The sequence below is a fragment of the Leptodactylus fuscus genome, chromosome 4 (genome assembly GCF_031893055.1).
Source record: "Leptodactylus fuscus isolate aLepFus1 chromosome 4, aLepFus1.hap2, whole genome shotgun sequence".
NCBI classification, from domain to species: Eukaryota; Metazoa; Chordata; class Amphibia; order Anura; family Leptodactylidae; genus Leptodactylus; species Leptodactylus fuscus.
The window spans coordinates 222,781,238-223,040,532 of NC_134268.1; the positions used below are offsets into that span (position 1 = coordinate 222,781,238).

At 49.2% G+C, this 259,295-nt stretch overlaps 5 protein-coding genes across 7 annotated transcripts; 2 read left to right on the top strand and 3 right to left on the bottom strand.

Annotated features, from left to right (window-relative positions):
- Positions 1–1,554: 1,554 nt before the first annotated feature.
- Positions 1,555–8,177, bottom strand: LOC142199982 (up-regulator of cell proliferation-like). Its single transcript, XM_075269926.1, has 2 exons — positions 7,883–8,177; positions 1,555–6,257 (listed from the first exon to the last, which is right to left on the bottom strand). The coding sequence occupies exons 1-2, from the start codon at positions 8,175–8,177 to the stop codon at positions 1,555–1,557; spliced, it is 4,998 nt and encodes a 1,665-aa protein (XP_075126027.1).
- Positions 8,178–35,197: 27,020 nt separating this feature from the next.
- Positions 35,198–48,552, top strand: LOC142201202 (interferon-induced very large GTPase 1-like). The gene is made up of 4 exons (XM_075272026.1): positions 35,198–37,089; positions 39,756–40,018; positions 43,170–43,241; positions 43,871–48,552. Exons 1-4 carry the CDS (start codon positions 35,198–35,200, stop codon positions 48,505–48,507), a joined length of 6,864 nt encoding a protein of 2,287 aa, XP_075128127.1. The 3' UTR covers positions 48,508–48,552.
- Positions 48,553–62,191: 13,639 nt separating this feature from the next.
- Positions 62,192–96,073, bottom strand: LOC142201038 (KAT8 regulatory NSL complex subunit 1-like). 2 transcript variants are annotated; one of them, XM_075271851.1, is made up of 14 exons: positions 95,080–96,072; positions 85,679–85,823; positions 82,530–82,736; positions 74,007–74,122; positions 73,165–73,369; positions 71,386–71,545; positions 70,435–70,593; positions 70,012–70,158; positions 68,659–68,801; positions 67,121–67,239; positions 66,903–66,954; positions 64,929–65,041; positions 63,935–64,193; positions 62,192–63,212 (listed from the first exon to the last, which is right to left on the bottom strand). In XM_075271851.1, the coding sequence occupies exons 1-14, from the start codon at positions 95,793–95,795 to the stop codon at positions 62,907–62,909; spliced, it is 2,847 nt and encodes a 948-aa protein (XP_075127952.1). In that variant the 5' UTR covers positions 95,796–96,072; the 3' UTR covers positions 62,192–62,906. The 2 variants fall into 2 exon arrangements, with proteins under 2 accessions (XP_075127952.1, XP_075127954.1); XM_075271853.1 differs by lacking the exon at positions 70,435–70,593 and having other exon boundaries at positions 95,080–96,073.
- Positions 96,074–112,969: 16,896 nt separating this feature from the next.
- DHX30 (DExH-box helicase 30) lies at positions 112,970–141,944 on the top strand. The gene is made up of 19 exons (XM_075271848.1): positions 112,970–113,126; positions 130,527–130,658; positions 133,483–133,589; positions 133,689–133,783; positions 133,900–134,020; positions 134,139–134,288; positions 134,561–134,713; positions 134,920–135,741; positions 136,424–136,499; positions 137,482–137,586; positions 137,678–137,853; positions 138,139–138,345; positions 138,419–138,500; positions 138,668–138,861; positions 139,001–139,160; positions 139,290–139,447; positions 139,534–139,634; positions 139,723–139,862; positions 141,481–141,944. Exons 1-19 carry the CDS (start codon positions 112,970–112,972, stop codon positions 141,732–141,734), a joined length of 3,390 nt encoding a protein of 1,129 aa, XP_075127949.1. The 3' UTR covers positions 141,735–141,944.
- Positions 141,945–145,963: 4,019 nt separating this feature from the next.
- Positions 145,964–230,461, bottom strand: LOC142201037 (uncharacterized). 2 transcript variants are annotated; one of them, XM_075271850.1, is made up of 22 exons: positions 230,303–230,461; positions 210,199–210,239; positions 203,666–203,879; positions 203,524–203,583; positions 192,734–192,829; positions 186,587–186,688; positions 186,074–186,205; positions 181,862–181,975; positions 178,804–180,039; positions 174,416–178,456; positions 157,898–157,998; positions 157,437–157,643; positions 156,652–156,823; positions 156,113–156,175; positions 155,509–155,858; positions 152,587–152,721; positions 151,549–151,641; positions 150,017–150,094; positions 148,362–148,443; positions 148,153–148,229; positions 147,455–147,623; positions 145,964–146,765 (listed from the first exon to the last, which is right to left on the bottom strand). In XM_075271850.1, the coding sequence occupies exons 3-22, from the start codon at positions 203,862–203,864 to the stop codon at positions 146,761–146,763; spliced, it is 7,512 nt and encodes a 2,503-aa protein (XP_075127951.1). In that variant the 5' UTR covers positions 203,865–203,879; positions 210,199–210,239; positions 230,303–230,461; the 3' UTR covers positions 145,964–146,760. The 2 variants fall into 2 exon arrangements, with proteins under 2 accessions (XP_075127951.1, XP_075127950.1); XM_075271849.1 differs by having other exon boundaries at positions 145,964–146,899.
- Between the last annotated feature and the right edge of the window lie 28,834 nt (positions 230,462–259,295).

Here is a 259,295-nt window from a genome sequence, read left to right on the forward strand (position 1 = left end):
AATATGACAAAGTTGTCTCTTTCCAAAAAACTATTATTGGACTATTATTTTTCTCCACGGGGTGTGAAATATTTGTCATTGCTTAGTGTTTTACACACTACCTTGAAGGGGTTGTGCCAAGTTTACAATGTGCCCCCTTATTCACAGGATCGGGATGAAGTTGTAGGTGAGAAGAGGTTCCTCAAAGCAGTGGTTGAAGAGGTGACCTCTCGCGCTATTACAATCTATAGGACTGCCAAAGATGGCCGAGCACACCAGGTGTATGGAAGGACAATGGGATGAAGCACAGAGACGGCAGCAGAGGTATGGAAATGATTTATTATATTCCGTATAGTTATGTGGATACAATGTAATGAATGGAAAGTAATACATGGCTAATAATGTAACTCTACGGCTCGTCTCTTAAGACTGGAAGCTCCGGAGGCCTCGGCCAATAATCTCTCAGATAAAGCAGGTTTTGTATATAATGAAGTGACATTGACCACGGTGTCCAGACACATCCCATACCGGCCATATAATAGGTCTGATAAGGTCCAGACACATCCCATACCGGCCATATAATAGGTCTGATAAGGTCCAGACACATCCCATACCGGCCATATAATAGGTCTGATAAGGTCCAGACACATCCCATACTGGCCATATAATAGGTCTGATAAGGTCCAGACACATCCCATACTGGCCATATAATAGGTCTGATAAGGTCCAGACACATCCCAAACCGGCCATATAATAGGTCTGATAAGGTCCAGACACATCCCAAACCGGCCATATAATAGGTCTGATAAGGTCCAGACACATCCCATACCGGCCATATAATAGGTCTGATAAGGTCCAGACACATCCCATACTGGCCATATAACAGGTCTGATAAGGTTCAGACACATCCCATACTGGCCATATAACAGGTCTGATACGTCTTACAGAATCTACTTAACCCTTAAAACTACTACCAGACATATAAAAGACCAGACAATGGTTACACGAGATCAGCCCATACACTGTGTCCAGATAACAGGTGGGAGATCTATGAGGCTCCTTTCTATTGTATCTCAATCTGAGCTTAGCAAAAAGACATTTGTACCAAAAACTAGAATTTTCCAACATTCACGAGGAGGTAAAATAACTTTATATTTCATTATTATTAAAAATTCTTTCCATACTCATCTACCTGACTGATTCCACATGTGAACTTGGTAGCCATAGCTCAGGCCACACTTGCCCACATCCTCCCTATAGTGGCCACGTGACCATTTCATCCTATAGATCGGGTGATGGAATATACAGTACACGAGGGGCCATGTGGGTGCCGTACCGGGCCAGGTACAGACTATTTGCATACAGAGGGGTCCATGTAACATAAAGCACTTGTGAGGTTTTCTTATTCCCTGTAACACAGACACTTCTAGCCAATAAAGAATCGGGAATGACTCCAAGACGTCTTCTATAATAAGATGATAAATGAGCAGATACAACTTCATCATAATCCTATAACTCATCAGAACCCAATGTCGTACAATGTGACAGGTTGTGGCGATCTCGTCAGGTCTCAGGTTAGGAGACATTGAATAGCTTCTTTAGGCTGAGCAGAGCCTGTTCCTTGGTTATCTTCTTCCAGATGGCTGGCAGATCAGCCGGTTTGGCACGAAACTCATCAGCAAACATTTTATTAAACTGGGCAAAAATGTATTTCCAGTAATCGGAAGACTCGATGCTGGGGTCAGGTTGGATGGACCAGTCTGGATAGATGGTGCGATACTCTTTGTATGGGTGCCATTCCAATTCTGTGTCTGAATTCCGAAATGTAGCTCCAGAGACAACAGCAGTGCTACATATCTCTGGGACCAGCTTTTCATTTCTGTAGTACCTATAGCGTCCAAGTCCTCGGGGTCTATGGACAGATGCAAAATGCTCCTTGTGGTCACCACCTCCAGCCTCACAGGGGACTTTACAGAATGGACACTGATGTCCACACCCAATCACTTTCTGAAGCAACACATCCTGAGGCTTCAATGTGACTCTGGAAAGTACAGACTCCAAACTCATAGACCTCAACTCTGATAAGATTTCCTTCTCGGTGTCTTCAAGGAAGGTCTGAACATCTAAAGAGAACTGCTCCACATCCAATGTGTTACCAAATACAATAACTTTTACTTCATTCTGTGGAATCACCAAGTCTTGTTGTAAGTCATCGCAGAGATTTTTGAGAAGTTGTGAGATAGTTGTGCTGGTTAGACATGTTTCATCCTGGAGAACATTCTGGACCTTCTCACAGATGGATCTCAGAATGTTTTCATTCATTTCCTCCAAACTCTCTGGATTGTGATATCTTTTGAAGATGTAATTTATGATCCAACCCTTTGAAAACGTCTTGTATGATTTAAGATATTCTACGTATTTCTGGCCAGACATGTCCATCAGCAAATTCTCCAGCATAGTATACTGGAAAAAGGTTCTAGAGCTGAATATCTTATTGTCAGGACTATGTAAGACGTCGTCCACTATTCTTTCTCCGAGTTGACTAAACAGGTACTCGGTGATGGCTGGTTTCAGACACTTCTCGCAGAATTGTTTGGCTCTGCTCTGACTTTCGTCCTTCTCTTTATATATATTGAGAAATATCATGAAATATTGAGGTCGTAGTTCATGAAGACAATTGATGGGGTCATTCTTCTGGACAAACCTATCGTGCATCTCCTGGAATTGTCCAGCTGCTTTCCCAAAGATGATGAGCTTGATATCTAGCTCAAACTCTGATGAGAAGTGAAGTTTTTTAGCACTCTTATCTGTAAGCTTTTTATTGATCATCTGCAGTAGTTCCTGACAGTAAGTGTCATCATAGTCCTCATCGCTATTCTTCTTCTCGGTGACATAGGTATCACACATCTCTATCAGCGACTTGGCAAGTTCTTCTACTTGGATATAAGTTTCATTATCAGCCCAAAATTTATTTTTCACTTTTTTCCACCAGGAGTGATCGATGTACTTTGGGTCCATCCTCCATTGCTCATACGTTGATAGCGCTATTACATGTACTAGACTCTCGTTTATCGCAGATGCTTTGTTTTTCAGGTCACTTCTCAGATGTTGTAACATATTATTACTTACATCTCTCCGCTTAATTCCCTTGATCCCCATACTTGACGTCATCTTCTTCCACATGTTCTCAAATTCCCTTTCGATATCTTCATCGGTCAGTTTCTCGTTTCTTCGCGTTTCCACAATTTCCGTGATTTTCTCTTCTATTATCTGCTGATACTCGCTCTGGATACTCTGAACCTCAAACCTTCCTTTCTGGAGAGAGACGGCTCTCTCGTATTTGCTGATGGCTTTTCTTTCAAGCTCCTTTTTTAACGATTTGACGCTTATTCTAAAATCTTCTCGATATCGCTCTACAAGGTGGACATTTTCCGTCTTATTGTCAAAGTAGTTTTCAACTTGTTCCATCATCTTATTTTCCCCCTCAAGCAGCAGCTGGTGAAGATCGCACACATACTGTTCATAGGCTTCCTTATCCAAACAGTCTGCCATCTGATTCCTTATGTGATTTTCTGTGGTACTGATCCATTTGTAAACATGTTTTTGGAATTCCCATTCCCATAGAGAGAACCGTGTAGCCAGTTTGCCGTAAGCTTCTGCCACCAGACTGTTTCGAAAACTAAAGATGAATTTCTCATGTTTTACGGCATTCCACAAACTTTCCACCCATATGATAAAGTCCTGGATGTTGCAGGGAGCATTTTGGGTTTTCATGAAGGCAAACAAGTCCTGCTTCAACTTATGAACATTTTCACTGTAGCCAAAGTTTACCGGAGCCATCGGAGGAACCCCGTGCCATAAACCGGGAATATACCAATTGTGCCTCTCAAGATCATAGTCCATGACATCACCGAAACATGTAATTCCAATTTTCTTCTCCATTGTTGCAGCAACTTTTGTCATTTCATTTAGTTGTTCTAGAAACTTCCTCCTGTCTCTCATATTCTTGTCATGGGCGGACACATCACTCACATTCTGATGGACAAACTGGCAATTGGGTTTCTTCCCAATCTCTTTCATTCTAAGAAATGCATGGACCACCATCTGTAAAATATCTTTCATCTCTGTCGTATTCTCCATAGCCATGTTGACTATGGTGATGTCACTCAACCCAACCACCAAGGTAGCCAACTCATTGTCGTGTTCATAACTGTCATCAAGAGAAGCCAATTCAGGAGCTTTCAACCCTTCAGTGTCAATCACCAGAATAAATTCACAACCAAGCTCTTCCTGGAAGTTCTCCATTACTTTAATAAGAGTCATGAAGGCTCCTCGAGTGCATCGACCACTGGCCACAGGGAACTGTAGACCAAACATGGTGTTCAGAAGGGTGGACTTCCCCGTACTCTGCACTCCCAGCACAGTTATCACCCTCATCTTACATTGTCCTCCGGTCTTCTTATCCAGCTCAGTCAGGACATCTTTTATCCACTGTAAGGGGATGTTGGAGGCATCTCCATCGATCAGCTCCAAAGGAAACCCGTCCATCAGAAGGTCAGAAGCAATCTCCGGCAATCCAGAAAACTGTATTCTGTTTTCCGGAAGTAATCCTTCTTTTCTCATGGAGCATTCAGCCTCATAAAACTGCCCCAACTCACGGAGGAAATGTTCAATTCCCAAAGAACTATCTGAGATTTTTTGGTCTATTTGTTTAAGTTCCTCTAAATTATTGGCATTATTACTACATTGTTCCTTGTATTCGGCTTGAAGTGTAGACACGTTACTTCTAGATATGGACTCCAGCTCCAGTTTCATCCATTTCAGGAAATATTGGCGCTCCGTGTGAGATAGGTGTGTGATTGCATTAATGAATAACATTATACCCTCAGACAGATTGCGTTCATTTTGTTCCTTGTGTAGAGAGATGCGTTTCTCCACGAGTTCCGCCTGATATTGCTGCACGTCCTTCCCTTCTAGGTTTGTCATCCTACAAAGTTCTTTCTCTATCTTAGACACTTTCCTCCATAGATCTCCCTGTAGGCTTAGCGCCTTCTTCTTATAGTCTTCCACATCTTCGATGGCCACAGTAATGTTTACAGCGCATGCTCTTGCTTTTTGACATTCCGGCAAGTCTTCATCCACATCAATATGAAGTCCAAATCTTTGTGTTTTTAGGTTTTCTAGGGAAGATTTGCCTTGATGTTCCACTAAGAACTGCTCAATGTTCTTCTGGATGTTCTTCACATAGTCTGCATCATTTGATTTGCTTCTCTTTACTAAAATTTGCTTTTTGCAAACTTTTAAATTTGCCATAAAATTTTTTAAAAGATTCTGCGTCTCGGAGTTGACATCTTTTCCAGGGCCTGGAGTGACAATGAAGTAAAACTTGGTGTCAGATGGACTGCAGGACGATAACAACCTGAATTGTCTCTTGCACAAACTCTCCATAAATATAAAAGTGGCCGATGAGATTCTGGTGAGAAATGTGAACTGTTCCCAGTTGGACTCCAGGTCTCCACGTAGGTTGGCCACGGCAATAGGCTCTGAGAAAACATCCGATTTCCCACAAGGGAAGTACCAGGACATCTCCACTACCCCATCAGATATCTTCCGCTCAATGTTTCCTCCTTCGATGTTGTCATGTATGAAGAAGTCATGGTGTTGCTGAGCCGGGTTCAGGACCTGGTTTAGTACTTTAGATTTAGATAATTTATTTGGCCCCAGTCTGACAAAAGAGAAGATCGGCATTTCAATATTCACCACGTTGTCTTCTCTGAACCCTTTGCTGTCTGCTAGAGACCGAGGTCTCCATTTCTTCATAATATCTCTCATTGCCCAAAGCATGAAGGTGCAGCGTGAACCATCACCAGCGGGAAGCAGAAGAGGAACCGCAAACTGGCACATGGACATTTTAGTCAAGATTTCTTGCCGTAAAAATGGGTCAGAACAATGAAGGAGAACGCAGAGAACATCGAGTGGGTGGACGGAGGGTGAAGGATCTTCTTCTACTTCATTCACAGAAAAAATTGGTTCACTGTCATCATCTGACTCTTCTTTAGATGGCGTCTTTAGCGTCTGGAGTTGAATGTTTCGTGCCGTTCTGTTCAGTCCTATAATTTTGGTCAAGAAATGCCAAGGGATGTCTTCCATAGTCTGGGGTTGATCAATGACACGATTATCTGTTCCGATGCTAAGAACGTCTCCCAAGGTCAGTTTTGAGCTCAGATGTTTTTGAAGGTTCAGCTTCTGCAATAATTCCTGAAAATTCTTAGATTTGTCTGTGGAAAGAGAAATGTAACATCAGAAGATTTGGGATATGAACTGCTAATACTCCAGTCAGAGGCGTGCAAGGACCTGCATAAATTAAACGAAGGGGGAGGTCCTTTAGTGTGTGGGGGGCCAACAATATCTCTTGAAAAATTATGTATGAACACAGGTGGGGGCCGAGACTGCTCTATCTGGCTCTCTCTCTCTCGATCTCTCTCTTTGTTTCAGAGATGAGCAGTCTGTTACACAAGGGGCCAGTTAGATCAAAGCGGTTTGTGTTTAGGGCCTCGGAATAGGTCACTTAGGGTGTGTAGAAACAGGTTCTATAGCCTATTGATCGTTAGCCCCAAGGCTGGAGTGGTCTGACCAGCATGTGATCATTATCTCTCTGACCCTGATATACTGTATACATCTAGAATTAGTGTAAGATGTTGTTTTACACATAAATATTTTAAATTCTTCTTTATTTTATGAGAAAGGTCATCCCAGTTTGGAAAGTAATAATGAGATGCAGATTACATTAGGCCTTATCCAATAGTCATGTGTCACAGCTTATGTTATAACTCTACCACCAATCATGTCATTAGAATAGTCCAAACTGCTCTTGTCTGTATTGCATTTAAACTACCTTTTCCTACCATTAAAATCAGAACTCACTTAATACACTATCAGCTATGTGTGTGTGTGTGTGTGTGTGTGTGTGTGTGTGTGTGTGTGTGAGTGACTTCTCCAGGCCTGATATCTAAGTACAGACAACATAACTCAGGGGTCTTGTGCCCCTAACAAGTGCTACTGCTCTGTGATTGGCTTGTCACGTGACTGTGATGTCATCAAAGGTCAGAGGCCATTATGTGCAGGATTCATTGTGTCTTATAGAAGATGTCTGTGGTATGGAGGGGAGGAAGCTACAGGAACGTGACAGTAACACACAGGGACCTGCAGGGGTCACTATTCCTAGTAATGTCAGGCATTTGGGGTTATTAGTAACTCCATGCGCCTCCCATTAATAGCAGTTACCCCATCATGTCCCTCCTATTAACCCCTGTGTGCCCCATATAAGGGTTACTAATAGGTGAGACACATGGGGGGACTAATAAAAGACCTTAATGATGAATATACCTAATTATGACCTCCATATGTCCCACATATCAGTAACTCTTATGTGAGGCACACAGGGGGTTAATGTGAGGGACATGATGGGGTTACCTGCTATTACTATGATCCCCATGGAGTTACTAAGCTGTAATGCACATGACCAGACGTATTATCTGCAATGGTGGATTCCCCTCCCCCCAGGCTTATACTCGAGTCAATAAATTTTCCCAGATTTTTGTGGTAAAATTGGGGGCCTCGGCTTATATTCGGGTCGGCATATACTCGAGTATATACGGTAACCTGTAGCAGAATTTGTACACCGGCAACTATTGAAGGAAGCCTTGTGCATGTAGTGTGAATGGCGGTATATATGGCTACATGGAGGTCATAGTGTGCGGAGACCTTCTCCCCTTGAAGCCATGCTTCCTTTTATCATTAAACAAACACCATCCATTATAAAATGGCAGCAAGTTTTATCTGTGAGATTTGTACAGAATTCAAAAGAAACCTCAGAGATTTACTAAAGTAGTCGTCTGCTCACCTTCCAGAAGTGACCGAGCCAAAGCAGACAAAGCGGGGAACCTGAGAATCATGTTCTCGAGGTGGCTGAGGAATCTCTCGCAGGCCGGCTCTCCTTTCTGGAGGATCAGATTTATCAACTCAGTGGCTTTCTCCGTCTGAGAATCTTTGAAACAGAAATCAAAATATTCCTCCAGAGATACAAGGTCCAGCGAGTCCAGCTCATCCAGAAAATCGTCCACATCACCCTCAAATATTTCTACCAGCTTCCATTTCAGATGATTGATGATCCATGAAGCTTCTCTGGTGGTATCCATGGTGCGAATATGTCACCTGCAAATACATTCACTCTTAGTAACATATCTACAATGTAATAAGTGGTCAGACTTTCTAAAGATTTCACACACCATAACTGTAAGTCTTAAAGGGAGTGTGTCACCAGAACCAGCATATCAGATAGATAGGTTATACTGTCACCAGAACCAGCATATCACCCCAGCCCTGCAGATAGATAGGTTACTGTCACCAGAACCAGCATATCAGATAGATAGGTTACTGTCACCAGACCCAGCATATCACCCCAGCCCTGCAGATAGATAGGTTACTGTCACCAGACCCAGCATATCACCCCAGCCCTGCAGATAGATAGGCTACTGTCACCAGAACCAGCATATCGCCCCAGCCCTGCAGATAGATAGGTTACTGTCACCAGACCCCAGGATATCACCCCAGCCCTGCAGATAGATAGGTTACTGTCACCAGAACCAGCATATCACCCCAACCCTGCAGATAGATAGGTTACTGTCACCAGAACCAGCATATCACCCCAGTCCTGCAGATAGATAGGTTACTGTCACCAGAACAAGCATATCACCCCAGCCCTGCAGATAGATAGGTTACTGTCACCAGAACCAGCATATCACCCCAGCCCTGCAGATAGATAGGTTACTGTCACCAGAACCAGCATATCACCCCAGCCCTGCAGATAGATAGGCTACTGTCACCAGACCCAGTATATCACCCCAGTCCTGCAGATAGATAGGTTACTGTCACCAGACCCAGCATATCACCCCAGTCCTGCAGATAGATAGGCTACTGTCACCAGACCCAGTATATCACCCCAGTCCTGCAGATAGATAGGTTACTGTCACCAGACCCAGCATATCACCCCAGTCCTGCAGATAGATAGGTTACTGTCACCAGAACCAGCATATCACCCCAGCCCTGCAGATAGATAGGTTACTGTCACCAGAACCAGCATATCACCCCAGTCCTGCAGATAGATAGGTTACTGTCACCAGAACCAGCATATCACCCCAGCCCTGCAGATAGATAGGTCACTGTCACCAGAACCAGCATATCACCCCAGCCCTGCAGATAGATAGGTTACTGTCACCAGACCCCAGCATATCACCCCAGCCCTGCAGATAGATAGGTTACTGTCACCAGACCCAGCATATCACCCCAGCCCTGCAGATAGATAGGTTAGTCACCAGAACCAACATATCACCCCAGCCCCGCAGATAGATAGGTTACTGTCACCAGAACCAGCATATCACCCCAGTCCTGCAGATAGATAGGTTACTGTCACCAGAACAAGCATATCACCCAGCCCTACAGATAGATAGGTTACTGTCACCAGAACCAGCATATCACCCCAGCCCTGCAGATAGATAGGTTACTGTCACCAGAACCAGCATATCACCCCAGCCCTGCAGATAGATAGGCTACTGTCACCAGACCCAGTATATCACCCCAGTCCTGCAGATAGATAGGTTACTGTCACCAGACCCAGCATATCACCCCAGTCCTGCAGATAGATAGGCTACTGTCACCAGACCCAGTATATCACCCCAGTCCTGCAGATAGATAGGTTACTGTCACCAGACCCAGCATATCACCCCAGTCCTGCAGATAGATAGGCTACTGTCACCAGACCCAGTATATCACCCCAGTCCTGCAGATAGATAGGTTACTGTCACCAGACCCAGCATATCACCCCAGTCCTGCAGATAGATAGGCTACTGTCACCAGACCCAGTATATCACCCCAGTCCTGCAGATAGATAGGTTACTGTCACCAGACCCAGCATATCACCCCAGTCCTGCAGATAGATAGGTTACTGTCACCAGAACCAGCATATCACCCCAGCCCTGCAGATAGATAGGTTACTGTCACCAGAACCAGCATATCACCCCAGTCCTGCAGATAGATAGGTTACTGTCACCAGAACCAGCATATCACCCCAGCCCTGCAGATAGATAGGTCACTGTCACCAGAACCAGCATATCACCCCAGCCCTGCAGATAGATAGGTTACTGTCACCAGACCCAGCATATCACCCCAGCCCTGCAGATAGATAGGTTAGTCACCAGAACCAACATATCACCCCAGCCCCGCAGATAGATAGGTTACTGTCACCAGAACCAGCATATCACCCCAGCCCTGCAGATAGATAGGTTACTGTCACCAGACCCAGCATATCACCCCAGCCCTGCAGATAGATAGGCTACTGTCACCAGACCCAGCATATCACCCCAGTCCTGCAGATAGATAGGTTACTGTCACCAGACCCAGCATATCACCCCAGCCCTGCAGATAGATAGGTTACTGTCACCAGACCCAGCATATCACCCCAGCCCTGCAGATAGATAGGCTACTGTCACCAGAACCAGCATATCGCCCCAGCCCTGCAGATAGATAGGTTACTGTCACCAGACCCCAGGATATCACCCCAGCCCTGCAGATAGATAGGTTACTGTCACCAGAACCAGCATATCACCCCAACCCTGCAGATAGATAGGTTACTGTCACCAGAACCAGCATATCACCCCAGTCCTGCAGATAGATAGGTTACTGTCACCAGAACCAGCATATCACCCCAGCCCTGCAGATAGATAGGTTACTGTCACCAGAACCAGCATATCACTCCAGCCCTGCAGATAGATAGGCTACTGTCACCAGACCCAGTATATCACCCCAGTCCTGCAGATAGATAGGTTACTGTCACCAGACCCAGCATATCACCCCAGTCCTGCAGATAGATAGGCTACTGTCACCAGACCCAGTATATCACCCCAGTCCTGCAGATAGATAGGTTACTGTCACCAGACCCAGCATATCACCCCAGTCCTGCAGATAGATAGGTTACTGTCACCAGAACCAGCATATCACCCCAGCCCTGCAGATAGATAGGTTACTGTCACCAGACCCAGCATATCACCCCAGCCCTGCAGATAGATAGGTTACTGTCACTAGACCCCAGCATATCACCCCAGCCCTGCAGATAGATAGGTTACTGTCACCAGAACCAGCATATCACCCCAGCCCTGCAGATAGATAGGTTACCGTCACCAGAACCAGCATATCACCCCAGTCCTGCAGATAGATAGGTTACTGTCACCAGAACCAGCATATCACCCCAGCCCTGCAGATAGATAGGTCACTGTCACCAGAACCAGCATATCACCCCAGCCCTGCAGATAGATAGGTTACTGTCACCAGACCCCAGCATATCACCCCAGCCCTGCAGATAGATAGGTTACTGTCACCAGACCCAGCATATCACCCCAGCCCTGCAGATAGATAGGTTACTGTCACCAGAACCAACATATCACCCCAGCCCCGCAGATAGATAGGTTACTGTCACCAGAACCAGCATATCACCCCAGTCCTGCAGATAGATAGGTTACTGTCACCAGACCCAGCATATCACCCCAGTCCTGCAGATAGATAGGCTACTGTCACCAGACCCAGTATATCACCCCAGTCCTGCAGATAGATAGGTTACTGTCACCAGACCCAGCATATCACCCCAGTCCTGCAGATAGATAGGTTACTGTCACCAGAACCAGCATATCACCCCAGCCCTGCAGATAGATAGGTTACTGTCACCAGAACCAGCATATCACCCCAGTCCTGCAGATAGATAGGTTACTGTCACCAGAACCAGCATATCACCCCAGCCCTGCAGATAGATAGGTCACTGTCACCAGAACCAGCATATCACCCCAGCCCTGCAGATAGATAGGTTACTGTCACCAGACCCCAGCATATCACCCCAGCCCTGCAGATAGATAGGTTACTGTCACCAGACCCAGCATATCACCCCAGCCCTGCAGATAGATAGGTTAGTCACCAGAACCAACATATCACCCCAGCCCCGCAGATAGATAGGTTACTGTCACCAGAACCAGCATATCACCCCAGTCCTGCAGATAGATAGGTTACTGTCACCAGAACAAGCATATCACCCAGCCCTACAGATAGATAGGTTACTGTCACCAGAACCAGCATATCACCCCAGCCCTGCAGATAGATAGGTTACTGTCACCAGAACCAGCATATCACCCCAGCCCTGCAGATAGATAGGCTACTGTCACCAGACCCAGTATATCACCCCAGTCCTGCAGATAGATAGGTTACTGTCACCAGACCCAGCATATCACCCCAGTCCTGCAGATAGATAGGCTACTGTCACCAGACCCAGTATATCACCCCAGTCCTGCAGATAGATAGGTTACTGTCACCAGACCCAGCATATCACCCCAGTCCTGCAGATAGATAGGTTACTGTCACCAGAACCAGCATATCACCCCAGCCCTGCAGATAGATAGGTTACTGTCACCAGAACCAGCATATCACCCCAGTCCTGCAGATAGATAGGTTACTGTCACCAGAACCAGCATATCACCCCAGCCCTGCAGATAGATAGGTCACTGTCACCAGAACCAGCATATCACCCCAGCCCTGCAGATAGATAGGTTACTGTCACCAGACCCAGCATATCACCCCAGCCCTGCAGATAGATAGGTTAGTCACCAGAACCAACATATCACCCCAGCCCCGCAGATAGATAGGTTACTGTCACCAGAACCAGCATATCACCCCAGCCCTGCAGATAGATAGGTTACTGTCACCAGACCCAGCATATCACCCCAGCCCTGCAGATAGATAGGCTACTGTCACCAGACCCAGCATATCACCCCAGTCCTGCAGATAGATAGGTTACTGTCACCAGACCCAGCATATCACCCCAGCCCTGCAGATAGATAGGTTACTGTCACCAGACCCAGCATATCACCCCAGCCCTGCAGATAGATAGGCTACTGTCACCAGAACCAGCATATCGCCCCAGCCCTGCAGATACATAGGTTACTGTCACCAGACCCCAGGATATCACCCCAGCCCTGCAGATAGATAGGTTACTGTCACCAGAACCAGCATATCACCCCAACCCTGCAGATAGATAGGTTACTGTCACCAGAACCAGCATATCACCCCAGTCCTGCAGATAGATAGGTTACTGTCACCAGAACCAGCATATCACCCCAGCCCTGCAGATAGATAGGTTACTGTCACCAGAACCAGCATATCACCCCAGCCCTGCAGATAGATAGGCTACTGTCACCAGACCCAGTATATCACCCCAGTCCTGCAGATAGATAGGTTACTGTCACCAGACCCAGCATATCACCCCAGTCCTGCAGATAGATAGGCTACTGTCACCAGACCCAGTATATCACCCCAGTCCTGCAGATAGATAGGTTACTGTCACCAGACCCAGCATATCACCCCAGTCCTGCAGATAGATAGGTTACTGTCACCAGAACCAGCATATCACCCCAGCCCTGCAGATAGATAGGTTACTGTCACCAGACCCAGCATATCACCCCAGCCCTGCAGATAGATAGGTTACTGTCACCAGACCCCAGCATATCACCCCAGCCCTGCAGATAGATAGGTTACTGTCACCAGACCCAGCATATCACCCCAGCCCTGCAGATAGATAGGTTAGTCACCAGAACCAACATATCACCCCAGCCCCGCAGATAGATAGGTTACTGTCACCAGAACCAGCATATCACCCCAGTCCTGCAGATAGATAGGTTACTGTCACCAGAACAAGCATATCACCCAGCCCTACAGATAGATAGGTTACTGTCACCAGAACCAGCATATCACCCCAGCCCTGCAGATAGATAGGTTACTGTCACCAGAACCAGCATATCACCCCAGCCCTGCAGATAGATAGGCTACTGTCACCAGACCCAGTATATCACCCCAGTCCTGCAGATAGATAGGTTACTGTCACCAGACCCAGCATATCACCCCAGTCCTGCAGATAGATAGGCTACTGTCACCAGACCCAGTATATCACCCCAGTCCTGCAGATAGATAGGTTACTGTCACCAGACCCAGCATATCACCCCAGTCCTGCAGATAGATAGGCTACTGTCACCAGACCCAGTATATCACCCCAGTCCTGCAGATAGATAGGTTACTGTCACCAGACCCAGCATATCACCCCAGTCCTGCAGATAGATAGGCTACTGTCACCAGACCCAGTATATCACCCCAGTCCTGCAGATAGATAGGTTACTGTCACCAGACCCAGCATATCACCCCAGTCCTGCAGATAGATAGGTTACTGTCACCAGAACCAGCATATCACCCCAGCCCTGCAGATAGATAGGTTACTGTCACCAGAACCAGCATATCACCCCAGTCCTGCAGATAGATAGGTTACTGTCACCAGAACCAGCATATCACCCCAGCCCTGCAGATAGATAGGTCACTGTCACCAGAACCAGCATATCACCCCAGCCCTGCAGATAGATAGGTTACTGTCACCAGACCCAGCATATCACCCCAGCCCTGCAGATAGATAGGTTAGTCACCAGAACCAACATATCACCCCAGCCCCGCAGATAGATAGGTTACTGTCACCAGAACCAGCATATCACCCCAGCCCTGCAGATAGATAGGTTACTGTCACCAGACCCAGCATATCACCCCAGCCCTGCAGATAGATAGGCTACTGTCACCAGACCCAGCATATCACCCCAGTCCTGCAGATAGATAGGTTACTGTCACCAGACCCAGCATATCACCCCAGCCCTGCAGATAGATAGGTTACTGTCACCAGACCCAGCATATCACCCCAGCCCTGCAGATAGATAGGCTACTGTCACCAGAACCAGCATATCGCCCCAGCCCTGCAGATAGATAGGTTACTGTCACCAGACCCCAGGATATCACCCCAGCCCTGCAGATAGATAGGTTACTGTCACCAGAACCAGCATATCACCCCAACCCTGCAGATAGATAGGTTACTGTCACCAGAACCAGCATATCACCCCAGTCCTGCAGATAGATAGGTTACTGTCACCAGAACCAGCATATCACCCCAGCCCTGCAGATAGATAGGTTACTGTCACCAGAACCAGCATATCACTCCAGCCCTGCAGATAGATAGGCTACTGTCACCAGACCCAGTATATCACCCCAGTCCTGCAGATAGATAGGTTACTGTCACCAGACCCAGAATATCACCCCAGTCCTGCAGATAGATAGGCTACTGTCACCAGACCCAGTATATCACCCCAGTCCTGCAGATAGATAGGTTACTGTCACCAGACCCAGCATATCACCCCAGTCCTGCAGATAGATAGGTTACTGTCACCAGAACCAGCATATCACCCCAGCCCTGCAGATAGATAGGTTACTGTCACCAGACCCAGCATATCACCCCAGCCCTGCAGATAGATAGGTTACTGTCACTAGACCCCAGCATATCACCCCAGCCCTGCAGATAGATAGGTTACTGTCACCAGAACCAGCATATCACCCCAGCCCTGCAGATAGATAGGTTACCGTCACCAGAACCAGCATATCACCCCAGTCCTGCAGATAGATAGGTTACTGTCACCAGAACCAGCATATCACCCCAGCCCTGCAGATAGATAGGTCACTGTCACCAGAACCAGCATATCACCCCAGCCCTGCAGATAGATAGGTTACTGTCACCAGACCCCAGCATATCACCCCAGCCCTGCAGATAGATAGGTTACTGTCACCAGACCCAGCATATCACCCCAGCCCTGCAGATAGATAGGTTACTGTCACCAGAACCAACATATCACCCCAGCCCCGCAGATAGATAGGTTACTGTCACCAGAACCAGCATATCACCCCAGTCCTGCAGATAGATAGGTTACTGTCACCAGACCCAGCATATCACCCCAGTCCTGCAGATAGATAGGCTACTGTCACCAGACCCAGTATATCACCCCAGTCCTGCAGATAGATAGGTTACTGTCACCAGACCCAGCATATCACCCCAGTCCTGCAGATAGATAGGTTACTGTCACCAGAACCAGCATATCACCCCAGCCCTGCAGATAGATAGGTTACTGTCACCAGAACCAGCATATCACCCCAGTCCTGCAGATAGATAGGTTACTGTCACCAGAACCAGCATATCACCCCAGCCCTGCAGATAGATAGGTCACTGTCACCAGAACCAGCATATCACCCCAGCCCTGCAGATAGATAGGTTACTGTCACCAGACCCCAGCATATCACCCCAGCCCTGCAGATAGATAGGTTACTGTCACCAGACCCAGCATATCACCCCAGCCCTGCAGATAGATAGGTTAGTCACCAGAACCAACATATCACCCCAGCCCCGCAGATAGATAGGTTACTGTCACCAGAACCAGCATATCACCCCAGTCCTGCAGATAGATAGGTTACTGTCACCAGAACAAGCATATCACCCAGCCCTACAGATAGATAGGTTACTGTCACCAGAACCAGCATATCACCCCAGCCCTGCAGATAGATAGGTTACTGTCACCAGAACCAGCATATCACCCCAGCCCTGCAGATAGATAGGCTACTGTCACCAGACCCAGTATATCACCCCAGTCCTGCAGATAGATAGGTTACTGTCACCAGACCCAGCATATCACCCCAGTCCTGCAGATAGATAGGCTACTGTCACCAGACCCAGTATATCACCCCAGTCCTGCAGATAGATAGGTTACTGTCACCAGACCCAGCATATCACCCCAGTCCTGCAGATAGATAGGTTACTGTCACCAGAACCAGCATATCACCCCAGCCCTGCAGATAGATAGGTTACTGTCACCAGAACCAGCATATCACCCCAGTCCTGCAGATAGATAGGTTACTGTCACCAGAACCAGCATATCACCCCAGCCCTGCAGATAGATAGGTCACTGTCACCAGAACCAGCATATCACCCCAGCCCTGCAGATAGATAGGTTACTGTCACCAGACCCAGCATATCACCCCAGCCCTGCAGATAGATAGGTTAGTCACCAGAACCAACATATCACCCCAGCCCCGCAGATAGATAGGTTACTGTCACCAGAACCAGCATATCACCCCAGCCCTGCAGATAGATAGGTTACTGTCACCAGACCCAGCATATCACCCCAGCCCTGCAGATAGATAGGCTACTGTCACCAGACCCAGCATATCACCCCAGTCCTGCAGATAGATAGGTTACTGTCACCAGACCCAGCATATCACCCCAGCCCTGCAGATAGATAGGTTACTGTCACCAGACCCAGCATATCACCCCAGCCCTGCAGATAGATAGGCTACTGTCACCAGAACCAGCATATCGCCCCAGCCCTGCAGATAGATAGGTTACTGTCACCAGACCCCAGGATATCACCCCAGCCCTGCAGATAGATAGGTTACTGTCACCAGAACCAGCATATCACCCCAACCCTGCAGATAGATAGGTTACTGTCACCAGAACCAGCATATCACCCCAGTCCTGCAGATAGATAGGTTACTGTCACCAGAACCAGCATATCACCCCAGCCCTGCAGATAGATAGGTTACTGTCACCAGAACCAGCATATCACCCCAGCCCTGCAGATAGATAGGCTACTGTCACCAGACCCAGTATATCACCCCAGTCCTGCAGATAGATAGGTTACTGTCACCAGACCCAGCATATCACCCCAGTCCTGCAGATAGATAGGCTACTGTCACCAGACCCAGTATATCACCCCAGTCCTGCAGATAGATAGGTTACTGTCACCAGACCCAGCATATCACCCCAGTCCTGCAGATAGATAGGTTACTGTCACCAGAACCAGCATATCACCCCAGCCCTGCAGATAGATAGGTTACTGTCACCAGACCCAGCATATCACCCCAGCCCTGCAGATAGATAGGTTACTGTCACTAGACCCCAGCATATCACCCCAGCCCTGCAGATAGATAGGTTACTGTCACCAGAACCAGCATATCACCCCAGCCCTGCAGATAGATAGGTTACCGTCACCAGAACCAGCATATCACCCCAGTCCTGCAGATAGATAGGTTACTGTCACCAGAACCAGCATATCACCCCAGCCCTGCAGATAGATAGGTCACTGTCACCAGAACCAGCATATCACCCCAGCCCTGCAGATAGATAGGTTACTGTCACCAGACCCCAGCATATCACCCCAGCCCTGCAGATAGATAGGTTACTGTCACCAGACCCAGCATATCACCCCAGCCCTGCAGATAGATAGGTTACTGTCACCAGAACCAACATATCACCCCAGCCCCGCAGATAGATAGGTTACTGTCACCAGAACCAGCATATCACCCCAGCCTTGCAGATAGATAGGTTACTGTCACCAGACCCCAGCATATCACCCCAGTCCTGCAGATAGATAGGTTACTGTCACCAAACCCAGCATATCACCCCAGCCCTGTAGATAGATAGGTTACTGTTACCAGACCCCAGCATATCACCCCAGCCCTGCAGATAGATAGGTTACTGTCACCAGAACCAGCATATCACCCCAACCCTGCAGATAGATAAGTTACTGCCACCAGGACCAGCATATCACCCCAGCCCTGCAGATAGATAGGTTACTGTCACCAGACCCAGCATATCACCCCAGCCCCGCAGATAGATAGGTTACTGTCACCAGACCCAGCATATCACCCCAGCCCTGCAGATAGATAGGTTACTGTCACCAGAACCAGCATATCACCCCAGCCCTGCAGATAGATAGGTTACTGTCACCAGACCCAGCATATCACCCCAGCCCTGCAGATAGATAGGTTACTGTCACCAGAACCAGCATGTCACCCCAGCCCTGCAGATAGATAGGTTACTGTCACCAGACCCCAGGATATCACCCCAACCCTGCAGATAGATAGGTTACTGTCACCAGACCCAGCATATCGCCCCAGCCCTGCAGATAGATAGGCTACTGTCACCAGAACCAGCATATCACCCCAGTCCTGCAGATAGATAGGTTACTGTCACCAGACCCAGCATATCACCCCAGTCCTGCAGATAGATAGGCTACTGTCACCAGACCCAGTATATCACCCCAGTCCTGCAGATAGATAGGTTACTGTCACCAGACCCAGCATATCACCCCAGTCCTGCAGATAGATAGGTTACTGTCACCAGAACCAGCATATCACCCCAGCCCTGCAGATAGATAGGTTACTGTCACCAGAACCAGCATATCACCCCAGTCCTGCAGATAGATAGGTTACTGTCACCAGAACCAGCATATCACCCCAGCCCTGCAGATAGATAGGTCACTGTCACCAGAACCAGCATATCACCCCAGCCCTGCAGATAGATAGGTTACTGTCACCAGACCCCAGCATATCACCCCAGCCCTGCAGATAGATAGGTTACTGTCACCAGACCCAGCATATCACCCCAGCCCTGCAGATAGATAGGTTAGTCACCAGAACCAACATATCACCCCAGCCCCGCAGATAGATAGGTTACTGTCACCAGAACCAGCATATCACCCCAGTCCTGCAGATAGATAGGTTACTGTCACCAGAACAAGCATATCACCCAGCCGTACAGATAGATAGGTTACTGTCACCAGAACCAGCATATCACCCCAGCCCTGCAGATAGATAGGTTACTGTCACCAGAACCAGCATATCACCCCAGCCCTGCAGATAGATAGGCTACTGTCACCAGACCCAGTATATCACCCCAGTCCTGCAGATAGATAGGTTACTGTCACCAGACCCAGCATATCACCCCAGTCCTGCAGATAGATAGGCTACTGTCACCAGACCCAGTATATCACCCCAGTCCTGCAGATAGATAGGTTACTGTCACCAGACCCAGCATATCACCCCAGTCCTGCAGATAGATAGGTTACTGTCACCAGAACCAGCATATCACCCCAGCCCTGCAGATAGATAGGTTACTGTCACCAGAACCAGCATATCACCCCAGTCCTGCAGATAGATAGGTTACTGTCACCAGAACCAGCATATCACCCCAGCCCTGCAGATAGATAGGTCACTGTCACCAGAACCAGCATATCACCCCAGCCCTGCAGATAGATAGGTTACTGTCACCAGACCCAGCATATCACCCCAGCCCTGCAGATAGATAGGTTAGTCACCAGAACCAACATATCACCCCAGCCCCGCAGATAGATAGGTTACTGTCACCAGAACCAGCATATCACCCCAGCCCTGCAGATAGATAGGTTACTGTCACCAGACCCAGCATATCACCCCAGCCCTGCAGATAGATAGGCTACTGTCACCAGACCCAGCATATCACCCCAGTCCTGCAGATAGATAGGTTACTGTCACCAGACCCAGCATATCACCCCAGCCCTGCAGATAGATAGGTTACTGTCACCAGACCCAGCATATCACCCCAGCCCTGCAGATAGATAGGCTACTGTCACCAGAACCAGCATATCGCCCCAGCCCTGCAGATAGATAGGTTACTGTCACCAGACCCCAGGATATCACCCCAGCCCTGCAGATAGATAGGTTACTGTCACCAGAACCAGCATATCACCCCAACCCTGCAGATAGATAGGTTACTGTCACCAGAACCAGCATATCACCCCAGTCCTGCAGATAGATAGGTTACTGTCACCAGAACCAGCATATCACCCCAGCCCTGCAGATAGATAGGTTACTGTCACCAGAACCAGCATATCACCCCAGCCCTGCAGATAGATAGGCTACTGTCACCAGACCCAGTATATCACCCCAGTCCTGCAGATAGATAGGTTACTGTCACCAGACCCAGCATATCACCCCAGTCCTGCAGATAGATAGGCTACTGTCACCAGACCCAGTATATCACCCCAGTCCTGCAGATAGATAGGTTACTGTCACCAGACCCAGCATATCACCCCAGTCCTGCAGATAGATAGGTTACTGTCACCAGAACCAGCATATCACCCCAGCCCTGCAGATAGATAGGTTACTGTCACCAGACCCAGCATATCACCCCAGCCCTGCAGATAGATAGGTTACTGTCACTAGACCCCAGCATATCACCCCAGCCCTGCAGATAGATAGGTTACTGTCACCAGAACCAGCATATCACCCCAGCCCTGCAGATAGATAGGTTACCGTCACCAGAACCAGCATATCACCCCAGTCCTGCAGATAGATAGGTTACTGTCACCAGAACCAGCATATCACCCCAGCCCTGCAGATAGATAGGTCACTGTCACCAGAACCAGCATATCACCCCAGCCCTGCAGATAGATAGGTTACTGTCACCAGACCCCAGCATATCACCCCAGCCCTGCAGATAGATAGGTTACTGTCACCAGACCCAGCATATCACCCCAGCCCTGCAGATAGATAGGTTACTGTCACCAGAACCAACATATCACCCCAGCCCCGCAGATAGATAGGTTACTGTCACCAGAACCAGCATATCACCCCAGCCTTGCAGATAGATAGGTTACTGTCACCAGACCCCAGCATATCACCCCAGTCCTGCAGATAGATAGGTTACTGTCACCAAACCCAGCATATCACCCCAGCCCTGTAGATAGATAGGTTACTGTTACCAGACCCCAGCATATCACCCCAGCCCTGCAGATAGATAGGTTACTGTCACCAGAACCAGCATATCACCCCAACCCTGCAGATAGATAGGTTACTGCCACCAGGACCAGCATATCACCCCAGCCCTGCAGATAGATAGGTTACTGTCACCAGACCCAGCATATCACCCCAGCCCTGCAGATAGATAGGTTACTGTCACCAGAACCAGCATATCACCCCAGCCCTGCAGATAGATAGGTTACTGTCACCAGACCCAGCATATCACCCCAGCCCTGCAGATAGATAGGTTACTGTCACCAGAACCAGCATGTCACCCCAGCCCTGCAGATAGATAGGTTACTGTCACCAGACCCCAGGATATCACCCCAACCCTGCAGATAGATAGGTTACTGTCACCAGACCCAGCATATCGCCCCAGCCCTGCAGATAGATAGGCTACTGTCACCAGAACCAGCATATCACCCCAGCCCTGCAGATAGATAGGTTACTGTCACCAGACCCAGCATATCACCCCAGCCCTGCAGATAGATAGGTTACTGTCACCAGAACCAGCATATCACCCCAGCCCTGCAGACAGATAGGTTACTGTCCCCAGAACCAGCATATCACCCCAGCCCTGCAGATAGATAGGTTACTGTCACAACTACAGGACAGATAGGATCACATTAAACGTTCACTCCTCTCCTCCTCCAGATAACACCCATAGTTATCCACCATTACATCAATCCTAAAAACAGATGATGTCACAGCTTATCCCCTCCCCCTCCCTCCTCAGATAACTTATACACATAAGTATTTCATGATGACCATATAGAAGAACAGGATTGTAAACAACAAGAAACTGTAGGGTTTGGTCATGTAAATGATGAACCTATTGCTAACCTTGATTTTCAGTTCTTTGTAGATGGCTCTCGATTTGGGAAGGATGGCAAATACTGCCCCGGATATGCCGCGGTCACTGACCACGAGGTAAAACAAGTAGAAGCATTATCCTGCATTTCTCAGCCAAAGAAGCTGAATGAGAGCTGTCACTGAGACAGTGTACGATGGCTGACGGTGAGCCTGCACACGACTATGGCCCAGTCTGAAGAGCAAGAGCTTTCCTTACGTCTAATGGGAAGTCCATAAAGGATGTCCAGGCTGTTCAGGGGGTGATGGAGACCCTGCTGCTACCCAGACAGGTAGGTGAGGACAGACACCATGGCTGATACAAGAGACAGCAGAGGTAACATGAGGGCAGCCAAACTAGCTGCAGAAAAACCTAGGGAACATGCCTGAACACAGGGGTCGCCAACCTGGACCAAAACTACGGTGCGTTACCGCTACTATACTACGACTGTGACAACGAATGTACACTTTACTGTCTGTGTCCAAATTGTTTGGATTGTCTCCATCTTACACTCCTCTCGGCACTGCCCTGAGCTCATCCTCCTTCTTTACTAAAAACTCTTATCTTGTCTGTATCTTATCCAATAGTTCTGTGCTAAAAGGTACACTCACAATGTATAGCATCACCTACAATGTATAACCATATCCACAATGTATAAAAATCCTCACTACCCGCCATTAAAGACCAGAATCCATATTGGTCACATAATTCCAGATATGTGACTGTGCAGTTGTCACTTACCTTTTACTCAGGGACCTACTGCTGGAGATTGATGAAGGAGAGTGATGACCAGTACAGGAGAGCAGTGACCAGCGCAGGAGAGTGGTGACCAGTTCAGGACAGCAGTGACCAGTGCAGGAGAATGGTGACTAGTTCAGGAGAGCGGTGACCAGTGCAGGAGAGCGGTGACCAGTGCTGGAGAGCGGTGACCAGTGCAGGAGAGTGGTGACCAGTTCAGGAGAGCGGTGACCAGTTCAGGAGAGCGGTGACCAGTTCAGGAGAGCGGTGACCAGTGCAGGAGAGCGGTGACCAGTGAAGGAGAGCGGTGACCAGTTCAGGAGAGCGGTGACCAGTGCAGGAGAGCGGTGACCAGTGCAGGAGAGCGGTGACCAGTGCTGGAGAGCGGTGACCAGTGCAGGAGAGTGGTGACCAGTTCAGGAGAGCGGTGACCAGTTCAGGAGAGCGGTGACCAGTTCAGGAGAGCGGTGACCAGTGCAGGAGAGCGGTGACCAGTGAAGGAGAGCGGTGACCAGTTCAGGAGAGCGGTGACCAGTGCAGGAGAGCGGTGACCAGTGCAGGAGAGCGGTGACCAGTGAAGGAGAGCGGTGACCAGTGCAGGAGAGCGGTGACCAGTGCAGGAGAGCGGTGACCAGTGCAGGAGAGCGGTGACCAGTGAAGGAGAGCGGTGACCAGTGCAGGAGAGCGGTGACCAGTGCAGGAGAGCGGTGACCAGTTCAGGAGAGCGGTGACCAGTTCAGGAGAGCGGTGACCAGTTCAGGAGAGCGGTGACCAGTGCAGGAGAGCGGTGACCAGTTCAGGAGAGCAGTGACCAGTGCAGGAGAGCGGTGACCAGTGCAGGAGAGCGGTGACCAGTTCAGGAGAGCGGTGACCAGTTCAGGAGAGCGGTGACCAGTGCAGGAGAGCGGTGACCAGTTCAGGAGAGCGGTGACCAGTTCAGGAGAGCGGTGACCAGTTCAGGAGAGCGGTGACCAGTGCAGGAGAGCGGTGACCAGTTCAGGAGAGCGGTGACCAGTGCAGGAGAGCGGTGACCAGTTCAGGAGAGCGGTGACCAGTTCAGGAGAGCGGTGACCAGTTCAGGAGAGCGGTGACCAGTGCAGGAGAGCGGTGACCAGTTCAGGAGAGCGGTGACCAGTGCAGGAGAGCGGTGACCAGTGCAGGAGAGCGGTGACCAGTGCAGGAGAGCGGTGACCAGTTCAGGAGAGCGGTGACCAGTTCAGGAGAGCGGTGACCAGTTCAGGAGAGCGGTGACCAGTGCAGGAGAGCGGTGACCAGTTCAGGAGAGCGGTGACCAGTTCAGGAGAGCGGTGACCAGTTCAGGAGAGCGGTGACCAGTGCAGGAGAGCGGTGACCAGTTCAGGAGAGCGGTGACCAGTTCAGGAGAGCGGTGACCAGTGCAGGAGAGCGGTGACCAGTGCAGGAGAGCGGTGACCAGTGCAGGAGAGCGGTGACCAGTTCAGGAGAGCGGTGACCAGTGCAGGAGAGCGGTGACCAGTTCAGGAGAGCGGTGACCAGTGCAGGAGAGCGGTGACCAGTTCAGGAGAGCGGTGACCAGTTCAGGAGAGCGGTGACCAGTGCAGGAGAGCGGTGACCAGTGCAGGAGAGCGGTGACCAGTTCAGGAGAGCGGTGACCAGTTCAGGAGAGCGGTGACCAGTGCAGGAGAGCGGTGACCAGTTCAGGAGAGCGGTCACCAGTGCAGGAGAGCGGTGACCAGTTCAGGAGAGTGGTGACCAGTGCAGGAGAGCGGTGACCAGTGCAGGAGAGCGGTGACCAGTGCTGGAGAGCGATGACCAGTGCAGGAGAGTGGTGACCAGTGCAGGAGAGCGGTGACCAGTGCAGGAGAGCGGTGACTAGTGGCTGCTCTCATGTACCAGTCACAGGGACTTTCAGGATACGTAAGGTAATTTCTGCTGCCAGTGACTTTATATAAAGGAGACTTGTTATCAATCGGAAGAAACAAAACTTAAACTCTGCACTGACTTTCACATTCCTTTCCTCACAGCTTTCTCTTCACATTCATTTCCTGACCTACTCGGCAATTGTCAGATTTCTGCTCATTACACACAGTTCACACTGAGCGGATCACACACCAAACATCCATCAGGATTCTGTCATAGCTGTGCACAATATGGCGCACATACATCACGTACCCAGCAGTCTGTCATACATGTAGCGTGTTCTCTGCCCTAGAAGACGTAGTTCGGGGGATATTGTCACTCCTTAGGGAGAGACCACCATATAGGTGTGTGGAGACTTGTTAAGCCTTTAGCACTCCACTTTGCAAGGAACTATGGGAAGAATATGCAAATCCGCCTTCCATGATGTAATTAGGAAGACAGTTGCTGCCTCATTGTTGCAAACCAATAGAGGGCGCTCACTGGAATGTGCAAGCCTGTCTTAAGACAGGATTCCAGTGAAATAACCCAATAATGGCTGCTCCCTTTAGCCTCATGCCCGACCTTCCAAGAGGCCTTTGTTTAGCAATGACGCTGGGATTATTACCAGGTTATAGTCTCTCAATCGAGGCTTAACAAGTCTCCACACACCTATATGGTGGTCTCTCCCTAAGGAGTGACAATATCCCCCGAACCCTGTCTAAGCCTCTCACCTCTACCAGGTTATAGTCCTCTCTACATCGGGCTGATGAGATCCAACCAGATCGAAACAGCTGTCCTCGATTGAGAGACTATAACCTGGTAATAATCCCAGCGTCATTGCTAAACAAAGGCCTCTTGGAAGGTCGGGCATGAGGCTAAAGGGAGCAGCCATTATTGGGTTATTTCACTGGAATCCTGTCTTAAGACAGGCTTGCACATTCCAGTGAGCGCCCTCTATTGGTTTGCAACAATGAGGCAGCAACTGTCTTCCTAATTACATCATGGAAGGCGGATTTGCATATTCTTCCCATAGTTCCTAGAAGACGTAGTCAGGTATAACTCCTCATTGTTTAGCAATCTGCCCCCCCATTCCAGGGAGTAACAGGGGAGGGATGAAAACAAAGGGAAGGGGGGGGGGGGGGTAAATTTAGGAGAACACAGGGGGGCAGATTTCCTACTATAATATTATAGAAGTATGTGTGTTTGGATGTTTGTTCCTCAATCACGCAAAAACCGCTCAACCGATTTGGCTCAAATTTTCTACAAACATAGTTCCTAGGCAGGATTGAACGATAGGCTACCTGGTGTCTGCTGGTGTCAGCAGACATCCAGCGCTAATGCCTCTGGTCGGTGCCCACACCGACTGTGGGCATTAACCCTTCTGGCGCCGGTGATCGCCAGCACCTGGAGCATGCTCCAGGGCCGACGTCACGTTGGCATGACAGCCGGGAGCCTTGTAAAGTCTCCCCGGCCTGTCTGCAGTGCTTTTCTTTTGCAGGCTGCAATGCAATGCAATTGCAAAGGTCTGATCACTAATGCAATGCATTGCATTAGGGTCAGTTCACACGTGAACTGCCCGCGCGGGTTTTGACACTGAGAGAGACGCAGCGAGCCGCGTCTCTCTCTTGTCAAAACCCGCCTGCTGCGACCATCGCGGTCGCGGCTTTCCCCTCCGCTGTTGGCTCAAATGAATGAGCCGACATAGGAGGGAGCTGCCGGGGGCGGAAGCCGCGGGGCTGAGCCCGCGCAGCTTCCGCCTGAAGATAGGGCAGGTTGCTTCTTTTCTCCGCTAGCGGCAGCCCGCCGCTAGCGGAAAAAAAAGCCCGGCGGTCTACATACACCACCATTGTAAAGGGGCGGATTTTGAAGCGAAATCCGCTGTCAAAATCCGCCCCTTTGCCCACGTGTGAACTAGCCCTTAGTGATCAGACCTTTGCAATTGCATTGCAAAAAATCGTCATTCCTTTTGAAGGCAGGTTGCCTGTCTGTAATGTATTACAGGGGGTTAATAAATGCAAATATATATATATATATATATATATATATACACTGTATATATAATTCAAAACAACCCATTTCCCTAGAACACATATAAAAGTATGTGAATACTGTGAAACACATACCGTACATGTTAGGTATCCCTGTGTCCAAAATCGCCTGCTCTACAAATCTATAAAAATATTTTTATACTGTACAGTATTTAATAAATGTTAATTTTTATATTTAGCAATATATGTGAACTCTTCTTTGAAAAAAATAAGACACCCCCTGAAAATAAGACATGGCGCATCTTTGGGAGCAAAAATTAATATAAGACACCGTCTTATTTTCGGGGAAACAGGGTATGTCTTATATTTATACAGCTTAGGCTAAGTTCACACCTGCGCTCGGTCTTCATTCAGGGATTCTGTTCCCCATTCAGCTTGAAAAATGTGGAAAGAAAAGGACTTTTCTCTGCGCATTTTTCGGGCAGAAGCCTGGCAGATGTCACTATGGTCTATAATGTCCGCGGTATACCGCGGATTGGGTTTCCATTTTTTGGGTAACCAAGCAGACCCAAAGAGCGTAAACCCAAACGCTTGTGTGAACCTAGCGTTAAAGAGTTTTTCAGCTCCTAATACATGTTTCATACTGATAACCTATCTATCAGCTTTTCTGGCAGCCTCTAGGATTTGCAGTTCTCTCCACTGTATAGCGGTGGCACCAGGGAATTGCAGCTTTGTCCACTCTAAAGTGGTGGCACCAGGGGATTGCAGCTCTGTCCACTGTATAGCGGTGACACCAGAGAATTGCAGCTTTGTCCACTGTATAGCGGTGGCATCAGGGGATTGCATCTCTGCCCATTGTATAGTGGTGGCACCAGGGAATTTCCAGCTTTGTCCACTGTATAGCGGTGACACCAGAGAATTGCAGCTTTGTCCACTGTATAGCGGTGGCATCAGGGGATTGCATCTCTGTCCATTGTATAGCGGTGGCACCAGGGGATTTGCAGCTCTATCCAGTGTATAGTGGTGTCACCAGGGGATTTGCAGCTCTTTCCACTGTATAGATGTGGCACCAGGGGATTGCAGCTCTGTCCACTGTATAGCGATGACACCAAGGATTTTCAGTTCCATTCTTACTTGTCTAGGATCGGTGCTTCAAGTGCTTCCAATCCATTGCAGCAGCTTCTGGAGCCTACCAAGATAGCTGATCTGTGCAGGGTCTGGGTGTCGGACTCCACAGATCACATATTGATGATTAACCCTATGGATAGGTTATCATTATGACCTATGCCACGCCACTTGTATATTTTTTTTGGCACAAATAGAGCCAGACTTCTGGAGCAGTTATCCTAGTAAGGGTGGGACTACAGCGACTTTGACCCCAACTAAAGGCCGTTGAGACGCCCTGTGACTCCTTTACTAATGTAAGTCACATTGCGGGCCATAGGGTACCAGGACTGTGACTTATAGTCTCATGATAATCCAGCATTACTCAGTCTATGAACGTCAGGTGGTATTTCCTTAATAATGATGGCGAACCTCTCCCGTATCTTTTTACCACCACCCAGTCTCCTGGCTTTAGGGAATGTGTTCCCAGTACTTGGTTTGGATCTAGAAGAAACCTGTACAGTGAAGTGAGCTCCACTATCACTCTCGATGATCTCGGGGAACCCCATACCTACACACTACTTCAACAGTTTATCTGCAGTTGCTTTTGCGGTGGCTTTCTGTACTGTATATGCCTCAAGCCATCCTAAAAAGAGATCACCACACACAAGCACGTACTCATACCTTCCCACCTTTGGTAACTGTATATAGTCAACCTGTAATCTCTGAAACGGGTACAAGGGCTCTGGGGTGTGTTCTTGAGGAACCTTTCTTTTTGGCCTATATTATGCCTAGCACATGTCATGAAGGCTTGCACATATCTGGCTGCAGTTGTGCTAAAACCTGGAGCTGCCCATCGTTTGTTCACCAGGTCACACATGGCTGTCTTTAAATGGTGCACTTGAGAATGAGCTGCCTGCGCCATCATTGGGAACAATGCTCTTGGTAAACATACTCTCTTAGCGCTAGCTATCAGGCTTTGTTCACCTTGCTGCTCCAAAGTCTTCTTTTCTTCTGGACCAGTTTGGTCCTGCAATGTTTTTAGAACCTGAAAAGAGAGCTGAGATACTTCCTCAGGTATGGTGACCACCAGTGCTGAGGCCCGTCCCTAGACTTTACTGCTGCTAGTTTTGGCGGCAGCATCTGCCTTTGCATCACCTCTACTTTCTTTTGTATCAGCCTTGGTGTTTGCCCTGACCTTTGACTATATCCCCCTGTTCGGGTAGAAGTAAGGCCTTCATCAGTTCCTGAACAGCCGGGGAATCCTTTATGGACTTACCAATAAACGTAAGGAAAGCTCTTGCTCTCCAGATCAGACCATAGTTGTATTCTATATCAGAGGCATAGCGGGCCGACCCTCAGCTGTTTTACACTGTTTCAGTGGCTGCTTCCAGTTCCGCTTCTTGAGCCAAGGCCTGTGGGGGGGGGTAATGGTTCTGCTTGTTTTCAGTGACCATGGCGTATCTGGTGTAGAACTTACCATCCTTCCCAAATCGAGAGCCATCTACAAAAAAATCTCAAAATCAAAATTAGCAATAGATTTCTCATTCACATGTCCAAACCCTACAGTTTCTTGTTGCATCAGGTAAATACAGTTCATCAGAAGATACGTGTGCGTCAGGTTGTTTTACTGTTGTCCTTACTTCCCCCCTTGAATCTATTGGTAACAGGGTAGAGGGATGGAGTGTGGCATAAATACGGCACACTGTAGTCTGAGTCGTCCAGCCATTGTAATGTGCTCAGTCTGGACCTGGGACACTATATACCATGGTTAGTCATAACAAGGTCATACATGGAACATTGCAACAAACCAGGGGATTAACCACAAAGGTGCCATCAAACAGCTAACTCAGAAACACCCCAAGGAATATCAATGACAATAGTATGATACAATACATCAATCTGTTATTGTGCAAAAATGTACATATAAGGATAAAACACTGGCAGATGAAAAGATGCCACAGGACACAAGACAAAGGCTGCTCAGGCCCATAAGTAGCCGATTATCATAATCCATACATTAGCGAGAAAGCAACAAAAATGACAGAATAAATGTATAAATAGACAATAGTGAATACAATGCTGCAAAGATATAAAATCAAAATTGGCACCATCTTGCACACCACACTGCAATCCCTGGAGAAAAGTGCTGACAACGTCCTGGACTTCCCTGTCGCAGTACTTACTCCTCCTGACTCCTATACCTCCTGAGGAAGCCGCTTCTCCGGTGAAACGCGTTGAGGTGTCTAGCCGTGGTGTGTTGGCGCTCCAGCCCTTCCGTTTTGCAGCCATGACTACTGGTATATTACCACTGTTACAGCAATTTACACTCTGGGTCTCTACCCTTTATATTGGGGGTCTCAGTAACATCCCAGTGCTGGGGGTAGTAGCATTTGTTGTCACTTTTATATCAACTCTGATGCATTTGTGGTGCACTATTAACCCAGACACTTTAGGGATGTGTATTCTCATTGAGCGCTGTATACACAGCGATTGAGAAGGCAAGGAAGGTAATAAACCTTCTCCGTCTTCTCTCTGGGAGTTCTGGCTGAAGTTATAGCCGGCTCCCAGTATCAGCAGCTGCACGATCTCGTATCGGCACGTCCTGTCAGAACAAGGCAACCACTAACCGGACGTATAAAGTCTATGGGCGGTCTGGAAGTGGTTAAAATGCGCATTATAAACAAAAAGACATTACAAAATAGACATGTGAGTTGCTTCTAATTCACTGAAATAATGGATTTTCTGCTATACACATGCACACTAAACTCTAGCTTAGGCCTTCTATTATTTTACAGTGCACTTTGTTGAAGAGGGGAAGGGGGGCTGTCCAAACACTTCCTCTCAAACCTTCAATCAATAACTAACTTGCTTTTCTCCATCCCACTTTCACATGCGCGTATCCATCTTTTCACATCCTATTATCACCTATCTTGCTGTTTTGGTGCTTTCACTTGCCCAATAGTGCCCCCCTTCAATACATCAGCACCCTCATTTGCTCTCAATCTCTATAGCTTGACAACCTTCCTATTCCTAGGATCAGCCTTACACCGCCCAGGCAAACCCTCCATGATTTGCCTAATCTTCTGTGTCGAACCTCAAAGGGTACAACCGGTACCTCTCGGGCCTCCTACGCTTAACGACACACTACTTGTAGTAGAACCTCCAAAAAAATAACTCTCAGGCATCCTAAGCGCTTAATTACAGTAACATCTCACCATAAATCCTCTAGGATATCTTTTGGCACCCCAAAAGTGTTAACTACTTACAAGGACACCATACAGTAGCCCTGGGCTGCTAGACTCTCCTCTAGAACTTAGCAGAAAGCGGTGGCCTGATCTTTCCTGGCTAATCTTTTCTTAACAACTTTCCACAGAGTCCAACACACAAACAAACAGAATGGGCTGCAGATTCCTGAAATGCGGATACTTCATAAACAGGGTTCTTAAAAAGACCAGAGGATTTACATTTCTTACAACTCACCCGGCAGCCAGAGAGGCCACATAAGACAAAGAGAAGCGGAAAGTGGAAATTGTAAGAATATATCTTCTTACCTTGGCAGCTGCTTTTTTTGAACCATTTTCCAACTTTTCCGTGTCCTTTCCGTGTGTTTTTTTCTGGATGCGAAGTAATTGACCTCTGGCCCCATGTTGGGCGCCATTTTCTGTGAGCGCAATCCGCTCTAAGTATTACTGTACTGAAGTCCAAATTAATAAAGTTGTCTTTTCCTTTTCACAAATTTCAGGTTCGGCTTCTCAACCTGTCCCTGAAGTGAGACCTACCTGCCTAGGTGCTGTCGGGCACTTGGGATGGATAACTTATGGGGTAGTGTAGAGGATGGCCCTGGTTTGGGTCCTCTCCAGATTCCCCTGTTCTCTTCTATGGCTGCTAGGGGCTGTTTTCTGCAGGGAAAGGGGGCAATCTCTTTCCCCACCATCCCCTGTGGGGCCCTCACAGTCAAAAGGTAATGGCGCCACAAGTTTCTCCTGCCGATGTACAAGGTCCAGGCTCCAGCGGAGGGATGGGAAGCATACTTTGGGATCTGGAGATCACTTATGGAGTATCCATAAAAACAAAAAATATATAAGGCTATAAGGAACAAAGAAAAAACTATAAAAATACTATGAACTAAATATAGAAATAAATTTGAGGTGCTTCGTTGTACATATTTGATCAAACAGTAGGAAGCCCCTGTACCTGCCCCGACAAGGCGACCTCATTAAGGTAGGACCCTACACTAATACCTCTCCTGGACCCAAATATGGGTCTGCAAATGGGTTTTTGTTCTGCAGAATTAGTAACAGATAAAAAATAATATAAATGAGGAATCGCCGTAATCGTTGTTTTTTTTTTTTTTGTTTTTTTTTTTTAAATCGACCAAAAATGGTGTCATTACAAAATACCTCACAAACAAGAAGCCTCATAAGGCGACATCACCAGGAAAACAAAATATATATAGCTTGTACAATGTGAAGACAAAATTCCCCCAAATCTCCAAATCATTCGACACAACTGACTGGGCAGAAAGAGAATGTATACGCTGTGCGAGCAAATGAGGGAAAATAAACCAGAAGAGACCCCGGAGTGACACCCCCCTCCCCCTTCAATTATAGGAGCTACTGGGACATAGTAGGGAATTTGGTGTTCCCAATGTCCTCCACACAGCTCATATATTTTCTCTTCACCATCCGCTGTGTTACTCGATCACACAAAAATGGCTGAATGGATTTGGATGAGATTTGTCCCATAGATACTCTGTAACCTGGAGTAACACATCGGCTACTTTGTATCCCGGTAAATGACATGGCTTCACTACTGTTGTGAATTTATCATCACATACTATATTACACTGCTCCTGCAGCCGCTTATCTCAGCCAGGTCTGTTATCTCTCTATGTAACACTCAGCTAACCCTCAGTCCATTGTGTACAAGCATCTGCATATTATCTGATCTGCTCCAGGCCGTGCTGACACACTGGATGGGAAAACACCTTTAATTGGCAGTTTGCTCATTTTAAACATGTCAGGAAAAAGAAAACCTAATTTGTTGCAAAATTCTAGAACAACGAGAGCTATGAAGGAGCCAGAAGTCACAGAGTTCTCCTCAAGTGGAGCTGAGGGGGATCATCGACACCAACAACACACTCATTATATGGCGTCCCAGCGAGCTGCTGAGGTGCCGGAATAATCACAGGCACGGTGCGAGGAACAAGTTCAGTGACAGGACAGCTTAAGAGCTGCCGAAACGCCGGAGCAGGCTAACCATCGACAGCAGCAATTTGCTCAATATAGGCGGATCATCGACGCCAACAATACGCAGACGAAGTCGCAGGCAGAAACACTCACACAAACAACATGCAAAATACACGAGTGCAAAACTGGGCAATTCTTATAGGGCCACTACACAAGCAAAAAATGAAATCTACCCGTGCGAAGCCGAGTCCTCCTGCTAGTACCATATAAACATACACCGGGTCCTCCTGCTAGTATAGATATATGACACAATCCTGTTGTCGGTATATTGTGTTATTCTCTTTTGTGCGAACTGTGTCTTTAATCTGGCAGCAGCAGCAATGTCTCTCAAGACCTCAGGAAATAAAAGTGAAAGTTCTGGTAAGTTTTATGTTAAGTTTCGTTTATTAGAAGCTGCTATGAAGTCTCCTCCCTTATTGTGCTATCTCTCGTATAAATTCCCACACTGCGCAAGTTACATCTCAAGGTCCTCGGGTGTGCGGTACATGAGACCTGCCTCTGTCTCCAGCAATGGTCACCGCTTTCCTGCCCCAGGTCCCAGAGTATAAGGTAAGTGTAAACTGCTGCGGCCTCTGCACTGGTGACCCCTCTCCTGAAGTAGGTGTCTGAGTATACGGTATATGGGAGCGGCCCCTGCACTGCTCACCCCTCTCCTGCAGTGTCTGAGTATACGGTATATGAGAGTGGACTCTGCACTGGTGACCGCTCTCCTGCAGTAGGTGTCTGAGTATATGGTATATGGGAGAGACCTCTGCCTCCTGCACTGCTCACCCCTCTCCTGCAGTAGGTGTCTGAGTATACGGTATATGGGAGCGGCCCCTGCACTGCTCACCCCTCTCCTGCAGTGTCTGAGTATACGGTATATGGGAGCGGCCCCTGCACTGCTCACCCCTCTCCTGCAGTAGGTGTCTGAGTATACGGTATATGGGAGAGACCTCTGCCTCCTGCACTGCTCACCCCTCTCCTGCAGTGTCTGAGTATACGGTATATGGGAGCGGCCCCTGCACTGCTCACCCCTCTCCTGCAGTAGGTGTCTGAGTATACGGTATATGGGAGAGACCTCTGCCTCCTGCACTGCTCACCCCTCTCCTGCAGTGTCTGAGTATACGGTATATGGGAGCGGCCCCTGCACTGCTCACCCCTCTCCTGCAGTGTCTGAGTATACGGTATATGAGAGTGGACTCTGCACTGGTGACCGCTCTCCTGCAGTAGGTGTCTGAGTATACGGTATATGGGAGCAGCCTCTGCCTCCTGCACTGCTCACCCCTCTCCTGCAGTGTCTGAGTATACGGTATATGCTCTGGGCTGGGGCCGAAAAAGTGCTTTCACTTAGTGAATCACTGAATAAAGGGCTATCCACTTTTAAGGCCAGTCACTTAGATCGCCAGGGGTCCGACTGTTCGGGCTCCTACAGGTCAGCTATTTTTACAGTATCCCAGAATACAAACAATGCTATGGCGCCCGCCCAGTTCCTGTAGTGTTTAATATGGTGACATCCGCCATACTAGTGCAGACACTGTCGGTAACAGATTCACTAATAGTGCAGGACCTTGTATCTCATATCTCCAGAGCCGCTTCCCTATTGGTCCACTTCTATGCTCCTCCCACAAACCATTACTGGAATCAAATTTTAGACTCGTATCCTAAAACGCCATATCAGCAGACACCCCCACCCAATGTGGTTTATGGTCGGCCCCTGCATTTCCTGAAGCGCAGCACGTTGGTTCCTTTGTTACATGACATTTATCGGCTTTTTTTTCTTTTACAGATTTCAGAATAAATGATGTAAGAGAAATCAATATCACTTGTTATTTCTGTCAAATTATGGGAAGTTCCAACCATACATAATGGAGGATAGCAAAGTGAAAGTGGCCGTGAGGGTGCGGCCCATGAATCAGAGAGAAATCGATCTAAAAGCAGAATGTGTAATACACATGGAAGGAAAGCAAACGGTCCTGAAATCCACAAGCCCCGGAAATGAAGGGAACGGTGCGGCACAAAAAGTGTTTGCCTTCGATCACTGCTTCTGGTCTGCAGATGATGAAGGTCCGGCCGCGTATACAAGCCAGCAGGATATTTTTAAGACACTTGGAGAAGACGTCCTTGACAGTATCTTCGCTGGATTCAACTCTTGCATTGTGGCTTATGGTCAAACGGGATCAGGAAAAACATTTTCTATGATGGGGACAGATGATCAACCCGGACTGGTGCCAAGGCTATGTTCTGCTTTATTCAGCAGAGACCAAAATCATCGTCTCCGAGTTGAAGCTTCATACTTAGAAATCTACAACGAGAAAGTGCGAGATCTTTTGTATCCCACAAGTGACTTTACGGCACTTAATGTTCGCGAACACAAAACCTTTGGCCCTTATGTAGAAGGCTTGTCTCATCATGTTGTCAGCGACACCGAAGACACAAAATCACTGATACGAGAAGGAAATAAATGCCGGATAATTGGAAATACAAAAATGAATGAACACAGCAGCCGATCGCACGCAATATTCACTCTGACCGTCACGCAAACTCTTCAGGGTCAAGATGGTCTATTGAAAGAGCTTCTCAGCAAGGTCAACCTGGTGGACTTGGCAGGAAGCGAATGCACTTCCATGTCTGGAGCTCCTGGAGAACTACTGAAAGAAAGCAATAACATCAATAAGTCGCTGACATGTCTTGGTCTGGTCATAAATTCATTGGCTGAATTATCCGAGGGTAACAGGCAGAGTACTTATGTGAATTACAAGGACTCGAAGCTCACCTGGCTGCTAAAAAACAATCTTGGAGGAAATAGCAAGACTGTCATGTTGGCCACGATAAGCCCGGCCTCTGTTAACTATCGGGAGACTCTTTCCACCTTGAAATCTGTTGACACTGCCAAACACATAGTCAACAAAGCCCTGGTGAATGAAGACAACAAATCTAAGGCTATAACGGAGCTGAACGAAGAAGTAAATGGGCTGAGAGAGCAACTTCAACAAGCTGAAGCCAAAGGCAAACAAGAACTGGAGGAAAAATTAGAAGAATCTGAAAAACTTCTGAGAGATCTAAAAGTCTCCTGGGAAGAAAAGCTGAAGACGACAGAAACCTCTGCCCTGGAACGGCAAAAACAGATCCCGAAACTTGGAATGACTGTAGAGCAGAATGGAATCAGCCCTGATGATAGGAAATGTTATCTCGTACACGTATCTGCCGGGAATAGTGACCAGAATGAACTGCTTCTATATCATTTAGGAGAAAAAAATAAGATTGGTGCTGGTGATTCTCAAGACATTCACGTCACCGGTCCTGGAATTGAGCTGGAGCATTGTGTGATTAACATCTTAAAAAATGAGGTTTCCCTTACCCCAAAGGAAAACGCAGAGACCTATGTGAACAGCTCAAGGGTCCAGACAGTTCTTACATTGAGTCATGAAGATAAAATAATGTTCGGAAACAAATCTTATTTCATGCTACATAAGCCAAACTACAAGCCCACCGATACCAACACCGGTCACAATGTCCTTACAAATCAACCAGAAGAAAGAACTAGACCAGGGAATGAATCCATCCATGACGAAGATGACAGAATGGAAGTCTCCATCAGCCTACCATCTCAGGATGAAATGGTACAAAATATAAGTAGCAAAAACAAGACATCTAAAGAAGATGAGAGAACACCAGAAGAACCTTCTAGTGAAGACAATCTTATCACCCCGCCTCAGGACAAGGAAGATAAACAAGGCGCCCATGAGAGACAAGCAGGGTAATCTTACAATCTCTCCACTTATACCTTTCATTCCTTCATTCCAACCTTGAACAGCGTTCTTAATCTATATAATATGCCTAAGATTCCCACAAACCTTGCCTATATCAGTTGCACAGCATGTGGACATGGCCATGCCAGCGTCTCCATAGGTATAACATGCTGTCACACGTGATGGTTTTTGAAATCTCAGCATTTCCACTCCGGATCTTTTTCTGCCATGTTTGGATGGGATTAGCCAGAATTGGGGCCCTGGCCTAATTCTCCCTGAGCTGGTAGATGAAGACTAGGTGCACACAGACAGAAGGTTCTTCTCCATAACTCCTTCACTTTCTGACAAACATAGGCAGGATCATATAGGACATTATAGAAAAGCAGTGACCTAGATCGATGTGAATAAAGCACTCAGGGTGAGATAGAAACTTTCTTTTTCGTTCCAGTGGTTTCACTGCTCCTGTTGGTGCTGCGTGCATTGTCTCTCTCATCTCCTCTATAGACAGATCACTAAGGGGAGATTATTGCGTAACTGAATATCACTAAACAGCCAACGTCATAGCTACATATTATACAGTGAGCGCATCCTAGTGGTGGTTGCTGGTAGGAAGATTATTACGTATTACTTAGGTTAGAATGTACTAAACTGATGATTGATATACAGTCCTATGAAAAAGTTTGGGCACCCCTATTAATCTTAATCATTTTTAGTTCTAAATATTTTGGTGTTTGCAGCAGCCGTTTCAGTTTGATATATCTAATAACTGATGGACACAGTAATATTTCAGGATTGAAATGAGGTTTATTGTACTAACAGAAAATGCGCAATATGCATTAAACCAAAATTTGACCGGTGCAAAAGTATGGGCACCTCAACAGAAAAGTGACATTAATATTTAGTAGATCCTCCTTTTGCAGAGATAACAGCCTCTAGTCGCTTCCTGTAGCTTTTAATCAGTTCCTGGATCCTGGATGAAGGTATTTTGGACAAACAATTCAAGTTCAGTTAAGTTAGATGGTCGCCGAGCATGGACAGCCCGCTTCAAATCATCCCACAGATGTTCAATGATATTCAGGTCTGGGGACTGGGATGGCCATTCCAGAACATTGTAATTGTTCCTCTGCATGAATGCCTGAGGATTTGGAGCGGTGTTTTGGATCATTGTCTTGCTGAAATATCCATCCCCGGCGTAACTTCAACTTCGTCACTGATTCTTGAACATTATTCTCAAGAATCTGCTGATACTGAGTGGAATCCATGCGACCCTCAACTTTAACAAGATTCCCGATGCCGGCATTGGCCACACAGCCCCAAAGCATGATGGAACCTCCACCAAATTTTACAGTGGGTAGCATGTGTTTTTCTTGGAATGCTGTTTCTTTTTGGACGCCATGCATAACGCCTTTTTTTTATAACCAAACAACTCAATTTTTGTTTCCAAAATGAAGCTGCCTTGTCCAAATGTGCTTTTTCATACCTCAGGCAACTCTATTTGTGGCGTACGTGCAGAAACGGCTTCTTTCTCATCACTCTCCCATACAGCTTCTATTTGTGCAAAGTGCGCTGTATAGTTGACCGATGCACAGTGACACCATCTGCAGCAAGATGATGCTGCAGCTCTTTGGAGGTGGTCTGTGGATTGTCCTTGACTGTTCTCACCATTCTTCTTCTCTGCCTTTCTGATATTTTTCTTGGCCTGCCACTTCTGGGCTTAACAAGAACTGTCCCTGTGCTCTTCCATTTCCTTACTATGTTCCTCACAGTGGAAACTGACAGGTTAAATCTCTGAGACAACGTTTTGTATCCTTCCCCTGAACAACTATGTTGAACAATCTTTGTTTTCAGATCATTTGAGAGCGGGCTGTCCATGTTCGGCGACCATCAAACTGAACTGAACTTGAATTGTTTTGTAGAAAGAAATGGTCCAAAATCCCTTCATCCAGGATCCAGGAACTGATTAAAAGCTACAGGAAGCGACTAGAGGCTGTTATCTTTGCAAAAGGAGGATGTACTAAATATTAATGTCACTTTTCTGTTGAGGTGCCCATACTTTTGCACCGGTCAAATTTTGGTTTAATGCATATTGCGCATTTTCTGTTAGTACAATAAACCTCATTTCAATCCTGAAATATTACTGTGTCCATCAGTTATTAGATAGATCAAACTGAAATGGCTGCTGCAAACACCAAAATATTTAGAACTAAAAATGATTAAGATTAATAGGGGTGCCCAAACTTTTTCATAGGACTGTATTGGTATTAATACAAAGTATGAACCCCATTTACTATGAGGCGCCATAGCCATTAATACATTGGGCACATCTCTGGCTGTACGCATGCCACTTGAGCTTGGATAGATTTGGGGCAGAATTTCTAGCAAATTTGTCAGGTCCCACTTCTTCTTCTTCTACACTCCTCCACAAATTTTGCAGAAATGTGTGACAAAATTTGCTACTGGAATATCGAGTCTATAACTGCTTTACCTGCACACAAGGCACAACAGCGCCTCCTGTGACTTTAGCTTTGCTCTTCACATCTTCTTTTGTGTTTCTTCTCAATCTGGATACATGTAGTTGTCTACAAGACGATTCCATCCACCATTAGGTTAGTGAATGAGACGATAATATTTCTAAATTAAGATCTACAAATATTTCCTTCCATTTCATTTGCAGATCTTCAAGGGTGCAAGGCTCTTCAGACCAGGCTGTGGATTATATTCGAAGATCCAGAAAGGAGATTACGGCCGCTCTCCAGAAGAACTTCATTGGCTTTCTGGATGAATGTGAGTCCAAAGACATTATCACGCGGGAAGAACATGTCATGGTGGAAAATACAGCCAAGATGGAGGAGAAGGCGCATTTCTTAGTGAATGTCATTCTTCAGAAAGATGAGAAGACCTGCAGAGATTTCCTCCAGTGTTTACAACTAAGTCAGGGTAAGACCAGAAATCCACCTAATGCCTTCTCAGGTCATCTTCAGGTCTTCCCTTCAACTTTCTCTTCTTTGTATTTCATCTTTCGGAGAAGTTTGTACTCGGATTCATTGTGCCCTTTACTAATTTGGTATTGTTGTGTTTGGTCTCTTTGTTGCAACAGAACTGTATATGTATAAGAATATAGGTAATGTTAAAAGAAAATAAAAAAAAAAAACAGGCAGCACGGTGGCTTCACACTATAGCCTTGCAGTGCTGGAGTCCTGGGTTCGAATCCTGCCAAGGACAACATCTGCAAGGAGTTTGTTCTCCTCGTGTTTGCGTGGGATTCCTCCCACACTCCGAAGACATACTGATAGGAAGGGGGGAAAAAAAGAATCTAGGTAATGCGCCCTTTTACTACACATTAAACGCCAAATAAAACCTGTGAGAAAAGGGCACAATTGTATTTTTCCCCCAATCCCACTCCGTTCGGAATTTTTTCCCAGATTCACAGAACATTAAAGGGATCCTATCATTCAATCACTTTTTCTTCTAACTAACACGTCAGAGTAGCCTTAAGAAAGGCTATTCGTCTCCTATCTTTCGTTGTCTTCTGCGTGCCGCCGTTTGCCTAAAATCCCAGTTTTTCTCGGTATGTAAATGAGTTCTTTCGCAGCACTGGGGGTGGGCCTCAGCGCTCAAACAGCACTGGGGGTGGCCCCAATCCTGCCAGAAAACTCTCCAGCACCGCCTCCATCTTCTTCTGCAGAGAGGTCTTCACAGCGTCTTCTTCCAGTGGCGGCTTGTAACTTCTAGGCCTCGGGTCTAGGGAAAGCCGACTGCGCATGCCCACCGGCCACAAGAAAATGGCTGCTTATAATTCTATGTAAGCAGCCATTTTTCTTGTGGCCGCGAGCATGTGTAGTCAGCTTGCCTTAGGCCCGAGGCCGTGAAGTTACAAGCCGCCACCAGAAGAAGACGCTGTGAAGACCTCTCTGCAGAAGAAGATGGAGGCGGTGCTGAAGAGTTTTCTGGCAGGATTGGGGCCGCCCCCAGTGAGGTTTGAGCGCTGAGGCCCACCCTCAGTGCTGTGAAAGAACTCATTTACATACCGAGATTTTAGGCAAACGGCAGCGCGCAGAAGACAATGAAAGGTAGGAGACGAATAGCCTTTCTTAAGGCTACTCCAACATGTTAGTTAGAAAAAAAAGTGATTGAATGATAGGATCCCTTTAAATGGTGCTATCATAATATACAACCAGTCACAGAAAAAAAACAAAACCCTCCTGGGACGCACAGAGAAGACAATATTATAATTTTCTCAGTTTTAATTTTAACATAGCGAGGCAGGAGATTAGGGCTGAGGCCTCACGTTGCAGAAACACTGTAGAAAAAAACACTGCGGAAAAGCTGCTCTTCAAAAGAGCATGATGTAGAAATACGCAGCACGTCAATGTTACCTGCAGAAATGCTAACGTTTTCCTGACCTCTGCCGTACTAGTACGTCGGATGCTGGGTGTTTAACTATGGCGGGCAGCTGCCATAGCCGCCTGGTGTCTGCTGTATCATACAGCAAAAAAGTCAATGGTACCGCACACTCTAAAATTATATGTGGTGCTAGCGAAAAAAGGTCCTTCGACCCAAATATACTAGTGAAAATAGATTTTGCTGCACACACTGTTTTGTGATCAAAGGAATATAGAGATTTATTTTACAATATAGTTAACGCGTTTGACACAATGCATTGCATGAGTGTCTCATGCCTTGACACTTATACTGATCCTGCTACCACACTAGATCGCGTCTGATGAAGGTCTAAGGACCGAAACGTCATATCCAATTGATCTAGCCTGTCTTTCTATGCCAATATTTTGCATTGTGTCAAAAGGCGTTAACTATATTGTAAAATAAATCTATATATTCATTTGATCACAAAACAGTGTGTGCAGCAAAATCTATTTTCACTCTGCTGTATCATACAGCAGACACCATGCGCTAATGCCCACAGTCAGTGTCCGCACTGATCATGGGCATTTACCCTTCTGGTGCCTTGGTCAGAAGGTGCGTGGACGCCGCCATTTTGCCAGTGATCGCCAGCACCTGGAACAAGCTCCAGGGCAGACATCATGTTGGCATGACAGCCGGGAGCCTTGTAAAGTCTCCCCGGCCTGTCTGCAATGACTTTCTTTTGCAGGTTACTCTATGTAGCCTGCAAAAGAAATGATTATTTTTTTGCAATGCATTAGTGGTCCCTAGGGGGTCTAATAAATGCAAAAAAAAATTTATTTTTTTTTTTAAAAAAAAAGTAAAAAAAATATTTAAAAAATTAAAAAGTATTAAAAATTCAAATCACCACCCCTTTCCCTAGAACACATATAAACGTAGTTAAATACTGTGACACCCCTACAGATTAGGTCTCCCTGTGTCCGAAAACCCCCGGCTCTACAAATCTATAAAAATATTTTTCTTGTATGGTAAACGCCGTAGCGGGAAAAAAAGTCAAAAGTGCCAAACCGCCATTTTTTTCTCTGTTTTGCCTCTGATAAAAATTTGAATAAAAAATGATCAAAGCAAAAGCGATTCCCCAAAATGGTAGAACTGAAAAGTACACCCCGCCCCGCAAAAAAAGACGCCCTATACATCCCCGTACACGGAAGTATAAAAAAGTTACGGCTGTCAGAAGATGGCGACTTTTAGAAAAAAAAAATTTGGCCCAATTTTGGATTTATGTTAAGGGGTTAAAATGTAAATAAAACCATAGAAATTTGGAACCGTACCAAAACATAAAATACAGGGGACAGGTCAAAACGAATCCTGTAAGAAAATCGCACAAATGCACTATTTCTTCAAATCCCCCCCATTCTGGATTATTTTTCAGCTTCCCAGCACATTGTACAGAATAATTAATGGTGGCATCATGAAGAAAAATTTGTCCCGCAAAGATTAAGACCTCGTATGGCCCTGAGAGCGGAGAAATAAAAAAGTTATGGGGTTTGGAAGGGGAAGGGGAGTCAAAAATGAAAATCGAAAAATGCCGTCGGTGGGAAGGGGTTAATAAGGGAAGAAAACGCTGAGAAAAATCCAGCAAAAACGCAATGAAAAACATTGCGCAACTGCTTTTTTTGGAGGAGTTCTGTATAATTTATAGATTGATACGGTTTTTTATTATCAGAGGAGGAAAATATTCCTGAGGAAGAGATGAAGAGAAGATCAGAAGAACCAAAGGAAGTCAATAATGACAAAGGTAAGATATTTATGTACAAGGCGCCGACCACCTCCAAAATCTCTGCCAGGTCTGAAGTCAAGGAGATAAAGAGGCAGTCGTAAAAAGTCAAACCCTCCGCAGCCAAATCCGGTCCATTTTCATTGACGCACTGAGGTCAGCCAAGGTCATAACAAGCTAGGAGGAAATCTCCTGCACCGTAGTTGTTAACATTGCCCTGTCCTGGACTTACAAGGACATTCACTGACCTCATGGACCTTCTTCAGAGAGTTTGACTTCTTGTGTCATCCTCACCACCTGCTCGACTCCAACTCTCTCATTTGCATAAGGTATGAGGCAGGATTGAAGGTAAGGTCTCCTATATATGAGGTGTTAGAAGAACATATCTGGAGACCACATCAGGCCACTGTCAGGTGCCAGTGCCGGGTCAGAGGGCACAATCCGTATTTCCAAGTAAATACATATGAAAAAGTCATTTCAAATATTATTAAATCCATTTGTCCCTTTGCTGATTCTGATTTTCTTGCACGTGTGAAGGTTGGTTTTGCAAGATGTCAGTCCTAATAATACCGTACAGGGATGTTTGGTCTTTGATATTAATTCTTTGCAGAATTGAAGGAAATGACGCATTATTTCTGATTATTTTGCAGACAAAAAGCCTTGCTTCCAGGATTTTCTGAACAATATTGAATTTCAGAGCTACCAGACGTCCAAGCTTACATTACAAGATGTCCTCGACATTGGTGCGGAATCCTTCTTACCAGGCAGTTCTTTGCAAAATGCAGCTTGGTATTTTCTAAGAAAACTGATGGCCTTGCATGAGCAGGCCAGGAATATCAGTTCAATAGGGAATAGAGTGGAGACAAGCAAGAATAGCAGCTTTCCTCTGGATGTGGACAGTGACTTGTCAGGCGGTATCCACCCATTAGACTTACAGTGCGCCATCTTCCATTGCTCTGACCATTTCCTCCAACAAGAGATGGTATCGAAAATGTCCATGTGCCAGTTTTCTGTCCCCCTGCTGCTGCCGGCCATTGATGGTCCCGACTGCACCTTGATGCTGTGGACAATGAGAGGAATCGTGAAGAAATGGAGACCTCAATCCCTGGCAGAGAGTCGGGGATTTCAAGAGGAACATTTGGTGAAAATTTCCATGCCAGTATTTTCTTTTGTAAGATTGGGAAAATGCAGACTCTCCAAGTCTAAGATTCTAAACCAAATTCTGAGTTCAACACAACATTGTCAAGAGATGTTTGTCCATAGAGATATGGAAGGTGGAAATCTGGATAAAACCATATCCATGGGACTGGTAGAGATGTCTTGGTATTTTCCTGCTGGTAAAGGCGTCTTCGCTGAACCTGTTGCTTTTACAAACCTTCGCGGGGAATTGGAGAGTAATGTTAAGCCATTTGGCTTTCTGGCACAGATATCTTCCGTGGTAGTGGTATTTGCTGCATCTATCAGTGCGGCTCAATGTGAATCATTGCTGAAATATAAAAACTCCAACACCACCTATCTCTTCATTATTGCCCCCGAAGAGCAAAAGAGCCAAGAAGAATTGAGAGAGATGCTCGGATCAGTGATGTCCATGACCGGAACAACAAAGGACACCGTCTTGGTGATCACAAGAAACACAAATGAGGCGACAACTGTTAAGAAGATTCGTTCAGCTCTGCTGAAGTTGGAGAAGGAAAATAGTCATTTCCTTAGTGTTGAAGACATGGCCCAGGCAGCAACAGATCAAGGGATTGGTGTGGACGAGAGCGCCAAAGAATGTCAGGCTGCGAGAAACAAAGCCAAAATGATCACTGAAGAGATTTGTGATGTCGTCAACTACAAAGGAAAAACGATGAAACTGCAGGCGCAGCTTCTGAAAGACTTGGCAAGACTGGAGAAAGAACTCTGCCAGATGAAACAGCAACGCAATAGAAACGGGGAGAAATACAAATCTGAGCTGAGAAGACAATGCGATGACATAAGAAGGAAACAGTGGCAGTGTCACGTGCCGAAAGGAATTCTTCAATTTGTGGAAGGGATTGGAACCAAAAATCAATCCAAAAAGTTTTATTTTTTAAGTTGGTTAAAATATTATTTGGACTTATCAGCGAGGAAAACTCTAAAGTCTTTACAGGAAATATATAAAGAGAAATATTCTCAGGCCAGAGACTTGAAAGAGCTGACGGAGATCGATCAGAAGATATCAGACAGTTCATTAGGAATCGAGCATTTCCTGAGAGAGGTGTCTCAGTTCTATGAGGTTTGGCATTTTATAGGGACAACTCAACATGCCACACATATTGCATTCAACCATCTCCCCGAAACCGTAGCCAATCTTCTGCTTGATGGCTATCCATTGGAGTTGATAGATGGAGATGCGTCCAGGATCCCGATGCAGTGGGTAACAGATGTTCTCAATAAAGTGAACGCCAAGACATATAACAAATGCAGAATAAGAGTAATAACGGTCCTGGGGGTGCAGAGCACAGGGAAGTCCACCCTTCTCAACACCATGTTTGGTCTACAATACCCTGTGGCCAGTGGACGATGCACGCGAGGCGCCTTCATGACACTTATTAAAGTGAAGGAGAACATTCGAGAGCAGCTTGGCTGTGAATTTCTTCTGGTTATTGACACTGAAGGGTTGAAAGCTCCCGAGCTGGATTCTCTGGAGGGCAGTTATGAACATGACAACGAGCTGGCGACTCTAGTCATTGGCTTGAGTGACATCACTGTCATTAATATGGCCATGGAAAATATAACAGAAATGAAAGACATTTTGCAGATAGTGATACATTCATTTCTCAGAATGAAAGAAATTGGGAAGAAGCCTATTTGCCAGTTCGTTCATCAAAACGTCAGCGATGTGTCTGCTCCGGAAATGAACATGAGAGACCGGAATAAGCTGCTGGAACAACTAAACGAAATGACCAGAACTGTGGCAACCATGGAGAAGAAGCCTCAGTATAAAGTATTCTCTGATGTTATGGAATATGATTCAGAACAGCACCACTGGTATATCCCGGGTCTGTGGCAGGGCGTTCCACCAATGGCTCCAGTCAGTGCTGGATACAGTGAACACATTGCTGAATTGAAGCTAAATTTACTAAAAATGATTACACAAAACCCAAATAAGGCACAGACTATTCCTCAATTTATTAAGTGGATAAAAGATTTATGGAACGCAGTCAAACACGAAAACTTTATCTTCAGTTTCCGAAATAGCTTAGTGGCCAGTGCCTACAACAAACTGTCCATTAAATTCTCTGAATTAGAGTGGAAATTCAGCAAACTGATCCACGAATGGTTCATCAACACTGAAACGATGATCAAAAACCAGTCTGAAGACACTTTGGAAGACAAAGGCAAAGAATGTTGTATTGAGCTAGAAAACATCATTTCAGTCGAGCAGAAAAAGCTCATCGCCTGGGTGGAAGATTATTTCCAGCAAGACAAAGATCGTGTTCATTTAATAAGATATAAAGAAGACTTTATAAACAGCACAAAGATGCTTGGAAAAAACCTTCGAATGTCATCACAGGAAAAATATCTCAACGTCATGCAAATCCAAAAACAGCAACACAAAATAGAGAGAGTACGGATGCGGTATATCGAGGTGATCGAACACAGGGTGTCCAGCTTTATGGAAGAATGTAGGAAGAAAAAACATCAGCTCAACAATGAAAAGCTGAAGGAAGTGTTTGAGACGACGTGGCAAAATATAGTCAAAGAGTTAGGCATAAAACCTCTCAAAAGACGGAACATTGAGAAACAGATTCTACAGGAGCTCTCCAAGACCATGAGAGACAAGGGATCGGCCGTCAACGAAAAACTAAATCAAATCGAGGTTTTGCCAAAACCTGAGGAAAAGATGACTACTGAAGGAATAAAACAGCAAGTTTTCCATTTATTTAGAAGCGCCTACAGAAGGTTTAAAGGAAGTCCAAAGTATGAGCACAATCTTCAATCTATTCTAGAGAAATGCTGTAAATATTCTGAAAAACAAGCCAAGAAAGATGGCGACTATGATGACACCTACTGTAAACACCTGCTGAACATGATTGACGACAGTCTTACCAAGGAAGGCAACGTCCCGGCTGAACTGGAGCTAGAAATCAAATTAAAAATACTAGGACATGTGGTCACCGATTTCCAGGAGATGCACAATAACTTCGTAAAGAAGAATGACTCTTATTTACAGCTGGAGACCTTGAAATGTGAATACTTCAATACCTTCATGAATGTAGTCCAAGAGAAGAATGAAAGCCAGAATCTCGCTAAACGCGTTTGCCATACGTGTCTAAAACCAGCGATCATTGATCACATCCTTCGAAATCTAGGCATTGAACTCGTCGATGACATCATAAGGTCTGAAGGATCCGCAACATACACCTCTCGGACTTTCTTCCAGTACTCTGTTCTTCTAGATCTTCTGGAGGGAAGTGATTGTGGGAAATATGTGGAATATTCAACAGACTATAAAGGTTTTGTAAAAAACTGGATATTGAAATACATTAAAGGGGAATACAAAAACTTCAGCACCATAGAAAGCAAAATCCTGTCGGGTATCACAGAGAAGATCCGAGATCTGCTCAACAATCCTGAGATGTGGGATCAGTCAACGGATGTGGAACATTTTCTTGCTAATTTCCAGAAGAATTTGAGCAGCGATCTGGTTTTTCCCCATGAAAAACTAAAAGCAATTATTTTCAGAAATTCGGCAAACACAAAGGAATTTATAAAAAATCTGAACGACTTTCTGACAGACACAAAAGAAGAAATCCGATCGGAATTAGAAGCTCTAGGTAGAGATGGAATCCTTCCCAGAGTAGCGGTGAAACCTCAGGATGAATTGTTTAAGAAGGTTTTTGGATGCGGGAAGCAGTGTCCATTCTGCAGGGTCCCTTGTGAAGCCGGAGGGGAAGACCACAAACAACATTTTGCCTCCGTCCATCGACCCCAAGGATTAGGAACATACATGTTTGAGAAGTCATCGATTCTTTGTCATGATATATGTACCACCTGTGTCAGCGGAAACTATACATTTAAGAATAAAGATACAAATGGAAAACCTTATTCCTTCAAGAAATACAAAGATATTTATCCTGACTGGAGAATTCAGCCTGATCCCACCATCGAAGCCTCGGATTACTGGAAATTTGTTCTTAAAGAATTCAATGAGCAATTTGCCAACGTGTATAATGCAAAACCAGCCGACTACCCGAAGGAATGGAAGGAGCTGACCAAGGAGATGGCCAAAGAGAGTCTCAAGAAAACCTTTAATATGTAATAAGATGGAAGATGTGATGGTGAGCGCTGAAACCACTTCCGGGAATATGACTTTTTGCCGCTGACATATGGATTAAGATGAGGACCTTTCATGTCCTCGGGCACGTGTGGTCTTATATACCGCTGAATTCAGCACATTGTTGGCCTTCCTGTTCTGTGCCCCAGGACTAGAGATATTGGTGCCGTTACTGATATCTCTTCACTGTCAGAAGGGGCGTTCGCGACAGTCTAGCTGGGTTGTGAGGAACGTCCCCCTCCTCCTGACAGTACTCCTCCATAGACTAGTACTGGGGGGACATTCCTCACAGTTTAGCGTCATGGCTGGCCGGTAAGGAGCGCCCCCCTCTGACAGTGCAGAGCTATGGACAGTAATGTCAGGAGGGGTGTTCCTCACAGCCGAGCTGTGTAACGGCACCGATATCTCCAGCCCCGGGGCACATAATGGAATAGCTGACAGTGTGCCGAATTCAGCGCAGTCGGCTTTTTAGCGGTATATAAAACCACGTGTCCGAGGACATGAAAGCCCCTCTTTAAACGGTTAAATGGGCCATCACGCCACTACACACTTACATAACCCACAGCCCAGTCTACAGACTACTGCTGATAGGCATCGCTTAACCCTTTAGTGACTGGCCTGTTTTAGGCCTTATACACCAAACCTTTTTTTGATTTTTTTCCCATTGTCACATGCTGAGCTGTACGGCTTCTTTGTATTTTTACAATGTATGAGGGCACGGTTTTTTTGCGGGACCAGCGGTTGTGTATAATGGCACTCATTGATTTCACTTTTATTAACTCTTTCTGATAAGCAATAGAAAAAACCCCAGCAATTTTACCATTGTCTTTGTTATGTCATATTGTAATACCCAATATGCGGGTTATGGTTTGTTTGTTTTTATTTGTGAAACACTTTGAGACGGGGATTAATGTGTTAATGTGTTTTTGTTTTGTTTTTTTTTACTATGTTTTCTTTTAAGCTTTATTATATTATTTTGATCCCACTAAGTGACTGTAATTTGCGATCTTCTATTTGCTAGGCATTGTACTATCTATGTGAAATGCGTTATAATAGCTGTCATTTTGGGCCAGGCATTCTGAAAGGCCTAATAAGAATTTCCATAGACAGCCCTGGGGGGGCCCTCATTAGGCGTAAAGGCATGGGTCAAGATTGCAGGGGTTCTGACGCCTCTAAGACGGAGCCTCCTTCCTCCAAGACCCATTGGATGCGGGTGCTATTGACTATGGCATCTAAGGGGTTAAACTCCCAGAATCAGTTTGAATTTTGTCTCTAGCCCCACCAATCCTGATCAATCAATGCTGTTAGTTTCAGCTAGACTATGCTCTCTACTGTCAGACGGGCGGTCCTAGGCTGGAGCAGGAAGACAGGGACCACCCACGTGACAGCAGAGAGCGTAATTGTGCTGATACTAATAGAAATGTTGTCTCAGGAATGGTGGGGTCTAGAGAAAAAACTCCATTGGGTGGCTGTTAAAAGAAGGAAAGAGTAAGAGTTGGTGGAAGTGGTGAGCGGTCCTCTGTATAGGCTACAAAAAGGGGTCTTTCTTTCCCAATCACAGCGCAGCTTTCGCTGCCCAGGAGCAGAAAACAGAATGAAAGCTGTGCAGGATAGTTTTCTGTATGTTATGACGATGCAAAAATTGTTTTATCCTGAAGGGGTTATGCTACGAAAAAAATGTATCCTCTATCCATAGGACAAATTGCTGATCGGTGGGGAAACATCGTCAGCTGTGAGCTTTTCTATGGTTATAAAACACCCCACATGCTCAGGATCGGAGTGGTCTCAGGGGTCAGGCCCCCACCAATCACCAATTTATAGGAGAGAGGTTACATCTTTTTCATGGTATAACCATTTTAGGATACGGCAAAAACTAAGTGGCCGATAGAAAAGGATAAAAGAGTAATAATGTGACGTCACGTGTATGAAAGTGTAAGGGCCGCTGCTAACAAGACAATATCTGCAGAGCTCAGAGAGCCCTATAGGAGGAGCCACCAATGGCGGTGGGTAAGGCCTACTCAAGGACTGCTGCATTTATACAAGGGCAAAACTAAATATACTCAGACCCCATATAACAATCTGGTTATATAAAATATTTTTATGTTCTTTTTATTATAACCAACCATTTTTCTTTGCATCATGTGACTCTCTTTGTTACTCGCTATGTGACTCGCTTTGTGACTCGCTGTGGTTTATAACAGTTTTTTAATAAAGTGTGTCATTATAATGGGTTTATTGCAATTTATTTTCTTACTATTCAGTCACAGCACTTGTTAAGTATATAGATGTATGTTTTTAATCTCAATAAAAAAATTGAAAAAAATTTACTATAATTTATTTAGAGCTTTGTTGTATTTAGTTTTTAGGCAAAGCACCGGATCCCATCTAATGATGTAAGACAGGCGGCCACTCCATTACTTTCACTGTAAGGTTTCTCTCTTAGTAATAGTAAGTATGCAATGTGGATGTCTAGTAATAGAAAACCCTCCCATTGAGGATAATGGAGCAGCAGTGCCCACCTCGCTTACATCATCATTAGGTGCCATTCAGTGGCATAACTAGGAATGGCGGGGCCCCATGGTGAACCTTTGACATGCCCCCTCCCCCACCGAAGACCCCGACCAACCTCCTTCCCCCCCGCATTCCTGCGCGCACTATTATGCCCCATAGTGGCCCCATCACCCAGTATTATGCCCCATAGTGGCCCCATCACCCAGTATTATGCCCCATCACCCAGTATTATGCCCCATCACTCAGTATTATGCCCCATAGTGGCCCCATCACCCAGTATTATGCCCCATCACCCAGTATTATGCCCCATAGTGGCCCCATCACCCAGGATTATGCCCCATAGTGGCCCCATCATCCAGTATAATGCCCCATAGTGGCCCCATCACTCAGTATTATGCTCCATTGTGGACACCCATTAACAATTATTATACTCTGGGGTCTTTTCAGACCCCAGAGTATAATAATCGGAGACCGAGAGGGGAATACAAACAAAAACACTGTTACTTACCTACCCTGCGCTCCCTGCTATCGGCTATCTTCAATGACATCAGGGACGTCATGTGACCAGAAGCCTGCGCCGTGACGCATAAGGGCACTACACCCCGATCTGTTAGCTTGAGGAGGGAGGAGACCTCGTCCCTCCCTGCTTGTTCAAATAGAGGACCATCGTAACGTTGTCCGTCCTGACTCTGACCGCCTTGCCACGTAGATCCTGGGCGAAGTATAGCAGGACTCGGTAAACTGCACCTAACTCGCGCCAATTTGATGACTGAGCAGTCCCCAGGCGGCTCCATGTCCCTTGTGCCAGGGTCTCCCCCAGATGCGCTCCCCAGCCATGAAGGGAGGCATCTGTCGTCAACAGGGTCCAGTCGGGCTGGAAGTGGAGATCCCACTCTTCAATAGGGACCACCATCGCAGTGATCTACGGGTACTGATGGACAACTGGATAGGCTTCTTCAGCCCTGAGGGGCTGCGGCTCCATACCTTGAGGATCTCGCTCTGTAGTGGTCGCATATGCCATAGTGCCCATGGAACTGCATCCGCAGCTGCTGACATCAAACCTAGGACCTTCATTGCGGTTCTTACCTGAACCTCCCACGTAACCGCCAGATGTTGCACCGCCTGACAAATCTTCTCGTTCCGATTGTGAGGAAGAGATATCTCCATCCTCTGAGAGTCCACAATGAACCCTAAGAACTGGATTCTGGTGTTGGGGACAACCGCTGACTTTTGCCAATTGATCAGCCAGCCTAACTCTTCTAGAAAGGTGATAGTGATCCTTAGGTGGGCCGCAAGAACCTCGGTTGAGTGGGCCTTTAACAGCCAATCGTCTAGGTACGGTACGATGAATATACCTTGGACCTGAAGAGCTACAACGACCGGGGCCACGACCTTTGTAAAGGTGTGGGGTGCCGAGGATATTCCGAATGAAAGAGCTGTGAACTGTGGATGACACAGAGTACCGTTCAGCACAACCCCAATCCTCAAGAACCTTCTGTGTGGCGGAAAAATCGGGATGTGTAAATACGCGTCCCTTAAATCTAGGGTGACAAACCTGTCTCCTCGGTGCAGAAAAGGTATCACTGACCTGATAGTTTCCATCCGGAAATGGGTCTTGAGGACATACTGGTTGAGAGATCTTAAGTCGACCACCATTCTCCAGCCTCCCGATGTTTTGGGTACCAAAAACACTGAAGAGTATACTCCGGTCGATTGCTCTGCCAGAGGCACTGGCTCTAGAGCGCCTTTGTCCAGGTATTCCTGAACGGCGTTCTCCAGAAGGACCTGCTTTGACCAAATAAGACGCGGGTTTTCACAAACTTGTCGGGTGGGTGAGACGTGAACTTTATTTTGAAGCCCGAATACACGAGCTGGAAGACCCATGGGTCCTGAATGTGACGGCTCCACGCCGCCGAGATGTGGGAAAGCCGACCACCCACTGGCAAAAGCGGAGCAGATACAGGGGGAGGGGGTAGGGGGAGTAGGCGTCAGAAGGTAGTTTTCTTCTTCTGAGGCTCCCGGGTGATGCGTCGACTTGTTTCTCTGCCCTGAGCTCCAGGGCGCCTTTGACAGGAACCTCTTGATCCGTATGCTCTGGAAAATCCTCTCCCTCTGTATGACGGACCAGACCTCCCTCTAGAGCTCTGGGAAGACTCTTCCCCTTACGATCCGCTAACCCCTCCATAATGGTATCCAACTCTTTCCCAAAGAGCCTGCCCGGCTCAAATGGAAGTGCGCACAATTTGTACTTGGACGTATTATCTGCCCTCCAGGGCTTAAACCACAGAGGGCGTCTTGCAGCCGTAGCTAATGCCATGGCCTTCGCCGCAATTTTCACTTGATACAACGCTGCTTCTGCCAAAAAATCCACTGCCACGGATGTGGAGGATTAAGAACGCCAGAAGATCATCACGGGGAACGCTTGCATCGATATCTCTACGCAGAATAGATATATTACCTCGCAGGAACTGAACGACTTCCCCTGTTGAAATCCCCACAGAGGCTTGTGCAGATGCCGCAGTATAAATTCGCGCGCCTATCCATCGCATCCTGGAGATTTGAGCAATCTTCTGATGGCACCACCGTGCGCCTTCATAATTTGGAGACGGCCATATCGACTCTTGGGAGAGGGCCCCAACGATCAAATTCAGAGTCTTCCACTGGGAAGAGTGCATGGAATTTCTTAGAGATCTGAAAAGATCTTTCTGGCTTCTTCCATTCTGTTTCCATACATTCATACATCCAGACAGCGGGTTCTACGTTGAAAGACCTTGGACCTCTTTGGTCCCCCTCCTCACCCCTATCCGGTCGGACCAACTTCATCAATTTTGGCATCTTTTCCAGTGTGAAAGAAGGCCCTGCGATATCCGAATCTTCATCTGAGGAAATCTCATCTAGAACGTGGAACTCTTCTTCCAATGGGAAGGGGTTAGAGGGAGGCTCCAGGCGAGGTCGTTTGGTCAGGTGGGAGATAGACTCCTTCATCTCCCGCATAGAGTCCCTTACAAAATCTTTGACCCATGACATTGCCTCGCCAATCTGGGAGTCCACCGGCTGGGATCCTCGGCACTGACGACACCGGGAAAACTCATAGTCGTCCGGCAAGGGGGTCCTGCAATCCTTGCAAGGTAAGCGTCTGCGCCTAGACGCAGATTTTCTTCTTCGTCCTTCCGAGGCCGAAGTTGAAGAAGACATCTAAAAGAAGATAACATCAGTTATTACGTCTTACCGCACCCCCTTACTAGGGACTCTCAGCTGACTCCACTACCTTCAGCAATATCACAAGTTCCTTCACACACACTTGTAACAATCTGCCGCTAAAGCCAGAAGCCTGAACAGCATCAGGCTCTGGACAGAGTGGGTCTAAATACCTCCCCCCACGGGGAGGAGATCCGGAGGCTCCACCCCCTAACCTAACTGGGGGAGCATTCCAACACCCACTTAAACAAAACCGCGTGATATTGATTATGAACTGCTAAAACGGGAGGGGAACCTTCCCCCTCCCAACTGCACTTACATTAACAGTTTATTGTGCAATTTCTCCCGTGCACAGAAATACCCCACATGTGGGTGTAAACTGATTTTTGGGCATACGGCAGCGCACGGAAGGGAAGGAGCAACGCACGGTGTTTGAACAGCAGATTTTACTGGAATAGTTTTAATGCGCCATGTCTCATTTGCAGAGCCCCTAGAGTACCAAAACAATGGAAACCCCCCAAAAGTGACCCCATTTTAGAAACTACACCCCTCACAGAATTCATCAAGGGGTATAGTCAGCATTTTGACCTTACAGCTGTTTCACAGATTTTGTTAACATTGGAATGTGTAAATGAAAAATGACTAAAATGTCACTTTCTTCGCAAAGTGTTCATTTTCACAAGGGGTTAAAGGAGAAAAAGACTTCCCCCCCAGTTTGTTACACAATTTCTCCTGAACACGGCAATACCCCATATGTGGCCATAATCTGCTGTATGGGGACATGGGGGGGCTCAGAATGGAAAGAGCGCCATTTGGCTTTTGGAGGGCAGATTTTGCTGGAATATTTTTCAGGTGTCATTTTGAATTTGCTGAGCCCCTAGAGTACCAATACCATGGAAACCCCCTAAAAGTGACCCCATTTTGGAAACTACACCCCTCATAGAATTTATCTAGGGGTAGAGTGAGCATTTTGGCCTCACAGCTGTTTCACAGATCTTATTAACATTGGGACGTAAAAATGAAAAATTACTTTTTTTTTCCAATTAATCGTCCATTTAGCGCCATATTTAAAATTTTTACAAGTAGTTAAAGAATTAAAATCCCCCCCCAGTTTGTTACACAATTTCTCCTGAACACGGCAATACCCCATATGTGGCCATAATCTGCTGTATGGGGACATGGGGGGGCTCAGAATGGAAAGAGCGCTATTTGGTTTTTGGTGGGCAGATGTTGCTGGAATAGTTTTCAGGTGCCATGTCGCATTTGCTGAGCCCCTAAAGTATCAATACAATGGAAACCCCTCAAATGTGACCCCATTTTAGAAACTACACCTATCAAGGAATGTATCAAGGGGTATTATGATTTTGAGACTAAAAATGCTTCCCAAAAATTGAAAATTGAAATTTTTAAAGAAATATGCCATTTTGGTGCCCTATACTTTGCACCTACTTTGTGTTGTCAGAGACCTGCACTCCTAAAACTATTAAATGGGCCATCCTGAGGGGCAAAAAATTATATATGTGGGTATAAACTGCTGCTTGGGCACACAGCAGGGCTCAGAAGGGAAGGAGCACTGCGCTTTTTAGCTTTTGGGGTACAGATTTAGAGGGATTTTCTGGGCGCCATGTTGTTTTTGCAGAGCCCTGGAGGTGCCAGTAAACTGGAATTCCCCAAGAAGTGACCCCATTCTGTAGGGGCAATTTTAGGGTCTCTGCAAAAGGGTCATGGCATCCAAAAACCAAACCGTCTAAGTCTGCTCCAAAAACCAAATAACCCTTCTTTCCTTCTGTATCTGGCTGTGCCCCAATATCAGTTTATACCCACATATCACATTACATATGTTATCCCGGGTACACCAGTGTCATACATGTGCCCTAATATCAGTTTATACCACATATGACATTACGTACATTATCCCGGGTACACCAGTGTCATACATGTGGCATAAACTGCAGTTTGGGCACACAGCAGGGCGCAGAAGGGAAGGAGCGCGATGCGGCTTTTGGAGTACAGATTCAGATGTTTGGTATCTGGACGCCATGTCATGTTTGTAGAGCCTGTAAGGTACCGGAAAAGTGGATTCCCCAAAGGAGTGACCCCAGTTTGAAAACTGCACCCCTCAAAAAATTTATCAGGGGGTGTAGTGAGTATTAGTATCCCGGACATGACTGCACTGTGGATGGCGAAGAGGGAATATATAAGCGGTGCGGAGAACATTGGGAACACCAAATTCCTTACTATGTCCCAGTAGCTCCTATGTTTGGGGGAGTCACTCTGGGGGTCACTTTGGGGGTCACTTCTGGTGTCTTTTCGCTCATAAGCTGTAAATCTGGGGTGTCCGCTGATATCCGCTCGCACAGCTCTACTATTCTCTACCTGACGCAGCCAGTTGTGTTCTAATAATTCGGCGATTTTTGCGGGCTTTTGTCCTCACATTGCTAGATGTTATATTTTCTTTATTTTTCAGGTGACGTGGCCATATAAGGGCTTGTTGTTTGCGGGATGCGATGTATTTTGTAATGACACCATCTTGGGGTGCCTACAACTTACTGAATACATTTTATTAACTCTTTTTTTCTGGATTTAAAAAAAAAAAATCAATTCCGGTATTGCGTTTTACCTTTTAAATTTTTCGCCATGCAGCGTACAGTATAAGTAACATATTATCTTTATTCTGTGGGTCGGTACGGTTACGGCATGCAGTGTACAGTATAAGTAACATGTGACCTTTATTCTGCGGGTCAGTACGGTTACGGCGTGCAGTGTACAGTATAAGTAACATGTGACCGTTATTCTACGGGTCGGTACGGTTACGGCGTGCAGTGTACAGTATAAGTAACGTTACCTTTACTCTGTGGGTCGGTACGGTTACAGCGTGCAGTGTACAGTATAAGTAACATGTGACCGTTATTCTGCAGGTAGGTACGGTTACGGCGTGCAGTGTACAGTATAAGTAACATGTTCCCTTTATTCTGCGGGTCGGTACGGTTACGGCGTGCAGTGTACAGTATAAGTAACATGTTCCCTTTATTCTGCAGGTCGGTACGGTTACGGCGTGCAGTGTACAGTATAAGTAACATGTGACCTTTATTCTGCGGGTCGGTACGGTTACAGCGTGCAGCATACAGTATAAGTAACATGTGACCTTTATTCTGCGGGTCGGTACGGTTGCGGCGTGCAGTATACAGTATAAGTAACATGTGACCTTTATTCTGCGGGTTGGTACGGTTACGGCGTGCAGTTTACAGTATAAGTAACATGTGACCGTTATTCTGCAGGTCGGTACGGTTACGGCGTGCAGTGTACAGTATAAGTAACATGTTACCTTTATTCTGCGGGTCGGTACGGTTACGGCGTGCAGTTTACAGTATAAGTAACATGTGACCGTTATTCTGCAGGTCGGTATGGTTACGGCGTGCAGTGTACAGTATAAGTAACGTTACCTTTATTCTGCGGGTCAGTACGGTTACAGCGTGCAGTGTACAGTGTAAGTAACATGTGACCGTTATTCTGCAGGTCGGTACGGTTATGGCGTGCAGCATACAGTATAAGTAACATGTTACCTTTATTCTGCGGGTCGGTACGGTTACGGCGTGCAGTATACAGTATAAGTAACATGTTACCTTTATTCTGCGGGTCGGTACGGTTACGGTGTGCAGTGTACAGTATAAGTAACGTTCCCTTTATTCTGCGGGTCGGTACGGTTACGGCGTGCAGTGTACAGTATAAGTAACATGTGACCTTTATTCTGCGGGTCGGTACGGTTACAGCGTGCAGTGTACAGTATAGGTAACATGTGACCTTTATTCTGCGGGTCGGTACGGTTACAGCGTGCAGTGTACAGTATAGGTAACATGTTACCTTTATTCTGCGGGTCGGTACGGTTACGGCGTGCAGTTTACAGTATAAGTAACATGTGACCGTTATTCTGCAGGTCGGTACGGTTACGGCGTGCAGTGTACAGTATAAGTAACGTTACCTTTATTCTGCGGGTCGGTATGGTTACGGCGTGCAGTTTACAGTATAAGTAACATGTGACCGTTATTCTGCAGGTCGGTACGGTTACGGCGTGCAGTTTACAGTATAAGTAACATGTTACCTTTTATTCTGCGGGTCGGTACGGTTACGGCGTGCAGTATACAGTATAAGTAACATGTTACCTTTATTCTGCGGGTCGGTACGGTTACGGTGTGCAGTGTACAGTATAAGTAACGTTCCCTTTATTCTGCGGGTCGGTACGGTTACGGCGTGCAGTGTACAGTATAAGTAACATGTGACCTTTATTCTGCGGGTCGGTACGGTTACGGCGTGCAGTGTACAGTATAGGTAACATGTGACCTTTATTCTGCGGGTCGGTACGGTTACGGCGTGCAGTGTACAGTATATGTAACATGTGACCTTTATTCTGCGGGTCGGTACGGTTACAGTGTGCAGTGTACAGTATATGTAACATGTGTCCTTCATTCTGCGGGTCGCTACAGTTACGGCGATATCTCATTTATATTATTTTTTTATGCAATACTAATTCTGCAGAACAAAAACACATTTGGGGACATAAATCAGTGATTTTTGCATCGCCATCTTCTGAGAGGCGTAACATTTTTATTTTTTGGTTGACAGTGTTGGTTGGGGGCTTATTTTTTGTGGGACAATGTGTGCTTTTTATTGGTACTATTGTGGGGTGCATTTGACTTTTTGATCACTTTTTATAGCACATTTTGTAAGGTGAGATGGCGAAAAATCACTACTTCCGGTGGGTTTTTTCCGTTTTTTTTTTTTTTTTTTCCGTCATTCACCGTGTACATTAAATATTGTTACAGTTTTATTGTACAGATTATGGACGCTGCGATACCAAATATGTGTTGTTTTTATTATTTTTTTTTTTTTTATATATATATATATATATATATATATATATATATAATTCATTTTCTATAGAAAAAAGGGATTTTTGGGGCTTTATAACTTTATTAATTGTTTTAAAACACTTTTTTTTTCCACTTTTTTTTTTTTACTTTTTCATGTGTCCCTATGGGACACTTGGATTAGTGATGATTTCATCACTAATCCTCTTTCATACAGAGTGAGACACAGGCTGCACGTCTCACTCTGCAAACAGGAAGTGAGCTGTGCGGACGGCACAGACTCACTTCCAGAAGACGCCGGCAAGATGAACAGGTAAGTGGGGGCTCCGGATAGGCTGGGGTCCCTAACCAGACCCCAGGCTGCATATTACAGATACCGGAACCCCCCGATCTCGCCGCGGGGGGTTGGAAAACACCGCGAAACCCTTTGTTTGCGGTGGTCATGTTTGACCACCGCAATCAAAGGGTTAAAATCTCCGATCGATAAAAGCATCGATCGGAGGTTAAGGAAAAGGGTGATAGCTGTCAGTAACAACTATCACCCGCTTCTGCCTGCTCAGCTAGTGAGCGGGCGGAATTACCATGACGTACTATTACCTCATGGTGCGCTAAGTACCTAGCGCCCATGAGGTAATAGTATGTCAAAGGTCGCTAAGGGGTTAAGCAAAAGTTCCACCTGTCCTGATTGCAGGCAGGGGTAGGAATACCCCGTCCGTTGCGCTTCTGTTTTGATGTATGGGGAAGTCTTTTCAGGGCAAAATTGTTTTTTTTCTTTTAAATGTCTGTTAATAGCACTAACGGGTTAATAAATGCACCCATATACCTTTGGCTGTGTTTTGAGTGATTTCTGGGGGTCTCTGGGGGCTCCTGGTATCTACAAGGGTATCTTCCTGCTATGTGGCCTTTCCATGGGGTGTGGCTTATATAAAGGGAACCCTCACAGGCAGCCCACGGGGCCACAGACAGGCGTGGCAGCGTCCCGGAGCAGCAGGGCTCCCTCCATCATCTGGGGCCACTTCAGGGATTGGACATTTACTAACAGTAGTGAAGTCTCCAAAGCAACCAATCATTTGGCAGCTTTCACTTTCCAAAAGACCTCAGAAAGATGAGTGGAGTCTGATGGTGCTATGGAGACTGCTGCCTCTTCCTCGCCCTGTAGCTGTAGTCTGTGTATACAGTAGCTGTAGTCTGTGTATACAGTAGGTGGAGCCTGTGTATACAGTAGGTGGAGTCTGCGTTCACCTCACCTGATCCCTCCGGGGACATCACTGGGCTGTATACACACACAGCAGCTCTGGTAGTAACCACAGAAACCGCATGATACAGTCAGTATTTTCCTGTCAGTAAAGGACGACGCTGATTGGTTAGATGACCTGTCAGTCACAGAAGGTTTCTCCTCCTCTATCACTGATTGGTTAGACGACCTGTCAGTCACAGGAGGTTTCTCCTCCTCTATCACTGATTGGTTAGTACACGTCAGTCATTACCACTCTACCAATCAATGCTTGTCTCTTACCTATATGGGAATCTCAGGCTCTGATTGGTTAGTAGACTAGTCAGTCAGTGGTGCTGTGCCCAATCAGCGCTTCCCTGTACTATAAGACAAAGGCAGGTGCTGATTGGTTAGTAGACCTGTCAGTCTCAGGACTCCTGCTCCACCATTGTCACGCCCCTTAGTAACTACAAGCACTGATTGGTTAGAAAGACTGTCAGTCACTGGATTTACACCAATCAACGCTAGGAAAGGGAAATGTAAGTGGTGATTGGTGCGACTGCTGTGACTGACAAGCCATCTGACCAATCAGTGACTGCTATTCCTCCTGTCATAGAGTAAGGCATCACATAGGGGTAACGGCACCCCCTCAGGCCAGCTGGTGGAGACAGAGAGCATGTGGAGATTATAAAGGGGGTTCCAAGTGCTCAAAGCAGAATCAAAACCCCTCCCCCCATCTATAGAATAATCCCCCTCCCCCCATGTACTACAACCCTCAGTATTATATGTGGAGGATTGGGGAGTCTTCCTGTAATCTCTCTGGGGTTCTCCAAGGCTCAGTAAAGACCACTAATGTAATAACATCACAGACATGGCGCAGTCCAGTGAGCACGTACCAAGGGGAGTCTGACCCCACTAAAAGAAGAACATGATGGAAGACAGGACGAGGAAATGAGAGGGGTCCGAAAGACGGCGAACACATACCGAGGGGTGTCTGACCTCACTATAAGAACATGTACTCTTGCTACACTGCCAATTGATGTAAGGGATTAGGTGGATGGGTTATGGGAATATCCTAAATATCACCGCTCTGCCTTCGCATCCATGTGAATATAAAGTTTATATCCTGGTTTGTAAAGAAACCCCTGACAGTCGGTTTGCAGCCTGTAATGGGGGTTGGGCGCACACAGACCTGTCCGTGAAGGTTCCTTGGTCTGTAACTGCTATAACCTATTTATGGGGAATGAGGTGAAGTCTCCAGGAGAGTCCTCAGGATGTGAGCAGCAGCTCCTAATGTCCCCCGAGTATGGGTTATATGGAGGACGTCAGCTTGTGTAACCTCCATTTTGTATTTGACATGTGCCCACAACCACCATTTTGGATTTGGAGTCCATGCGGTGGTCTTTTATAACTCACCTTTGTTTAGTAAACTCACAACCCCCCACCTCAGCCCTCGGGGGGGGGGGGGGGGGGTGACCTCTCTCCAGTTTCTTATCCAATAGACATGCCTCAGGGCTACTGTTACAACTTCTCCACCAATCACGTTATGCTAATTATGCAGATCCAACCTTCCTTGTCTCTGCCATGTGTTATATACTGCCGTATTGTTACCATTAAACAGAACACACAAGCTGTCTGCGGGGTGAGCTTCTCTGAGCCCGGCTTATGGGAAGGAAAAGACAACTTTATTAATCTGGACTTCAGTGTGGCGATACTCAGAGCAGATTGCGCTCCCAATAGTCTCTCCTTTGTACTTAGTCGTCCCCCTTACAGTAGATATATATAGAATTTCTCCTCACATAGCCACACATCAGAGAGAATTCCTTCTTATAACAAAATCAAAACTTTAGTAAGACCACAGGACAACGTGGAGTAATAGGATTTAGAATTTATTATTACTTTAATCTACCTCCATATATCCATATACACCCGGCTATCCTCGGACAGGAGTCAATTCTTCCCACTCATTCAATAATTACACCATTTTGTTCCCAGGGATAGGTCGGAGGGAGAGGAACCTCGGTCCGGTCGCGTCGCAGCTTTCTCTTCTTGTCATCGCTCTCGGTGCTGTGTTTTGTGAATGTGGCGCCGGACACGGGGAGAAGCTGCGTCTCCTGCTGTAACGTTACACAGTGATGAAGAATAGAACTAACATCTAGTGATGGACCCCAACACCGGAGGGGCATCTGACCGCCGGAGGGGCCTCCAATAGCTGAAGCGCCTCCTTATGGCAGCCAAGGGTATAAACCTGATCCTCGCCCCCCCCGTGACCTCCCCCTTTCCTCTGCCTATGTCAGCCTGCTCCTTGTACCTACACTGCCTCGCGCACCTCAGGAAGCCGCAGGAAATTGGCGTCATCCACATCTGGAGACTTTCCCGCGGTCCAGTACTTGAGGTTGGGCCGGTCGCCGTTGCGCTGTAACCTCATCATAGGCCTTTTACTTCAGCGTGCTGCTGAGCCCAGGACCCCCTGACCATTACTGGTGGCTCCTACGTCTCTGCTCGGGCCTGCAAGTCAGCCAAGCACTTGGTACTGAAATAAAGTATATGGGGTTTGCATTCTCTGGTCGTACTCATCTTGTCAAGAGGCGGCGCTTTCATCTCTTGTTCACCGGCCTGGCAGGAAAATATTCCAGGCTTGCAATTTTTTCACCGCTGTGGGCACGAAACCGAACTACTGAAATGCTATTGGGTAAAGGGGGATCTTTGGAGGCGGGAGCGAGGTTTTCTGTTGCCATGCCAGAGTCTATGCTCTCAGTCTGGGGGACAGACTTGCTCCCTGCGTTACATAGGACGTCTGGCTTGATCCTGCCTCTGCTCGGTGCGGATACCGGCAGGGTCTGGAGAGTGTGAGAGTCTCGGTCTGTGAGCGGAAATGAGCGAGGCTCCCACGGTGCAACAGTCTGCAGAAAGAAGAAAAGAGCGTTACTACCTATATATGGTGAACTAGCATCTAACCGCAACTTCGTCTGCGGATTGGCGGTGACGCTGAGCCGCTTATATGTAATCGCTGTCGCTTCTGATTCGCAGTGCGCACACGTGCCTACCCCTGCGCGCCCCCGGCCCCCATTACCCCACCCTCCCCTTCGATTCCTGGGCTGATGCCCCTTCCCGCCCTGGCACCCCTGTCCTCCCTCTGTCTTGCATGGGCTGTGCCCCCTACCACCGCAGCACCCCTGTGGCGACCCCAACCTCGCAGGGCCCCCCCGTCTCTCCCTCCCCAGCATCTCCCCGACTCTCCCGTAGCCTCCACCCAAACTACCCCCAAGGCATGTGATCTGTTTGGGTCCATCACCCAGACCCTGCACAGATCAGCTCTTGTAACAGCCTCTGGGTCCTGAAAGCCACTAGTGGATGTGGAGGGGCGCTGACGTTCCCTGGAACAACCGGTATTGCAGACCCTCCCCATCCACTAGCAGCTGCTGCAACATCTGATCTGTGCGGGGCCTGTGTCTGGGACCCGCACAGATCACACACTGCTGAGCTAACCTGTCGATAAGTGATCGCTAATCCGGTTTGGTCTTTAAAGCCATAAGTTTATTTTTTTGATTGTGACTATTTGAGGATTTGTTGTTTTTTTTGCAGGACAAGTTGTAGTCAGTAATGGGTTAAAACAAAAACGAACCTGTTCTTCTTCATCTGGGACCTCAGGGGTGGAAGATCTGGTGTCTTCACTCCAGGAGAGGCCCCGGGTGCGGCTGTGGATAGAGAGGCATTGGACATTGCTGTAAGGCTCTGGCGTGTCTGGTGCAGCAGATGACAGGGATAGCGGGACATCATTAAGGCTGTGGAATCCAATGTCCGGAGAGGCCGGCTGATTGAAAGACCCTTGGCTATTGGATGAGGGTTGGGGTGTCCAGCGACCATCAGATTTGTTGGAGGATCTAATAAAGATATATAAAATTTCAGTAAAATGCCATCCATAAGAAAGATTGAGGAACCATTGTTATAAAGCGTCTCCAAGATGGACAACTGAGGGCCCTGGAAACCTACAGAACTAACCTCCCTGTACGGCCATATAGTGCACAAAGCCTATACATTGATCCAGCGCTTGGTATCGCAGATCTGCACATTCAACTTGAATGGGACCCCCTATCGGACGCAACACAGATCTGGAGTTGACCTATCCTAAGGCCAATGAAAAAAAATCCCAGAAAATCCCTTTAAGTAGGACTGCCTCCACCCTGTAGTAAATGTCCACAGTGAGCAGGAACGTTCGGCCTCTCCCCATGGACTATAAGAGACGTGCGGCCTCCTGTAGTCTGCAACAGGGGAGTGCAGGACTGACTAAAGCTGAGCCCTCATAACTAGCTGACCAATAAGCCAGTGTGTGGGGACGACGGCCATCAAAGACTTCCTAAGTCTCCTCTGTACTAGCAGACAGGCCGCACCCCGATTTATGAGGGATAATGGGGCTGCTCCGAGCTCCCGGGTCACAGGGACCTCAGCGACGTTCTGCTCCTGTAATGCACAATGCAATGGACACACCAGGGTTTGTGCAGTGTCACCCATGACAGGCCTGGAAGTGACAGGCCGCTGGCTACAGTGAAGGTGACCTGCAGAGCGAGCGGTCGTATCCGCTTATGGGCTGTGCTTGATGCAATGAAATATTTAAGTACCTGCTCCCTCGCCTCTGTGGTGCAGCTGAAGTCCAGGAATCCCAGCGGGACCGTTCCAGATCCTCGTTCGCACTGTGTCGGATCTGATAGGCATCATCAGACAAGTCCTCAAGCTGCAGAGACACAGAACAGGCAACGTGAGTAAGGGGAGGCCAGAGGAGGAGGGGGCTCTGCCCCACAGATACAGGCCATGGTGGGGAGAACGACTGATGGGAAGTCTAATACCGGACAAAACATTAGAGGCATCAACGTCAGACTGAACAGCGCCCAATGTAACCAACAGGAAACCAACAATGTAACCAACAAGTGCGGAGAGCAGGTCAGCCATTGTAGGGTTAAAAATCAACCTCCTCAAACCACAAATACCAGAGGGACATCAGAGGGGTCTTGTGCTGGTCATTTCTCGCCTGTGCCCAATAAAGTGCCCCTCAAACAGAAGGACCCGAGGATTTCCCTGACCTCCTCCGCTGTTAACAGCTTTAACCCTTTCCCGCCGATGGCATTTTTTGATTTTCGTTTTTGACTCCCCTCCTTCTAAACCCCATAACTTTTTTATTTCTCCGCTCCCAGAGTCATATGAGGTCTTAATTTTTGTGGGACAAATTTTTCTTCATGATGCCACCATTAATTATTCTATATAATGTACTGGGAAACAGGGAAAATATTCTGAATGGGGTGGATTTGAAGAAAAAATGCATTTCTGCGACTTTCTTACGGGCTTTGGTTTTACGGCGTTCACTGTGCAGCCACAATGACATGTCCCCTGTATTCTGTGTTTCGTTACGATTCCAGGGATACCAAATTTATTTGGTTTTATTTACATTTTGACCCCTTAAAAAAAATCCAAAACTGTTACATTTTTTTTTCTAAAAGTCGCCATATTCTGACAGTCGTAACTTTTTTATACGTGCGTGTACGGGGATGTATAGGGCGTCTTTTTTTGCGGGGCCGGGTGTACTTTGTAGTTCTACCATTTTCAGGAAATGTTATTGCTTTGATCACTTTTTATTCAAATTTTTATCAGAATCAAAACAGTGAAAAAATGGCGGTTTGGCACTTTCGACTATTTTTCCCGCTACGGCGTTTACCGAACAGGAAAAATATTTTTATAGATTTGTAGAGCGGGAGATTTCGGACACGGGGATACCTAACATGTATGTGTTTCACAGTTTTTAACTACTTTTATATGTGTTCTAGGGAAAGGGGGGGGATTTGAACTTTTAATACTTTTTTATATTTTTTTTTTTTACTTTTCTTTTTGCATTTATTAGACCCTCTAGGGGTGTTGAACCCCAGGGGGTCTGATCACTAATGCAATGCATTACAATGCAAAAAATCATCCTCTCTTTTGCAGGCTGCATACACCAGCCTGCAAAAGAGAGAATTTGCAGACAAGCCTGGGAGCCTTGTAAAGGCTCCCGGCTGTCATGGCAATGTGACGTTGGCTCTGGAGCATGCTCCAGGAGCCGGCGATCCCAGGCAAAATGGCGGCGCATGGGAAAATGGCGCCTCCGGTGCCTTTGACCGTGGCGCCGGAGGGGTTAATGCCTCCGATCGGTCCGGGGACCGATCGGAGGCATTAGAGCCGGTTGTCTACTGCTTAAAGCAGTAGACACCCGGCGGCTATGGCGGCCGCCCGGCTCCCGGGCGGTCGCCATAGTTACAGACCCGACATGCGCCGTACTATTAGGGCGCATGTCGGGAAGGGGTTAAGTGACGTACTTTACGGCAGTGATCTACTTTACAGCAGTCTCACGGCCACAGGCAGCAATAGCCTGGAAACAACACACTGAGGTCTATGGAAGAGTATTCTGGGCATGCTCTGTGCAGGGAAGGGGAGGAGCCAAGATGTGACATCATCTATTGTCAGCAGTGGATACAATGATGACACATTGATGATATCTATAGAGGCGTTCTCTTCTATTGTAATCTGGACACAAGGTTATATGATGTAAGGTGTATACAGACACTTACCTGTGGATCTTCTTCCAGGGTGGTCTGTTCTGAGGGGTCCAGCACTCGCCAGCTGAGGAGAGGACACAGGGTTTAAATTGGTCGCCATAAAAAAAGAAATAAAATTAATTAATAAGTTAATATTCACTCAAAAAACAAATCTAGAAGTTCTTGCAGAGCCGACACTACAATAGCACACCCCTATAAACGTCACATCCCCCGCCGCCAGGGCCACGTACCTAGGGGTCAGGATCTCCTTATACTGGATCTTCTCCACACGGGCCGCAGCCGCCATAGACATTGGAATGACAATGTTATCGATGTCGTACGAATTCTCAAACCTTTTCCGCTTGAGAGCCTGAAACAAAACGCACAAAATGCAGAATAGAAAATGCCGATCTTATAAAGCAGAGAAAGGGGAAAAACAAAATCAGGACAGGAGATCTTATCCTTAAAAGGATATTTTCCCATCATCGCTGCTTAGGTGTCGGACAGTAGGAATCTGTCCAGCAATCATAAAAATGGGGTTCCCTGGGATCCCCACATGATGGGAGCAGTAGTGTGTAGTGTGTCTGTGTACTGAGCCCGAGATCCCCACATGATGGGGGCAGTAGTGTGTATGTGTACTGAGCCCGAGATCCCCACATGATGGGAGCAGTAGTGTGTCTGTGTACTGAGCCCGAGATCCCCACATGATGGGGGCAGTAGTGTGTATGTGTACGGAGCCCGAGATCCCCACATGATGGGGGCAGTAGTGTGTATGTGTACCGAGCCAGAGATCTCCACATGATGGGGGCAGTAGTGTGTATGTGTACGGAGCCCGAGATCCCCACATGATGGGGGCAGTAGTGTGTATGTGTACCGAGCCAGAGATCTCCACATGATGGGGCAGTAGTGTGTATGTGTACCGAGCCAGAGATCTCCACATGATGGGGGCAGTAGTGTGTATGTGTACGGAGCCCGAGATCCCCACATGATGGGGGCAGTAGTGTGTATGTGTACCGAGCCAGAGATCTCCACATGATGGGGGCAGTAGTGTGTATGTGTACCGAGCCAGAGATCTCCACATGATGGGGGCAGTAGTGTGTATGTGTACTGAGCCCGAGATCCCCACATGATGGGGGCAGTAGTGTGTATGTGTACTGAGCCCGAGATCCCCACATGATGGGGGCAGTAGTGTGTATGTGTACCGAGCCAGAGATCTCCACATGATGGGGGCAGTAGTGTGTATGTGTAGTGAGCCCGAGATCCCCACATGATGGGGGCAGTAGTGTGTATGTGTACCGAGCCCGAGATCCCCACATGATGGGGGCAGTAGTGTGTATGTGTACTGAGCCAGAGATCTCCACATGATGGGGGCAGTAGTGTGTATGTGTACCGAGCCAGAGATCTCCACATGATGGGGGCAGTAGTGTGTATGTGTACTGAGCCAGAGATCTCCACATGATGGGGGCAGTAGTGTGTATGTGTACTGAGCCCGAGATCCCCACATGATGGGGGCAGTAGTGTGTATGTGTACCGAGCCCGAGATCCCCACATGATGGGGGCAGTAGTGTGTATGTGTACCGAGCCAGAGATCTCCACATGATGGGGGCAGTAGTGAGTCCGTGTAATGCGAGCTCCATACATTGCTCTGTGGCTGGTTAAGATTGCGGCCATGTCAGTACCACAGACACTCTCCAGGGACCCCCATTTTGTGACTACCAGGAGTCCCAGCAGACAGACCTGCAGCATCAGACTTAGCGGGTTATTTCGTGGCCCCTCCGCGCGCACTTACTGCTGAGTTGGCTGATGAGGGGGTATCTGTGAGGGATGAAAGCTGCTGGGCCGCATTGCTTGGTCTTGGAGTAACAGGGCTGGATATGTGTATGCTGGAGTTCGCCATTCCTTTGTACTGCCTGTCCTCTCGAAACAGAGACCCTGCCGGCCAAAAAGGAGACATGACACATTTAGATGAAGGGCTTGAGACGACAGATTATGTATCAGACAGACGTACAGACAGGTCTGCAGCAGACACCGCTGTACCAAGACCTCATGTCAGGACAGTGAGTGGCGGCTGCATTTACTGATAAGACATTGCTGCTCGTGTAGACGTCTACAAGGAGCGCCGGGTCTCAGTCACTAATGAGAACTAAAATTCATTATAATAACCTGTATGGAGAAGAGCCGAGATTTAAGGATCAGCCCCCTGCGATACAGACCGGCTCCCTAAGAAGTGCACACATAAGCCGCCCCTCATGTGACCGTCTCCCACCAGGGACTCAAGGCTTGGCACGGATCCCAGCAGGAACATTTCCCGGGGATGTTCGTCCTCATATGACAGTCCTGTGAGCATCTGCTCCTTGTGCGGCTCCGTCTTACTCCTTGACCCTACAGAGCTGCTGTACAGGGAAGGAATGGCCGACACCCAGACAGAGCTCAGCGGCCCGGAATAAAGGGATTGATCTTTATATGTAGAGTAATCGTACACGGCACTACCCAGCGGCTCTCAGCGGGCACCATTGTACATGTCAGGAGACGTACCTGCACATTTCGACCTACCTGCCTCCTATCACACAGGCCATGCGGGATCATACCAAGCACAAAACTGCTGCAAAGGTCTCTAAAGAAGACCACCCCCACTGAAAGCTTCCCCCAGGACTACAATATGGAGGACCAATCCTTCAGACAAGCCAATATAAGATCAGCAAAGTCTGACACCTGGAACCTCAGCTCGCTACTTAAGATGCCAGCCATGTTTGGGTGAGCGCCACCTTCCAGTGATGTCCTGTTCATTGCTCACATGAGCTGTAATACCAAGCACAGCCACTAGACAACATGTGGCGCTGTGACCCGCTACAGCACATGTCCCTTCTATCATAGAGAGGGGACCTCTGTTTCTTAAGGATGTGGCCTAGTTTAGGTCTTTTATGGGTTATTGATCACCTGACCTTAGCACAGGCCGTCCGTATACACCCAGTGCGTCCCCTCTGCTGTACACTGCAGCAGCCATCACAATATCCAGCACAGCTTCTATGTAGTGTACACAGAGGATGTAACGCTCACATCGGCCCCTCTGATAGGGCCAGGTCATACATAGTCTGACCATGTATCGGCAAGTTGAGTGATGACAAGATGGCGGCCGTCTCACCTGAATGTGATGGATTTGGAGGCGTTCTACGGAGCTGCGCTCTCATTCTCTCTGCTGCGGAGTCCGGGGTTAACCTAACGTTCCTCTGCCAGGTTTCGGTGCGGTGTAGATTTAGCCTCTCTTGGTCACTTCTACCATAATAGCTACCTATTACACAAAAGGGGAGAACGTTACTGGTGCCCCCTAGTGGTGAACGGGGGAGCGACAAGCAAGTCACATAAGACTGGCGAAGATTAGAAAACAGCCACACACCATTCTATGTAGTATCCTGGTAATGTACAAATAGCAGAGGGCATTATGGGTAATAACCAGAGCCTAAAGAGAAGTCTCAGAGGAGGAACAAATGACACTTAAAGGGTCGGAAGTATCCATAGAGAGTTGCCAGCAGGTAGAGAGGAATTTTCCAGCTCCTGCGGCACTTACTGCCTGAGAAATCCGGCGTGGGGCTAGGACAGTCTCTCCGCAACTTTTCTGAGGATTTCTTGCTGAGCTGAGAAAACTTAAGAGCTTTGAGTTTTTGAGAGAACCGGAACTGCCTGTCTTCTTTCAGCAACGCTTCAAAGTGCAAGTTAAGGGGGGTATCTAAAAACAGCCAAAGGACGGCGGGTTAGGAAACGGGTCTGAGGCAGGCGACATGCAGACAGTACTGACAGAAAGCAGATGTAATGGCTGCACACACAGGGGCGGCCGCCGGCCCCTCACCCTGGTCATAATGCATTATAGGTTATCAGCTATGTAAAGTCTATGACAAGCGTACCCCAAAGAGTCTGACCATTAAGTGCCCCCAATATCATACACCAAGCCCACTTTACTGTCACCCCGGACTTATCTAATGGGGGCTGGTGGGCTCCACCACAGAGTAAGGGTCACATCCATGTCGGACGCTCTATAAAAGGTGTCAGGTAGTCAGTTGTAGAGTTTGCATAAAGTTACTGACAAAACCTGCACACGAGACTGTGACCTCTGACACGATATAGCAAACAGACCCCCAAATAATCAGAGGGGACCCCGAGGAAATCCAGCACAGATGTGACTTATAAAGGACCTTTCATGGTTTGGTGCACAGGCAGTTCTATATACTGCTTCCAGCAGTATATAGAGCTCCCTGTGCCCCGGACCATGAAAGGTCCTCTATAACTTTATTGTTGGGAATACCAATACAGCAGACAGAACCTGCAATGGCGGCTCCGGAGGCAGATGTGAGCAGAGCCTTGGTGACAATTCACACCAGCAAAAGCGTAACATTCAGCAGAACAAGTATCACTTAGACATCTCTTGTTTGTTACATGAGCCGAGTGAGTGACAGGCCAGGATCTGTAGGGTTGTAGTGTTACATACAGTGCAGAGGATACAGTCCGTCCACTGTCCGCTTACCATAGGGGAAGGAGAGGATGGGGTGGTAGCAGGGCTCTACTAGTGCTAGGCGCTCGCTCATGGTGCTGGGATGCGGCGTCTTCACGTAGGTCTTGCACCCACATAGAATACAAGTAGTCGGAGGTTCGCAGCCACACTTTGTAGACGGCGGCTTCTGCGGCTAAATACAAGAAAACAGCGAGCGTCAGATATACAAATCAATCCAAGAGACCGGTGATATGGCAAGTCACGTCAGGTGTGTATATAGGTCATCACCAATCGGATACCTGTGGGGGTCCGAGACCCCGCAGAGATGCAGTTTAAAACCTGCGTCATCTGCTGTCACATGGGCTGGGGCCCGGGGGTCAGAGCGCTGCCGATCTTTAGTGGATGGACTTTAACCCCTTCCCGACATGCGCCGTAATAGTACGGCGCGTGTCGGGTCTGTAACTATGGCGACCGCCCGGGAGCCGGGCGGCCGTCATAGTCGCCGGGTGTCTACTGCTTTAAGCAGTAGACAACCGGCTCTCATGCCTCCGATCGGTCCCTGGACCGATCGGAGGCATTAACCCCTCCGGCGCTGCTGTCAAAGGCGCCGGAGGCGCCATCTTCCCGGCGGCGCATGGGCGCCGCCATTTTGGCAGGGATCGCCGGCTCCTGGAGCATGCTCCAGGGCCGACCCCCCGTTGCCATGACAGCCGGGAGCCTTGTTAAGGGCTCCCAGCCAGTCTGCAAATTCTCTCTTTTGCAGGCTGGTGTATACAACCTGCAAAAGAGATAATGATTTTTTGCAATGCATTAGCATTGTAATGCATTGCATTAGTGATCAGACCCCCTGGGGTTCAACACCCCTAGGGGGTCTAATAAATGCAAAAAAAAGTTAAAAAAAATATAAAAAGTATTAAAAGTTCAAATCACCCCCCTTTCCCTAGAACAAATATAAAAGTAGTTAAAAACTGTGAAACACATACATGTTAGGTATCCCCGCGTCCGAAATCGCCCGCTCTACAAAGCTATACAAATATTTTTCCTGTTCGGTAAACGCCGTAGCAGGAAAAATAGTCAAAAGTGCCAAACCGCCGTTTTTTCACTGTTTTAATTCTGATAAAAATTTGAATAAAAAGTGATCAAAGCAATAACATTTCCCGAAAATGGTAGAACTAAAAAGTACACCTGGCCCCGCAAAAAAAGACGCCCTATACATCCCCATACACCTATGTATAAAAAAGTTACGGCCGTCGGAATATGGCGACTTTTAGAAAAAAATTTTTTTAACACCGTTTTGGAATTTTTTTTAGGGGTCAAAATGTAAATAAAACCATATAAATTTGGTATCCCTGGAACCGTACCGAAACACAGAATACAGGGGACATGTCATTTTGGCTGCACAGTGAACGCCGTAAAACCAAAGCCCGTAAGAAAGTCGCAGAAATGCATTTTTTCTTCAAATCCACCCCATTCTGAATTTTTTTCCTGCTTCCCAGTACATTATATAGAATAATTAATGGTGGCATCATGAAGAAAAAATTGTCCCGCAAAAATTAAGACCTCATATGACTCTGGGAGCGGAGAAATAAAAAAAGTTATGGGGTTTAGAAGGAGGGGAGTCAAAAACGAAAATCAAAAAATGCCATCAGCGGGAAGGGGTTAATGCTGCAGCAAAGTGACTTACACAAGCCGCGCCTTACGCTCCCGTCCTCATCGCTATCAGCCATGTTACTGTAGAGCAGCAGACATGTTCCCCAGTGTGTACAAGCTCCTAGAGGGCAGGGACGCAGCATTACCCTCATGGTCAATTACCTTCCTGCTGAGAGACGACACGTCACAGGACCGGACCAATCGCCGTTTTTTGTGCCCGCGCAGGGGTCGCGTTCTGGCCGCCACGCAGGTGGGATCGGGGAGCGCTGGTGCTGCAGGCAGGCCTTCGACACGGCGTTTTTTCCCCAGCACTTCTTCAGGATCCAGATCCTCTGTGGAACCATTACAAGACAGACTGGAACGCACACTGCGAAGGAGAAACACAGCCGGGGGTCAGTAACTGCACCTTACATCAGAACATGTCAGTAAATCTGTAACCTCCTGTTCAGAGGTCAGAACATGGAGGCGCTTGAGAGGTATTCCCTGCCCCAGGCGGAGTATCCGGATTTCATTGCGGTTTTCTGTTATGACTAGGCGGAGTCTCGGGCCGCCATGTTTATTCCAACATCCTGCTGGGATCTCAGCCTGCTATTGAGACGTGCGGTGGAATCTGCCACAAAATTCACAGTATACCCCTCAGTCTAAGCGAAGATCCACAACCGGTCGTCTCTGGATTTGGTTATTTTTCCCCAGAGTTGTGCCACGCTGTATCATGTGACCACGGCAGCCAATCACTGGGCTCAGCAGTGACAACTCCAGGAAGAGAGAGACCAAGTGGAGGCAGGAGAGCAATGGTGAGGTCTAGGCGAACAAGTCTTACGCCCACAGACAGGGGGCAGTATAGACGCAGTATACTGAGAACACCTTAAGGGTACCATGCCGGGCAGGGGCGCTCCTTCCTTACACAGGATTCTGGGAGAGTCTTCTCCACATGGCGACAAAGTGACAACCCGGCTCTACTATCCCCAGTTACATCACATTCTGAAGGACCTTCTACCACTCACCAGTTTATGAGTCCGTTGACTGGACGAGATGGTTTTTGGGGTCCGGGGGGTTCACACACTGGTGTGGTGGGAGGATTTTGACACGCAACATTTTCAGACTGTGTAAGGCGGGAACACTGCGAGAGAAGGAAAGAACTGTCAGCGACTAATAGGAGAGACAACACGTCTGACATGGCAGGAGGTTACTAGGAGGATCTCACCAGTTTATGGCGCGTTTACACAGCCCCCATTGGACAAACCATCGCCAGATTTGGCTTCAGGTACCATCTTTATGCTGATGACACCCAATTATACACATCTTCCCGGGACATCACCCCTGCACTCATTCAGAACACCAGTGACTGTCTCTCTGCTGTCTCTAATATCATGTCCTCGCTCTATTTGAAACTAAATCTCTCTAAGACTGAACTACTACTGTTTCCACCATCTAACAGATCTGTCCCTGATATATCCATTGCAGTCTCAGGCCTTACTATAACTCCTAGGCAGTAGGCCCGCTGCCTCGGGGTCATGTGTGACGCAGACCTTTCCTTCACCCCTCATATTGAATCACTCGCACGTTCATGTCACCTCCACCTCAAAAACATCTCCAGAATACACCCTTTCCTTACCAGAGATACACTAAAGACACTTATTGTCTCTCTGATTCATTCTCGCCTTGACTACTGTAACTCCTTACTAATCGGTCTTCCCCTCACTAAACTCTCCCCTCTACAATCTATTCTCGCTAGAGCGAGGCCTCCGGGCTGCGCCGGTCGCTACAGCGAGGCCTCCGGGCTGCGCCGGTCGCTACAGCGAGGCCTCCGGGCTGCGCCGGTCGCTACAGCGAGGCCTCCGGGCTGCGCCGGTCGCTACAGCGAGGCCTCCGGGCTGCGCCGGTCGCTACAGCGGCTGCCTATACATTACAGAATACAATATAACCTTCTCCCCTCCCCCACAAGGCTCTCCATAATGCCGCACCTCCCTACATTTCTTCCCTCATCTCTGTCTACCGCCCAACCCGTGCTCTCCGCTCACTCAATGACCTAACACTTCCATCCTCTATTATCAGAACCTCCCCCGCTCGTATACAAGACTTCTCCCGAGCTGCACCACTTCTCTGGAATGCTCTACCCCGGACAATCAGAGTAACTCCCAATTTCTACAGCTTCAAGCGCAAACTAAAGACACATCTTATCAGACAGGCCGATCACATGTCCTAATGTAAACCCTTCTGTACTATAATTAGAATCCCCAAAATCTAACCCTCCTCTGTCCCCGCCCCCACATTACTCCACATGATATGAGGCCATCTCAGGATAACTCCATAGGTCCGAGCTCCATCCACATGTTACAGGACACGACTGGTGACGGCTCATACAGTATTATGTTTGTGTAATGACAGTCACCTCTATTACAGAAGTGTCTGACCCCTGTATAAGCAATACCGCCCCTGCTACCGCTTGTGTCACCCCCTCTACCTCATAGATTGTAAGCTCTTGTGAGCAGGGCCCTCAGTCCCAGTGTGTGAAATCACTTTCTTTGTAATGCATCTTTCTGTCTGTATCTGAACCCTACAGATTGCACAGCGCTGCGGAATATGTTGGCGCTATAGAAATAAAAATTATAGGGGACCAGCACACACCTTTCTCCATTTCTGTGACTTACTTGGCACTATAGGATATCCGGGTGGAGCGCAACCTTACTGACAGATTTCATTAATGACGTACAAGACCTTGTCAGAGGCAACAGACCATTAAGAAGTCAGAGCCTCAAATACAGGAACATCTTATGTCAGGAAGAAAACTAAAGACCCGAGGAGGAAACTCCAGAGATGATAAATCCCCCCGAGCGGGTCCAGCGGTGAAAGATAAAAATACTACAATAAAATAGATGAAGAACCCGGGACGACCGAACATGAACAACCTCAAACAGAATTATAACTTTTAACCCATGTGTTATTTATAGCGACCGTGACTCCTGCACAGACCAGACCAATTACCTGCAGGAGCCACTAGAGGGAGCCGTCTGCATCCTGATCATATAAAGAAAACAAGACGACATAATACACAGAGCGAAATACTGAGGCTGGTCTATACAGAGAATGTACACAACTAGAACAAGTAGTATGTCCAACCTTGTGTACCAGATTATTCAGGAGAAAGACGGAGAATGCCCATGGATACCCGAGCAACCTCCTGGATTATACTCCAGAGCCGTGCTCACTATTCTGCTGGTGCAGTCACTGTGCACATACATTACATTACTTATCCTGTATTATACTCCAGAGCTGCGCTCACTATTCTGCTGGTACAGTCACTGTGTACATACATTACATTACTTAGCCTGTATTATACTCCAGAGCTGCGCTCACTATTCTGCTGGTACAGTCACTGTGCACATACATTACATTACTTATCCTGTATTATACTCCAGAGCTGCGCTCACTATTCTGCTGGTACAGTCACTGTGTACATACATTACATTATTTATCCTGTATTATACTCCAGAGCTGCGCTCACTATTCTGCTGGTGCAGTCACTGTGTACATACATTACATTATTTATCCTGTATTATACTCCAGAGCTGCGCTCACTATTCTGCTGGTGCAGTCACTGTGTACATACATTACATTACTTATCCTGTATTATACTCCAGAGCTGCGCTCACTATTCTGCTGGTGCAGTCACTGTGTACATACATTACATTACTTATCCTGTATTATACTCCAGAGCTGCGCTCACTATTCTGCTGGTACAGTCACTGTGTACCTACATTACATTACTTATCCTGTATTATACCCCAGAGCTGCGCTCACTATTCTGCTGGTACAGTCACTGTGTACATACATTACATTACTTATCCTGTATTATACTCCAGAGCTGCGCTCACTATTCTGCTGGTGCAGTCACTGTGTACATACATTACATTACTTATCCTGTATTACACTCCAGAGCTGCGCTCACTATTCTGCTGGTGCAGTCACTGTGTACCTACATTACATTACTTATCCTGTATTATACCCCAGAGCTGCGCTCACTATTCTGCTGGTGCAGTCACTGTGTACATACATTACATTACATATCCTGTATTATACTCCAGAGCTGCGCTCACTATTCTGCTGGTACAGTCACTGTGTACATACATTACATTACTTATCCTGTATTATACTCCAGAGCTGCGCTCACTATTCTGCTGGTGCAGTCACTGTGTACATACATTACATTACTTATCCTGTATTATACTCCAGAGCTGCGCTCACTATTCTGCTGGTACAGTCACTGTGTACATACATTACATTACATATCCTGTATTATACTCCAGAGCTGCGCTCACTATTCTGCTGGTACAGTCACTGTGTACATACATTACATTACTTATCCTGTATTATACTCCAGAGCTGCGCTCACTATTCTGCTGGTGCAGTCACTGTGTACATACATTACATTATTTATCCTGTATTATACTCCAGAGCTGCGCTCACTATTCTGCTGGTACAGTCACTGTGTACATACTCACCGGCCACTTTATTAGGTACACCATGCTAGTAACGGGTTGGACCCCCTTTTGCCTTCAGAACTGCCTCAATTCTTCGTGGCATAGATACAACAAGGTGCTGGAAGCATTCCTCAGAGATTTTGGTCCATATTGACATGATGGCATCACACAGTTGCAGTCGCAGATTTGTCGGCTGCACATCCATGATGCGAATCTCCCGTTCCACCACATCCCAAAGATGCTCCTCTATTGGATTGAGATCTGGTGACTGTGGAGGCCATTGGAGTACAGTGAACTCATTGTCATGTTCAAGAAACCAGTCTGAGATGATTCCAGCTTTATGACATGGCATTGCATTATCCTGCTGAAAGTAGCCATCAGATGTTGGGTACATTGTGGTCATAAAGGGATGGACATGGTCAGCAACAATACTCAGGTAGGCTTTGGCGTTGCAACGATGCTCAATTGGTACCAAGGGGCCCAAAGAGTGCCAAGAAAATATTCCCCACACCATGACACCACCACCACCAGCCTGAACCGTTACCGATACAAGGCAGGATGGATCCATGCTTTCATGTTGTTGACGCCAAATTCTGACCCTACCATCCGAATGTCGCAGCAGAAATCGAGACTCATCAGACCAGGCAACGTTTTTCCAATCTTCAATTGTCCAATTTCGATGAGCTTGTGCAAATTGTAGCCTCAGTTTCCTGTTCTTAGCTGAAAGGAGTGGCCCCCGGTGTGGTCTTCTGCTGCTGTAGCCCATCTGTAGCCTCAAAGTTGGACGTACTGTGCGGCGTTCAGAGATGCTCTTCTGGCTACCTTGGGTGTAACGGGTGGCTATTTGAGTCACTGTTGCCTTTCTATCAGCTCGAACCAGTCTGGCCATTCTCCTCTGACCTCTGGCATCAACAACGCATTTCCGCCCCCCACAGAACTGCCGCTCACTGGATGTTTTTTCTTTTTCGGACCATTCTCTGTAAACCCTAGAGATGGTTGTGCGTGAAAATCCCAGTAGATCAGCAGTTTCTGAAATACTCAGACCAGCCCTTCTGGCACCAACAACCATGCCACGTTCAAAGGCACTCAAATCACCTTTCTTCCCCATACTGATGCTCGGTTTGAACTGCAGGAGATTGTCTTGACCATATCTACATGCCGAAATGCACTGAGTTGCCGCCATGTGATTGGCTGATTAGAAATTAAGTGTTAACGAGCAGTTGGACAGGTGTACCTAATAAAGTGGCCGGTGAGTGTATATTACATTACTTATCCTGTATTATACCCCAGAGCTGCGCTCACTATTCTGCTGGTGCAGTCACTGTGTACATACATTACATTACTTATCCTGTATTATACTCCAGAGCTGCGCTCACTATTCTGCTGGTGCAGTCACTGTGTACATACATTACATTACTTATCCTGTATTATACCCCAGAGCTGCGCTCACTATTCTGCTGGTGCAGTCACTGTGTACATACATTACATTACTTATCCTGTATTATACTCCAGAGCTGCGCTCACTATTCTGCTGGTGCAGTCACTGTGTACATACATTACATTACTTATCCTGTATTATACTCCAGAGCTGCGCTCACTATTCTGCTGGTGCAGTCACTGTGTACATACATTACATTACTTATCCTGTATTATACTCCAGAGCTGCGCTCACTATTCTGCTGGTACAGTCACTGTGTACATACATTACATTACTTATCTGGTATTATACTCCAGAGCTGGGCTCACTATTCTGCAGGTACAGTCACTGTGTACATACATTACATTACTTATCTGGTATTATACTCCAGAGCTGCGCTCACTATTCTGCTGGTGCAGTCACTGTGTACATACATTACATTACTTATCCTGTATTATACTCCAGAGCTGCGCTCACTATTCTGCTGGTGCAGTCACTGTGTACATACATTACATTACTTATCCTGTATTATACTCCAGAGCTGCGCTCACTATTCTGCTGGTGCAGTCACTGTGTACATACATTACATTACTTATCCTGTATTATACTCCAGAGCTGCGCTCACTATTCTACTGGTGCAGTCACTGTGTACATACATTACATTACTTATCCTGTATTATACTCCAGAGCTGCGCTCACTATTCTGCTGGTGCAGTCACTGTGTACATACATTACATTACTTTTCCTGTATTATACTCCAGAGCTGCGCTCACTATTCTGCTGGTGCAGTCACTGAGTACATACATTACATTACTTCTCCTGTATTATACACCCCAGAGCTGCACTCACTATTCTGCTGGTACAGTCACTGTGTACATACATTACATTACTTCTCCTGTATTATACCCCAGAGCTGCGCTCACTACACCCAGCTCACCACCATTGCTCTGGTTGCAGTATACACAATACCTGGAGGACTTGCCTCGCTGTATCTCTATAATCCCTACAGTCACTGACTACTGTAAATTGACAGAAAACCAAAGCAAAAATCAGCCTGATGGCGCCACCTGGGGGAATAGCTGCAGTACAGCAGGCCTGACCTGCACCCCTGGCCCTATCCAATATACATGCATCCCCAGTACATGCTAATAGTGGGCTGACCACCCAGAAGCCATTTTCATCCCTCACACTGCTGTAACTGTATACACCAGACATGGCCGGCCTGTACATCAGACCTCCGCGCTGTGGCTTAGGACATGTTCACACCTATGTCAGGCTCTGTTCAGATCTGCGCATGAAAAATGCAGAGAGAAAAGTCCTGGAAGCAGCACCGAGCGGAGACCACACAGACCTCCCTCATTACAGTCTATGGGGTCCGGGGGTTTCCTTAGGTAACCACTTTGTGTTGTGCGGATTAGGAAACCCCTGCACAGATGTGAATAGGCCGGTGGAGCCAATGTTTCCTGCTGCACTCGGGGTCTAAGTGTCTGATCTGTAGGGTACGGGCACAGCGGCACCCACTCTGGGTCCAGGTGTCTGATCTGTAGGGTACGGGCACAGTGGCACCAGCTCAGGGTCTAAGTGTCTGATCTGTAGGGTACGGGCACAGTGGCACCAGCTCTGGGTCCAGGTGTCTGATCTGTAGGGTACGGGCACAGCGGCACCCACTCTGGGTCTAAGTGTCTGATCTGTAGGGTACGGGCACAGCGGCACCAGCTCTGGGTCCAGGTGTCTGATCTGTAGGGTACGGGCACAGCGGCACCCACTCTGGGTCTAAGTGTCTGATCTGTAAGGTTCGGGCACAGCGGCACCAGCTCTGGGTCCAGGTGTCTGATCTGTAGGGTACGGGCACAGCGGCACCAGCTCTGGGTCTAAGTGTCTGATCTGTAGGGTACGGGCACAGCGGCACCAGCTCTGGGTCTAAGTGTCTGATCTGTAGGGTACGGGCACAGCGGCACCAGCTCTGGGTCTAAGTGTCTGATCTGTAGGGTACGGGCACAGCGGCACCAGCTCTGGGTCTAAGTGTCTGATCTGTAGGGTTCGGGCACAGCGGCACCCGCTCTGGGTCCAGGTGTCTGATCTGTAGGGTACGGGCACAGCGGCACCAGCTCTGGTACAGTCACTTCTATGGAGCTGCTGAAGATGTAAATCAGCCACCTCATAGAAGTCAATGAAGCGCTGGCCACGTCTACAGAGCAGATATTCGGGACATCCGGGCGCAGCCTTCAGACCCCATTGTAGTCATGTACCCAGTATTTTGTGCGCAGGGAGTAAATGTTAAAAACCCCAATGAGGGCTGGGAATGGGACACGGCGTCAGACACAAGCAGGGACACCAGGGGAAGCTGGAGGGAGGGCACTGATTATAGGAGAAGCCATGACCAATTTGTAATCTTAGAAAACCCCTTTAACTACTGCAGTGACCTTTGAGATAAAGCCATAACCCCAAGACTGCGGCCGTGTGACGGTCAGGGGATCACTAGCACAAGTGTGACCGAACTGCTCGGGAGCCACAGACAGCAGACGAGTCTACAGACACCCAAGGAGAAGAGCAACAAACAGCAGAGCGAGACATTCAGCACAATCTACTGCAGGGCGTATCTGTACGGGCGGCCATGACGGATACTGACACTTGCCACAGTCAAATAAGTGCCGAACAATGGAGAGAGGAAGATTAACAGTGAGGTGTGAACACAGCCCGGGGCCGTCACTGATCTGTCCTTCCCTCTCCTCGGGGGAACACGTGAGAGAAGCCATGACTCCTGCGGCTGGACACGTTACTGGGGCCCCGGTTTATGTCCTCGCAGTGACAGCAGGGTTATAGAGGAGACGGAGCCGTCACCAGGGTCTAGAGTTGCATTTTCTTTGGCACCATATAATACGGCTCATACAATGTATTCTGTAGCCAGGGTATGAAGGGAAACAAGATGGCGCCCTGGTATCTTCCATCACATGGTGTAGGGTCAGGTTTTGCTTTGTAGATACCTCAGTGGGTAAACCCTGCGCCTCTGGATGGAATTCAGCCGACATTCTCTTCATTACTGAACGTCCTCCCGTCCTGCTCAAGAACCAACAAGTTCCTGTGAGTGGTGAGATAGTCTGCGGCCAGACGCTGCCGTCATCCGACACGTGACCCCCTCCCTGCTGAGCGTCTCATGTATATAGTATATACAGCGATGTATCTCACACCCAGCGTAATGATAGTATTATACGGAACAGACAGAGCGGACACTCAGAGCACACCACAGATATGACGCAGGGGTCTTACATGCACTCATGTGGTTTTAGGGCCCGACAACATGGTAGATATTAAATAGGTATTTGAGGCGGACTTCTGCCCCCAGGACGCTCCACTTCTCAATCTGGAAAGGTAAGTCCTATATGACACTGTTACAGGGAGCCTATCAGCATGTATGGATCATCCAGCTTTCATGGCCGCCCCCACATGACCCGCTGACCATCCTATTATCAGACCCTCGTGTGTATTGAGGAGAGGTCAGCCGACCGCTGTATAAGGCGCGCAGCCAGCTTTACATTAGGACTATGGAGCTGAGCAAACTAAACCAGAGCCTAGAAGTGCAAACACGAGAGTGGCCACGAGGCCGACATCATCCATCTCATGAAACTGACCTGTTTGTCTGCACTCGGCAGAGCGGGGTTGGAGGCGCTAGATGAGGCTTCACATAGACTGTTCCCAGATGGGGCTTTAATGATGGATGGGGAACACGAAGATGAAGGCAACCGGCTGCCTCGAGTATTCAGCACCGCTGAGGGTCCTGCCGACTGGTGCGGCGTTGTGTCTTCACTCTGTGGAGAGTCCCCGAGCACAACACTTCCCTGAAACACAAGAGCGGCAGCGTCACAAACTGGGGCATGTACAAGAGCCATAAACATGGCCGCACAATAGACACTTAGCGGGCCGCACATTAGGGGTCATTTACATCATACAGAGTCCCTGGTCACAGGAGGGGTGGTCTGAAGGAAGGGGGGACAGGGGCAGGTCTATGAGCCGGTATCTCCACCCTGGAGAGAGGGGTGGGCAGGACATACATCAGGGTCATCGCCAGGGCTCCAAAATCCTTCAGCAATGGTCATTAAACAAGTATGAAGAAATTTTGGAAAAGAGTTGTAGAAAGCGGAGGGTGAGGAACACAAAAATCCCTGCACTGTATAACACTAACCAATAGCTAAGCCCCCCCCTCCCCCCCCAGCCGTGACTGACACCCACAGACCTCACCAAGAAACGTCAACTGAACACAGCGACCCCACAAAGCTCACCCTGCACAGCCACCCCATCCACCCAGCAGGCACCATTCACTCCCGTGCACAGTAGGGTGGCCCTGGTATCCCCCTGCAATGAGGGGATACGTTTCAGACTGGAACCTGCTGATGAATATACTAAGTGTAAAGCTTGTGGTTTCTTCAGGAGCGGTGCAGATTCCTGAGACCTCCTCATTTAGATCTCTGCCATATCCACGGATAGTCCAGGGAGTAAATAAAGGCCATTTATCTGTATTGTATTGTGCCATATACAAGGAGACCATCCATAGATGTGTATGGCGAGGACAAGGCGGCTCCCACCTGTTCTGTAGTAACCCTATAACCCCAAGCATCCAATATGGCCACCAGCCCAGTCTGCAAATGTGTTACCCGAGAGGACACGGTGAGCAGAGCTCTACCACCAATGTAACATATCCCCTATATAACACATAGGATAAAGGTACAGAACGGGGAAACTGCCAGTAATAGTATAAAGTATATTCTTGTGTCCGCTAGTCCTACAGAAATGGAGCTGAAGTGTCCGACCACATCTCCAGACAGGGGTGCAAACTATCACCTACCCCGAGAGAGTGGACAAGCGGCATCGGTGAGCCGACCCCATAAGTGTGACCTGACATCCAGGACTCCACCACTGACCATAGAGCTGAGATAGGAGGGCTGCAGACATGGCCCTGTATAAGCCGGGCACACGAGCAGCCCTATATATAGCTGCTGCAGCTCCGTGTAATAAGAGAGACGGCGGCTGCATCCCCTTACTAGCACCTCGGCCCCATTACATACATCGCCATTGGTCTCTGAGTCTTACTATTGTATGTAAAGCAGCGCTGGCAGGGAAATAAAAAGGCTCATCAGGTGTCATCACCGTGCGACAAGACGCCGCTCAGACATCGGAGGCCACCATTCATTAGACTTCTCAAGGGAACCCTAAGCCTAGAAGTGATGGATGAATTATTGGCTACACAAAGCTGTGCGGGGGCCGATCTGAGGGGGGGGTCCGGCAGGATTATAGGAATACTCAAGTTATAAAAGGAATATAGGAGTATATAAAGGAGCTATAAGTAATGAGAGGAGACCGGAGACCTGAGCACTACCGCAGGAAGAACAAAGGGTTAATCCCCTCCTGATCTCAGCCTGTTCCCGCCCAAAATGGGAGAGAAGTGCCTCCTCTATTCCACCTAATAGGAGATCAGGGTCTGGGGTTGCTGGGGGTCTGACATACTCCATACACATGTGCTGGGGGTCCTACATTGCCAAAACCACCACCATAACCCCTACATGTCTGCTCTATTAATCTCTATGGGAGGGTTGGAACCGGCTTCTGGATCAGCCCCACAGGGGTCAGGCACAACATGGGGGTGTCTGGGGGCCCCGGGATTAGACACTGAGCCGCTGTCCTGGGGATGCGTGGTCTTTGTGAGGAAACCCAATTAATGGTCTGTCCTACTCCAGACTAGGATACGATGTGCCGGCTCTTACACCTAGGAATGTGACAGCGAGGAAGGGAAGGGGTGTGCGTGTGGGGGGGTGTGATCTAATGGGACTCGTTTGTTATATAGTAACGGAGAACAAGCTAGAAGGGTTTTCCTAATTGCATTCAGTGGCTGTAGGTCACCAATGGCATTGTCGGGGGTGGGGTGGGTCATGGGGCCATGAGAGACGTTTAGGGATATTTATATTTTAGCCATTCACCAACTTGGAATTTTTTTTCCTGATGTTAGAAATCTCTTTTAAAGAAGTGAGCCGGTATACACATCCCCTGCAGAAGACTATATATCCTATAAGGACACGGCCAGGTAAGTGGCTGCACATGAGTCCCACATAGGACATGAGCCGTCTGTGACCGGGCCCGGACATTACAGCGGTCGTGCTCTGCTAGTTACCGAGGAGGACGTCCATCAGCGCCTTTAATGGAGGACTTAACTAAGGCAAACCTGCCGTGTCCTTGGATGACTTCATTTCACGCAGTAGCTGCGAATGGGCAAAATGCCCAAATATGACGTGTGCAGGGCTCAGGTAGATCCCAGAAGTGTCCGCAGTAAGAGCCAGGCACGGCATGTCCGCCTACATGCACATCTCCTGCTGGATCGGCCACGTGCGGCCCCCCTTTACTATAGTGGGGTCCGTCGGGTACCTGATATTACCAGGCAGAGGGCTGCATATACAGGACAACATGTTACAGCTGAACCTGCGCAGAGCCGCCATTGTGTTGTCGTTTTAGATGCAGTTTCTTAATCTTACAGGTGTAACAATAAATGAATGAAATTTACCTGCAAAATTAAGAAACTGCATCAAAATGACAGAGTCTGACCCATGGTTCCATCATATAGTAAGTGGCAGCTTCAGCACCATTAGGTTGCAGCCTTAGTAAGGCCAGGGCCGCACAGTTTTTGTAGAATGACACAGACAAGGCGCTGCACACAACCTCACCGCAGCAATGGTTACAAATGAGTCCATAGCGCTTTATAGAGTCACCTTAAGGCCGTCGCTTTCGTGGTTACCTTAGTACATCGGATTTGCTTGTAGATCTCCGTCTGTTGCCGTATCCGAAACTCTAGGTCAGAAACTTGAGCTTGTAACCAAGTCCAGCGACAGATAATAGCCGCCCGCTCCATCGCCCACCTCCACTCCGAACGCTGATCAGACCTACAAAGAAAACATTCCCGGTTACTCCTGCAGATGAGAGAAGCATCACTTACATTAGGTGTAGGACAAGGCTCAGACCTGAGAGGAGGAGAAGGGTTGTGGGCGACCACTGAGTGTATACAAGGAGCTTTACTAACACCATATTGTGCTGCGAATATAAACTAGGAGCCAATATTAATGGCCGATACAGGCGGCACAGGATCGGGAACCAAAGTTAAACTTGTAAACCCCCAACCCTACTAGTGTTTATAGTATCAGAGGAGCCATGGTGGGAGACCCCTGGTATTAGTGACCATGACGCTTGGGGTTCAGTGTAGAATCTGTTTAATAAGCTGACAATCCCTCCATATTGCATAGATTGAATGCACCTTTGTGAACACGGACTAAGTCAACCTAAATAGTCAATTCAGTCATATAAGAGCTCCAGTGGGCGACATCCACCCATTACAAGGTATTTAGTAAAGATCCCCCCCATTGCACCTTCTTGAGGACATGCTTACGCGCCAGTTATTACAGGAGGCGCTCACATACAGGCTGTATATGGAGCCAGATTTAGGCACTTGGTTGCTGTTACTTCCAATGGCGGCCTGAGAGCGAGACCTTATCCCAGAAGACACAGGCCCTAACAAGGCGAGAGGAACAGTGTGTGAATACGGCCAATGTCCGCTCTGACCAATGCATTGTCCTACAGGAAGATAATACGGCGGCTGAGTGAAGGCTGAAATTACAGCGTGAAGCCCGAGCCCTCCGTTTCCTGGAAAGAGCGTCGAGAACAGAGGATACGATATAAATAAACTACACACAACAAAGGACGCAGGAATGGTGCGACACTTACAGTGCGGGTGTCCGGGCAAACTGGTCAACACCAGAGCCAAGTGACTGGGATGGGCGTACTCACCAACACACAGAGAAACGTGCAAAACCTGCAGCATCGCCCCGAGACACACAAAGCAATGGGACACCAGAGCGGCGGCAGCGACTAACCTCAGACTGACGGGTAACAGAGAATCTGCCATCGGTGTCCGCTGAGCTGCAACTCCAGGCAAGAAGATGTAGAATTGCATCTGAGGTCAGAGGATTTACTGGCTACGTGGCCATTTATATGACAATTGTGTTGGTCTAGTTCACATGGAGCAGATTGCTGCAGATCTTGGGGCAGATTTCACCCCCCCCCACCCCCGATACTCTGCAGGTTTCACCTCTCAGTGTTTTCAAGTGGGGACAGAAGACAGAAGTCACACCAAGGAGCTGAGGAATAAGTGCCCTGCCTGATCCCGCCGCACAGAAGGACGATTCGCTGCACCGATAACACGTTGTGGGTCACCCGGGGAGGAATTCCTCTTCATTTTCCACTGTATGGACAATATACTGTACGTGTGCTGGATGTGCTACGGAAGTGCCCGGCTGTTATTGTACCCAGGACCCCACACAATATGGCTGCTGATGGCGACCCCTGACGTAACCTTCACTGGCTGGACAAGAATTGCCTGACCGACTGTCACTCCTGGGTTCACACTATTACTGATGTCCATTGCTCTCATCCATCAGACAGCGCCCCCCTCTGTCTGCAGTCACTTTGGATCGTCTGTGGTGTTTACTTTTGTAACAAAGAGTCCTGCGTATAGCAGACAGAAGAAGCTGTCCGCCATATTGTTTACACCATAGAATGGCCCCCCAGGACATGTTTATTAAAGGGGGTTAGAAGAACATGGCGGGTGCTGACGTCCATACAAAGCTCCACAGCCGTCCTGGGGTCGGTCTTACTTTGCTGCTTAGCCCATTAAAGTGAACAGGGCTGAACTTAAAGACAACCTGGACAGGATACGGGAAGAGGCCGCCATGTTGTTCTGACACCAGACTACCCCATCAAGGAGAACAAGGCAGCTGTAAGAGGCGTATATACCGTAATATGGTGCTGGAGCGCTCACACAACATGGGCTTGGTCTAGGGGGCCAAGCAGATGTGACCAGGGCCCGAGGAGATGACGCCACATATAGAGGAGCGAGACCTCGAGGAGATTTCACATTTCTTTCCAAGCCACACTGGGCTACGAATGAAACACTCAGCAAAACCTGAAACAAAAATGGAGCTTTTGTGCCATGGATGGCCTCAGCCTTAGAGTGAATGTGACCAGGTGCTTGTACAGCTGAGGGTCTGTTACAATGGCATCAGCAACATAAACCTGTAAGACAAAGATAACTCCAGACTGATGCAAGACGACTAGAGCATGGCTTAGACGAGATGCAACTGTAACAAACCAACAGCTGAGAGCAGCCGCCCTGTACCATCAGGGAAAAACACAGACCCCCACCAAAATATAACAAAGGGGCGAAGGGTTGAGTTGAGCGCTGGGGCAGTATAGGCGTCATGGGCCTCAGGACTCCTCTCCGGCCGCAGACACGAGGGGTGCAGGGGTCCGGGGGCCATTATATCCAGACACATCCTAAGTTTTTTTGTAACGTTACTCTTTAATCCTCATTTCAATAAAATGGGAAAAACCCATTTGTAAGAAAAATCCACTGAAATATTTCAGCCATGGCAGAGCCCGGGATGGTGGAAACTCCCTGCACGGAGGATAAGACATGTCTAGTCAGGACTGGGGAGTCCATGTCCTCAGAAGCTACAGAAAGGGAGTCCTAGGGAACAAGCGGGAGGACCTGCACCCTCAGATTCATAGGAGCGGACGATCATGTGGTGGTGCATGTTAGAGAAGGATCGGGCTGCTCAATATCAATGTGTCAGAGGGGTCGGAAGGGAACGTTTATACCTGCGCTGTATCCCCCGTCTTCCCATTGAATACACATGCATACCTGGCCATACCAAGCGTGAACATGTATACACAACCTGTATACCTCCATGTCCTGCCATATCTCATTGTGTTTCCAGGCTGGAGGTGCCCACAGGGTCCTAGTGCCTCTGCTCCATAGTCCAGGCCTCCCCCATAACCTTGTCCTGTAATATTGTCACATCACAGGTTCCCCAGCACATCATGGGGTCGGAGGGCCTTGGCCAGTGACTGTATATACTGAATATTCCCCATATACGTCACCGCTCCTCTGACTTACATCGGTCTCCTCATTGTTTTGCTGAAAACAATAATGGCGGCCTCCTGTTTAGCGTAAAACATGACTGCCGGAGCCTTAGAGGGGGAGATCACATGGACGGGCCCTTAGCTGACATGTTATGTGCTCTCTGCCATAGGTCACATGTACTGACGTGTAGTGCGCGGAGTCTGCACCCTGTAGATAGTGACGTCCAGACATCTTTATGAAGAGGCGGCAGTATTTGATAACCTCGGTATCTGTCGGCCCCGGCCGGCTCCTGACCTACTTACTGAGGCTCCTCCAGCGCCCCATACTCCGTGCACCAGGTAATAGCAGGTAATAGCGCGGCGCTGTAGCCTCCATATAAAGTGTACAATTAGAAGACACATGAAGATGTGCACTCCATGACCTGCCTACACCTTCCCTAAACATCTGTCTCCGCCATTACTAAAGTCGTTTTCAGCCTCGGTAAGGGAAGACACAGGTGAGAGGGAGAGGGGGACGAGGAGGGGGATGGAGCTGCAGTCACATTACAGGGAGCAGGTCATAGACAGAGCACAGATCTATCGGCCGCCAGCTCAGCAAATGATAGACCTGGAGACCAAACCTGCCAGTTATCTACCACCGGGGGAGATTCAACCAAGAGCGGCGCTCCAAACTAGGGAGATACCAAGATGAAGCGATTAGGGGTCAGTCACACTATTGCCGCTGTCCACTATCCAGTTTCCTCAGGCTTTGGGGTGGACAGCGGCGATATTGTGAATGCCCCCTAGATGAAGCCGCTCTACCGCCTGGTAGGCGTCCAGTAGGTGGCGCTGCCTGTACCCCCCTTGTGACTTATTATTGGGCTCTACCCCAAGTCCATGTCAGTGGGGTCAGGGTTGACTTTAGGCGAGGCAGATTTAATTACTTGGTCTACAAAACAGCAGCAAATCCTGTCAGAGGGCGTCAGATGTGACCGGGGGGGGGGGGGGGGGGGAGAAAGCCACCACACAGCCAGGCCAAGTGGGCATGCTCAGAGCCATAGCCAAAATCCTTGCCACAGGTAGCCACCAATGAATGCACAGATATCCCAATCCAGAATCTCCAACCAGTGATATCTGAGCCATACAGCTAGATCTGCATCTCCGTGTCATATGTAAGGAGAGATTCTCCGCTTTACTACGGCACCAAGAGCAGGTTTCTAGGTTTTATAACACCAGTGAGAATCAGGGCCAGATCTCAGAGAAGGAGGGAGAGAATAAAGTGATGCAGGACGTCACAGAAAGGAGACAAAGAACGTTACACAACGTATTAGTGACATAATACTGCCAGAACATCAGGAGGTGTCGGGGTTATTATAACATCCCAAGTGCTGGTTATGGACAGACATCACCGGCAAGATTTGGGACCAAACCAAGTCTCGCAGGTTACACAATTACACCCCGTGCCCCAAAATATAGTGCACAGAAGAAGCCTCTGATATACTCCTACAGCGCTCTGTGTATACGGATGGTACTGCAGATGTATGTGCAGTAGTATCTATATACCAAGAACTTCAGCCATATTGTAGGAACTCCCCCAAGATATCTATACGTGCAGATTATTAACCCGTTTAGCTATTGGGGTCTCCAGAATTTGCCGTTTACAGCCCTCATATATCCTATAGGCGGTGACAAAAGAAAGTGAAGAAACCCCTGAAGACCCGGAGCGTCTAAGACATTGTGCACATTACTCCTATAACCCCGGGAGCCGCGACTGGCCACCCCTGGAAAAACAAGCCCGGAGACGACATTACATAACGCGGCCGTTCACACGGCGTGTTTACGTGTCCTGACATTACTGTCACGTTGCCAAGCAATTAATGAAGTCAATGAATGGAGCAGAAGAACATACGAGCTGCCCGTCCCTTGTGTATTCAGCCGCACACCTGCACTAGTCACACCGCAGGCTGCGAGAGACTAGATATTAGTATATACACATCTATAAGCGGCCCATCACCCGCAGGATCATATAGGAGAAGTACGACATTTAATGCACACGTTACTAGCCGACCAATGTGACTTCTGACCAGAGTGAGGCGTCGTTCACACTACGGATAGCCTCCTTCTATTAAGGGCACATTCACACCGTGGCGAGCACTTGGCCGTTGGTACACCAGAGGGGCTTCTAGTACTACTATTGGGGTATAATTGTGGCCCGAGGTTTGTGATATTTTATAGGACCTGATAGGAGGTGCAACATGAGGCTATCGGGCCCCAATTCAAGATCTACACCAGGCCCACCAATCAGAATGGACCATTTATGGCACCAGTGTCCTCCTGTTGATCCCTCTAAGGCTCAGGGGTCTAGGTGTGACCAAAAGTTATACCCAAGACCTGGTCATGTGGATGAGGCCGGACCTGCCAGCCGCCCACGAGGCTGGCCATGTGCTAGGCTTGGCTTCACAACTGATCGGTCATGGCTATACAGGCCCCATCACTAAGGCCGATGTTTGAGGACACACTGCCAACATAACAGTACTGTATAGGAGAGACAAGGTCACCCCCCTCCCATATATTGTGCACTGGCCTGTGAGAGCGACCCATGTGCTGTATTGTCTGCCTGCACCTGGTAAACATGGATGCCCAGCCCATATAATAGGACCTTAAGCCTCCTCTGGAGCCTGACAGCGGATTATCTGTTCACAAGGAGTGGGCATGTCGATATTAAACTACCCAATCCCCCGCCAGTCTCCTGCCCCTACACAATCAGCCGCTAATAAGTGATTAGTTACTAATAATAAAGTCTGAAGAAGTTCAGGGAAAAGGCAGAGAATTCCTGACAGTCCAGCAAACTGAACACCAGCATGTGATGTGACCGGAGCAAAGAGCAAGCGCAACGCCAAAATACAAAGATCAGCGACGTCCAGGCCGAGCTCTGCGCCCCTCTATGGATGTCAGAGAAGAGAAAGGACATGAGCAGGGGCAGACAAGACATTAGTCACCGGTGTCCACCACAATGACACGCCTGCTGCAGCCAATCACTGCCCTCCGTGGTGACCCCTGGCGCGTACAGCGGGACATGGAGGGCAGGGATTGGTTACCGCAGTCATGTGGATCACCTGGACATCATCTAACACTTAAAGCAACTTTGCCCATTTCTTAAGACGTAGGACCACCATGAGAACAGAGGTCCTCCGCCCATACCCAAGATTACAGAAGAAGCAGCGGTGACTGCGCGGTGTCTGCACCTCCTATTCACTTCTAGGGGGGCTCCGTCGGGTCAGACAACCTCAGCTTGCCAAAACAGATGACCCTACGGATATTCCATAAAGGTCTAATGTGGAAAGGAAACGTTGCAGAAACTCAGCTTTTCTTGTTGCAAATTTTGCTGCGCCAAAGCCAGGAGTGGATTGAGTAGAAGGAAGAAGAACTTACAGACATTTCCCTTCATTTTGTAGCCATTCTGCACCAAAATCTGCAACAAAAACAAACCTAAATCTGCATGTCTGCAGTGTGGGGCCTCAACCTAAAAGGCATTGTTATAAAAACCTTTCCACAGAGGGTCCAACCCCTGGACCCCGCACTGACCAGCCGTCTCCAGGCACTGGAAGCCACTGCTATGTACAGGCCGCAGCAGCTCAACTTCAATGTAAACCCCATTGGTGACGCCAGGGAGCTGCGGCGCTGCACAACTTACTACTTCTCGCCCCAACCAGGGAAGTCTCTGGATCAGGTGACCAGTGCAGGGCCGATGTTGGATCCCCTCACCCGATAAGACCCGTCCAGTCTGGAAAAGTCATCAAGATGAGTCTGCAGTCACACAACAGAGCCCTGTGCTCGGCCAGGAGAAAGATTTCACAGCTGAACGCACAACCTGGGGGTAAATCCAATGTCACGGATCCAGCACACAGGAGTGTATGGAGGAACCTGAACTCAGCCAAAAAATATCAGGTTCTATTCTCTCTCACACAGTTCACATGATGGTCGGCTCTGATGGGATGGAGCAGGGTTAGATCAGATCGGCCGCCCCTATAGAGGTAAGTGTATAATGGATCGTACGGGGACGTCACCTGACTACCCGGGGTCTAAAGACAAGTCTCGTGACCAGATCCCTTAACGCTCATGGTGCCGAGTGTGGACGGCTAGTACATGGCTGAGTAACCCCGTTATGTGAGAGAGACCTAAGGCACGATGTGAAGTCTGGTCTGGAGACTAAAGTGGCTTTGACAAGAGGAATGTTGGCCAGTAGATCCAGCAGATCCCTCACTGGCCCCGACGGGTGACAGACAAGTCAGACGAGACTTTACAGCGACTGCCTCAAGAAAAAGAAGAAGACATGCGACAGAACTACCACGATATGTCCGCCAGTGATGTTACCCTGTAGTGTGCGCCCGGGAGCTGCACGTCTTACCCTCGCTCCTTCCATCTTGTAGGTTTCTCTCTCTTAATGCCATTCTTATGTGGGATATTTGGTCACATGACAGGTCACATGACACATCTCAGCTACTTTCACCACGTAGAAAAGTAACTTGCATTCGGCCTCACTACCTGATCTACACTACTACCCCCGCCAGAGCGGCCCCGGGAACTGCACTGGGTGATCCGGACTAGAAGTTGTCTCTATAGGACTCAGATCACATTGTGCAGCACTAGGGGAGACGCAGTAAAGGAAGTGTCTGTAATATTCAGGGCCGATAACTGCGTGATATCTACAAGTCCGTGTCAGCCAGAGAATCGAGTCATGGAAAGTGGATTGTGGGAACTTCATGACACAGCCGGCCGTGCGAGGTATGCCTGCAGGACAAGGAAGTCATGGAGACACAGATGGGTGTGTATAGATGGCGACACTATATACTGACTGTATACAAGGGCAGAGCTCAGCAATAGGTGCAAACAAGGGGGCCTGGAGACACTATGGGGTCACTATATAGGGGCAGGAGTAAGTGCGAAGCTTCATAGCATCCATAATGTCAATAGTATATATAGTAAGTGGCAGCACGGTGGTTAGCAGTGTAGCCTTGCAGCGATGGAGTCCTGGGTTTCAATCCCGCCAGGAACATCATCTGCAAGGAGTCTGTATGTTCTCCCCGTGTTTGCGTGGCTTTCCTCCCATTATACAAAGACATACCGATAGGGGGAAAAAAAATAAATGTACATTGTGATCCCTATATAGGATATATAACCCGAGTGGTCTCAGCACTGTAAATAGGGACTGTGTAAATGTACATCCAGCAATCAGGGTGCTGTCAGTACTGTGTATAGGGGCTCAGCAGGATGTACACAACCCCTAACTAGTGTGGGGTCAGTATATAGGGCCAGCACAACACTAGAGTCACATGGTAATAGGATATAGCAGTCTGTAGTGTATATGCAGCTTCTGTTACAGGTCACATAGTAGCCTGATGTACCAGGAGTCTCATATATATATATATATATATATATATATATATATATATATATATATATATATAATGGAGCTGGATGGTCCTGTCTTGTATACCTGCATAAGCAGCTCCTCCTGTATATCCACATGGTACAGGTATATACACACTCCATCTCCTCTATAAACTATAGGTGCAGTCCCTCCTGTATATCCACATGGTACAGGTATATACACACACACACTCCATCTCCTCTATATACTATAGGTGCAGTCCCTCCTGTATATCCACATGGTGTCAGTATACATGCTACTGCTGCAGCCTCTCCTGTAACGCCCACATGGTAAGTTTATACACATTGCAGGTCAGTATACACACAAAGCAGCTCCTCCTGTATACACACATGGTACCAGTATATACACTGTGTGTCCTGTATATACTATAGGCGCATTCTCTCCTGTATATCCATATGGTGCCAGTATATGCACACTGCGTGTCCAGCATACACTATAGGTTTAGTCCCTGGTGTATATACTATAGGCTGGTATACACACTAAGTGCCCTGTATATAGTATAGGCACAGTCTCTCCTGTACACCCACATGGTACCAGTATATACACATTGCGTGTCCTGTATATACACTATAGGTTCAGTCCCTGCAGTATATGCTATAGTTAGTCTCTCCTGTACACCCACATGGTACCAGTATATACACATTGTGTATCCTGTATATAGGTTCAGTCCCTGCTATAGTAGCAGTCTCTCCTGTATACGCACATGGTACCAGTATATACACTCAGTGCAGCTGCTGTATACACTATAGGTCTGTACACACTCCTCCACCACCGCCGGTCACACGTGCACTCACCCCGGCTCCGGCCGCCTCCTCTGCTCCTCCTCCTCGGTGCTCTCCCCCCGCTCCGGGCTGGCCGCCGCCGCCTCCTCCTCCTCGTCCTCCTCCGGGTCGCTGTCGCTCTCTCCCCCGGAGCTGCTCTCTGTGGCGTCCGAGTCAAATCCTCCCTGGGCCGCCCGCAGCCTGGCCGTGGAGCTGCTCGCCAACCTGTCCAGCTCGGAGTGCGGAGAGCCCGGCAGTCCCGCAGTGCCCCGTTCCGCCAGCAGCTCCACCAGGCCGGCCAGCTGCTGCCTGACATGCCGCTCCACCTGCTTGGCCTGGATCACCTGCAGCCTCCGGCACAGCCTGCGGGCCCGGGCCCCGAGCTCCTGCTGCCGGCTGGACATGCGGGCAGCCCTCAGAGCACACAGGGCCCCGGGCTCCGCTCCCTGCTCCGGCCTGCTGAGGGCCCCGGGCTCCGCTCCCTGCTCCGGCCTCTCCTCAGACACATTCTCCGACTCGTCCTCCCTGCCGGTGGCCGGCTTATCCTCGGCCTCCCCCCTGCTCTTGCTCCGCTCCTCGCTGCCCCCGTTCAGCAGAAGAAGGCTGCTCCTCTGAGCCCGGCCCGCCCCGTTCAGCTCCGGCTTCCAGGCGGGCAGGCCGCGCTCGGTGGCGGGGGCCGAGGCGCTCAGCTTCAGCCGGTGAGGAGCTTCCTGTGCGGCTCCAGTCAGCGCCGGGGCCATGTCCGCCATACAGGGAGCTCCGGCGGCGGCGGTGGAGGAGGGGGGCGGCACACGCGTCACGGTTCCGGGGGTCCCGGGCTCTTCATGGCCCGGCCGCCGGGGGGTCTCACTCCTCAAACCCCCGGCACTCGAAGCGATAACTCGCAGTCGCGTCTCTTCCGAACGCCCGAAGCGCGGCGGCGGCGAAGGCCTCCTCCCCACCCGGGCAGCCAGGGGAACAAAGCTCCTTTACTCCTCCCCCCGCCTCCTCCTCCATTGCGCGCTTACCCCGCCCGCCGCCATCTTGTGCCGTGCCTGTCACTCCGCGCCCCGGGACCTACCATTATCTGCAGGCACGAATGATGAAGCGAACAGCTCTCGAACGTTATCCGGTCGGTTAATGGTCTATGGCTATGTTTTATATTTATTACACTAAAAACCGAATAGAGAAGAAAAGTGTAGGAGAAAAAAATATAAACGATGATCCACCCCTCGGTCAAGTGCTACTTGGTACGGCCCACCCTGACTGAGGCGACGTCCTGTTACCCCTATTGCGCACCAGGCTAATCTCCTTTTCCCGCCTCCCGCTCCTGACACGACGCCCCGCCCCTCGCTCTGATTGGCTGAGCCGATAACTCCTTTGTCTCACGGCTTGTTTTTTCTATCCCTTACATGTTTCTTTCAGGTTGGCCGCCCGGACGTCGTGGGCGGGGCCACGTTCCCGCCATCCATCAACGTGATTGACGCGCAAATCAACCAATCAGGTCAACGAACACAATTCCCGCCTTCATTCCTTACGCTGGGTAGTCACAGGTCGGTGATGTGAAGAGAAGATCCTACAGAACCCAAATGGCCATAAAATTAAATCCAAAATCACATAATGGCTGCAGTTTTGTCCACAAGTTCCTTTATTACATGGTGGTGACTTACTTTATCTCTGTTATGGTCAGGTGGAGCACGCCCTTGAAGAAAAAGTGGGCGTGGTTTAACCCCTTAAGGACCCGGCCATTTTTGGTTTCGCATTTTCGTTTTTCCCTCCTCACATTTCAAGAGCCATAACTTTTTCATTTTTCAGTTCACAGAGTCACATGATGGCTTATTGTTTGCGGGACAAATTGTACTTTGTAATGGCATCATTCAATATGCTGTGCAATGTACTGGGAAGCTGGAAAAAAATTCAGAATGAGGTGCAATTGGAGAAAAAATGCATTTGCGCCATTTTCTTATGGGTTTAATTTTTACAGCGTTCACTGTTTGGTACAAATGACACGTTACCTGTGTTCTACGTGTCAGTACGAACGCGGTGATACCAAATTTATATAGTATTTGAAATGTTTTGATACTTTTAAAAAAATGATAAACTTTGCAAAATAGAAAAAAAAATTTGTGTCATCATGTTCTAACACCTGTAACTTTTTCATATTTCCATGTATGGAGCTGGTTGTGGTGTCTTTTTATGCGGGACAAGATGACGTTTCTATCGATACCATTTGGGGAAAGATCTGATGGTTTGATCACTTTTTATTCAATTTTTTATAGGAGGCAAAGTGTTGAAAAAAACGCTTTTTGGCGGTTTTTATTTTTTTTGCCGCTACGCCGTTCGCAGTACGGGATAAATGTTTTAATATTCTAATAGTTCGGGCATTTTGGAGCGCAGGGATACCTAATATGTTTATGTTTAATGTTCTTTAATTACTTTTATAGCTAATCTAGGGAAAGGGGGGTGATTTGAACTTTTATATTTTTTTTATTTTTTTAATACTTTTAAAAACTTTTTTTTTTCTTCTGTTACATTTATGATCAGACCCCTTAGGTACCTTGAAACCTAGGGAGTCTGATCGCTCATACTATTCACTGCAATACTACAGTACTGCAGTGAATAGCAGAATCGCAGCACTTCTATTAGAGGCTGCCTCTGGCATCGTGTAATAGATCTAGTGCAGGGACAAGCCTGGAAGCCTTCAATAGTCACAGGCTGTCATAGCAACCGATCACCGCCCTCTTGTGACGTTCAGGAGGGCGGCGATCGGCAAAACATGGCGGCGCCCATGCCGCCGGCGCCGTTTACACACTGCGGTCACGTTTGACCGCAGTGTGTAAAGGGTTAACAGCAGCGATCGGCTCGGGCACCGACCGCTGCTGTTATTGGCAGGTCCTGGCTGTATGATACAGCCGGCATCTGCCGTGTATGGAGCGAGCTCAGCGTGTGAACTCGCTCCATACATCCCCATGCGACCCATGACGTACAGTTACGTCAAGGGTCGCTAAGGGGTTAAAGGTGGCTGTGCCGATTAATAACAATGTCTGCGTAACTGAATAGGTATTAACCATGAAAGTCCCACATTTTAGGAGTTTTCGTTCTATACAGTACCGCTCTGAGTATTTTGTGACCAAATCTTGCTCGTAATTTTTACTGGAATGTGATTTGTGACGAAAAAGAAGATGAAAGTCTCAGTTTGCGCCATTTTTGCTCGGCACAGCTCGGTGTGTAATGTCTATGGGCGTTATTTCCTAACCCTTTGCCTTGTTGCATGCAGTGCCCTGATATTTAGAGGGATTCTCCACCTCTCTATGAAGATTTATGACCTACCCGTGGACCAGGGGGATCATTCCTCATAACGCCCACGTGTTACTCAGCCTATCATTTCCTATTGAACATCCTCTTTAAGTCAATACAGAGGCATAACCTGAGGCTCCTGGGTCTGCAGCGCCCCCTATAGCTGCGCCCCTAAGCCAATGGAAGACGTTGTGGCATGTGCAGAAGTTTGGCCATTAGTGAGGTGATTGGGATCTGGATTTTTGTGGTTTTCCCCTATAAGTATTATCCTACTAATATTGTAAAGTAGCTTCTGCCCGCGACTTTCTTCTGCGGATTGTTGTTGGTGATGAGCCGCTTATATTTAGCGAAATGTGGTTAGCAATGATCCGCCTTCGTCCGCTTCTTGACTCTGCTACATCTGTGCATATGCGCAGCAGACGCAGCTGTATGTACATCCCTATGGAGAGCAGAGCAAGATGTGCTACTGCGCTGTCTCAGCTCTGCTACATCTGGCAATTTGGATCAGAGGGGTTGTCTTGTGTGAGTGTCCTAGCAGCGTCTGTGTTAGACACGGCTGCTGCTGAACTTTGACACAGTTCGCCCTTCCCCCCAGCAGAGCCCGAACAGCACATGCCCTCGAGTTACGCACACAAACTGCTACCGCGCCGTCTCAGCTCTGCTACATCTGGCAATTTGGATTACAGGGGTTGTCTTGTGTGAGAATGTCTGAGCAGCTTCTGTGTTACAAACGGCTGAACGGATGTTGCTGAAATGTGGCACAGTTCTCCCCCCTCCCCTATCAGAGGCAGAATAACACATTCCCTGTAGTACTCACTGAAACTCTACACCCGATATACTTCTCTTGTCCAGACACAGCCTGCATGTTCTGTTGTCTCCTGATCTTCCATGAGACTCCATTTTCTTCAGCTTTCACACTGTCCTGCTTCATCCAATATAGCTCCGCCCACAAATTAGCGTGTAGCTTTGCCCACCACATAGCCTGATCCTATCAGAGAACAGCTCAAGGACCTGTGATGACATTATCACAGGTCCTTTAGTGTTGTGTGAACCTAAATTCCTTCACTGCGGTCGTGTAGTGACATCATTTACCGGGATAAAAAGTAGCCTATGTTTTAATCGGGGTTCCTATCTATGTGTGTGGCAGATTTCAGGCAAATCTGTTCAGTTGTTTTTGAGTGATTAAGGAACAAACATCCAAATCCACAAAGGGTATGGTATAGGGTAAGATAGGATAGGATGTGAAGGTTTGGATGTTTGTTCCTCAATCATGCAAAAACGGCTGAATGGATTTGGATGAAATTTGACACATAGATAGATAGGAACCCCAATTAAAACATAGGCTACTTTTAATCCCGGTAAATGACATCACTACACGACCACTATGAATGAATTTAGCTTCATACTAGACTAAAGGACCCATGATGACGTCATCATAGGTCCTTGAGCCGGCTACAATAGGATAATGCTATTGTGTGGGCGGAGTTATTTTTGATTGAACAGGACAGTGTGGAAGTGGCTGAGAATGGCGTCTAATGGAAGGTGAAGAGAGAAGACAATATGCAGACTGTGTGAGGGCAAGAGGGGTATATGGGGGGGTTACTTTATAGCCCGGTACATGACCTGCCTTCACGAACGCTACGCATGAATTTATGGTTCATATGAGACTAAAGGACCGATGATGATGTCATCACAGGTCCTTGAGCTGGCTATGATAGGATCACGCTATTGTGTGGCCGGGGCTATATCAGATTGAACGGGACAGTGTGGAAGCTGCTGAGAATGGCGTCTAATGGAAGGTGAGGGGAGAAGAGAACATGCAGGCTGTGTGTGGGCAACAGGGGTCTACAGTCTGGGTGAGTAAGAGGGGGGAATGTGGGGTTCAGGCTCTGAAGGGGGCGAGAACTGTGCCAGATTTGAGCCAAACCCATTCAGCCATTTACAGTATATAACACAGAAGCTGCTCAGACACGGACATAAGAAAACCCCTTTCATCCACATAGCCAGATGTAGCAGAGCTTATGCAGATATGTACACACAGTGATGTCACAGTACAGAGATAATACACACAGTGATGTCACAGTACAGGATAATACACACAGTGATGTCACAGTACAGGGATAATACACACAGTGATGTCACAGTACAGGATAATACACACAGTGATGTCACAGTACAGGGATAATACACACAGTGATGTCACAGTACAGGATAATACACACAGTGATGTCACAGTACAGGGATAATACACACAGTGATGTCACAGTACAGGATAATACACACAGTGATGTCACAGTACAGGGATAATACACACAGTGATGTCACAGTACAGGATAATACACACAGTGATGTCACAGTACAGGATAATACACACAGTGATGTCACACTACAGGATAATACACACAGTGATGTCACAGTACAGAGATAATACAGACAGTGATGTCACAGTACAGGGATAATACACACAGTGATGTCACAGTACAGGATAATACACACAGTGATGTCACAGTACAGAGATAATACAGACAGTGATGTCACAGTACAGGGATAATACACACAGTGATGTCACAGTACAGAGATAATACACACAGTGATGTCACAGTACAGAGATAATACAGACAGTGATGTCACAGTACAGAGATAATACACACAGTGATGTCACAGTACAGAGATAATACACATAGTGATGTCACAGTACAGAGATAATACACACAGTGATGTCACAGTACAGGGATAATACACACAGTGATGTCACAGTACAGAGGTAATACACACAGTGATGTCACAGTACAGGGATAATACACACAGTGATGTCACAGTACAGGGATAATACACACAGTGATGTCACAGTACAGAGATAATACACACAGTGATGTCACAGTACAGAGATAATACACACAGTGATGTCACAGTACAGGGATAATACACACAGTGATGTCACAGTACAGGGATAATACACACAGTGATGTCACAGTACAGGGATAATACACACAGTGATGTCACAGTACAGGGATAATACACACAGTGATGTCACAGTACAGGGATAATACAGACAGTGATGTCACAGTACAGGGATAATACAGACAGTGATGTCACAGTACAGAGATAATACACACAGTGATGTCACAGTACAGGATAATACACACAGTGATGTCACAATACAGGGATAATACACACAGTGATGTCACAGTACAGGATAATACACACAGTGATGTCACAGTACAGGATAATACACACAGTGATGTCACAGTACAGGATAATACACACAATGATGTCACAGTACAGGATAATACACACAGTGATGTCACAGTACAGAGATAATACACACAGTGATGTCACAGTACAGAGATAATACACACAGTGATGTCACAGTATAGAGATAATACACACAGTGATGTCACAGTACAGAGATAATACACACAGTGATGTCACAGTACAGAGATAATACACACAGTGATGTCACAGTACAGAGATAATACACACAGTGATGTCACAGTACAGAGATAATACACACAGTGATGTCACAGTACAGAGATAATACACACAGTGATGTCACAGTACAGGATAATACACACAGTGATGTCACAGTACAGGGATAATACACACAGTGATTTCACAGTACAGGGATAATACACACAGTGATGTCACAGTACAGGGATGATACACACAGTGATGTCACAGTACAGAGATGATACACACAGTGATGTCACAGTACAGGATAATACACACAGTGATGTCACAGTACAGGGATAATACACACAGTGATGTCACAGTACAGGATAATACACACAGTGATGTCACAGTACAGAGATAATACAGACAGTGATGTCACAGTACAGGATAATACACACAGTGATGTCACAGTACAGGATAATACACACAGTGATGTCACAGTACAGAGATAATACACACAGTGATGTCACAGTACAGGGATAATACACAGTGATGTCACAGTACAGAGATAATACACACAGTGATGTCACAGTACAGGGATAATACAGACAGTGATGTCACAGTACAGGATAATACACACAGTGATGTCACAGTACAGAGATAATACACACAGTGATGTCACAGTACAGGGATAATACACAGTGATGTCACAGTACAGAGATAATACACACAGTGATGTCACAGTACAGGGATAATACAGACAGTGATGTCACAGTACAGGGATAATACAGACAGTGATGTCACAGTACAGAGATAATAAACACAGTGATGTCACAGTACAGGGATAATACACACAGTGATGTCAGAGTACAGGATAATACACAGTGATGTCACAGTACAGGGATAATACACACAGTGATGTCACAGTACAGGGATAATACAGACAGTGATGTCACAGTACAGAGATAATACACACAGTGATGTCACAGTACAGGGATAATACACACAGTGATGTCACAGTACAGGATAATACACACAGTGATGTCACAGTACAGGAGAATACACACAGTGATGTCACAGTACAGAGATAATACACACAGTGATGTCACAGTACAGGATAATACACACAGTGATGTCACAGTACAGGATAATACACACAGTGATGTCACAGTACAGAGATAATACACACAGTGATGTCACAGTACAGAGATAATACACACAGTGATGTCACAGTACAGGATAATACACACAGTGATGTCACAGTACAGGATAATACACACAGTGATGTCACAGTACAGGATAATACACACAGTGATGTCACAGTACAGGATAATACACACAGTGATGTCACAGTACAGGGATAATACACACAGTGATGTCACAGTACAGGATAATACACACAGTGATGTCACAGTACAGAGATAATACACACAGTGATGTCACAGTACAGAGATAATACACACAGTGATGTCACAGTACAGGATAATACACACAGCAGGGGGTATCCATTGGACTTTGTAGTTACCCTCTCCATTTCCTTGTCCCCCTCTTGGTCACCACTAACTACCCCGTGATTTTTGGCCCTACAGTTCTTGGCCTTGCGCCCGCCATATGTATGATTGAGCCGTAGATGATATCCGCAGATCTGCTCTGAGTCATGTGACTGGCTATATACTATATTATATACTATATCCTATATACTGTAGGTGCAGCTCGGGGAAGGGTTGTCAGGACTCCTCATTCTCTATACAGAGGACAAGCCCCAGATTTTGGCGCGGCTGCCGCACTCTGCGCTGACCTCTCTCTGCCGCCATGAAATCCGATACGACCCCCGCAGGAGATTTGAGCTGTAAATTCCCAGATCCCCTTTGATTGTCCTCCAGTCCCCACAATAACCCCGAGGTCTGAACGTATTATTCTGGGCAGAAGATTTATCGGAGGTTGTGGAAATGTTTGGAGAAATAATCTGCAGGAATTACACATCATAAAGATCCCGCCAGATAAAAGGGGATGTCATCGCAGAAGGCCCAGACCGGGGGAGACGGGGCCGCCAATTATACCAAATCCCCCGGTCCCGCTGCTCTTTGATGTAAGAACATGGTGCAGATAGCGGGGCTTCGCACTGCCTCTGATCATACAGCCATGTTCCCATTACCACTAAAGTCATTGGCCATGAGTGCTCGTGGACAGCGGTCCTTAGCGACATGACCATATTCAGCTTTAGGACATTAAGAAATGTCATCCTATCAAATATTGCACCACCTCCAGCTCTGCATCCTTTACTAGCCGCCCCTTCCATCATTCCGGCACAGCTAGATTTGTTTCTCTCGCCCCCGCCGTTCCTGAGCTATCAGTGCTGTTAGTTTTGGTGCCTGATATGTAACTAGACTCCCTAAGATCAAGTGGGTGGGGTCAGGCAGGAGCAGGCAAAGGGGCGTGACTCAGAGCTCCAATCAGAGGCAGACAGTATCAGAGATCTGAGTCACGCCCCTTTGTCTGCTCCTAACTGAAACCACACACTTGACATTAGGGAGTCTAGTTCACATATCAGGCACCAAAACTAACAGCAGTGACTGCTCAGGACTGGCGGGGGCGAGAGGAAAAATGTCAACTGCACCGGAATCAGTGATGGAAAGAGCTGCAGGCGATGAAAACTTCTCTTTAAATGGAGGACAAATCTGACAACACAGCGCCCCCCGCATCTGGATGGTGGACAAAGATACTGCAGAAGCTGCTCGTGCTTGTCAGGATCAAACAGTTCTTCCTACTGGTGATCTGTCTGGGCCGCGCTGTTCGCCATGTGTGCGCCCTCACGTAACCTCTGCCCGCAACACCTCCTAACAATATGGTCAGAATGAACCGACCCGCCTACTCCTCTTATTGTTTGTCAGGTGGGCAAAATATCTTCTAGCGTCATAGAGACATGTATAGTAGTCAGTGATCTGTTATCTACAGGTACACTACCCAAAAGTAGCCTCTGAGAGCCTGTTTATAGGGCAGCGCCCTCCTGTGGTAAGGCCCAGTGTCTGATCAGACCACATCTATACTCATTACATATCAGCCCGAGACAGACCTGCAGGGGGAGGTATACAGCGGTCATACACTGGGGGCGGGGTTACCTATGTCACTAAGTGTACCTATAACTCCATATAGCTCCGCCTATCTGACATGATAAATGCCACCACTAGGGGGAGCTCACTACATATGCATTGTTGTATACAAGGGAAGTGCTGTAAGTCTATGTGCAGCCAGCGCCCCCTAGCGGTGTTTAGAGAATCTCATAATAGTCTGGGGAAGTAACTCAGTGTCACCCCCTCACCACTAGCAGGTGCTGGTCAGAGCATGTGACAGGAAACAGTTAGTGCTGCCACCACCTGGTCACATGCCATGGCCGCTCCACCACCAAGAACTGGCAGTTAAAAGGTCCTAAAGACCAGTGATAATACAAGGAGACCGCCAAACCGTACCCGAGGGCCGCCGACCATGAGCTGGATGACAGGTGTATATACAGTATATATATATATCTCATTTCATAAGCCCCTTCTCTGAGCCATACATGCTGTCTTTATGGGTACATTCACATGATCAGGGGTTACATGTATGTTGTGGATTTTCAGACATGCACAGATTTTTTTCTAAAAGTTGCCATATTCTGACAGCCGTAACTGTTTGCGGGGCCGGGGGTACTGCTTAGTTCTACCATTTTGGGGAATTGCTTTTGGTCTGATCACTTTTTATTCAAATTTTTATCAGAAGCAAAACAGAGAAAAAACGGCGGTTTGGCTGCAAAAGAAAATCACTAGACTTTACAAGGCTCCTGGTGCTGGCGATCACCGGCAAAATGGCGGCGCCCACGCGCTGCCGGGAAAATGGCACCTCGGTCAGCTTTGATGGATGTCAGGAAGGAGTTAAATAGTTGCAGATTCAAGTTTTGCAATTTTTATACAGACAAAATCTGGTATAATAATAAATCTCCCCATTGTCTACAATAGACAGTAAGTCCTTGTAGGCCGGGCCCTCTATCCCCCTGTGCCAGTCATCAGTAGTATTGTATTTGTTTATATGTTATGTATACTGTATGTAAACCCTAGAATGTACAGCCCCATGCGATTAATATAATAATGTACAGAGCACCATAGGATTAATATAATAATGTACAGAGCACCATGGGATTAATATAATAATGTACAACACCATGGGATTAATATAATAATGTACAGAGCACCATGGGATTAATATAATAATGTACAGAGCACCATGGGATTAATATAATAATGTACAGCACCATAGGATTAATATAATAATGTACAGAGCACCATGGGATTAATATAATAATGTACAGAGCCCCATGGGATTAATATAATAATGTACAGAGCACCATGGGATTAATATAATAATGTACAGAGCACCATGAGATTAATATAATAATGTACAGAGCACCATGGGATTAATATAATAATGTACAGAGCCCCATGGGATTAATATAATAATGTACAGAGCACCATGGGATTAATATAATAATGTACAGAGCACCATGGGATTAATATAATAATGTACAGAGCATCATGAGATTAATATAATAATGTACAGAGCCCCATGGGATTAATATAATAATGTACAGCACCATGGGATTAATATAATAATGTACACAGCACCATGGGATTAATATAATAATGTACAGAGCACCATGGGATTAATATAATAATGTACACAGCACCATGGGATTAATATAATAATGTACAGCACCATGGGATTAATATAATAATGTACAGAGCACCATGGGATTAATATAATAATGTACAGAGCACCATGGGATTAATATAATAATGTACAGAGCCCCATGGGATTAATATAATAATGTACAGAGCACCATGGGATTAATATAATAATGTACAGAGCACCATGGGATTAATATAATAATGTGCAGAGCATCATGAGATTAATATAATAATGTACAGAGCCCCATGGGATTAATATAATAATGTACAGCACCATGGGATTAATATAATAATGTACACAGCACCATGGGATTAATATAATAATGTACAGAGCACCATGGGATTAATATAATAATGTACAGAACACCATGGGATTAATATAATAATGTACAGAGCACCATGAGATTAATATAATAATGTACAGAGCACCATGGGATTAATATAATAATGTACAGAGCCCCATGGGATTAATATAATAATGTACAGAGCCCCATGGGATTAATATAATAATGTACAGCACCATGGGATTAATATAATAATGTACAACAGCATGGGATTAATATAATAATGTACAGCACCATGGGATTAATATAATAATGTACAGAGCACCATGAGATTAATATAATAATGTACAGAGCCCCATGGGATTAATATAATAATGTACAGCACCATGGGATTAATATAATAATGTACAACAGCATGGGATTAATATAATAATGTACAGCACCATGGGATTAATATAATAATGTACAGAGCAACATGGGATTAATATAATAATGTACAGAGCACCATGAGATTAATATAATAATGTACAGCACCATGGGATTAATATAATAATGTACAACACATGGGATTAATATAATAATGTACAGAGCACCATGGGATTAATATTATAATGTACAGAGCACCATGGGATTAATATAATAATGTACAACACCATGGGATTAATATAATAATGTACAGAGCACCATGGGATTAATATAATAATGTACTGAGCACCATGGGATTAATATAATAATGTACAGAGCACCATGGGATTAATATAATAATGTACAGAGCACTATGGGATTAATATAATAATGTACAGAGCACCATGGGATTAATATAATAATGTACAGAGGACCATGGGATTAATATAATAATGTACAGCACCATGGGATTAATATAATAATGTACAGAGCACCATGGAATTAATATAATAGTGTACAGAGGACCATGGGATTAATATAATAAGGTACAGCACCATGGGATTAATATTATAATGTACAGCACCATGGGATTAATATAATAATGTACAGAGCACCATGGGATTAATATTATAATGTACAGAGCACCATGGGATTAATATAATAATGTACAACACCATGGGATTAATATAATAATGTACAGAGCACCATGGGATTAATATAATAATGTACTGAGCACCATGGGATTAATATAATAATGTACAACACCATGGGATTAATATTATAATGTACAGAGCACCATGGGATTAATATAATAATGTACAACACCATGGGATTAATATAATAATGTACAGAGCACCATGGGATTAATATAATAATGTACTGAGCACCATGGGATTAATATAATAATGTACAGAGCACCATGGGATTAATATAATAATGTACAGAGCACTATGGGATTAATATAATAATGTACAGCACCATGGGATTAATATAATAATGTATAGAGCACCATGGGATTAATATAATAATGTACAGCACCATGGGATTAATATAATAATGTACAGCACCATGGGATTAATATAATAATGTACAGAGCACCATGTGATTAATATAATAATTTACAGAGCACCATGGGATTAATATAATAATGTCCAGCACCATGGGATTAATATAATAATGTACAGCACCATGGGATTAATATAATAATGTACAGAGCACCATGGAATTAATATAATAATGTCCAGCACCATGGGATTAATATAATAATGTACAGCACCATGGGATTAATTTAATAATGTACAGCATCATGGGACTAATATAATAATGTACAGCACCATGGGATTAATATAATAATATACAGCACCATGGGATTAATATAATAATGCACAGCACCATGGGATTAATATAATAATGTACAGCACCATGGGATTATTATAATAATGTACAGCACCATGGGATTAATATAATAATGTACAGAGCACCATGGGATTAATATAATAATGTACAGAGCACCATGGGATTAATATACTAATGTACAGAGCACAATGGGATTAATATAATAATGTACAGCACCATGGGATTAATATAATAATGTACAGAGCACCATGGGATAATATAATAATGTACAGAGCACCATGGGATTAATATACTAATGTACAGAGCACCATGGGATTAATATAATAATGTACAGCACCATGGGATTAATATAATAATATACAGCACCATGGGATTAATATACTAATGTACAGCACCATGGGATTAATATAATAATGTACAGAGCACTATGGAATTAATATAATAATATACAGCACCATGGGATTAATATACTAATGTACAGCACCATGGGATTAATATAATAATGTACAGAGCACCATGGGATTAATATAATAATATAAAGCACCATGGGATTAATATACTAATGTACAGCACCATGGGATTAATATAATAATGTACAGAGCACCATGGAATTAATATAATAATTATATTAATCCCATGGTGCTCTGTACATTATTATATTAATCCCTCTACATGTACTCCTATAATACACCCACCTCTACAGTCATGGCCAAAAGTTTTGAGAATGATACAAATAGTAATTGTTACAAACTCTACTGCTTCAGTTTTCCTAATGGCAATTTGCATATACTCCAGAATGTTATAGAGGGATCAGCTTAACAGCAATTACTTGCAAAGTCAATATTTGTCTAGAAAATGAACTTTATCCCCCAAAACACATTTCAACATCATTGCAGCCCTGCCTTAAAAGGACCAGCTAACATCGTTTCAGTGATTGCTCCAGTAACACAGGTGTGGGTGTTGATGAGGACAGGGCTGGAGATCAATCTGTCATGATTAAGTAAGAATGACACCACTGGACACTGTAAAAGGAGGCTGGTGCTTGGCATCATTGTTTCTCTTCTGTTAGCCATGGTTATCTCTAAAGAAACACGTGCAGTCATCATTGCACTGCATAAAAATGGCCTAACAGGGAAGAGTATCGCAGCTAGAAAGATTGCACCTCAGTCAACAATCTATCGCATCATCAAGAACTTCAAGGAGAGAGGTTCCATTGTTGGCAAAAAGGCTCCAGGGCGCCCAAGAAAGACCAGCAAGTGCCAGGACCGTCTCTTAAAAGTGTTTCAGCTGCGGGATCGGGCTACCAGCAGTGCAGAGCTTGCTCAGGAATGGCAGCAGGCAGGTGTGAGTGCATCTGCACGCACTGTGAGGCGGAGACTCTTGGAGCAAGGCCTGGTCTCAAGGAGGGCAGCAAAGAAGCCACTTCTCTCCAGAAAAAACATCAGGGACAGACTGATATTCTGCAGAAGGTCCAGGGAGTGACTGCTGAGGACTGGGGTAAAGTCATTTTCTCTGATGAATCCCCTTTTCGATTGTTTGGGACATCTGGAAAACAGCTTATTGGGAGAAGACGAGGTGAGCGCTACCACCAGTCTTGTCTCATGCCAACTGTAAAGCATCCTGAAACCATTCATGTGTGGGGTGGCTTCTCAGCCAAGGGAATCGGCTCTCTCACAGTCTTACCTAAAAACACAGCCATGAATAAAGAATGGGACCAGAATGTCCTCCAAGATCAACTTCTCCCAACCGTCCAAGAGCAGTTTGGCCATCAACAATGCCTTTTCCAGCATGATGGAGCACCTTGCCATAAAGCAAAGGGGAGAACTAAATGGCTCAGGGAACAAAACAGAGAGATTTTGGGTCCATGGCCTGGAAACTCTCCAGATCTTAATCCCATTGAGAACTTGTGGTCAATCATCAAGAGACGGGTGGACAAACAGAAACCTACAAATTCTGACAAAATGCAAGCATTGATTGTGCAAGAATGGACGGCTATCAGTCAGGATTTGGTCCAGAAGGTGATTGAGAGCTGCCAGGGAGAATTGCAGAGTCCTGAAGAAGAAGGGTCAACACTGCAAATATTACACCGCTGCAGTAACTCCTTCTAACTGTCACTATAAGCTTTTATTACTCAGAATATGATTGCAATTCTATTTCTGTATGTGATAAAAACATCTGACAAACACACAGAAACCAGAGGGAGCAGATCATGTGACAAGAGAAGATTTGTGGCATTCTCAAAACTTTTGGCCATGACTGTACATGTCCTCCTATAATACACTCACCTCTACATGTACACCTATAATACACTCACCCCTACATGTACTCCTGTAATACACTCACCTCTACACGTACTCCTATAATACACTCACCCCTACATGTTCTCCTATAATACACCCACCTCTACATGTACTCCTATAATACACTCACCCCTACATGTTCTCCTATAATACACCTACCTCTACATGTACTCCTATAATACACCCACCTCTACATGTACTCCTATAATACACTCACCTCTACATGTACACCTATAATACACTCACCCCTACAAGTACTCCTGTAATACACTCACCTCTACATGTTCTCCTATAATACACTCACCTCTACATGTACACCTATAATACACTCAGCTCTACCTGTACTCCTGTAATACACTCACCTCTACATGTTCTCCTATAATACACTCACCTCTACGTGTACTCCTATAATACACTCACCCCTACATGTTCTCCTATAATACACCCACCTCTACATGTACTCCTATAATACACTCACCCCTACATGTTCTCCTATAATACACCTACCTCTACATGTACTCCTATAATACACCCACCTCTACATGTACTCCTATAATACACCCACCTCTACACGTACTCCTATAATACACTCACCCCTACATGTACTCCTATAATACACCCACCTCTACATGTACTCCTATAATACACTCTCCTCTACATGTACTCCTATAATACACCCACCTCTACACGTACTCCTATAATACACTCACCCCTACATGTACTCCTATAATACACCCACCTCTACACGTACTCCTATAATACACTCACCTCTACATGTACTCCTATAATACACCCACCTCTACACGTACTCCTATAATACACTCACCCCTACATGTACTCCTATAATACACCCACCTCTACATGTCCTCCTGTAATACACTCACCTCTACATGTACTCCTATAATACACCCACCTCTACATGTACTCCTATAATACACTCACCCCTACATGTTCTCCTATAATACACCTACCTCTACATGTACTCCTATAATACACCCACCTCTACATGTCCTCCTATAATACACTCACCTCTACATGTTCTCCTATAATACACTCACCTCTACATGTACTCCTATAATACACTCACCCCTACATGTACTGCTATAATACACTCACCTCTACATGTACTCCTATAATACACTCACCCCTACATGTACTGCTATAATACACTCACCTCTACATGTACTCCTATAATACACTCACCCCTACATGTCCTCCTATAATACACTCACCTCTACATGTACTCCTATAATACACCTACCTCTACATGTCCTCCTATAATACACTCACCTCTACATGTACTCCTATAATACACTCACCTCTACATGTACTCCTATAATACACTCACCTCTACATGTACTCCTATAATACACCCACCTCTACATGTACTCCTATAATACACCCACCTCTACATGTACTCCTATAATACACCCACCTCTACATGTACACCTATAATACACCTACCTCTACATGTACTCCTATAATACACCCACCTCTACATGTCCTCCTATAATACACTCACCTCTACATGTTCTCCTATAATACACTCACCTCTACATGTACTCCTATAATACACTCACCCCTACATGTACTGCTATAATACACTCACCTCTACATGTACTCCTATAATACACTCACCCCTACATGTCCTCCTATAATACACTCACCTCTACATGTACTCCTATAATACACCTACCTCTACATGTCCTCCTATAATACACTCACCTCTACATGTACTCCTATAATACACTCACCTCTACATGTACTCCTATAATACACCCACCTCTACATGTACTCCTATAATACACCTACCTCTACATGTCCTCCTATAATACACCCACCTCTACATGTCCTCCTATAATACACTCACCTCTACATGTACTCCTGTAATACACTCACCTCTACATGTACACCTATAATACACTCACCTCTACATGTACTCCTATAATACACTCACCTCTACATGTACTCCTATAATACACTCACCTCTACATGTACTCCTATAATACACTCACCTCTACATGTTCTCCTATAATACACCCACCTCTACATGTACACCTATAATACATCTACATGTTTAGCATTGTCAGGGGCTGTAGCTGCAGTTCCTCTGGTGGCCGCTGGTCCTCCGCTGTCGCTGCCGCTCACTCTCCTGTCCTCCCTTGTCATTCAGTCTCGGTGCTCATTAGTGATGGCGGCGCCCTCGGTTGTCATGCCGCTGCTCAGCCGGTTGCTGTGCCGGGTCCGGTGGGGCCCTGTCCGGCCTCTGTGTTCAGGGAGACACCGCACTAGGCCGCGGGGGGCAGAAGAAGAGAATCAGCCGCAGCCTGAGGGGGACATGGGGGCAGGTGAGAGAAACCGCCGGGTGTGACCTACAAGTGCGTCCTCCCTGCGGTACCGGCACTGACATGGTGTCCTGTGTGAGCTGTGCCCTGCATGTCACTGGTCACCCTCTGTTCGCCCTGGCACCGCTGCCCTCACACTGGGCATTGACGTCTACTGTCTGGCGCTTTTACTGGTGACCTCCTACTACTCCTCCTGTCATCCTCCTACTACTCCTCCTGTCATCCTCCTACTACTCCTCCTGTCATCCTCCTACTACTCCTCCTACTCCTCCTCCTGTCATCCTCCTACTACTCCTCCTGTCATCCTCCTCCTCCTACTCCTCCTGTCATCCTCCTCCTGTCATCCTCCTACTACTCCTCCTGTCATCCTCCTCCTACTACTCCTCCTGTCATCCTCCTACTACTCCTCCTGTCATCCTCCTACTACTCCTCCTGTCATCCTCCTACTACTACTCCTCCTGTCATCCTCCTACTACTCCTCCTGTCATCCTCCTACTACTCCTCCTGTCATCCTCCTACTACTCCTCCTGTCATCCTCCTCCTACTACTCCTCCTGTCATCCTCCTCCTACTACTCCTCCTGTCATCCTCCTCCTACTACTCCTCCTGTCATCCTCCTACTACTCCTCCTGTCATCCTCCTCCTACTACTCCTCCTGTCATCCTCCTACTACTCCTCCTGTCATCCTCCTACTACTCCTCCTGTCATCCTCCTACTACTCCTCCTGTCATCCTCCTACTACTCCTCCTGTCATCCTCCTACTACTCCTCCTGTCATCCTCCTACTACTCCTCCTGTCATCCTCCTACTACTCCTCCTGTCATCCTCCTACTACTACTCCTCCTGTCATCCTCCTACTACTCCTCCTGTCATCCTCCTACTACTCCTCCTGTCATCCTCCTACTACTCCTCCTGTCATCCTCCTCCTACTACTCCTCCTGTCATCCTCCTCCTACTACTCCTCCTGTCATCCTCCTCCTACTACTCCTCCTGTCATCCTCCTACTACTCCTCCTGTCATCCTCCTCCTACTACTCCTCCTGTCATCCTCCTACTACTCCTCCTGTCATCCTCCTACTACTCCTCCTGTCATCCTCCTACTACTCCTCCTGTCATCCTCCTACTACTCCTCCTGTCATCCTCCTACTACTCCTCCTGTCATCCTCCTACTACTCCTCCTGTCATCCTCCTACTACTCCTCCTGTCATCCTCCTACTACTACTCCTCCTGTCATCCTCCTCCTACTACTCCTCCTGTCATCCTACTCCTACTACTCCTCCTGTCATCCTCCTCCTACTACTCCTCCTGTCATCCTCCTACTACTCCTCCTGTCATCCTCCTCCTACTACTCCTCCTGTCATCCTCCTCCTACTACTCCTCCTGTCATCCTCCTCCTACTACTCCTCCTGTCATGCTCCTCCTACTACTCCTCCTGTCATCCTCCTCCTACTACTCCTCCTGTCATCCTCCTACTACTCCTCCTGTCATCCTCCTCCTACTACTCCTCCTGTCATCCTCCTCCTACTACTCCTCCTGTCATCCTCCTCCTACTACTCCTCCTGTCATCCTCCTCCTACTACTCCTCCTGTCATCCTCCTCCTACTACTCCTCCTGTCATCCTCCTCCTACTACTCCTCCTGTCATCCTCCTCCTACTACTCCTCCTGTCATCCTCCTACTACTCCTCCTGTCATCCTCCTCCTACTACTCCTCCTGTCATCCTCCTACTACTCCTCCTGTCATCCTCCTACTACTCCTCCTGTCATCCTCCTACTACTCCTCCTGTCATCCTCCTACTACTCCTCCTGTCATCCTCCTACTACTCCTCCTGTCATCCTCCTACTACTCCTCCTGTCATCCTCCTACTACTCCTCCTGTCATCCTCCTCCTACTACTCCTCCTGTCATCCTCCTACTACTCCTCCTGTCATCCTCCTCCTACTACTCCTCCTGTCATCCTCCTACTACTCCTCCTGTCATCCTCCTACTACTCCTCCTGTCATCCTCCTACTACTCCTCCTGTCATCCTCCTACTACTCCTCCTGTCATCCTCCTACTACTCCTCCTGTCATCCTCCTACTCCTCCTCCTGTCATCCTCCTACTACTCCTCCTGTCATCCTCCTACTCCTCCTCCTGTCATCCTCCTACTCCTCCTCCTGTCATCCTCCTACTCCTCCTCCTGTCATCCTCCTCCTACTACTCCTCCTGTCATCCTCCTACTACTCCTCCTGTCATCCTCCTACTACTCCTCCTGTCATCCTCCTCCTACTCCTCCTGTCATCCTCCTCCTACTACTCCTCCTGTCATTCTACTACTACTACTACTCCTCCTGTCATCCTCCTACTACTACTCCTGTCATCCTCCTACTACTCCTCCTGTCATCTTACTACTACTACTCCTCCTGTCATCCTCCTACTACTCCTCCTGTCATCTTACTACTACTACTCCTCCTTTCATCCTCCTACTACTCCTCCTGTCATCCTCCTCCTACTACTCCTCCTGTCATCCTCCTACTACTACTCCTCCTGTCATTCTACTACTACTCCTCCTATCATCCTCCTACTACTCCTCCTGTCATCTTACTACTACTACTCCTCCTGTCATCCTCCTACTACTCCTCCTGTCATCTTACTACTACTACTCCTCCTGTCATCTTACTACTACTACTCCTCCTGTCATCCTCCTACTACTCCTCCTGTCATCCTCCTCCTACTACTCCTCCTGTCATTCTACTACTACTACTCCTTCTGTTATCCTACTCCTACTACTCCTCCTGTCATCCTCCTACTACTACTACTCCTGTCATCCTCCTACTCCTACTACTCCTCCTGTAATCTTACTACTACTACTCCTCCTGTCATCCTCCTACTACTCCTCCTGTCATCTTACTACTACTACTCCTTCTGTTATCCTACTCCTACTACTCCTCCTGTCATCTTATTACTACTACTCCTCCTGTCATCCTCCTACTACTCCTCCTGTCATCATCCTACTACTACTCCTCTTGTCATCCTCCTACTCCTACTTCTCCTCCTGTAATCTTACCACTACTACTCCTCCTGTCATCCTCCTACTACTCCTCCTGTCATCCTCCTACTACTCCTCCTGTCATCCTCCTACTACTCCTCCTGTCATCCTCCTACTACTCCTCCTGTCATCCTCCTACTACTCCTCCTCCTGTCATCCTCCTCCTACTACTCCTTCTGTTATCCTCCTACTACTACTCCTCCTGTCATCCTCCTCCTACTACTCCTCCTGTCATCCTCCTACTACTCCTCCTGTCATCCTCCTACTACTCCTCCTGTCATCCTCCTACTACTCCTCCTGTCATCCTCCTACTACTCCTCCTGTCATCCTCCTACTACTCCTCCTGTCATCCTCCTACTACTACGCCTCCTGTCATCCTCCTCCTACTACTCCTCTTGTCATCCTCCTACTACTCCTCCTCCTGTCATCCTCCTCCTACTACTCCTTCTGTTATCCTCCTCCTACTACTCCTCCTGTCATCCTCCTCCTACTACTCCTCCTGTCATCCTCCTACTACTCCTCCTGTCATCCTCCTCCTACTCCTCCTGTCATCCTCCTCCTACTACTCCTCCTGTCATTCTACTACTACTACTCCTTCTGTTATCCTACTCCTACTACTCCTCCTGTCATCTTATTACTACTACTCCTCCTGTCATCCTCCTACTACTCCTCCTGTCATCCTCCTACTACTACTCCTCTTGTCATCCTCCTACTCCTACTACTCCTCCTGTAATCTTACTACTACTACTCCTCCTGTCATCCTCCTACTACTCCTCCTGTCATCTTACTACTACTACTCCTCCTGTCATCTTACTACTACTACTCCTCCTGTCATCCTCCTACTACTCCTCCTGTCATCTTACTACTACTACTCCTCCTGTCATCCTCCTACTACTCCTCCTGTCATCCTACTACTACTCCTCCTGTCATCCTCCTACTACTCCTCCTGTCATCTTACTACTACTACTCCTCCTGTCATCCTCCTACTACTCCTCCTGTCATCTTACTACTACTACTCCTCCTGTCATCCTCCTACTACTCCTCCTGTCATCCTCCTACTACTCCTCCTGTCATCCTCCTACTCCTCCTCCTGTCATCCTCCTACTACTACTCCTTCTGTTATCCTCCTCCTACTACTCCTCCTGTCATCCTCCTACTACTACACCTCCTGTCATCCTCCTACTACTCCTCCTGTCATCCTCCTCCTACTACTCCTCCTGTCATCCTCCTACTACTCCTCCTGTCATCCTCCTCCTACTACTCCTCCTGTCATCCTCCTCCTACTACTCCTCCTGTCATCCTCCTCCTCCTACTCCTCCTGTCATCCTCCTACTACTACTCCTCCTGTCATTCTACTACTACTACTCCTCCTATCATCCTCCTACTACTACTCCTGTCATCTTACTACTACTACTCCTCCTGTCATCCTCCTACTACTCCTCCTGTCATCCTCCTACTACTACTCTTCCTGTCATCCTCCTACTACTCCTCCTGTCATCCTCCTACTACTCCTCCTGTCATCCTCCTACTACTCCTCCTGTCATCCTCCTCCTACTACTCCTCCTGTCATCCTCCTACTACTCCTCCTGTCATCCTCCTACTACTCCTCCTGTCATCCTCCTCCTACTACTCCTCCTGTCATCCTCCTCCTCCTACTCCTCCTGTCATCCTCCTACTACTACTCCTCCTGTCATTCTACTACTACTACTCCTCCTATCATCCTCCTACTACTACTCCTGTCATCTTACTACTACTACTCCTCCTGTCATCCTCCTACTACTCCTCCTGTCATCCTCCTACTACTACTCTTCCTGTCATCCTCCTACTACTCCTCCTGTCATCCTCCTACTACTCCTCCTGTCATCCTCCTACTACTCCTCCTGTCATCCTCCTCCTACTACTCCTCCTGTCATCCTCCTACTACTCCTCCTGTCATCCTCCTACTACTCCTCCTGTCATCCTCCTACTACTCCTCCTGTCATCTTACTACTACTACTCTTCCTGTCATCCTCCTACTACTCCTCCTGTCATCCTCCTCCTACTACTCCTCCTGTCATTCTACTACTACTACTCCTTCTGTTATCCTACTACTACTACTCCTCCTGTCATCCTCCTACTCCTACTACTCCTCCTGTAATCTTACTACTACTACTCCTCCTGTCATCCTCCTACTACTCCTCCTGTCATCTTACTACTACTACTCCTTCTGTTATCCTACTCCTACTACTCCTCCTGTCATCTTATTACTACTACTCCTCCTGTCATCCTCCTACTACTCCTCCTGTCATCATCCTACTACTACTCCTCTTGTCATCCTCCTACTCCTACTTCTCCTCCTGTAATCTTACCACTACTACTACTCCTGTCATCCTCCTACTACTCCTCCTGTCATCCTCCTACTACTCCTCCTGTCATCCTCCTACTACTCCTCCTGTCATCCTCCTACTACTCCTCCTCCTGTCATCCTCCTCCTACTCCTCCTCCTGTCATCCTCCTCCTACTACTCCTTCTGTTATCCTCCTACTACTACTCCTCCTGTCATCCTCCTCCTACTACTCCTCCTGTCATCCTCCTACTACTCCTCCTGTCATCCTCCTACTACTACTCCTGTCATCCTCCTACTACTCATCCTGTCATCCTCCTACTACTACGCCTCCTGTCATCCTCCTCCTACTACTCCTCTTGTCATCCTCCTACTACTCCTCCTCCTGTCATCCTCCTACTACTACTCCTTCTGTTATCCTCCTCCTACTACTCCTCCTGTCATCCTCCTCCTACTACTCCTCCTGTCATCCTCCTACTACTCCTCCTGTCATCCTCCTCCTACTCCTCCTGTCATCCTCCTCCTACTACTCCTCCTGTCATTCTACTACTACTACTCCTTCTGTTATCCTACTCCTACTACTCCTCCTGTCATCTTATTACTACTACTCCTCCTGTCATCCTCCTACTACTCCTCCTGTCATCCTCCTACTACTACTCCTCTTGTCATCCTCCTACTCCTACTACTCCTCCTGTAATCTTACTACTACTACTCCTCCTGTCATCCTCCTACTACTCCTCCTGTCATCTTACTACTACTACTCCTCCTGTCATCCTCCTACTACTCCTCCTGTCATCTTACTACTACTACTCCTCCTGTCATCCTCCTACTACTCCTCCTGTCATCCTACTACTACTCCTCCTGTCATCCTCCTACTACTCCTCCTGTCATCTTACTACTACTACTCCTCCTGTCATCCTCCTACTACTCCTCCTGTCATCTTACTACTACTACTCCTCCTGTCATCCTCCTACTACTCCTCCTGTCATCCTCCTACTACTCCTCCTGTCATCCTCCTACTCCTCCTCCTGTCATCCTCCTACTACTACTCCTTCTGTTATCCTCCTCCTACTACTCCTCCTGTCATCCTCCTACTACTACACCTCCTGTCATCCTCCTACTACTCCTCCTGTCATCCTCCTCCTACTACTCCTCCTGTCATCCTCCTACTACTCCTCCTGTCATCCTCCTCCTCCTACTCCTCCTGTCATCCTCCTACTACTACTCCTCCTGTCATTCTACTACTACTACTACTCCTCCTATCATCCTCCTACTACTACTCCTGTCATCTTACTACTACTACTCCTCCTGTCATCCTCCTACTACTACTCCTGTCATCCTCCTACTACTACTCTTCCTGTCATCCTCCTACTACTCCTCCTGTCATCCTCCTACTACTCCTCCTGTCATCCTCCTCCTACTACTCCTCCTGTCATCCTCCTACTACTCCTCCTGTCATCCTCCTACTACTCCTCCTGTCATCCTCCTCCTACTACTCCTCCTGTCATCCTCCTCCTCCTACTCCTCCTGTCATCCTCCTACTACTACTCCTCCTGTCATTCTACTACTACTACTCCTCCTATCATCCTCCTACTACTACTCCTGTCATCTTACTACTACTACTCCTCCTGTCATCCTCCTACTACTCCTCCTGTCATCCTCCTACTACTACTCTTCCTGTCATCCTCCTACTACTCCTCCTGTCATCCTCCTACTACTCCTCCTGTCATCCTCCTACTACTCCTCCTGTCATCCTCCTCCTACTACTCCTCCTGTCATCCTCCTACTACTCCTCCTGTCATCCTCCTACTACTCCTCCTGTCATCCTCCTCCTACTACTCCTCCTGTCATCCTCCTCCTCCTACTCCTCCTGTCATCCTCCTACTACTACTCCTCCTGTCATCCTCCTACTACTACTCCTCCTGTCATTCTACTACTACTACTCCTCCTATCATCCTCCTACTACTACTCCTGTCATCTTACTACTACTACTACTCCTGTCATCCTCCTACTACTCCTCCTGTCATCTTACTACTACTACTCCTCCTGTCATCCTCCTACTACTCCTCCTGTCATCTTACTACTACTACTCTTCCTGTCATCCTCCTACTACTCCTCCTGTCATCCTCCTCCTACTACTCCTCCTGTCATTCTACTACTACTACTCCTTCTGTTATCCTACTACTACTACTCCTCCTGTCATCCTCCTACTACTACTCCTCCTGTCATCCTCCTACTCCTACTACTCCTCCTGTCATCCTCCTACTCCTACTACTCCTCCTGTAATCTTACTACTACTACTCCTCCTGTAATCTTACTACTACTACTCCTCCTGTCATCCTCCTACTACTACTCCTCTTGTCATCCTCCTACTCCTACTACTCCTCCTGTAATCTTACTACTACTACTCCTCCTGTCATCCTCCTACTACTCCTCCTGTCATCCTCCTACTACTCCTCCTGTCATCCTCTTACTACTCCTCCTCCTGTCATCCTCCTACTACTCCTCCTGTCATCCTCTTACTACTCCTCCTCCTGTCATCCTCCTACTACTCCTCCTGTCATCCTCTTACTACTCCTCCTCCTGTCATCCTCCTACTACTCCTCCTGTCATCCTCTTACTACTCCTCCTCCTGTCATCCTCCTACTACTCCTCCTGTCATCCTCTTACTACTCCTCCTCCTGTCATCCTCCTCCTACTACTCCTTCTGTTATCCTCCTACTACTACTCCTCCTGTCATCCTCCTCCTACTACTCCTCCTGTCATCCTCCTACTACTCCTCCTGTCATCCTCCTACTACTCCTCCTGTCATCCTCCTACTACTACGCCTCCTGTCATCCTCCTACTACTACGCCTCCTGTCATCCTCCTCCTACTACTCCTCTTGTCATCCTCCTACTACTCCTCCTCCTGTCATCCTCCTCCTACTACTCCTCCTGTCATCCTCCTACTACTCCTCCTGTCATCCTCCTCCTACTCCTCCTGTCATCCTCCTCCTACTACTCCTCCTGTCATTCTACTACTACTACTCCTTCTGTTATCCTACTCCTACTACTCCTCCTGTCATCTTATTACTACTACTCCTCCTGTCATCCTCCTACTACTCCTCCTGTCATCCTCCTACTACTACTCCTCTTGTCATCCTCCTACTCCTACGACTCCTCCTGTAATCTTACTACTACTACTCCTCCTGTCATCCTCCTACTACTCCTCCTGTCATCCTCCTACTACTCCTCCTGTCATCCTCCTACTACTCCTCCTGTCATCCTCCTACTACTCCTCCTGTCATCCTCCTACTACTCCTCCTGTCATCCTCCTACTACTCCTCCTGTCATCCTCCTCCTACTACTCCTCCTGTCATCCTCCTACTACTCCTCCTGTCATCCTCCTCCTACTACTCCTCCTGTCATCCTCCTACTACTCCTCCTGTCATCCTCCTACTACTCCTCCTGTCATCCTCCTACTACTCCTCCTGTCATCCTCCTACTACTCCTCCTGTCATCCTCCTACTACTCCTCCTGTCATCCTCCTACTCCTCCTCCTGTCATCCTCCTACTACTCCTCCTGTCATCCTCCTACTCCTCCTCCTGTCATCCTCCTACTCCTCCTCCTGTCATCCTCCTACTCCTCCTCCTGTCATCCTCCTCCTACTACTCCTCCTGTCATCCTCCTACTACTCCTCCTGTCATCCTCCTACTACTCCTCCTGTCATCCTCCTCCTACTCCTCCTGTCATCCTCCTCCTACTACTCCTCCTGTCATTCTACTACTACTACTACTCCTCCTGTCATCCTCCTACTACTACTCCTGTCATCCTCCTACTACTCCTCCTGTCATCTTACTACTACTACTCCTCCTGTCATCCTCCTACTACTCCTCCTGTCATCTTACTACTACTACTCCTCCTTTCATCCTCCTACTACTCCTCCTGTCATCCTCCTCCTACTACTCCTCCTGTCATCCTCCTACTACTACTCCTCCTGTCATTCTACTACTACTCCTCCTATCATCCTCCTACTACTCCTCCTGTCATCTTACTACTACTACTCCTCCTGTCATCCTCCTACTACTCCTCCTGTCATCTTACTACTACTACTCCTCCTGTCATCTTACTACTACTACTCCTCCTGTCATCCTCCTACTACTCCTCCTGTCATCCTCCTCCTACTACTCCTCCTGTCATTCTACTACTACTACTCCTTCTGTTATCCTACTCCTACTACTCCTCCTGTCATCCTCCTACTACTACTACTCCTGTCATCCTCCTACTCCTACTACTCCTCCTGTAATCTTACTACTACTACTCCTCCTGTCATCCTCCTACTACTCCTCCTGTCATCTTACTACTACTACTCCTTCTGTTATCCTACTCCTACTACTCCTCCTGTCATCTTATTACTACTACTCCTCCTGTCATCCTCCTACTACTCCTCCTGTCATCATCCTACTACTACTCCTCTTGTCATCCTCCTACTCCTACTTCTCCTCCTGTAATCTTACCACTACTACTCCTCCTGTCATCCTCCTACTACTCCTCCTGTCATCCTCCTACTACTCCTCCTGTCATCCTCCTACTACTCCTCCTGTCATCCTCCTACTACTCCTCCTGTCATCCTCCTACTACTCCTCCTCCTGTCATCCTCCTCCTACTACTCCTTCTGTTATCCTCCTACTACTACTCCTCCTGTCATCCTCCTCCTACTACTCCTCCTGTCATCCTCCTACTACTCCTCCTGTCATCCTCCTACTACTCCTCCTGTCATCCTCCTACTACTCCTCCTGTCATCCTCCTACTACTCCTCCTGTCATCCTCCTACTACTCCTCCTGTCATCCTCCTACTACTACGCCTCCTGTCATCCTCCTCCTACTACTCCTCTTGTCATCCTCCTACTACTCCTCCTCCTGTCATCCTCCTCCTACTACTCCTTCTGTTATCCTCCTCCTACTACTCCTCCTGTCATCCTCCTCCTACTACTCCTCCTGTCATCCTCCTACTACTCCTCCTGTCATCCTCCTCCTACTCCTCCTGTCATCCTCCTCCTACTACTCCTCCTGTCATTCTACTACTACTACTCCTTCTGTTATCCTACTCCTACTACTCCTCCTGTCATCTTATTACTACTACTCCTCCTGTCATCCTCCTACTACTCCTCCTGTCATCCTCCTACTACTACTCCTCTTGTCATCCTCCTACTCCTACTACTCCTCCTGTAATCTTACTACTACTACTCCTCCTGTCATCCTCCTACTACTCCTCCTGTCATCTTACTACTACTACTCCTCCTGTCATCTTACTACTACTACTCCTCCTGTCATCCTCCTACTACTCCTCCTGTCATCTTACTACTACTACTCCTCCTGTCATCCTCCTACTACTCCTCCTGTCATCCTACTACTACTCCTCCTGTCATCCTCCTACTACTCCTCCTGTCATCTTACTACTACTACTCCTCCTGTCATCCTCCTACTACTCCTCCTGTCATCTTACTACTACTACTCCTCCTGTCATCCTCCTACTACTCCTCCTGTCATCCTCCTACTACTCCTCCTGTCATCCTCCTACTCCTCCTCCTGTCATCCTCCTACTACTACTCCTTCTGTTATCCTCCTCCTACTACTCCTCCTGTCATCCTCCTACTACTACACCTCCTGTCATCCTCCTACTACTCCTCCTGTCATCCTCCTCCTACTACTCCTCCTGTCATCCTCCTACTACTCCTCCTGTCATCCTCCTCCTACTACTCCTCCTGTCATCCTCCTCCTACTACTCCTCCTGTCATCCTCCTCCTCCTACTCCTCCTGTCATCCTCCTACTACTACTCCTCCTGTCATTCTACTACTACTACTCCTCCTATCATCCTCCTACTACTACTCCTGTCATCTTACTACTACTACTCCTCCTGTCATCCTCCTACTACTCCTCCTGTCATCCTCCTACTACTACTCTTCCTGTCATCCTCCTACTACTACTCCTGTCATCCTCCTACTACTCCTCCTGTCATCCTCCTACTACTCCTCCTGTCATCCTCCTACTACTCCTCCTGTCATCCTCCTACTACTCCTCCTCCTGTCATCCTCCTCCTACTCCTCCTCCTGTCATCCTCCTCCTACTACTCCTTCTGTTATCCTCCTACTACTACTCCTCCTGTCATCCTCCTCCTACTACTCCTCCTGTCATCCTCCTACTACTCCTCCTGTCATCCTCCTACTACTCCTCCTGTCATCCTCCTACTACTACTCCTGTCATCCTCCTACTACTCATCCTGTCATCCTCCTACTACTACGCCTCCTGTCATCCTCCTCCTACTACTCCTCTTGTCATCCTCCTACTACTCCTCCTCCTGTCATCCTCCTACTACTACTCCTTCTGTTATCCTCCTCCTACTACTCCTCCTGTCATCCTCCTCCTACTACTCCTCCTGTCATCCTCCTACTACTCCTCCTGTCATCCTCCTCCTACTCCTCCTGTCATCCTCCTCCTACTACTCCTCCTGTCATTCTACTACTACTACTCCTTCTGTTATCCTACTCCTACTACTCCTCCTGTCATCTTATTACTACTACTCCTCCTGTCATCCTCCTACTACTCCTCCTGTCATCCTCCTACTACTACTCCTCTTGTCATCCTCCTACTCCTACTACTCCTCCTGTAATCTTACTACTACTACTCCTCCTGTCATCCTCCTACTACTCCTCCTGTCATCTTACTACTACTACTCCTCCTGTCATCCTCCTACTACTCCTCCTGTCATCTTACTACTACTACTCCTCCTGTCATCCTCCTACTACTCCTCCTGTCATCCTACTACTACTCCTCCTGTCATCCTCCTACTACTCCTCCTGTCATCTTACTACTACTACTCCTCCTGTCATCCTCCTACTACTCCTCCTGTCATCTTACTACTACTACTCCTCCTGTCATCCTCCTACTACTCCTCCTGTCATCCTCCTACTACTCCTCCTGTCATCCTCCTACTCCTCCTCCTGTCATCCTCCTACTACTACTCCTTCTGTTATCCTCCTCCTACTACTCCTCCTGTCATCCTCCTACTACTACACCTCCTGTCATCCTCCTACTACTCCTCCTGTCATCCTCCTCCTACTACTCCTCCTGTCATCCTCCTACTACTCCTCCTGTCATCCTCCTCCTCCTACTCCTCCTGTCATCCTCCTACTACTACTCCTCCTGTCATTCTACTACTACTACTACTCCTCCTATCATCCTCCTACTACTACTCCTGTCATCTTACTACTACTACTCCTCCTGTCATCCTCCTACTACTACTCCTGTCATCCTCCTACTACTACTCTTCCTGTCATCCTCCTACTACTCCTCCTGTCATCCTCCTACTACTCCTCCTGTCATCCTCCTCCTACTACTCCTCCTGTCATCCTCCTACTACTCCTCCTGTCATCCTCCTACTACTCCTCCTGTCATCCTCCTCCTACTACTCCTCCTGTCATCCTCCTCCTCCTACTCCTCCTGTCATCCTCCTACTACTACTCCTCCTGTCATTCTACTACTACTACTCCTCCTATCATCCTCCTACTACTACTCCTGTCATCTTACTACTACTACTCCTCCTGTCATCCTCCTACTACTCCTCCTGTCATCCTCCTACTACTACTCTTCCTGTCATCCTCCTACTACTCCTCCTGTCATCCTCCTACTACTCCTCCTGTCATCCTCCTACTACTCCTCCTGTCATCCTCCTCCTACTACTCCTCCTGTCATCCTCCTACTACTCCTCCTGTCATCCTCCTACTACTCCTCCTGTCATCCTCCTCCTACTACTCCTCCTGTCATCCTCCTCCTCCTACTCCTCCTGTCATCCTCCTACTACTACTCCTCCTGTCATCCTCCTACTACTACTCCTCCTGTCATTCTACTACTACTACTCCTCCTATCATCCTCCTACTACTACTCCTGTCATCTTACTACTACTACTACTCCTGTCATCCTCCTACTACTCCTCCTGTCATCTTACTACTACTACTCCTCCTGTCATCCTCCTACTACTCCTCCTGTCATCTTACTACTACTACTCTTCCTGTCATCCTCCTACTACTCCTCCTGTCATCCTCCTCCTACTACTCCTCCTGTCATTCTACTACTACTACTCCTTCTGTTATCCTACTACTACTACTCCTCCTGTCATCCTCCTACTACTACTCCTCCTGTCATCCTCCTACTCCTACTACTCCTCCTGTCATCCTCCTACTCCTACTACTCCTCCTGTAATCTTACTACTACTACTCCTCCTGTAATCTTACTACTACTACTCCTCCTGTCATCCTCCTACTACTACTCCTCTTGTCATCCTCCTACTCCTACTACTCCTCCTGTAATCTTACTACTACTACTCCTCCTGTCATCCTCCTACTACTCCTCCTGTCATCCTCCTACTACTCCTCCTGTCATCCTCTTACTACTCCTCCTCCTGTCATCCTCCTACTACTCCTCCTGTCATCCTCTTACTACTCCTCCTCCTGTCATCCTCCTACTACTCCTCCTGTCATCCTCTTACTACTCCTCCTCCTGTCATCCTCCTACTACTCCTCCTGTCATCCTCTTACTACTCCTCCTCCTGTCATCCTCCTACTACTCCTCCTGTCATCCTCTTACTACTCCTCCTCCTGTCATCCTCCTCCTACTACTCCTTCTGTTATCCTCCTACTACTACTCCTCCTGTCATCCTCCTCCTACTACTCCTCCTGTCATCCTCCTACTACTCCTCCTGTCATCCTCCTACTACTCCTCCTGTCATCCTCCTACTACTACGCCTCCTGTCATCCTCCTACTACTACGCCTCCTGTCATCCTCCTCCTACTACTCCTCTTGTCATCCTCCTACTACTCCTCCTCCTGTCATCCTCCTCCTACTACTCCTCCTGTCATCCTCCTACTACTCCTCCTGTCATCCTCCTCCTACTCCTCCTGTCATCCTCCTCCTACTCCTCCTGTCATCCTCCTCCTACTACTCCTCCTGTCATTCTACTACTACTACTCCTTCTGTTATCCTACTCCTACTACTCCTCCTGTCATCTTATTACTACTACTCCTCCTGTCATCCTCCTACTACTCCTCCTGTCATCCTCCTACTACTACTCCTCTTGTCATCCTCCTACTCCTACGACTCCTCCTGTAATCTTACTACTACTACTCCTCCTGTCATCCTCCTACTACTTCTCCTGTCATCTTACTACTACTACTCCTCCTGTCATCCTCCTACTACTCCTCCTGTCATCTTACTACTACTACTACTCCTCCTGTCATCCTCCTACTACTCCTCCTGTCATCCTACTACTACTCCTCCTGTCATCCTCCTACTACTCCTCCTGTCATCTTACTACTACTACTCCTCCTGTCATCCTCCTACTACTCCTCCTGTCATCTTACTACTACTACTCCTCCTGTCATCCTCCTACTACTCCTCCTGTCATCCTCCTACTACTCCTCCTGTCATCCTCCTACTCCTCCTCCTGTCATCTTACTACTACTACTCCTCCTGTTATCCTCCTCCTACTACTCCTCCTGTCATCCTCCTACTACTACACCTCCTGTCATCCTCCTACTACTCCTCCTGTCATCCTCCTCCTACTACTCCTCCTGTCATCCTCCTACTACTCCTCCTGTCATCCTCCTACTACTCCTCCTGTCATCCTCCTCCTACTACTCCTCCTGTCATCCTCCTCCTCCTACTCCTCCTGTCATCCTCCTACTACTACTCCTCCTGTCATTCTACTACTACTACTCCTCCTATCATCCTCCTACTACTACTCCTGTCATCTTACTACTACTACTCCTCCTGTCATCCTCCTACTACTCCTCCTGTCATCCTCCTACTACTACTCTTCCTGTCATCCTCCTACTACTCCTCCTGTCATCCTCCTACTACTCCTCCTGTCATCCTCCTACTACTCCTCCTGTCATCCTCCTCCTACTACTCCTCCTGTCATCCTCCTACTACTCCTCCTGTCATCCTCCTCCTCCTACTCCTCCTGTCATCCTCCTACTACTACTCCTCCTGTCATTCTACTACTACTACTCCTCCTATCATCCTCCTACTACTACTCCTGTCATCTTACTACTACTACTCCTCCTGTCATCCTCCTACTACTCCTCCTGTCATCCTCCTACTACTACTCTTCCTGTCATCCTCCTACTACTCCTCCTGTCATCCTCCTACTACTCCTCCTGTCATCCTCCTACTACTCCTCCTGTCATCCTCCTACTACTCCTCCTGTCATCCTCCTCCTACTACTCCTCCTGTCATCCTCCTACTACTCCTCCTGTCATCCTCCTCCTACTCCTCCTCCTGTCATCCTCCTCCTACTACTCCTCCTGTCATCCTCCTCCTACTACTCCTCCTGTCATCCTCCTCCTCCTACTCCTCCTGTCATCCTCCTACTACTACTCCTCCTGTCATCCTCCTACTACTACTCCTCCTGTCATTCTACTACTACTACTCCTCCTATCATCCTCCTACTACTACTCCTGTCATCTTACTACTACTACTACTCCTGTCATCCTCCTACTACTCCTCCTGTCATCTTACTACTACTACTCCTCCTGTCATCCTCCTACTACTACTCCTGTCATCTTACTACTACTACTACTCCTGTCATCCTCCTACTACTCCTCCTGTCATTCTACTACTACTACTCCTCCTATCATCCTCCTACTACTACTCCTGTCATCTTACTACTACTACTACTCCTGTCATCCTCCTACTACTCCTCCTGTCATTCTACTACTACTACTCCTCCTATCATCCTCCTACTACTACTCCTGTCATCTTACTACTACTACTACTCCTGTCATCCTCCTACTACTCCTCCTGTCATCTTACTACTACTACTCTTCCTGTCATCCTCCTACTACTCCTCCTGTCATCCTCCTCCTACTACTCCTCCTGTCATTCTACTACTACTACTCCTTCTGTTATCCTACTACTACTACTCCTCCTGTCATCCTCCTACTACTACTCCTCCTGTCATCCTCCTACTCCTACTACTCCTCCTGTCATCCTCCTACTCCTACTACTCCTCCTGTAATCTTACTACTACTACTCCTCCTGTCATCCTCCTACTACTACTCCTCGTGTCATCCTCCTACTCCTCCTCCTGTAATCTTACTACTACTACTCCTCCTGTCATCCTCCTACTACTCCTCCTGTCATCCTCCTACTACTCCTCCTGTCATCCTCTTACTACTCTTCCTCCTGTCATCCTCCTACTACTCCTCCTGTCATCCTCTTACTACTCCTCCTCCTGTCATCCTCCTACTACTCCTCCTGTCATCCTCTTACTACTCCTCCTCCTGTCATCCTCCTACTACTCCTCCTGTCATCCTCTTACTGCTCCTCCTCCTGTCATCCTCCTACTACTACTCCTGTCATCCTCTTACTAATCCTCCTCCTGTCATCCTCCTACTACTCCTCCTGTCATCCTCCTCCTACTACTCCTCCTGTCATCCTCCTACTACTACTCCTTCTGTTATCCTCCTACTACTACTCCTCCTGTCATCCTCCTCCTACTACTCCTCCTGTCATCCTCTTACTACTCCTCCTCCTGTCATCCTCCTACTACTCCTCCTGTCATCCTCTTACTGCTCCTCCTCCTGTCATCCTCCTACTACTACTCCTGTCATCCTCTTACTAATCCTCCTCCTGTCATCCTCCTACTACTCCTCCTGTCATCCTCCTCCTACTACTCCTGTCATCCTCCTCCTACTACTCCTCCTGTCATCCTCCTACTACTACTCCTTCTGTTATCCTCCTACTACTACTCCTCCTGTCATCCTCCTCCTACTACTCCTCCTGTCATCCTCTCTCAAACCCAAACACACTGGGACAGGTCAGAGGTCATCGCTGCACCCTGTCCTCAAGTAGTTACCCACAATGCATCACTCTGCCCTTTATACCTGTAGGCCCAGATGGGTGACCGCTCCGACAACTTTGTTTATATCCTCACAACCAGGACTTGTTCATAGAGTGTCAGCTGTTGTGGTCGGGTCATCTCCGCGTCTCCTAATTATTTGTGGTTTCCCTCAATAGATAAAGATCTTCTGAGACAATTCCCAGCACCAAAGAACTTACTACACAGTGTCCTGAGCCAGAACCTGCGCACGTCACATATACAGGACAAGCTCAGCTACATCCACAGCAACAGCGGCAGACACAAGGCAAGTACCACAGAGACCCCCCCGCCCCAATACATGGAACAGTCCTCACAAGGATCATCCAAATCTGTAGGGAGCGCAGCTCTGGAGTATAATACAGGATAAGTAATGTAATGTATGTACACAGTGACTGTACCAGCAGAATAGTGAGTGCAGCTCTGGAGTATAATACAGGATAAGTAATGTAATGTATGTACACAGTGACTGTACCAGCAGAATAGTGAGCGCAGCTCTGGAGTATAATACAGGATAAGTAATGTAATGTATGTGCACAGTGACTGTACCAGCAGAATAGTGAGCGCAGCTCTGGAGTATAATACAGGATAAGTAATGTAATGTATGTACACAGTGACTGCACCAGCAGAATAGTGAGCGCAGCTCTGGAGTATAATACAGGATAAGTAATGTAATGTATGTACACAGTGACTGCACCAGCAGAATAGTGAGCGCAGCTCTGGAGTATAATACAGGATAAGTAATGTAATGTATGTGCACAGTGACTGTACCAGCAGAATAGTGAGCGCAGCTCTGGAGTATAATACAGGATAAGTAATGTAATGTATGTACACAGTGACTGTACCAGCAGAATAGTGAGCGCAGCTCTGGAGTATAGTACAGGATAAGTAATGTAATGTATGTACACAGTGACTGTACCAGCAGAATAGTGAGCGCAGCTCTGGAGTATAATACAGGATAAGTAATGTAATGTATGTACACAGTGACTGCACCAGCAGAATAGTGAGCGCAGCTCTGGAGTATAATACAGGATAAGTAATGTAATGTATGTACACAGTGACTGCACCAGCAGAATAGTGAGCGCAGCTCTGGAGTATAATACAGGATAAGTAATGTAATGTATGTACACAGTGACTGTACCAGCAGAATAGTGAGCGCAGCTCTGGGGTATAATACAGGATAAGTAATGTAATGTATGTACACAGTGACTACACCAGCAGAATAGTGAGCACAGCTCTGGAGTATAATGCAGAATAAGTAATGTAATGTATGTACACAGTGACTGCACCAGCAGAATAGTGAGCGCAGCTCTGGAGTATAATACAGGATAAGTAATGTAATGTATGTACACAGTGACTGTACCAGCAGAATAGTGAGCGCAGCTCTGGGGTATAATACAGGATAAGTAATGTAATGTATGTACACAGTGACTGTACCAGCAGAATAGTGAGCACAGCTCTGGAGTATAATACAGGATAAGTAATGTAATGTATGTACACAGTGACTGTACCAGCAGAATAGTGAGCGCAGCTCTGGAGTATAATACAGGATAAGTAATGTAATGTATGTACACAGTGACTGTACCAGCAGAATAGTGAGCGCAGCTCTGGAGTATAATACAGGATAAGTAATGTAATGTATGTACACAGTGACTGTACCAGCAGAATAGTGAGCGCAGCTCTGGAGTATAATACAGGATAAGTAATGTAATGTATGTACACAGTGACTGTACCAGCAGAATAGTGAGCGCAGCTCTGGAGTATAATACAGGATAAGTAATGTAATGTATGTACACAGTGACTGCACCAGCAGAATAGTGAGCGCAGCTCTGGAGTATAATACAGGATGAGTAATGTAATGTTATGTACACAGTGACTGCACCAACAGAATAGCGAGGGCAGCTCTGGAGTATAATACAGGATAAGTAATGTAATGTATGTACACAGTGACTGCACCAGCAGAATAGTGAGCGCAGCTCTGGAGTATAATACAGGATAAGTAATGTAATGTATGTACACAGTGACTGTACCAGCAGAATAGGGAGCGCAGCTCTGGTGTATAATACAGGATAAGTAATGTAATGTATGTACACAGTGACTGCACCAGCAGAATAGTGAGCGCAGCTCTGGAGTATAATACAGGATAAGTAATGTAATGTATGTACACAGTGACTGTACCAGCAGAATAGTGAGCGCAGCTCTGGAGTATAATACAGGATAAGTAATGTAATGTATGTACACAGTGACTGCACCAACAGAATAGTGAGCGCAGCTCTGGGGTATAATACAGGATAAGTAATGTAATGTATGTACACAGTGACTGTACCAGCAGAATAGTGAGTGCAGCTCTGGAGTATAATACAGGATAAGTAATGTAATGTATGTACACAGTGACTGCACCAACAGAATAGTGAGCGCAGCTCTGGAGTATAATACAGGATAAGTAATGTAATGTATGTACACAGTGACTGCACCAGCAGAATAGTGAGCGCAGCTCTGGAGTATAATACAGGATAAGTAATGTAATGTATGTACACAGTGACTGTACCAGCAGAATAGTGAGCGCAGCTCTGGAGTATAATACAGGATAAGTAATGTATGTACACAGTGACTGTACCAGCAGAATAGTGAGCACAGCTCTGGAGTATAATACAGGATAAGTAATGTAATGTATGTACACAGTGACTGTACCAGCAGAATAGTGAGCGCAGCTCTGGAGTATAATACAGGATAAGTAATGTAATGTATGTACACAGTGACTGCACCAGCAGAATAGTGAGTGCACCTCTGGAGTATAATACAGGATAAGTAATGTAATGTATGTACACAGTGACTGTACCAGCAGAATAGTGAGTGCAGCTCTGGAGTATAATACAGGATAAGTAATGTAATGTATGTACACAGTGACTGTACCAGCAGAATAGTGAGCGCAGCTCTGGAGTATAATACAGGATAAGTAATGTAATGTATGTACACAGTGACTATACCAGCAGAATAGTGAGCGCAGCTCTGGAGTATAGTACAGGGTATATAATGTATACAGTGACCCTAGTAGTTGATCTTGATTTGTGACTTCTTGTTGCTTTTCTTAGAGAGTTACCCTTCGTCTTAAGTGGCCTCAGCTCATCCAGGTGGAGGGTTTCGGAGCTAAGAAGGTGGATGCTGAACGTCAGGCGGCCGCTCGGGCGTGTAAGATATTACAGGTGACTCTGCTTGTGCCATCTAGTGGCCGCTCTGAGATTGCATCCTATGTAAATCCATGATGAGATTAACCCTGTTTCTCCTGGCCTGATTTTGTGCAGGACCTTGGCGTGTTGCGGTGGAGTAATGCAGTGGTGACTGAGGATTCGGAGGATGTGGCGCCTGTCAGCTCATGGCCACGCAGCCGAGAGTCCAGGTATAGGTTTATACACTTGTGTTTGGTATTTATTCCAGTCCTGCTGCCCCCTCTGACTCTCAGGTCGGTCACTGACTAGTCGTCGCTGCATCAGCTCAGTCACTTTATTTCTATAGGGTCGTCCCTATGGACTTGGCCAGTGAAGATGCTGAAGCTACGAGGGCTCTGAATGTCTTCTCCAACCCCAAACACCTTCTCTCCTCCGTCATCCAAGTGGCCACCTCGGCCAACACTAAGGTAGGTGACGTATCTCTGGTGGAGGTGCCGCCGGGGGTGTAGTGACCTCGCCTCTGTAGGGTCACTTGTCATCTTCTGACGCCCCCAGACCAGCAGATTTTTGCTTTCTCTCTTTCAGGATTTTTTGCATTATCAGCGCGTGGGAGGAAGAACAAAGAGCTGCCGCCTGACCCTGCTGTGGCCCCAGACCATGACCTTCGTGGCTAGGGGGCAGCGCTGGATTGAAGCGGAGAGGAAAGCCGCCGCTCTCGCCTGCCAGAAGCTGAAGGTCCGAGCTCTACGGCGCCCCCTATAGATGGTTTACCCTGGGGAGATATTGATGCATGCTAACCAGAATTGATCGGCTGCATTTGCCTGTTGTGCTTGCTCTGGGGTCAGCGGGTTAACTCTCGATGGACTTCCTGTCCTGCAATTCTTCATCTTGCTAAGACTGGAGGTCACATGACAACCCCAGAGCAAGCACAATGTCTGCATGACTGTACAGTAGAGTGTATGTGACTAGTCTGGTGAGGAGGAGCTCAGTCATCTCCCTGTTTTTAGGATCTGGGTCTTGTGGACACCCAAAACCGCCCCCTGACCAATGTGATGTACAACAAGTCCTCGGTGCAGAGATTTCAGGAGCAGCAGAGACAGGCGAGGAGGTTCCAGGTGCCCGAGCGGGTGCTGCAGAGGATTGAGGAGTATTTCTGGCAGGTAGGTCCAGGGCGGGCGGGGGCCGTTACCTGCCATGTCCCTGTTAGCTTTGCCATTGGCTCTGCTCTAGTCACATCCAGAGCTGCTTCCACAATCCTTACAGTTTATCTGGCTACAGTAATTGGAGACGATAACGGCTGCTGCAGCTTTGGATGTGATTGGAGTATAAGACGTGATTTTTTTTTACTAAATTCCACATTTTTCAGTTTCCTTCAGAGCAAAACACTGGATTGCGTTTCTACGAAGACCTGGAGGAGACCCCGGACGTGGAGATGTCGGACAAGCCCGTGTCCTCTGATTTCTCCGATCCAATCACGGGCCGGCCGTACACCCCTCTGTCTGCGGCTGAAGCCTCCCATATCAGCCGTTCCCTGGAAGAGAGGTGGGACAGCAGTATGACGCTGCAGGAACTGCCCGCCGACCGCCATTGTGAGCAAATCCTGTCTGCCATTAAGCAGCATCAAGTCGTGGTGATCGCAGGCGACACAGGGTGCGGCAAAACCACCCGCATCCCGCGCTACGTCTTGGAGGACGCCATCCTGACCGGCCAAGGCGCCCACTGTAACATGTTAATCACCCAACCCCGCAGGATCAGTGCCGTGTCCGTGGCTCACCGCGTGGGCCAAGAATTGGGGCCGCACCTGCACCATCATGTGGGCTATCAAGTCAGACTGGAGAGCAATCTGCCGCCACGTGGGGGCGCTCTCCTCTTCTGTACTGTCGGGGTGCTGCTGAAGAAACTACAGACAAACCCAGCGCTGGAGGGGGTGAGCCACGTGGTGGTGGACGAGGTGCACGAGCGGGACGTCAACACCGACTTCCTCCTCATCCTCCTCAAGCAGGTGCTAGACGTGAACCCCGACATTAAGGTCGTCCTGATGAGCGCCACCGGCGACAACCAGCGCCTCTCCCGCTACTTCGGAGACTGCCCGATTGTGAGGGTGCCGGGATTTATGTACCCGGTGAAGGAGCATTATCTGGAGGACGTCTTACCCATGCTGGGGAGGAGCAAGTACCAAAAACCAGAGGTCAGTGCACGACGTCCCTGTGAGCCGGCCATTGAAGCTTCACAATTGTACTTGTCACAGCTGAGGGTTTGTTACAGTTGTAGCCAGACAGAGGCGTTTGCCTGCGCTGACACATTGTAACAAACTGTCAGGATGTGTTGCATAGACCGGATGCAATTGTAACAAACACTCAGCTGTGTGAGTCAAACTCGGTCATGGACCACCTACGAGCAACGGAAGGGGGATGGGGGGAGAAGGGGCGGGGGATTCATCCGGACCTTGTGTGTTGGACGCCGGCAGCAGGTTTATCGGCACCAGATCTGCGCTGCTCACCCCACAAACTTACGCAATGAGTGTAATGTAAACAATATGGAGATCGCGCCCATCTGCGGGGTCCCGAGGGTCTAATTCCCCTCCCCTGCCCCCCGATGGTACATCCTAAGAATAAGCCCCCTGTTAGATGCCGGATGACCCCTTTAAGTTGCAAATGGTGGTAAAAAGTTGTAAAGCTTCGAATGAAGTGACGGAAATGAGAAAGTTACAGAAGGTTCCTGATTGGAATGAAGATCGCTAGAGGATCGGCCAAACCCCCCCCCCCCCATATATCCCTTCCTATAGACCGCCCCCCCGGACTATCAGCGATTCTTCACCCCTGTATATACGATGTATACATGACCCAGCGTTCTCTCTTCTTTGTCTTCAGACTCACGATGAATGTTCCCCGGACTTGGATCTGATCAGTGACGTCATCCTGCACATCGACAAGCACGGCCCCCCAGGTGAGCCCCGAAACTCAATAATGTGTCTGAATCAGTACAGGTGGGGCGGACAGGGCTCGCACAGGTGGAGGGGACGGGGGTGGAGGGGACGGGGCTGGCACAGGTGGAGGGGACGGGACTGGCACAGGTGGAGGGGACGGGGGTGGCACAGGTGGAGGGGACGGGGGTGGAGGGGACGGGGCTGGCACAGGTGGAGGGGACGGGGCTGGCACAGGTGGAGGGGACGGGGCTGGCACAGGTGGAGGGGACGGGGCTGGCACAGGTGGAGGGGACGGGGCTGGCACAGGTGGAGGGGACGGGGCTCGCACAGGTGGAGGGGACGGGGGTGGAGGGGACGGGGCTGGCACAGGTGGAGGGGACAGGGGTGGAGGGGACGGGGCTGGCACAGGTGGAGGGGATGGGGCTGGCACAGGTGGGGCGGACGGGGCTCGCACAGGTGGAGGGGACGGGGCTGGCACAGGTGGGGCGGACGGGGCTCGCACAGGTGGAGGGGACGGGGCTGGCACAGGTGGAGGGGACGGGGCTCGCACAGGTGGAGGGGACGGGGCTGGCACAGGTGGAGGGGACGGGGCTCGCACAGGTGGAGGGGACGGGGCTGGCACAGGTGGAGGGGACGGGGCTGGCACAGGTGGGGCGGATGGGGCTGACACGTGTCGGGTTCCCTGCAAAATTTGAGGCAGGATCGGCTTCTCCTCCCCAAAACTCTCCTGGGACCCCACATGGGGAGGCTGACCTTCAAGCAGACCGTGGGGGAGATTTTGTCTGGAATTGACATGTACTTAAAGGGAATGTCACCAAAAATGACCTACCTTGTATTTATTTTCTGTCCAACCATATACTTAACAATATCGTGAAATTTTCACTCTGGTCACTAATCCCAATTATAGAACATGTTCCTGTTGGCTCTGACTATCTTAAAGGGGAGTTCAGTTTTGGAGGACTTGGTGCGGCCACATCTGACTTGCGTCTTGTCTCCTTGTAGGAGGAATCCTCTGCTTCCTTCCTGGCTGGCAGGAGATTCGCCACGTCCAAGAGGTTCTGCAGCAGCAGTTGGGCTATAGGAATGGACAGCACCTGATCCTGCCAGGTGGGTGAGCCGAGCGTGGTCTCATGGGGGAGGGGATGGGGTGTACTCGGAGTAGGCGCCACCTACGATAACACTTCACTTCCTTTTCCAGTTCATTCCAACGTCCCTTTGGCGAACCAGCAGGTGATATTTGAGCGTCCGCCCCCAGGAATCCGTAAGATCGTGCTGGCGACAAACATCGCAGAAACCTCGGTCACCATCGATGACATCGTACATGTGGTTGACACGGGAATGCACAAAGAGCAGCGATACGACCTGAGGACTAAGGTACGGCGGGGTCAGGGGGGCTGAGATACAGCGGCGGGGTCAGAGGGGCTGAGATACAGCGGCCGTGCAGGACGTTCTGCAGGTTACCTGCCAAATGATCTAGCTGCAGTAAGGATTTCTACCACTAGGTGGCTCCGAGATCTTCATTTTGCTTGTTCTCACAGCACACCTTGTGGTCTGCCCTGGTATTGCAAGTAAAGCAATATCAATGTGATTTCCAGCTCTCCGATAAATTCCAGCGTTCGCATCACATTAAGTTCTCATAGATTTTGCCGTCTCCTGCAGGTCTCGTGTCTGGAGACGACTTGGGTGTCCAAATCCAACGTGACCCAGCGACGTGGCCGGGCCGGGCGCTGCCAGCCAGGATTCTCCTACCATCTGTTCACCCGGGAGCAGCACCAGGCCATGCCCGCCTTCCAGATGGCGGAGATTCTGCGGACCCCACTGGAGAACCTGGTGGTCCAGGCCAAGATTCACACCCCGGAGATGACGGTGAGACACCTGCCCGATCCCTCCAGACGCTGCCAAGTGAATTCAATGTCATCCGGCTTTCTGTTGCTCTTAGGCTGTAGAGTTCCTCTCCCAAGCCCTGGAAAGTCCCGACCGCCGCGCCATCATGGACGCCGTGCAGCTTCTTCAGGAGATCAGTATGTAGAAGGGACCTGGCCAGTATGGTGGGGGGAGGGGGGCCTGAGACAGGGTGACGGGGGAGGGGGTTATATTACCTAAGCTATATAAATCATACAGAGCAGAGCTGCAGTATAAAGCAGGGAGCAGGACGTATCCCTATGACCTGACAACTTTATGTTTTTAGGGGTCCTGGACGACAATGAGGCGCTGACGTTACTAGGCCGACGCGTCGCCAACATCTCGACGGACCCCAGCCTAGCTAAAGCCATCGTCCTGGCCTCCATATACCGCTGCCTCCACCCGCTGCTGGTTATCGTGGCCTGTCTGACCAAGGACCCGTTTCACGGTGGGATAATGAACAGGTCAGAGGTCAGCAAGGTGAGACTGTCCAAGAGGTGGCGCCATCTGCAGTTATCATATCTACCACTAGGTGGCTACTAGACATGCGTGTGACTAACAGCGCACCGTGTGGTCAGACTTGGTATTGCGTGGTGTTTTACTGTGTCCTTGCGCGCAGGTGAAGGCGATGTTCAGCGGACAGTCGTGCAGCGACCACCTGGCATTTATAAAGGTCTTCCAAGCCTGGAGAGAGGTTGTCAGTGCGGGGAGCGGCGCCTCACGAGACGACTTCATAGAAGATCATATGCTCTCCAAGTCTGCCCTGCGCTTCATCCAAGGTGAGCCATGTCCGACAGCTGGGGGGTTGTGGAACTACAACTCCCAGCATAGAAGTGAGTGGAGCATGCTGGGAGTTGTAGAGATTAGGTGACCCCGCACCCCTGACCTGTGTCCCCTCCCCCCACCAGGCCTCATCACACAGTTCTCCTCCAATGTGGAAGATGCGGCCCTGGTGGACGACGCCAAGGAGTGCTCGAGCAGATCGGCCATGTGCAACCAGCTCAGCAACCAGGACGAACTGGTGAAGGGGATCCTACTGGCCGGACTGTACCCCAAGCTGATCCAGGTGAGGGGTGTAGACGCGTTACAGCGCCCCCACCTTGCCTTCTTTCTGACACGTCCTTACATCTGCCCATGTTTCTCCCACCTTAGGTCAGACGGGGTCATGTTCTCCATGGCAAGTTCCGGCCCAACAGCATCTCCTACAGGACAAAATCTGGGCCCGTCCTCCTGCACAAGAGCACAGTGAACAGGTGAGCGCCTGCTGGAGGGCGCCGAGCACACTGCATGCTGGGACTTGTAGTGCGGGTAGACGGACTCTCATTCTGCTCTGTCTTGCAGGGACGTCAAGAACTTCAGCCTGCCATGGCTCACCTACTTCCAGGCCGTGAAGTCTACGGGGGCGGTGTTTGTGCGGGACAGCTCCATGGTGCACCCCTTGGCCGTCCTCCTGATGACTGACAGCTCGGTCACCATGAGGGGTAAGTACCAGACCATGCACAGCCTTATTACAACCCCTTTAAGTTGATGCACCTTTAAAGGGGGTGTGACTTTAAGGATCCTTATCTACAGGAGAGGGAATAAGTGACCAACAGGTCCTCGGGGAGGGGGCAGGGGGCGCAGACTCTCAGCAATTGGACACTTAGCCCTTGTCCTTGTAAAAACCTCTTTAAAATAAACCTTACTGGTCTTGGCTTAAAGGGGTTGTCCAGGACTTAAAGGGGTCCTATCACTCAGACATGATTTTTTTCTAAGTACCACGTCGGAATAGCCTTAAGAAAGGCTTTGTCTCCTACCTTTCATCGTCTTCTCCGCGCCGCCGTTCGCCTACAATCCCAGTTCTTGTCGGTATGCTAATGAGCTCTCTCGCAGCATTGGGGGCGGGTCCCAGCGCTCAGACAGCTTTGGGGGCGTCCCCAATGCTGCGAGAGAGCTCTCTCTTCTTCAGCAGCGTCATCTTCCTCCTATTCTTCCAGCGGTGGCTCGTAACTTCTAAGGCCTCAGGCGGAGCAGTCCGCACATGCCCACAGGCCACAAGAAAATGGCCGCCTCCAATACTGTGCAAGCGGCCATTTTCTCGTGGCCTGTGGGCATGTGCAGACTGCTCCGCCTGAGGCCTTAGAAGTTACAACCCGCTGCTGGAAGAATAGGAGGAAGATGACGCTGCTGAAGAAGAGAGAGCTCTCTCGCAGCATTGGGGACGCCCCCAAAGCTGTCTGAGCGCTGGGGCCCGCCCCCAATGCTGCGAGAGAGCTCATTAGCATACCGACAAGAACCGCGATTGTAGGCGAACGGCGGTGCGGAGAAGACGACGAAAGGTAGGAGACAAATAGCCTTTCTTAAGGCTATTCTGATGTGTCTGAGTGATAGGATCCCTTTAAAGGAAACTCAGGGGCAGTGGGGGAAGGGTGTAAAACAAAAAGTCCTGCTCTGCTGTGTAACCCCCGTCCCCCTCCCCCTCCTCTCCCGAAGACACTGACATGGCCGCTGAGACCGAGCGCTGGAGACGTTTCTTAGATACGCGGCCACTGATTGGTCTCAGCGATCATGTGATTCTCGACGGTTCCAGCCCAGCGAATCTCGGCAGGGGAGGGAAAGTGGTGCGGGGGCCGCACAATTCTGCTGGGAGACATGAGTGGGACTTCTCGTGTACCCCCACCCCTCCTGCCCCTGGACATCCCCTTTAAATCTTCACAAAATACTGAGAGTTTTTGCTTTGGACCTGAGTGGAGAAGAAAGTAAATGGGTCGGGGGATGGTGTCGGTTTCCTGGCATTGCGGGTATTGGATCGGCCGCTCTGACCCCTGCAGGTACTTTCTATGTGACCTGGGGTGAGATAGCAGTGTAAAGCATGGTGTAACGAAGGAGAAGAAAACAAGTTACCTGCAGGATTCCTCATTATAGTGGATGTCCAGTACTAGAGATACAGCGCCACCCCTGGCCACAGGTTGTGCCTTGTATTACAGCTCAGCTGCATTGAAGTGAATGAGATTGAGCTGCAGTACCTTCTACCCCCAGTGAGCAGGTGTGGTGCTGTTTTTGGAGGACTGTGGCCATGTACAGACATTTTGGTCTCTGACAACGTTTCATCTCGTGCAGATAACGGCGATCAGATTGTGGTTTCCCTTTCGGACTCCAACCTGCTGAAGCTGGAGAGCGACCCCCGCACCATCAGACTACTCAGCAACCTGCGCCTGGCCCTGTCCAAGATGGTGGAGCGGAACCTGCAGGACCAGCTCGCTCCACTGTCCTCCCAGGAGGAGGCGCAATACTCGCAGCTTCTGACCATCCTGGTGGATCTGCTGAACAGCACGGCCCAGGACTTTACCGATCCCACAGCGGCCGAGGAGTGAGGCAAGGACACGGCCCCCGCGTACGAGCGATTCCTGTGGACGGTTCTCCTGCGTGTCAGGAAGGGACGCGGCGTTACATGCTCTGCGTTTTAAGCAGAGGTTGGGGGAGGGGTCTATTATACGCACAGAGACTGATGGCCGAGACTCCTCGTGTATATAAAATATTCTGTTCTGAATTTTCTAATAAATTATATTTGAGTTCCTCATGAAGCGCTCGGTGTCCTGCTCATACAGCGGAGGGTTTGTTACAATTGCATCTCTATCCTGTTGTGGGTCCAGTAGGTGGCGCTGTCTCATCATCTGTGCAGGCTCCGCCCATAACAGGTTACATCCTCCTCCTTGACCATTTCAGGTACAGCAGCAGAGACAGCGCCACCTACTGGATCCACAGCACCTTGTTGTAGCCTCTACACGTCCCCTCCCCCGTGTAGGACAGCGGAGACTGAAGCAAATTCTCAGGTATCTCATCCAGCACCTGCGGGTGGCGCTCACAGTCACTGCAGGACAGAGAAGAAGAATAATACACCCGCCTCATGTAGAGACCCCGACCCCTGGACATCAGGGTGAGTGGCCGGTGCTGAGGGTGTAGCGGGGCCGGGTGAGGAAACCTGGAGGGGGAGTCAGCCGAGAGCAGAAGGAATCCTGGGAGTGGTGGGAAAACGCAGAACAGGAGCCGGGAGCGCCCACAAATCACCCCGAACACGGCTAAAGGTAGGGGGGGAGGGGAGGGTCCTTATTAACCTATTAATAGCACAACAGACACATTCTGAAATTTTTTTTTTCTCCTCCAGAAACCCCCTTTAAGTCTTTGCACCATCCTGGTGAACCCCAAAATCTCAGGCTCAAACAGAAAGATTCTGGAGAAATGTGTAACAAACCAATTTACTCATCTGTGTCTGTCCCAGTGTAGCTGGCGGCGCCCCCGGGTGACCAGAAGCAGCCACACTGCTCGGGCTCAGGCTGGGAGTGACGGCAGCGGCTGCCCCATCTGTGTGTGAGCGTCGGCACTGTCAGAGTAGGGGGGGGGGGGCACCATGGAGCATATAATACAGTGGGGGGGGGGGGGGCACCATGGAGCATATAATACTGTGTGGGGGACACCGCGGAGCATATAATACTGTATGGCGGCTACTATGGAGCATATAATACTGTGTGGGGGACACCGCGGAGCATATAACACTGTATGGCGGCTACTATGGAGCATATAATACTGTGTGGGGGACACCGCGGAGCATATAACACTGTATGGCGGCTACTATGGAGCATATAATACTGTGTGTGGGGGGTGTGGCTACTGTAGAGCATATAATACTGTGTGGGGGACACCGCGGAGCATATAATACTGTGTGTGGGGGGGGTGGCTACTGTAGAGCATATAATACTGCGTGGGGGCCACTGGTGAGCATATAATACTGTGTGGTGACCACCGCGGAGCATATAATACTGTGTGGAGTCCCTCACTATTTCTATCACACAGTACCTGTTGTATACCAGACGTGATATTAGTCCAGGCTGTAATAACACTGCCGGTCACTATAGAACAGATCTGTGCAATGTAAATACTGAACATTAATTGTATAATATCAGAGGCCGAGCCCCTCCCCCCTCAGCTACAGCCCCATTCACACCACTGTAACTTGTGGCTCCGCAGAGTATTACAGTTCTGTTGCCGTGTTGGCACTTTGCGATGGTTTATTGGGGTTCAGGCCCTCGGGTCTCCCATCACTGGACTGACCTGTACATTCTAGTCTTGTGTGTGAACAGGGCCTTACACTGTACGAGTGATCTGTTGTCCAGACAGGTGGGGTCTGTTCACACACAGCAGATTTGTCGCGGTCACCACTAGGGGGTGCAATGAACAGACGAGTCGGACACTTTTGGGGTTTTCACATCTAGAAGCTTTTATTTCAGCCTTGTACAATAGAAGGTTCCACCATGTGAGCGGATATTGCTATCATAGAGAGGGCGAGGCGGGGACGGTACAGTCAGGAGGCGGCCGCCATGATGGCGAATCAGCAGCAGGTCACACATTCCGTCACAGTCCTGGCCACAGGGGGCGCACTCCACACCACCAGCATCATCATCATCATGGAGGGAGCGCAGACTAGATTAACCCTTCTGTCTCCAGGAAGTGACAAATAGCATCAGCAGAGATTTTACTTATCCCGTTCTACTCCAGTCACAACCAAAGCTCCTGTCCCTGCCTTCAGTACCAGCATGCCTTCTGCCTCATCTGTGGACGCAGCTCTGGCTGTGATTGGAGTACAAGGCAACACAAGTCAAGCAAAGTTACAGAACACATCAGTAATCTCCTGACATCCGACTACAAATCTGCTCCCGGGCCCCTTACACTGCGGGGCCCGTGGGACATTTGGCACTTAGTGAGCACGATCTGTCACATGGCGTGGCCCCTAGATCTCGCACAGATCGCCCGGCCGGGCCCTAACAAGGGGAACTAGTAAAGTGCAAACTCACACATGGTTAAAAAGTGAACACGTTCACCAGAGCTGGACAATGACAGATATGTACAGCGCCCCCAGGAGGCCGCCCATGTCCTGGAGGAATATCACCTAGACGCAGACACCTATAGAAAACATACATTGCTAGAACAAGTTCCTTAAGACGGATTTAGAGCAGAGTCCTTGAGCGCCCCCTACTGTTAGCAACTCTATGCAGCCATCGCTACCTGGGAAAGCTGGGTGGTTGCCCAAATGGTCTCTAACAGGTGTCATTTCCTAAGCCCAACACATGAAGAGGGGGGCAGTGTCCTGTATGGTCACCCAGCTTTCCCAGAAGCAGATAAATGGTTGGACAGGATTGACAAGAGGTTATAAAGGGGAGGGCGCTCCTTAAAGGATCCTATTAGTAGAAGCTTCTAGCAAGAAAAACATGGAACAAAATTGCAGTGTCACCCTACAGGACAGCGCCCCCCGCCCGTGGCGGCCTCGTACATCACAGCGTCATCTAAACCCCAGGCCGAGGGCGCAAAGATTTCAGGATAAGAAATAAATGGCCGTGATAGAAACTGGGGAACACCAGGGGGGTCATGGGGGGAGGGGGATAAACCTGGAGGATACCACAGACTGCAGGGGGGTGGGAAGGGACACAGGGAATAGACAACACATCCCATACACCATGAAGGGGCGCACCAAACCCTCGAGCCGCCCCGTACCAAGTCTCCCGATATTCCTCGGCCTTCTCCCAGTCTGCACATCCGCTCAGCTGGAGGACTCGTCCCATGGTGGGACTGCTGCAATCCAAGTCCCATATGGGGGAGGGGTGAGAATCAGCTCCCAAATCCCAGGGGGCACAAACTATCCTCTACCAGGCCCAAAATCTCATGAAGTTCAGACAAATGTGAAGAGTCAAGGAGAGGGGTTGTGAGGTGTCGGGGTCCGCGGTCAGGGGCAGCAGCATAGGGAGACGCGGGGGTGGGGAAGGGGGCACAAGACGTTACACATCAGACAGGCCGTTATCCTGAGCACACCATAAACCCCCCAAGCATCGAGACCGCCCCCCACCCAATCCCAGTACCCCCTATACGTCTATGTGGCCAATCCAATAAGTCACCCGAGGGCCGGGGTCAGTTTTAGTGGACAAGTCCCACAACGAAGATGAACCATGGGGGCCCCTTCTATCCTCTTAGCGGGGAGGCATGCAGGATCGGCAGTCAGGGGCTCACAGCAGCACAGGACACAGGTGGGGGGAGGGGGACACACAACAGACCATTTCTGAGTCATCCTGAAGGATACGAGGAGTTAAGGACTAACCAGACACCGCTGCAATTTTGTCACATTTTAATGTCATTTTATTAGAAATCATGCAACAATTTAATATATTTATATATAAAAATACAAGTGCAATAAGAACTGTGTAGGTCCAGGTGTCGGGGTACCCCGGGGCCGCCCTGAGCCCCCTCCCCTGCTCTCTCTTGCCCCCCCAGAATAAATTATATACACGTCAGTCCTTTAGTGTCGTCACAGCACGGAAAATGTTAGTTCAAACCACAAGAAAAAAAAAAAAAAAAAATCCCAAAAAAATCCTTAATAAACCTTCGGTCACACCCTATGGGTTTCCTTCTGTGCGGGTAAGACATCGCCGATTCCCTCGACACTGCCCAAAATGGCTCTAAAACAAGATGGCCGCAGCCAAGTCATGTGACATTCCTAAACCAACGCAGCGGGGGCGCTAACCATCTAAACCTTCCGCATCTGCCTCCCGCCCCGACTTGTCATTCATACAATTTATTAAATAGAAACCTAAAAAGAACAAAAAAATAAAGGCGACCTCTGGATATGTGAAGAATCTAGCGATGGCGGAGCGGGGAATGAGATCAAGCGTCATAGAGGTGGTGGGGACAGGAACCCCACAGCGGCGCGGCACGGCGGAGCGGCTACAGAGGAGGCCGTGCCGTGTGAGTCATATACAGTATATATATATATATATATATATATATATATATATATACGCCACATTAATAATATTAAATTATATAAACATAAGATGATGTCACAGCTCAGCCCCATGCGACCAGGGCCGGCCCCTCCCCCACCCACCCGGTATCTGGCGGAGTGATGGATGGACATGACCCGACTCCTTATAGAGCTGCGCTACTGCATAGGCTGCTAAAAACCTCCAACTCATTGCAAAACCGTCTTAAACTGCTACCCTAACCCAGCACAGGGGGCGCCGCCCATCCCCCCCATCACCGCAGCCAGACACCAGGGCCGACCCTGGCCTACAACAATGCAGATGTAGATGTCACTTGATGGAAGGTGAGCAGCAGATGAACCTGTCGCAGCGGACGCCATGGCGGCTGTAGCGGTGGAGGAGGAGGAGGAGGAGGCCTCTCTGCTGGTCTGATGCGCTATGGATAGTAAGAGTTGGGGGAGGGGAGGATGAAAGTGCTGCAGATCGTGGTCGAGGATGTGAGACGGGGTAGTTTTTGTTTGTTTTTTGGGAAGGGGGAGGTTGCAGACGAAGTCTCCGTGGTCCATCTCTCACCGGCGGTCGGTCGGGCGACACATCAATCTGCAGGGAAACAGGGTGACGATTTCGAAGGTGGGTGGAGAACAAGTGGGGAGGACAGATGATGGGAGTTGTACAGGGAGGAGATCAGACAATGAGAGAGATGGAAGACGACACCACAAAGTCTCATTAGATGCCTGGAAATAAATAAAAGCGGTTTGTATCTCAGATGTTGTAAATGAGGAGGGGGAGGGAGAGGAGCGGCGGGCGCGGTGCGGAGGCCTCGAATCCGGCAGCAACTGCTCCATTACTGCCGGATTAGAGGAACCTTCCCGAACCTTCACCCCCCCTTATATTCTGGAGCTGTGATCTAGGGGGCGCTACATTCAGGAGGAATTATTCATTATTAAGTAAACGTTCTGCGATTCTCTAAGACGCCGAGTTTCCCTTCCTAAGACCTCTGCTTGCTGTCGTGGCCGGCGGGTGCACAAGGAATTGTCCAAATACAACTGTGACAAACCCTCAGCTGTGAAACACAAAAAGAGGTCTTGGAAATGGTGAAACACAAAGTCTAGTAGAAAACGGCAGAACTCTACGGGGATGTGTGGCCGGACTGAAGAAGCTACAAACATATTAGACGAGAGTGGGAGGGGCTCCCCTAAAGAGGGCCAATTAAATCCTTGCTGTACCCCTCTAGATTTCTGGGGGTCCCTGGCCTTGGGGTGGGGGTACAGGTCACCAGCCGTCCTTACTTGTCTCTGGTATGAGAGAATTGAAGCTCTGGATTTCCCTTTGATTGCTGCCGTCTATAGGGGGCGCCGCCTCTACACCGTTTTCCTGCGTGTCCACGGCTGTGCTGTCTGTGGGTGTTACTAGGTCCCCGTTCTGTGGCTGCGCCGTGATCTGATCGCCGCCGTTCTCCTGTGTGGAGGGGAAAGAGAAAGCTCAGCGTCAGGAAGAGGCAGAGAAGACATCACCCCGGGGTCTGACTTACACCCCCCCCCCCCAATTCTCTGACCCCCCTCCCCCTCAGTCTCTGCCCCCCCCCCCCCTTATTCTCTGCCCTCCCCACCCATTCTCTGACCCCTGGGCTCTGCCCACCCTCACCCCCTTATTCTCTGTCCCCCTCCCCCCCCTCATTCTCTGACCCCTGGGCTCTGCCCACCCTCCCCCCCTTATTCTCTGTCCCCCTCCCCCCCTCATTCTCTGCCCCCCCTCCCCCTTATTCTCTGCCCCCTGGGCTCTGCCCACCCTCCCCCCCCTTATTCTCTGTCCCCCTCCCCCCCTCATTCTCTGCCCCCCCTCCTCCTTATTCTCTGCCCCCTGGGCTCTGCCCACCCTCCCCCCCCTTATTCTCTGCCCACCCTCCCCCCCTCATTCTCTGCCCTCCCCACCCATTCTCTGACCCCTGGGCTCTGCCCCCCTCCCCCCTCATTCTCTGCCCCCCCACCTTTATGCTGTCTTGAGGTTCCTGCTTTGTAGTTTCTGTCGTCTTTGTTGATGCCTCAGATTTGGCGTCCCCACCACCTGCGAGAGAGGAAGAGGAGGAGGATTATATGAAGGCCGCGGCCATAGGACTGCACCATCACTGCCGCCTCCAGCTAATCCTCCCAGTACGCTGCGGGGGTCTCACCACCGACTCCTCAGACCCGTCTTTACCTGTCTTGCCTTTAGCATTGGGCTTTGAGCCGCACTTGGAAGACACTTTGGACACATCCACCTTCTTGCTGAGGATCTGCACCTGCAGGGAGGACACGGACAGATCAGTGACCCCGCACAGCCGAGGCATCGCCTGCCCTGAGCCCAACCCCACATCGTGACACTCATCCCTACCAGAGGAGAGAGAAAGATACAGGAGACGAAAGTCAGAGCGACCCAAAGATTAGTCCTAGAGCAGCGGCTGCGCCCCCAAATACCACAGCCCGGGGGGCTCACAAGGCCAACCTCTACAAGGGGCTGTCCAAATATACTCAATATACAAGAAAGTTCTGCAAGTTTCCTCATCATTACAGATCTCTGATGGCTGTCAGTGACTGAGGATTCAGGTTTGTTACAATGTATCAGCGGAGATGGAAAACAGCAGCACAAATCACTGATACATTGTAACAAATACACTCAGGAGGAGGGAGGAGAAGGAAAGGAAAGGAGAAAAGGAAGAGGAAGGAGGAAGGGAGGAAGGAGAAAGGAGAAAGGGAGAAAGGGAGGAAGGAGGAAGGGAGGAAGGGAGGAAGGGAGGAAGGGAGGAAGGGAGGAAGGGAGGAAGGGAGGAAGGGAGAGGAGAGGAAGGGAGGAAGGAGGAAGGAGAAAGGAGAGAGGGAGAGAGGGAGAGAGGGAGAGAGGGAGAGAGGGAGAGAGGGAGAGAGGGAGAGAGGGAGAGAGGGAGAGAGGGAGAGAGGGAGAGAGGGAGGGAGGGAGGGAGGGAGGGAGGGAGAAAGGGAGAAAGGGAGAAAGGGAGAAAGGGAGGAAGGGAGGAAGGGAGGAAGGGAGGAAGGGAGGAAGGGAGGCAGGGAGGAAGGGAGAAAGGGAGGAAGGGAGGAAGGGAGGAAGGGAGGAAGGAAGAAAGGAAGAAAGGAAGGAAGAAAGAAAGAAAGAAGAAGAGGGAGGAGGAAGAGAAAGAGAAGAAGAAGAAGAAGAGGAGAAGGAGGAGGAAGAGAAAAAAGGAGGAAGACGAGGATTCACTTCCTCCTTGGCCACATTCATTGACAGCAAACCAACGTTGATCTGAGACCAGGTAACGCTGCAGAAGACGTCCACGTACAAGGAGTCAGTACAGCTGGAGCCCCCCTTTATCTCACCCTGCACCTAGAAAACCAGACACCTGATGGAAAGGAAGTGGAAAAAGAAGGGTTAAACATGGAAGACGCCACCACCAGCCACAGGAGACGAGAAGCCAAAGTGACCTCTCTATGTACCTGCACCCCCGGCATGTACCATGTCTGACAGTCAGCACCGGCCCCCTTGTAGCAAAGGCCTAAGGAAAGATCTGCACAGGTGACACTTCTGCAACCGTATTGTGTGCGCAGGTCCGATGCAGAACTGTGTCTCCATGGTAACAGACAATACCTGCAGTCACATGGCCATCTATCTGCCCCCTCAGCCATTGGTTACCACAGAAATATACAAGTCTGCATGGGAGCTGAAGACACAAAACGGAAGGAAATGTACAAGAATGGAGGGAGGTTATCGGGGCCGGCCTGTGCCGTGTGACCACCATGTGCCCCCTCCCCCCTTATATACACAGTTGCTCCTTTCTTTTGCCCTGACGGTTCTGAGCTGAGGACGCCTCCTCCGCGGTGCGGCCGCACATTACTCACGTTGGCAGCGCCTGGTTTGTGGCTGGTGGACGATGGCGCTCGGCTGCTGCCTACGGACGGTTTGGCTGCGTTTGTGACCTGCGGATAATAGGGGGGGGGGGGTTTAGGTTTTTGGGGTTGAGACGACGCAGAAGAGAAAAAAAACACACAAAAGTGGAAGAAGAAAAGTTGGGAAACGAGAGGGTCGCGGCCACCCCCAACTTGGATGTGCAAGAAGACCCCCCCCCCATAGATCCTGCCCAGAGGGTCCAACCTCATAGGTGGGGGTGGCCGCTCACTGGAGACGTCAGCTTGTGCCAGATACAAAGGGGTTAAATAGAGGACATGATGTATATACAGTATATTAATGTGTGAACCCCCCGCCAAGCACACGGCCTACCCTGACACCGCCGCCGCCGGCCGCCATCTGCTCCGCTCCGCCCGGCTGCCAAGATAATCAATTATTAGTCCATGTGAGCAAAGAAGGAAAAACCCACAATCTGCCCAATATCAAATACCAGGGACAGAGGAGCGCGGCCGCCATACTGTGCGCACGGCAGGGGGTCGGATCACATGACCAGCGCCACCACGCGCCCCTTCATATCTGTCCCTGACCTCCTCCGCTCCAGGTGACGGAGCCATCATGTAGTCACAGAGTCACCCCGGCTTCTCGCACTGCACAGCCCCTGCTCACCCCTCCCCCTAACGCTCCACATCTATGACAATGAACATGGCGGCGTGTTCTGCCGCGGAGACCCCAGACCCTCCCACCCCGCACATGTCATTTACATTGGCGCTACTACAGCCTTCTTCCAGAAACAGCACCACCTCTGACCACAGGATGTAAATGGTACTGCAGCGCCGCCCCGTCCACAACCTATGGGCAGCCACGTGGATCTAATTCTGTGCCATCCCCGCTGCATTGTGGGAGACCTGGGCCAAGGGAAGGCATGAACAATTAGGCAGGGATTGGGGGTAAATGTGCGTCCCCTCCACCGATTGGGTTACAGTTGGATTTATTTCACTCGTCCCCTCCACTTCTGAGCTGTCAGTGCTGTTAGTTTTGGTGCCTGATGTGTAACTAGACTCTGAGAGGGCAAGGGGGCGTGAGCTCTGACATCGCCCACCTCTGATTGGAGCTCTGAGCCACACCCCCTTGCCTGCTCCTCCCTGACACCACCCACTTTAGTCACATATCAGACACCAAAACTACCAGAACTGACTGCTCAGGAACGGCCGGGGCGAGAGGAGAAATTCCAACTGTCCTGAAGTCGTGGTGAAGCGACCACTAATTGTTACCGATGCCCCCTCCCCGGACACCACTACTAGAAAATTGTGAATACATTGACATCAGTGTTCCCCTCCCCCACCATTGACATCACATGACCCTACCTTTACATATCAAGCCATCGCCATTTAATAACGACCTATCAGGGAGCAGCATTGGGCGGGCCCCTCCCCCACCCGGCACATAGACAGGGTTAGTTCATAGACAACAATGGAGATTAAAGGCCCGACAGTGAAGCGACAGGACGCCCGGCAGCCATACTTACATTCCCACCACCCGGGACATGCTTAATATTGTCCTTGGAGCCACACTTGGACTGAACATGGCTGTAGTTGACTTTTTTGGAGACTATCTGGACCTGGAGCGTGACAGGATGGGGAGAAAAATAAAACGAGACACAGAAGTGGAGAGACACGGTTAGAAAGTCACATGACACCACAGGGCGGGGTTACGTGGATGACGACAGGGAGAGAAAACATGGAGCCGGGGGTAAGCAGCTGCGGCAGAGGAGAGCGCCCCCCTCAGGTGAGCACACACAAAGCTACGACACGGGCAGGGACACAATCCTGCGTTACAGACCCCCCCCCCCCCTATAGGTGACAGTATCAGCAGAAGGTGCGCCGACTACATCACATGACGCCAATAAAGATGGCCGCCTGCACAAACCATCCCAATGTGACCAGTCACCATACACTCCCATCCAAACCTGGTTGTACTCGCACAGCTGCAGGGCCGTCACTATGTGCCAGTACTTCGGATTATATCCATCCTGACACATTGTAACAAACCCTCAGGACAGGAGGATAGGGGATAGTGAAGCAGAATCTACCACAAAATCTGCATCAGACTTCATTGTGTGAACACTCCCTTATGGACATGATGGATTTTATTCACAGACATTGTCCAGACTGAATAAAACTGCAACAAACCCTCAGCTGTGAGATACTCGAGGGTCTCGGCTCTGAGGGAATGAGCGCGGTGTAGACGGCACCAGGTATGGTGTTACTATAGCGCCATTATCTGCACCAGGCGCTAAACCCCGCACATCATGGAGAAGAAATCCGGAAATGCTCCAGAAGACACAAGAACAAGGTCTGAGCGCAGCGAGCCAGGAGAAGACTCGCACCATACTCACCCGCGTCCTGCACACTAGTATAACTATACTCCTAGAGGAGGAGGCGGAAACACGACAGGTAAGAGCGGAGGAGGGGAGAAAGTGACAGCACTAAAGGTGAGAGAAGTGACGAAGAGGAGGAGGAGGAAGAGGAGGGGGCGAGCCGGCAGTGGCTCAATGATCACTCACTTTCCCATTGCTTTGCTTTTGCGCTGTCTCTTTAGGGTCTGCCGGCTTAGTGCTGGCGGATTTAGTGGCGGCGGGGGCTGGGACAGGTTTTCTGGCTGTGCTGAGAGGTAGAGGCTTTTTCTCTACCTTTACCTGCTGGGGGGAAATGTAAAATGGTTTACAAGAATCAATCCGGTGAGATCCTAATACATTACACCCTTATACCCCAGAGCTGCGCTCACTATTCTGCTGGTGCAGTCACTGTGTACATACATTACATTACTTATCCTGTATTATACTCCAGAGCTGCGCTCACTATTCTGCTGGTGCAGTCACTGTGTACATACATTACATTACTTATCCTGTATTATACTCCAGAGCTGCGCTCACTATTCTGCTGGTACAGTCACTGTGTACATTACATTACTTATCCTGTATTATACTCCAGAGCTGCACTCACTATTCTGCTGGTACAGTCACTGTGTACATACATTACATTACTTATCCTGTATTATACTCCAGAGCTGCGCTCACTATTCTGCTGGTACAGTCACTGTGTACATACATTACATTACTTATCCTGTATTATACCCCAGAGCTGCGCTCACTATTCTGCTGGTGCAGTCACTGTGTACATACATTACATTACTTATCCTGTATTATACCCCAGAGCTGCGCTCACTATTCTGCTGGTACAGTCACTGTGTACATACATTACATTACTTATCCTGTATTATACTCCAGAGCTGCGCTCACTATTCTGCTGGTACAGTCACTGTGTACATACATTACATTACTTATCCTGTATTATACCCCAGAGCTGCGCTCACTATTCTGCTGGTGCAGTCACTGTGTACATACATTACTTATCCTGTATTATACTCCAGAGCTGCGCTCACTATTCTGCTGGTACAGTCACTGTGTACATACATACATTACTTATCCTGTATTATACTCCAGAGCTGCTCTCACTATTCTGCTGGTACAGTCACTGTGTACATACATTACATTACTCATCCTGTATTATACTCCAGAGCTGCGCTCACTATTCTGCTGGTACAGTCACTGTGTACATACATTACATTACTTATCCTGTATTATACTCCAGAGCTGCGCTCACTATTCTGCTGGTGCAGTCACTGTGTACATACATTACATTACTTATCCTGTATTATACTCCAGTGCTGCGCTCACTATTCTGCTGGTGCAGTCACTGTGTACATACATTACTTATCCTGTATTATACTCCAGAGCTGCGCTCACTATTCTGCTGGTGCAGTCACTGTGTACATACATTACATTACTTATCCTGTATTATACTCCAGAGCTGCGCTCACTATTCTGCTGGTGCAGTCACTGTGTACATACATTACTAATCCTGTATTATACTCCAGAGCTGCGCTCACTATTCTGCTGGTACAGTCACTGTGTACATACATTACTTATCCTGTATTATACCCCAGAGCTGCGCTCACTATTCTGCTGGTGCAGTCACTGTGTACATACATTACATTACTAATCCTGTATTATACTCCAGAGCTGCGCTCACTATTCTGCTGGTACAGTCACTGTGTACATACATTACATTACTCATCCTGTATTATACTCCAGAGCTGCGCTCACTATTCTGCTGGTGCAGTCACTGTGTACATACATTACATTACTTATCCTGTATTATACTCCAGAGCTGTGCTCACTATTCTGCTGGTATAGTCACTGTGTACATACATTACATTACTTATCCTGTATTATACTCCAGAGCTGCACTCACTATTCTGCTGGTACAGTCACTGTGTACATACATTACTTATCCTGTATTATACCCCAGAGCTGCGCTCACTATTCTGCTGGTGCAGTCACTGTGTACATACATTACATTACTTATCCTGTATTATACTCCAGAGCTGCGCTCACTATTCTGCTGGTGCAGTCACTGTGTACATACATTACATTACTTATCCTGTATTATACTCCAGAGCTGCACTCACTATTCTGCTGGTACAGTCACTGTGTACATACATTACATTACTTATCCTGTATTATACTCCAGAGCTGCGCTCACTATTCTGTTGGTGCAGTCACTGTGTACATACATTACATTACTCATCCTGTATTATACTCCAGAGCTGCGCTCACTATTCTGCTGGTGCAGTCACTGTGTACATACATTACATTACTTATCCTGTATTATACTCCAGAGCTGCGCTCACTATTCTGCTGGTGCAGTCACGGTGTACATACATTACATTACTTATCCTGTATTATACTCCAGAGCTGCGCTCACTATTCTGCTGGTGCAGTCACTGTGTACATACATTACTAATCCTGTATTATACTCCAGAGCTGCGCTCACTATTCTGCTGGTACAGTCACTGTGTACATACATTACATTACTTATCCTGTATTATACTCCAGAGCTGCGCTCACTATTCTGCTGGTGCAGTCACTGTGTACATACATTACTAATCCTGTATTATACTCCAGAGCTGCGCTCACTATTCTGCTGGTACAGTCACTGTGTACATACATTACTTATCCTGTATTATACCCCAGAGCTGCGCTCACTATTCTGCTGGTACAGTCACTGTGTACATACATACATTACTTATCCTGTATTATACTCCAGAGCTGCGCTCACTATTCTGCTGGTACAGTCACTGTGTACATACATTACATTACTTATCCTGTATTATACTCCAGAGCTGCGCTCACTATTCTGCTGGTGCAGTCACTGTGTACATACATTACATTACTCATCCTGTATTATACTCCAGAGCTGCGCTCACTATTCCCTTACATATCCTTCGCTCACTATTCACTTCTGAGATCGCAGAATCGGCACAAAAACTGGACATAACGAACTCTGCAGCTGTGACGAATGACATGAGAGGGGAAGGCACAGGGCACAATGTGTGACATCACACGGACGTCTCCGCTCCTCACCTTCCCTCCTCCAGGCTGATGCTTCAGATTGTCTGTGGATCCGATCTTGGAGCGCACGTTCTTCAGATCCGGAGCCGTTGCAGGACGAGGCTGTTTGGGGGCGGCGGTGGGCTTGCTGGCGCCCGATGCACTAGAAGGCTTGCTGGCAGGGAGTGCGCTGGTTTTGCTCAGTGGTGGCGGGCGGGCGGCAGGCTGTTTCTTGGCATCTGTGGAAGCGCTGGGACCGGTGAGGGTTTTGGGAGCAGCAGGTTTGCTGGTCTTGGGGCGGCTGGGGGCCGGGCCGGGGCTGGCCGGAGCGGCTCCATTGTTCTTGGTGGGATCAGTGGGAACAGATTTTGGGCGACTTAATTCTGCAATAGTGAAAAGGAGAGAAAAAGAAGGTGAGGAGGGGTCAGAGGTGCCCCATAGCGGTGCGGGGAGAGGGGTGCGCAGTCATGGAACTAAGGGGGAGTTCGTGTCTGGGGGCCGACCCCCAGGAAACCCATCAAGCAGAACAAGGGGTGGGGGGGGGAGCACCTGCTTGATACAGAGACCTCTCCATAGTTTGGCCGCACCCGGGGTATATAGCGTACATCAGTATATCCCAGCAGGGGGGGCCACTTACCACTAGGAGATTTTGCAGCGCTCGTCTTCTTGGCCTCGGCCGCCTTCACGTCGTTCTTCAGAGCTGCAGCAGAGGACACAAGACGTTTATTCCCTCCGCACATTGGGGCACATTCACACCAAGCTACAATGTCTACAGTGAACCTGCCGCGCCCAATCTGTAACCGTTACCCCTCGTGTGCCCATCAGACTCGCAATCCTGAGACCTGTCATGGCCGCTCCTGTACTGGGGACCCCTCTGTCTATATAAACAATACACAATGTGGTCGCTAAGAACGTCCCATCCCGGCCCCCTGGTGGGTGATTAGTGTACTGCAATGTGTCCTGGCCATTGCCTAGTGGCTGCAGCTTCATCACCCGCCCGGTTGGGTGGACTAAGGATCGGTCATCAATTAGTGATCCTGGATCATCCCTTTAATCGGCCTTGGTATTTCGTATGTACCCGGCCTGGCACACCGCTCACAGGTGGCGCCCTCGCTTTCCTTTACCCCGGCCCTATTCCTTGTACTGAGCCCATCTCAGAGTAAAGGGGTGACTTACAAGTTGGTCGTTTCGGGGTGACATTGGGTTTGGGCGCGGCGGCTCCTGTAGTCGCTGCGGAGGTGCTGAGTCTAGAAGTCGTGGGGCTCGCCTTGACAGCGGGGCGGGGGGTGGTCACAGAGCTCAGGGGCTTCTTGTCCGGGGTCTTCACTGGGCTCTTCGCATCCAGGCTCTGACAAAAACAACAAAAACTTTATTCCCAGGACACTACACACACACAATGGCGGACTGTCGTTACACTGGCTGCAGAGATCTCGCCGTTTCGGGGTCTCCAGAGGACCGCACTGTGCCCGGCCGCGCTGACGCCCCCGTCATCTCACACCTACAGGATTCATTGCTGCGCAGTAAAGAGAGGATGCCGGCGGCCATTATGTAACTTCTATTGATTCACCATCCGCTGACCTGAATGCTGATGGAGCGGCCGGCGTGAAGGGTAATTAATTGGCGCGGTGAGAGGCTCGATTGTTATTCTAATTAATAATGGCAGATGGCGGTGCGGGCGACTCTGGAGAAATTCTCCTGCAGGGATGTGACAAAGCGAGAGTTAAATATAGAAGTGCGGAGCGGCGCGCGGCGTCCTGGGCACGATGGGAAACCTCCGGATATAGACACTCGTGTACGGGGAACTGACCCCATCTAATAGGGATGTGGGTGGCGGCAGCTGATAAGTCCCGCCTCCAATGGGGTTCTAGGATCAGCTGACCCGCGGCCTCAGTAGTGCAGCCAGACCCTGCGTACACTACACCGCCTATAGATCCGGAATATTCCGCACATTCACCGCTTACCTTGGGCTTGGCCTCTTTGGGTGTTGTCGTTTTTGTGGCGCTCCCCAGGGGGCGCTTTGGAGTTGCGTTGTTATTGGTGCCGGCTGTAGCAGGGCTGCTGGCCTTTTTAGGTTGGGTGGGTGTTGCAGAGAGCGGCTTCCTGGGGCTGGGGGCAGCCAAAGGTTTGCCCTTAGGGGGCGCTGCAGCTTTGCTTGGGACGGCTGCGGCCTGTACAGGGAAGAGAGAGAAAAGGAGAATGAAATAACCTGCAAAGTGATAAAGCAGCGGCCCTGTAGGGGGAGACACTATACACCATACAGGGGGGAGGGGCTATAAGAGCAGAGGAATTGTACAAGGACTGGTATCTGCACCCAGCTTTCCCAGGAACAGAAAATAAAGAAAGGTCTAAACAAAATATATGCACACAATCCTAAAGCCGCCCCATTAATATCCCAGACAACACTACATAATGTCTGCCGCACCTTCACCTTCTTCTCAGGACTCGCAGGGAGCTCCTTGGTCGGTGGAGCCGAAATGTCACTTCCGGATTTGGCCTCTGGAGCAGCGACAGTCTCTGATTTACCTGAAAGATGGAAGAAGGGTCAACGAAACTGTCCAAGTCACAGAGCGAGACGTCTCCTGAGCTACAACCTGTATTATACTCCAGAGCTGCGCTCACTATTCTGCTGGTGCAGTCACTGTGTACATACATTACATTACTTATCCTGTATATACTCCAGAGCTGCGCTCACTATTCTGCTGGTACAGTCACTGTGTACATACATTACATTACTTATCCTGTATTATACTCCAGAGCTGCGCTCACTATTCTGCTGGTGCAGTCACTGTGTACATACATTACATTACTTATCCTGTATTATACTCCAGAGCTGCGCTCACTATTCTGCTGGTACAGTCACTGTGTACATACATTACATTACTTATCCTGTATTATACTCCAGAGCTGCGCTCACTATTCTGCTGGTACAGTCACTGTGTACATACATTACATTACGTATCCTGTATTATACTCCAGAGCTGCGCTCACTATTCTGCTGGTACAGTCACTGTGTACATACATTACATTACTTATCCTGTATTATACTCCAGAGCTGCGCTCACTATTCTGCTGGTACAGTCACTGTGTACATACATTACATTACTTATCCTGTATTATACTCCAGAGCTGCGCTCACTATTCTGCTGGTGCAGTCACTGTGTACATACATTACATTACTTATCCTGTATTATACTCCAGAGCTGCGCTCACTATTCTGCTGGTACAGTCACTGTGTACATACATTACATCACTTATCCTGTATTATACTCCAGAGCTGCGCTCACTATTCTGCTGGTACAGTCACTGTGTACATACATTACATTACTTATCCTGTATTATACTCCAGAGCTGCGCTCACTATTCTGCTGGTACAGTCACTGTGTACATAGATTACATTACTTATCCTGTATTATACTCCAGAGCTGCGCTCACTATTCTGCTGGTACAGTCACTGTGTACATACATTACATTACTTATCCTGTATTATACTCCAGAGCTGCGCTCACTATTCTGCTGGTGCAGTCACTGTGTACATACATTACATTACTTATCCTGTATTATACTCCAGAGCTGCACTCACTATTCTGCTGGTGCAGTCACTGTGTACATACATTACATTACTTATCCTGTATTATACTCCAGAGCTGCACTCACTATTCTGCTGGTACAGTCACTGTGTACATACATTACATTACTTATCCTGTATTATACCCCAGAGCTGCGCTCACTATTCTGCAGGTGCAGTCACCGTACACGGTCTATATCATGTACGTAGAAAGTGATCCCACCAGCAGAATAGTGAGCGCAGCTCTGGAGTATAAAACATTATGCAACGTTTTATGTAAATTACATACGATGAGTGGACACTCCCTCCCATTCTGCCCCCTGTTGGATAATACGTGTATCACCAGAAGCGTGCATTACACTATTAGTATCACACACTGTGTATATAGCAGTGAGATCTCACACAGCAAACCACAACAAGAAGTGATACGCATGAGAGCAGCACAGTTAGTCAGTAGTCGGTGCAGTTTCGGGGCTCTGTATATACCGCCAGTCAGTGTGATTATGTTACTGCTCGCTCTCTGCACATGGAGTCCCTGTGACCCGGCACCAAGTGTCCTTGATAATACTGAGACAGACTATTACATAACAGAGTATATTACATAACCCCTCCCCCGCCCGCTATATGCGTACACAATGGCGCCCGCTCCCTGATGTTTGCAGCAGTGCACACGGTGAGTTCCCGCCTGTCACAAGCCATTTATTCCCCTCCACAGCTCGGGTCAGTAACATGTCACCTCCCCTGTCTGTGCCCGCTCTGCATATGGCGGCACGTCACAGAGCATCTGCTGCGCCACTGCTACGGCCATGACACCATTACCAGGAGTCACCTGCAGGGCAAAGCATGGCGGTATATCAGGTGGATCAAGCTTGTGTCTTCATTGCTAAAGTGTAGATATAATACAGGCTAGAGAAGGACAACCCCCCCCCCCCCCATGTAATACAGGCTGGAGAAGGACAACCCCGCCCCCCATGTAATACAGGCTAGAGAAGGATAACCCCCCCGCCCCCCATGTAATACAGGCTAGAGAAGGACAACCCCCCCCCCCCCATGTAATACAGGCTGGAGAAGGACAACCCCGCCCCCCATGTAATACAGGCTAGAGAAGGATAACCCCCCCGCCCCCCATGTAATACAGGCTAGAGAAGGATAACCCCTCCCCCCATGTAATACAGGCTAGAGAAGGATAACCCCTCCCCCCATGTAATACAGGCTAGAGAAGGATAACCCCTCCCTCCATGTAATACAGGCTAGAGAAGGATAACCCCTCCCCCCATGTAATACAGGCTAGAGAAGGACAACCCCCTCCCCCCATGTAATACAGGCTAGAGAAGGATATCCCCTCCCCCCATGTAATACAGGCTAGAGAAGGATATCCCCTCCCCCCATATAATATAGGCTAAAGAAGAATATCCCCTCCCCCCATGTAATACAGGCTAGAGAAGGATATCCCCTCCCCCCATATAATATAGGCTAAAGAAGAATATCTCCTCCCCCCATGTAATACAGGCTAGAGAAGGATAACCCCTCCCTCCATGTAATACAGGCTAGAGAAGGACAACCCCCTCCCCCCATGTAATACAGGCTAGAGAAGGATATCCCCTCCCCCCATGTAATACAGGCTAGAGAAGGATATCCCCTCCCCCCATATAATATAGGCTAAAGAAGAATATCCCCTCCCCCCATGTAATACAGGCTAGAGAAGGATAACCCCTCCCCCCATGTAATACAGGCTAAAGAAGGATAACCCCCCCCCCCACATGATACAGGCTAGAGAAGGATAACCCCTCCCTCATGAAATACAGGCTAGAGAAGGATAACCCCTCCCCCCATGTAATACAGGCTAGAGAAGGACAACCCCCTCCCCCCATGTAATACAGGCTAGAGAAGGATATCCCCTCCCCCCATATAATATAGGCTAAAGAAGGATATCCCCTCCCCCCATGTAATACAGGCTAGAGAAGGATATCCCCTCCCCCCATGTAATACAGGCTAGAGAAGGATATCCCCTCCCCCCATATAATATAGGCTAAAGAAGGATATCCCCTCCCCCCATGTAATACAGGCTAGAGAAGGATAACCCCTCCCCCCATGTAATACAGGCTAGAGAAGGATATCCCCTCCCCCCATATAATATAGGCTAAAGAAGGATAGCCCCTCCCCCCATGTAATACAGGCTAGAGAAGGATATCCCCTCCCCCCATATAATATAGGCTAAAGAAGGATATCCCCTCCCCCCATGTAATACAGGCTAGAGAAGGATAACCCCTCCCCCCATTTAATACAGGCTAGAGAAGGATAACCCCTCCCTCCATGTAATACAGGCTGGAGAAGGATAACCCCTCCTCCCATGTAATACAGGCTGGAGAAGGATAACCCCTCCCCCCATGTAATACAGGCTAGAGAAGGATAACCCCCTCCCCCCATGTAATACAGGCTAGAGAAGGATAACCCCTCCCCCCATGTAATACAGGCTAGAGAAGGATAACCCCTCCCCCCATGTAATACAGGCTAGAGAAGGATAACCCCCCCGCCCCCCATGTAATACAGGCTAGAGAAGGATAACCCCTCCCCCCATTTAATACAGGCAAGAGAAGGATAACCCCTCCTTCCATGTAATACAGGCTAGAGAAGGATAACCCCTCCCCCCATGTAATACCAGCTGGAGAAGGATAACCCCTCCCCCCATGTAATACAGGCTAGAGAAGGATAAACCCCCCCCCCCCGGCCCCCATGTAATACAGGCTAGAGAAGGATAACCCCTCCCTCCATGTAATACAGGCTAGAGAAGGATAACCCCTCCCCCCATGTAACACAGGCTAGAGAAGGATAACCCCTCCCCCCATGTAATACAGGCTAGAGAAGGATAACCCCTCCCCCCATGTAATACAGGCTAAAGAAGGATAACCCCCCCCCCCCACGTGATACAGGCTAGAGAAGGATAACCCCTCCCTCATGAAATACAGGCTAGAGAAGGATAACCCCTCCCCCCATGTAATACAGGCTAGAGAAGGACAACCCCCTCCCCCCATGTAATACAGGCTAGAGAAGGATATCCCCTCCCCGCATATAATATAGGCTAAAGAAGGATATCCCCTCCCCCCATGTAATACAGGCTAGAGAAGGATATCTCCTCCCCCCATGTAATACAGGCTAGAGAAGGATATCCCCTCCCCCCATGTAATACAGGCTAGAGAAGGATATCCCCTCCCCGCATATAATATAGGCTAAAGAAGGATATCCCCTCCCCCCATGTAATACAGGCTAGAGAAGGATATCTCCTCCCCCCATGTAATACAGGCTAGAAAAGGATATCCCCTCCCCCCATGTAATACAGGCTAGAGAAGGATATCCCCTCCCCCCATATAATATAGGCTAAAGAGGGATATCCCCTCCCCCCATGTAATACAGGCTAGAGAAGGATAACCCCTCCCCCCATGTAATACAGGCTAGAGAAGGATAACCCCTCCCCCCATGTAATACAGGCTAAAGAAGGATAACCCCCCCCCCCACGTGATACAGGCTAGAGAAGGATAACCCCTCCCTCATGAAATACAGGCTAGAGAAGGATAACCCCTCCCCCCATGTAATACAGGCTAGAGAAGGACAACCCCCTCCCCCCATGTAATACAGGCTAGAGAAGGATAACCCCTCCCCCCATGTAATACAGGCTGGAGAAGGATAACCCCTCCCCCCATGTAATACAGGCTAGAGAAGGATAACCCCTCCCCCCATGTAATACAGGCTAGAGAAGGATAACCCCTCCCCCCATGTAATACAGGCTGGAGAAGGATAACCCCTCCCCCCATGTAATACAGGCTAGAGAAGGATAACCCCTCCCCCCATGTAATACAGGCTGGAGAAGGATAACCCCTCCCCCCATGTAATACAGGCTAGAGAAGGATAACCCCCCCCGCCCCCCATGTAATACAGGCTAGAGAAGGATAACCCCCCCGCCCCCCATGTAATACAGGCTAGAGGATAACCCCTCCCCCATTTAATACAGGCTAGAAAAGGATAACCCCTCCCTCCATGTAATACAGGCTGGAGAAGGATAACCCCTCCCCCCATGTAATACAGGCTAGAGAAGGATAACCCCCTCCCCCCATGTAATACAGGCTAGAGAAGGATAACCCCTCCCCCCATGTAATACAGGCTGGAGAAGGATAACCCCTCCCCCCATGTAATACAGGCTAGAGAAGGATAACCCCCCCGCCCCCCATGTAATACAGGCTAGAGAAGGATAACCCCCCCCCCGCCCCCCATGTAATACAGGCTAGAGAAGGATAACCCCTCCCCCCATTTAATACAGGCAAGAGAAGGATAACCCCTCCTTCCATGTAATACAGGCTAGAGAAGGATAACCCCTCCCCCCATGTAATACAGGCTGGAGAAGGATAACCCCTCCCCCCATGTAATACAGGCTAGAGAAGGATAACCCCCCCCCCCCCCCCGGCCCCCATGTAATACAGGCTAGAGAAGGATAACCCCTCCCCCCATTTAATACAGGCTAGAGAAGGATAACCCCTCCCTCCATGTAATACAGGCTAGAGAAGGATAACCCCTCCCCCCATGTAACACGCTAGAGAAGGATAACCCCTCCCCCCATGTAATACAGGCTAGAGAAGGATAACCCCTCCCCCCATGTAATACAGGCTAAAGAAGGATAACCCCCCCCCCACGTGATACAGGCTAGAGAAGGATAACCCCTCCGTCATGAAATACAGGCTAGAGAAGGATAACCCCTCCCCCCATGTAATACAGGCTAGAGAAGGACAACCCCCTCCCCCCATGTAATACAGGCTAGAGAAGGATATCCCCTCCCCGCATATAATATAGGCTAAAGAAGGATATCCCCTCCCCCATGTAATACAGGCTAGAGAAGGATATCCCCTCCCCCCATGTAATACAGGCTAGAGAAGGATATCCCCTCCCCCCATATAATAGAGGCTAAAGAAGGATATCCCCTCCCCCCATGTAATACAGGCTAGAGAAGGATATCCCCTCCCCCCATATAATATAGGCTAAAGAGGGATATCCCCTCCCCCCATGTAATACAGGCTAGAGAAGGATAACCCCTCCCCCCATTTAATACAGGCTAGAGAAGGATAACCCCTCCCTCCATGTAATACAGGCTGGAGAAGGATAACCCCTCCCCCCATGTAATACAGGCTAGAGAAGGATAACCCCTCCCCCCATGTAATACAGGCTGGAGAAGGATAACCCCTCCCCCCATGTAATACAGGCTAGAGAAGGATAACCCCTCCCCCCATGTAATACAGGCTGGAGAAGGATAACCCCTCCCCCCATGTAATACAGGCTGGAGAAGGATAACCCCTCCCTCCATGTAATACAGGCTGGAGAAGGATAACCCCTCCCCCCATGTAATACAGACTAGAGAAGGATAACCCCTCCCCCCATGTAATACAGGCTGGAGAAGGATAACCCCTCCCCCCATGTAATACAGGCTAGAGAAGGATAACCCCTCCCCCCATGTAATACAGGCTAGAGAAGGATAACCCCTCCCCCCATGTAATACAGGCTGGAGAAGGATAACCCCTCCCCCCATGTAATACAGGCTAGAGAAGGATAACCCCTCCCCCCATGTAATACAGGCTGGAGAAGGATAACCCCTCCCCCCATGTAATACAGGCTGGAGAAGGATAACCCCTCCCTCCATGTAATACAGGCTGGAGAAGGATAACCCCTCCCCCCATGTAATACAGGCTAGAGAAGGATAACCCCTCCCCCCATGTAATACAGGCTGGAGAAGGATAACCCCTCCCCCCATGTAATACAGGCTAGAGAAGGATAACCCCTCCCCCCATGTAATACAGGCTGGAGAAGGATAACCCCTCCCCCCATGTAATACAGGCTAGAGAAGGATAACCCCTCCCCCCATTTAATACAGGCTAGAGAAGGATAACCGCTCCCTCTATGTAATACAGGCTAGAGAAAGATAACCCCTCCCCCCATGTAACACAGGCTAGAGAAGGATAACCCCTCCCCCCATGTAATACAGGCTAGAGAAGGATAACCCCCCATGCTTTACACTGCAGGCTGCAGAAAACACAACTATAACATTTCCACTGTAGTTTTTCTGCAGGACGCCCTGTATTTGCGCAGCCTTGTATTTGGGCAGGCCCTGTATTTGGGCAGCCCTGGCGCGGTGGAGGTGTCGGGGGATGGGCAGGACAAAAGTAAAGCCGCAATTTATATAAGAGGCTAAAAAGCAAATCATCTGCGTTTTATTCTTCTTGCACAATCCCCGCTGTGGTGTAATCCGGATTCAGCCCCCGCCGCGGCGGCCACTTCAGTAATAAGTGTCCCTGGATGACCGCACGCCGACCCCTCCCCCGCAGCGCTCCAGCTGTTACACTACAACCCCCAGCAGGTACCACAGAGAAGACGCTGGGAGTTGTAGTCTCATCCTGGAGGGCTAGGCAGGCAGACATCATGGCTGCCACTCAGCTTTGCCAAACACCTGAATGGTAAAGCACCTGGTACATACGTCACCCACATACACAACCGGGCAGGTTGCTGAGGTTGTAACTCAGCTTTCCTTGACTCCTGAATAGAAAATTTGTATGAATATCTGCTCACACTAGACTGACCTACGTTATAACTAGAGAGGAAAAGCTGGGTGGTGACGCTATAGCCGCCATTCTGACATCCTTGCTTCTGCACCCCAATATCTAGAGAGAGCTGCCATTCAGGATGTCAGGCAGGCTGGATAACCGCCCCGCAGGCCGTGTAGGTCGGCACCCAGCATTTTCTAGGCTCCTGAATGGCAGCAAGATGCTGGAATACATCCAGATTGCTAGAAAGGTAAGAGTGCTGATATATAAGTGGTCACTCCGCTTCCCCAGGCTCCTGAATGGCAAGTCTGCAGACTGCTTAATGCACACATCCATCTTGTAGCTAAACTTGTGTTCCCATTCGGGGTCTGGGAAAGCTGGGTGATTATTTGGACGTGATTAAACCCTGGTTGCTCAGGCTGTGCCGGTCTCCAGGCCGGACCAGCGGGGTCTGAAACCTCCTGATGGAGCAAGTGCGAGTTCTGCAGAGGCCGTATACGGGGGCCTCATAATCTGTGAACAGACGGGAGCGGCCGCAAACACCGCGCGCAAAATATAACGGCTCTGACATTTCAGGAGACCCCAGAACGAGACGACTGACAACATCTCAAGTAAAGCAAAGGATCACCCCACCAGCCACCCCTGCAGCAAGCAAGGGGTTAACACCCAGCTCTACCAGCTGCAGGATACAACCCCCCGACCCCTGAAATATTGTAGACCAGGGGTAGGGAACCTTCGGCTCTCCAGCTGCTGTGAAACTACAACTCCCAGCATGCTCCATTCACTTCCATGGGAGTTCCCAGAACAGCAGAGCCAGGATGCATGCTGGGAGTTGTAGTTTTGCAACAGCTGGAGAGCCGGACGTTCCCTACCCCTGTTGTAGACGGTTTCCAGCTTTTCCACACTCCTGAATGGCAAGCCTCTATGAATGGTCAGGTATAGAGCTACACCTGAGGAGGGCGCTGCAGAGCACAGCAATGGCCACGCACCCTATACATAACCTATACAGAAAATGGGATTTGTAAGGGGGAGGGGGACACACATCTGCAGGATCAGACCACACATTGGGGGGTGTTTGCCGTCTGTATCCAGGGAGACATAAGTCTGCATAGGAGCTGTATACACAGAACGGAAGCTATATGTAAGGTCAGGCGGAACGCTTTATCCGTGCGGAATATGGCGAGGGGTCACCACACGGCCTTGGAAACTGGAAGACGACCCAAGGCCCGAGCGGTGACTGCAGATTAGTATCAGATCCCCTATATACCCCGTACACTACCTGCACCTATAGAAGGATATAGCAGAGCACAAGAGGTGTCTGACAACATGCACACACGTGATCTGACACCCGGCACCACCACTATTGCCCCCTCTGACCGGGCAGACACAGAGGCCGCAGACCCCGGGAAACCTCCAGTAACTCTTTCAGGCAACTTCATCTCAACAATCTAGAAATTGTATGACGAGCCGAATCCATCGCCCCCCGCCGCGCACTGAGCTCTGCTACATCCCAGCACATTCCCATCATGGCCGCACACACACAATCCTGTTTACAGCCGGAGGGGGGCGGCCACACATCCCCCGAGCTTGTCCGTCCATAATCCCTCGCAGCGCACATCTGTCACTATACACAATATATACCGGATAGGAAGCATGTATATAGTGTGTATATGTAACTACCCCGCCGTATCTTGTACTGGGAAAGATGGGTGACAACCAATAGGAAAAATTATTTTGATTTGATTTCGTATAGTGGTGGACAAGTCATTCAGGAGCCCGGAAAAGCTGGGTGGGCGCCCTATTTGTTGTCACTCTCCTTTTAGTTTCAGGGGTTGCACAAGATTAGAGTAACAGGGTTGCATGCTTGCAAAAACAGTGCCCCCTCTGTCAGCAGGTCGTGTGTAGTATTGCAGATGAGTCCTATTCACTTCAATGCAGCCAAACTGCAATACCAGGCACAACCTATGCACAGGGGCGGCGCTGTTTCTGGAAAAAAGCGGCCAGGTTTTCTTAGTCCCGATATACAGACAGAACCAAGATGCAGCGAATTGAATTCTTTGGGGATTGTTTGAGATTTTAGGCGGGCCGGTTTCTTACCCTTCTGGACCTCCTGTTCTTTGGGGGATACCGGTGAGATCTTGGCAGTGACTTCCTCCATGACTTTCTCCTCCGGAATCTTCAGTCTCATCTTCTCCGAGACGTTGGATGTGATGGGAGATTCCGCTCTCTTGGTTTCGTTCTTCTCGCCGGTGCCAGCTTCCGGGACATCGTCCAGCTTAGTCAATGGCGTGGCCAAGGACAGAAGGTCCCGACTGGATGAAGGAGGCCCATCAATACCCCGCTCCATCATAAAGCCAAGTGGCTGCTTCATAGGAGAGGAGGAGGAGGAGAAGCCGACCGTGTCCTGCCGGGCAGAGAAGTCGTAGCCCAGCGTCTGCTCTTCGGCTACAGTCATCGACCTCTTCATGGAGCTCCCTTGTTTTTTGGCCAGGGTGCTCTGGCTTTGGTTCACGCCGCCGGGTGGTGACAGATCAAGGCTTTCCTTGGCTCCCGAAGTCTCGGGGTACTTATCGGCAATGTTGACCGTCGGAGGGACGGCCAGGTGTGAGCACTCGGACATTGCGCGCCGGATGGCCTTCCTCTGGTAGGACGCTCTGTCTAGTAGCGGACAATCCTCGAGACTGTCGAGCCGATCCTCCGTGTCCATGTTGAACCCATCTTCATCTAGGTCATGAGCGTGATTGGCAGGGGTGGGGGGTTTAAAGTCATCCTGAGCCAGCTCCACCATGGTTTTTGGTGGCTCACGGGGTGCAGGGACAGCGCCCCCATTCTTCAGGTGGTTGTCTGGTAGAGAACACTTCTCTTTGTTAAGGCTACCGTCAGGCAGGACAGGGTTAAAATTGTGATTCCAAACCTTCGTATTTTGGTTCTGGAAAAGCGCCTCCGTCTCAGACTGCCCGAAAAGCTGCTGTTCCTTGTCACTGGTGGACATCAAGATGGTTTTGGTCGCAGCTTTTTCCTGATCGGTGATGGCCGGGATCAGATCGAAACAGTCAAAGATCCTGGACGGTCCATCGGCGGGCAAAGCGACCTCGGCAGGTTTGGAGCAAGAGAAGGGATCTTCTAAGAAGGCGAGCTGCTCGGGACTGAACGGGTTCTGGCTACTTTTGCTTTGCCCTTCACATTCCGCCTTCTCCTTGGGTCCCAGTTGGAGGCTTTTGTCTAGTTTGGTCTCGAAGAAGCAGAGCTTGTCCTCGTCCGTGAAGCCGGCGCTCTTCACCAGCCCATCTTTCATTTGTCCTCCAGCGTTCACATTCAGACCGATCTCGTTCAGCTTCCCCTCCGTCCTCTGCCATTCATACTCGGCTTTGGGGTCCGGGTTCCGGCCGTTGCACAGCTGGCTGTATTCAGTGAGCGCAGCGGGCTGCTGGTTGGAGGAGGACATTGTTTTCCTCTTCGCTTGCCTTGGCTTGTGAGCGAGACTAACATGCAGAGAGCGAGCCTGCCTCGCGCGCTGACATCACATCTGCTTCTGTGTACACGGCAGAGGAGAAACATGAATCTCCACCTACAGATCCCCCCTCCTCCAGCCTGGTATAGGAGGACGCAGACCCCACCGACCCATTGTCATCTGCTCAGTACCTGCAAGAGCTGCGCTCCTCATAAGACACCATAACAAGTATACAACTAACCCAAGGAGTTATAAGGGCTGTTTAGCATCTTACCCCCGGGGTTTGGGCAGCAGAGGTCACGGGGTCAGGTGCTCCTTCCAATCACGTGCCTCAGAGTCGGAAACAGTCCAGAAACCAGAGGTCTCATTTCGGCAGAACCTCATTGTTCTGGGCTGATCCAGACTGGGTCAGGTGATCGGAAACCGCACGCAGTCCTGGGTAACCCCTTCAACATTCGCCTACAAAGGGGCTTCATACACAATAGAGGGAGACTTGCTTATTAGTGGGGTCCAACTACTGGAACCACCACCGGGGACCCCAAGAACAGGGGTCCCATTCCTGTGTCAATGTCGCGGCAGGTTCAGCAGGCGCTGGGTTATCTCTAGTAATACCACAGAAGCAAATAAAGAAGGGCCCTGCCTGTGCAAAGTCTCACAATAGGTTAGGGAAGATCCCTTTAAGCAGTCCAGGCTGGTTTTGGGATGGGCGGTGGTCAGGGCCCTGCTGAGCCAATACTAGGAAACCGTTCACACATTGGCTATTTCTTGCATTATTTCAGTGGCGGAATCCACAAATTCTGCAGAAAAACTCGCACAATATTCGGTGAAGGGGGATAAAGCCCCATAGGCATAGGCAGTACACCGGCATGCAATGTGCGATATGATAGGTCAAACCCAGCCCAAATGTTCATCCAGAGCCTCCTGCTACATGGACAGCCTAGTCTTACTGTAGATAAATGGGATAAATGAAGGGATAAAACCTCTGCAGGACGTCCAGTGACAACTCGCCTATTGTAACAGCTGTGAAGTTGTCAGCGACCTGGAGGGGCGCGCTCACCGCTCTGAGATATCATGTCTGCTCGCCTTCTGCCTGGAGAGAGTCCGTCCAGTAACACGCCGCGCCCGTCTCATCGACATTTCAGAATGAATCTATTTCTGCTTGCGACATTGCTGATGTGCGGCCCCAGGCTCTGCGCAGACCTACTTTGTGCGGGTCCCCTGCAGGGACAGACTGCCCGGCCACTGCCCCTCCGATGCTGCTATTTTGGGGCCGTGTAACATTGCGTTAGTGACTATATAGGAAGACATGTAGCTATATGCCACATGGGGCTGCGGAGGAGGACACCCCATGTCAGCAAAGAGGCCACGGCTACATGTGCAGAACACGCACACACTCTAGGTATCCGGTCCATGGAGATCAGACAGTGGATGAGAAGTTTGGATGTGCTTCGGGTGTTACCCCAGTGCCAAGATCTCGGCTAGAGGCTGAAAGATCTGATCTGATCTCCATCCAGATTGTTACACCGAGTCTAGGCGATTCCCTGTGATCCCAGCAGCCTGGACGCCATACCGATACACATACACCGATACATTGCACATACACCCCGATACATTACACATACACCGATACATTGCACATACACCGATACATTGCACATACACCCCGATACATTACACATACACCGATACATTGCACATACACCGATACATTGCACATACACCCCGATACATTACACATACACCGATACATTGCACATACACCGATACATTGCACATACACCAATACACTGCACATACACCCCGATACATTACACATACATCCTGATACATTGCACACACCCCGATACACTGCACATACATTGATACATTGCATATACACCCCGATACATTGCACATACACCCCGATACATTGCACACACACCCCGATACACTGCACACACACCCCGATACACTGCACATACATCCTGATACATTGCACACACCCCAATACATTACACACACCCCCCCCCCCCCGATACATTGCACATACACCGATACATTGCACACACACCGATACATTACACATACATCCTGATACATTGCACACACCCCAATACATTACACACACACCCCCCCCCCGATACATTGCACATACACCGATACATTGCACACACACCGATACATTACACATACATCCTGATACATTGCACACCCCCCCCCCCGATACATTGTACATACACCCCGATACATTGTACATACACCCCGATACATTGTACACACACCCTGATACATTACACATACATCCTGATACATTGCACACACCCCGATACATTGCACACACCCCGATACATTACACCCCCCCCCCCGATACATTGTACATACACCCCGATACATTGCACATACACCCCGATACATTGTACACACACACCGATACATTACACATACATCCTGATACATTGCACACACCCCAATACACTGCACATACGTTGCACATACACCCCGATACGTTGCACATACACCCCGATACGTTGCACATACACCCCGATACGTTGCACATACACCCCGATACGTTGCACATACACCCCGATACGTTGCACATACACCCCGATACGTTGCACATACACCCCGATACGTTGCACATACACCCCGATACGTTGCACATACACCCCGATACGTTGCACATACACCCCGATACGTTGCACATACACCCCGATACGTTGCACATACACCCCGATACGTTGCACATACACCCCGATACGTTGCACATACACCCCGATACGTTGCACATACACCCCGATACGTTGCACATACACCCCGATACGTTGCACATACACCCCGATAGATTACACACACCCCGATACACTGCACATACATCCTGATACATTGCACACACCCCAATACATTACACCCCCCCCCCCCGATACATTGCACATACACCGATACATTACACACACCCCGATACATTACACATACATCCTGATACATTGCACATACACCGATACATTGCACATACACCCCGATACATTGCACATACACCCCGATACATTGCACATACACCCCGATACATTGCACATACACCCCGATACATTGCACATACACCCCGATACATTGCACATACACCGATACATTGTACACACACCCCGATACATTGTACACACACCCCGATACATTGTATCAGACTGGAGTCCAGGCTGCTGGGATCACAGGGCATTATCTGAAATGGTTATAGTTGGGGCAGCTGGGGGTATATGGCTATGTAACCTGAGTTCAGGACCATGGGAAAGCTGTGTGGGAGCAGATATGACGGCCATATGTTCCTCTGCAGTACTGCTATGCACCACAATTACAGAGGTATATATGACAGAGTCAGGCCATATACCAGTGGGGTAATAAGGTCAGCAGCTTTCCCTACGTTACGACTGTAGCAGAAGAGCCGCGCCATGAATCGGACACGATATGGATTATCTGTAGGGACAGACATACCAGCACTGCGGGGGTTAACACCATCGCGCTCCCTCCACGCTATAGGGAACGATTCGCCCCCCGCTCTATTTTTAGCCGGCTATTTTTTGCCGATTTAACGCTTTCCTTCCAGCTCGTCGGTGAATGATCTCGCTCGCTCGCTGGTTTCCAAGGCAACGTCCCATAAGGAGGATAATGAGGGGCTCGGCAGCGCGGAGGGAACGGCGAGGTTTCTGGATGACGGGGTAACGCGCGGCAGGTTTTGTGAATGAATCCTTTGATCCATTTTCTGTCCATGTGCGGCGATTCTGCGCCAACGTGACCGACGTTACTGGCGGACTCTCTCCGATCCCCCGTTGTGTCATCTCTCGGCCGCGCGTCTCCCCCCGCAGGACACAACCAACCTTTCCTTCATCACAATTTATATCATCTACCAAGGACGCCGGGAGTCAACGGAGCAACAGGGCGCCAAACCCGACCTCTCGCAACATCCCGCAACTTGCCAGAAAATCTGATTTCAGCAGAGACGGCCACAAATCCCCCCCCCCCCTCCCCCACTGACCACAGTGTTACAGCGAAGGGTAACAAGATTACAGGGGGTCCGATATATGGACGGCTGGTCCTTAGACAATCGGGGCCCCTTAATTATTAAGTATTAATCAAAGTTAGTCAAACCACGCAAATAAAAAAAAAAAAAAAAAAAAAAATTATTGGGGAGGGGTCTTATCCTGGCCTTAAAGGGGTTGTCCCTACTATCAAGCTCCTCCTCTTCTCAGGCAGTGACATCACACGGCCGTGCGCAGGCTCAGTCCCATTCAAATGAAAGGGGCTTAAGCTGCAATACCAAGCACAGCCACTACATCATGTGCGGCGCTGTGCTTGGTCAGTGGTGAAGAGACGGCAGTCACTAGGATCACAACCAGTGATGACGTCATCAGAGAGTAGTGTCCCCCCCTGGTTGTCATCCCAGGGATCTAGATATTAATGGTCTATAATTGGGATAAGTCCTTAATAGCTGATCAGTGGGGGGACTAGAGCAGCACAATGTACCGAAAAAGGGCAAAGCTCCACCCACCACATAGTGGCTGTGCCAGGTACTGCCATTCACCGAGCACAGGCACCACCTGAGCTGTGAACTTCCAGTGCTCACTAAATGAATATCTAAATCCTAGAAGACCCCTTTATAGGAGACCTCTCGCCACCAGCCATTCTTTTCTCGCTCCAGTAGCCCCCTCCTCCACGGACTCCAGCGCAGTTGGAATTTTTTCTCTAACCCCCACCGATCCTGAGCAATAGGTGCTGTGAGTTTTGGCAACTGTACTAGACTCCCTAATCTCCAGTGGGTGGAGTCAGGCAGGAGCAGACAAGGCGGTGACTGACCCCTGACACTGCCATGGGACATTAGGGAGTTTAGTTAGTATATCAGACCCCAAAACTAAGAAACAGGGCGGGCTGGAGAAAAAATTCCAACCGCGTCAGAATCAGCAACGCCTGTGAAAGGAGGAAAAGCGCTCGAGTTGGCCGACATGAAGAAAGGGCTTCGAAGTCCCGGGACACGACTGAATACAATGGAACAAACCCCCAGCTGTAAAACGCATCAGGTGTAAATAAGATTTTAGCTCCGTTCCTATATAGAGAATTTTTTTTTGTTTTTTTTAATAAGGCTCTTCAGGTCACAAGAACCCAAGACCTGCGCAACAAACCCAGGAATCGATTGGAGGCATCGATGCCCTTGAAGAAATGTGAGGCCACTCCTCAGACTTGTAAGGTTAGCGGGGCACAGACACGTATACCGTTAATATTAGCGTGTACCACACAAGCACCAAACCTCATGCCGCTGCTGTGGGGTGCGCAGCCATGCGTTGTTGGGACACTCCATGCCAGGGGATGCAAAATCAAACACACCTTTTTCCGGCCTTAAACGGGTCTCCTTTGGCGGCTTGGGTTTCTCCGCGGCAAGTCCCACCGCTCTGGATAATGGTGGAGGGGCAGCACTTCTGGCTTTTGTCGGCCTCATGTAGCCCTTCAGGACCTCCGGAGCTTTGGTTTTCTCTTCAGCCTTGTTAGTTTTTGAAGTCGTCTTCTCTATCGGAGAACGTTCCTTCTTCAGACCAGGAGCTGGAGGTGAGGTCTTCGTTTTGGTCTTCTCTTTGGCAGCTTCTCCAATGGAGGCTTTGGGAGCGGCAGGCAAGGTTTTAGCTTCGTCTTGTTGCTCTTGCGCAGGACACTCTTCTTCGATGAGTAAAGGTTTTACATCAAGAACGTTTAGGACATCTTTGGAGACGTCAAGTTCTTCGGTCTTCCATGAAGCCTCCAAAATGGGGGTCGTCACTTTGACAAAATCTTCTTGAACATTGGAATTAAAATCAAGTAAACCTGGGGGTGTTAAGAAAGGACCCTCTATGGGCCCAGAAATGTCAAGGTGTGGCTTCTCAGGGACATGGATGTCACTTGAGTGGCCAAAAGTTATCTCCTCTACTGGAGAAACCGGAAAATCGTTAAAGGGTTTGTCTGGAGCGATGCCATCGTGAGCTCCGCGCACTTCGCCTTCTCCTAAGGACTTAGACAAATTTGCACAGGGCTTGAAGATGACATTATCGGTTTTCAGTTCTACTTCACCTTGAGTGGTTTCTCCAGTAAGTATCAAGATATCGTCATTCAACCCTTCCACTACTGCAGCAGTGATCGGAGTCTGTTCTGGTCGGTCACTCTTCAAATCGCATGGAGGGAAGTCAAAAACTACCTCCACTGGTTCAGTTTCTTGAGGAGGCCCCTTAAGAGTTGCTTCCAATGGTGGAGGAACCAAAGGATCACTCGTTGGAAGACTCTCTCTGCCACTCAATAGTCCAACATCGACCAAAACAGGGCTTTCCTTCTTCTCGGAACTATGAGGCCGCTTTAAAGACCCACGTTCGGCTTTCTTAGTACTTGGCAAATTGGCTTCCAAGGGTTGGTCGCTTGGCTGAAGGGACGGGGTCAATATCTCAAGACCTTGCTCCCCGGTATCAAACAAACTTTTTGCGCTATTTGATTTTGATTTGATTTTACCCCTTTTACCTTTCACTTGCTTCTCAGAAGGAGCTTTCTCATCTGCTTGACCCTTTTTCGGCAGGGAGAGAGGCTGGCCAGTTGGGCTCATTGGCTCCGAGTAGCTCGGCACGGGAGGAAAACTGGAGAAATTCAATTCTGGGAAAAGGTCTTTGTTCTCCAGGACCATCTCAGGGAGATTTTCAGGAACGGGCTTATTTTCTGGAATGAGCACCTGGCTGTCCAGCATGGTTGGTTCATCATCCACTTTGTGGTCCTGGACTTTATCAAACCCAACGGCATCTGCTTTACCTTCTGGAAGGGGCTCTTTGATGTCCACAACTAGACTACCCTTCTGTTCTGGAGCAAGCTCTTTGCTGCCTGGTTTACATTCTAGAAGAACCTCCTTGTCACCCAAGACCGTATCAGGCTTATTTTCTGGAGTAGGAGCTTGCAGGTCAAGGATTTCCAAAGGCGTACTGTCCTGAACTATATTATGTTTATTGTCTGACGTACGCTCCTTTCTCACCTTGACAGTACCTGACTTCTTTTTTGGAGAGCCTTTGCCACCTAGATCTGCAGAAGGCTTACTTTCCAGAATGGGTGCACTGCTGTCCCAGATGGACCAAGGCTCCGTTTCAGGAGCAGAAGTTTTGTGGCTTACAATTGTATCAGGCTTCCCTACTGGAATAGATTCCTTCAGGTCAAACTTATCTTCTGGAACAAGCTCTTTATCTTTCCGAAGTGTTCCAGGTTTAAGTTCTGGAGGAGACACTTTGCTATCTAAAACCATAAGAGGTTCGGTTTCTGAAATGAAATCCTTGCTACCTAGGACTGGCTTAGGAACTAGAGCAGACTCACTTTCTAGAACTGGCTCTTTGCTGCCGAGGATTGCAACCGGCTTACTTTGCAAAAAGGGCTCAATGCCACCCAGGTCTGCACCAGCTTTACTGTCAGGAGAAGGTTCCTTGCTGGCCAGGATCACAGCTGGTTTATCATCCAGAATAGACTCCTTGCTGCCCAGGACTACCTTACTTTCGAGGGCAGGCTCTTTGCTTCCCTGGGTTATAGTGTGCTCAGTTCCTATAATATGCTCCTTCCTGTCTAGGATTGTGCCAGGCTCACTTTCTGGAGCAGGTTCCTTGCTATCCAAGGTTACACCAGTCTTACTTTCTAGAATGGGCTCTGTGATGGCCAGTACAAAATCGAGAATATCGCGGTGTGGGGTTACACTGGGCTTACTTTCTGGAATGGCCTCCTTGTTGCCCTGGACTGTACTGGCCTTACCTTCTGGAACTAAACCCATGCCATCAGATTTATTTTCTAGAAGTGACTCTTTGCCGCTCAGGACTGGGTCAGCTTTACTTTCTGGAACCAGTCCTTTGCCATCACTGACTATTTCAGGCTTGGTTTCTGGAGTAGACACTTTGCTATCCAGAAACTTCTCAGTCTTTTTCTCTAAAATGGGATCTTTGATGCCTTCACCAAAGGTAGAGTCATTTTCTGGAACCGATTTTAATGTAGGCTCTATAGATCCCAACACTAACCCAACCACAGTATCTGTAAGAGTTAGAGGTGTACAGGGGGTCTCTACTTTAGGCAAGCCCTCACCCACACCAACTGGTAATGGAAGAGAACTGGCCAATATGTCCGTCTCCTCGGGGGCTATGCCGGGCAGTAGAACATGGCTGCCTGACCCTGCCGGCTTTTCCTCAAATGCCAATAAGTCTCTGGGAACATTTTTCAGGTCTAGGCCGTGACCAAAGTCAGACAAGGGCTCGCTGAGGTCAAGGGGTAAGTTTTTGTTTGCATTCTTGCTTTTTACTTTCTGCTCTCGCACCCTGGACTTCTGCAGATCATCTAATGGTATCACCAGAGGTAACGGCTTCTCCTCCCTTTCTGGATACAATGGCACCGCACCCGTCTGAGGTGCTAAGTCAAGGTTATCTAAACCCTTCTGCCACTGCTTTGGGTCTTTCACGTGCCCGCCACGACTAGAATTGCCGGCTCTTTTATCTCTCTTTTTCGGCTTGTCCCACTTTACCGTTTCAGCTCCGGCACTGGGGAAAGCCTCGTCTAAGGGCTTGTTCACACTTTGTGTTGGCTCCCATAAGCCTTCGTCTCTCTTGGATGGAGCTTTCAGCGTTTTCTCTGAAGTTGGGAACAGGATTTCAGGATGTAAATAAGGGCATTTGGTGACATCTGTGTCAGCCGTTCCAAATATAGAAGTGTCAGGTTTCCCGCTTTCTCCCAGGAGGAAAGGCTTTGCTTCGAAGAGGCTTTTATCCGCTTGGTCGCCAGGTGGGGTTTCAGCGTGTCTGATGGGGGAAGAATCGATGTTTTGTGGAGCTGGTATTGGTTTCTCTTGAGAATACAAGGTCGGGTCACCTTGGCTCTCTGCAACGCTCTCCAGGGCACTCTCGGCTGCGGTGACATTAGCGGCGGGCTCGGTGCCATTGGCAGCACTTAGTGTCTCTCTCCTAGTTATACCCTGAGGTTTCTCCAACAGATGGTCTTGTCTTGTAAGAGGCTCCACGTGTCCCATCGGCCCTGCCCCGGTGTAGAAAGCCTCGCCGCCACTTCTACTAAATACATCCTCTTCCCCGAACTCAACCTCTTTGGGTGCAAAGTTTTTCCTCTGTTTAGTTTTCTTCTTCTTCTTTTTCATGGCCATTTGGACGCCTTCGGGGTCTCCCACATCTCTTGCGGCTTCCCTTCGGCTCTCCATCATGTCGTGGGCTTTTTTATGCAACGCTTTGGCTCTAGAGGCCAAGGATTCGGAATGACCCGCTTGGGTAGGAGTCGGATCGGGACTGGGGGAGCCTGGCTCCAAAGCTGGGCCCGAAATGGGCGCGAGAGCAGTTTTTGCTCTGCCCGGTCGTCTGTCACTTGTTTTGGAAGGGTGTTGCTTTAGGGGTGCTGTAGATATAACAGGAACAGGTGAGGATTTCCCTAAACTAAGCAGGTACCTAGAATATTCGCTCCCTGTGGGGATCCTTCGAGCTAACGCAAAGCAGGTACAAGAGGGAGCCTTGTAACCCACAGATAGAGCGTCGGGGCAAATGCTACTCAATTTCTATATAGAGTACAAAAATTACAAAAAAAATCCAAAAAAGCTGAAAATATATAAAGTGAGGAGATTGCTCTATGAATAAAAACTATCAAGAAAATATCACTACACCATAGCCCAAAGGTAAGACATGGTAATGTAAACTAAGACACTCGGACCATCCCATATAGGTTTACATAGTGACCTGTCCCCTTACCTTGGTCTCCAGGATGTTGAAGATCATCTCTTCCAAGAGGAGTTTGTTCGGGCAGTCCTCCAGGGGGCAGGTTTCCTTCTGTAACAATTGGGGTTAAGGTCTCTGCTGGGCCCTGGCTGACAGGTGAGGCCAAAGTGGTTTCTTCCTGGGTTGAAGCAGCAAGGGGAGCGGGGGTCTCTAATTCCTGGGGTAACGTAGCAGGGGAGGCCGGAGCTCCGACGTCCTGAACTAAGGCAACAGGGGATACTGGAACCTCAGGTTCGTGAGACTCTGGAACCTCAGCTTCATGTGATGCTACAACCTCAGCTTTGTGCGATTCCAGAACCTCAGCTTTGGGTGTCGACACAGTTGGGGACTCTGGAGTCTCCGCTTCCTGGGTCAAGGCAACGGTGGACTCTGGAACCTCAGCTTCACACGATGCCAGAACTTCAGCAGGGGATGAAGGAACCTCCTCTTTGTGGGTTAATTCAACAGGGGATGGTGGAGCTTCGTGGGCCAATGCAACAGGGGAAGCTGGAACCTCCGCTTCGTCGGATACTGCAATGGGGGAGGCCGGAGCTTTGGGTGCCAAAGCACAGGGGGAAACTGGAACCTCTGCTTCGTGCATCAACACAACAGGGGAAGCTAGAAACTCCTCGTCCTGGTGCAAGGCAACAGGGGAAGATGGAACCTCCGCTTCGTGGGTCAAAGCAACAGGGGAAGCTAGAACCTCCTCGTCCTGGTGCAAGGCAACAGGGGAAGATAGAAGCTCCTCTTTGTGGATGGGAGAAGCTGGGACCTCTGCCTCCTTGGTCAATGAAACGGGAGAGGCTTGGACCAACTCAACAGGTGAGGCTGTAGACTCCGTATCCTGGCCTAAAGAAGCAGGGGAGGCCGCACTGACTTCTTCCTGGAAACCACCAACAGGTTCTGTGCGGGTCTCTGCAGGAAACTGGTCGAAAAAGGAATTTTCTTCGATCAATTCAAAGGGTGATACAGGGGATCGAGGATGGGGCTCCGCAGGGGATCGAGGAGGGGGCTCCGCACTGGTCTGAGCAGTCACCTGCTCAGCACTGACGTCGTCTTCTTTAGATTGCTCACTTTCCGCAGACTGAAGGATGAAGGCCGCTTCGTCCTGACGATCTTCAGGGGGGTTGTCGAGGTTTTCATGCACATAATTTTCAGTAGTCGGGTCAGGTGTCTCGATAGAGGTAGAAGTTACGTCTTGATGGTAGGGATCAGGTTTTAGAAAGTCTTCTGAAAAAGAAAAACAAAAAAACAAGTAATGAAAACTTAAATGAAGATACAAGCAGATAATGGAGGGCCGGGGAGGGGGCCATGTGATCAGTCAGCTGCTATTTGGAGGAGCGCCAGACCATAGCCAGGCCGCCTGCAGGTACAGATACAAGATGTGACACTACAGGCCACAGCTAGTCATTAGTCAAAAAGACAATGAGGGCTCGGAGCGCTGGAAATGAGCGGAGTCACAAACAACAGCCAGGGCCGAGGCACAGCTGATGTCCACGAAAACAGGCACATCACAAACTGGCCAGAAAACAAATACATTATAATCCTTCCTGCTAATATTATAAATGTCACAGTTTGGATGTTTGTTCCTCAATCACACAAAAACAGCTGAGCGGATTTGGATGAGATTTGTCCCATAGATACCGGTCATTCCGGTAAATGACATGGCTTCACTACTGTTATGCATTTATGTTCACATACTATAACACTGCTCCTGCCAGCAGGACTCTCTCAGCTAATTGGAGTTTGCTGATAAAGCCTGATCTGTTATCTCTCTATGTAAACACAAAGATAACACTGAGCCCATTGTGTACAAGCATCTGCATATTATCTGATCTGCTCCAGGCAGTGCTGACACACTGGAGGGGAAAACACCTTTAACCCAAATTCCGCAGTTTGCTAATATTAAACATGGCGGGAAAAAGAAAATCTAATTTGTGGCAAACAACGAGAGCTATGAAGGAGCCAGAAGTCACAGAGTTCTCCTCAAGCGGAGCTGACAAGGATCATCAGCACCAACAACATGCTCATTATATGGCTTCCCAGCGAGCTGCTGAGATGCCAGAACAATCACAGGCACAGGCGAGGAACGAGTTCAGCAACAGGACAGCTTGAGAGCAGCCAAAACACCGAAGCAGGCCGATCATCGACTGCAGCAATTTGCTGAATATAGGTGGATCATCGACGCCAACAACCCGCAGACGAAGTCGCAGGCAGAGGCTAGTATATCATATACGGGGTGTTCAGGCAATCTCTGCCAACACTGGGTACAGAGAGGGGTCGTGTCACGCTGAGACATCCACATGGCACACAGCGAGTGTCACACTAACAACTACACCGCACATGAGCAACTGTACACCCCACATACCACGACAACCCCTTGAAGGGATTCTCTAGAAATAAACCATCCTATAGACAGGTCCTCAAAAGTTATCAATATGTGATGAGTGGGGGGCCCCCGACATCCAGGACCCTTCACCCATTTCGAAGGGATGATTTTAAATCCCTAGATTTGGACTGATATTTACCACGTGACCGATGACCTGTGCCAACCATGTCATGTTGATTGTCAGATGGCACAGCTCAGTCCCATTCAATTTGTCAGGGGTACAAAACTCAGGCGAAGAGGCCACAGTGATCACCCGAATGCTATACACCCTTCATACAGGTGTCAGACCCCACCAATAACCTATCCCAAACATAGGTCACCAATATAGAAGACCTAAAACCCCTCTAAAGGGGAACGCTCACTATGCACAGGGACTGAGGCTTCATGCACATGGTCGTGTGTATTAACAGTGTCCAACAATGCACATGGTCGTGTGCACGAGGCCTTAGTCCTGGTACATCGTCGTGCTCACCCCATTTGCTTTTGCAGCCTGGACTCCCTGAAGTAGGTGTGGGACCCCTGCAGGTAGTCGTGCGCTGCCTCATGTATAGGCATCTATGGAATTAGAAGGGTCATGGGGTTACTTGCTCACATGGCAACCCTGCACTATATTTATAGGACTGGTGCACGTATACAACTGTATATACCAGCAGACCCACTTACCTTCATCATGCTGTTCCAGGTACTGACTTCCTAATCCAGGAAGAAGCTGACTTTCTGTGGAAACTGCGGCATCAAACAGGGACTCCTCAGGTGTTAGCTGGTGTCCTTCATGGTCTGCAATGGATAGACAAAAGGAAAGATCACCAAGACGTGCGCGGGCCCAGACTAAGGGGGACTACAAGTCTCAGAACGTCCCGTCAGCAACACATGAAGAATGGAAAAGAACCAAATGCAAGGCAGTGTAGGAGAGCGCGGCCCTGCTGCAGAAATCCTACACCGGTCAGGGTCCAGCTGCTGCTGTGACAATCCCCGGGGGTCCGGCCTCACCGCACACAATCCAAAAAACACAGGAGGATTTAGGATCCCAATGAGGCCGAAGAAAAGTTTGGAGAAAGAAAAGTTGTGTCCGGCCGTGTGAGTCAGCAGATTAGTCGTCTGACAGAGAAGCGAGCGGCTTCTGGCACATTAGACAGCGCCGCCTCAGCAATCCTGAGGGGCTGCGGGGGCACAGGAGGCGGCCGGACATTAAAAGTGAATGAGGCTGAGGGACAGCTGCACGGGGCAGGCTATAAGACTACGCATGACAAGGCGCCGAGGAACGATCACTATGTCTGAAAGCAGCAAAGTTATACTAGAAGAGAGCCCGGCCAAAATCCAGGAGACCCCATCATATAAGAAGGGACCAAAATAGAAGCCGGGCGCCCTGATCACATCTACTATGGATATAGGGCCCTCTGCGTATACACCCCCGGCACAGACTGAAGACCCTCCGACTACAGCCACGGATATTTAAAGAAGGTCACTTTAGGTCAAGTTCACATTGCCGAGCTCAAGTGTCAGAATCCACAACAAGAGGAAAGTGGAATTTACTCCAAGACGTCTGAAATCTATCAGATAATAGTAATGGAAGCGAGAAGACGGAGGAAAGAGCCCGAAAATAACCCAGAAGAGCAACCGCATGTGAGGATCTCACCCGACACCCCCAAATCATCCCAAAACAGGGGAACAAACATTACTAGATAGATGGAGGAATCTGCAGGATGATGGGGGTCATAGTCCAAGCCCACAGACCTACTGCTAAATACATTCATAGAGCAAGAAGCTCCTGAGTTACATCCTGTATTATACTCCAGAGCTGCGCTCACTATTCTGCTGGTGCAGTCACTGTGTACATACATTACATTACTTATCCTGTATTATACTCCAGAGCTGCGCTCACTATTCTGCTGGTACAGTCACTGTGTACATACATTACATTACTTATCCTGTATTATACTCCAGAGCTGCGCTCACTATTCTGCTGGTACAGTCACTGTGTACATACATTACATTACTTATCCTGTATTATACTCCAGAGCTGCGCTCACTATTCTGCTGGTACAGTCACTGTGTACATACATTACTTATCCTGTATTATACTCCAGAGCTGCGCTCACTATTCTGCTAGTACAGTCACTGTGTACATACATTACATTACTTATCCTGTATTATACTCCAGAGCTGCGCTCACTATTCTGCTGGTACAGTCACTGTGTACATACATTACTTATCCTGTATTATACTCCAGAGCTGCGCTCACTATTCTGCTGGTGCAGTCACTGTGTACATACATTACATTACTTATTCTGTATTATACTCCAGAGCTGCGCTCACTATTCTGCTGGTGCAGTCACTGTGTACATACATTACATTACTTATCCTGTATTATACTCCAGAGCTGCGCTCACTATTCTGCTGGTGCAGTCACTGTGTACATACATTACATTACTTATCCTGTATTATACTCCAGAGCTGCGCTCACTATTCTGCTGGTACAGTCACTGTGTACATACATTACATTACTTATCCTGTATTATACTCCAGAGCTGCGCTCACTATTCTGCTGGTACAGTCACTGTGTACATACATTACTTATCCTGTATTATACTCCAGAGCTGCGCTCACTATTCTGCTGGTACAGTCACTGTGTACATACATTACTTATCCTGTATTATACTCCAGAGCTGCGCTCACTATTCTGCTAGTACAGTCACTGTGTACATACATTACATTACTTATCCTGTATTATACTCCAGAGCTGCGCTCACTATTCTGCTGGTACAGTCACTGTGTACATACATTACATTACTTATCCTGTATTATACTCCAGAGCTGCGCTCACTATTCTGCTGGTACAGTCACTGTGTACATACATTACATTACTTATCCTGTATTATACTCCAGAGCTGCGCTCACTATTCTGCTGGTACAGTCACTGTGTACATACATTACATTACTTATCCTGTATTATACCCCAGAGCTGCGCTCACTATTCTGCTGGTGCAGTCACTGTGTACATACATTACATTACTTATCCTGTATTATACTCCAGAGCTGCACTCACTATTCTGCTGGTGCAGTCACTGTGTACATACATTACATTACTTATCCTGTATTATACTCCAGAGCTGCGCTCACTATTCTGCTGGTACAGTCACTGTGTACATACATTACATTACTTATCCTGTATTATACTCCAGAGCTGCGCTCACTATTCTGCTGGTACAGTCACTGTGTACATACATTACATTACTTATCCTGTATTATACTCCAGAGCTGCGCTCACTATTCTGCTGGTACAGTCACTGTGTACATACATTACATTACTTATCCTGTATTATACTCCAGAGCTGCGCTCACTATTCTGCTGGTACAGTCACTGTGTACATACATTACATTACTTATCCTGTATTATACTCCAGAGCTGCGCTCACTATTCTGCTGGTACAGTCACTGTGTACATACATTACATTACTTATCCTGTATTATACTCCAGAGCTGCGCTCACTATTCTGCCGGTACAGTCACTGTGTACATACATTACATTACTTATCCTGTATTATACTCCAGAGCTGCGCTCACTATTCTGCCGGTGCAGTCACTGTGTACATACATTACATTACTTATCCTGTATTATACCCCAGAGCTGCGCTCACTATTCTGCCGGTACAGTCACTGTGTACATACATTACATTACTTATCCTGTATTATACTCCAGAGCTGCGCTCACTATTCTGCCGGTACAGTCACTGTGTACATACATTACATTACTTATCCTGTATTATACCCCAGAGCTGCGCTCACTATTCTGCTGGTGCAGTCACTGTGTACATACATTACATTACTTATCCTGTATTATACTCCAGAGCTGCACTCACTATTCTGCTGGTGCAGTCACTGTGTACATACATTACATTACTTATCCTGTATTATACTCCAGAGCTGCGCTCACTATTCTGCTGGTACAGTCACTGTGTACATACATTACATTACTTATCCTGTATTATACTCCAGAGCTGCGCTCACTATTCTGCTGGTACAGTCACTGTGTACATACATTACATTACTTATCCTGTATTATACTCCAGAGCTGCGCTCACTATTCTGCTGGTACAGTCACTGTGTACATACATTACATTACTTATCCTGTATTATACCCCAGAGCTGCGCTCACTATTCTGCTGGTGCAGTCACTGTGTACATACATTACATTACTTATCCTGTATTATACCCCAGAGCTGCACTCACTATTCTGCTGGTGCAGTCACTGTGTACATACATTACATTACTTATCCTGTATTATACTCCAGAGCTGCGCTCACTATTCTGCTGGTACAGTCACTGTGTACATACATTACATTACTTATCCTGTATTATACTCCAGAGCTGCGCTCACTATTCTGCTGGTACAGTCACTGTGTACATACATTACATTACTTATCCTGTATTATACTCCAGAGCTGCGCTCACTATTCTGCTGGTACAGTCACTGTGTACATACATTACATTACTTATCCTGTATTATACTCCAGAGCTGCGCTCACTATTCTGCTGGTACAGTCACTGTGTACATACATTACATTACTTATCCTGTATTATACTCCAGAGCTGCGCTCACTATTCTGCTGGTACAGTCACTGTGTACATACATTACATTACTTATCCTGTATTATACTCCAGAGCTGCGCTCACTATTCTGCCGGTGCAGTCACTGTGTACATACATTACATTACTTATCCTGTATTATACCCCAGAGCTGCGCTCACTATTCTGCTGGTGCAGTCACTGTGTACATACATTACATTACTTATCCTGTATTATACTCCAGAGCTGCGCTCACTATGTTACTGTGTATATACACTACTAATCTCTGTATACTGGTGCTGCTCTCACCTGGTGCATTGTGGGAGCCCAGTGCGATTTGCTCCTCGGCTGTGGGTTGCCATATATGTGACGTCGGATCGCTCTGAGGTACTTGGAATGGAAGGTTTGCAGACTCATCACTCGGAGTTTCCCCATAAGTGGCTGTAAGAGAAATAATATGATAGAGCTTTGTGTCCTCTCTCATTAGAGGGGTCTCTGGACTATTTCGGGGGCCGCAGGAATCAGCTGTAACTTGTGGGATAACTCCGCCCTCGCGGTCCTTAGGATCGGTCACTTTATATCACATCTGTGTCTGAACCTCGGTCAGCGACAGCAGAAACCGTGGCCTAGTCAGGGACCAGAGCTGCAGTAACCCCACATGGCCACTACTAAGGGGGAGGAGCTGTTCACTTCCTGCACTGACCATGCCCAGCTGATGTGTGGGGGCACCAGGTGTCAGGCCCCCTGATCTGTATCCTAAGGATATGACGATAGTCAGTATATATACTGTGCACAATATACAGCCGCCACAACACATCTTACCGGTTGTTTTCTCTGAAGCTTCTGCGCTCGGGGTGTCGGTTTCTCCAGATTTAGAATAAGAATCGGTCAGCCATCCCTCATCGAAGGCGGCCGCAGGGGAGTCTGCAAGGAACAGGAGATACAGAGGATGAGATCAGAGATCAGATACTGTGTACAGAGGGGGGGCAGCGATCAGATACAGCGATCAGAGAGCGGGACAGCGATCAGATACACAGCGTACAGAGTGTGGATAGAGATCAGATACAGCGATCAGATACAGCGATCAGATACAGCGATCAGATACAGCGATCAGATACAGCGATCAGATACAGCGATCAGATACAGCGATCAGATACAGCGATCAGATACAGCGATCAGATACAGCGATCAGATACAGCGATCAGATACAGCGATCAGATACAGCGATCAGATACAGCGATCAGATACAGCGATCAGATACAGCGATCAGATACAGCGATCAGATACAGCGATCAGATACAGCGATCAGATACAGCGATCAGATACAGCGATCAGATACAGCGATCAGAGAGCGGGACAGCGATCAGATACACAGCGATCAGAGAGCGGGACAGCGATCAGATACACAGCGTACAGAGTGTGGATAGAGATCAGATACAGCGATCAGATACAGCGATCAGATACAGCGATCAGATACAGCGATCAGATACAGCGATCAGATACAGCGATCAGATACAGCGATCAGATACAGCGATCAGATACAGCGATCAGATACAGCGATCAGATACAGCGATCAGATACAGCGATCAGATACAGCGATCAGATACAGCGATCAGATACAGCGATCAGATACAGCGATCAGATACAGCGATCAGATACAGCGATCAGATACAGCGATCAGATACAGCGATCAGATACAGCGATCAGATACAGCGATCAGATACAGCGATCAGATACAGCGATCAGATACAGCGATCAGATACAGCGATCAGATACAGCGATCAGATACAGCGATCAGATACAGCGATCAGATACAGCGATCAGATACAGCGATCAGATACAGCGATCAGATACAGCGATCAGATACAGCGATCAGATACAGCGATCAGATACAGCGATCAGATACAGCGATCAGATACAGCGATCAGATACAGCGATCAGATACAGCGATCAGATACAGTGTACAAAGGGGGGAAAGCGATCAGATACAGCGATCAGATACAGTGTACAAAGGGGGGACAGCGATCAGATACATAATGTATGAAGGGAATGTCTGAGACATCCATGTGATGAAATTGGGGGGTTGAGGAGACATTGCTAGGATGGCTAAATCTATGGCTGCCACACAGGTGACCAGTGACATCACCTCAAATATGATGTGCTGAAACAAACAACGAAACTTTCAGCACCGAAGGTGTTAAAATAATAACTTAACTTTTATTTAAGAGAGCATGAAAAAATGGGTACCAGATATAGGAGTCCAAGAAAAAAACTCACGTAGTCAGGATGTCCTGAAACGCGTAGGCCTGTCTGCTTTGTTTACACATGCACATTGATATATGGAATTGACTACGTGAGTTTTTTTCTTGGACTCCTATATCTGGTACCCATTTTTTCATGCTCTCTTAAATAAAAGTTAAGTTATTATTTTAACACCTTCGGTGCTGAAAGTTTCGTTGTTTGTTTTGGACATTATTTGCCCCAGCCGGGGGTGTATTTTTTCGTGCACTCAAGGTATACACTGCCTCTCTTTATTGTTGGTGAGCTGTGGACTGTATGTGTATACACATTTTTTCTCTATGATGTGCTGAAGGCTGGTCAGGATAAGTAATGTATGTACACAGTGACTGCACCAGCAGAATAGTGATCGCAGCTCTGGAGTATAATACAGGATAAGTAATGTAATGTATGTACACAGTGACTGCACGAGCAGAATAGTGAGCGCAGCTCTGGAGTATAATACAGGATAAGTAATGTAATGTATGTACACAGTGACTGCACCAGCAGAATAGTGAGCGCAGCTCTGGAGTATAATACAGGATAAGTAATGTAATGTAATGTATGTACACAGTGACTGTACCAGCAGAATAGTGAGCGCAGCTCTGGAGTATAATACAGGATAAGTAATGTAATGTATGTACACAGTGACTGTACCAGCAGAATAGTGAGCGCAGCTCTGGGGTATAACACGGGATAAGTAATGTAATGTATGTACACAGTGACTGCACCAGCAGAATAGTGAGCGCAGCTCTGGAGTATAATACTGGATAAGTAATGTAATGTATGTACACAGTGACTGCACCAGCAGAATAGTGAGCGCAGCTCTGGAGTATAATACAGGATAAGTAATGTAATGTATGTACACAGTGACTGTACCAGCAGAATAGTGAGCGCAGCTCTGGGGTATAACACGGGATAAGTAATGTAATGTATGTACACAGTGACTGCACCGGCAGAATAGTGAGCGCAGCTCTGGGGTATAACACGGGATAAGTAATGTAATGTATGTACACAGTGACTGCACCGGCAGAATAGTGAGCGCAGCTCTGGGGTATAACACGGGATAAGTAATGTAATGTATGTACACAGTGACTGCACCGGCAGAATAGTGAGCGCAGCTCTGGGGTATAACACGGGATAAGTAATGTAATGTATGTACACAGTGACTGCACCGGCAGAATAGTGAGCGCAGCTCTGGGGTATAACACGGGATAAGTAATGTAATGTATGTACACAGTGACTGCACCGGCAGAATAGTGAGCGCAGCTCTGGGGTATAACACGGGATAAGTAATGTAATGTATGTACACAGTGACTGCACCGGCAGAATAGTGAGCGCAGCTCTGGGGTATAACACGGGATAAGTAATATAATGTATGTACACAGTGACTGCACCGGCAGAATAGTGAGCGCAGCTCTGGGGTATAATACAGGATAAGTAATGTAATGTATGTACACAGTGACTGCACCGGCAGAATAGTGAGCGCAGCTCTGGAGTATAATACAGGATAAGTAATGTAATGTATGTACACAGTGACTGCACCAGCAGAATAGTGAGCGCAGCTCTGGGGTATAATACAGGATAAGTAATGTAATGTATGTACACAGTGACTGCACCAGCAGAATAGTGAGCGCAGCTCTGGAGTATAATACAGGATAAGTAATGTAATGTATGTACACAGTGACTGCACCAGCAGAATAGTGAGCGCAGCTCTGGAGTATAATACAGGATAAGTAATGTAATGTATGTACACAGTGACTGCACCAGCAGAATAGTGAGCGCAGCTCTGGGGTATAATACAGGATAAGTAATGTAATGTATGTACACAGTGACTGCACCAGCAGAATAGTGAGCGCAGCTCTGGAGTATAATACAGGATAAGTAATGTAATGTATGTACACAGTGACTGTACCAGCAGAATAGTGAGCACAGCTCTGGAGTATAATACAGGATAAGTAATGTATGTACACAGTGACTGCACCAGCAGAATAGTGAGTGCAGCTCTGGAGTATAATACAGGATAAGTAATGTAATGTATGTACACAGTGACTGCACCAGCAGAATAGTGAGCGCAGCTCTGGAGTATAACACAGGATAAGTAATGTAATGTATGTACACAGTGACTGCACCAGCAGAATAGTGAGCGCAGCTCTGGAGTATAATACAGGATAAGTAATGTAATGTTTTACACAGTGACTGTACCAGCAGAATAGTGAGCGCAGCTCTGGGGTATAATACAGGATAAGTAATGTAATGTATGTACACAGTGACTGCACCAGCAGAATAGTGAGTGCAGCTCTGCAGTATAATACAGGATAAGTAATGTAATGTATGTACACAGTGACTGCACCAGCAGAATAGTGAGCGCAGCTCTGGAGTATAATACAGGATAAGTAATGTAATGTACACAGTGACTGCACCAGCAGAATAGTGAGCGCAGCTCTGGAGTATAATACAGGATAAGTAATGTAATGTATGTACACAGTGACTGCACCAGCAGAATAGTGAGCGCAGCTCTGGAGTATAATACAGGATAAGTAATGTAATGTACACAGTGACTGCACCAGCAGAATAGTGAGCGCAGCTCTGGGGTATAATACAGGATAAGTAATGTAATGTATGTACACAGTGACTGCACCAGCAGAATAGTGAGCGCAGCTCTGGAGTATAATACAGGATAAGTAATGTAATGTATGTACACAGTGACTGCACCAGCAGAATAGTGAGCGCAGCTCTGGAGTATAATACAGGATAAGTAATGTAATGTATGTACACAGTGACTGCACCAGCAGAATAGTGAGCGCAGCTCTGGGGTATAATACAGGATAAGTAATGTAATGTATGTACACAGTGACTGCACCAGCAGAATAGTGAGCGCAGCTCTGGAGTATAATACAGGATAAGTAATGTAATGTATGTACACAGTGACTGTACCAGCAGAATAGTGAGCGCAGCTCTGGGGTATAATACAGGATAAGTAATGTAATGTATGTACACAGTGACTGCACCAGCAGAATAGTGAGCGCAGCTCTGGAGTATAATACAGGATAAGTAATGTAATGTATGTACACAGTGACTGCACCAGCAGAATAGTGAGCGCAGCTCTGGGGTATAATACAGGATAAGTAATGTAATGTATGTACACAGTGACTGCACCAGCAGAATAGTGAGCGCAGCTCTGGAGTATAATACAGGATAAGTAATGTAATGTATGTACACAGTGACTGTACCAGCAGAATAGTGAGCGCAGCTCTGGAGTATAATACAGGATAAGTAATGTAATGTATGTACACAGTGACTGCACCAGCAGAATAGTGAGCGCAGCTCTGGAGTATAATACAGGATAAGTAATGTAATGTATGTACACAGTGACTGTACCAGCAGAATAGTGAGCGCAGCTCTGGAGTATAATACAGGATAAGTAATGTATGTACACAGTGACTGTACCAGCAGAATAGTGAGTGCAGCTCTGCAGTATAATACAGGATAAGTAATGTAATGTATGTACACAGTGACTGCACCAGCAGAATAGTGAGCGCAGCTCTGGAGTATAATACAGGATAAGTAATGTAATGTATGTACACAGTGACTGCACCAGCAGAATAGTGAGCGCAGCTCTGGAGTATAATACAGGATAAGTAATGTAATGTATATACACAGTGACTGCAGCAGCAGAATAGTGAGCGCAGCTCTGGAGTATAATACAGGATAAGTAATGTATGTACACAGTGACTGTACCAGCAGAATAGTGAGCGCAGCTCTGGAGTATAATACAGGATAAGTAATGTAATGTATGTACACAGTGACTGCACCAGCAGAATAGTGAGCGCAGCTCTGGAGTATAATACAGGATAAGTAATGTAATGTATGTACACAGTGACTGCACCAGCAGAATAGTGAGCGCAGCTCTGGGGTATAATACAGGATGTAACTCAGGATCAGTGCAGGAGCGTCTTGCTCCATAAATGTCTTTCGCAGCAGATCTGTGTGTGACTACGACCCCCATCATCCAGCAGATTCCTGGGGCAGGGCCTGTCACATTATTAGGCCGATCACATCAGAGATCTGTAGACTCCGCACATTTCTGGAGAACAGCTGTGACTCGCACTATAAGGATTGTCTTGAATCTCTGGAAATCTCCAGTAATTCAAGTCCTTGTGTCATCTTCCTTCTATCCCATGTGCTGCGCTTGTGGTCGCCTCGCTGTCACCCAGCTTTTCTATGACAATTCTGGGGATATTTTCAGACACTGTTGTGATGACACGCGCACGGCCACCGGGAACAACAATCCCCATTATTAAGGCCGACCAACCAGATTGGATGCGCCATAAACAATGGACTGTGGTCAGATTTACAGCTCAGGTATGCTGTGACACAATCTTGTAGAAATGAGTCACCCAGCTTTCCCAGGAACGGAAAACCCAATAAATGGCTGAATAACATGTGCTTGTGAGAAGACTGATGAGCATGCGCTGCGGCCGGACTGTGATTAACACTTCCTGCGCCTGATGGGTCACAGCGGTACCAGTAAGACCCCTTCCCCTCCCCCAGTATTCGGAGGAGCGGCTAGGCAGTGATTTATGGCAAGCATCTGCTCTCTAGCTTGGCCGGGGATGATAAATGAGCTGTCAGGCTGACTGTGCAGCTGAGCCATGGTTATATATAGACTGCGGCTACAGGAGAGCGTACCAGGAAGCTGCGCAGGGAAGGCCGGGCAAATCTGTACTTGTGGAGGGAGGAGGAGATCTGCCAAGACGTCTTCATCGCAAGCGGATCCGAACGGATCTAAAGATAAAAAGCAAAAAGGGACGTTACTCAGGGCCGTGCCTGTGTCAGTCTCCACTGCCGCTCTGACATTGTATTCATGCACCAGGAAATATATTCGGCAGCGGTTTATGTGCAATCCCCCTCCTAATCCTTCTCCTGATGACAAAGCAAAAACCCAGGGCGGCCGTCACCCGGAGATTAATGGGAATAAAGCTGGGTTCCAGCAGCCTCGCAGATTTCCCCGGCTTTGCCCCCCCTTCTAATCAGACCGCGAATCAGAAGTGAAGACGTATCATCGCTCTCTAACTCTCTGACCTACTTTCGGTCGGAGAGCAGAAGCGCCGCGCACTTTGCGGGTTATATAAGAAGTTTTGCGATTCGCGCTCCCTATTATCCGGGGTCGGGTCCATTTACATTCCGCCGAGCTGCTGAGTCTGGTAATGAACGCCGCGCGCGTTTCACGCCTCGCTGCCCAAACTACCAAGGGGGAGGCTAAAGTGGAAGCTATTTCTGTCGGACAAGGGGAAACTTAAAAAGCGGCCAAAAAAAAGTGGCGAGTACCTGAAGCGATACTGATGACTGGTTACTTCTAAAGCTGCAAAGTAGTGGAAGAAAGTGGGACGGGGAGGGGCGGGGGGATCTGGACACAAAATTCTGAGTAAATTCAGGAACTTTCCACTTCTAGGCGACCCTTCCACCTCTGGCTCTTTCCTGCACCTCTTTGCTGATCCCGGCACAGTTGGAATTGACTCCCCACCTGTTCATGAGCAATCGGTGCAGTTAGTTTTGGTGCCTGATCTGTAACTAGACTCCCTAATGTCACATGGGTGGTATCTGGGGGGGAGCAGGCGATGGGGCGGGACTAGAGGTAAACCATGTCAGGCAGAGCTCACAATGCCACCCCCTTGCCTGACACCACCCACTGGACATAAGGGAGTCTAGTTACATATCAGACACCAAAATGACCAGCACAGATTGCTCAGGAACAGCGGATGGCTACAGAAAAAAAATTACAACTGTCTTAAGTCAACGAGAGCTGGACATGGTAAAAGGGTCCTTTAAGCTGCAACATGTTTTCTACTCCAGTAACACCCAGAGCTGCATTCAACGGGGTCAGGATGAGCGGAGTAGAGGTCATGCCGGTGCGTTAAGGCTCCATCCAACCTCATGGGACTACCGCAGATCGCTAAGTGCTGTCCTTGGCTTCTCTTCGGCAGTCCTACAGAGAATAATGGCGCGAGCACACACTGGCAGACTACTGCTGCACCATATGGGGTACAGGGGAGCCCTGTTCTTGTTATTAGTGGGGGGGAGGGGCCTTGTCCACTGGGCTTACTCTGTGCTGGTCTTCCAATAAAAATCATATCCAATTAGAAGAAACGCTGCATCGATCTAGAAAACCTCCGCATCAGTCATCCTCCTCTAAGTCATAGAATAGGATCCCGGTTCTTGTCGGTATGCAAATGAGTTGTTTTGCAGCACTGGGGGCGGGCCCCAACACTCAAATAGCACTAGGGGCGGCCCCAATGCTGCGAGAGAACTCTCTCCAGCGCCGCCTCCATCTTTGTCAGCAGTGTCGCCTTCGTCCTCTTCTTCCGGCGCAGGTTTCCGACTTCTAGGCCTCGGGCAGAGCAGACTGTGCATGCCCACAGGCCACGATAAAATGGCCGCTTGCACAGTATTGGAAGTGGCCATTTTCTGGTGGCCTGTGGGCATCATGCGCAGTCTGCTCAAGGCCTAGAAGTCAGAAACCTGCCCCGGAAGAAGAGGACGAAGACGACACTGCTGACGAAGATGGAGGCGGCGCTGGAGAGAGTTCTCTCACAGTATTGGGGCCGCCCCTAGTGCTATATGAGCGCTGGGGCCCCCCCCAGTGCTGCAAAAGAACTTATTTGCATACCGACAAGAACCGGGATTGTAGGCGAATGGCGGCACAGAGAAGACAACGAAAGGTAGGAGACGAATAACCTCTCTTAAGGCTATTCCAACATGTTACTCAAAAAAGAAAAAAAAAGGTTTCTATGATATGATCCCTTTAAGGAGAAGTCTGGTCACACATCCCCTTTAAATAGCTAAAAAGCAGCAAGTAAAGTCATGGGTTCCAGACTGGGCAGCGGGCACAGCGAGCACCCTCAGCAACAACAGACCAGCACCATAGAGAGCCTTTGTGACCCCGGCGTCCATGTTTGTGCTGTCTCCGGCCTCCCGGAATAGATGCGCTCTCTCTCATCATGGCTGCGGGGCCTTGTCACATTTCGTTACTGATCAGGAAAAAAACGCTGGAAGCAACTGGCAGCAGATCGGGAGGCGGCCGCCCGCTCACACAGCTGCACGGCCAGGACTCGCTGTGTCTAGACAATATGCCCGGCTTCACGTCTCTGCTCTGCTTAACGGCTGCTCGCAGGAGAGGAAAATCAGAGTCTACCGCGCCGGCTCTGCTACATCCGATCCTGGAGTCCGGCACGGCTCCGCCAGCTCAGAACCGTGAAGAATAAGAGCAGATTAATCCTCTACGCAGACCGCTCCTGCACCTAGGAAAGCTGGGTATCTACCTATAGGGCCAGTAACATGGGACATCTCCTATAGAGTTATATGCAAGCGCGCCCGACCACTGCACCATCATGGTGGTCAAGGCCGGAGGACCCCTGTGCAGTCAGTCAGGAGTCCCCGGCCGTGGAAGTCCCTCCACATGAGTAAACCATGCTGGCGACCCCTATAAAGAGGAAGATGATGGGCTCAGGCTTATACTCCAGTCACATCCAAAGCTGCATTCTTGTCTGTATTTGGGTGCAAAAGGATGACATCTGGAGCACTGGTGCGGGGGATGGGGCGGAGTGGCCCGTGGAGACCCCCAGATGGTGCCCACTTACAGGCCAGACCCCTGGAAAAGTGACAGAATGGAGAGGTCAGACATCGGTTCTCCCTGGCCTGGTGAGGAGCCTGTAGGTGGCGCCACCTCGGCTGCAGCATATTAGGCCCTGAGCCAAACCAGGTGGGTCAGGGTCACAATTAGAAGAGGGGGTGGGGGTGGTAGTGTGACAGCGCCTCCTGCTGGATCCACCACACCTGGGAGGACCACCGTCTTCTAGTGTCCACCTCTACAGCGCCCCCTACTGAACGTACAAACTGCACAAAGAGAAATTCTCTGCTGCACATGTAAATGCAGCTTTGTATGTGACTGGAGTAATGGAGTATAAGGCTTCCTGTCATTCCGATTCAGCCCAAGTCAAATATATATTATTCTAAGACACCCCCTCCCCCACTGCGCTCTCGCCGTCATGTCCGCAGTGTAATGACTAAATGTTTCCTGTTCTATTTCAGGATCCGGTGCCCGAGTCTCACACCCGCACAGTAGGCTGGTCGGGGGCGGCATCAGATGGCACAGAGTAAGGTTATAGTGCGCTTACCATCACAACGAGGACTGCGCGGCGGCGACGACTCGTCCGCCAAATCTCATCAGGATGAGAAGGGTTTAAGCAAAGGGAGCAGGAAGGACCTGGGGACACGCACTGCAAGGCCAAAAGTAAGTGCAACCCCCCCCCCCCCCTGCAGGTAGTGTCAGGGCCAAAAGTAAGTGCACCCCCCCTTGCAGGTAGTGTCAGGGCCAAAAGTAAGTGCCCCCCCTGCAGGTAGTGTCAGGGCCAAAAGTAAGTGCACCCCCTGCAGGTAGTGTCTGCGCCACACTACAGGGCCAAAAGTAAGTGCACCCCCTGCAGGTCGTGTCAGGGCCAAAAGTAAGTGCACCCCCTGCAGGTAGTGTCAGGGCCAAAAGTAAGTGCACCCCCCCCTTGCAGGTAGTGTCAGGGCCAAAAGTAAGTGCACCCCCCTTGCAGGTAGTGTCAGGGCCAAAAGTAAGTGCACCCCCTGCAGGTAGTGTCAGGGCCAAAAGTAAGTGCACCCCCTGCAGGTAGTGTCTGCACCACACTACAGAGCCAAAAGTAAGTGCACCCCCTGCAGGTAGTGTCTGCACCACACTACAGGGCCAAAAGTAAGTGCACCCCCTGTACTTGGTGCCTGGACCACCTCATCACTTCTCAGGGTCTTCATGTCCTGCAAGCTACACAGAGCGAGGCAGACGGATTCACAAGTAGTGTTTGCGCGGGCTCAGCCATGGAAAAGCGCGACAACAGCGGCTCAATGCCAAGAAGCAGCTGGAGAAAGCTGGTGGACTGTGGAAACAAACCCAACATAGTCCCGGGGATCACAGACACTGCATGATCCAGCACCAGAAGCAGCACTGCCCCAAAGCATGCTGGGAGGGAAGAGTCAGAATATAAGGGGGGCTTAGTGACACCACTACAATCCTATAGTATAAAGCTCAGCGATGCAAGAGCTGCAGGAACCCGACCGGAGATATGGACTGAACCCCCCCCCCCCCATCATAGAGTGACCCCCACCGTGTGAAACCACCCCATCATACAGAGTGCCCCGCCCCAAGCATCTGCCCCATCATACAGAGTGCCCCCACACCATTTGTAAACCCTTCTCCCCCCCCATAGTGTCCCGCAGTAATTCAGCAGTGACTTCTCTCCACCTGGCTCTTATGTAAGTTAATAGATATAGCGCCATCCCTGTATCTGGGCCATGTTCACACACAGCAGTCCCCGCCTCCCCTCATCTCCCCCAGGAGCCCCCGCAGACCCCATACTGTCAATGACATGTATACATTAACTACAGGCCCTGCTATTCACTGCTGTAGCAGGAAGAAGAAATGAAGCCGCTGCTCATCCTGTTCTTACAGGTTCATGAACAGAATGCCAGAACTACAGTGTAGACTGACACTGCAGAGACAAAGAAACAACACCCACTGACACGCCATGTAGGCTCTGTGGCAAGCTGGGTACTGCTGTAATATAAAACCTTAGCCATTCCCATCAGTGGTGCAGTCACTACTTTGTCCACTAGATGGCAGTCAGTTGTATTATACGGCAATGTTTTGCTGCTTCGGTTCTATAGCAAGGCACGAGTCGCCACCTGCTGGAACAACACTAACATAGCAGCCATGGCATATAGTCCAATGGTGGGGGCCTAGGTCTATCACCCAGCGCACACATTACACGTATATCAGCAGGACTGACCCTCCCCTATGTAATGTGTATGGGCCGCAGTAATGACCGGGTCCGCCATCACAATAATATACTGCGACACACTATGGTCGTGTATATGGGGCCTAAGGCTTTATTCACATTGCAGTACAGTGTGCGGATTGTACATTTCTCTTCTGTGTCCAGGCTGACAATATGGCAGCTCCTTCTCCACCTGCCCCAGCAAAAAAACCCAGCAACCACGGCTCAGCTGCAGAATAAGACAGAAGCGGGGGTGCGCGTCACCCAGGCCCTTCTACAATACTCTGCGGACAGCTCGCACCACGGTAGGCGGAGTCTTGTCACTGACAGGAGGTTGTAGAGAGGACACGGACCCTGATTAGCGGCAGACACAGTGTTAAGAAGTGCAAGACGTTAGTTGAAGCAAGTGAAACCACAAGTGAGAGACAACATGAGTTTATTGCAGGTTAGTCGGTGACACATGGAAGACGGCAGAGGGGTGGGGGGCCGGGGTGTTATCAGTCCTAAAGGCACCAGTATCTACAGATTGTGGAGGGGCCGCCGAGGTCAGACAAGAGTCTTCTCCTCTGGGCAGGGAAAGGAAGGAAACTGCAGGCTAAAGCGCAGCCAGGACTCAGGAAGGTGCGATCTTCATACCGCCATCTAAGACACAAGAGGGGAGGCAGCGAGGCCGCTCCTGGGGTCCGGCATGTGCTTACATGGGAGGCTCAGCAAGCACTGGAGGGAGGAAGAGGAGGAGGAAGAGGAGCAGCCTTCAGCAGAGAGGACGCCTGGTGCGGACAGCCGGGACGTCTTCTGTCCACCAGTGACCAGACAAGGGAGGAAAAGCACTGAATGTGTAGAGGAAGCGGAGTCCAGTGTGAGAGGAGCAATGCTCTAGGAGTCTAGAGGGAGGAAACGGGGAGGAGAAGGAGGCGAGATAGAGAGGAGGAGGAGGAAGGAGAGAGGCACAGAGCACAAGGTTAGTAAGACATATCCAGAAAGCATCACCATCAGTGTAAGATTACATGTAGCGAGGCCGGAGGAGCAGGGCAAGGCCGAGGCACACACAGAGGAGCAGGGCAAGGCCGAGGCATACACACACAGAGGAGCAGGGCAAGGCCGAGGCGCACACAGAGGAGCAGGGCAAGGCCGAGGCGCACACAGAGGAGCAGGGCAAGGCCGAGGCGCACACAGAGGAGCAGGGCAAGGCCGAGACACACACACACACAGAGGAGCAGGGCAAGGCCGAGGCACACACACACAGAGGAGCAGGGCAAGGCCGAGACACACACACAGAGGAGCAGGGCAAGGCCGAGACACACACACACACAGAGGAGCAGGGCAAGGCCGAGACACACACACACACAGAGGAGCAGGGCAAGGCCGAGACACACACACACACAGAGGAGCAGGGCAAGGCCGAGACACACACACACACACAGAGGAGCAGGGCAAGGCCGAGACACACACACACACAGAGGAGCAGGGCAAGGCCGAGACACACACACACACAGAGGAGCAGGGCAAGGCCGAGACACACACACACACAGAGGAGCAGGGCAAGGCCGAGACACACACACACAGAGGAGCAGGGCAAGGCCGAGACACACACACACACACAGAGGAGCAGGGCAAGGCCGAGACACACACACACACACAGAGGAGCAGGGCAAGGCCGAGACAGACACACACAGAGGAGCAGGGCAAGGCCGAGACACACACACACACACAGAGGAGCAGGGCAAGGCCGAGACAGACACACACAGAGGAGCAGGGCAAGGCCGAGACACACACACAGAGGAGCAGGGCAAGGCCGAGACACACACACAGAGGAGCAGGGCAAGGCCGAGACACACACACAGAGGAGCAGGGCAAGGCCGAGACACACACACACAGAGGAGCAGGGCAAGGCCGAGACACACACACACAGAGGAGCAGGGCAAGGCCGAGACACACACACAGAGGAGCAGGGCAAGGCCGAGGCACACACACAGAGGAGCAGGGCAAGGCCGAGGCACACACACAGAGGAGCAGGGCAAGGCCGAGGCACACACACAGAGGAGCAGGGCAAGGCCGAGACACACACACACAGAGGAGCAGGGCAAGGCCGAGGCACACACACAGAGGAGCAGGGCAAGGCCGAAGCACACACACAGAGGAGCAGGGCAAGGCCGAGACACACACACACAGAGGAGCAGGGCAAGGCCGAGACACACACACAGAGGAGCAGGGCAAGGCCGAGACACACACACAGAGGAGCAGGGCAAGGCCGAGACACACACAGAGGAGCAGCACACGGCCCAGGCACACCAAATCCTGACAATAGTCTGAAAGGAGAATAAAAGAGAAAGCAAAGTCCCGTCCTGTAGAAAGCAGAAGTGAAAATGAGCAATGCTCTGTGAGCTGAACACACCAGCAGACATCACTGGGCCTTGAGCTACTATATAGATCAGCCTGCAGTTCGGCTCTTAGCTCACAGAGCATTGTCTGGACTGGATACAATAGTGATAAAGCCTCAGCTGTATACAAGGACACTGCCTGAGAGTATACAGTGTCCTCAATGATGACTATACGATATCACTATGTTACAGGACACGAGGCGCCCCCTATGGTATATATAATCACACAGGGTATGATTACCTGCCACCCCAAGGACATGTGACTTACAATTCTGACGACATCACAACTTCCCGTTCTCTAGATCACCTGTATATTTAGTGCAGACCGCTGACAGCTTTAATAAGGAGCGACTATGTCGGACATGCTGCGGCTACTCATCACTAGCACTATTGTGGGCTCCTCCGCTGCTGCCCCATGCTTTACACTGCTGTTTTGCGCCACAGCTCAGAAGCACAGTATATAGCAGCATGTCAGCAGAGTATACACACTGGACCATTGTTAGCTAAAAGTGCCAGTAGGGCCGGACACCCAGCTAATGTGTACACGGGCCTACCAAATCTACCCAGATGGTAAAAGGATCGGGTTGGCTCACCTGCTGACATAGGTGTCCGGAGGGCACATGTGGCAGCCTAGTGTACATACGTATGGTGGGGGGCGCTGCTCATATACATTACATATATGTCAGGAGAACCTGGTGAGGTCAGTAGGACAAGCTGGACGCATAATGTGTATGGGGGTCTGCCGACAGCAATTGGGAAAATAAGTCGTCACGTCTGGCCGGGACCTTCTCCCCGGGTCACTTAGGTCAGTCATTTCTTTTATGAATTCTTTAAACAAACATCAGATTTTATTGAATGGCCGTTCTGTCTCTGACATCGCGTCGCTCTGATCCTAACGGGAATCCGCTGTGATGACGACAGACAAGAACCCAGGGACGGCTCCGGAGAACATGAAATGGCTCATGTGAATGGAAAGATAAGAGCAGGCAATAACCCCATCACTGTATACGGGATCAACAGCCAAAAGATAAAGGTTCCCTCCTGATGTGAATCACCCACGGACGCCGCCGACATCAGTGACTAATTCACAAGGTGCAGAAATAGACACCGCACAGACACGTGCCCCGAACCTCAAGGCGGTAAGAAGGAAGCCAAGGTAAACAACTGGAAATAAGACGTCTGTCAACATTGACAGGATCATACAGAGCCGTCATCCCGGGAGAAACCGCAATCCTCTACAAGACGTCTACCCAACAAGACATGGGGGTGTGATCTGCAATTCTCTACAAGACGCCTGCCCAACAAGACATGGGGGTATAACCAGCAATCCTCTACAAGACGTCTACCCAACAAGACATGGGGGGGATGATCAGCAATCCTCTACAAGACGTCTACCCAACAAGACATGGGGGTGTGATCTGCAATCCTCTACAAGACGTCTACCCAACAAGACATGGGGGTGTGATCTGCAATCCTCTACAAGACGCCTGCCCAACAAGACACGGAGATATGACCAGCAATACTCTACAAGACGTCTACCCAACAAGACATGGGGGTGTGATCAGCAATTCTCTACAAGACGCCTGCCCAACAAGACATGGGGGTATAACCAGCAATCCTCTACAAGACGTCTACCCAACAAGACATGGGGGGGATGATCAGCAATCCTCTACAAGACGTCTACCCAACAAGACATGGGGGTGTGATCTGCAATCCTCTACAAGACGCCTGCCCAACAAGACACGGAGATATGACCAGCAATACTCTACAAGACGTCTACCCAACAAGACATGGGGGTGTGATCAGCAATCCTCTACAAGACATCTACCCAACAAGACATGGGGGTATGACCAGCAATCCTCTACAAGACGCCTGCCCAACAAGACATGGGGGTATGACCAGCAATCCTCTACAAGACGCCTGCCCAACAAGACATGGGGGTATAACCAGCAATCCTCTACAAGACGTCTGCCCAACAAGACATGGGGGTGTGATCTGCAATCCTCTACAAGACGCCTGCCCAACAAGACACGGAGGTATGACCAGCAATCCTCTACAAGACATCTACCCAACAAGACATGGGGGTATGACCAGCAATCCTCTACAAGACGCCTGCCCAACAAGACATGGGGGTATGACCAGCAATCCTCTACAAGACGCCTGCCCAACAAGACATGGGGGTATAACCAGCAATCCTCTACAAGACGTCTGCCCAACAAGACATGGGGGTGTGATCTGCAATCCTCTACAAGACGCCTGCCCAACAAGACACGGAGGTATGACCAGCAATACTCTACAAGACGTCTACCCAACAAGACATGGGGGTATAACCAGCAATCCTCTACAAGACGCCTGCCCAACAAGACATGGGGGTATGACCAGCAATCCTCTACAAGACGCCTGCCCAACAAGACATGGGGGTATAACCAGCAATCCTCTACAAGACGTCTGCCCAACAAGACATGGGGGTGTGATCTGCAATCCTCTACAAGACGCCTGCCCAACAAGACACGGAGGTATGACCAGCAATACTCTACAAGACGTCTACCCAACAAGACATGGGGGTGTGATCAGCAATCCTCTACAAGACGCCTGCCCAACAAGACATGGGGGTATAACCAGCAATCCTCTACAAGACGCCTGCCCAACAAGACATGGGGTATGATCAGCAATCCTCTACAAGACGTCTGCCCAACAAGACATGGGGGTATGACCAGCAATCCTCTACAAGACGCCTGCCCAACAAGACATGGGGGTATAACCAGCAATCCTCTACAAGACGCCTGCCCAACAAGACATGGAGGTGTGATCAGCAATCCTCTACAAGACATGGGGGTATGACCAGCAATCCTCTACAAGACGTCTACCCAACAAGACATGGGGGTATGATCAGCAATCCTCTACAAGACGTCTACCCAGCAAGACATGGAGGTATGATCAGCAATCCTCTACAAGACGTCTACCCAACAAGACATGGGGGTGTGATCAGCAATCCTCTACAAGACGTCTACCCAACAAGACATGGGGGTGTGATCAGCAATCTTTGACTTAACAATTCCTACTTGTATAGGACGATCACAGAGAGCCCCCAGCACCCCCGCACACAGGTTATGGGGTACATGATAATGTGTTGGTGAGAGTTCAGACTCCTCCGTCTCTATACCGCGCAGTCAGCGGCGGCCCTGGGGTTGTGGATTGAGCCCCGGCAGTAGACATAGGGGAGATCTGGGAGGTGAAGAGTAGACAAGACAAGGCGGCCTCGTACCTGACACCCCGACGTCTCCTGTGCCGTGTTCTCCATTCTCCAACACGGACTGAGGACCACCTGCAAGAGAGAGCGCTGCGTCAGAGCCTGGACCCCCTGAAGACCCCCCCCCTCTGACTCACTTACCCCCATCACCACTTACCTTCAGCTGGGCGTTTGTCGCCCGCCCCATTGGCTTCGTCGTCATCTAATAAAGGAATGTAGTCCGTTTTGTCGCATTTCTCCCCTACGACGTCATCAAAAGTCTCCGCCTCCAACGAGCTGATGAAATCCCGCTTGACTTCTGGCTCGATCTGTGGCGGGGCGTCCGTCAGGGCGTCCACAAGTTCCAGGTCAGCCATCTTCTACTGCTGGGTCTGGAGAAATAGGAAGAGGGTTCGATGAAGGGGAAGAACCGGAGAAAGGAAACCAAAATACAGGTCACACTGCAGATATCACATACAGGGCTGGACGCCACTGGAACAAACCCTCAGCTTATTACAGTGATGAATCCTACACTCTTGGAACACTTGCTATACTGTCATTTGGGAAAGCTGTGTGACAACCCTGATCCTTGACCCCAGTCACTGCTTGCCACTCAGCTTTTCCAGAAACAGAATAAACAGATCAGCTCAGGGATTTGCATGTCGTGATGAGACCTATAGACACATAAAACGCTGACGCCCTCCCGGCCCGGATTAAGCGGCGCTGACACAAATATAGCGATAAATCCCAGGGATGCGGCAGCTGCGGCCGGTAATGCACAGGCCGAGCACACACTAATCCGCTCATCCAAATAACCCACAGCTAAAAACGTAACCTCAAAACTCTACCCGAAGGGAGAGAATATGGCGGCAGTGCGGCCAAACTATGACATCATACGTACAACGCCACAACGTCAGCTCTACCCCCGCACAATACGCACTGCTAGGTACACACTACGTAGCCTTCAAGATCTGCGATGGCCGTCAGTGAGGGGAGGCCGAGCAGGACTAGAACTTGTCACAGCTGGGGGGTTGTTACAGTGTTATAGAGGACGGAAGGAAAGGGAGGACAAAAGAGGATAAAAGAGGATTACAGTGAAGTAAGAGAAACACAAACAAGAAAAAGTAATAGAAAAAGGACGGACAAAATCCTGGAACCAGAGCGGGGAACAAATAATACCCAGCACCAGAGCAGCCTGCAAATAATACCCTGCACCAGAGCAGCCTGCAAATAATGCCCAGCACCAGAGCAGCCTGCAAATAATACCCAGCACCAGAGCAGCCTGCAAATAATACCCAGCACCAGAGCAGCCTGCAAATAATACCCAGCACCAGAGCAGCCTGCAAATAATACCCAGCACCAGAGCAGCCTGCAAATAATACCCAGCACCAGAGCAGCCTGCAAATAATACCCAGCACCAGAGCAGCCTGCAAATAATACCCAGCACCAGAGCAGCCTGCAAATAATACCCAGCACCAGAAGAGCCTGCAAATAATACCCAGCACCAGAGCAGCCTGCAAATAATACCCAGCACCAGAGCAGCCTGCAAATAATATCCAGCACCAGAAGAGCCTGCAAATAATACCCAGCACCAGAGCAGCCTGCAAATAATACCCTGCACCAGAGCAGCCTGCAAATAATACCCAGCACCAGAGCAGCCTGCAAATAATACCCAGCACCAGAGCAGCCTGCAAATAATACCCAGCACCAGAGCAGCCTGCAAATAATACCCAGCACCAGAGCAGCCTGCAAATAATACCCAGCACCAGAAGAGCCTGCAAATAATACCCAGCACCAGAGCAGCCTGCAAATAATACCCAGCACCAGAGCAGCCTGCAAATAATACCCTGCACCAGAGCAGCCTGCAAATAATACCCTGCACCAGAGCAGCCTGCAAATAATACCCAGCATCAGAGCAGCCTGCAAATAATACCCAGCATCAGAGCAGCCTGCAAATAATACCCAGCACCAGAGCAGCCTGCAAATAATACCCAGCACCAGAGCAGCCTGCAAATAATACCCAGCACCAGAGCAGCCTGCAAATAATACCCTGCACCAGAGCAGCCTGCAAATAATACCCAGCACCAGAGCAGCCTGCAAATAATACCCAGCATCAGAGCAGCCTGCAAATAATACCCAGCACCAGAGCAGCCTGCAAATAATACCCAGCACCAGAAGAGCCTGCAAATAATACCCAGCACCAGAGCAGCCTGCAAATAATACCCAGCACCAGAAGAGCCTGCAAATAATACCCTGCACCAGAGCAGCCTGCAAATAATACCCTGCACCAGAGCAGCCTGCAAATAATACCCTGCACCAGAGCAGCCTGCAAATAATACCCAGCATCAGAGCAGCCTGCAAATAATACCCAGCACCAGAGCAGCCTGCAAATAATACCCAGCACCAGAGCAGCCTGCAAATAATACCCAGCACCAGAAGAGCCTGCAAATAATACCCTGCACCAGAGCAGCCTGCAAATAATACCCAGCACCAGAGCAGCCTGCAAATAATACCCAGCACCAGAACAGCCTGCAAATAATACCCTGCACCAGAACAGCCTGCAAATAATACCCTGCACCAGAGCAGCCTGCAAATAATACCCTGCACCAGAGCAGCCTGCAAATAATACCCAGCACCAGAAGAGCCTGCAAATAATACCCAGCACCAGAGCAGCCTGCAAATAATACCCTGCACCAGAACAGCCTGCAAATAATACCCTGCACCAGAACAGCCTGCAAATACCCTGCACCAGAGCAGCCTGTAAATAATACCCTGCACCAGAGCAGCCTGCAATACCCTGCACCAGAGCAGCCTGCAATACCCTGCACCAGAGCAGCCTGCAAATAATACCCAGCACCAGAGCAGCCTGCAAATAATACCCAGCACCAGAACAGCCTGCAAATAATACCCAGCACCAGAACAGCCTGCAAATAATACCCTGCACCAGAGCAGCCTGTAAATAATACCCTGCACCAGAGCAGCCTGCAAATAATACCCAGCACCAGAACAGCCTGCAAATAATACCCTGCACCAGAGCAGCCTGCAAATAATACCCTGCACCAGAGCAGCCTGCAAATAATACCCAGCACCAGAGCAGCCTGCAAATAATACCCTGCACCAGAGCAGCCTGCAAATAATACCCTGCACCAGAGCAGCCTGCAAATAATACCCTGCACCAGAGCAGCCTGCACATAATACCCAGCACCAGAGCAGCGGCAGTGCGGTGCAGGTATACATGGAAGCAGACAGCTGTGATATATCCCCCCCCACCCCACACCATTACTGACCAGGATAGAGAGTCCTTTCGAAAGAAACATACTGTACATATCCCACAACTATAAGCTGAGATACGTCAGCTTTCATCAGAGCTATCTGCTCAGATACATCTCTGTACAGCTTTATTACAGGTTCAGCAAATTCCTTGTACAATAGACAACCTTGTGACACTACAAGTCCCAGCATAGAGCTGCAGCCGCAGAGATGGCGGGAAGTGATCAGCGGCCGGACATACGTTACTTTACCTCCTGCAGCCCCCAAAATAACTCTCCTATAATCGCCTTACAGAGGATTATGGGAGCAGAAGAGTTTGTAAGAGCAGCGGTAAACATGCGGATATTGGGCCAGACACAGCCTGTACGCCGCGACCAAGGGCACAGGATAAAGATCTAATGAGCGGACCAGGGGGAGGAGTCAATGTGACACCAGCAGGTGAAGGGTTAAGACCTATTATCTGGCTTCTCCCCATTGGCAGAGGACACGTCTATTACTCTCCGATTTCAGCCATAACCACCACTTTGCATCACTTATTTGTGCGCTTCTGACCTCTGCCCCTCCTGTCTGCTGCGTCAGACCCTGGTATGCTATTCATGAAGCAGGCTGCTCAGGATGAACAGAACTGCAGGTAAATTTAGTATATAGAATAAGCAATAGAAGCCAAAGCTTCACCCACGTAACCTGCTGGTCACAGCGAGAGCAGCTCCAACAGACTGGAGACTGACCAGTAGGTGGCAGCAGCGGTCAGCCCGGCTGGGCGCTGTCATGTGGAGTCTGGGTACCCCGACAATCAGGCGGAGGAAATGGAACAAAGGCTGGGAGTGTAAACTGACCCAACCGCCATTGTACCCGGGCTTCCTCCAGTCACAACATCAGCTGCAGCAATTTATTACTAGGGTCACAACCAGGGCAGCAGCGAGCACCTGCACCCTCAGCCAGCGGGGTATACAGGGGGGGGGAAGAGGTAGCAGTTACAGGATCTTCACACCTACAAATACTGGAACGAATACTTATTACCCCAACTATACAATATATACACACGCGCCGTCTGAATACATATATACGCTGCTAAGTCACATGGCTCTGGATCCTGGACAACCCCCCTGCTGAACTTATAACTATACATAACCAAGCTGAGCTGCAGTATAAAGCATGGAGGAGGGGTGGCACCCCCCTGCTACACTGACATCAATGGGGAGTTCTGTTCTGATCCATCGTCACAGAGCTGGATAAGAGATGCCCCATAGTCCTCAGGAAGGAACCAGAACTGCAGTCCGTCATGTACGAGGCGCAAGAGGCGTCAGGAGAGCTGGAACCGAACGTGACAACATCCAGGCCATTGGGAACACTGGTGACTAGACGGAACGGCCCGCTGCAGGATTTAACCACTTCAGAGCCAGCGATAATAGAGAGATAACGGGAACTGCACAAAGACTATACAAGAGAATAGGGCAGCAGTGCGGGAGGCTCAGGAGCGGCGGGGCCCAACGGGAGAGCTCAGGAGCGGCGGGGCCCAACGGGAGGGCTCAGGAGTGGCAGGGCCCAGCGGGAGAGCTCAGGAGCGGCAGGGCCCAGCGGGAGAGCTCAGGAGGGGCGGGGCCCAGCGGGAGGGATCAGGAGCGGCGGGGCCCGGCGGGAGGGCTTAGGAGTGGCAAGGCCCGGCGGGAGGGCTTTGGAGCGGCGGGGCACGGCGGGAGGGATCAGGAGCGGCAGGGCCCAGCGGGAGGGCTCAGGAGGGGCGGGGCCCAGTTCCTAGATCTAATGGCAAGTGGAGTGAAGCAGGAAGATGGCTGCACAGAGCGGGATACGATGACTATGTGATGTATACGGCTGCAGCCTGCTGCCCACGTAACCCAATACTGGATAGAATCAGGCATCCGGATTAAGGTGCACAGCAATTACCCCCCACCCCGGGATTAGGATAAAATGATGTAATATACTCCAGTCACCTCCAGAGCTGCAAGGTGCTCCTGGTACACCGATGCAAGCAAGGAGGTGGGAGGAGAGGGGCTACAAGGGAACTAGGCAAGGGGGGAGAATTATTACCTTACTTGGGGCCCCTGGGGAGCATTATCATGTGTGCATTGGGTCATTATGGAGGACAATGTACAGCGTATGGGGGAGTACACACTGCGGAACCTTTTAGGAGCATCCCAGGGCCCCTGGGGAGTGTTATACTGTCTGTGGGCCACAAGGAGGCATTATAGGAGTCCATGAGCCACTGGGGAACCTCGCCTGGGAACATTGCCCGTTTACTTTTACAACAGTTGTGCAGATGGCGTCCGCCATATTGTTCACATTAGTGTCGCTGTCTGTCCTCGGATACACTTAATGTCCGTTGCCTTCATCCTACGACAGAAGAGACAGTGGACACTAACAATGGTAGGGCGAGCCCAGCCTGATACTGTATGGCGGAGGGTATTATACTGTGTCTAGGGATTATAAAGGGTCTGGGGGCCACAGCAGTGCGAGATACCATGTGGGGGCCACTATAGGGATGGTATTTGCTGGGCAGTATAGGATGCCACAGTGCTGAGGGTGCACTCACATGGTGCAGATACAACTGCATTGAGTGCAGCAGGCGGCATTGTTATGGAGAATCTGAGGACCTATAGGTTTATGGGGGGGGGGATGTCTTCTAATGGTGCACCTGGTATTACCTGAATGATCATTAGAGTTGCAGCTATACCTCGGGGACTTGTGCACCAGTGATACAGTCTGCAGGGGACACAGTAATGGAGGTAACACAGATATAAAGACACAACAACACACGTGCAAAGAAACAGCGACAGAGGAGAGGAACAGGGGGGAAAACAACTCCCAAATACACATCGCACCGCCTGGAAGAGGGGGCGGAGTCCTCAGCACATGGGGCGACCCCAAATAGGAGGGCGGTCTGGATACAACAGGAGCAAACCCTCAGCTGTGACAAGTATTAGGACAGTGCGGGAGCGTCACCATCCACTGACATCAAGCAGAGATCTGGAATGTCGCAGAGGCGCTGTAGTGTAGGAGCAGACAGTATATATATATATATATATATATATATATATATATATATATATATATATATATATATATATACACACACACACACACAGGGGTCTATATCGGGGCCTTCACACGTTCCCCATCTTAGGCCTTCACGTAACCTTAATATAAACACTCCGGCTCCGAGGCCGTTTCCTGCTAAATAAGAAACAAATCACTTCCAAAAAGGAAAGCCCGGCTTCCTAAAATGGTTTGTCATGCAGAATGGTGGCCGGGAGCCAGAGTGTGAGTCAGAGGAAGCGACTGTGCAGGCAGGTCAGAGACGGCGAGCTGTGCGGGACATCAGTAAGAGTGCGGGGCAGCCCTATAGTGTGAGTCTACCACTGGAAACAGTCAGCAAGTATCCCAGGGGTCGGTGCACATGTCACATACTGGTATCTGTAGTACCTTCTCCGCAGGGGTCCTCGTGTGCACCCTCTACAGGCTTCCTGCAAAGAAGAGAGACACAGATTACTGATGTACATATATACAGCGCCCCCTACAGGACTATTACCTATATACAGACAGTATATACAGCGCCCCCTACAGGACTATTCCCTATATACAGACAGTATATACAGCGCCCCCTACAGGACTATTCCCTATATACAGACAGTATATACAGCGCCCCCTACAGGACTAATCCCTATATACAGACAGTATATACAGCGCCCCCTACAGGACTATTCCCTATATACAGACAGTATATACAGCGCCCCCTACAGGACTATTACCTACATACAGACAGTATATACAGCGCCCCCTACAGGACTATTCCCTATATACAGACAGTATATACAGCGCCCCCTACAGGACTATTCCCTATATACAGACAGTATATACAGCGCCCCCTACAGGACTAATCCCTATATACAGACAGTATATACAGCGCCCCCTACAGGACTATTCCCTATATACAGACAGTATATACAGCGCCCCCTACAGGACTATTACCTACATACAGACAGTATATACAGCGCCCCCTACAGGACTATTACCTACATACAGACAGTATATACAGCGCCCCCTACAGGACTATTACCTACATACAGACAGTATATACAGCGCCCCCTACAGGACTAATCCCTATATACAGACAGTATATACAGCGCCCCCTACAGGACTATTACCTACATACAGACAGTATATACAGCGCCCCCTACAGGACTAATCCCTATATACAGACAGTATATACAGTGCCCCCTACAGGACTATTCCCTATATACAGACAGTATATACAGCGCCCCCTACAGGACTATTACCTACATACAGATAGTATATACAGCGCCCCCTACAGGACTATTACCTATATACAGACAGTATATACAGCGCCCCCTACAGGACTATTACCTACATACAGACAGTATATACAGCGCCCCCTACAGAACTATTACCTATATAGACAGTATATACAGCGCCCCCTACAGGACTATAACCTATATACAGACAGTATATACAGCGCCCCCTACAGGACTATAACCTATATACAGACAGTATATACAGCGCCCCCTACAGAACTATTACCTATATACAGCGCCCCCTACAGGACTATTACCTATATACAGACAGTATATACAGCGCCCCCTACAGGACTATTATCTACATACAGACAGTATATACAGCGCCCCCTACAGGACTATTACCTATATACAGACAGTATATACAGCGCCCCCTACAGGACTATTACCTACATACAGACAGTATATACAGCGCCCCCTACAGGACTATTACCTATATACAGACAGTATATACAGAGCCCCCTACAGGACTATTACCTACATACAGACAGTATATACAGCGCCCCCTACAGGACTATTCCCTATATACAGACAGTATATACAGCGCCCCCTACAGGACTATTCCCTATATACAGACAGTATATACAGCGCCCCCTACAGGACTATTCCCTATATACAGACAGTATATACAGCGCCCCCTACAGGACTATTACCTACATACAGACAGTATATACAGCGCCCCCTACAGGACTATTCCCTATATACAGACAGTATATACAGCGCCCCCTACAGGACTATTCCCTATATACAGACAGTATATACAGCGCCCCCTACAGGACTATTCCCTATATACAGACAGTATATACAGCGCCCCCTACAGGACTATTCCCTATACACAGATAGTATATACAGCGCCCCCTACAGGACTATTACCTACATACAGACAGTATATACAGCGCCCCCTACAGGACTATTACCTACATGCAGACAGTATATACAGCTCCCCCTACAGGACTATTACCTACATGCAGACAGTATATACAGCTCCCCCTACAGGACTATTACCTATATACAGACAGTATATACAGTGCCCCCTACTGGTAATTTATATTTGTACTTTTTTTTTTTTTTTTTTTTTTTTTTTAAATGTAGATTGTAAGCCCCACATAGAGCTCACAATGTACATTTTTCCTTACCAGTATGTCTTTTTGGAATATGGGATGGAAATCCATGCAAACACGGGGAGAACATACAAACTCCTTGCAGATGGTTTTTTGCCCTTGGCGGGACTTGAACACCAGGACCCAGCGCTACAAGGCTGCAGTGCTAACCACTGAGCCACCGTGTGGCCCCCTAATTTATATTTGTACTTTTCAACCCCCCACACACAGACAGAAATCCTATTGTCGTTCACAAGATTATAGAGCCCTGCAGGATACTAGATATACAGCCGCTCCCATACATGTAGCCACCCAACTTTCCAGAGTTCTGAAGGGCGGCAGTCACACCTCTATGATGGAGGATGTACACCTGCCAAAGACAGGAGCCGATTCCATCACAGGAAGGCCTTTCCCACGGGAGGTTTTTCCGGCTTTCCTCTGATGAGATCGGCCCCAATTTTTGGCAAGAAAAAAAATATACTTTTCCTCATCCAGATATTAATATGGGGGGGCCTTTCCTATCCCAGATATTAAATGGGGGGGGGTGTTGTCCTATCCCAGAGATTAATATGAGGTGTGGGCCGGGGTCGCCCTAGCCCAGATACAGATATTAGAGTACAGTTTATCTGCAATACTACAATGCTGGGTGTTGTGGTGCAGCAGTGTAACAGTTGTGTACTCCTCACTGTATTCCTGCAGTGTATACAGCGTATACTCCTTTATAGGCCCAGCAGCAGCCCAGAGGAGGAGGAGGAGGAGGAGGAGGAGGAGGGCGGCTCCGTCACACAATGGCCTAGTTGTTCATACACAGCAATGTCTGTGCGAGCCTCGGCCGCTGTGGGTGACATCTTGTGCGCTGACAGTTTCCATCGTATTGATGAAGTCGCATTACAGAGAAGGACACAACAAAGGCGGCTCTGCCGGAGTCACGGACCGAGGCCGCACAACCCAAACTCCACCGCTTTGTCTGGGAAATACTTTCAGCATTGCACAATCCATGACTTCATCCCGGGCAACGAGCGGCCGCCTCAGGAACACAACGCAACACAATGTAACACAACGCAACACAATGTAACACTACAACATAACGCAATGTAACACTACAGAACACAACGTAACAACAACATAACGTAACACTACATAACACAATGTAACACTACAGAACACAACGCAACACAATGTAACACAACAACATAACAATGTAACACTACAAAACACAACGTAACACGACAGAACGCAACGTAACACTACAGAACACAACGTAACACTACAGAACACAACGTAACACTACAGAACACAACGTAACACTACAGAACACAACGTAACACAATGTAACACAACAACATAACAATGTAACACTACAAAACACAACGTAACACGACAGAACACAACGTAACACTACAGAACACAACGTAACACTACAGAACACAACGTAACACTACAGAACACAACGTAACACTACAGAACACAACGTAACACTACAGAACACAACGTAACACTACAGAACACAACGTAACACTACAGAACACAACGTAACACTACAGAACACAACGTAACACTACAGAACACAACGTAACACTACAGAACACAACGTAACACTACAGAACACAACGTAACACTACAGAACACAACGTAACACCATAACACAACCCAGAACTCACTACAACATACACGTTACTACACAGGCAAGTGTATGGCGCCATTACCCAATAACAGCCATGGCTAACACACGCTGGTGTGAATAGAGCCGTATACTGGAGCTATACTACTGACTGAGGACCTGGTATATAGACAGTCCTGTGTCTCCTGTCTTGATGGTTTGGTACAATGTTTCAGCGCAGGTACATAGAAGGCTCAGCTCACCGTCAGCAAGCGAGAAAATGGAGGCCGTGGTTTGCTGTATAATCCGGCGCATGTGATCAGGGCCCTATACATATATAAGGCTTCACCTCCCTATAGTGATAGGACGGAGTCATCCCAGTAACTCCACAATTTTAGGATTTTTCGTGATGCAAATACCACAAGCAGCAGGGTGTCAGTGCGATCCCAGGAGCCGCCATAGAGCCAGGACTTACTGCGACAAAGCTTTGGGGACGAGTGACATCAGCCCTACAAGGTGCCCAGCGTAGCACTAGTAGCCGTCACTGGCAGGCGATCACTAGGCCGCAGCCTGGCCCCAGTAATCACTGGATCTACAGCAGGTTCTCTGCCGCCCCGCTCTGCAATCTCCGGCCATCCCACAGCACAGAAATGTAAGGAATGTCAGAGAGCAACAGAGTAATGGGGGGGGGGGGGCGCTATATACCCTACAGGACAGCGGCACAGACACCAAGACTGACAGCCGGGAGGAGAATCCACAGATATACAGTGCAGGGCGCCATGGAGGGGACACTGCAGCCCTATATACTGTATAATCCCCCAGCTATACAGTATATATAATACCCCAGCTATACAGTATATATAATACCCCAGCTATACAGTATATATAATCCACAGCTATACAGTATATATAATACCCCAGCTATACAGTATATATAATCCACAGCTATACAGTATATATAATCCCCCAGCTATACAGTATATATAATCCCCCAGCTATACAGTATATATAATCCCCCAGCTATACAGTATATATAATCCCCCAGCTATACAGTATATATAATCCCCCAGCTATACAGTATATATAATACCCCAGCTATACAGTATATATAATACCCCAGCTATACAGTATATATAATACCCCAGCTATACAGTGCAGGGCGCCATGGAGGGGACACTGCAGCCCTATATATATAATCCCACAGCTATACAGTACACTCACCGGCCACTTTATTAGGTACACCTGTCCAACTGCTCGTTAACACTTAATTTCTAATCAGCCAATCACATGGCGGCAACTCAGTGCATTTAGGCATGTAGACATGGTCAAGACAATCTCCTGCAGTTCAAACCGAGCATCAGTATGGGGGGGAAGAAAGGTGATTTGAGTGCCTTTGAACGTGGCATGGTTGTTGGTGCCAGAAGGGCTGGTCTGAGTATTTCAGAAACTGCTGATCTACTGGGATTTTCACGCACAACCATCTCTAGGGTTTACAGAGAATGGTCCGAAAAAGAAAAAACATCCAGTGAGCGGCAGTTCTGTGGGGGGCGGAAATGCGTTGTTGATGCCAGAGGTCAGAGGAGAATGGCCAGACTGGTTCGAGCTGATAGAAAGGCAACAGTGACTCAAATAGCCACCCGTTACAACCAAGGTAGCCAGAAGAGCATCTCTGAACGCCGCACAGTACGTCCAACTTTGAGGCTACAGATGGGCTACAGCAGCAGAAGACCACACCGGGAGCCACTCCTTTCAGCTAAGAACAGGAAACTGAGGCTACAATTTGCACAAGCTCATCGAAATTGGACAATTGAAGATTGGAAAAACGTTGCCTGGTCTGATGAGTCTCGATTTCTGCTGCGACATTCGGATGGTAGGGTCAGAATTTGGCGTCAACAACATGAAAGCATGGATCCATCCTGCCTTGTATCGGTAACGGTTCAGGCTGGTGGTGGTGGTGTCATGGTGTGGGGAATATTTTCTTGGCACTCTTTGGGCCCCTTGGTACCAATTGAGCATCGTTGCAACGCCAAAGCCTACCTGAGTATTGTTGCTGACCATGTCCATCCCTTTATGACCACAATGTCCCCAACATCTGATGGCTACTTTCAGCAGGATAATGCAATGCCATGTCATAAAGCTGGAATCATCTCAGACTGGTTTCTTGAACATGACAATGAGTTCACTGTACTCCAATGGCCTCCACAGTCACCAGATCTCAATCCAATAGAGCATATTTGGGATGTGGTGGAACGGGAGATTCGCATCATGGATGTGCAGCCGACAAATCTGCGGCAACTGTGTGATGTCATCATGTCAATATGGACCAAAATCTCTGAGGAATGCTTCCAGCACCTTGTTGTATCTATGCCACGAAGAATGGAGGCAGTTCTGAAGGCAAAAGGGGGTCCAACCCGTTACTAGCAAGGTGTACCTAATAAAGTGGCCGGTGAGTGTATATATAATCCCCCAGCTATACAGTATATATAATCCACAGCTATACAGTGCAGGGCGCCATGGAGGGGACACTGCAGCCCTATATATAATCCCACAGCTATACAGTATATATAATCCCCCAGCTATACAGTATATATAATCCCACAGCTATACAGTATATATAATCCACAGCTATACAGTGCAGGGCACCATGGAGGGGACACTGCGGCCCTATATATAATCCCACAGCTATACAGTATATATAATCCACAGCTATACAGTGCAGGGCGCTATGGAGAGGACGCTCCGGCTACAAAGTGCAGGGAGTTCACACGAGGCAGACACGGTTCTGTGCAGACTTTGCTATGAGCCGGAATGGACTTGACACTTCAGGGACCCCAACGTAATGTCTGAAGCCCCCCTCCCCATTTACAGGTCAAATGAAAGCACCACATTGCCTTATCTTGTTCAGTAGGTTACCCATGATGCAGCCCCACATACACCACAGCCATAGCACAGCCAGATCTGTGGGGCCTCCACCATAACATGGCTATAAATCCATCTGTAGTTACAAATTTACTCTGCAAAGGATCCGACAACCTGCGGCAGTAAAACCCACGACATGTAAGCGAGGTCTTCATAACATTATGTGGGCTAGCCGGGGTTTAGGATCGGCCACCAGTATTACTCCGGGGCTCCTGACACTCAGTATAGAGGTCTATAGGGTCTTTGTTGTTCACATCCGGTCGGGACACTTTAGGCTGTGACTGTGCTCGGAAATGCAGCCTTGTCCCATGTCAGTCAATATAACAAAGCTGTAATACTCTGCACAGCTGTTAGTACAAGAAAGGGCCTTGTGACCGCGCCTGGACAATGAAGAGGCCGCAGCACACAATGTGGCCCTTGTAGAGGTTATGGCTGCCAATGTAATATTGCTGACCTACCCCTTAAGAAAGCCATCCGTTTTAGAACGTGGACAATCCCTTTAAGACATGAGATGACATCCAGGATGTCCCTGAATACTCGCCGTGCTGATTGCTATCGCACGTGGGGACACGGCAGGCTCGGTACACGGACACGTGGGGATATGTTGCAGGCTCGGTACACGGACACGTGAGGATATGTGGCAGCCTTGGTACACGGACACATGGGGACACGGCTGGCTCACACAGCGACTTTCCAGTAATGGCGGGCAGTGGGGACGGCCGTGCTGCGACTTGTTATATTTACTCGCACACTCCAGGCTCGTCTATCACATCGGTCACGCTTCATTACGGCCAAGCTGAAAACCACAAACCTTTCAGGAACGGAAGAAATAAAGGGTGACGACATACTCTACCACAGCGCACCTCTTACTAGACAGCACCCAGCTTTCCCAGACAACAGATAGAGTCAGTACCTGTGCACAGGGGTCCAGTGTCCAGACGATGAATTACTGGTAAATGGATCCAGTCACTGGCCTGTGGTCTATGTCATCCCTGTGATCCCAGCAGCCTGGACGCCAGACTAGGTCATGTATCCCTGGAGGTAAACAGTCTGGTGTCCAGGCCGCTGGGATCACAGGGATGATACAGACCCGGGATCAGTCATATCCAGCGCTCTAACTGCTGTGTAACTACAAGACCCAGCATGCACACCCTCTCTGCAATGCATAGAAGTCCCATAGAGGTGAATGGAGGATGCTGAGAGTTGTAGTTTCACAGTAGCTGAAGGTGGCCGACCCCAGCACTGACTATTGGGGGAGGGGGGGGCTGACCGCAGTGACCCCTGCACTAGACTATCAGGGAGGGGGGCTGACCGCAGTGACCCCTGCACTAGACTATCAGGGAGGGGGGCTGACCGCAGTGACCCCTGCACTAGACTATCGGGGAGGGGGGCTGACCGCAGTGACCCCTGCACTAGACTATCAGGGGGAGGGGGGCTGACCGCAGTGACCCCTGCACTAGACTATCAGGGAGGGGGGCTGACCGCAGTGACCCCTGCACTAGACTATCAGGGAGGGGGGCTGACCGCAGTGACCCCTGCACTAGACTATCAGGGGGAGGGGGGCTGACCGCAGTGACCCCTGCACTAGACTATCAGGGGGAGGGGGGCTGACCGCAGTGACCCCTGCACTAGACTATCAGGGAGGGGGGCTGACCGCAGTGACCCCTGCACTAGACTATCAGGGAGGGGGGCTGACCGCAGTGACCCCTGCACTAGACTATCAGGGGGAGGGGGGCTGACCGCAGTGACCCCTGCACTAGACTATCAGGGAGGGGGGCTGACCGCAGTGACCCCTGCACTAGACTATCAGGGAGGGGGGCTGACCGCAGTGACCCCTGCACTAGACTATCAGGGAGGGGGGCTGACCGCAGTGACCCCTGCACTAGACTATCAGGGAGGGGGGCTGACCGCAGTGACCCCTGCACTAGACTATCAGGGAGGGGGGCTGACCGCAGTGACCCCAGCTCCTGAATTCTAGTATTCTACCGTTAGTCCGACCCCTAATGATCAGCAAGTGACAGTATATCCATATATTGGCGCAGATCCTATAGAGCGCACTGACCTGGCCTATATGCGCCCCTCCCCCTCCCCATGATCTCACAGCCCGTATTATATACATGTAGATCATCACCGAGTATAATTATATAATGTAATGTGAATAATTTAGGCCGGATCTCCAGGTAAGTGCTACATGTGACGGCTTTCAGGCAACTCCCAGGTAATTACTTCACATTGCCAAGTCATTACACAAGGACGCTGCGACGTCTGCCCCACGGAGAGGAGCGCCCAATATACATCCGGTGGAGTTATAGCCAAAACCTTCATGACCCCGAGTATTCACAGCCACGAGGAAACCACAAACATCCATGTAGCCTATAGATGGCAATGGCAGACAGCTCTCCCATAGTGGCAGGGTCTGCTAAACAGAGGGGGGATGGAATTTAGGGTCCCCCATTAACCACCTTCACGTCCTCCATCTGCAGCACAAGTTTCCATCTAGGAAGCCGCTGCCAGTTGTCCACGTGCGCCGGCCATGGCTGGAGACGGAGTCACCTCTGACAGAGAACATTTATGTGACAATAAAATAAATCCCTGTATAATAGCGGCTGCCGCCGTAAATACCTGCCGGTGACAGCGCTCAGCTTTATGGGGTGGAAAACAGCAGACATTAAATCCCCTATAAACACTGACAAATTGTACAAGGGATTAGGCAGGGCTGTGAGACGGGGCGCACAGGCCCTCCCTGTGGGGCGCACAGGCCCTCCCTGCGGGGCGCACAGGCCCTCCCTGCGGGGCGCACAGGCCCTCACTGCGGGGCGCACAGGCCCTCACTGCGGGGCGCACAGGCCCTCACTGCGGGGCGCACAGGCCCTTCCTGCGGGTTCACAGATGGGTAACCTCAGCCACCCCCCAACTATTTCCTACAGGTATCCCCAATTTCTGCCACAAAGGGGTGAGGTGGGGATAGCCCTATATTGATGACTTATCCCGTTGTACCGATGACGTCATGTTCATTGGCATAGCGGCAGTTCAGTCCCATTCATGTAAATGGGGCTGAGCTGTAATACCAAGCACATCCACTAAGATATGTAGAGCGCTGTGCTTGGTATTCCGCATTCACCCCAACTTTGTGGACTCCTCAGTAGGGGGTCCTGAGGGTCGAATCCCCACTGATGTCCTATCCTAAAGATGGTGACAATAGCGCTGACCAGGGGGCTCGATATATATCGGGCAGTCAGTTCTACGAGTAAGAAAAATGAGCAAGCGTAACAACCTGCAGGACTGGCAAGGACCGCTCTGCAATTGTGACAGCTGGCTGCTCCCTATAAGCGTCCCTATAGCGCCACCACCTGATATTATGTAACTGTATGAATGTGATCGACAGGAAGTGTTATCATGAGGGCACAATGTCTGCTGCTGCCTCCACCTGATGTCACCACGCAGCACAAAGGAATACAGCGATGTCCCAGCTGGACGGGCCGGTGTGACATGCCGCCATCCTCCTCCGGGCTCAGACCCTGTGATGTCATGTCACAGCCATCTCCTCCTGACCGCCGCCGCCGCACCGAGCCAAGAGCTGCCTCATCCCAGAATGAAGAGAAGGCCGGCCACGCCTGGAGCTGGAAGCCGTGTGTCATCAGCCAACAAAGAGGAGACCGAGGCCAAAACCGAGCCCCCGCGACAGAACAGAGGAATACAAGCCCCAAACATAGGGCCTGTTACAGTATACGGCCGAATAATAAGGGGACGAGCGCCGAGCTCCTCCTACTGTCTGACTGTGCTCGGTATTACAGCTCAGCCCCATTCATTTAGACGAGACTGAGCTTCTGCCACACCATGTGACTAACGGCTATGATGTCATCAGGAAAGGGGAGCTGATTAATGGGGTCCTGGGCAGCGGACCCCCCCCCTCCAACAATCACATTAACGAACTATACTAAGGAAAATCATCAGTAGGCAAGTCCTCGAAAAGACCTTTAAGTACAGAAAATACAAGTAAGATGGGCGGACGTGACCAGCAAAGAGGCCGCAACGCACAAGTGCCGCAGCCCCTCCAAACAGCTGACCACTTATAGGAAGCGAGTCCGACCCCCTCCACCAACACAGAGGTGCGGAGAGTCCGACCCCCTCCACCAACACAGAGGTGGAGAGTCCGACCCCCCCCCCCCCCCCACCAACACAGAGGTGGAGAGTCCGACCCCCCCCCCACCAACACAGAGGTGGAGAGTCCGACCCCCCCCCCCCCCACCACCACCACCAACACAGAGGTGGAGAGTCCGACCCCCCCCCCACCACCACCACCACCAACACAGAGGTGGAGAGTCCGACCCCCTCCACCAACACAGAGGTGCAGAGAGTCCGACCCCCCCCCCCACACACACACCAACACAGAGGTGGAGAGTCCGACCCCCCCCCCCCACCACCAACACAGAGGTGGAGAGTCCGACCCCCCCCCACCACCACCAACACAGAGGTGGAGAGTCCGACCCCCCCCCCCCCCACCAACACAGAGGTGGAGAGTCCGACCCCCTCCACCAACACAGAGGTGCAGAGAGTCCGACCCCCTCCACCAACACAGAGGTGCAGAGAGTCCGACCCCCCCCCCCCCCACCAACACAGAGGTGGAGAGTCCGACCCCCTCCACCAACACAGAGGTGCAGAGAGTCCGACCCCCCCCCCCACCAACACAGAGGTGGAGAGTCCGACCCCCCCCCCACCAACACAGAGGTGGAGAGTCCAACCCCCCCCCCCCACACACACCAACACAGAGGTGGAGAGTCCGACCCCCCCCCCCCCCACCAACACAGAGGTGGAGAGTCCGACCCCCCCACCACCACCACCAACACAGAGGTGGAGAGTCCGACCCCCCCCCCCCACCACCACCACCAACACAGAGGTGGAGAGTCCGACCCCCCCCACCACCAACACAGAGGTGCAGAGAGTCCGACCCCCCCCCCCCACCACCACCACCAACACAGAGGTGCAGAGAGTCCGACCCCCCCCCACCACCACCACCACAGGGGCGTAGAGAGTCCGACCCCCTCCACCAACACAGAGGTGCAGAGAGTCCGACCCCCCCCCCCCACACACCAACACAGAGGTGGAGAGTCCGACCCCCCCCCCCCCCCCACCAACACAGATGTGCAGAGAGTCCGACCCCCCCACCACCAACACCAACACAGAGGTGGAGAGGCCGACCCCCCCCCACCACCACCAACACAGGGGTGCAGAGAGTCCGACCCCCTCCACCAACACAGAGGTGCGGAGAGTCCGACCCCCCACCACCACCACCAACACAGGGATGCAGAGAGTCCGACCCCCCACCACCACCACCAACACAGAGGTGCAGAGAGTCCGACCCCCTCCACCAACACAGAGGTGCAGAGAGTCCGACCCCCTCCACCAACACAGAGGTGGAGAGTCCGACCCCCTCCACCAACACAGAGGTGGAGAGAGTCCGACCCCCTCCACCAACACAGAGGTGGAGAGTCCGACCCCCTCCACCAACACAGGGGTGCGGAGAGTCCGACCCCCTCCACCAACACAGGGGTGCGGAGAGTCCGACCCCCTCCACCAACACAGGGGTGCGGAGAGTCCGACCCCCTCCACCAACACAGAGGTGGAGAGAGTCCGACCCCCTCCACCAACACAGAGGTGGAGAGAGTCCGACCCCCTCCACCAACACAGAGGTGGAGAGAGTCCGACCCCCTCCACCAACACAGAGGTGGAGAGAGTCCGACCCCCTCCACCAACACAGAGGTGGAGAGAGTCCGACCCCCTCCACCAACACAGAGGTGGAGAGAGTCCGACCCCCTCCACCAACACAGGGGTGCGGAGAGTCCGACCCCCTCCACCAACACAGAGGTGGAGAGAGTCCGACCCCCTCCACCAACACAGAGGTGGAGAGAGTCCGACCCCCTCCACCAACACAGAGGTGGAGAGAGTCCGACCCCCTCCACCAACACAGAGGTGGAGAGAGTCCGACCCCCTCCACCAACACAGAGGTGGAGAGAGTCCGACCCCCTCCACCAACACAGAGGTGGAGAGAGTCCGACCCCCTCCACCAACACAGAGGTGGAGAGAGTCCGACCCCCTCCACCAACACAGAGGTGGAGAGTCCAACCCCCTCCACCAACACAGGGGTGCAGAGAGTCCGACCCCCTCCACCAACACAGAGGTGGAGAGCCCGAGCCCCACCAGCACCAATCCTGTTACAGCCCTAACAGACCACACGGAGAGGGATCGGCTGCCCCTAGACTAACAGACGTTCCCTACCCCACGTAGGCCGGGCTCACCTCTCACCAGATCACACGCTTTGTAGTGCACGGAAAGCACCAGCTACTCCAGAAATTATTTCAGCTCTGGACAAACAAGAGCCCGTAACATTTAAAGCTACAGATCAACTCTGGCCCTGCAGCAGGTACATGAGGACCCTTCCCCTGAGTACAGCGGGCACGGCTGAGGACGGGACCCAACCTCCTACATAGGTTACATAAGCAGGCTGACAACCACTATAGGCAGAGACATCACTTACAATGGTAAATACATCAGCTTCATTTATAGTCCTAGCGATCTATCCATGCACCAGGTGGATCAGGATGAACAGAGCTACAGACATAAGTGCCACAGATGTGCTGAGAGTTGATATAGACATATTGCTGGTTCGCTGACTACATTAGAGAGTCTGTAATACAGAGTACAGGCCCCCTGGAATAGTGCCACCCCTGTATTACAGGCTTATGTCTGTATTATACTCCTGGCCGTATAACAATGAACGTCTGCTCTGGAGCTTGTAATAAATCCGCCTCATCTCTCCTGCGAGTCATCGCCCTCAGTCACTGCAGGCGCCATCCCAGCGACCAGTCTGTCCTATACAGAGGTTATGAACAGTTCCCGAGGTCCTGACAACTAAAACCTGGAGCTAAAGGACTGCACAGACATCAATAGGCAACACAAAGTGGTCCCGAAACGGAGCAGCAGATCCCCCCTGGGACTGCAGACCTGGTGATGTGTATGGGGGCTGAGGCCCGATGTACAATGGACCCACCTGTGGCAGTAACCAGCCAATGGCTTCAGCCGGGATCCCCAGATATCTGACAGGGCGGCCATAGACGCTGAAGTAAGCGACATGTTGTGTGTCCTGATCCTACAAGACGTTCCTGCAGTGAGTGGATGGGGCCAGCATTTTCTGCTACTGTCCCCAGCCTAAAGTCAGCTCACAGGGATCTTTGGTTCTGGGAAAGGACCCCTCATAAGGACCCCAATCCAGCTTTGTCTCTTGCAGGGCTTAAAAGGAGACAACCAGCGCGCCGAAAGCCAAGGCTCTGACAGGGACTGTATTAACATGGAGAACCTGCCTAACAATGCAGTGACCCCATCTCTGACAACTCCGCTCCCCCGGCCATAGTGGCTGTCACTCACAGATCTACCTGAGCGCTCTCTTACTGCTGCCCCGTAACCGCAGACATGAGAAGGTCTGGGGCGCCGGCTCTCCATTACTTCCATATTTTGGAAGCGCAGATAATCCCCCTCCTCTCATTTACGTTACTCATCTATTCTTTTCTAACCAGAGTAATGAATTTTTCGCTATGAATGCCAGAACTGCAAAGAGCAAGTGGAGCAGAAGGAGCCGAGACGAGGACGGTGCGAGCCAAGCGCAGGAACGTCAACCATTAACCATTTCACAGCCAGCAGACAGACAACAGATCCAAACCCAAGGCCAGAGAAGGAGGTGCAGACCCTCCCCCTACTCCATACCAGTCAGACACCATAGTCTTATATAGCACCAACATATTCCAAAGCGCTTTGTGGTCACCAGGCACAGTACAACTCACAATAAGTGGCGCAACGACAAGCAAACTCCACACACATGCTGCCCTTGGATGGATGCAAGCCCAGGGCCACAGAGATGCCGGCAAACCGTGCAAAACTGCAGGACGGCCAACAATGGTGCGACACATCCAGTTACAGGAAAGTCCGGCAGCTAGAATAATGGCTACACATAAAAAGCTGATGTCTATGGCGGCCATGTGGGCAGTGGGGGGATGGGGCAGGACTGTCCTCGTGTGCCCTTACACTGCCCGGGATCAGGAATCCCCATAAGGTGCTTATGATGCCCGTCACAGCAGACAGATGAGTATGGAGGACAGACCTGACAGACGGAGCGCTCAGCCACCTCGCTGTACCGCTATGCATGGAGATCGGAGCACTAAGACCCCAGACCAACCATTCCCCTTCCCACCTCAGTATATACAAGTATATATGTAAGTATAGCCACAGGATAAGCCATTAGTCCCTAATAGATGTCAGTCCCAGAGGAAGGACTCTTCTCTATCTCAACCACGGGGCCCCGATTAATCCTGAAAGGGGCCACACAAGTCTCCATCACTTGTACAGGAGCATACAAGTAGCATACAAGTGAATGGAGAGATGTGCACAGGCTCAGCCCCTCAGTCTGGGGGCAGCTTACACCCCTCACCCCTCTGAGAACACAGGCATGTCAGCCAAGCTGAGCAAACACAGAAGAAGAGAAGGAGTCGGGGAGAGCGGCGGTGACAGCTGGCTAAGGGGTATGGCCGCCTCCAGAAGGGTCCCAAAGAACAAGCAGACTGCGGCGGGGTCCTGCGGCCATTATCATGGACACTGCAGCGGGGTCCTGCGGCCATTCACATCATGCACACTGCAGCGGGGTCCTGCGGCCATTCACATCATGCGCACAGCAGCGGGGTCCTGCGGCCATTCACATCATGCGCACAGCAGCGGGGTCCTGCGGCCATTCACATCATGCACACTGCAGCGGGGTCCTGTGGCCATTCACATCATGCACACTGCAGCGGGGTCCTGCGGCCATTCACATCATGCACGCGGCAGCGGGGTCCTGCGGCCATTCACATCATGCACGCGGCAGTGGGGTCCTGTGGCCATTCACATCATGCACACTGCAGCGGGGTCCTGCGGCCATTCACATCATGCACACTGCGGCGGGGTCCTGCGGTCATTATCACGGACACTGCAGCGGGGTCCTGCGGCCATTCACATCATGCACGCGGCAGTGGGGTCCTGTGGCCATTCACATCATGCACACTGCAGCGGGGTCCTGCGGCCATTCACATCATGCACACTGCGGTGGGGTCCTGCGGCCATTATCACGGACACTGCAGCGGGGTCCTGCGGCCATTCACATCATGCACGCGGCAGTGGGGTCCTGTGGCCATTCACATCATGCACACTGCAGCGGGGTCCTGCGGCCATTCACATCATGCACACTGCGGCGGGGTCCTGCGGTCATTATCACGGACACTGCAGCGGGGTCCTGCGGCCATTCACATCATGCACGCGGCAGTGGGGTCCTGTGGCCATTCACATCATGCACACTGCAGCGGGGTCCTGCGGCCATTCACATCATGCACACTGCGGTGGGGTCCTGCGGCCATTATCATGGACACTGCAGCGGGGTCCTGTGGCCATTCACATCATGCACGCAGCAGTGGGGTCCTGCCGAGACCTCCAGTGATCACCTGAAATAAAACATTACACAGCAGCCGTTCACATCACTGGGCTGTAATACAGGACAAGCCCCCAGAGAGACACTGACCATGACAGAAGGGTCCTGAACAGAATCCCCCAACAGGAATCATATATATGGGTTTAACCCCTCGAGGGTCAGCCACCCCCGCCCAGGTCAGCGTTATCGATCAGCGGTTTCCTTAATGTAAGCTCAGTATGGAAACTGGCGCAGTCACATCAGGAATGATTTATGGCCTGTAGAGCTTCCCGTATACAGTATAACGCCCCCTGCAGACAGCACAGACAGACACTCTCACCATGGACAATAGACGGGACTCCCATGGGCCGGGCGGCAGCTGTCAGTGTTTTGGGTTAATGAGCTGCTCAGCCCCAGAGACTGGCCCGGTCCTCCACAAGCAGGAGGCGCCGCTGTCCTAACTACTCCCTCCTTTATTACTGTCATCACAAGGCCGCAAATCTCATCCTGGTACTTTGCCCTTTCACCCGATGCTCTGCACGTAAACAGTCAGCGAAACGCGTGCAGACATTACTATGTTTACACATCGCCATAAGACTGACTCCGCCAGCTCACCGCCTGTGTATTACACTGCATCCTGTCACTGCTCCTTGTACACGGCCTCTACACGGCACAGTACCCAGGCTCCGGCCCTCGTACACGGCACAGTATCCAGGCTCCGGCCCTCGTACACGGCACAGTATCCAGGCTCCGGCCCTCGTACACGGCACAGTACCCAGGCTCCGGCCCTCGTACACGGCACAGTACCCAGGCTCCGGCCCTCGTACACGGCACAGTACCCAGGCTCCGGCCCTCGTACACGGCACAGTACCCAGGCTCCGGCCCTCGTACACGGCACAGTACCCAGGCTCCGGCCCTCGTACACGGCACAGTACCCAGGCTCCGGGCCCTCGTACACGGCACAGTACCCAGGCTCCGGGCCCTCGTACACGGCACAGTACCCAGGCTCCGGGCCCTCGTACACGGCACAGTATCCAGGCTCCGGGCCCTCGTACACGGCACAGTATCCAGGCTCCGGGCCCTCGTACACGGCACAGTATCCAGGCTCCGGGCCCTCGTACACGGCACAGTATCCAGGCTCCGGGCCCTCGTACACGGCACAGTATCCAGGCTCCGGGCCCTCGTACACGGCACAGTATCCAGGCTCCGGGCCCTCGTACACGGCACAGTATCCAGGCTCCGGGCCCTCGTACACGGCACAGTATCCAGGCTCCGGCCCTCGTACACGGCACAGTATCCAGGCTCCGGGCCCTCGTACACGGCACAGTATCCAGGCTCCGGGCCCTCGTACACGGCACAGTATCCAGGCTCCGGGCCCTCGTACACGGCACAGTATCCAGATGGTTTTTTTGCCCTTGGCGGGATTTGAACACCAGGACACCAGCGCTGCAAGGCTGCAGTGCTAACCACTGAGCCACCACATTGCCCCCTAGGATACAGTGTATTTTACATGGAAGGCATGTGCATGCAGTGCGGTGTAATATATATAGGATACAGGCCATACACAATGTATAATGTACCTGTCAACTATGCAGAACGGTGACAGGACACAGAGCCTTGTATAAACAGAAAACTGACCGCGCTGTGCAGTATACAGTAATATACCTGGAGGTGATCGGGCACTAATATCTCTACTATTATACAGCCTGTACACTGCATATCATCCAGACTTATCTCCTTGAATATGGCCTGTATACTACACTGTACCCAGGCTCTCTCTGTATATGGTCCATACACTACACTGTATCCAGGCTCTCTCTGTATATGGTCCATACACTACACTGTATCCAGGCTCTCTCTGTATATGGTCCATACACTACACTGTATCCAGGCTCTCTATGTATATGGGCCATACACTACACTGTATCCAGGCTCTCTCTGTATATGGTCCATACACTACACTGTATCCAGGCTCTCTATGTATATGGGCCATACACTACACTGTATCCAGGCTCTCTCTGTATATGGTCCATACACTACACTGTATCCAGGCTCTCTATGTATATGGTCCATACACTATACTGTATCCAGGCTCTCTCTGTATATGGGCCATACACTATACTGTATCCAGGCTCTCTATGTATATGGTCCATACACTACACTGTATCCAGGCTCTCTCTGTATATGGTCCATACACTACACTGTATCCAGGCTCTCTATGTATATGGTCCATACACTACACTGTATCCAGGCTCTCTCTGTATATGGGCCATACACTATACTGTATCCAGGCTCTCTTATGTATATGGTCCATACACTATACTGTATCCAGGCTCTCCATGTATATGGGCCATACACTACACTGTATCCAGGCTCTCTATGTATATGGTCCATACACTACACTGTATCCAGGCTCTCTATGTATATGGGCCATACACTACACTGTATCCAGGCTCTCTATGTATATGGTCCATACACTACACTGTATCCAGGCTCTCTATGTATATGGTCCATACACTATACTGTATCCAGGCTCTCTTATGTATATGGTCCATACACTACACTGTATCCAGGCTCTCTATGTATATGGGCCATACACTACACTGTATCCAGGCTCTCTATGTATATGGGCCATACACTACACTGTATCCAGGCTCTCTATGTATATGGGCCATACACTACACTGTATCCAGGCTCTCTATGTATATGGGCCATACACTATACTGTATCCAGGCTCTCTCTGTATATGGGCCATACACTACACTGTATCCAGGCTCTCTATGTATATGGTCCGTACACTACACTGTATCCAGGCTCTCTATGTATATGGTCCGTACACTACACTGTATCCAGGCTCTCTATGTATATGGTCCGTACACTACACTGTATCCAGGCTCTCTATGTATATGGTCCATACACTACACTGTATCCAGGCTCTCTATGTATATGGGCCATACACTACACTGTATCCAGGCTCTCTATGTATATGGTCCATACACTACACTGTATCCAGGCCCTCTATGTATATATACACTTTCTGACATGCCCTGTATACATCACTGTATTTCACCACCCTCCCCTGTATACTACCGTCTGTCCAGCCTCCTATATACACCTTGTACACTATATCACCGTCCATACAATGTACAGAACTATAGACAACTCCATCAGAAAACAACCAAAGCTAAACAGAAGTGCAATGGCCAATATTTCATCTAACAAGGTGACAAGAGGAAGACACCACCCCCGACAGAGAAGACCTCCGCCCGGCATGGAGGGAGCCTGCAGAGCAATGGAGACAGGAGAGGGGAGACAGTCAGTAAGAAGACCCCCAAACCAGTAGGGAGTGTGGAGACAGTCAGTAAGGAGCAATATAGAAGATGGGTAGAGTCAGTAAGGAGCAGGGTGGATACAGTCAGTAAGGCGGTGTATAGAAAGTGTATACACTCAGTAGAGGCCGGTATAGAAGATGGGTTGAGTCAATGAGAAGTATAGAGGTGGGATACAGTCAGTAAGGAGCAGTATGCAGGGAGGATACAGTCAGTATGGAGCAGGGGGTATACAGTCAGTAGAGGCCAGTATAGAGGATGGATACAGTCAGTAAGGAGCAGAATGCAGGGAGGACGCCGTCAGTAAGGAGCAGGGTGGGTACAGTCAGTAAGGAGCAGGGTGGGTACAGTCAGTAGAGGCCGGTATAGAAGATGGGTTGAGTCAATGAGGAGCAGTATAGAGGTGGGATACAGTCAGTAAGGAGCAGTATGCAGGGAGGATACAGTCAGTATGGAGCAGGGAGTATACAGTCAGTAGAGGCCAGTATAGAGGATGGATACAGTCAGTAAGGAGCAGTATGCAGGGAGGACGCCGTCAGTAAGGAGCAGTATGCAGGGAGGACGCAGTCAGTAAGGAGCAGGGTGGGTACAGTCAGTAGAGGCCGGTATAGAAGATGGGTTGAGTCAATGAGGAGCAGTATAGAGGTGGGATACAGTCAGTAAGGAGCAGTATGCAGGGAGGACGCCGTCAGTAAGGAGCAGGGTGGATATAGTCAGTCAGTCAGTGAAGCTCCGGGCGCAGCAGGGTGGACACACACGCACGTCACACAGCGGGGACTCACCGGCGCCCTCTTCTCTCCTGCTCAGGGACAGGCGGACAGTTCCGGCAGTCTCGGCGGTAAATCTCGGCTCCTCACACACCCCACACTCGGCCGCCACCGTTAGAGCCTCAGAAACCTCCAGAGACCGGCCGCTCCCCCTCACTGAGGCCGCTGACAGACCGCACGGGCAGCCAATCACAAGTGCCGATGAAACGCTGGCCCGTCCTCTCAGCCAATGACTTTGCACAATGCGACCGATGGGCGGGGCGAGGAGCGGCACAGCGTCCAAGTACCAGCCAATAGGAAGATCGGAAATACTCCCTTATGCCGCAGCTGGCCCAGAGGCGGGACTTAGAGAGGCAGGCAGGCGGATCCAGCCAATCAGCGGGCGCTATGAAGGCGCCCGGAGACAGGAGAAGCGGCGGGGAATGTGCGACACCTATAAATGGCGCGTCACAAAGTGCGGAGATGCTCAGGGATTCACGACGTTACTCGTATGGCGGCTTTACTCAGCCCCGCCCCGGCTGACGCTTCTAACACATAGCAGTAATTTGCGGCGATAAAACGAGTCTAGTCCGGTCAGCCAATCAGGATCAAGGAGGGGTCTTGATTGACAGGCCGATGCGTCATGTGCAGCCAATAGCAAGGCGCGGGGAGGGCGTGGCTGCCGAGTAGGGATTTCCCGCTGGATTTCTGCGCGACTGCGGGCAGTGTCTGTCAGTGAGCCGGCCGTGGTGGGGAGAGAGCGGCTGGTGCTGGGGGAGCCGACACCTCTCACTAACTGCATCTGCCCCAACCGGCTGATAGAGAATAGTCACATGTTACATCTGATCCAGAGAAAGCTGGGTGACAGCCCCTAGAAGCTGGAGCCCAGAGGTGTGATGTCACCTGACAGGATCCAGGGAAAGCTGGGTGACAGCCCCTAGAAGCTGGAGCCCAGGGGTGTGATGTCACCTGACAGGATCCAGGGAAAGCTGGGTGACAGCCTCTAGAAGCTGGAGCCCAGAGGTGTGATGTCACCTGACAGGATCCGGAGAAAGCTGGGTGACAGCCCCTAGAAGCTGGAGCCCAGGGGTGTGATGTCACCTGACAGGATCCAGAGAAAGCTGGGTGACAGCCTCTAGAAGCTGGAGCCCAGAGGTGTGATGTCACCTGACAGGATCCAGGGAAAGCTGGGTGACAGCCCCTAGAAGCTGGAGCCCAGAGGTGTGATGTCACCTGACAGGATCCAGGGAAAGCTGGGTGACAGCCTCTAGAAGCTGGAGCCCAGAGGTGTGATGTCACCTGACAGGATCCGGAGAAAGCTGGGTGACAGCCCCTAGAAGCTGGAGCCCAGGGGTGTGATGTCACCTGACAGGATCCAGAGAAAGCTGGGTGACAGCCTCTAGAAGCTGGAGCCCAGAGGTGTGATGTCACCTGACAGGATCCAGGGAAAGCTGGGTGACAGCCCCTAGAAGCTGGAGCCCAGAGGTGTGATGTCACCTGACAGCAGCCAGAGAAAGCTGGGTGACAGCCCCTAGAAGCTGGAGCCCAGAGGTGCGATGTCACCTGACAGGATCCAGAGAAAGCTGGGTGACAGCCCCTAGAAGCTGGAGCCCAGGGGTGTGATGTCACCTGACAGGATCCAGAGAAAGCTGGGTGACAGCCCCTAGAAGCTGAGCCCAGAGGTGTGATGTCACCTGACAGGATCCGGAGAAAGCTGGGTGACAGCCCCTAGAAGCTGGAGCCCAGAGGTGTGATGTCACCTGACAGGATCCGGAGAAATCTGGGTGACAGCCCCTAGAAGCTGGAGCCCAGGGGTGTGATGTCACCTGACAGGATCCAGAGAAAGCTGGGTGACAGCCCCTACAAGCTGGAGCCCAGAGGTGTGATGTCACCTGACAGGATCCAGAGAAAGCTGGGTGACAGCCCCCTAGAAGCTGGAGCCCAGGGGTGTGATGTCACCTGACAGGATCGAGAGAAAGCTGGGTGACAGCCCCTAGAAGCTGGAGCCCAGAGGTGTGATGTCACCTGACAGGATCCAGAGAAAGCTGGGTGACAGCCCCTAGAAGCTGGAGCCCAGAGGTGTGATGTCACCTGACAGGATCCGGAGAAATCTGGGTGACAGCCCCTAGAAGCTGGAGCCCAGGGGTGTGATGTCACCTGACAGGATCCAGAGAAAGCTGGGTGACAGCCCCTAGAAGCTGGAGCCCAGAGGTGTGATGTCACCTGACAGGATCCAGAGAAAGCTGGGTGACAGCCCCTAGAAGCTGGAGCCCAGAGGTGTGATGTCACGTGACAGGATCCAGAGAAAGCTGGGTGACAGCCCCTAGAAGCTGGAGCCCAGAGGTGTTATGTCACCTGACAGGATCCAGAGAAAGCTGGGTGACAGCCCCCTAGAAGCTGGAGCCCAGGGGTGTGATGTCACCTGACAGGATCGAGAGAAAGCTGGGTGACAGCCCCTAGAAGCTGGAGCCCAGAGGTGTGATGTCACCTGACAGGATCCAGAGAAAGCTGGGTGACAGCCCCTAGAAGCTGGAGCCCAGAGGTGTGATGTCACCTGACAGGATCCAGAGAAAGCTGGGTGACAGCCCCTAGAAGCTGGAGCCCAGAGGTGTGATGTCACCTGACAGGATCCAGAGAAAGCTGGGTGACAGCCCCTAGAAGCTGGAGCCCAGAGGTGTGATGTCACCTGACAGGATCCAGGGAAAGCTGGGTGACAGCCCCTAGAAGCTGGAGCCCAGAGGTGTGATGTCACCTGACAGGATCCAGAGAAAGCTGGGTGACAGCCCCTAGAAGCTGGAGCCCAGGGGTGTGATGTCACCTGACAGGATCCAGAGAAAGCTGGGTGACAGCCCCTAGAAGCTGGAGCCCAGAGGTGTGATGTCACCTGACAGGATCCAGAGAAAGCTGGGTGACAGCCCCTAGAAGCTGGAGCCCAGAGGTGTGATGTCACCTGACAGGATCCAGAGAAAGCTGGGTGACAGCCCCTAGAAGCTGGAGCCCAGGGGTGTGATGTCACCTGACAGGATCGAGAGAAAGCTGGGTGACAGCCCCTAGAAGCTGGAGCCCAGGGGTGTGATGTCACCTGACAGGATCGAGAGAAAGCTGGGTGACAGCCCCTAGAAGCTGGAGCCCAGGGGTGTGATGTCACCTGACAGGATCCGGAGAAAGCTGGGTGACAGCCCCTAGAAGCTGGAGCCCAGGGGTGTGATGTCACCTGACAGGATCCAGAGAAAGCTGGGTGACAGCCCCTAGAAGCTGGAGCCCAGGGGTGTGATGTCACCTGACAGGATCCGGAGAAAGCTGGGTGACAGCCCCTAGAAGCTGGAGCCCAGGGGTGTGATGTCACCTGACAGGATCCAGAGAAAGCTGGGTGACAGCCCCTAGAAGCTGGAGCCCAGAGGTGTGATGTCACCTGACAGGATCCAGAGAAAGCTGGGTGACAGCCCCTAGAAGCTGGAGCCCAGAGGTGTGATGTCACCTGACAGGATCCATAGAAAGCTGGGTGACAGCCCCTAGAAGCTGGAGCCCAGGGGTGTGATGTCACCTGACAGGATCCAGAGAAAGCTGGGTGACAGCCCCTAGAAGCTGGAGCCCAGAGGTGTGATGTCACCTGACAGGATCCAGAGAAAGCTGGGTGACAGCCCCTAGAAGCTGAGCGCAGAGGTGTGATGTCACCTGACAGGATCCAGAGAAAGCTGGGTGACAGCCCCTAGAAGCTGAGCCCAGAGGTGTGATGTCACCTGGCAGGATCCAGAGAAAGCTGGGTGACAGCCCCTAGAAGCTGGAGCCCAGGGGTGTGATGTCACCTGACAGGATCCAGAGAAAGCTGGGTGACAGCCCCTAGAAGCTGGAGCCCAGAGGTGTGATGTCACCTGACAGGATCCAGAGAAAGCTGGGTGACAGCCCCTAGAAGCTGGAGCCCGGAGGTGTGATGTCACCTGACAGGATCCAGAGAAAGCTGGGTGACAGCCCCTAGAAGCTGGAGCCCAGGGGTGTGATGTCACCTGACAGGATCCAGAGAAAGCTGGGTGACAGCCCCTAGAAGCTGGAGCCCAGAGGTGTGATGTCACCTGACAGGATCCAGAGAAAGCTGGGTGACAGCCCCTAGAAGCTGGAGCCCAGAGGTGTGATGTCACGTGACAGGATCCAGAGAAAGCTGGGTGACAGCCCCTAGAAGCTGGAGCCCAGAGGTGTTATGTCACCTGACAGGATCCAGAGAAAGCTGGGTGACAGCCCCCTAGAAGCTGGAGCCCAGGGGTGTGATGTCACCTGACAGGATCCAGAGAAAGCTGGGTGACAGTCCCTACAAGCTGGAGCCCAGAGGTGTGATGTCACCTGACAGGATCCAGGGAAAGCTGGGTGACAGCCCCTAGAAGCTGGAGCCCGGAGGTGTGATGTCACCGGACAGGATCCAGAGAAAGCTGGGTGACAGCCCCTAGAAGCTGGAGCCCAGAGGTGTGATGTCACCTGACAGGATCCTGGGAAAGCTGGGTGACAGCCCCTAGAAGCTGGAGCCCAGGGGTGTTATGTCACCTGACAGGATCCTGGGAAAGCTGGGTGACAGCCCCTAGAAGCTGGAGCCCAGAGGTGTGATGTCACCTGACAGGATCCAGAGAAAGCTGGGTGACAGCCTCTAGAAGCTGGAGCCCAGGGGTGTGATGTCACCTGACAGGATCCAGAGAAAGCTGGGTGACAGCCCCTAGAAGCTGGAGCCCAGAGGTGTGATGTCACCTGACAGGATCCAGAGAAAGCTGGGTGACAGTCCCTACAAGCTGGAGCCCAGAGGTGTGATGTCACCTGACAGGATCCAGGGAAAGCTGGGTGACAGCCCCTAGAAGCTGGAGCCCAGAGGTGTGATGTCACCTGACAGGATCCAGGGAAAGCTGGGTGACAGCCCCTAGAAGCTGGAGCCCGGAGGTGTGATGTCACCTGACAGGATCCAGGGAAAGCTGGGTGACAGCCCCTAGAAGCTGGAGCCCGGAGGTGTGATGTCACCTGACAGGATCCAGGGAAAGCTGGGTGACAGCCCCTAGAAGCTGGAGCCCGGAGGTGTGATGTCACCTGACAGGATCCAGAGAAAGCTGGGTGACAGCCCCTAGAAGCTGGAGCCCGGAGGTGTGATGTCACCTGACAGGATCCAGAGAAAGCTGGGTGACAGCCCCTAGAAGCTGGAGCCCGGAGGTGTGATGTCACCTGACAGGATCCAGAGAAAGCTGGGTGACAGCCCCCTAGAAGCTGGAGCCCAGGGGTGTGATGTCACCTGACAGGATCCAGAGAAAGCTGGGTGACAGCCCCTAGAAGCTGGAGCCCAGGGGTGTGATGTCACCTGACAGGATCCAGAGAAAGCTGGGTGACAGCCCCTAGAAGCTGGAGCCCAGGGGTGTGATGTCACCTGACAGGATCCAGAGAAAGCTGGGTGACAGCCCCTAGAAGCTGGAGCCCAGAGGTGTTATGTCACCTGACAGGATCCAGAGAAAGCTGGGTGACAGCCCCTAGAAGCTGGAGCCCAGAGGTGTGATGTCACCTGACAGGATCCAGAGAAAGCTGGGTGACAGCCCCTAGAAGCTGGAGCCCAGGGGTGTGATGTCACCTGACAGGATCCAGAGAAAGCTGGGTGACAGCCCCTAGAAGCTGAGCCCAGAGGTGTGATGTCACCTGACAGGATCCAGAGAAAGCTGGGTGACAGCCCCTAGAAGCTGGAGCCCAGGGGTGTGATGTCACCTGACAGGATCCAGAGAAAGCTGGGTGACAGCCCCTAGAAGCTGGAGCCCAGGGGTGTGATGTCACCTGACAGGATGCAGAGAAAGCTGGGTGACAGCCCCTAGAAGCTGAGCCCAGAGGTGTGATGTCACCTGACAGGATCCAGAGAAAGCTGGGTGACAGCCCCTAGAAGCTGGAGCCCAGGGGTGTGATGTCACCTGACAGGATCCAGAGAAAGCTGGGTGACAGCCCCTAGAAGCTGGAGCCCAGGGGTGTGATGTCACCTGACAGGATCCAGAGAAAGCTGGGTGACAGCCCCTAGAAGCTGAGCCCAGAGGTGTGATGTCACCTGACAGGATCCAGAGAAAGCTGGGTGACAGCCCCTAGAAGCTGGAGCCCAGAGGTGTGATGTCACCTGACAGGATCCAGAGAAAGCTGGGTGACAGCCCCTAGAAGCTGGAGCCCAGAGGTGTGATGTCACCTGACAGGATCCAGAGAAAGCTGGGTGACAGCCCCTAGAAGCTGGAGCCCAGAGGTGTGATGTCACCTGACAGGATCGAGAGAAAGCTGGGTGACAGCCCCTAGAAGCTGGAGCCCAGAGGTGTGATGTCACCTGACAGGATCCAGAGAAAGCTGGGTGACAGCCCCTAGAAGCTGGAGCCCAGAGGTGTGATGTCACCTGACAGGATCGAGAGAAAGCTGGGTGACAGCCCCTAGAAGCTGGAGCCCAGAGGTGTGATGTCACCTGACAGGATCCAGAGAAAGCTGGGTGACAGCCCCTAGAAGCTGGAGCCCAGAGGTGTGATGTCACCTGACAGGATCCAGAGAAAGCTGGGTGACAGCCCCCTAGAAGCTGGAGCCCAGAGGTGTGATGTCACCTGACAGGATCCAGAGAAAGCTGGGTGACAGCCCCTAGAAGCTGGAGCCCAGAGGTGTGATGTCACCTGACAGGATCCAGAGAAAGCTGGGTGACAGCCCCTAGAAGCTGGAGCCCAGGGGTGTGATGTCACCTGACAGGATAAAACACTAAAAAATAAAAATCCCTTCACAAGGAAAGAAATGTGAAAAATATTATAAAGTGTGAAAAATCTCCCCGAGAATAAAACCCAATGCAAATAAGATAAGATAAGCGAATCCTTACAGTGCCTGGATCATACAGAAGGATGCCGCCATTACTGAGCCACCTGGCGCAATCGCCCTTCTTACCTTCCCCTCCTCCCCCAGGACTGGCGGGGTCACAGGATAATATGTAACACGCTGTATACATGTAATATACAGTATGAGCCCTGTGCGGTGTGTGACAAGATGGCGGTGCGGTGGTCTGACCAGGTGTATGATAACCATATATCCTCGCCTGTGCCCCCGTATACTATAATGCCCCCCACATACAGTATCACACCCTCTTGTGGCCCCCCACAGTATTATGTCCGCCTTGTGGCCCCTCCATGTGACTCCCTCAGTGAACTCGAAGAAAGAATTACACCAATACTTACCCCCCCCCCCCTCCCCCCCCCTGTTGCCCAGAATCGGGTCCAGTCTCCCTCGGTAGCGCCCTGTAGTGACATCACTGCGCATAGAGTTGTAGTTGGGACAGACACCAGGACGACACCCGACACCTAGGCCTGTCCCACTGACTCTGGGAGGTGTATAGCGGAGGTGTATAGCGGAGGTGTATAGCGGTGGTGTATAGCGGAGGTGTATAGCGGTGGTGTATAGCGGAGGTGTATAGCGGTGGTGTATAGCGGAGGTGTATAGCGGTGGTGTATAGCGGAGGTGTATAGCGGAGGTGTATAGCGGTGGTGTATAGCGGAGGTGTATAGCGGTGGTGTATAGCGGAGGTGTATAGCGGAGGTGTATAGCGGTGGTGTATAGCGGTGGTGTATAGCGGAGGTGTATAGCGGTGGTGTATAGCGGTGGTGTATAGCGGAGGTGTATAGCGGAGGTGTATAGCGGTGGTGTATAGCGGAGGTGTATAGCGGAGGTGTATAGCGATGGTGTATAGCGGAGGTGTATAGCGGTGGTGTATAGCGGTGGTGTATAGCGGTGGTGTATAGCGGTGGTGTATAGCGGTGGGGTATAGCGGAGGTGTATAGCGGTGGTGTATAGCGGTGGTGTATAGCGGTGGTGTATAGCGGAGGTGTATAGCGGTGGTGTATAGCGGAGGTGTATAGCGGTGGTGTATAGCGGAGGTGTATAGCGGTGGTGTATAGCGGAGGTGTATAGCGGAGGTGTATAGCGGTGGTGTATAGCGGAGGTGTATAGCGGTGGTGTATAGCGGTGGTGTATAGCGGAGGTGTATAGCGGAGGTGTATAGCGGTGGTGTATAGCGGAGGTGTATAGCGGTGGTGTATAGCGGAGGTGTATAGCGGAGGTGTATAGCGGTGGTGTATAGCGGAGGTGTATAGCGGTGGTGTATAGCGGAGGTGTATAGCGGAGGTGTATAGCGGTGGTGTATAGCGGAGGTGTATAGCGGTGGTGTATAGCGGAGGTGTATAGCGGAGGTGTATAGCGGAGGTGTATAGCGGTGGTGTATAGCGGAGGTGTATAGCGGTGGTGTATAGCGGAGGTGTATAGCGGAGGTGTATAGCGGTGGTGTATAGCGGTGGTGTATAGCGGAGGTGTATAGCGGTGGTGTATAGCGGAGGTGTATAGCGGTGGTGTATAGCGGTGGTGTATAGCGGAGGTGTATAGCGGTGGTGTATAGCGGAGGTGTATAGCGGTGGTGTATAGCGGAGGTGTATAGCGGAGGTGTATAGCGGTGGTGTATAGCGGAGGTGTATAGCGGAGGTGTATAGCGGTGGTGTATAGCGGAGGTGTATAGCGGAGGTGTATAGCGGTGGTGTATAGCGGAGGTGTATAGCGGTGGTGTATAGCGGTGGTGTATAGCGGAGGTGTATAGCGGTGGTGTATAGCGGAGGTGTATAGCGGTGGTGTATAGCGGAGGTGTATAGCGGAGGTGTATAGCGGTGGTGTATAGCGGAGGTGTATAGCGGTGGTGTATAGCGGAGGTGTATAGCGGAGGTGTATAGCGGAGGTGTATAGCGGAGGTGTATAGCGGTGGTGTATAGCGGAGGTGTATAGCGGAGGTGTATAGCGGAGGTGTATAGCGGTGGTGTATAGCGGTGGTGTATAGCGGAGGTGTATAGCGGAGGTGTATAGCGGTGGTGTATAGCGGAGGTGTATAGCGGAGGTGTATAGCGGTGGTGTATAGCGGAGGTGTATAGCGGTGGTGTATAGCGGAGGTGTATAGCGGTGGTGTATAGCGGAGGTGTATAGCGGTGGTGTATAGCGGAGGTGTATAGCGGAGGTGTATAGCGGTGGTGTATAGCGGAGGTGTATAGCGGAGGTGTATAGCGGAGGTGTATAGCGGTGGTGTATAGCGGTGGTGTATAGCGGAGGTGTATAGCGGAGGTGTATAGCGGTGGTGTATAGCGGAGGTGTATAGCGGAGGTGTATAGCGGTGGTGTATAGCGGAGGTGTATAGCGGAGGTGTATAGCGGTGGTGTATAGCGGTGGTGTATAGCGGAGGTGTATAGCGGTGGTGTATAGCGGAGGAGTATAGCGGTGGTGTATAGCGGAGGTGTATAGCGGAGGTGTATAGCGGTGGTGTATAGCGGAGGTGTATAGCGGAGGTGTATAGCGGTGGTGTATAGCGGAGGTGTATAGCGGTGGTGTATAGCGGAGGTGTATAGCGGAGGTGTATAGCGGTGGTGTATAGCGGTGGTGTATAGCGGAGGTGTATAGCGGTGGTGTATAGCGGAGGTGTATAGCGGAGGTGTATAGCGGTGGTGTATAGCGGAGGTGTATAGCGGAGGTGTATAGCGGTGGTGTATAGCGGAGGTGTATAGCGGTGGTGTATAGCGGAGGTGTATAGCGGAGGTGTATAGCGGTGGTGTATAGCGGTGGTGTATAGCGGTGGTGTATAGCGGAGGTGTATAGCGGTGGTGTATAGCGGAGGTGTATAGCGGTGGTGTATAGCGGAGGTGTATAGCGGAGGTGTATAGCGGTGGTGTATAGCGGAGGTGTATAGCGGTGGTGTATAGCGGAGGTGTATAGCGGAGGTGTATAGCGGTGGTGTATAGCGGTGGTGTATAGCGGAGGTGTATAGCGGTGGTGTATAGCGGTGGTGTATAGCGGAGGTGTATAGCGGAGGTGTATAGCGGTGGTGTATAGCGGTGGTGTATAGCGGAGGTGTATAGCGGAGGTGTATAGCGGTGGTGTATAGCGGAGGTGTATAGCGGTGGTGTATAGCGGTGGTGTATAGCGGAGGTGTATAGCGGAGGTGTATAGCGGTGGTGTATAGCGGAGGTGTATAGCGGTGGTGTATAGCGGAGGTGTATAGCGGAGGTGTATAGCGGTGGTGTATAGCGGAGGTGTATAGCGGTGGTGTATAGCGGAGGTGTATAGCGGAGGTGTATAGCGGTGGTGTATAGCGGAGGTGTATAGCGGAGGTGTATAGCGGTGGTGTATAGCGGAGGTGTATAGCGGTGGTGTATAGCGGAGGTGTATAGCGGAGGTGTATAGCGGTGGTGTATAGCGGTGGTGTATAGCGGAGGTGTATAGCGGTGGTGTATAGCGGAGGTGTATAGCGGTGGTGTATAGCGGAGGTGTATAGCGGAGGTGTATAGCGGTGGTGTATAGCGGAGGTGTATAGCGGAGGTGTATAGCGGTGGTGTATAGCGGAGGTGTATAGCGGTGGTGTATAGCGGAGGTGTATAGCGGAGGTGTATAGCGGTGGTGTATAGCGGAGGTGTATAGCGGAGGTGTATAGCGGTGGTGTATAGCGGTGGTGTATAGCGGAGGTGTATAGCGGAGGTGTATAGCGGGTGCAGTGACTGACGCCTGGTGCAGATATGGCGCCTCCATCAACTGTAGATAACGAAGTGTGAACCGTCACGTGTGGTGTGCACAAGGCCCAAGGACGGGTCTGACAGGAGATTAATGGCCATTAATTATGAGCCTTGTTTACTGGCATTCCTGCAGTGAGGAGCGCGATCCCCAGCCGTATACTGTATATACCACCGCTACATGGTAACCATAGAGAACCGCCTGCACCTTCTACAGAGTCCCGGCCTCCTGTGCTGCAGCCATTACATGTGACCGCGCCCTAAGGACATGTTCACACAGTATCGTCTCTGTTTTGTATTGAGACTTGCAGTGTTTTCCGTGTCCCCTTAGCCGCCATCTTTCTGGTAATATTTGTTATCTAGAAGCAGATCTGACCCCACAAATATAAGGCGCCCTGCGCAGATGGTTGTCTCCCGTTCTCAGTTTTATTTTTCTAGGCTAGGGTTCAGTTGGGGGGGGGGGGGGCGGCCGGACAGAGCGGCAGGAGATGTTCTTCGTGGACCGGAGGTCAGGCAGCGCGCACCACTCCATTCATTTCAATGGAGGTAGCAGAGATGACCCGCACTGCCCCCTCATTGTACAGGACAACATGTGTAACAAGTAACACCCCTCGTCCTCTGCTGTGATCACACCTCCCGAAATTCTGCGGACCGTTGTGGATTGTGTCCCGCAGTATCGGTCAGAGGGTCCTGGATTCAACTCATCTGTTTTGGAAGAGGACGCAAATGAGTTGAATACAGTGGTGAAGGAGGAACAGACACAGCGCCCACCTCACCCCTCTGCCCCTGCGTGCCCCAGCTATGCGAGCTGTAGATATGATGTGATGACATCACTCACACCGCGCCCGCAGCTCCCTGTACACTCCAGGAGAGACAGAGGGGAAGAGCAAGGAAAGGGGAGGAGCAGAGGTTTTATTTTGAACTATGGGGAGGCGGGTGCATTAGACTAAAGGGGGGGCCATTAAACTGGTGGCAGATGTTGGGGCAATTAAACTGGTGGCAGATGTTGGGGGGGCAATTAAACTGGGGCTAGATGAAGGGTGGACATTAAATTGGAGGCAGATGAAGGGGGGCATTAAATTGGTGACAGATGAAGGTGGACATTAAACTGAGGACTGTTGAAGGGGGCAAATAAACTAGTGGCAGATGAAAGGGGGGCATTAAACTGAGGACTGTTGAAGGCGGCAAATAAACTAGGGGCAAATGAAGGGCAGACATTAAATTGGAGGCAGACGAAGGGGGACATTAAACTGAGGACTGTTGAAGGGGGCAAATAAACTAGGGGCAGATGAAAGGGGGCATTAAATAGGTGTCAGATGAAGGGGGACATTAAACTGAGGACTGTTGAAGGGGGCAAATAAACTAGGGGCAGATGAAAGGGGGGCATTAAACTGGGGACAACCAGAGGCAACTGCCCCATTTAATGCCCCCCTCTATCTGCCCCCAGTTTAAATTGGGGCACGAGGAGATGGACTTAATACTGTGGGCAGTTTGAGGAGAACATTACAATACGGGGGTATATAATATTAGGGTGACTGTAGGGTTATTATACTGTGTGGGGGCATGAAGAGAATGGGCGGAGTCAATGTAAAAATGGCCGCAGCTACATTTTCTGTGGTGCACATGGCGCGCCGCACATTTTGCCCCTCTTGGTGTGCTGTGTAAGTTGGCAGGTCTGGCTGTGGTGCATGCTGGGAGTGCAGTCTGGGGTGAGCCAGTGCTGTGATGGGTCAGGGCAGCGCCCTCTCTGGTCAGCGCAGTGTCGGCGCCTCCTTGTAGTCCTGCCATACACATGATTATAATCCAGTGCTTGTGTCGGCGGGGCCCGCTCCTGTTTCCAGGTCTCCTGGACGGCGTCCATGGCCAGCTGCTGCTTCTTATCAATGTCTCCCTGTGAGACAGACAGGGGCGGTCCCAATGCTCAGAGATTTCGGCCTCATCCTCAGATTTGGAGGAAAGGAAATGATTATCCTCATTGTCTGGCACAAGAGGCGTCTGACAACCGCTATTGTTGCAGGACGCGCAGGCTGAGGTCGTAGGGGGCGGCTTCGCCATTACTAACAGGAGGTCTGACGGCCATGACTTGGAGCCATATTGTCTATCAGAGCTGGATACAGACATATGATAGCTGGAGGTCCCCGGTTATGGGTGATGTGCTGCCATGACAGACAGGGGGCGGGGCTGTTACCATAAACCAGATCACCAGCGACAGCCTGGATCTGTCTGTCAGAGGGGCTGACCCCAGACAGGGTTTGACATAGGGGCGGGTCCCCAGGTTATTCATCACTGTCCACATTCAGGGATCACAGCCCAACCCCCCGTGACTAGACACCCCCTCCCCCCGGCCCGATCACAGCCGTCCAATACCAGGTTCATAGGTGGAGATTTCTGGAGTTATTGCTCACGTGGTAATACCTGAGTAATAAATATACTATATACCAGCTGTACATACAGAATTACTGGCATCTGCCCGCGGCCTCGTCTGCGTGTCCTTGTTGGCGATGATTCGCTTATATTTAGGCAATAGCCTGCATGTTCTGTCCTCTCCTTCTTTTCTGCTGCTTCCACACTATCCAGTTTCATCCTATATAGCTCCGCCCACACAATACTGTGATCCTATCCGAAAACCACTCAAGGACCTGTGATGACGTCATCAAGGGTCCTTTAGTCTCATCCTATCCTATCCAAAATGTGAAAGTTTGGATGTTTGTTCCTCAATCAGGCGAAAACGGCAGAACGGATTTGCCTGAAATTTGGCACATAGATAGATAGGAACCCCGAATTAAACATGGGCTACTTTTTATCCTGGTAAATTACTTCACTTCACGACCGCTATGAACAAATTTATGTTCAGACTAGATTAAAGGACCCTTGATAATGTCCTCACAGGTCCTTGAGCCGTTTACGGATAGGATAGCAGTCATGAAGTGACGTGATAAAAAGTAGCCCATGTTTAATTCGGGGTTCCTATCTATCTATGTGCCAAATTTCAGGCAAATCCGCTCTGCCATTTTCACCTGATTGAGGAACAAACATCCAAATATTAATTAATAATAATTAATTATTTAATTAAATCATTAATAGTAGGATATAGGAGGAAGGATAGGATATACCCAGGTTATACCGGCATGCTCCATATGACTATATACAGGAGATGTATACCTTATACCGGCTGTACATACTGTATAGTATTATATTGTAGCGGTGTGTTACACTGATGCTTGTGTATAGGGTTACACTCTGCAGCCGCCCGCTGCGCTCACTATTGTGCAGGGTAACTCTATCCCTCACATCCGTATTCTCTTACCTCCTGTACAATGTAATTACCGGCGCTCTCTTGTTCGCTGTGACCTGTGACCCCTCCCCAGACCTGAGGAGACTTATCCAGAGGATTCTAATAGTGAAAACCTCGTACTCTACCCTCCTTATAGAGGTCTAGTGCTGCAACATAACACAAGGGACACAAGTGTGCAGAACGGGAAGGAAAACCAGAAGTGATTGTGTACTGTCAGCGGAGGGTTAATAATGAATGTCGTTATATACAGTGTCCGTGCACAAGAGTGACATCACCAGGTATCAGTATACAGGGAGGGACAATACAGGGGATATCCAATGTATAACAATAGAAGAATGACCAAAAATAATCCTCCACACTGCCTGTACCCAACTAGTATCACAGGCTGAGGCAAGAATAGTGAGCGCAGCTCTGGGGTATAATACAGGATAAGTAATGTAATGTATGTACACAGTGACTGTACCAGCAGAATAGTGAGCGCAGCTCTGGAGTATAATACAGGATAAGTAATGTAATGTATGTACACAGTGACTGCACCAGCAGAATAGTGACCGCAGCTCTGGAGTATAATACAGGATAAGTAATGTAATGTATGTACACAGTGACTGTACCAGCAGAATAGTGAGCGCAGCTCTGGAGTATAATACAGGATAAGTAATGTAATGTATGTACACAGTGACTGTACCAGCAGAATAGTGAGCGCAGCTCTGGAGTATAATACAGGATAAGTAATGTAATGTATGTACACAGTGACTGTACCAGCAGAATAGTGAGCGCAGCTCTGGAGTATAATACAGGATAAGTAATGTAATGTATGTACACAGTGACTGTACCAGCAGAATAGTGAGCGCAACTCTGGAGTATAATACAGGATAAGTAATGTAATGTATGTACACAGTGACTGTACCAGCAGAATAGTGAGCGCAGCTCTGGAGTATAATACAGGATAAGTAATGTAATGTATGTACACAGTGACTGTACCAGCAGAATAGTGAGCGCAGCTCTGGAGTATAATACAGGATAAGTAATGTAATGTATGTACACAGTGACTGTACCAGCAGAATAGTGAGCGCAGCTCTGGAGTATAATACAGGATAAGTAATGTAATGTATGTACACAGTGACTGCACCAGCAGAATAGTGAGCGCAGCTCTGGAGTATAATACAGGATAAGTAATGTAATGTATGTACACAGTGACTGCACCAGCAGAATAGTGAGCGCAGCTCTGGAGTATAATACAGGATAAGTAATGTAATGTATGTACACAGTGACTGCACCAGCAGAATAGTGAGCGCAGCTCTGGAGTATAATACAGGATAAGTAATGTAATGTATGTACACAGTGACTGCACCAGCAGAATAGTGAGCGCAGCTCTGGAGTATAATACAGGATAAGTAATGTAATGTATGTACACAGTGACTGTACCAGCAGAATAGTGAGCGCAGCTCTGGAGTATAATACAGGATAAGTAATGTAATGTATGTACACAGTGACTGCACCAGCAGAATAGTGAGCGCAGCTCTGGAGTATAATACAGGATAAGTAATGTAATGTATGTACACAGTGACTGCACCAGCAGAATAGTGAGCGCAGCTCTGGAGTATAATACAGGATAAGTAATGTAATGTATGTACACAGTGACTGTACCAGCAGAATAGTGAGCGCAGCTCTGGAGTATAATACAGGATAAGTAATGTAATGTATGTACACAGTGACTGTACCAGCAGAATAGTGAGCGCAGCTCTGGGGTATAATACAGGATAAGTAATGTAATGTATGTACACAGTGACTGCACCAGCAGAATAGTGAGCACAGCTCTGGGGTATAATACAGGATAAGTAATGTAATGTATGTACACAGTGACTGTACCAGCAGAATAGTGAGCACAGCTCTGGAGTATAATACAGGATAAGTAATGTAATGTATGTACACAGTGACTGTACCAGCAGAATAGTGAGCGCAGCTCTGGGGTATAATACAGGATGACTAATCTGTTCTGTGTGCACAGTGACTGATCATAGGTTGGTGCTGTTCTGTCCCCCGGGGTCCATATACATCTAGGTTATGGTAATGTTTCTTTAGTGACTGAGGACATTATGTAATATGTATAGTGTCTCCACAGATATATCGCAGGCGGAGGTCAGTATCTTATAGACAAGCAGGACTGGTTTAGTTACTTAGTAACATCTCAGGTATTTCAGGAATTGTCTTCATATTCAGTAATTAGGTTGTGATGTTCTTCCATAGACATCTTTGTGTCACTTTTGTGTTGTCTGCGATGACTCCGATGTTATGGAATGAATGAAAGCAGAAGTATTTACCTGATCTTAGTCAGCGACTATTGTCATTCCGTGCACATTACAGGTGAATTTAGGTCATGATGGTGAGTTTCCTATTATACGACTCCATGGAAAGTTGGGTCTTACGACATTTTTTGACAAGCTGTTGTCTCCTCGCAGCTGCTCTCCCTTCCCCTCTCACAGCAGCCTCCTCCCTTTCCTCCGTCTTCCTATTTTGCTTCCATTGTGGGTCATTTTTACATGGATTAGTAATTATATCCTATCCTATTAATATTATAAATGTGAAAGTTTGTGGGTTTGTGTGTTTGGATGTTTGTTCCTCAATCACGGAAAAACAGCTCGACCGATTTGGCTGAAATTTTCCACAAACATAGTTAATACACCCGATTGCACAATAGGCTACTTTTCGTCACAATAGCGCACATACGTTTGTGCCAGGACCCCCACAAAACCCAAACTCACACCACCATCTCTGCAATCTCACACACTTTGGACCATAGCAAGCCCCAAAATTCCTATTACCCTCTGCAGCCTCGCCCCTAACCCCACACAATCACATATACATATACTTTACCACTTTGCCCCTCACCTTACCAATACTCCAGGAGGCTCTTTAACGCTCCAGAGCAGCCATGTTTGCCGACCCCCACCGCTCTGACAATCCGCGACACCGCCCACCCATGTCAATACCCCTAGGCGGTCTAATAAATGCAAAAAAAAAGTTTAAAAAAAGTAAAAAAAATATAAAAAAAAAATAAAAAGGATTAAAAATTCAAATCACCCCCCCTTTCCCTAGAACACATATAAAAGTAGTTAAAAACTGTGAAACACATACATGTTAGGTATCCCCACGTCCGAAATCGCCCGCTCTACAAAGCTATACAAATATTTTTCCTGTTTGGTAAACGCCGTAGCGGGAAAAATGGTCAAAAGTGCCAAAACGCCATTTTTTCACTGTTTTCATTCTGATAAAAATTTGAATAAAAAGTTATCAAAGCAATAACATTTCCGGAAAATGGTAGAACTACAAAGTACACCCGGTCCCGCAAAAAACGACGCCCTATACATCCCCGTACACACATGTATAAAAAAGTTGCGACTGTCGAAATATGGCGACTTTTCAAAAAATAATTTTTTAACACAGTTTTGGATTTTTTTTAAGGGATCAAAATGTAAATGACACCATATAAATTTGGTATCTCTGAAATCGTAACGAAACACAGAATACAGGGGACATGTCATTTTGGTTGCACAGTGAACGCCGTAAAACCAAAGCCCGTAAGAAAGTCGCAGAAATGCATTTTTTCTTGAAATCCACCCCATTCTGAATATTTTCCCTGCTTCCCAGTACATTATATAGAATAATTAATAGTAGCATCATGAAGAAAAATTTGTCCCGCAACGATCAAGACCTCATATGGCTCTGGGAGCGGAGAAATAAAAAAGTTATGGGGTTTAGAAGGAGGGGAGTCAAAAACGAAAATCAAAAAATGCCATCGGCGGGAAAGGGTTAACTTCAAATATTTCTGTCCCAAAGTCACTATGTAAAGTTTCTCACAACACCGTATATATAGCAGCGCAAATACAAAGTAACTGCAACACAAAAGTCTCACGTATTCTCTGAATTACAGAAACAACAAGATACAAAGTTACATTTCATATCCCATCCCTTATACACAGTACGAAAACCTTACCCGCGCCTGTATATACCCACTGCTACAATCACCGCAGACCAAGTCGCGGGTACCAGCAAGTATATATATATATATATATATATATATATATATATATATATATATATATATCTATGAGAACTTTGCAATCTATCTTATTAGGAGTAAAGTGACGTCTTCTGTAAGTTCAGAGTCCGAGGAGGAGGGGAGAGGAAGAAAGCAGCAGGGCAGAGGTCAGCGCCGCTCTTACATCATCCCTCTATAGGCGATCTCCCTCAGATGGTGCAGTATAGAACACGTGGCCATATACACTTCTCTAACATGACATAGCGCTGGATATAATAAGGCCAATGATCTCGGTGTAGTCTTCTCCCCTCCCCCGCTGTGTAATATCTCTATTATGGACGCTCACATTCCCGCTCAGGCCAGACTGCTCAGATCTGGTATTTCAGGCTATTTCATCACTAATCCTGCCACATCAGCAGCTGTATCCCAGAGAGCGGGGAGAGATCCGGCTGCTGGAAATAGTGCAACATGATTCATAACACTCCTATATCCTGAGCCGAGGATGGAGCATGATGTCATACGCTGCACATGTGATGACATCACCCTGCACACAGTCTGTATATAAGACTCTACAACAAGCTCTGACAGCAACAGGGGTAGGGCAAAGTACCCATATACACCAGCTATAGAGCGTGCCTATATACAGTGCCCTAGATACAGAGCGTGCCTATATACAATGCCCCAGATGCAGAGTGTACCTATATACAGTGCCCTGGATACAGAATGTGGCTATATACAGTGCCCTATATACACAATGTTCCTATATACAATGCCCCAGATGCAGAGTGTACCTATATACAGTGCCCTGGATACAGAATGTGGCTATATACAGTGCCCTATATACACAATGTTCCTATATACGGTGCCGCAGTTATAGATGTAATAATCGGGACTATCAGGTAATGGGGCGGTTCTCCGCTCCTATAGGTTCTGGGCTGTAGCCGTTTTGTCTCATGTAAATGTCTGTGATATTTTCGGGTGACATTGGGGCCCGGCTCGGAGTCTTTACCCCTGAGACACTGGACTGATCCCCGGACACAGAGCGGATCTACTCCCTAAAGACGACTTAGAGAAAGACGCCAGAGCCCATCGCTAAGACCCCACCGCAGGGGATTCATCTCCATCTTATGTCTCTATCTGCTTATTATGTGTCCTACAGAGGATGGACAGTATATATCCATCTATATATATATATATACCTCCTATAGAGAGAGACGGTATATCCACAGTGCGTCAGTCCCATCATCCCCGGCCACAAATCTGTGCAATCTAATCTCCTTAGGGCACAATGGATAACTCCCATCATCTCTGACCCCAGGAGATCACTATCTAATCTGCAATTGTTTATCCTCCCCATAATCCCCGACTCAGGATTTACAGTCTAATGTCCTTATGTGACCCAGCGCAGCACAACTCCCATCATCCCCGACCCCAGGAGATCACAATCTTATCTCCATAGATGTATCACTCCCATCATCCCTGACCCCAGGAGATCACAATCTTATCTCCATAGATGTATCACTCCCATCATCCCTGACCCCAGCGGATCACAATCTTATCTCCATACCATGTATCACTCCCATCATCCCTGACCCCAGGAGATCACAATCTTATCTCCATACCATGTATCACTCCCATCATCCCTGACCCCAGGAGATCACAATCTTATCTCCATACCATGTATCACTCCCATCATCCCTGACCCCAGGAGATCACAATCTTATCTCCATACCATGTATCACTCCCATCATCCCTGACCCCAGGAGATCACAATCTTATCTCCATAGATGTATCACTCCCATCATCCCTGACCCCAGGAGATCACAATCTTATCTCCATACCATGTATCACTCCCATCATCCCTGACCCCAGCGGATCACAATCTTATCTCCATAGATGTATCACTCCCATCATCCCTGATCCCAGGAGATCACAATCTTATCTCCATACCATGTATCACTCCCATCATCCCTGACCCCAGCGGATCACAACCTTATCTCCATACCATGTATCACTCCCATCATCTCTGACCCCAGGAGATCACAATCTTATCCCCATAGATGTATCACTCCCATCATCCCTGATCCCAGGAGATCACAATCTTATCTCCATACCATGTATCACTCCCATCATCCCTGACCCCAGGAGATCACAATCTTATCTCCATACCATGTATCACTCCCATCATCTCTGACCCCAGGAGATCACAACCTTATCTCCATAGATGTATCACTCCCATCATCTCTGACCCCAGGAGATCACAACCTTATCTCCATAGATGTATCACTCCCATCATCCCCGACCCCAGGAGATCACAATCTTATCTCCATAGATGTATCACTCCCATCATCTCTGACCCCAGGAGATCACAACCTTATCTCCATAGATATATTGACATGTTACAGGTATCTGAGCCGTCACCTTGGGTGCAGCCATTGGTTTCATCCCATCATGCTCTGCTTCTGCGTTCTAGGAAATCAGAATAATAAACGCAGCTTTGAATCTGACTAGAGAAGTGATGTGGACAGTGACTGTTACAATGTGGCTGGAGCAGGGATGTATCACTAGCTATATTCGTCATTCAGAAGCCTAGAAAAGAAGGGTGACGACCCATGTGGGAGCTGTAATGGCAGACATGACTGTGACTCAGCTTTCCCAGAAGGCGATATAATTAAGGAACATCTATAAAGAAGACGACAGCTGCTCTAGAAGACGACTCAAGGACTTGGGATGGGAACTAAACTTTCCATATTGGGTGAAATGATTGTAATAATCCTAAATATCATGCTGTTATCTGGAGGTTTCCGGGACCCAGAAGACCGAGCGGCATCAATGGCCGCATTCCTCCCTGGCAATGGGGGTGAGGACAATACTGAGACATCATGGGAGCAGCTGTCTCCAAATATCACTGTCCCCAAAGGTCACTTGTGAGCAGGAATGTAGCAAAGAGTATGAGACATGTCCGAGATTCCTCCACATAATCCGTCCTGGTCCGCGCTCCTGCCATGCGGCTGCAAGGGAATTTCCACAACCGGATATCGGCCAGGACTCCACTTCATGAGGCCTCAGCTTCTGGATAGGACTTCACAGGAGTCCAGGAGTCAATTTGCACTTAACTGTATGTTAACAGATGAATCAGGTCCATGATATCCAATTATTACAAAAACTACAGAGATGTGAAGCCATAGACTCATCAGTAACCCCAGAGCACTGGCGGACAGTGGATAGCAATTATAGAGAACCGCCATGGACCTGACAACCCCAGAGCAGTGAAGCCATATACTATGTAGTATCCCCAGAGCACTGGCGTATAGTGGATAGCAATTATAGAGAACCGCCATGGGCCTGACAACCCCAGAGCAGTGAAGCCATATACTATGTAGTATCCCCAGAGCACTGGCGGACAGTGGATAGCAATTATAGAGAACCGCCATGGGCCTGACAACCCCAGAGCAGTGAAGCCATATACTATGTAGTATCCCCAGAGCACTGGCGGACAGTGGATAGCAATTATAGAGAACCGCCATGGACCTGACAACCCCAGAGCAGTGAAGCCATATACTATGTAGTATCCCCAGAGCACTGGCGGACAGTGGATAGCAATTATAGAGAACCGCCATGGACCTGACAACCCCAGAGCAGTGAAGCCATATACTGTGTAGTATCCCCAGAGCACTGGCGTATAGTGGATAGCAATTATAGAGAACCGCCATGGGCCTGACAACCCCAGAGCAGTGAAGCCATATACTATGTAGTATCCCCAGAGCACTGGCGTATAGTGGATAGCAATTATAGAGAACCGCCATGGGCCTGACAACCCCAGAGCAGTGAAGCCATATACTATGTAGTATCCCCAGAGCACTGGCGTATAGTGGATAGCAATTATAGAGAACCGCCATGGGCCTGACAACCCCAGAGCAGTGAAGCCATATACTATGTAGTATCCCCAGAGCACTGGCGGACAGTGGATAGCAATTATAGAGAACCGCCATGGACCTGACAACCCCAGAGCAGTGAAGCCATATACTATGTAGTATCCCCAGAGCACTGGCGTATAGTGGATAGCAATTATAGAGAACCGCCATGGGCCTGACAACCCCAGAGCAGTGAAGCCATATACTGTGTAGTATCCCCAGAGCACTGGCGTATAGTGGATAGCAATTATAGAGAACCGCCATGGGCCTGACAACAACCCCACAGCAGTGAAGCCATATACTGTGTAGTATCCCCAGAGCACTGGCGTATAGTGGATAGCAATTATAGAGAACCGCCATGGGCCTGACAACCCCAGAGCAGTGAAGCCATATACTGTGTAGTATCCCCAGAGCACTGGCGGACAGTGGATAGCAATTATAGAGAACCGCCATGGGCCTGACAACAACCCCACAGCAGTGAAGCCATATACTGTGTAGTATCCCCAGAGCACTGGCGGACAGTGGATAGCAATTATAGAGAACCGCCATGGACCTGACAACCCCAGAGCAGTGAAGCCATATACTATGTAGTATCCCCAGAGCACTGGCGTATAGTGGATAGCAATTATAGAGAACCGCCATGGGCCTGACAACAACCCCACAGCAGTGAAGCCATATACTGTGTAGTATCCCCAGAGCACTGGCGGACAGTGGATAGCAATTATAGAGAACCGCCATGGACCTGACAACCCCAGAGCAGTGAAGCCATATACTATGTAGTATCCCCAGAGCACTGGCGGACAGTGGATAGCAATTATAGAGAACCGCCATGGGCCTGACAACAACCCCACAGCAGTGAAGCCATAGATTATTAGTAACCCCAGATTATTGGAGTACAGTGGGTAGTAATGATAAGGAACCATCATAGACAGGACAAAACCCCCACAGCAGTGAAGCCATAGACTGTGCAGTAACCCCAGAGAATTGGAGGACAGTGGATAGTGTTTCTAGGGAACCGCCATGGGCTCTGCAGTAACCCCGGTGCAGAGAAGCTTAAGCATTGCTAAACTGTGGATAGTGTTTCTAGGAAACCATCATGGACATGTCAACAAGCTCAGGAAAATGAAGCCTCAGCAGAATAGTGTATGGAGAAGCAGTGGATTGCATCTCTAAGGAGTCACCATGGACTCTCCAGAGCAGGGACGCTTCAGCTGAGTGTGCACTTGGATACAGTGGGTAGAATTTCTAGGAAACTGTTAAGGCCATAGAAGGAAACTTTCAGCTGCTCAATGGATTAGGATGAAGTTGATATTTCCAGGGACCAACCATGGACTTTGCAATAAGCCAATGCCAGAGAAGCTTTATAGTGCATTGGGCTGCAGTGAATAGCATCTCAAGGGGACCGCCATGGACTCTGCAGTGACTCTAGAGCAGGGGAGCTTCAGGTGTATAATGCATTGGGGCACAGTGAAAAGTAGGGACCCCCATGGACAACCCCAGCTGCATAGTGCCATGAAATGCAATCTCTAATATTTCTAGGGGACCGCCATGGACTCTGCAGTAACCCCCAGCTGTGTAGGGTATTTGGATGTAGCCCATAGTTGCTTGTGTCATTCTGAGGCTGTCAGGGCTCAGTCCCTGCGTGTGTGTCCCCAAACATCACTCAATTGAAGAGCCGCGCTCTTATTTGTGAGCAGTCTAGGGGGGTGTTTATTGTAGATCCCTATATGGTAAGGCGGTATTATTGGGGGACTACGTGGCACTGTTATTTGGGCTTTATTATTTCAGGAGAACCTTTCCTCCTTTGCATCCTTCTCTAGTCGCTGCTCCGCTGATTCTAGCGCTGTTGGAGTTTTCTCTCTCGCCTCCATCATTCCGCAGCATCCAGGGCTCTTAGTTTCTGCACCCAATATGCTAATTATTCTCTTCCTTGTCAGGTGGGCGGTCCTTGCACAGATTGCTCTGGGACGTCAGGAGCTGGAGAAGAAATTCCAGGGGACTGAAGATGGCGGTGATGAAAGGTCCTCTTTAAGGATTCTGGGGCAGTTATTTGGGCAGTGTAGGGCAGGATGATCAGGTTTCCAGATTTTCTTGCAGTTCTCATGGTCATGTTTGGGGGTTTGACTTCAGCTCCTCGTGCTCGGAGCTCTCCCGCCCCCTCTGCTCTCATTCACTCAGTGCTGCTGCTGCTGTCAGGTTGTATTTTGGTCTCCCGACCTCATCAGGCGATGACTTTGCAGATAGATTTACCTTCCAGAAGTGTGTCTGACGGTGAATCACGTCCCATAGGATCCAGCGTCTGTCTGCAGGCAGTGCAGTGTGTCAGCGCCCGGCCAGTCTGTGCTTGCTCCCAGCCACAGGGGCTCCGCTCTGCGGGGAGGGGGAGATTTACTAAACCGGAGTGTCAGGAGGTGCGAGATTGGTTTCATGGATCTTATGTCACCATTGATGAATCTCTCTCATTGAGCCGCACTTATTTCTCTTCCCTGTTGGGTCCGATCCATGATTTAGGGGAGCGGCTGCCCCTCAACCGCAGTATATGATGTTATAAGCAGCGGGGTGACAGCTCATTATATTGTATTACACACCAGTCATGGATAGATCGAGGTTATCGATCCGCTGCTGCATCCCATGGCGCCCACACACCAGGGCCTATCGATCAGATGGTGCGAACTTTATATGAACTGTGAGGATCTTCGTAACACTGGACCCTGAACCTACACCAGTACTCCAGGGACCCCGAACACCATGCATAGGGGGGACCTGGAGAAGTCATAGTGAAGAATCTCAATATTCCCTAAAAATTACCAACAAGGCACATCCAGGTGTCACCTCACTGCCGACAACCCTATGGCAAGCAGTGAGCGCTGACACCAGCCAAGTGGCCTCTTGTGTCTGGAGAGTGACAGGGCAGATCCTGGATACAGGGCAGCAGCGCCATCTAGTGGCAGAATAGTGTATATACAAAGCTACAGCGCCATATAGTAGCAGACTAGTGTATGTACAAGCCATGTACTATGAAAGAACCGCTCTATCAACCCCCAGCATCAGATTAGGATCAGCCGCTATATCTGCTGGAATGGTTTTGTATAACGTAGAATCTGACACCGCCCGTTCAGTATTGCACACGTCAGCCATAGGATCAAGCGCCCCCTTCCATGTGCCCATCAATTGTGAGAGCCAGCACGGCCATACACCGACTGCAGCAGGAGGCGTTTTCTACAATCGTGCGTCATTGTAGTCCTGGGTGTCGCACACGTAGGCCGAGGCCTCAGCCCGCTCCGCTCTACTGATCCGGTCAGGGTCACTGATCCCAGACTATAATTGTACCAGGAATCAGCAGTAACAGAAAGGTTAAGATGGATAGAAGGGGAATAATCCGAGATAAACAATGGGGCCGTCTATTCCTGATGGCAGATACGTCAGAAATCTCATGGAGGCCGCAGATGAACCGGCCTGACCCCAGAGCGCCCCCATAACATTCTCATCCATAGGAGCGGGGGGGCCTGAGGAAGATCTCAGGACATTACAAAGTAGTTCACAGGGGTGGGAAACCCAACAAGGACCACAGTGAGCCCTGTATAGCATCACCTAGAAGACCCAATGACCTGAAGGAGCACGGAGAGGAGCAGGAACCTGCAGAGGCGGAACATGAAGACCCTGGACCCCAATGTAAAATCTGTACTAGCCCCCAACCGATAATGTATGGCTTCTAGTACTCGTCTCAGGATACTGGGGAGACACCTTATGGGCCCACTAAGGCTTCAGGGCCTGGGGGCAGCTAGTCCGAGAGGCTTATCTTTAAAGGGGTTGTCCCATGTCGCATACTCACCAGTCTTCGTTGCTATAAAATCTTTTGTCTTCCGGCTTTGTTGCGTCATTGGTGGGCAGGGTCACATATGCAAAGCCAAGTGGCGAGATGCCGCTGGCCCTGTGTGCGCGCTCATAGACCAGTCTAGCCTTCACAATGCGAATACAGACCCGACATCCGCCTCTCTCTATTACAGCGGATGTCGGGTCGGTATTCGCATTGTGAAGGCTAGACTGGTCTATGAGCGCGCTCGCAGGGCCAGCGGCATCTTGCCGCTTGGCTTTGTATATATGAATACAGACCCGGCATCCGCTGTAATAGAGAGGCGGATGCCGGGGAGTGTAGACGCCGGCACAGATGCCAGCAACATCGCTATGCTCCTGCATGAAGCCAGTAGCGGCAGGAGCGATGCTGTTATTCCGCTCCTCCGCCCTAATGTAGGAAGAGGATATTCTTAATAGGAAAACCTAATGCCTGTTTGGGTAGACCCGAGGGAACACAACAGAGGACCATCGTATCTAGGAGAGTGCCACCATAAACCAAGAGTTACTAAATAAGAGTCTCTGCCAAGCTGAAGATGATGGCTACCAGCTTGGAGAGAAGCCATAGACCACAGAGTAGCAAAGACGAGATTAAGACCCCACATAATAGGTCACCCCTTGTAGAAACCTCCAAACAGATAAGTGACCCATGACCTTCCACTGCGCTGAGGCCCAGGCCCCAAAAAGGAACAGGATGCAGTGGACACATTACCTCAAATCCCGTCTTCACACCAAAGGAAACTTTCATCAGGCACTACTTTTTTTTGGTCTCCCCCAAAGTTTTATCTTCGCGATTTCTCAGGCCGGCACTGACAGGGGGAACCTACGACAGTCTCGCCAGTAACACCTCGGTCCTGATGTTACTGCAGATTTTACATGTTACACCCAGATCTCTATCTGGGTGGACACAGCCATGTCTTGGGATGACTGATACCCCAACCCTTGGTTCAGGGAGCGGTCTCCCCAGATTACAAGTTGTTTTTTTAGTCTTCACCCTTTTTCTCCTTGGCTCCCCTAAACTTACTTCAAGCCTTACAGATGTGGATTATTCACATTTTAGGACTATTCACCCTAAAGCTCTTGGGTTTAGTTCCAGATGGAAGAACGGTCCAGTCTAATCTGAGGAGTCTCCGTTACATCTTGGCACAACTTCCAGGCATTGAGGTAAATATTCAGTAGACCTCAAGCATCCCCATCTACAAGTATCAGCAATGGCTCCTCCGCAGTCCAGCCACAACCAACTCGTATCAAACATTTGGCTCCTCTGTTTCATGAATGTGATTCACAAGACGATTTCTTGCTCTCATGGTCTCTTCCCCACCTCAAGACTAAACCTCCATCTAGGTGAGTCTGGGAAACCCTTCAGGGCCCGCACATACCTCACCCTGCTGTAGTAGCATCAATGGCTCCAAGTCTTCCCTCCCGGGGTCAGACCATACAGGGCAGACCCTGCATCACTGGGGTAGGATTCGTCTCACTTCAGAAAAAGTCTCTTCTCTAATGAACATCCAGCACCTCCACCGGGTCCGAGCCTTGTCCTCCACGGAGCAGACACTACAGACTCCCCGGAGTGCAGCCATCTGTCCTGTTACCTGCACCAACCTGACCCTAGACTGCACCATAGTGCCCAGAGCCAGCAGCCTCCAAGATGGTAGGACCGGGAATTGGCGCAGGCTCTCAGAATCCACCAGTCCAGGGTGTGAGGGACTTGCAGAGGTCTCTTGAACAAGGTCCTGTATTTTCTGCCTTCTCCTAACCCCTCCAACATTCACCTGCCGGCACATTGTTGCATCAGAGAGAGTGACCAGGTATCCATTAAACACAGCGGCAAGCAAGTTCCCAAGTCCCTAAATATACCAGTAGAGTTACACTAGTGCCCCGCAGACACCCCAATACTGATGGGCTTAGTGTAAATCGCATTGAATGGTGAAGCCCATCAGGATATTCCCGGTACCCCGATAACATGACGCAGACACTGGAGAGGTTTTATGTCATTTATTCTCCTGTAAGAGAAAATACAAATATACAAATGGCAGAATCTCTACAGGACACCGAACACTGGGACAGTCAGACGACTACGGTCAGACACGGAGAAGCCCTGAACTGGAAACACCAAGCTCAGGCTGCAAATACAGGACGGGTCCAGACGGTACAAGAAGAACCAAACAAACCCCTGTACAGGTACAAACACAAGTCATAGGATCGGCAAGGGGGTGGAGCCTTGGCCATTACAGTGACTACAGTTATACATTTATGGGGCAGCCATACTAAAGCCGCCGATTACAAGGGAACCCCATTTACAGGTCACTTATTCTGCATTAACTCCAACGCTGCATGCTTCAGAGCTGAAATCTCCAAGGATGAAGTGACTCTGCTTGTGATAGAGGAAACACAATAGGATCACAGCATCTAATGACCAGCTTACTGACAGTTTCCAGCAAAAAGCAGAATAGCACATGCAGCTCTGGAGTAGTCGGGAGTTGTATTGTGACTCCTGATTAGCGTAAACGTGAGATGAAGGGTTTTTGGGACTTTCATACTGATGACTCAACCTGAAGAGAGATCCTATATGGGATTAGTGGGGATGACACAGCAGTCCAGTGATGGCTGAACGCCAAGCACAGCGCCATACATGGTGTACACGCTGTGTCTGGTATTGCACCTCAGCACATCCACTTACATGGGACTGATCTGCTGATGTTCATCGGTCACATGGTACATGTCAGACAATGGGAACAGGCCGCAGCGTCTCCCAGTGGTTAAGAAGTAACAAGTATCCAGAAATGACTTTAAAAGAATTTTTGGTGCGGTTTTTAAACAATTTTCCATGTTTAACTCCCATAAAACTTCTACGGACCATCGCCAGGAAGGGTTTTAGGATTTGAGAACATGGAAAATTAACCTCAAAGATTTACTATAAAAAAAATAAAAATTAGATTCAGTTACTTTGAGAGACTTTCCCCTTCTTCTGTGGGAGCGCTGGAGTCCGACCCCCTGACCCATCAATAGGTTGGTGTTGGAAGACCCCTTTAAACACACAAGAATCACCAAAGCAGAGAGAACCCAAACAGTAAGTGCATGCAGAATAGAAAGGAACTGTTAAGAAAACCCTAAAATTAAAAAAGAAACATTAAAATCATCCGACAGGTGCACGGGAGTAATGGAGTAGTAGTTATGGCCGATCACTGATGGGGAGGAGGGGGCTCAGGACTGGTGCGTGCCTACAGATGGGGAGAACCAATTGTGCCAGTCGGAGGTGATGGGCCTGAGCACCCCCAAGGTTCTGTCCTGGTCACAACACGATTCAGAATTTCCATGATAAGTAGAAGCAGGACTTGGGCTTCACCCCTCATCTTAATACCAGGGACCACGGAAGAGAAAG

Excerpts from the sequence above, each read along its gene's own strand:
- LOC142201037 (XM_075271849.1), bottom strand. The coding sequence starts at position 203,864 with ATGGCTGACCTGGAACTTGTGGACGCCCTGACGGACGCCCCGCCACAG. Across the intron at positions 186,206-186,586 it reads AGCTTCAGAGAAAACAACCG|CCACTTATGGGGAAACTCCG; the intron begins GTAAGATGTGTT and ends TTTCTCTTACAG. Across the intron at positions 150,095-151,548 it reads ATGTCCCGGGTGGTGGGAAT|GTCACAAACGCAGCCAAACC; the intron begins GTAAGTATGGCT and ends TATTATCCGCAG.
- LOC142201202 (XM_075272026.1), top strand. The coding sequence starts at position 35,198 with ATGGAGGATAGCAAAGTGAAAGTGGCCGTGAGGGTGCGGCCCATGAAT. Across the intron at positions 40,019-43,169 it reads GTGTTTACAACTAAGTCAGG|AGGAGGAAAATATTCCTGAG; the intron begins GTAAGACCAGAA and ends TTTTATTATCAG. Across the intron at positions 43,242-43,870 it reads GGAAGTCAATAATGACAAAG|ACAAAAAGCCTTGCTTCCAG; the intron begins GTAAGATATTTA and ends ATTATTTTGCAG.
- LOC142201038 (XM_075271851.1), bottom strand. The coding sequence starts at position 95,795 with ATGGCGGACATGGCCCCGGCGCTGACTGGAGCCGCACAGGAAGCTCCT. Across the intron at positions 73,370-74,006 it reads GTCAACGGACTCATAAACTG|TGTGCGTTCCAGTCTGTCTT; the intron begins GTGAGTGGTAGA and ends TCTCCTTCGCAG. Across the intron at positions 63,213-63,934 it reads TCCCAGATGAAGAAGAACAG|ACTGTTGCACCGTGGGAGCC; the intron begins GTTCGTTTTTGT and ends TTCTTTCTGCAG.
- LOC142199982 (XM_075269926.1), bottom strand. The coding sequence starts at position 8,177 with ATGGATACCACCAGAGAAGCTTCATGGATCATCAATCATCTGAAATGG. Across the intron at positions 6,258-7,882 it reads GGCTCGGTCACTTCTGGAAG|ACAAATCTAAGAATTTTCAG; the intron begins GTGAGCAGACGA and ends CTCTTTCCACAG.
- DHX30 (XM_075271848.1), top strand. The coding sequence starts at position 112,970 with ATGGCGGCGCCCTCGGTTGTCATGCCGCTGCTCAGCCGGTTGCTGTGC. Across the intron at positions 137,587-137,677 it reads ACAGCACCTGATCCTGCCAG|TTCATTCCAACGTCCCTTTG; the intron begins GTGGGTGAGCCG and ends TTCCTTTTCCAG. Across the intron at positions 139,863-141,480 it reads CAGCTCGGTCACCATGAGGG|ATAACGGCGATCAGATTGTG; the intron begins GTAAGTACCAGA and ends CATCTCGTGCAG.